The sequence below is a fragment of the Calonectris borealis genome, chromosome 1, assembly GCF_964195595.1.
Source record: "Calonectris borealis chromosome 1, bCalBor7.hap1.2, whole genome shotgun sequence".
NCBI lineage: Eukaryota > Metazoa > Chordata > Aves > Procellariiformes > Procellariidae > Calonectris > Calonectris borealis.
This window is the reverse complement of record NC_134312.1, coordinates 203,068,593-203,334,071: the sequence shown is the minus strand read 5'-3', so window position 1 is coordinate 203,334,071 and position 265,479 is coordinate 203,068,593. Positions and strand designations below refer to the sequence as shown.

At 41.1% G+C, this 265,479-nt stretch overlaps 1 protein-coding gene across 1 annotated transcript; it reads right to left on the bottom strand.

The window, feature by feature from the left end:
* Positions 1–21,998: 21,998 nt before the first annotated feature.
* GUCY1A2 (guanylate cyclase 1 soluble subunit alpha 2) lies at positions 21,999–176,891 on the bottom strand. Its single transcript, XM_075140063.1, has 8 exons — positions 176,631–176,891; positions 162,468–162,529; positions 159,083–159,204; positions 145,606–146,324; positions 87,670–88,155; positions 69,342–69,485; positions 34,273–34,427; positions 21,999–22,409 (listed from the first exon to the last, which is right to left on the bottom strand). The coding sequence occupies exons 1-8, from the start codon at positions 176,889–176,891 to the stop codon at positions 22,202–22,204; spliced, it is 2,157 nt and encodes a 718-aa protein (XP_074996164.1). The 3' UTR covers positions 21,999–22,201.
* Positions 176,892–265,479: the final 88,588 nt, after the last annotated feature.

The following is a 265,479-nucleotide window of genomic DNA, read 5'->3' as shown; positions in this document are numbered from 1 at the left end:
GAGCAGCAAGCAATGTGAGCACTTTGAACATTTTTGATGGTGCTATGTTCTCTACTCAGAGACATATTATTGCATCAGGCACACTTAAAATGTTTTATATATACACTTTTTAAAAGATGCGTGGTCCACCGGAAAAGAAACAGGTTAATTAAATAATTTATTTCCCTTAGGCTTTACCTTGCTATCAGTCACAGGAATACACTGATTTCCTGAATGCAAATAATTAGAATTACACACAGTGTTCCAGATACGATCCCACGACTACCTTATGCAAGGACAGTGATATTTCCTGTATCTATCAGAAACATGTCTCTTGTGGTTACATTTGATTTTTTCATATGACATTAGTGGCTATAATCATACACTTCTCAGTCAGTACCCTTCTGTCTCTTTCTTCCTCTGTCATTTCTAAATTATGAGCTTCCAGTTATTACAGGAATACCTGCAATTAATCCTGGCACACATTACTTATCCTTTCATCCTACTTCTATTTTATGTGGTCTGAAGGCCACTCCATTCTTCCCTTATTTCATTTGGCTCCTGCTATGTTGATAATAACTCCCAGTTTTGTGCCATCAACAGATACCATTTCTTCTCCTCTGTACTAAGGTCTTTAATGAAAATATTGAATCAAAGTGGTCCTCAGCTTCAGCTTCTGTTCCACTTAGCCCGTGCATCTCACACATGCCTACATTTTAGGAGGCTAGTAAAACAGAATTAAAGTATGTGATATGCTCATATATACAGAGTGAGAAATCATTTGTCTGTGTAGACCTACAGGAATAGCTCCTTTATTCAGTACTATTACCTAATTTTCTCAGCGTCTGTACTGAAATCAGGGAGGGATATTACATGTAAGAAAATGTAAACAATCCTTTTTGCTTAAAGCTGTTATTAACAACATCTCAGACTTAATCCCGCAATGCCTGTGCTCCAGATACTTGGGTAGAGTCAACACACGACGGAGTGTTTTCCCCATCAAGATGATGAAAGACCCCCAAGTCTTTCTTATAACACTAATCTTGGCCCATCGTTGAGTCTTCATTTATTTGCTTGGTCCACATGTTCTTTTTTTCCTAGGAATAGAGAAAATTCTGTGAAAGATCACATGAAACTTGTTTGCGCTGAGACATTTCAGCAGAAATCTACCTTTTTGATTTGTTCCCAGATGGTCTCTCCTGCTCCAGCCAATATCTTTTTCAGTCTAAAATCCTTACCTTTTATGCTTGTTCCCAGAAGACAGCCCACCTCTTTTCCCCCAGACCAACTCTGATGCCCACTCCATGTATTAACAGTAAGTTTCCAGTGCATTACACTATCTCCTCCTGGGGCTGGTATGACTTTCAAATTCTCCTCCTCCCATTCTTCCCTCAACCTGCAGATCATACTGGTCTCTCCTCTTCCAGTGTCTCCCATATAAGAATATAAACCCAGACTTTTTCTTGAAAGGTCCATCTACCCAACGACTTGTCTGTGACAATATCCATAGGGAATGCTACACAAGGGAGAGCATAAAAAAGTATTACGAGACCTCTGGCTAGTACACTCTCCCAGACTCCTGCAACAAAGGATTAGTGGCTTCCTGAGCTGACAACAGCATGCAGTTCAACATGTTTAAAATCAGCTGATGAATCTACTCTTCATCAGCTTTTCTAATTGCTTCTATTTTAGTCTCTGAAATGTTCTGTTGGCACTGAGAGCCACAATTTGATTACACACACTGAAAAAAGTACTTTCTCTTGCATTACTTGTTTTTAATCTGCTGCCTGTAACCTCATTAAATGTCCTCTAATTCTGGCATTGTAAGAAACACAGAATAATCATTTTCTATCCCCTTTCACCATAGTATTCAGAGATCTTTATCAGAGGTCTTTTCAAACCTGGGCAATTCTTGCCTATTTAATTTCTGGAAGATATGCAACAGCTTTCATAATTGTTGATGTCCTTGTCTGTACCTTTTTTTATTCCTATTGTATCCTTCTGTGATGGAATTATCTGGACTGCATATGGGTGTTAAGCTGAAGGCATTCCCTACATTCATACAGTAACATAAATGAGCTTTATTGGACAAAGTGAGATCTCAAAATGCAGTGTTATGTTAATAGAAGAGTAACTCTCCCAGCTAAAAAGACTCTGAGAATTGTCTTTATCATAATTTCCTGGTTGACACACAGTATTCCCAAATCTACTGTAGATCAGAACTGACTCCCACATACCAGAGTTATTCAGATTCCCATCTAAACTGGAATAATCTTCTGGAATAATTTTGAAGACAGGAATAAACAAATTATCAGTCTCTTTCTTGGAAAATATTCACCACGCTTGAAGCCAGCTGTGGCAAGGGCAAAAGTCCCTGAAATTTTAGGATAGGTTAGACCTTCCTTAGTTTTGGCTTTAGCCACACAGAAGCCAAGCACATTCAGTACCAAAACGTCAGAATCAAACTCCCCTGCCAACATTCTGAATTAATTGAAATTCCATTATCTCCCAGTAACACATTCCACAGAAAAATATTGCAATCAATTCTAGTTAATGGTCTTCTGGAAAAAAAAAAGCAGAGCAGAATGAGACATGTTGGGGATACAGAAAAGATGAAGAAGGAATGGGAAAATGGGCAACACGAGCAGCATTTGTAAGGCTGATGGCGATAGGGCGTGCCAGCTTCCTTTGTTCTTGCACTGGTAGCAATGAGCTAGTGCCGTCATTTCGTTGTAATGTCACCTGTTTCCAAACTCTGTTCTCCAGGACTGAAATCTGGTTCTGCTCTGTTGTTCTACACAACTGAGAACTGAACAATCACGGGAAGAAATTAGCCGTTATACTATCACCCGAAGTAGACATTTTCTTTCCAACAATCTGTTAAATTTCTTAAGCAACTATGTCTCCTAAAGTTCAGTCAAGAACAAAGGCTTTAGTGAGGTTTTTACACGGCAATGTCCATGAAAAGCAAAGCTTACACATCAAGTGATATACACAATCTGTATTTAAGCATCTAGCATTTTGTTATAACATATTTTACTAGTTTATTGGTTAACAATAAATTTGGATTTGTGGTATAAGGTGAGGTTTGAGAGCTAGGAGTGAAGAGAGGTTCTTTTCCACAAATATCTTCATTGACTTTTTGGACTGCTTCTATTGAATTGGGTTTTAGTATATTTTAATTGTGCTCTCCATAGGTAAGCTGTCAACAGAAAAACAGAAAATTTCAATGATTCATCATGACTTTTAATAGACTTTTGCATGATTTATTGATGTAAATATACTGTAAATAACTGGTTGGACATTAAAGGGCAAATGAAATGTTTTTTCTTTAACAGACAATTTGGAAATGAACAGTATAAAATAGAACATAGTCATCACCACTTTATTTTATATCATTCCAATCTACTGTCAATTTCTTTTCATATACAAATTCACCTTTCTTGTAATCTTGAATACCTAGAAATCTTGCATAATGAAACATGTTATTTACACTGTGTATGACTCACAAATAATTACAAATAGAAAGTATACAAAATGATTGAAATGTATCATTACATGAAAAGCAAGGAAGATATAGTAGATGTTCTGATTAACTATAAATGCTTACATATTTGTACATATATTTCTAATCTGAAATTGCTAGATGATGTATCTGATGATTTTGATCAGGAACACTGGTTCTTATGCCTGCACTACTGGAAAGGAAGCAATATTTCCAGACATAATGAGCCACTTAAGAAACATTTATGAAACTGCATAGGATGAAATGTAGTCATTTTAGAAGGAAAAAAAAATATTTGACATTGTAAAATATAAGCAATTTAACTCATGCCATACAGATACATTGTATATTAAACCAATACTGTGAGATGGCATTGTAAATAAACCGTAACAGAGCTACAACATTTTAAAAATAAGCAATTCACATGGCGTTTGTATCATAAAATAGCAGATGTACAATATTATTTACATTGCAAACCGAAGAGATAGTAACACCATGAAACTGCAGCAAACAAATTGTTCAAAACATTCATCACAGACCTGATTCATAAAATATGTAGGAATGCGTGTAGAATGTATGGAAAAATAAGTCCTTAGATAAATGAAATGCTGCATTAGATACTGGGTATGCGACTCCCACCTACAACCACCCGATGAGGTATGGCCGCAGTCCCGCCACCCTTGCTCACAACGCTTGCAGAAGGCCTGGCCAAAGCACACCTTGCACGAGGCCCCCGCGTCCTTTAAGTTACCTGTTCACCTGAGCACACGCAGGACTGCAGCCTAAATGGCCCATGTAACTAAGCTTTAAATCCAAATGCAGGTCAGGGGAAAGTGCTGTCTTGTTCCTACATGGAATGCATTACACATCGACGTGCCCGACTGTGATTCTGTTTACAGGCTGAGCGTTACCCAGCAAATATAACACTTGCAGAACCAGACCGCTGATGGTTTTGTACAGCAAGGAGTGTGGGATATGGTTTCACTGCTCTTTGCAGATTTTTAGCCCAAACAAAGACCCCTATTAGCCATAATAGGAGTCATATGGTTTTGCTTTGCGAGGATTATCAGGAGGTAGGAAGTCTGCAGTTGTTCAGAACACCATGTTTCTGGCATGGCATGGCAGGACTGACCAAGAGACTGTCAGTTACTGACATTACAGACAGACAGACTGTGCTGTAATAATCTGCTTTATTTGTGAAGGCTTAGGACCGCCACAGATCAGTCCTGATTCACAATAACACTCAAAGTTCCTACCACAAAACCTTGCTGGAAAATGAACCCTACTTGCCGAGTCCCAACATGGTATTTGGGTATTGACAATTTCATCAACGAATCTTTAAACAATCGTTATTAAAAAGGACAGTCACCTCCTGCCCCATGGCAGCATTATAGCTACTCGATATAAAATTTACCTACGGAAACTCAGATATGACTCCAGCAAGACGGATGATCAGTGTTGACCACTGTATTTGAATGGTGTTAGTTCCACATGTGGTGATGGCAAAGAGAACACGATGTTGACAAAGGAGCTCTACCTCACAATTCCCCTCACTTCCCTTTTCCCTTTCTACTTATTGTTCCAGACAGTTTTGATGAAACAACAGAGAGTAGGTGCTACCAATCGCATACTCCTGCCAAATTCCAAATGCTGCAACTTCCGTGTTTTTCCTTAGTATTTGCCACACTGAAATGCATGACCGTGTGTCTGCACTGACTGCGCAATGTAACAACACAGCAACTCTACAGTGTGAGATGAGTCCAGTGCACTTGCAAAGCCGGTCGGCCCCTAGCAGAAAACCCAACATATCCATACAAAACTCTTCCCAATTCTGAGATGCAGAATTGTTCTGCACATGTTTAGTGTGGCCTTTTATCCAGGATCTCCAGACATCAGGCAGCCCAATCGGAGCTATTGACATGGTTGAAGAGATGTCAAAAAATTCCAGACAAGCAGACAGAAAAAGGTATCACAAAAGTGATGAAGCAGCTACTCTTTCATGTGGTAGCATGGGAAGGCGAGTTTGCAACACACTACCAGATGCAGTCTCGACATATGGGAACTCGAATAATGCAAAGACACAGACTTAAACTAATTTTTTTGCCATTTTAAAGGATGAGAGAATAATAACAAATACAGTCTGGATGGTATCTTGAGCACCTGGCAGCGTAACTGAACTGGTACTTTTCTTATCCTGTTATTGCAGTGCTTAGAGAACCAAGATCTGTCCATGACTTCCAGTGAATTACCTATGTTTGTGACGATGCAACTTTTTTTTATTTGAAGCTCTACTGACTTCAAATGAGAGTATGTGGGGGAAGAAACAAATATTTTATGAGCAACTGTTAGTGTATCAGCAAAGTTTATTAAGGAAAAAAAAGAACTTTCTAACTTCCCTATTGTACCATTTTTTTTAAACTAAGTACACACATTTCTTGTGTGTAAAATCTCTGAATTTGTCTCAATGTTCTGTCTTCTTTGATCACCTCTTCAGTGACTTAGCTCTGAAATATGTAACAGAGGTATCCTGGTTACAATTAGGAACAAAATGTTCTTCAGTGGAGTTTCTCTGGAGAAACATTTTTTTCTGGATATTGTGTTACTAATATGATAAAAATTAATTAATGTGAGCTACCTACCAAAGGACTAGGTCAAATAAGTGAGAACTGACTTGAAGGAAACTTGTATGATTTTTTTTTTTTAAATCCAGATAATTTCTCCATTACAGTAAACTTCAGATAAAATGGGAAGCAGAAATTAGAACTCTCTCTGATGAAGGCTGGTGCCAGTGTCCATGGCAAAGGCTTCATCAAATATGTCTGTTCTAATGACTCAAGAAACTGAGAAACTGAGTAAGCAATGAAAGACCTTCAGAACTTACTCAGCTGAACTTCAAAGGGTTTTTGTTGTTTTGCTGATCACTAATAACTCATAAATGAGATTTTGGATCTATTTATCTTTATGAATCAGGTACTGCGCAAAGGTCATGCACTAAAATAGCTCATTACTTTTCCCTTTCAAATGCATTAATGGGGAGTCAGAGTAGGATGGAGCCCACCACAAGTTAACTAGAAGCATGAGAAAAGAGTATTTGTTGAATAGAAATGTTACTGTTAATATTTAGACAACTGTTAGTATTTAGACAAGGCAAAACTTGTTTGCTTGGTCCTGTGAAGAACAATAAAACCTGTATTTTGATTATAAACATTTATATGAATACTAGCTTAAAACTAGAGGCATTGAAACAGATGATGTATAGTATATTGTATATTGCTTTTCTTATAGAGTGTACCTTATGTTTCTAATACGGTGACAAACAAGTAAAATTTTTTAGGACAAACTAAAAGGACCTCATCGTAACAAACACCATTAAAGCAGGTCACACTATGAAAGCAAGATGTGAAGTCACAACACAGTGCAGGCATGCCATTAAAAGGTAATTTGGAATACTCTTCGAAGGTTGTTTTATCCTTCTGCTATCTGTTAACAACATGCCTGCTTGAGTTTTATAAAGTTTCTTCTTCTTGTTTGAGGCCTTCAGTGGCTTTGGAAAAAGGAAGGGTAAAAAAGGCAAACTCTTTGCCCTCAAGTACACTTTGCAAGAATCATATCACCAAAGCCTACTCAAAAGAAGGCAGAAAGAGAAAATTCAGAAGTATCAATAGAAGCTGAAAGACCGTTTAACAAACAATTTGTTTCTTCTAAAGAAGGCCCAGGCAATTGGCACTGTTTGCATTTGCTAGAAAAAAGAAGCGGCGTATCAGGAGGAGATTCACTGATCTCTAGCCTGCAAGACTTACAGATAGCATCTGCTTTTCCATTTCCCACACATGGAGAAAGACCCCCTGCTGTATGGAGGCCTGTGTAAACAGTAACTCACAAAACAGTGATTTTAAAACAAGAAGAATAAACTTTAGCTTACATTTTTTTTCAGAAGCTCATAGGCTCACAGCTATCAAGATATACATTCTGTTATAGGAAGAGCAGTACAAATGTTAAAGCTTTTAAGACCGTATGTAGTTCACTGCACACACAATTTTCCCATGGCCTACAGATATGGCACATCAATTTATTACATAGACTCATGTTCCCGTAGAGGGATTAATACTGAATTCTGCTGTGTTATACTGGTGCTGCGGCCTTGAATAACTCTTGCTCAATGACACAACACAGGCCTGGTTAGTACATATATTATGCACTTCAACTGCGCACAGTCAAAGACATAAATGAGAGAACCAAACTTCACTGTTTTGTTTTCAAGTAGATAAGTCTTTGGTTAGTAATAAATTCAGTTGGTTTGGGGAAGCAATCATAACTGAAATAGTAATTTTCAAGCAGAGGTACTTACTGTAACTTCCAGACCACTAAGTCTGCCAAATGAATCCCAATAAAAAAAGTGAAATGCAGCATGTGATAGTTTGTATGGACTCTGCTTTTGTTGGCAGGTGGATTCCTTTGCTGAACAGCTAGGACAAGTAACCAGACTCAATTTTGCAATTATTCCCTTGGTTTCAGTGTGGAAAGATCTTCGCTTGTATGCTTTGCTGAGCTTTTCTGTCCTTGCTAGCTCACAGTAAGATCTAACCTGCTGCATCCCTTCCCAGTAGATTGCAGGCTGGTGTTTTAAAATAATGTTCCCATTTACATAGTACTAAAATTAATCTCTTAACCATTAAGTTGACAGAAACATTTAGGGACACCTCCTTACCTCCTCTGCATATTACTAAGATGGAAATACTGTCATTTATTAGATTATCCTCGTATCTGTAAGAAATTTAATACAAACTGCTTCAGTTCACAAACATCACAGTGCTCTAAACCCTGATAGAGCTCTAGTATTATTTAATGACATCCAATATTATTTTAATGCTAAGCATCCTTTGTTGGTAGTGCAAGGTTGTAATCTTGTTACTTAGTGCAGAATGCTTGTACAATTGAAGTCCACATCTCTTCAGAGAAACTTTGTAGGACACACTAAAACAGTATTACAGAATTACACAAAAAGCATTTGCACCCAGGGGAGATTGGTCCATTTCTACAGGAGTGCAGACTTGGAGGTGGTCAATCTTCACATTATAGGAGTACCAAATGTTTTTATCCAAAACAGAGAAGTTTGAAACAAGACAAGCAGCAATTCTCAGCATTCATAAGCTGAGATTAAAACTGCACTGCACTGAACTGCTCCTTCCCTTGGCTCTGCTCTCAGTAAATGACAGACCACCAATATGTGGCTCATAACTCTTACTAAAAATTCCCACTCCTAAAACTGAGCATCGTGAACACAGGTGGACATCCATCTTCCTACAATAATCCAAGCTTTTTACTCATACCTACAATTTACCTTCAGATATGCCTGGCCTTGTTATTGGAACTATTTGTGACCGTCTTAGACAGATATTAGCCCTCTGATTTTACTTTGGCAACACTGAAATCAAAGGGAAAAGTCAAAAGATACAACTCTAAGGCATCAAAGATTAATCATCCTCTAGAGTTATCTGCAGAGGAAATGAAGATGAGCCTGAATGAACTGCCAGTTAAATCACCAATTTCAGAATTGCAGCAGGCTCCTGGAAGAAAGATTTAAACAAGTATCAGAAGTATGAGATTTTCCATTCATGATTTCATGAATTTCATGGGGTTTCCATCAGATGGGAGAGTCAGGATCACAGTGACAAACAACTGGAAAATTGTTATCAGTTCTTCTAGGCGAGATACAGCATGCAAAGTTCCATTTGTTCTCAAAGGCTTTGGGAATAGACTGAACTATGACTTGATGGGCTTAGGCGGTGAAGTTCATGCCAATAACACTAGCTTGTTTTGCAAAAGTTTGTCCTAATCATGAATTTATCCCACTGAAACAAATATAAACCACTAGAAGATTTTTAGTAGCATTCAGTTCTTCCTCCAAAGTTGGCCACAGGGACAGAGCAAAGCAGCAAAGAGAATAAGGGGATTATTTCTGGCTGTGAAACATTGGTTGGACTCTCCGGGACGGTGGTCTGAAACAGCTTAACATTTGTGTGTTGCACCAGCGGACTGCACAACCAGACTACACACAGCCTCTTGAAAACACTATGGAATCCTGCAAAGAGGAACTGCAGAATCTTAGTAAACTGGGAAAGGTGAAAATCAAACCAAGCAGGGATGTAAAGTCAGTCCTAGCAGTGGAGCCCACCACATTCAGAGAGAAACAGGATTAGTTCTCTTACAATAATTGGCTGAAACATTCCTGTGTTATTAATCCCTGGGCTCTAATGTAACTGAGTTTTAACAACTAAAGGGATGATGATGACCATGCCTCTCACCGAAGCAGGGATGGATACCAAAGATGCATGATTTCGTTCAGAGCAATACCAAGAGTAGGTGATAATATATCCATAATATCTCAAGATAGCTATCAGACACGGCAGTATCCACATATTTTATATTTTTTACTCCTAACTATTTTTCTACATATTTAACCAGTCATATTACGTTCTATAAAATACAAAGTATGCCATGAAATGTGTGCATAATGTGTAGGATGTGCAATGCAGATAACTGCTGGTGCTGCTTATCCTGACATTTCTATTTCACAACTGAACCTTAACACTGCAGTAATAATGGTACACAATGAATGCCAGATAAATGGTGTTGATTCTAATTAAATCCCAAAATCAACATTACTCTTGACCTTTCTTAGAATGATGACCAAAGGCTTCTGCAAGAACAGAATTTGCAAAAGGGACTCTAGGTTCTAAGATATCTAAAAGACAATGAGCATAAATACTTTACAAATATTTTTCACAGTGATTTGATTCACTGACCTAAGTTGTTATTGATACCCTACACTTGTCAATGCCTCAGATCTGAAATGCAGAGATTTTATAAAAGGTACGCAGAAAAGACACATACTACAGAAAGAATTTCTAAAGAAAGTGGTGAAGATTATTCCTGAGCTATACATAGGTCTGCTTCTGAATATAAAAGTGAAAAGAATTAGTTAAGTCATCGTACAAACTGCATGCAACTACTGCCAGCCCTGTCTTCAGCTGAGACCAGCCTGTACCTTGCAGAACTTTTCACCTTGACCGGACAGGCTGAGGCTCCCTATCTGCAGTGGACTGCTGCTCCTTCAAGGTCATACGCAGTATGGTGGAATTGCTCTGCTATGGAAAATAAATAACCGAAGAAGAATGAAGAATAAAGTGTTTTTTTTTTTTTTTTTAAGTCCAAGCAAGTAGTAATACAAATTTGCAAAATCACAGCATAAAAGAGAATTCTTTAAAATGCAAATATTTGATGTAATGAAAAATAATTATCCACTTTTTAGTAAAGATATGCTGAAGTTTGCAAAGTTGCTTTCACTGTAGCTCTCTTATTAGATTTGGGCTTTGGGAGTTTAATTTTTATTTTACAGTTGAATAAATTTAGCGATAAATTATCTCTCTTCCCCCTCCTCCCCCCCCCCCCCCGCAAGAAGATAAAAATGTTAAGCCAAAGACTCTTCTTTTTCAGAATTCAAATAATGGCTTTAACATAATGACTCGCACTGCCTAACCTGAGGTACGTGACTGTGAAAGGACTGTGACCAAACTGATTCAGCTGATAAAGCAGCAACCACAAGGTGGATCTGGAAGGTGAATAAAACAGAAACAAGACTAAACCCTGTCATTCTTCCAGTTGGTGATTCGGATTATTTTTAATGTAATTTTATGGGTAACTTTCTTTGGGTTGAGCATTTTTTGTTGCTTTTTCTCCAGATGTTATGATATTTTGATATACCTTCACCTCTGTTACTGAATTCATCCTTCTCTGGCAAGCGCATAATGTCTATTTTTAGCTCCATGAGCTACTAATCCAGTTTCTCTGACAACTGCAATTTGTTGGAAGAAACGACTAGTGTTATGTTGTCTCAGAGCTACGAGCCCATTTGAGAAATTAGTTTCTTAGCTGACCTTTAAAGCAAGTGGGAATAACGTGCCTACAGTTCTGCAGGGTTTGGATTTCATTATCACAGCAGTGTGTATGAGACGGGATGCCCCTGCTGCACAACTTTGACTCTCTGTTTTGTTTTCCTGGTAATTATAGAAACTGTTTACTATACATGGAAAATCTGCAAGTTTTCTCAGCTCTTGAGGACAATACCATTTCTAATTCCTTTTCTCTGGAGAGAGTGACAGTTCACAGTGCGGAAGACTGCATACTATTGCTTCTTCCCAAGAAGAACTTTCCCACGGCCTCCCTAACCAGGACCGCAGCGGAGATCGCCACAGATGTCTAAGGATCAGAATGGCAACTGCAAACACAAGAGAGAAGTATGGGAGCAGTATAGCAGAGTGGCAGCCCTGGTCCTTCCCACTTGCCTCTGGTCCACAGCCTGACCCAAGACCCTGTCAGAGAATCTGGGGACTCCAAGTGCCTAAGAAGGCAAGCACAATTCAGGACAGGTCAGACAGAAGCTTTAGTAACTATGATCGTAGCGAGAGAACATTCGGCCAGCATCGCCCCCTCTGCTCCCCTGTTCTTTCCCAAGCGATTGCAGAGACCAACCTATATACAGTTTCAGAAAAAAGAAGGAGGAGAGGAGAAACGATCATTTCAACGTTAACAAACCCGGGTATCCATCCCTGGGAGGGTGGACTCCTTGAGTAGGAGTGTGCTAACTGCCACTGTTCTAAGAAGGAATCAAGCAGTAAATAACGTGACGATATGGAGAGATGGCTCTCGGTGGAGCATATAGGAGTGGCATACCAGTATTATCTTAGCTCAGAAGAAGGGAGTTGGAAACAATCACAGACTGTTAGCTTTTAGTCAAAAGGAATGTTCTTTTAGTTAGGATAAACCTCTTAGCCAGACTTCTCAAATCTTAAATATTAATAATTTTACCACCACAACCCTTTGAATCTCTGGTTGCAGCCTGGCCCCTGCCCCTGATGTGTTTCTCTCCTTGTATATTTGCTGTTCTATCCTATTACATCCTCTCATTCTTATCAGCAGTGGAATTTATCTCACCTACAGTATGGCAGCTAATCTGAACTAGTCCTCCGCACTGTAGTCACTGGGGAGAGAGGCAGTGATTTATCTCATCCTAAACACTTTAACCAGGAACGATCATTCTTTGAGATGTCTGCACTGGCTGCAGAGGGACCTGACTTGACTAGCTCAGACCAGACATAATTTTTAAATACCTAAGTTTAGGTTAGCTGAATTTCACTCAATCTTACAGCAATTGCCAAACTCCTTGGTGCTCTAGAGCATAATGGGTCCCAGTGCAACTTGGGCAGTGAGACATAAGAATAATAAGCAATATTCCAGCATCAAAGACGTTAATGGCTGCAACTTAGTGAACTGCTAATTTTCTAGCGAGGCAATATAAATGCCATGTATTGGGATGGGAATTTTGTCCAGACTGGGCTTTCTTTAGACTTCAGTAAAAGGCACAATGCTGACACATATTAGGAAGCGCATTTAAAGCCTCACATTGGGGTACAGTGTATGTCTTAATACCCTCTAAACCAACAGAGTTAAATCTAGGCCTTACCTAACATGATCTGCTTGGCATTTTTGCAGAAGGTGCTTGGTGACATACTGCTCTCTTTGAAATTAACTGTAAACAACTGTTGGTTGAACATGCTTTTGAAAACTCCATGTATAGGACTGTTTCTGAAGGAATGGTGTGAACTAAGATTATGTCATAGACTTTGTATCTTTTTGTTATGATACAACAGTCTTCCAAACTTTCTTTCAGTTTAGGCATTTCTAAACAATATTTACTTACAAAGCAGAAGAGCTTCCACTTTTTTAAAGTGCTAACATTTAAGTACTGTATCCCTACATACTTTTTAAAAGGCATTCTTACTGTCACCTCCAAATCTCTATCAGTTGGCAAAAAGTACCTCATTTGTAACGTTTCACATCTAGTTTTGCATTCAGTATCGAAACTCATAGAAGAATCCTGAGTCCTACCTCCAGAAAAGTCACGTGATACAGGGACATTCTACTTTGCATTTTGCATTTAGAATTTTCAGACTTTCCTTTTCCCACACAATTTTTCTCTGCATCTAGAGATTCAACTCTTATTTAAAATACAAAGCAACTTTCCCTCCTCCTAAAATAGTGCACTTCTCATGCAATTCCATTAAAAGTCTAAGGATTATGGACTCTAAAACTCATCCTAATGCCTTGAGAGTTCATGACATTATATACAGCACTTTCGTGCATTTTGCATCATACCCAGAATATCCAACTTCCAAATACACAAATCAGAATCAGCACACATCTATGCACAGCAGCTCTCTCCTACACACAAACTTCACTTTCTTTGGATGCTTTCTCTCTGTTGGCTGCTTACCTATACACTTTGCAGGATCTGTGAGAAGTTTCTGGAGAGGAATGCTTACACACTTAAACACCGGCAAGCATGTGGGACTTGACTTGACTTAGAGATGTAATGAAAAAGTAAATCTTAGACTCAGCTTAACACTCCCTCAGTGGATGAGCTAAATTGGATGGAGATGGCTGGGTAGTGCTTTCTCCCTTAGGATCACTCAGAACATTACAAAGGTGGGTAACAAGCCTCATCCCCACTGAAGACCAGAGCGTTCATATGCTCACAGCAACACATCTGGAAGCATCACCTTGAAAAAAGGTGTAAAAAACTGCACAGATTAGAAACAATTCCGCATTTCATCATCCAGCACAGGTTAGCACTAGGAAAATGGCCCTTTGCTGCTGGTTGGATATTTAGAATTTGCTTCTATACATCATTATGAACAACATTTCAAAGGAACATAAATTATATGGATTTATAACCCACATTTCCAAAACTGATTTACGCATTCAGAACCTCAGGATCATTCAGCAAAGTTAGGTTCAACATTCAGAAAGAGGTTGTGTTTAAACAGAGAAAATGGAATTGAGAAGTATGTCCTTTAGGTGACTTTGAAAATTTTACCTCCTCCTTCTTAGCAAATGCAAATAACCTGAACCAGGCAGCTGTGCTTTAAGCGTACAGTTTCAGAAAGATTTTGACAAATCAGAAATGCCATAGAAACTTAAAATAAATATACATGTCCACAACGCTTTTTTCTTTTCCATATGATCTGTTCTCTCAAGCAATGGCTCACTTTTAAAAAAACTCTCCTTGATAGTTATTTATTCCTAACCTATTGTTCTTCTGCAATAAGCTCAGAAACTCTGATACTGATTTAACAGTATGTTCCAGTCTCATTAGGGAAGGAAAAAATAATACCTTAGAGGTATGCTGGTAATAAACAAATGCCAAAATGGATTGAATAGTATTCCTCCTCTCTGGGTATTAGTCAGTTTTAGCATCTATTTATTGTTGTGTATAAAGCAGAAGTTATCCATTATATATACACCTGCCTGTTTTATTGCTCATATTTATCATTCCTGGGTATTTCTTAAATATATTACCGGTACGGTTGTTTCTACGATGGGAGACCAGTCTTACTCACTGGGAAATCTTTAAAATACTCTGTTTACAACTAAAACTCTTTTCTAATTCTATAGTCTATAGTTCTGATTTTGCTCTTCCTTATTTAAGTAAATAGCAACATAGATTTATAGAAAACTATCAAAAAGACAACACCTCACAAAATCACATGATTCCACTACATACTCTTGCTCCCCTGGGGAAGAGGATGGAAGGACAAACAATACATGACAGGGTGTTATTCTGTCATTTAATGTTCTGCTAAAAGGCAGTTTGTTAACGTGATAGGTGTTATACAAGAATCTACACAGAATACATTAGCATGGCTTTACTTATTGCTTCAAGAGTAGTCATTAGAGAGTATTGCTAGGGAATAATTATCTAGAAAACAAGTAGCTCAATGTGATACCTTCTGCTAATGGAAAGTTAATTTTGGGCCTACAAATTCACAAAAGCATAAAAAATGTATGTCAATGATAACCTGGCAACTATCTCTCTGCTCTTTAGAATTTATATATTTTATTACCATCTTCACTACAGGATGACTGTAGTAAATCAAGGTTTATATAGGCATTCTAGCATATAGTTCAGGTGAAGATGGCACAAAGGCTTTGCACAATTGGGCTAGGAGCTCAAAGCTCAAAAGCTTTTCTAAATCACAGTCCTAATGGCATCCAGGAATTGTGATTGGCGGTGTTGATATCAGATGTAAAGGGTTCAGACATCAGAAGGAAGAGACTTCCAGAACTGCAGGAGCCCCTGTCCTTGACACTCACCATGGCTACCATATCAGACTTTTATTTATCCTGGAATATGCTTATCTATCCCTCTGCCACTTAGTTGGATTCAATTTATTTTGGCCAATGCAAAACTCTGAAAAGTAGCACAGACTAAAAGATTTGAGACACAGCACTTGGGCTGGAAAGAGCTTAATTCGGTGGGATCAATCTCACTTATCTTGGCCATCTTAAAAAATACATGTTAGTCTAAGTTTGCATCTGTGGTCACTGAGAAAGTTAAGCATAGTAGTGATTTAGGCAGCTTCATGCTGTGTCTAGAGCAGAGGGGACAAGTGCCTGAAGCACTTACCTGTGCCCCAGTCTTCAGAAGAAACTTGATTCTTGGAATGCTAAAGCCGAAGTGGGTCAGAGAGCTGAAGGCAGAAGCGAGCAGTGCTGCAGCCGAGGCAGCCAGCGTGTTCATGGCCCTTTCCGCTGCCTTCCTGCTAGCCATAAAGCAGGGAAGACACTTGTTTCTCTGAAATCCTGTGTCTTTTTTTGTCCAAAATAAAACATGTTCAGCCTCACTCTGCCTTTGGAAACTAAAATCCCAGGAGCAAACACCCGGTTTAACATCTGCCTCCACTGATCCTTTCGTTAAGGCTGCCAGCAAAGTTGCCACTTTGCATCACTTACTGTATTGGCCTCTCTAATGTGAACCCCAGGCCACAGGAAAGCAGACCGAGATGCCTCATGCTGTTTTTCAGAGGCTATTTTGTTGCTATAGTGACGCCGTGATACTAACCTGGACGACAGATAACTGGAGGTCAACCTTTCTAAGCCACAGGAACAAGTAAGCATCTGCAGAGGTGAATGATCTGTCGCCTATGACTGAAATGTTACATTCCCCAATTTCACTGTTCGCTTGCTTTCATGCATGATTAATAGCCAAGCCACAAAAGATCAGTCATGTATATGAGGTTAAACAGTTTACAGATTTTTGTTGTAAGGCTGCTCATGCACTGCAAATTAATAACATTGTTAAGGAGTAACTCCTAGCTGCACGGATAAATTTAGTGCTTGGGAAAGCTAAAAACATGCCAGGGACTGTTAATGTACTGACTTCTCCACCTGAATCCTCCAGTGACCGCTTGCACTGCGGTCTTCTCCCTCTCTAAGGATGTGAGTGCCTGCCATGTCACTGTAGCAGCTTTCCCTTTGCTGCAAAGGAGAGTAAGATCAGCCCTTTAATCCCAGTTATTCTTTAGGTATAAGCAGCCATGTCATCAACAGATGCTAATAAGAACAATAATAGGAATTACTCACTATCTATGTCACATACAGGGTGCTAAAGGAAGGAGAGTGGAGGTCTTTTGAAGAACAGAAACCTGACCGGGAGCAGGAAATAGCATGCAAGGTGATGGAATTATGAACAGTAGCAGGAGCCGATCAACTGCCTGTCAAGTCTCCTGCACACTCAGCATCCTCAATTCATCCACAGCCTCTACTGCCACTGGCACCCTCAATCCCAGTAAAGTGCTATGAATAATGTATTACCTCGAAGGAAGGGAACCACCTGTTTCAGAGTTTGACATGCTTTTTTATGCTTCTTTTGATGCTAATTTAAGCATGTTGCTATTTCCAATATTACACATGTATAATTTTGCAAAAGATCACCAGAACCCAAAAACAAAGCCAGAAGCTCTGAGACCACATTAGGGCAGGGAATTAACTCTCCTCAGTGAGCTCTGAGCTCTCAGCAGAGGTGAGGTAATGGCCTGAGACTGGAAGAGGAAAACTCAGAAAATGCCAGAAGTTTGCAATGCTGCTGTTAGATTACAGACTTCTTGGCAGGACAGTTTGCATGAAGCATGCAGGTGTGACAGCTTGTAGCAGCTGAAGAGTCTGAAAGCTGTCCAGCAGTTAAACTTGCCCCAACAACTGATGCAGGTTTCATACTCATTTGCAATTCCACACAGCAGTTTTGGGTGGTATTTTTTTCCTTCATTTGTAAATTGTCTGGGAGAAGGATCTATTCAGGGGAAGAAATATACAACGTGAAAACAGTTAGCAGAGTTTAAGCCTCAGTGCAGTGCTATGATACTTTTAAATGCGTGCAACATGTCATGGTTCTGCACTGCTTGCTTCATACAGAAAAAGTGAAAGAGGGATGTTAATGGAAAACAGAAAAGGTGGTTATACACCTGATACCTCTGCTGGGGTTGGTAGGGAACACTGTAAGCACAGGAGGAGATAGCATTGTGAAATGGCATATGCACACACATGAACCGCAGTAGGACCTGCTAACGACTCAACTGCAAGGATTTCTTCTTCAGAACAGGCAATTCCCACAGAAGATTTCCAAGGTTTTAAAAGCTTCGGTTTTCTGTTTGCAGAGGCATGTTTCCAGGCTCCAAAATGCCTTTTGAAACTGACTCAGATCTGAAACTGGATGTGGGAATGAGCAGTGAAGCCAAAACCACAACCACAGTTAATAACTATTGGCTCTTTGGAATTAAAAAGAAATATTCTGCGGGATCCTGCAAGAAAACCACACTTTGAGAGTCCTGGCTTAGCAGCAATTCTCCCATGCAGTGGCTTTTGTCTTTGAATGGCAGATATTACCAGAGTGATGTAGAACAAAATTTATCCACCACTTTACCACCTCCATCACTATTTCCTCCTTACTCTGAGTTCCTGACCTCTATGCACTGCATCACAAAAGAGACTGTGTGATGGGGAGCAGACGGCAAAGTCTGACACAAGATCTGTAAAAAGTGCTCTGGGGGAATGACTGTTGCCTCTGTTTACTTAGGACTCATGACTTTTGTAAAAGAAGGTGGCCACTGGGTCTGCCTCTGTGGTCAGTCCATGGTCTCTGGTCCCTCTGCCCTCTAAGAGCAGAGGGAAGCTGCACAGAACAAGTTTGTGGCAAAGACACTGATGACCCCAGCTAGGGTCCTCACATCATTCTTCCTTTCCCTGTACAGGCAATATGCAGTAGACCTTCTCCCTCTATCTTCAGAGAGGGTGGATTTGTTTCATGCAGAAACTCAAGACAGCAGATGTTGCTACTTGCAGCTATGTCAAGAAACACAAGTGTGTAAATTCTTAATCAGAGGAACAAAAGATTATGATTTATAGGAAGGAAAACATTAGAAGAAAATTCCAACCATTGTATATGATTTCTGCCTCCATTTCAGCACCTCTAACCTCTCCACTTCATCATCCCAAGGTATAAAAACTCTGAGCACCTTTTTATTTATGAAGACAATGCCAGGCAAATGAGAAAGGTTTCCCTATCATTAAAATGAAGTCATGTTGAAGAAATGCTGTTTGACTACATCTAATTGACTTCACCTTGATATCAACCTTGAGCATCAACCTTGATAATAAATTTAATTTCACTTCATAAAGGTGTCCAACAAAATGAACTTGCAACCTAATATTAAAGGCAGGAGATGCAACTACTAAGTTAAAGAGTGCTGAGAATTTGTTTTACACTTTTCTCACACTGAGATAGAAAAATGTCCCTAAAGAGCCCACACTTCTTTATTAACTTCTCTTGTGATAACACAGAAACAAATAACACAATACTTGGCATCAGTGCTGAAGTTCTGTACACGTTACCTTCACACAAGCTTATAAAAAGCAGAGACTGTATATTCTTATACAGTAAATCTACTCTAATTTGGGGAGCTAGATGATTTATTTGCAAACACTGTCATTGTCTCCATGGTGATGCTGACACCAATTTTCAGTTTTTGCACTGATCTCTGCAATTATAAATTTCCTTATAGAATAAACAGTCACTTGAGAGGATGAGGATGGTGATACAAAGTTTTTTAGATTGCTTCTCCAATTTGCTAGTAGAACTAGCATTCATCCATCATTTCTCGTGAAAATGTTTCCATAGATCTACCAAGATCAGCCACAGAATTAACCTAGACATTTCCTATTGGCAACTGTGAGAGTCAGGCTATTGAGCTACAAGCTTTTGGTCTGAACCTCTATGTTTGTTCTCTTCACAGAGGACTACGGGTGGTGAGAAGAGAAAAAGAGTTTGGCCAGAAAGATTGGTACTCTGACATCAGCATGTACTGAACAATGAGGATGTGCCAGTGAAGTCAGAATGAAATCTCAGTCTATTGATAGCTATTTGAAGATTTTCACTCTAGGGAACTAGGTAATGACATCAAACCACGGCTTTATTAGCTAGGAAATGGTGTTCCTCTTCCAGTGGTGAAACATGAACTCTGCTCCATTTATGATTCTTGCATGTCTCACTGGTGTTCCCAGGAAAAAAATGCATGCTACATCCTGTCTATGTGCAAACTAATGGCTATAGGGTAAAACTTGTCATCCCATGCAGAAAATTCTCAGATCTGTAGTTTGGATGGAAATTCTGCAACCTCAAGCTCAAACAGTTTTTGTTAAGTCATTTTTCAGATAGGCAGTAGAGCTGCAGATACTGTATATCAGATAAAAGACAGATAAAAGATTAACTCTTCCAATCCCAAGGATGCTCTAATACTAATGGAAGAAATCTTTAACATCAGTGTTCTTCTAGAAAGCGAGGGAATTTCCATTTAAGTAAGTTTCTGGGCTAATCCCCATGCATCTACCCTCTTCAGGCAAGAAGAAAAACACATTTGCATAATAAGTTCAGATGTCCTCTTCATGCTGAAGTCTCTATAGGTTCAAGATAGTCCCTTCTCATCCAGAAAGGCTTCATGGAAAGGAAACATGAAAGATGTTCAGCACAGGCTGGCAGTGCCACACTGATTTGTTTCCACTCTAACATGGGCTATTGGTCAAAGGGGAGAAATACAGCACTGTCATTCCCTCCACAGGAAGATCTAACTGCATAATTTTGACATGTGGTGAAAGTTATTCACTTATTTTCAAAAGGTGCCTCAAGTTACTACTACTAAACCCATAAGTAAACTCCAATTTCTGGTCTGGATTATAGAAACGCAGAGTTTCTCACACCTCTTGGTGCTGTTGAGGGTCGTATCTTTGATTTCAGTGAGCTTTGATCGGGCCCATGTAAAGCTAAGCTTTGGAATCACTGTACAAGTGTTAACTAACAATCTGCAAGAGCAGAACAACATCAGCCCACTTCAGCATGACCCTTAAGGAAGTACACCTGCAGAGGAAAACTGACTGCCATTATTTTTGAAAAGGAAAACCTGAGAAATAAACAAAGGGGACAGATCCACATCTTGTTCCAATTGGATTCATTGAAGACAGTAAAGCTATATTAATTTTCAACAACAAAGAATTGGCCTTTTTTAAAAAAATTGACATGGACTCATCTAAATCTTGAACTGCCATTTGCATTAAACTTGGGAAAGTATTGCTTTACCCTGTTTTTTAGTCTATATTAGATAAAGCAGGAGACCTTTCAGCCAATCCAGCAATAGAGGAAATTTCCAGATGAGCATCATTAATAACAGATTTTCAATAGCCAAACTGGAGTAGGAGCACAAGTCCTATTAAACAAATGTGGAAAACCAGTATCCAGAGAGCTTCCAGTGTCTGCTGGAACTCCTCAGAATAAGTTCTCACAAGATCAATTTTTTTTTAAAGAAGTCCAGGACTTCTACCAAAGATCAGTTTGGCTGATAATTTAGTGGGAAACAAGCCCCACTGAACAGAACTTTTCTGTTTGTCAACACATTGATCTTCTACACTTTGTTTGCATTGTCCTGGAAGGACTGGACATACAGCACTGTAGGACAAATACTGAACATTATTTTATATAAGCAAGACAATGCTCATCTAAAGCTTTAGCATAAACATCAGGTAAAGAGATTTACCAAAGTGTTTTTTACTGTAAAATATTGATATTTTTGTTGCCAAAAAAGTCAAAAAATGACTTCCCACTTGTATAACAATAAGGTTTGATAGGTAGAAGGTATGAAATATACAGTAGCTTCTTCTGAAAAGCTATCTAAGCTCACTCAGCTTACAGTATGTGGAATGTAATTATCCAGAAAGTGAAATATGTATAAAAATAGGTAAAATTCCTACAATATTTGTATTGAATTATAATTCCTCCTGCCAGGAAGGTTACAACAGGTCTACAGTATATGTATGAAATGTTTGTTCATAAAGTTAAAAAACATCATTACCTTACTGAAGAACACATTAAATGTAGGAATGCATAATCAGAACTGACTCTCAATTCTGCTTAGCTGGTGCAAATCTACAGAGAACCATCATCCTTTCTGCACAAAACAAAACCAACCTCTAATTTGAGAGTTGGGGTTTTTTTTGTTTTGTTTGTTGTTGTTTGTCATAGAGGGGCCAGACTGAACTTTATGAAAGAAATTCCTCTGGAAGCAGAAGTACATTGTTTATTTTTTTTTCCCTATCTCCACTTTGTTTACCGACAGCAGTCACCCACCTTTTAAAATTATTATTGCCTGACATTACATGGAGCTTTTACTGCTTGTTCAGAACAAGGCAGTGAAATAGAAAGAACCTCCAACTCCCCTGTCATGACCCAGTTCTGGGTTTGTGCTTTTTTGACGAGTCTTTGATCTGCAGCAGGCCTCATAGGCTAGTCTCCCGGAGGAACATGGTGCCAATGTTGTAAGAAACCTTTCTCACTCTGGCAGATGTGATGGAGGGTTTTGGTGGCTTCTGACCACTTCTGACCTCGAGGAAGTAACAGATCCCAGGAATTTCCTTTGGAAAGTTTTCTGGAAGCTCTTCACGGGAACGAGGGATAAAAATAAAATTTTCTTCCTTTTTCAAAAGCCTAGAAAAAAAACAAAACAGAGGGATATAAAAAACTGTAAAACACAGTCCAGAAACATCGCTTTGGAGGAGATTGATCCTATGTGGTTCCAAATAAAAAATGAGTTTAAAGTATTATGTATAAAAGTATTATCCTAAGCCAGGATCCTTAGTTGATATATATTAACTTAGCATCATCAACTTCAAGGAGCTCTGTTGCCTGAGATCAGCTGAGGAGATGGCCCAAATAAACACATTCTCTGAAAATCTGCGTCAGCATTCAGAAAGTCATGTACCAGAAAGGGAACCAAATTCATAATGATCATTATCCATTACGTATCATTTGGCTCACTTAAAACACTCCAGTCTGGCCAGTTGTGCAGAAGTTAAAATTTCAGAGTGATGACTACCACCAGATCTCTTGCTGGAAAGTAGGTATGAAGGTGACAGCGCTTGGGAGCTCTCACAGGTAGAAGCAGGGTGGTCAGTTTGTGCCCTTCTCATACTCAGTAGTATTGCATTTCATAAATTAGGTTCAAATACAGCAAATCTGGCTTCAGCAAAAACCAGAATCAAATCTGACATTATTCATCAAAAGTACCCATGGGTTTAATCTGGGCCACCTGGTTGGGGTCAAAAAGGGATAGAGGTTCACAGGAGCCATGAAGCCATCCTCCAGGCATGCCCACACAATGGGCCAACATCACAGACCTGACTATACTGCCTTTTGCCATTTGTCATCTTCCTCCATAGCGGAGAAATCTCTGTCTGGCTACATCTGAAAGTTTAGGGCCTCTTTATCAAGTATCTTCCCAGAAACTAGTTGGACTTGTAAAATAAAGAAAATAACTCTACACATTTTCTTTTTGTTTCCAGTAAATTAAGTTAGGGGTATTCAGTCCCTTGCAGCACTGAAAAGATCAGTTTTGAGGTAATGGTAAATTATGAGCACAGTTGGATATACGAAAGCAGTCTTCATCTTTTCCCCTTCCAAGATATTTATTTTTTCTCTCAATCAGTCTTATCTGAAGCTTAAAAACATCAGTGGGATTTTGTAATAGGTTGTTTATTTAATGTCTCTAAAGCTGATTTCTGGGAAGTAAATGAATGAATGAATCCTGTTGCCAGGAGAATTTTCCAGGATTCTCAGCACATGTAATGGTACTTCCTTTACTGAGTATTTTTCCTGGGTTTTGGCTGAGACAATCTGTGTGAGCTCATTGAAATATAAAGGCATTTTCTTCCCAGCTTTTAAATAATCAGTTGGTTATAAATCCAACAATGTTTTTGCCTTTGAACTTCTGTGGTGGTCTTTGTTTAGCATGCGGTTTGAATGTCATAATCTATTTTCCAGACTGTCAATTTTATGATCAAAATACTGTAATCTTTTCTAAATTGCATGAGAGTTTGCAGAGGCCTCTAGAGAGAAGCTTCTCTCTTTTCATCTCTGCAATGCTTGATGTAAATATTTTGCCTTTTAAAACTATAGGCTTAATACACTGAAATAACTCTTTGCTGTTTCCCAAACTAGATTTCTGCAAGCAACAGTTGAACTCTTAGAACTTTCTGAGCTAAATCTGTAAGCTTTCGCTGCAGTCGTTCTTCCCCAAAATGACTATTCACTATAGAGCATCCGGCCTTGCTAAAAATCAATGGTTTCCTTCTCAGAGCCTAACATTATCTAATTGTAATGGCAGTTATACAAGTCTGAAACTGTAAAATATACACTCTTTGATTCAGTTCAGGGCTGGCACTGAGTTTAGTTGCTATTTCACACTATTTTCCTCATAAAACAGAAGTGCAAGATATATTCACCTGTTTTGTGAATTGTAACTTGGTTGCAATGAAATGCTCTAAGAGTACCAGAGGTGCCAGGAGTGATGGATGACTAACCAATTAGTCCTTTGGAAATTCCTCCACTACTGTGGCTTGTGATAGACTCCACATCCCTATATCAGGTGCACTGTTTAAATCAGCCTCTCACCCTCAGAAATTGTCTAGCTGACCTTTACTGGGATAACATTTCAGCTCCCAAGTAAGCATGGCAGGAAACCTTTACCAAATGCTAATGGAAGCTACTTACGATCATATTCTATCCTACTTACTTTAGTTTATACTTTTAAGAAAAACAATTATTTGCTGGCTCTTGTAATAATACTATTAGAAAGACTTAATCAGGAAAAAAATGACCACCTGTTAGCATTCTCCTAAAGAACAGGTTCTTCAGATTCCTTAAATATTTTGGTCCTGACACTTGGATTCCCAGGCTGAGAATGAGATCATGGTTCAGAAATTGCCTCTGATTTCTTATAGATTTGTGTATACACTAAAGAAATAAGTTATATGCTAATCCTCAGTGCTTATCAGTGTGCTGGTTTTGGTTGGGGTAGAGTTAATTTTCTTCAGAGTAGCTAGTATGGGGCTGTGTTTTGCATTTGTGCTGGAAACAGTGTTGATAACACAGGGATGTTTTCGTTACTGCTGAGCAGTGCTTACACAGAGTCAAGGCCTTTTCTGCTCCTCACCCCACCCCACCAGCGAGTAGGCTGGGGGTGCACAAGAAGCTGGGAGGGGACACAGCTGGGACAGCTGACCCCAACTGACCAAAGGGATATTTCACACCCTATAACGTCATGCTCAGCGTATAAAGCTGGGGGAAGAACAAGGAAGGGGGGACGTTCGGAGTGATGGCGTTTGTCTTCCCAAGTCACCCTTATACATGATGGAGCCCTGCTTTCCTGGAGATGGCTGAACACCTGCCTGCCGATGGGAAGCAGTGAATGAATTCCTTGTTTTGCTTTGCTTGCGTGCGCGGCTTTTGCTTTACCTATTAAACTGCCTTTATCTCAACCCACGAGTTTTCTCACTTTTACCCTTCCAATTCTCTCCCCCATCCCACCGGGAGGGAGTGAGCAAGTGGCTGTGTGGGGCTTAGTTGCCAGCTGGGGTTAAACCACGACAATCAGTGAGGACATTTTTCTGCAGGAATCTTCCCTCCTATATTTAGGCCATTCGTGATGTTAAAAAGAAAACAGTAGCAGTTGATGGCCATGGCCCAGATCTACAGCCCTTTCTAAGTTTTTTTTCTTCCTTTTCATGGGTACAATGAACCCCAAAAGATACTTCTGCCAAGCAGCAAAATGAATAGCGCAGATCCTCAGCAAGGCCAAGGCCGAGCATTTCCCCTCTGGCTCAGGGGAAAACCTTCTGGTGTGGAAGGTTTCCTGGGTGGTGCCACCCAGTTCTGGTTGTTTGTCTCACCTTGCGGACCGTTCTCAGAGCATTTTGTTGTGATCAAATCAGATTGCCTGTTCTGAAAGTTTAAGAAGCACAATCTATCCTTCACCTTCAGGAAACTATATGGCAGCTTAAACTCTACATAAAATGTCCCCAGATTGTCCCATAGTCATGGAGCTTACGTTGGAAGTTACACAACCTCCACAGTTCAGGAATATGCATATAATAACTACTCTGAAAATATTCCAAAGCATTTATCTCAGCCGTATTTCCTGCATCACTTCTGTGTATTTCCCTTAAGAGCACTATTGCAAAGTATATTTTTATAGTAGGTTACTCACAGATTCAAAATTCTGGGTTCTACTCAGGTGGCTGGATACAAAATTTACAATTCAATGCTTAAATTGTGAGGGTCAGGCAACTCAAGCATTCCTATAAATTGCCTGGAACTAGGTCTGCCGCCATCTTGTCTTCTTTGTTGATGTTTGAGGGGAGGAATAATTTCTTAAACAGTGATTTGTAGATGATTAACTTTGACAGCTTCCCCTCCTAACCTGAAATCTTCCAGAACTGTTTAAATTCTTGTTCTGTCTCTTCCCTGGTGAAAATGCTGTTGCTTTCAGATAAAAAGAGATGGTATCTGAGAATTATCCCATTTATTTTTTTCATTTTCAGTTCCTTCATTTAAAAAAAAAAGCAAGGTGTCAGTATGGAAACAAAAAATGTGGTTATTCCCTAGTGGAAACAAGAAGCATTTTAAGGTCAGGAGGTCTGTGTGTGAATGAAAATTGGGATTCATTTTAAAAGGTGAAGAAGCTTTAAAAACTGTAGCTCTTTTTTGCATAGATCAAATGACGGGGTAATTATATTTCGAACTGTTTTGGCAAGAAACAGCCACATCTTTATCAGTGAGTTCCTATATTCAGAAAATGAACTAACAAAGATTTGTTACTAGAGAATTATTTGTTGCAAGGCGCTCTATGCTGACTGCATGCTTTTCACAATGATTCTTACTCTCTCCATGCCCACTGGAAAGCAATTTCACCTCTTTACCTCTCCATCTCTCAGAGAGGTCAGTCCTTTGTACTTATCACTGGATGCTGTGAAGATTAATTAATACTCATACAAAAAAAGTACCTCTGCTCAGCAGGAAGGATGGCTGCAAAAATTTTATGCTTTTTTTGTGAAAAGTGGGCTAACCTGCTCCATTCCTTCCCAAACAAGATACAGTCACAAACTGAAGGATCTGTCCAAAGGGAAGAATAAGATGGTGAGAGGAGCAGCCACTTAGCAGCCTGAAGTAGCAACTCCTTTGCAAATATGGAAGAGCCACTCCTTTGGAAATAGAAAGGATGATCTTCCTTGAGAACTGTATTTCCACAGCTAAAGGAATAAATGATTACCACGTGTGCTACTTCAACTCTAGCTGCTGTGAGGAAGCACTCACCTAGCTTCAGCATGCTCTAATACTTCCACCATCAGGGCTTCAGAGGACATACTGCTCATACGGTGTCTGGAAACCTTTGAAACCTCTTCCCACTGCTGTGACTAGTGCTTGCTGAACGTGACTAGCACACGTTGCCACATCCCAGCAAACTTTGCAAATCCCAGCAAATGCCAGCAGGTTTGTTCGGCTGCAGGAGCCTGGCACATTGCATAGTTTGTAGTGCTCAGGGACCTGTCTTTTCTCTCGCCCTTTATATCAGGCTTGTCTTAAAAGCCACCTTCAGGCCATGCAGTCAGGCCAAATCCTTCCAGAGTCAATAGATAGTAAGGAGCAAGCAAGCGATCCGGGTGGTGATCCAGCCCGTCCTCAGCCAGGCTTCTCTTGCTTGCCAAGCTTGCCACTCGCTGTCCCCTGACAGCAGGAGCAGGTCAGGAGCGTCAGCCTCCCCACAACTAAGTACAGCATCTCCACCTGCCTGCACAGTTTGCTCTCCTCTGTCTTCCTCATGCTCTCCACAAAATGTATGGTGGATATACTTTACGTCACAGTTCCTGAGATAAGTGCCATAAACTGATACATATCTATATATAAAATATGTATTATATAATAACCTTAAAACACATGTTCATCTCTAATTAGATATGAAACTAATTATAGTATTTGCTGCTTCAATAAACTATGTAACAGGAATGTAATATTCAAGTAAGGTATAAACAACTGCCAAATATTTATTCAGCTTTGGTTTTGCATAAATATACATTTTAACCTCTGTATAATGAATTTCCACATACCCTAAATAAAAGTCATGTTATGACAGGATTTGGCAATTTGCTGAATCAGAGTTAAAAAAAGCACCCACTCAGAACTGAATTTCAGCAGAAACTTCTTTTAGGAAAATTGTTTTGTATAGACCAAAATTTGAACAATATTTCTGAAAGAAATACAATGCACTACAATAAATGAGAATATGCACTGCCTTCCTAAATATAGTATGCACCAAGAAAGGCAAAGTGGTCAGGTCAATCTTCCATAAATGCTACCTTTCACAAGGATAGCTATCAACAGAAGAAAAGGTTCTTTCTGCCCTAACTCCTAAAGAACTGTAAAAACTGTAGTTAACCTTGTTCACATCCACATATTAATTGGTACAATCGGGGAAATGTAATTAATGGCTTCCCAAATGGGTTATCAGAAGACTGTCTCCTGCTGGGTTGCTGAGCCATTCCTCTGTGGCAACAAGTGTTGGTCACTTCACCAGCCGCGTACCTGGTTTGATAACATACGCCAGCTCATTTGTTTCCATATGAATTCACATGATAAATTATTATGGCACTCATTAGAAATATTGGTAGAAATACATTGTATAAAAATATGAACTTGCTATTGTAATGCCAAAAATCAGTGCACTCGGTCCTAAATTTCAGTGGCTTTGAATTTCTCCCTCAATTTCTATACATGCTAGGAAGACAAGGAGACTGAAAAAAACCTGACTATGTCTGGATCTAATTCGTTTCACATTGTACTTTATTATTTTTTAAACTATGGAAGTTCATGTATTGGTGTTTTTCCTTCATACAGTTGAATTGTAATAAGATTATGAAAGGACCAGCTGTGATTTTTTAATGCAATATATTGTATATCACATGCAGCTCAGCATGGCGAGTGTCTATCACTGACCTTTACTACTTTTATTTCTCACCCTAAGCAGAAGGAATACTGGGTCTCTGCTCTCTGTTTGCGACATTAGAGAATCAGGCTCAGTGAATAGGATTGCACCATCACTAGTAAAAGGCCCCAGGCTTTGCATTGATCTATCAGTGCTGGGCTCGGGACTTGTCTGGATTTGTCTAGGCTTGAGCTTTTTGTAGTTTTAGCAGTTGTCTAGCAGTCAGATGACTATTGCCTAAATAAGTTTTAGTTTTAGTTTAGCTGTGTGGAACTGTGGTGTAACAGATACTGTTACCTAATTGACAGTGATCTAACAAGTAGTTATTCTGTGCAGGGTGAACTACCTATGAACCTTGAATAAAAATGTAGTGTCATGAAGCACAAGCTCTGGCGGACAGCAGAGGCCCCAGGACCATAATCACAATACACAGTGACTACGGGGGTGCAGCCTCATGGAGGTAGATGACACCAGGAACAGAAAAACAAGAATAAACCAGTGCATTTTGACTAGACTTTAATACTTTAATTAGACTAACAATCATTTTTTGTGTCCATGTATGAGCTGTGCTCCCTTTCTGTCCGTAACTAAATTGCCTGACCAATATGTCTCATGAAAGCATACATGATGAATTGACCAACATAAAAAGAAACATTTTTTTTAAGGGTGCTCAGAAATAAAATTTAAAATAATCTGAAAAGGCTCTTGGAGAGCAAATCCATTTGGTTGTGCATATGAGGCAGAAAAATATAGATATAGATATAGATGTAGATACAGATATAGATATAACCTGTAGAAAAAAAGAATTTGATAAAAATAAAAATCTATAAGGAGTTTATAGAAATGCATAGGTTTAATTTAAAATCTCTATAAAGAGAGATGTATATACATCCTTCTTAATTACCTAAAAGTAAAATTTCTTCCATACAACATTCTGTGAGACAACTGTTAAAACCCTATTCCATTTCTGCCGTTTTCAATCAATTTTAAAGGGTGAGGGGCAGTTTAGCCAGGTGAACTAGCAGTGATCTCACCCAGCTCAATAAGGAGGTACGCTTGGTTTCTCTCTCCTAAATCAGATAAGGATGTGGGATACAGGCTGTTCATCTTTGCCTAAGCTCAGGTCCCAGATGTATTGCCCAGCATGTGATAATGGAAAGTATCTGTACCCAACACTTGATGCCAGAAGCACCTTCTCCATAAGGGAAATACATGCTGGAAAAGACCAGAGGTGGAAAGAAGAGGAAAAAGAGAATTCATTTTTAAATACGGTTACTTGACAAATAGCAACAATTATGTCTACTTGCTTTTGATAACTGCTTAGAGATCCCAAGGCATTACATTGTAATACTATTAGGGAAACAGGATGAATGTAGGTATATTATATTAATATCTGATAAACATCATTACTCAAGGCTGAAACAAAGAATTAAAAAATATTTAATCTCTCTTTTGTGCTGAACAAGACTCTCATAAATCTCATTGTGCTTCCTTCCTGAGTATGGAAAATAGGGTAATTTTATTCAATTCAGGATAATGTAGATGAATTAAATAAACCTTGAGCTGGATTTGCCAGTTTACTAAAGGAACAGAGAATGTGTTATTCTTCTCCTATTCCTTCCTGGCCACATCCATTTAAACATGGACCAGTCTGGGATTCTCCACTCCCTCTCCAGTTTCCGCATGTTTCACCAGAATTTTTACCAGTGCTGTTCCAGTGCTTTCATTTTACAGTGCTCAGTGATTCAAAGAAAATGAAATGAAGCTCTGTAATCCTTCAGCCAAAAGACCTGCCTGAGTCAAGAGAACAAGATATTTTGAACAGAAGTGAGCTCTTATCCCCAACAGATTCAAAGGCCACCTTTGGAAAAGGTGCTGTTTCACACTGCAGAGCTCTGCCCAGGCAGGTGCAACTGGAGCAAGGCTGCCCCAAGCTCACTGCAGCTGCTAGGCAACACCACATCTTATTTATAATTCTAGACTCTGATTCTTACACAGGCAGATTATGGGCTCGCCAGGAAGCGTCTGAAACCAATAATATGCATTCTGAAGTGTGATTATAATTTGAATGCTGATGACGCTTTCTAATGCATAATCTGTACTGTAAAATGAAAACTGACAAGTATTAGACATATTTCCAGTATCTGCATGCTTTGTAAGCACAAAACTTGTATCAGAATTTTCATCAGGGGGCATGGTAGACACAAACATGTAACGATAAATGCCAGTAGTTTTAATTAATTTAAAATTCTGTTATTTTCATACTGATTGCAGAATTATCTATTTTGGAAAACATTGCTTCTTAAATAATAAAAATATTAACTGAGTACACAGCCGCACAGTATGATCAAATAGAAGCATTTGATGGAATATAAAGTCAACTATCAAGACATTTCAGTTTGCGATGAATCACTTTATTTGTACACAGCAAATTATATACTCATAGAAATTATATTTAAGAAAAGTTATATACAGATGCATCAGATCACTACTTGTTTATTTGGTTAGTATATTATGTTCAAACCTCCTAGATCACCTTCAGAAGCTCTGAATAATTCTGCCCTATAGAGTATTTTGTAATTGCAGTCTCTCCTGTCCACTGTGTCAGCAGTGTCATTTCTTGGCTTCTTCCCTGTCTGTTCTCATGCTTTCAACCATGCCAGAAGGTATGGTTTGAAATAGCCTAAGTGGCCCCATGCACATTCATTTTATTTTCTCATATGATTTCTGAAGCATGTAGAAATGCTTCCTAGTTCTTAGCCTTTTCAACATTACTTTTAGCCGTTCATCTTCAATGATAGCTGCCTCTCATTCAAACACGTACTTTCTTGCCATTTCTTTCTTTACCTATAACCATGTGTCTAGCCTGTTACTTGCACTTGGAGTTCTCTGAATCTAGCACTGAATTTGTTCAGCACATAGCAGCACATTTTTTACATAGTACAATAATGCAGATAGATAACAAATATCAATAATTCTGTATTTTATTGTGTTTTGTTTTGCAAATTTATATTATGGCATTACTGCATTGTCAGTCACTTTTCTACTATCTTCCCTTTTTGAAAGCAACAGTCTAAATTTGTAACTTTCTGGAAGATAAGCCCAGACATGATGATCATTTAAGGTGAAAGTTTGGCTATCTTGAAACAAACAGTCCTATTCCTACTGGATTTCTAAGATTAAAGGAAGTGAAAAAAATTGTAGCCCCCTTTTTGATACAACCTGCAAGATATACAGGGTCAGAAAATCTGACCCACATTATGCTAGGTAGGTCTTAACAAGAATGCTCTCCAAACCCAGGTTACCCGCATTTGACTTGTTACGGTACAGTAACAATGGCAGGCAGGTAGAGGTGAGACACAGACAATCAGAAGCCATCTTCTCTGTCCTACAATGTACTTGGAGTCAGATAAAGGGCAGCATAAAAGCACGGATTTCTAGCAAACTCCATATACAAGCCCTCAAACTGGCTTTCAGAACAGACTTTTTACCAGCAATGTGATGAAAAGAAAACATAGAATCATAGAATCATAGAATCATAGAATGGTTGGAGTTGGAAGGGACCTCTAAAGGTCATCTAGTCCAACACTCCTGAAATGAGCAGGGACATCTTCAATTAGATCAGGTTGCTCAACAATGAGTACAAATCTGTTGTCTCACAGAAAAGGTGCTATATCACTCTCATAACCAAAACCAACAGAACCGGCACACTGAAAGAGACTCTGGCTTCAGCATGCCAAGAAAAGAGTTTTGTGCATCATTGGCCCCACAAATACTCACTACTTGTATTTCCAACTGTATTTCTCTTAAAACAATATGAAACTGCCTAGCTGCCAATTTCTGCTCTCAGGGACACAAACTTGAGCTGCACCATAGCCCTGAGTTGAATCACACCACTGAAACACATTTGTGAAGCACTAAGATCTCTCCTCTGAAAAAGTATGGACTACACTTTCAGAGTATCTCAAAGACCTTCTCAGGTTGGAGAACATTCCTTTATAAGAACTGTTCCTGTACAAGAAAAGTTCAGATCCCTGTCACAGGGCCTTGGATGCATTTTGCCAGAATCATTTACCTCCATTTGTGTAAAATTAATACCAAAGGCTCTGCTACTGCATAAGTTTTCAAAACCAGAACACAATTGGTGAACAATCTTGTGTTCACTTTTCAAAAAATGTCTTAGAGGCTTTCTCCTATCCCACAGTGGAAGACCAGGAACCAAAGCCACCAGAATATTGCACCTGGAAGGTCCCAAAGGCAATTTCTTTTCAAGTGACATCAAGTTCCAAAGAGCAATTTCCTATGTATTTACTGAATTTCTTTTTACTTAAATGAACAAATTTTCTACACCTGATAGTAGGTTGGGTCTGTGTTTCTCTTTCATGTTACCAGACAACTGTATGAACCTGCTTCAGTGCACTTTATGATCAAAAGTCTATTCAGTTTTTCTGCGTCTTGTTCAATTAGCTACACTTGCTCCATTCTGTAAATCTAATCTTGAGTGAATGGGCTTTTCAGATGAATGTCATTTTATTCACTAGTTTTAATTACCTTTAAACTTTAACTTCTGACTGATTTATATTTTAGCATAACAGATGCTTCAATTCTCGGATGAAGAAATTCCATTTAAAACTTTAATTTACATAGATAGGTATGGGGAAAAAATAAATATTGAGATTCACAGTTCTGTATTAGAAAAAAAAAAGAAAGAAAAGCACTATTGTTTGAGCAATTGCATACAGATTTACCACAGAGAAACAGTCCCAAAACCTAAGCAAAACCATACTTCAGAAAATTACTTCAGATACAGAATGTCAGAAAAAGAGTAAGATTGAGATCTCCTGCCAAAAAAGTGAGTACATCAGTAGTAATCCAAGCAGCAAAAATTCTAATAGTCAAGCTGTCAAATTTGAACAACAAGGAACACCTTTTTTTATTTAGGAGCTGTTCCTCCTAACCAGATTTAATCAAGCCTTCTCTCCATTTGCATAATTTCTTCAAAGAGCTAAGGATAATGCTTTGCCATTTTCAATCTTTTTTCTTACATCAAGAAAATGCTTCTATCAAGTGTTTCTTTACAGTGCGACATAAGAAATTTTGTCTTCAAGAGAGCATAAAAACTCTTTGAAAGCTTGGCCTTGCTGGCAAAATTAAAGACCTTCTTCTGAGCCAATGGGAATGTGCTTCTCTCCATGAACTGTGTCCAGCGGGTGGAACCCAAATCCTTAGCCTAAAGCTGTAATAGTGCATGAAATTATGGTGCTATGGGAGACATCTCCCACTTCTTCTGTTACACATTATTTCAGGCAGGAATGGTTGGCCCTCCTGTTCTGCTTCCTTGCCTCCACTGCCTGACTTCTTTGCACATTCTGATGGCAAACGAAAGACTGACAGCCCCATGCAACACCTCTTTCCAGTCGTCCTGGTGCCCTGCTGACCTTCTGCTGAAGTTCATGTGTTGAGGACAGAGCATGTTACCAGATCAAACCCAAAACAGGCTGAAATAAAAACAGTACGAAAAGGCTGAGGACTTACTGGTATGTGGTTGGACTGACATTGATGCGGCGTGGGTGACTTCCTGACTCGAACTTGCTTGCAAGGGTGACATTGTTCCCAAAGAGACAATAACGTGGCATTCTTACACCAACAACGCCGGCCAGCACTGATCCTGAGTGAATGCCTATCCTCATCTGGAAAAACAAGAGATCCATGTCAGTCTGTCTCTCTTGTGCTGCCCACGGTAATGTCATCAGCTCTTATTTACAAGCCAGTCACAGCAACCCTTTTCAAAGAAATAAAAACCAAAGAAGAAAGAGTGAAGTGGAAGAAAACAAGCTCATCCATTCCTCTAGCTTAAATCAGATGCAGTTAAAAAAAGAAGAACAAAAACATGGTTATCTTTTTACTAAAATTATTTTCTTCTTCTGTGCACGTTTGCTGGAGACTACGACAGTCAAAACAGGAATCACGAACAGAATAGGATGGGATGACCAAGAGTTACTGCAATATCAGCCATCTAATTACGCAAATAGATACATTACAGAGGGTTATTTTTGCCACCACTTCTAACACAAGCTTTAAAGTAAAACTTAAATTTTCTCAAACTGGCAGAAAGAGTAGTAAAGTGGAGTGAATGAATATGGTACTTTTATCTTCTTCATATTTTTTTTCTTCCAAACTCCTCAAGGTCTAAGGTCTTTCTCACTTTGTCAAACTGGGAAATATTGCAACAGTGAAGATGCTGAAGATTAAGGCACCAATGATTTTAAAAAGAATTGTATCCCCCCCCAGAATAAGGAGAAATAAATTCCCAGCAAATTAAAAAAAAACATGTAACTGTTCTAGCAATCATTCCCCATAACTGTCTGAGATGTGGCGATTACATTGATCTGTAAAAGCTTGGAGTCACCATCCAAGTTTTTTTCAGAGTGAATAATCAGAGAATATTTATTCTGCATACATTTTAGCAACCAATTGTGTCTGCCAAGAAAATAATTTTTACAAATAGGGAAGTCTTTTCTCTTGTTAACTTTATAACATTAAAGAAATGAAAAGAAGATATTTATATCTTGTGAGGATACTCTTACTCATAGCAACTGGACTGCTGCAAAACATGAGATAACATGAAGAAAATAAATAGCAGCTACTAAAATGATGGGGTCTGATGGGGTCTGAATGAGTGACTTAACTAATACTATACTCCATGTGGTCCTTTGACTTACTCAATTCACAGTTATTGCACTGTGATTTTGCCTGTCAATCCCTATTTTTTTAATAACGCAATACATATTTACTCAAATACAAATACAAAATCATTGTTAGCATTTTTTAATGTTAAGACAAATGCCAGCATTTTATAACCTTGGTGTCCATGAAGTTCTACGAACATGTGGGACCCCACACTATTTCACTGACTATAGTTCTTCTCATGTGTCCAAGACTTTTACCATGCAGCTAAGCACCTTTTTCATTTTGTTCCTCTCTTATATGTCACAGACAATGGCATTATATCTGCTATACACTAAGCCCATGCGTAACCTAAGAATATGTCGTTCTGCATTCAATGTGATACTACTTACAACATTCCCACAGGCAACGTAAAACCTTCAATCTTCACAATAATGCTGTTAATTACAGACTAGGATTAAAAAAAAAAATCTGTGAATAAATAGCACTCAAATTTAATTGAGCTTTCAAACCTTTACTACAGTTTGGAAGGCAGCTACTGAAATCCTTCAAATACTCTATCCTATTGGGCTGTGAACATCTGTCCAAACCCACCACACCCACATTATTTTGGTCATATTTTGGGGCATGAAGATTTCCTGCTTTTGCCACAACATACATTTAAACTCCATTGTTCATTTCCAGTGAAAAAAGTGCTCCTGCATTCAAGAAGTGAGGAAATAGCCCTTCTGCATATTAGTGAGGTCAGTACTTGCCCTCAGCAAAAGATTATGAGCAGAAAGTCTTGTTCACATAATAGCAAGTATACTGTCAGCTTTCAATAAATAATAAAGAACTTACTTACCACATCTTGTTTTTGTGAGATGGGAAAAGCATTAGTTATTTTGTACACAGTTTAAGAACAGCTAATGCTACCTATTTGTTTCACTACGGCTCTGCACATTTATTTAAGAATCACAAATAAACCACTTGCTGTGACCTCTTCTAGGGTACTTTCAATCACATGTGAAGGCCAGATTGAAACTATATGAAAAAGCACTAGCTTTGTTTTGCTGTTGGAAAGTGGAGATGAGAATATACATTAGAATGGGAGGAAAAACCAGTAGCAGAAAATGTACTATGAAAATAAAATTTACTCTTGCAATATATGCAGTGAAAGCTAAAGTTGTTGTTGGTTGTTCTTCTGCTTTCACTCTTGAAGTGCTTCCTTTTACATGTCCACATAGTTTTTTATCATTCAGTGCTTTAGTGACAGAGGACTTCCAAAGGATTTCCAAATCCATCAGGATTTCCAAATTCCCAGTAGCAAAAGTTTAGGCTCTCCTGAAGAACCCAAAACTCAATCACACAGTAAATGCTTTTAAGATCTTTTCTCATGATTGTCTCAAAAAGACACTGGGGAAATGGCCTTTGTGGTTATGACTTTTCTGTATGTGCCAAGGAAACCAGTTGCAGACATTACACTGTCAGGCTTGCTGAAAAAAATACAAGCTGATATACCACCTTTAATAGCAAATATTTTCCTTTGCAAGGTTAGGTGAATGAAGCTAAAGCCATGCCAACTTCCACAGAAAAACTGAGGCTGGGAGCAAAAATAAATGGATATTTAAAATTTCACTCAGGAGGATGTATGTTAGATCTTCTGTGAACTGCTTGACTTTCAGAAGGGATGAGACAGAAGAAGAAAGGAAACAGCTTTTCTATTTAATATAGTGTGTACCTAAAGAGATTTTTAAAACCCTTGATTTGGCTGAGTACATAACATTTTGTGTTCTGTAGTATCTTCGATTTTTTTAAAAAAACATGCTCCTACAATAAAAAAGGTAGATGTTCTCACAAACAGGTTAAACTACATAGAGCTACCAATGAGAGTGTCAAAAACTGAATTTTTCATTGAATGCAAGAAAGTTAATGTAGGTTTTCTCATTAAACCATACAGAGAAATGCCTGATACAAGACAAAATTACACTAAGAATGGCTTGCAATAAAGCTCCACTTATGCTTCATTATATGGTTCTCTACAAGAAAAAGCCTGCAACACGGATGCTATTGCCATGAAGCATTCCTTAGTTTGTCTTCTTATATCAAGAATAACCATTATATTGGTCATATTACTTTTTAGTGAAATAGGCTTTTCATAACAATGTCTTTTAAGTTATTCTGGCTTTTTCCTCACTGAGTTGAAAAGTTGTGTCAACATTTTAAGGCTTTTTTTTTACAAAGGAAGAAAATGTGTGATCAAATTATTAGCAACAAGACACTTACTGGGGCACATCAACCTTTCATATTAACTTTGCAGCAAAAGAAAATCTGTCTAGAGAGGTTGACTTAGAACAATAATAACAGTTATACATGTATAGTTATAGTTCACAAGCTACACTGTATATGCAGCCCTTACCAGTGCTTTCCCAGAACAGTTACCATTAAAGATTAATAACATATGAGATGCAAATTAGGTGGCAACACTTGGATGCATTATTTGTCTATCATAACTATATTTATTCATTTATGTCCTTTAAATATGTGTAATATATTATATGTATATTAACTATCTTATACTTAAATTGAGCGTTTTTAACAAAACGCATGCTCTTCATTTGTGCTGACTACTCCTTTATCTTTCCTTAATTATTTGGCTAATGATAAAAAGGCAGCATATAACTGAGACAGAAAGTTCAGAAGCATTATGCATACAAATGGAAAGACAGCTCTTTGGAAACTATCACAAAGAGAAGACAGCTGTGAAAAAAAACCAACCAGAAAATACCAGACCCCCATAGTTAAGGAACAGTGAAGAGATGGACAAAGGCAAAAGACATTTCTAGAGCAGAATATTGGAAGGCACAATGAGGAATGAAACATGAACAGGTGTGAAAAAGAGCAAGAGACCTGTGAGAGGCCTTTTAGATAAAGAGGAACGACTTGCACTGGCTGCAATGGAAAGATTTAGAGTGGAAAACGACAGGGAGAAGAAAGATTAATTAATTTGATCTTTTCAGCAGCTGTGGTAATAGTGAGGTGGAGAAAAGCTGATGTGAGAGTCAGAGGCGTAAAAGAAAAGCAGCCTGCATTGATCAATGGAGGACAAGGGAAAGACATAGCTATGTGGAACGAAAAAGAAGCTTCCAAAAATTTTAAAGAAAATGTAGCAGTATTTGGATATTGCCTACACGATAAGGCACAGGGAGCAGACAAGGCTAATACCTGAGTGACAGGAAGGATAGTGGTTTTGTATAATAGTGATAGATAAAGAAGGTTCATAAGGTAAGATAAGGAGCACTGGAGCTATGGTCATCGTCTGATGGGGAAACATGGCAGAAGTGGTTATCAACGAGGGCTGATAGTCCAGACTGGACTGAGAGAGAAAAGTCAAGAACAAACAGGAACAGGGATGATCAACATAAAAATGTTTTTCTGAACTGAACATTCTGTTAATGTGCTCTTCTGACGTACTGAATTTTAGAAGTGTTGTGTGTTACCCCTTTACACCTCCTCATTGCCAAAGCATGATTTTTCTTTTTTCTAGGTAAAAGTGCTGGGTTTGGTTTTGTTTTGTTTGTTTTCACCTGCTGTGCAGTTTCCATCACTTCCAATAGCCTTTTTAGATTCCGTACTGAAAACTGTACTCCTCCATCAAAATAACGCCTATTTCAAGTGAGATGAAAGTAAATGCAACATTGAAAACTCATAACCCATCTACACTCACTTTATGGTGAAGAGGCACAAATATTTTATAAAGAGTAAAGGAATGCAGTGGCATGCCTGAAGTAAATTTCATCATTGCTAATTTATTCCTTAATAGCTTTTTCTGTTAATCAGTATGTTCACAAAAAGCAAATCCAGTAATTTGCTTTATGTTCAAAGCTCTTGAGCTTTTTCTCTTTTGAAACCCTGTTGAAAAAGGCATTCTCCTTTCCCTCTCCTCATTTCCCCACATAATTTTCAAGGAAAAAAACTCTGACATTAAAATGCAAATGGAAAGACACCATTTTACAGTCTGAGAAGTAGTAGTTGTCTCCTCAAGAACATTTTATAAAAGCTCTTCAAATCTGTCAGACCAATATCTGTCTGCATGTTGATAACAAATCATTCTTCACTGTCATGTCCTTATGCAATTCTTCATGCTTTTGCCTATCAGGAAACATGTCTCTGATGTCTCCTTTCTCTTCTTCTGAATTAAGCATGGGTTATGCTTTTTAAAATAGATTTGTAAGCCCTTAACCAAGATTGCAGATACTTTTGCACAGCACCATGTACATAAGAAGCTTGAAGAATAATTAAAAAAACAGTTAATTTTCCTTTCAGGAATCATTCCAGTTTAAACCATTGTTTTGTGGTTTAATTAATACAGGAAGTATTTTTAAGTCTTGTAATACAATGTCTCAGTTTTGAGAAGGGAAATATGGGGTTTAATGTGTTCTCTTGGTTATCAACATGACTGGCAGCTGCTCAAGACTTTGTGCTGAGCTGGTAGCAAAGCTCAGGGCTGATACAAGGCAGTAGTTGTATGGAAATATTTCCAGGTACATGGATGTCCCAACCCAGCAAAGTATTTAAATACAATGGATGTCTGTACACTACCATTTCTCAGACAAATAAAGCACTCCTCACTTTCTGCCCTCACATACCTAGTGATACTGTGTTTCAGTAAGGACCTTCTCCCTTCTGTCCTTGTAGTCCCCTTCAGAAAAGAGAAAGTCACCTCTCGCAGAGCGTCTTAGCTATTAGTCTGTGACGCACTGCCAGATCCTTTCAAACAGAATGTGCCAAATTCTGTAAGACGTTATCTGCTCCAATATTTTGTAGCAGCTTCTACAACAGTGCTATCTCTGAATCTCAACATATGCCTTACACAGGGACATTTACTTGTTAAATGTATTAACACAAAATAGACTCTACAGAGCTCAGAGCACTAAAATCAGGGCCACACACTGGTGAGTCAATGTGCCTTTCTGCTCCTTCAAAAAACGGCAAGTTGACAGGACTGACAGCTATGCCCTGACATAAGCTTTAGTGTGTGGGTTATCTGTATTCTTAGATAGATTTATAAATATCAGTGTCTTTCTGGAAAGGGACATATGACAGTACAGCTCACCACAGAATTGTTGCCAAGGAACAGACCTGCTCAGAGGAAAATTTAGATCACTTTGAATTTCACAAGGTGTTCTATAGAACTAAACTACAGGATATATTTCCCCTATATTTGAACAACATTTGGAGAAATGAACACTTAGTTTTTTCTCATGAGAATTTCCTAGATTTATTACTTATAGACTTAGAATTATTCAACCCATCTGAAGCAAAAGACACAGAAAATTATACAAGGACAATGAAAAATACAATAACAAACTAACAAAGATTGAATTCCTTGGTATCAATAAATCCATTTTAAATAGTTATTGGGAAAAGCAATCATATGGCTTGTGTAAAAGACATACAATTAAATTATAACCAATGATGTGATCCACATTACATATGTACATCCCTGGATTATGGTCTTGGCATACAGACATCTCTACTGAATGTGGAACAAGGAGCTATGAAGCATTTCTACATAAAGAAGCCCCAGACTTGAAGGATGAAATTCCTTTTCTCTTTTCCCTTAAGTTCTTTCACTATGGTCTAAGTTAGCCCTGCTTTGAATAGTGGTTGGATTAGATGACCTCCAGAGGTTCCCTGCAACTTTCTTTATTCCATGATTCTATATTTCATATCCTGTGATGAAAAATTATACCCCATCAGCAGTATGAAGTAGAATTAGATGAAGCAAAAATCAAAACCAAAGACTCAGACTAGTTTCAGAGGCTCATTAGTTCTAGCACCAAAGGAAAGTTTATACTGGGGCAAGGTTTTTTGGGGCAAATTCTGTCCTGAGGCATCACGTGAATTCAGTATGGCATTGCTCAGGGTCTAGGTTAGAAGAGGATGTGGGTCACCTGTAAGAAAACATCTGACCTGAAATGATTACTGGGGACGGGTATAAACCATGTAAATGAGAATTTCTAGAGTTGCTGAACAAAAGAATAAGTCCTATGTCCTTCCCCTAAGATTCCTAAGAAGAGACATTAATGTTAATGTGCTGCTTCATAAGCTGCTTCTCCCTCACCAATAAAATGTTGCATTTCATTGCTGATATAGGATTTAATCACAAACATTTTTTATTGTTTTCTTTGAATAGTAATTTCCACAGCAGGAATTTAATTACTATGTGAATCTGTGTGTTCAGGCACCGAAAAAAGAGCTAATCATTCAAGCAAGCCCACATAGCAGTGGAGGATTTTTCCCAGCCTCCTCTCCACTGACACCCAAAAAAGAAAAAAAATCATCAGAAAGTTCTGTTTGATCCTTAGTGTAGGAGGACATCTTTGTCTCACAGTGCCATCATATGACATATACTGAATGGATTGGATGATATTTTAACAAGGATAAATGACACATGCTCAAAATATTTAAGGGAACAAAAAAATGGTATGCTAAAAAAAAAAGTTGGGCATAAGGGTTTTAACCTTAAGAAACAGTCTTTGATACTTTTGCTAATTTGGTCATCTAAGGTAGATTTCACCTAATTTCAGCCACCTAGAAGTTAGGCAGCTCATTTAAGTTAGACTTCTAGAATCCTTCTAAACCAAGGAGGTAAATAACCTCAAGGCTGCAATTCTTCACATTCCAAAATTGGCACCTAGGAAGGGCTAGATCAATCACTCCTGAAGGGGTCTAACTCTCTTGGTGGAACAGAGAGGGACATTTAATGGTAAGTTTAGCCTGGACACCTCATGCACAGACAGCTAAAGATAGGTGAGATGAATCCAACCCTCAGACAGGCAAAGTTGACGCATTTTCATCTTCTTTGCTTAAAATGAGCTACACTCCTGTGCATAAATGATCAGAGAAACAGGTGTTGATGGATAGGACCCCATCAGAAGATCAGTTATTTGTAGAACAGCAGAAATTTCTTCAGACATTTTAACATAATGGTCTTTGAATCTAGCCTGCAATCTTTGAAATTGTAAAATGAAATGACCTTTTAATGGAAAAGTCATGCTTTGTCTTTTGATCATAGTACATGTTTTTATGCATAGATGAAATTCATGTTGATCTGCTTTGGGAAGAGCTTGGAACGAATCAACAAGGATCTGCTGCATAACAGCTTTAAAATCTACAGAAACCATTGAGGTATAAGAATCTTACAGTTTTACTATTAGAAGCAACCTTATCTAGCCTATGTACAGTAATGATGTATCTGTATCTAGATTCTTCCCAAAGGCTTCTACACTGTTAAAGACACCTGAATTGTTGCCTAGGTCATTTAAACCCGTACCGCTGCAAGGTGGTTTAATACTTTTTGCACAAAGAGGAGATGATACATTCTAAGTGTGTAGCTCCTACTGGATCCCCCAGCTTCTTGCAATCAGCACCAAGGCAAACATAATCAAAATAAAAAATTGATGAATCCCCCTCCTCCATATGGACACAGTAGACATGACAAAAAAATCAATGGGCCAGATTTTGCAAATATGCCTGTTCATGAGTTGGGAGAAGTGGAGAGACTAGTTCCTTTAGCACGTCTCAATCTAACAAACAATATATCCAATTAAATATAGACAAATACCGGAAAAAAGTCAACATGTGCCCTCTTTTCAAATACAGTAAATCAAGGAATGACCACATGGAAAGATAAAAGGCTAAGAACATCCCAAGCTGTGCATGAGGAATGCTTAATGTCACAAGTTATAATAACTAAAAAATAGTTTGCTTCCTTGTGAAGAAACTTAGGGCACCGTCATCATCATAGAGATTTGAATACTAAATGTCCAACATGACCACTCTTTCTCATGCTTAACTAAAGGATAAATTAGCTTGTAAAGTACAGAAAGTTTCCATATGACAGCTGGGGAGTACAGATACTTTATACCATACACGCTCCAATGTTAGAACAGTTCACAGTATTAGACCATCCTTACACATCTCACTCATCTCTGAAATGATAATGATGCTGTGTTCCTTTGCTTGTTCATCAGTTAGTTTTTAAGAACTTCAATTTCTATAGACTTAAGGCAAGACAATATAAGAGCTAGATGACAGCAATGATTTTTGTAGAATTTGCCCTCCTCTAAGCCTGGAGCAAGTCTTCACAGCTGGCAGGTAATGATTAGCCTAAGAGGCAATGGCAATTGCATACAAAGAGAAAAGAGGCTCTGTGATTGTATGGATCCTACCAACAAGCGTCTAAGACTTCATCTTGGCTATAATTGGGAAGGGGTTTATTAACACTTCTTATTGGCCTTTGTACTTCACCTTCACAGGGCTTCAGATTTATGCAGGGAAAGTTAATTTCCTCCTCAGTGAAATCAAAACATACATTCACATGTAATGATTTTTTGGAAGTCTTTCAGACAGGCAAATCCACTGAGTTGAGAAAAACTGCTTCATACAACAAAGGGAATGAGCATGAAGAGAAAGGATGCTGTTTTGCACTGAACTGAGGATTTTAGCAAAGCATTCACAGGCTCTCATGATTCATATAGAGCCCGCACTTCAGTAAGTCAATCAAACTTTCTTGACACCACAAAACAAGTATAACAAAAGCTAGCAACAGAACTCGGAGTATTCTGTACAGCTCTGTTACCTTCACTGAAAATCTAGGTTTAAAAAGAAATTTGTAAATAAAATGGTTACTGAAATCAATGAAAAATCACTCTGTAACTCATGTAAAATGTAACATTTTCTATTCCTAGATTTAAGCTGCAAAACTACAAGCAATGTCTGATGATTGTTGCATGTCAGACGTGCCATGAATGGAAATGAGATACTATTTTACTGTTTGTTTCAACTGCTTCAGATAAAATTGTTAACTGCACTGCAATTTTAAGAAGAATATTTAGGATAAATTGGAATGTTCCAGTGTTTTCATGATTAGAAAGATTTCAACCTTATTTTCAAAGCAATTAGCAAATGAAGACCTGATGATGTCAAGAATATGACAAAATCCAAACGGATGGAGACAAATTGCTCTCAGATGAAGGTGAATCACTTACTTATGGGAAAGAAAGACTTCAATGTTCAGTCTAACAGCTTTCTTTCACTTCATTCAGTGATCTCTCCCTCATCTCACACTCATCCCCCCCTCAGAGACACACTGATAAAGAACAAAGCATGGGAACACATACATCTGGTTTTAGCTCGTGCATTCTGTAAAAAATAGCAATCATAATACATATATTATAATGATTCCTTTTATATATATCATGCATTTTTCAAATACAAAAATTCAAATATGTTAATACGCTTAGTCAAGATGACCTCTGCCCATCTTCACAAGCTTTACCAACTAATTTACTTTTCTATAATCCACAAACATATAAACACACAAATAAAAGCATATCTGTGCTTTTATTTGTGTGAGTGAGGAAGACCAAAAACGAAAGACAAAGAGACTTCAAGCCTCAATTATCCTGCATGTTCTTTTGAAAATCACTAGACAAATTAAACACTAATTTAGTTTTGGATGATAGCATGGCACATCTATAACTTCATTGTTTGCCACTGCTGCCCAGCCAACCTTTAATGCCGCTAATTGGGTGAATTTGGCAGCTGAAGGACACAGATGCCTAGCCCTGGATTTTGCTTATCCAGCAATATCATTACTTGCTTCTTTCCTGCTGTTGCTCTTTTCTGATTGTGCTTTATTTGGAACTTTTCCAGTCACCTTCTTCACCCAGAGCCATGTCTCTTGGTTCAACCTTTGTAGCTGACAATTCCTTTACCTTTTAGTCCCATTCTTTACTCCCTTCCTCCCAAATGCATGCAAGATGTGTTTTCATGTGTATTGAAAAACAGGAGTAAAATATACAAATTCTTCTCCCACAAAGAAGAAGAGCAAACCACTCAACAATCCTTCTCCCTTAAACTGCTGACCAAAAATAAAACATATTTGTCTTTAAAAATTAATTCAACTTTTCTCAGATGATATATAATCAAGTCAATATGAGAAAAGCAGAAAGAAGCAGCAAACATTCGAATCACCTGAAATAAAGCATTATCACCACAGTAGGAAAACAGAGGAAAAAAGGATGAGTGGAAAATGATCTTTACATTAATGGGTTTGTTAAAATGAACATTAAAATTTCTGACATTAATATGAACTTTTTTGTAAGATAGTATTTATTTAGTAGGTCATCTGCAGAGAGCATGCAGCAAAGACAAGCAAACAAATTACTTTACTAATAAAATGATAGTTCTTTTAAAATCAATAAACAACAAAAATTACACTGGAAAGCTAAATATAGCTATGATTATCTACAGGAGAAAAAAAAGAAAATTATTCTTGATATTATTGCTTCAAAGTCTATGTTTTAGCCTTAATAAATTAAGGGAAAACAGTTGGAGAGGAAGAAATAATTAGACATTTCAGAGACTCTGGCTGTGGTTTTGTGAAGATTAAATCATGTCAATTTAATCAGTTTTATTTGTATTTAACTTGAGTTGAAATTAAGTGGATAAATGAAATAAAGTACATGAAATATGCCTGAACTTTATCTTGCTTATATTTGTGCCTAGTAAATAAAAATAAATTATGCTGAATTTTGTTTACTGTGTTTGTTATCATCTGCAATAAACAACACACATTTGAAGTTAACTGATCACACAAACTGAATGCATCTAGAAATATACTCCAAACTACAAACACACAATTCAAGAGAGAAAATTGGAAAATTCTGTGTAAGGTCTCCTGAGTGAAGACCAAAATGAACTTGAGTTAACATGCAATCTGGTCACATAAAAAAAGTACTTTGGGGCTATGAACATCATATGACACTCTAAATAGTTCCTTCCTACAGAATTCTAGTTCAACCGCACCAAGAATATTAAGTTAAAACCCAGGTACTGTCAACAGGAGTGATTTCTGAAAAGATCGACAATCTGTTCAGATCCTTGAAAGGATTTGTTTAAGGAGGAAAACTAAAAAACCTGTAACTATTCGCAGCTTGGCGGAGTATTACTCAATAAGGAGAACATGATAATCATCTACAAATATCTACAAGGTGTTAATGTCAAAGAGGGAGATATGGCAGATGGGGACACAACTAGAAATAATAAAATGGAAATGAAGACATAGATGAATATCCAGCTTCCCTAGGCCCAAACAGACTATATTAATGGCAGCAACAGACTCCTGAGGCAAGTGTGCTAAGCTACATCATATAGGTCTTTTCTTTCAGGCACTAGTAAAACACTTGAAAATACATTGTAAGGATGTTGACAGGAAGATGGACAGGATGCGTTAACACACGAATGCCTTTTTTAACTCTAACATCATACTGCATTTAAGGACAACTAATTAGAAAGTGGTGATACATTTGAGGGTTTCAAATGACTGCCGAAAAGTCTGTCTTCCTGTCATTCTTAATAACAGTTGGGATTTTTAGGATTTTTAGGATTTTTAAATCCTGAAACCACTTAAAGAAACTGAATTTTGAACTTCAGTTTTAAATTAAGTGTAACTCGGTTCACATTCTCTTTAGAATTTCCCTTAAACTTCATCCAAAAATTTGGGCTGAACTAGGGTTTAGCATTTTGAAAAGACAGCTAAAAGAATCTGCTTTATCTCCTTGAACAAATCTATGTAAAATGAAGTTAGTACTCTGCAAGTACAAGCAACACTCAGAAGTAATTGAAAATAGTCACTGAGGTACAGAGTTGTGTCCAATATTGGAACGTCTATTTCCATGGTAATAGCAGGTGTGAGAATGAGAAGAGGAACACATTCCTTTTGAGGAAAGAAATGTATCATTTTTAGCAGAATATAGGTTGTAAAATATTAATTAAGAAATAATGATTTAAGTGTTTTGGAAAGCAGATGAGACCAGGATCCCAAACTCAGAAGCTTCAGCAGAACCAGGACTGACAAGATTTGTACCTTCTCAGGTCCTCACTGGGCAAAAGGGGTGGCTCCAGAGACATTAGGGAGCTTCTGAGGTGGGTCTAAGGACGTGGGAGCATAGCAGGGAGGCTTGAGGCCTAAACCTTCCTCATATGAACAGGGGATTTGTAGACTCCAGATCTGACAGGTGAACTGGGTGTTGTGGTTTAACAGCTAAACACCACGCAGCCGCTTGCTCCCTCCCTCCCTCCACAGTGGGATGTGGGAGAGAATTGGGAAAAAACAGTAAAATTCGTGGGTTGAGATAAAGAGAGTTTAATAGGATAGAAAAGGAAGCAAGAAGAAGGAGAAGAAGAAGAAGAAGAAGAAGAAGAAGAAGAAGAAGAAGAATGTACAAAATAAGTGATGCACAATGTAATTGCTCACCACCCGCCAACTGATGCCCAGCCAGTCCCCGAGCAGTGGTTGCCACCCCTGGGCCAACTCCCCCCAGTTTATATACTGAGCATGATGTCATATGGTATGGAATACCCCGTTGGCCAGTTTGGGTTAGCTGTCCTGGCTGTGCCCCCTCCCAGCTTCTCACTAGCAGGGCATGACAAGCTGAAAAGTCCTTGACCAGTGTAAGCACTACTTAGCAACAACTAAACCGTAAGTGTGTTATCAACACAATTCTCGTATTAAATCCAAAACATAGCACTATAGCAGCTACTAGAAAGAATTATCTCTATCCCAGTCAAAACCAGGACACTGGGGATGATCAAAGGATGTGAAATCCTAGAAACCATGTGGTCTCCACTGGTCATCAAGCAAGCTGTCATTATAGTTCTTGAAACCAGCATTTCTAGAAAACATCTTTGATGTCAGGAATCAAAAACCTGTTTTGGCAGAAAACTTCTGATCACATCAGGGTATAAGGTTAATCTAGTTACTAGAGGTGCAAAAGGATAGTACAGCAACTATGTTGAACCAATTTTACTTACAATATAAACTTGGATTTTTAACCTTTTTTTTTTAATAATAATATTATGATCTATATCTAACAACATACTTTGCAGTATCGAGTATGCCATGCATAGCAAATCAGTGCAATCTTGACAGGAGAAAAAGTAATAGGATTTTTTAGACAGTCATCCTTCAGGAATGTGACTGTCAGTTCTGTTAATACACTGCAGTCATACATTGAACTAGTCATGTTATTTTGGCATTGGTCTGTTCCTCATCACAGATGATCACAGTTAAACTTCATGTGGGTAACTATCAAAATAAACCCTTTCACAGGAAATACTTTCACAGTTGTACATTCAGCATCCATGAGGATGAAAGAAAGGATCACCTCACTAAAGGGCAGCAACCTCCAAAGTAAAATGAGGCTATGTCCTACAGTGGTTTTGGTTCAAAGAAATAGTGCAGTTTTGAAGCACATGCCCCAGTTGTCCCCACTTACTCTATATTGCTTCACTTTACAAAGTGGTTTTGGTCTGCATGAACTAGACCCCTGTCAGAGGAAATTAAAGCAGTAGCTGTGCTCAAGATGTAAACCAAAGGCAGGACAGACTCTTATGGGCGTATCAAGGTCCAAATCAACATTTGGTCTTTCAGATCACATACAGTGGAGGCATTCAGTCCAAGGAACAAAATCAGTCCAAGTGAAAACCTCAAAATGCATTGGGTGTAGATGTAAGTGCCTCAGCACAAACTCCATCAATCCACTGATCCTTTTCTGTTGCACTAATCTGCTTGCTGAGCAGGCACACCTATTGGATCATCAGTGACAGGGCAAGAGAGTAAAACCAATTACTTAGCATTAGCCAGCCAAACCTGTGATCATGCATTTAAAAATTTACTTTCTAAAATTCTAATCAGCAACTGAGATTTTATAACAATAAATTCATTACTAAGTAAAAATGTTATGGCTGTATTAGAAATGTTCAGGTCTGAAATGTAAAATGAAAACAATGACATCTTTAATTAGAGTGGTAAGGCCTACAAAATTAAGAGATTCACTTATATAAAAACGCTCAATGAACCTTGAATGAAATTAGTCAAAACACATTTAAGATTTCTCACTGCAAAACTGTTTAATCCCAGAAGCTTCCCACATTAAAGGTTTGGCTTCATACATTTCAAAGCTGTAGCACGTTAAATTCCAATTACTTCATAAAAGGTAGGCAGTGTGCGTACAAAAGATACTTGCAACAATAGACTGCATTATGGTGTGTCTAAAAGCTCATTATAAAGCAGCTACTACAGTGGACTGTGTCTGATAACTCACCAAAATTTTTCTTCAGTTAGTCTCAGAAATTGATCTCGGTTTGTAAGCAAAGTCAGAGAATCCTAATGCACTTCTAATAATCCCCATGGGAAAGATGAATTATGTTCAGACTACATGTTCCACAGACACCATTTGCCATTGTAGAAATGTGGAAAGAGTAATGAAAAATCCTTTCCTCCTCTCTGAAGTCAATTAATTATTTTCTATAAAAATAAACAGGGGCTTTCTTCACATCAGCAACCATCTAAATTCATGTACCTGAACTTAATATGCCAACGTGAGCAAAGGGAAGTAAATCTTCTCCTTTAAAGTGTACATTTCATTAATGTCTGTCTAAATCATAGAACAGTGTACCTTAAAAATTATGCCTATGTGTGAAGAACCTGTTAACAAGGAAGTACACTTTCATATTAATCGTAAGGAAATGTTGCCAAGCAAACACAAGTTCTTTGCATCTCTAATTTTTGCCAAACCAAGAAAGGTTATTTTTCTATTTTTCTGTTTGAAATATCTTTAAAGCTGTTACCTGCACTGGAAGTTTCAGTGAGGCATACAGACTCCAAGCTATGTTAAGATGAGCTTGTTCAGATCTGACCCAGTATAGCCACAGAAGCACAGCACTGCTATTGGGTCAGCCCAAGGGCTATGAGGACTACTGTCCTGACTCAAACCATGGCAGTTGTCAACACCTATGAAAAATTATCAGAACATGACAAGTGCAGAGTCACACCTTTTCAGTTTTCCTTGTTTCCAACCAGTTGTGACTCTGGGTCTTCTGAGGTGAAAGATATATCACCTTCTGCTGAGCCCCATGTCCTGTGATGCCCTCACCAGACTGTTACAGCTGCTTGAACTAACTGGTGTATACCTGGAACAGGTCACTCCAATATTTGCCTCTCCCTTAATTGCCAGCGTATTTCTGGTCTTCTTTCTTTGGTAGATTTTTCAAAGCTATGCAGTGGGTGGGTTCCTCAAACGTTCATTGGACTGAAGAGAGGCTTTTGTTGTAACCCTCGGGCACTAATTAATGGCAGCTTACTTGACTGCAGTTCCTTTTTCCTTGGTCTGCCATCCTGGCTGTAAGAACAAGGCGATGATAGAACTGTCCTCTGACTCAGCAGAAAAAGTCACTGCTCCCCTCTACATATCCTTGACTTTATTTAAACAAACTAATTCATTAGAAAATTGGCATACAATGGATTTTAAAACATTTTTCATAGGAACGGAACCATTTCTGCTTAGTGTGGAGACATCTGGAAACCCTCCCCCAAAATTATTTCTAAAAGTAACAGTTTTGATAATGTGCCATTTCTGTGGAGGTCACAAGTGGTACTTCTGACGTCACCTCAGTCCAGTCTGATAGAGTTTAAAACAGAAGGTACCATCAAATCACATGATTTGGCTGACTGCATTTCCACCCAGTCAGCCCTGTGCTGATACCGATAGCTGACAGCACGCTGCAGCAGATGTCCTGGATTACACACAGAACAGTGTTTGAACCTTTTTAATGAACTCTCACTGACTCAAAGGCTGCCTGAAAAAGTATTTGGGTCAAAGGCAAGGTAAGACAGCAGAGGGCAATGCAAGCTGGTGAGCGGGCAGTATACTGTGGGATGGTTAGGATGCCTGGCTTTCAGGAGAACAGCTATTGGGAAGGGAAGAGGGGTTGTAGCAGTTAAGGGCGTGATACAAGACAAAACACAGGCCTCTTTCAGGGCATTCAGGGGAAGGATGACAATGCCTATTTATCCATAGTAATCCATGGGGATTTTAAATGCTGTACCTACCAAATCGTAAAGACTATAACCAATATGCCTGGGCACAACCACGTGGAGTAAATGAGAATCTGGCTTATAGAAAATGCCTTAAAGGTAAAATTCCAATACAAGACAAAAAAAGGAACAGGAGAGGAGGAATATGGACAGGGGGGACCAATGTATGTTAAGTTTTGATCGGCTAAGCCCATAGAGAGATATGCCAGCAACAGACAAAGATGCGTATCTGGTTTTCATGCACCAGTAAGAATTCCAGATGCGTCACAGCAAACATGGGAAAACTATAATTCCTGTAATGGCATTGGGCTATAAAGGTATCATCTTCTGTTAGCACAAAGTAATGAGAGAACACGAGTCACATCCTCATTTTGGAACCTTGTCCCACTAAATTGGCAATATGCTCAGGAAGGAGTTGCATCAGGATGTGAGGGCATTATTCATAACATTGTCATTACTGTGCAAGACACATCAGGAGATGGACTGTTTGCAAACAGAATGAATTGAAATGAACGCTTTATCTAGATGGCAAAATAAACTATATTCATGTCTGCATCATGTCCTCCTGCTGAGGAAATCACAAGTCCAGTTAAAGATTTGCTCTTTGCTGATGTTCTTGCAAAGGAAGCAGCAGAAAAACTGGTAGCACAGACCTCTCTCACAGAAAATTCCACAAATTTCAGTGCCTTCCACAGCCAAACTTGCTGTTTGGTTCTTATGTACACAGATTTGCTGTTCAGAGATGTGCAATCACTTCTACCAAGTTTTTCCTATTGGCTTTTTTCTCCTTTCCCTTTTTTTGGGATGTCGTGGTTTAACCTGGCAGGCAGCCAAATACCACGCAGCCACTCGCTCACTCCCCCCGCCCTCGCAGTGGGACAGGGAAAGAATCGGAAGGGTAAGAGTGAGAAAAACTCGTGGGTTGAGATAAAGACAGTTTAATAGAACAGAAAAAGCGAAAATAGTAATGATAATGATAAAATATACAAAATGAGTGATGCACAATGCAATTGCTCACCACCCACGCTGACCGATAACCGAGTAGCGATTGCTACTTCCTGGATCACGCCTACCATTCATATACTGAGCATGACGTCACATGGTATGGAACACCCGATTGGCCAGCTGGGCTGGCTGTCCTGATTATGTTCCCTCCCATCTTGTGTACCTAGCTCAGTCAGTAGGCACGGGAGCTGTCCTTGGACTAGGAGGGCACTTAGCAACAACTGAAATCAGTGTGTTATCAACATTCTCCTCGTACTAAATCCAAAACACAGCACTAGGAAGAAATTTAACCCTATCCCAGCCGAAACCGGGACAGGGGAGGAGGAAGGGAGGGTATAGAGAAGAATTTTTAGGAATTTCAGGGTTCCATATTGCTTTCCTGTCTTCAGAAGACCAAACTAAAAGTAGTCATCTGTTGCAATTTGGTCATAGCTCCAAACTTTATAAGGTAATTTTTGAGGGTTCAGATGTCCACCAAACATAGACAAGGTTCTAAAACATGCATTTATTTCTCACTTTCTACTTTCTCGAAAAAACATTTTGATTCTTCTTGCAAAACATTGTTTAGAGCTTAGATTTCATTTTAATATTAGTGTTATGTGGGCTGTGCAATGATGATGCTTGTTGTTTGGGTTAGCAAGAAAAACAGTCAATTTTGTATAAATTGCAGTTTTTAAGCATCTTTTCTATGAAACAAAACTGAGGTCCTTCAAAATATGAAATGAGAAAACCATGACAGTCTCAAGAACAGCCATTATGCTATTTTGGGCTTAGTGGTACTCACTCACCTGGAATGTGGGACATTTGTCTTTGCTTAAGCCATGGAGACTGAGCTTGGTTTTCTGCACTCCACTTAACCACTGGCTGCTCTTAACGCCTTTTTATCTTTCCAGAAATGCCATCCTAAACCATAGAACTTTTTGTTCTATTAAAAGATCATTAAAACTAATGCATTTCACAAAAAGTCTTGTTTTAAAAGAATCTCTGTTTTCATATGTGCAAAACATTTCACCAAAAACAAAGAAAAAAGGAAATCTCAGATGGCTCTACTTATAGAACTGTCAAAACCAGAAAAAGAATGATATACCTGAGTCACCCTTCTAAGCCAAGGTAAGCTGAGCCCTATACTACCACTATCCAGGCTGCCATGGTTAGCCTCACTGAAAACTAAATTGGAAACTCTGCACTGTCTTATAGTTTGCAGTTTGTAGAGTGTGGCTCCATAAGTTTGTGTAGACATAACTGGAGAGACAGTTCTACTACGAGAATAACCTTTCTCCATTCTGCAAAAGATACGTTTGCAAACAATCACTTTGATTCCAAATGGCTGTTCATTTCTTTCTAGTCATGAACAATGAGACCAAAAAACTTACTCACTGTGTTCACTAGGGAACAGATCTTTGCAAAATTAACCTCATCTCCTGTAAACAATAGTCTTTGTGTGTGAACAAGAGTAGGCTTTATTATTTAGCTATTTGCCATTCATTCTCATGCATTAAAAGTTTTTCCTCTGTCCAGGGAGCAAGAATGTCACATAATTTAGGTAACCAATACACACAATGTAACAAATGGCAAAAATCAAGGAAAAGCTTATGAAAAACAAAAAGGCTAAAAATTCTTTGGCAAATGATCAGAAATAATGAAAGCTCTGAGAACAGAAGAAGGATGTTATAGTCTCCTCAATATGTTTATAATTAGCAATTTCACAAGCTCCCTACGAGTCCGTTGGGGAGGAAATGGCAGAGTTTAAGCAACCATAAAGTGTTGTAGGGTAACCAGACTGAAATAGATACCATGACCTCAGTCATAGCAGACAGAATTTTTGCACTCTCTTTTGTTGTTTTTGTTATCTGAGCTATCCTAACTATTAAATGTGCCATTCCTTCAGAAAAAGAAGTTGACATTTAGCTGCAGAGGTCTGTGACTAGGAACAGGCAATAAATCAGATAAGAGTGTAAGAACAACTGTACTGTATCAGACCAAATGACCATCTAGTCCAGTGGCCCTGAAAGCAGACATAACGCTTGAAGACAGAGCCCAGTTTGCAGGGGATGGTACCCTGGGGACAAATGGGGTTAAATGAAGGACTCACTGAAGCCTGTGAAAACTTTATTCTAATTACAGAATAGTAAAGTAAAGGCTTCAGAAAGTGCCAAACAGAATGTAATCATGCTTTGCTCTCCCTGAAAGTTTAAGAAAAGGGAGACTGTAAATTTGGATATCAAACAGCTTCCTAAGAGATGTGAGGTTTTGTGGTAAACACATACTGAAATAAAAAAACTAAGTTTGAACTCCACACCATCTTCTTTTAATTTTCACCTTTGAGAAAGTTCTCATTCACAGATAGCCCAGTGAAATGGAGACTGGTATTGTGGAGTTAGAAACAATGGAACTGTCTTCACCCCACTACAAAATTTCAGGGCTTACAATACCTTGCCCATGTTAAAATTAAAATGTTTTGAAATTAAATTAATTAGTGTTTGAGAGTTTATATAGGAAAAGGGAAAGACTCAGTCATTAATTTGGGAGACATTTTCATGTTGTCTTAGTGCATATAAACTAAGAATTTAAAGTGACATTTTTAGAAAATATCCATCAATGTATTTACAGAAACTGTATGGTTTTCTTAGGCTTCCACAAGCTTTAAAGTTGAAATTGTGATTATTGCAAAAGCTACGTTAAAAAATAAAATCACTACCTGAACTTGCATTCTCTTGAACACTTATGTTATTGTATCTTCTTTCAAAAAAGTAGCTCCACTAACATATTTTGAACTTAACTTTTTTTATAATTATCTTTTAATCATGAAACACTTGACCTATTGAAAAATGGCAAAATTACACATTCAATGATAATTCTTACCTGTAGTCATAACAGTAGTCTGTAAGGCTACAAATTGTTCATATGTATGCAGATCAGTCACACATGGGTTTGCTGAATCTGGCCTTTCATAAAAATATATGTGTGTGTATACACACACACACACACACACACAGAGAATATTTATATATATTTAAGGAATTATTTCTGTAGAAATAGTTTGTTCTGATGATTCAGAGGTTTTGTTATTATTGCTTGAACCTAAATATAATTGTGTGTGGGACATGGACTTGGCTATTAACTAATTTTCTAAGGTGAATAGCTGTTAGTATTCATTTCAGTAAGTCCAGACAGATGTAGTTTTCTAGAGAGTCAAAAATAGACCAGTTTAGGGCTGGCAAGCATCAGCTAAATGCATAGAAGTTTGAAGGCCTGCAGTGACTTGGTAGGTGCAAGTCCTTCACTTTGTAATTCAACACAACGAAGGTAGATCCAGTTCTTATATAATACAGATTCCTTACACGCATTCATAGTTGAAGAAAAAGCTGCTATGTAACTAAAATTTAATTTTATAAAACTTACTTAATACTTCAGGGACCGCATGTCCTATACACAAAAGGTCTCACAGATCAGATCAGATCTTCAGAGTCCTCCGTTCCTTAGAAAATTCATTCCATTAAAGTAATATATAGAAAGAGAAATCCAGAAAGCTGCTGAGCAATTATGGCTTGTGTTGATTTTAATGCCTCAGAGACATTCCACATGCTTTTGGTTTTACAAGATGGTACAGTTGTACCACTTTGAGCAAATTCTTGAAGACAGATAGACTTGTAATATAGCAAAGAAACTGTTCAGTCTTTCTACATATATCACTTCCAGTCTGTATAAACTGACTGGAAATGGCAGTTTCACCTCAGAAAATCTAAGGCTGGACAAAGGTAGCTAAATGCAAAAGATTTTATACTTAAGTCAAAGAACTTGAGCTCAGCTCCTAAACCACTTAGATGCACAAATGTGTAGTTAGCTAACCAAGTTTGAAATGTTTCCATTATCTATAAAACCTGGACTATTTTTTATCAGAGGAATAGGAGTTTTGGTCAAAAAGACATCTGAATAATGATGTTATTTCCTAAGTTCAAGCAACCAGTGTGTTGTGAGATGCTGACCTTTTCATAATATTGGAAAGAAAGTGTAATAACCAGTTACTGAAGATGGCCTATACAACCAGCTCTGTAAACTGGAAAAGATAAAAAGACAAACACAAGATGCAAACAGAAATCACAAATAAATAAAAGATCAAACTCCTATAACCAGAGACCATAAAAACAACTTTTTGTATAGACTACCTACTTTAAAGTTTGGAACAAGTAGTGATTTTAATTGTCCTACTTGAGATACCCGACAGATGCCTGATTTTTAGACCACAAAGCTCAATTATTTTCTGACAATCAGGCCACCTTCAGATCACAGCATTTTTTTCAGAAAAACACAGGAACACTTACCGGAATAACAGGGAAATACTTGTGTCATTTCATATTATGTATTTGTCATTGTCACTGTCATAGATTAGTCAAAAATCAGAAGAGACTTCTTTAAGTTAAGGTTTAGTAACAGTCTGCTTCTTTTAAGTAAATCACATTGATGCTCCCAACAGAAATGATAACTCTAATTCCGCAAAGTGTTGTTTGTGGCTACAGAGTGATTTCTAAAGGATCACCCTGCAGAAATAACAGTAGTAAAACAGTAACAACAATAGTTAGTTCCTTTCCAAAAGAACTTAGAACTGAATGGTAGTTAAAAATCTCCCTATTTTTAGGATTCTTTTTCTTCTAGTAAAGAGGTTTTTATTACTTATTTTCATTAATTTTCAAAACGTAGCACAAATGGACCTACTACAAAGTAAGAAAAGAAAAGAAAGAAAAACAAGTATTCTTGTTTTTGAAGATGACAGAAAAGATACATTTTTAAAAAGGCACATAGGGATTTAATTACTCACTTTCCATTAAAATTAATGTAAGAGATGTCACTACCTCCACAGACAACTGACAATTTACTCTTTGTAAAGAATATGTTATGTCTCCCAGATGAACATCAAATTTTAACAATATAAATATATCATCACATCACCTGGGACAGAATAACCAAAGAGCCCAATACAGGCTAAGATCTGCATGGCTGGGGAGCGGCCTTGCTGGCTGGGGGTCCTGGTGAACAAGCTGCTCGGGGGTCAGCAGTGCACCACAGCAGCAACAAAGGCAAATCAGATCCTGGGCTGCATCTGCAGGGGCATCCCCAGCAGAGATAGAGACGTGATCATCCCACTCTACTCAGCGCTTGCCAGGCTGCACCTGGAGTACTGCGTCCAGCGCTGGCCCCCACAACTCAAGAAAGATGCAAACAGACTGGAGATGGTCCCAAGGAGGGCCATGAAGGTGATCAAAGGGCTGGAGAACCTGCCCTATGAGGAAAGGCTGAAGGAGTTAGGTCTTTTCTCCCTGGAGAAGAGAAGGCTTGGGAGGAGGACCTCATCACAGTATTCCCGTTCTTAAAGGGCAGCTACAGAGAGGACAGAGGCTCTCTCTTCACAAGGAGACACATGGAGAGGACAAAGGACAATGGGTACAATTTGCACCGGAAGAGGTTTCATAAGTGACATAAGAAAGAAATTTTTTTGCAGTGACAACAATCTCTCACTGGAATAACCTCCCCAGGGATGTGGTGGAGTTCCCATCATTGGATGTTTTCAAGATGAGATTGGACAGAGTGCTAGATAATCTCATCTAGGCTCCCCTTCCCATGAAAGGTTGGACCAGATGATCTTTCGACGTCCCTTCCACCCTGGGCTATTCGATGATTCTATGACTTTTGATCAGTTTTGTCATTTTAGATTTTAAGATAATGGTGAAGGCTTTAACCAGTATTAGAATATTTAGCTAAATGTCAAGAATTATCTTGCTCACTCTAGGAAAACTATATCCCAGTAAGAAATTATCCAGGGCCTCGTGTTTCCTAGTGTGGAGATTTTGCAGGAAGGAAAAATGGGATCTCAGAAATACATCATTTCCCATCTTCCTCTCAGGGTTGATTCTTTTTTCCTCTAACACAACTTCAAACCCAGACGAAAATCAGATCTTCCTTCAGGGTAATTATCACTTGGGCCCTTCCAAGTTCTGCCAGGTGGGAGAAATCCCAGTACATCCTAATCCACTTTTGTTTATACCACGTTCCTCTTTCTTTTTATTGACCTAATCAGATAGCTCACATGCTAGGAAGAAGCCAAAGAGCCCTTTAATTAACTGAACATCCTTAGATTATTTGTGCCTTGTTTTTCCTTCTCCATTCAAAACTAATGTCTTTGCCTCTCCTCTCCTCTCTTTTTAAAATATTAAAGCAAAAACAAAACCCAAATATGAGATATACCAAAATATGGAATTGTTTTATTTAAAAAAAAAAAAAAGTTCAGGTTATTCAATATGAAGTCTCTGAAGATGAGATGATTATTTACATTGAATGACTTTTACCCTAGTTTAAATTTAAGGAAGATATCTGAAGAGAAGAAGCTGTCGTAAGTTCCTCTGAAGTATTGGCATTCTTTCCAAAATACTCCATGTCTCATATGAAAGGAAGCTGAAATACCATTAAAGATTTAGTTTATGGATTTATTTATGGCAGGAAATACATTCTTCCTTAGGGAACTAAACTATTCTGAAACAGTTGAACAATGTTGCTGAACTTGTCAGCTTCAAACAGAAGGCCAAGTATAATCCTCCAGCATCCACTCCCCATCTGAACTGATCACTCAAACGTAGCACAGTGCAATGACTCACTGTTTAGCACAGAATAATGACAACAGTTATGTGATAGAGTTTTTTAACTGGTGCTTAAAACTGCAGACTTTGACTTTTCTTCTCAGAAGTGTGTGTGTTAGAGGGAATGGGGGAAGAAAAGTAGAGCATTGCCATTAACAAATACACTTTCTTCTTCTTAATCTTGCAGAAGATATGCTGGCAGCTGCTTCTAAAAATCCTGTAACTGTGGATGCCAGAGTATGGAGCCAGATCTGCATAAAGGTTAACATATCTACAGGAATACCCGGTGGGGCTGAGAAAGACACTGTTCTTTGTGAGACAACCCACAGGCAGCTCTTCTGGGACTCTGTGCAAGGCTCCGCTTGCAATCCAGGGTCAGAAAAGAAAAGGACTGAGGTGCTCTTCCCTGCAACACAGAAAAGCTTTGTGTTGGGGGGGCTCTTTCCTGCAGTAAGCATAACCCTCCCAGTAAAATTATATTAAAGGGGCAAGATAACTAATAGCTCGTGGAGAGAAGAGCTATGCCCTTTAAATGTGTAGCAGAAGATATGCAATATAAAAAAGTGCATGCAGCTCAGCTCCATATTTTTGGTTTTTATTTCCAGTGCACCTTATCCAAAACTATTCACGCAGTAGGAGACAAAGGTGAGGGGAGAAGGAGGAGATGGAAAGAGGCCCTTGAATCTTTTTCTCCAGCCTGCATCAGGGTGAAAGAAGAGGGAGCTATGCTAGCTTTGTCACCTAGCACATGAATGCCCGAGTTGCGTTATCCAGGATGATGTATTACTTCTGCATACTGGAGGGCTTGTAGAGGCATAACACCATCTCTTGCTTCTCAGGGAGGGTCAGATCAAAGGAGGAGGCAGCTAAAAAGTGCATTTTATGGCACATTATGGCCCCATAATAAAATAAAACATAAAATCCAAAAAAACCATTTGGATTACAGGACTTCACTGTTTGGACCCTTGGAAGAGAGACAGAAGATGAAGGGACACCAGTGATGTAATGGTGGTTCTGAAATAAAAATACTGCCCAGTGTAGAAAAGACAATGTACATAATTGAGATGACAATAATAAATAAATATCACTAGCACTGGCCAGAAGAGGCTTCCTTCATTTTAAAGCAGGCAGATCAAAAAGCAGGTGCAGACAGCTCGGTTACTGAGAGGCGGATGATGTAGCAATGCAGCAGCTGCCTGACAGCATCTCAGCAGCTGGAAACACAGAGCCTCAGGTAGCAACCACCTCTACAGCTGCAAAGGGCAAGGCATTTTCCCCTCTACGTCCCACTCAGAGGCCTCTGGGATCACCTGTGCCTATTAACTCAGTGAGGTGGCAATTCAAGCCTAGCAGCATTTTCTGTTCATGCTTATGTGGTCAGACTGCATAAAAGCCAATAAAGCACTATTTTTATGCAAAATCCATGCTTGTTTCTCAGTGTATTACTCCTTATCTTCTGTGAGTCCTTGTAGGTTTCTGTATTATATCACCACTTCTATTTAGTTTTTGTGTAATGTTTTCCATCTCTTCTCCATCTCAGGAGATAAGAAAAATAGTCTTGTAGTTGATAGTGGAAACCTGACTTTTAATTTTTACATGCCAGGAAGACACACTGAGGGAAGAAGAGAACAGATATTTAGGACTTAGGAGAAATAAAAGTTCAGCATTCAGCTACCCTGGGTTCCCTAGCCCAGTTCTTTAAATATTCATGGATAATTTTAAATTACATGGTTTTTTGTCTTTTTTATATAAATATATTATATCTCTATACACATGGCAATTCTCACTTTCTAAGGATTTTTGTCTATTGTTCCTTTGTAAATATGTAACAATGTCAACCTCCTGAAATTCCTGTGTACACCACAGATTTAATTATTTATTCACCTGGTGGGTTGTGTTGCTGTTGTTCTCATTATTATTGCTTTCTTTTTGTCTGAATAAAGAGTCAATGACAATAATAACAATAGAAAATTTCAGCTTCAGCAGGAAAGTTCTCCACGGACTGGAACAGTCAAAACCAGAATGTGAAGTTTTGGCAGCTGCACAAAGTGCCTCAATCCAAGTCCAGGGGCAAAACAGTATCATAGGGTATCTTCCACCCTAGATAACCAAGAATGCTTTTTTTTTTTCCCATAAAGGACACAACTTCAACACTTTACTCTGTTTGAAGTCTTTTTTTTCCAGGTGATTGTCCTAGTAATTAATCTATTTACTATTCTGGAGCAAGTTTTTCTCTGATCAGAAATTTACCAAAATCTGGTAAATTTGCCTGATGAAAATGTGGCAAGACATTCCTATGGAAGTCTTTGGTTTTGATCATTTAGTGTCTCAGGCAAAAAGTGTTTTCCATGGAAAATTCCCAACCAGCTCTACTACTAGCCAGACATCTGGAGTATTACTTGGAGGCGTTTGTGTCTGGAATAACTGCTGAACCGTGAGAATCAGACCAGTGAGAGATGTCACACCATGACCTTAAACCTAACCCCACAATCCAGCTGCACATCCTGTGGCCACAAATCCCATGCGGTATCTAAATCTTGAAACACTTGCTGGTTTTCCCTGTGCGTGTACTTATATCACCTGGAGAAGGAAACAGAAGTATCTGCTTACTGTGAGGTACTAGGACAAAGTTACGAGCTGGGTGCAGCCATCATAGTAAGGTTTTGTCCGCCTTAGGGAGAAGGACTGAATTACAGAAGCATTTCTATACTCAGCTAAATCTAAACACTGTGAGTCACAAAGAGTTGTGAACATACAGTAGTCACTGCGAACTAATAAACAATGAAAAAGTCCACAAGGTGCCCTGGGTACCTACCCTGGTTTCTACAAGTATGCTTTATCTTTGCCACAGAGACAAGTATAGACAGAAAGGCGCTTGTGCTGCTTACGCACAGCTAGAACAACAATGTCAGAGAAAGCATGGCATGAGAGAAGAATGGCCAGGTCCAAAGACAAAACCTCTTCTCAGTGATCCTCATGTTATTACTTAGCTCTCTGCTTGTCTTTCAGGTACCTTCCTCCCAGCAGTCAGAAACAGAATATCCTCCCAGCCTTCTAGTTAATTAACTCAAATTGGGCTTACACTGGACTGCCAATCCTGATATGCCTCTGTGCCCTGCGATTGTATGCACAGCATGCTGACCCTTATCCTGTGCAGGATCAAGCCCCGGTAGCTTTGAAAGTCTACTTTTATCATCTACTGCAGATTTTACCTAGGTACCTGATTAACACAAGAAATGCATGTCACCTAAAAGAATAACCAACTCTCGGGAAACTTCCTTCTTCAGTAGAATAAACATCAATCTAATTTTCAGACCAGCCTCTTCCACAAAGCTGCTGTTGTGCAGCCACTAGTCACATTAAACTCCACTTACCCTTGTAATTGCAACATATATGCAGTAACACTGTCATACAGTGGGTGTGACATATAACTGGATATGACAAAGTCCCTTCAAAAGAATAGAAGTTGCAAGTAATGGGTGTGATTTTGTTTTTTTTAAAGCAATTGATAATTATTAAAATCAGACAAAAGGAAGCACTTGAGTGAAAATGACTGGAGGGCTGAGGAAAGTGAATTTTCCCTTAGTGTAGCCTAACAAAACCTGCAATTTCGCAAATGCCTGGGGAGATGTGCTTCAATACAGATCAGCTCCTCTCATTTCACATTTCCAAAGGCACTGGGCCAAACTGAGCTATGGCATCATGAACTCTCTTCAAGTCCAGGGAAACATCACCAGGGCTGTCTTTGGCTCACCATCTCCCAGGCATGCTCTCAAGAAAAAGTACCAAGCTTTCCCCTGAGATGTGCGGCTTTGAATGCTCCCCAAAGGAGTTGTGCTGCCCTAATGTTGGTAAGCCTGTGAAACTAAGAACTCTTGTACTGGCTCGTTGGTCATTTTTAGTAAAAGTCTCTTAATGCAAGTGTTTCTCTTGTGGAACTGTTCCATTTGAGTACAAGGAAATTTCTAGTTTGAAGTTATCCAGCCTGAAATAGGATATTATATACCTTCCAGTCTGATGTAGACATTAGGTACAAGGCGAAGTTGCTAGGAGACCACAGATGGAGCAAGGAGCATTGCCGTAACACAGCAGCTTTTCACACAGGGCTGATGAGAACGCCTGCATCAGCAGTCAGCCTTTCACAATTTAAAATAAGACAACCTTTTACTGCTTACGTAAAGATGCACATTTGGTGAGGACCACTAAATTGTTATAAAACCAGCACTCCACAATCTAAATTAAAAGCAAGGCAAGAAACACTGAAAAGGATTACACAGACAACACTTGCTAAACTACTCTCCCTCATTGTATGTATGGGAATGGCCGCTTCATTTAGAAACTAAAAAAAAGCATATATTAAGCAAATGTTGGCATTTTCACTCTACTTGTGTTCTGGGCCCAAGTGCCATATTACCGTAATGCAAAGGGGAATACTTAATGAGCCGGCAGAAGATGCTATGCACACTAAAATTCATCGCCCATTTCCATGTTATTTAGAAAAGTGTGTCACTCTCGTTGTGGACATGAGCCATTACAATCCTTTTGTCTCTTCTGTACCCTTACTCATGAGGCAGAGTTCATGCTTATTAAAATTTACCACTTGGCAAGCAGAGATTAGAGGTTTATCAAACTCAGGCTTTCATTGTTCCAGTCATCATAACCACAGGTATTTAAATAGACAACACAAACCAAAACTAATGCAGCTGCACGGCTGTAAAGTCACACAGCTTAGACATGCTACAGAAATGGTTCTACTTGTAAAACATTATTTGTCACCTACATTGTATATATAGGAAGTTGAAATATAGAAAGTCTGGATAACATCTAAACTTCAAATGGAAAGGCTGTAACTGAACAAAGATTCGAACCTGTGTTTCAGTCCAGCTCCTTCCAGTGGGATCATCCAACCTTCTGAGAGCTCATTAGCCTGTTCACCCTTGAGGTAGGACTTATCTGACAAATATTCATTCAAATATTTAATTATAAAGTAGACACTGAAAGCACATCAGATGAATACAGACTAAAATAACTTTATTCTCTCCATTTAAAGAGGGAGCTATAGTAACAAGTTGCAATGTAGCTGTTCACACTGTAAGTGTTTGAAATTAGATGAGGTTAATCCCACCCTTCACATGAAATGGTCCTTCTGCCATGCTGTTCTTCTTTCTCTAGCTGATAGATGAAGACAGGCTCTTATGTTGATAGTGCTAATACCAGACCACGCTGTTTGAGTGCAGCTTATAAATCCAATAATAAAATAGGTTTGGCCACGCACATCTGAAAGTTAGAAGCAAGTGCATCAAGCGCTCTATCTTGATAATAAAGAAACTGAGCTGAGGACCAGACTACGTGCCTTGCAAATATAAGGTCCCACCTACCCCACCTGAGAATAAATTAATCGAATTGAAGCTAGTATCAGCTAGAAATTTTCTGCACTACTCTAATTAGATTATTTCATGAACTAGTCATTAGCAGGTGAGCAAAAAGAAAGGTGAAGGTATGTATTTGCTTCAGTTTGTGATTACAGTATTTACAGGCCTAATTCTCATATTATTGTAACATAATACTTTGAAAGATGCATGACATTTTTCTGCTGTAGAGGAACATATTTTAAAACATGTTTTCAATTACTGTGGTAGGACCTAATCTTTGTGGTTTAGACAGGAACACTTGATCTACGTAACTGTAGTTAATGTCAGCAGCTTCATGTAAATCGTTTACTTTTCCTCTGTGTGTTCCCCGTTCTGTATCTCTTCACAACCCTATTAGGACCAGCTTCATACACTATTAAAATAAGCAGCTAATCTTAGAGAATAACCTCTTGGGAAATCTCATTAGTCAAAACGAGGTATGCTCTGCCAGAGCAGCCTTTTTAACAATAAACTGAAAAGGAAGCCTTTCTGTTTCTTTGGGATATACAATGCACATTAATTAATTAGGCAAGATTGGAAGCATGATAAAAAGTGATACCACTGATAATATCCTACAGGTTTTAACACATGAAATGAGATCTGCATTGCGACCTTTATCTCTAAAGGTCAATGCTCTGGAGAATTCTTCTTACAGCATTACCTCTAGCTATTAAAATTAATGTACTTCCACTTTATCTAAAAAAAATGTAGTAAAAGATGAAGCATATCCTAAATTCAAGTAACACTCACTTAAATGTAGGAGGCAATTTTAAATCGGTATTTTCAAACCACAGTCATACGGCACTACATATAATTAGTTGTACAGAACCTGAATCAAACGTGTGCTTCTGGACTAAAAAGTGTTTTGCTGAAAGGATATAAATGTATATCCAATTCTACATGCAGTGTCTGAACCAAAAGTCCTTCTTTTGTACTAAGGCCTTAGCTCATGCTAAATAATGGGATTTTGCCTCAAATAGAACTGAGTTTAAAAAAATCATACAGGCACCTGAGGCCTTCTCCATCACTCACAGGAGAACGATCAGCCCATTTTCTGTTACAAATATTTCTTTCAAAAAGAGCAGATTGTGTTACAACACTGATGATAGGATTTGTGAAGGCTGCTGTAATACAGCTCGCTCTCTCTTTCTGCAAAACAACATTTTTTCATTACCCTGCAAATACAGGCTATTCACGCAGGTATAAGGAGTGCAGGCTCAGGGTCTCCATTCTGCTTGTGCACTGCTGCTGCCTTTGGCTCTGCTGGAAGTGTCAAACGCCCGAGTCTGTGCCAGCTGCACACCATGGTGCTCTCATCAGCATGAAATGAGCTCTGACTCAGGGGGCGGGAGCATCATCTGGACATAAATCAGACCTGCTTCATACACCTTGTCACCATCCTGAGGTTCATCACTGTTTACTGGCCACACCAGCTTTTTTCATAAAGTGTACATGGCTGTACAAACAAGGCATTTTTGTGATCGCTACAATGAATAGTTTCAAATGATAACTGTGTACCCAGATAACAAATTTCATCTGATTGTCTGCTAATGCACTTTATAGGTGAAAATCTTATCCTAAGTTCCCACTTATGTGATATGGTATCTTTTCATTCATTTATTTACTTTTTCTTCCTAACTTCCTGAGTTTCTCTCGGAGACTCCAAGTGTCATTCAATAAGATATCCACTGCTATCACAGGGATGAACACTTCAAGCACTACAAAAAGTAAATATTTGCATTCTGGTGAATTCAGTCCCAAGACAACAACAAAATATATCCATCAAAGTAATTTAGAAAATATATATATTCCATAAACCATAATCATAAAGTCAGACATATCTAACTGAGTATTCATCAATAAAAAGCGCTACATTTCATAACTACAGTTAGGTTTCCCTAGAGCTGAAATCTTTGCAACCAGGACAACCCAAACAGATTAATAACAACTCTGCCTGAAAAGACGTCACCCCCTGAGTAATTAGCCTCTTAAACGTGCATCGTATCAGTCATACCCCACAAACCTGGGGAATAACTTCTGAACTCGCGGTTTCCAGTGCTGACCTCAGAGAGCTTAAACAAGAGATATGCCTCTGGAAGAGAAAACCCCTGCAAACACCAAGGAGACGTTAGCATGTTTGCTTGTTCCAGTGCTTGACCATTTTTTCCTAATATCCAATCCGAACTACCCCTGACGCAGCTTTAAGACATTATTATGCACATGGAGCATTTGCGAATGGGAATCTGTGGCATGATGGGCACCTTCATGTTTTTTTAAGTGAAAAACTGGCAGCTAACAAAAATAGGGATCACTCTAGCCAGTTCAACAGAGGCCAACTCAATTTAGAAATTATGCATATGTTTTTAACTGTGACGATCATTGACATAACCACTAAGAAAAACTATGCGTTCTTTGTCATTTGTAGGAGGATTCATCTGACAGAGTGTAGAAGCTTACAGTGTAGACATCCACATGTAGGCTAAGTCCATAGACTTCCCTTACAGACAACTGAGAAAATCTGCATTTTTAGGGTGTGATTCATCTCACCCTAGAGTAGACACCTAAACTAGGACAAATTAAAGTAGACTTCTCCAAAAGTCGTTATTTCAATTGTTTTACAGGGTAGACATCCATGTGAGAGGAATCCTAACCTTAATATCTTTAAAATCAATTCAAGATGCCTCTACGAAAGAAGCTTTTTTAAACATGATTTACCAGGTTAGGTACCAAGGTAACAACATTCTACGGCTTTTGTCACCCAGGAGGTGAGATTAGTTGATATTACCATTCCTCCTGCCCATCTATAAAACTGAAGACAGCACAACTAACACCCACTGAGGAGCTTCTCAGTACCTCTACTTTCAGTTTAAGTACGATGAACTGACTTTTTTCTTCTGAATTCTAAAGGAGGTTTATCAGCACTTTTTGAAAGTTTGGTTATCCCTAGCATTTTATTCTGTGCAAGCATTTTTCCTCTGTGCTGTCTTTATAGTCTTTCTTTTACAGGTTTTCTTATGCAGCCACTGAAATCATGAGGAATTTTCTGAAAAATAATGACAGTGGTAATGAAAGCAGTCACAAACTGTGACTCTCAGAGCAAAACATACACCTTCAAAATTTCCCTACAATTGCAGCGATCACTCAGAAGAAAGTGAAAAGATGGAGAGGATCTGGAAGACAGCTCTCCCAGCATGAGACAGTGTAGCTAGAATATATTAATCAGCTATAGCAATTGGAAAAATAGAGAAATCATCAAACAATCTAGAAAATCTATTTTAATAGGATTAAATTAATACCTGTTTGAAACAGTCTTATATCAAAACTGAAAATGCTATGTCTTCTGATATCTTCAGACAACATTTGTCTTTAAATGTTTATTCCGTGTTTGATGAATGTCCACATGAAGTTTAAAAAAAATTTTCTTCAAGATCCATAGTCCAAGATATTTTTTCAGAAAGTTATTCTTTTGAATATGTAGACATTTTTCAATAAACAAATAAGTATTTTATTTTGACATTTAAAAAAATTCATCGGCAGCATTGATACCTAAAAATAAAAATATTTCATCCAGAACTCAATATATTTTAATTTGAATATTGTGTTGCCATATTTTAGGGAATTTCTAGTTTGGTTGCCTTGCATCCACACTGTCCTTTCTGGACAGAACAATTCATTTGGATTAAATCTCTCTTAATTCACCATACACCATTCAAGGAATATAGTTCAAGATATGACCTAACTAATACATAGAGAAGAGTTTGAACTCAGAAGTGTACAATTTTATTACTCAAGGAGCATCACAGCAACATCCCTGAATACATTTTTAAAAAATTTACCTCCTTTCTGTCAAGTTTTAAACCTTCAAAACAGGTCTTTCAATTTTTGGAAAAAAAAAAAAAGCAGCAGCATTTCGGATGCAACCCTCATTTTTTTACAGACGTGAGGAATTGCAGTTTACAAAGTGCATGTCAACCATGATGTAAATCATCCCATGGGAAGTCTGTCCGACCTTCTCATCCAGCTACATATGGCTTTTGTTATAGGCTTTAGACAGTGTTGAATAATTGTGCTACATATACCCCCATTTTCTTTGAAAACAAAAGGTTTGTATTATGGGAAGAACAATTTAACAGGAGTGAGTACACATAATGAAAACAATGCGCAATCTGACCCTTGAAAAAGAAAGGCACATATATATCTCCATGATTTTTCTTCCCTGCTGAACCTCCATCTTCTACCTAAACATTACCAATTCCAAATGCCAGCAGCTACAAGGTTGGTATAATATGAAGAGAAGCAGAACAGCAGTGGCACTTTAAAATGGTACAAAAGGACATGTGGTTTTCCATCTCCTGCTAACTCTTGTACCAATCTAGGAGAAGGAACCAGAATTGTGTGGGAAGGGAGCACATTAACACTGAGAAAGAGCGGGCAGCCTACACATTCTTCTTTTATACAGGTCAACAACTATTTTATGTGGCCCCTTAGAGCTGCAGAACTCTCTGAGGGCCTCTACACTAACGTTGACGTTCAGATCAGGAGCCTACTTCTGAAGCGAATTTCCCAATTGCCATCACATACTGTGCTTTGGCTTGTAGCATGGGACAGTCCCGGATCATGTGAACTGTCTTCTTCTCACACTAAACTGAATTGGAAGAAAGGCTCCAGGAGTGCATCTAATGCCCTCCACCACAAATAGGCATGCAATGCATATGACAAGGTGACAGCTAGTCTGTGTGGTCTACTGTGCTTACTAAAGTAAGGCATACCTTACATGACTGTTGACGGGCACCAGTGAAATACATGTCCACAAAAAAGACTGTGATATATTGATGCAATTTTAAATTCTCCTAGCAATGAACAGACTTCTACTGACAGAACATGATGAAATTAATCAGGTCCACATACCACTGACTAGCTGAGAATGAAGAGCAAAGGGGTTACCTTAATAGGGCTCCCATCTGGAGTGAGAACCTCTTCTGAAAGCTCCATCATCTTCAGTGCCATCAGGGCAATGGCTTTAGCATGACTAAGACTTTTCTTATGAAGCCCTGCCGCAACGCAGTACGCATCACCTATTGTTTCCACCTGCAGCAATCAGACAAATCAAATGTTAAAGTATGATAATGAGAAGAGATCCCTACCATTAGTTATCTGCAATCAAATAGCATTGCTTAAAAACATGTGAGCAAAACATCCATAAAATACGCAATTAGACAACGGAGCATAATTACCTCAGTTTGCAAACAGGTGCAGTCAAAACCTGACATGCAATTGCATAGTGGTTCATCACCATTATAACCAAAGAAGATCATTACATCTAGAACAGTGTATGCCATCAGCTGAGATACGATAACATTCTCCCATAGCAGTAATACAGAAAACTCTATTTTCCTAAATGAGAAATCGCTTGCAGCTTTGTTTGACACTATCCTGGCTGAGTTTGCTGTGGGGTAAGAATAGTGCTACATAATAATAATTCGTAATTATTATTTGCTCTGCTAGAAAAGTGTATCAGGAAGAGAATTAGAAAAAGCAAAACATCACCATAAAAAACAGTGGAGAGTCTATAACTTCTCATTAGCAGGTAGCTCTTCCTGGTATAGGGATAATTTACAATAGATGCTATTGCTACAGACTTTTGACTGCACCTGCCTCTGTTATTTTCAAATAAGAATTGCCGCCTCTCTCTACTATGCCGGCTACCTGACTGTGAATTCCCTACCTTCAGGCATCAAGTTCAGCAGACTGATCCCGCTGGTCTCTTCAGACAGGCCTCACCTCTCTCTTATCCTTGATTTTCTTTAAAGAAAGCTGTCCCTCAGGAGGAAGCGGGAGCAAAGGAAATTACAGAAGCCCTCTGGCTCTGGATAAAGGCAGCATGAGAAACACTGAAGCCCTCAAGTTCTGCAGCTTTATTGACAGCATTGTGTTTTGCAGTCTGCTTGCCCACACATCTGCAATGTGCTCTGCACACAGTCCGTTAACACATGCCCAAGCAGACTCAGCCCTCAAGGATTAGTTTGGTTTTTGCTACATAACTAATCTGGCTTTCACCCTGCCCACAAGACTACAGGAATGCCAGAAAAGGCTTCAGCAAAGACTAGGGTGAGAAGAAAGCATGCACTGAGCAAGGAGTTACTCAGGGAATAAACACAGCTGATTCTTCTCTCTGCAGGGATTCTACTAATATTAGTAGACTTGGACCCTCTCAGATTCATTTCCAGTCCTGATAAACAGAATTGGAAATAGTATCTCAAAAAGTAAGCATTACATGTAAATGTAACCAGAGCATGAATCTAGAACAGCAGTATGAGCAAATACTTCCCACCATCAAACTTAAAGAAACTGCTACAAGACCATTGTGAAGTTTGGCTCCTTAGCCTTTCGTGTTGATTGCGCAGGAGGATATATAGAAGAAGCTGAGGGTTTCTTGTGAGCTGAGAGCCTGAGAGCTGAGACAGCTGTTAGAGCTTCCTCATCACTTTTGGAAGCTCCTAATAGTACTTGTATATAGAAAAAAACCTGTAGGAGCAATCAATACTGCTGTCTGTCTGTCTGTTTTACCCAAGCCTTATCTCAGGAACTCTGTCCACAAGAAGCAGAGACTGCCAACTCCCTGCAGTTTAGGAGGTTGTCTTCATCCCCCAGTCTGTATTAATATTAGGGATTACTCTGACCCAGGTGTAGGACCTTGCACTTGGCCTTGTTGAACTTCATGAGGTTATATGAGGACATTAAAATAGAAACTGCAATGAGAGCGATACATAGCACTTCAGAATTTCAGGCTGGGCCCGTCAGTGAGTCAGACACATGGAGAAGAAGGGCATTTCTCTTGTCTTAGATGAGGAGCAAGCACTGGACCAGAAAAACAAAGTACTGCTCATAGCTCACTTCAAACTATCTGCTGGGTAGATCCTGAAATCACTGTGCACACCAGAGAGCAACTTACTCCATAAATATTCAAATAAACGTCAATAGGATTTAGAGAAAAGGAAGGTACTACTCAAGGTGGCTAAAAATAGCAGCACTCAGATCTGTTTGATGCTCTTCAACATGATATACAGTAATGAAACTTCAGAGGAAATCTCTACCATGTGATAAACTAACTTCTGAGTTTTTGACTTTGTAATGTGACTATTATAGTGCATTATTAGTCGTATATTTTATTTTTATATCCTTCCTAGATACATATGCAGAAAAAGGTATTTTGCTAGCACTAGAAGACTGGAATAGATTATGCTGCTTCTTTTAAAAAACAAAATATATTCTGTTTTGAATATTTCAGCCATTTTTTGCACATGATTGACAGTTTTACCTTTATTAAGATTTGGTACACTTTTGTTCAAGTTAAATAATTGTTTCTTACTGCTGTTAATATTTCTAGCCACTCACTGATAGCCTGACCTACTATTACCTACTTTTCATCCCTTTTCACTGATTTACACTCACTCTGGCCAGCTTCACTGGAGCTTTCATTAATTAGGAATTAATATATAGCACCATAGAAGAGTAGTGCGGTTAAACTCAGATTTCAAAATTAGACCAATCTATAAAAAACAGAGGATATCATTTTTATTCTTAATTAACAAACAAAGAAGCCAGGAATCATTGCAGCTAATTACACTGCTATACAAAGGCCTTCTCTAAAGCCTTCTATAACTCCGCATCAAGTCATCGGAAATGTCCAAAAGATTTTCAGTCAGGCCCTCAACAAATCGAAGATTAAGATTCATAATTAATTGAAGTAGTTGTGTGTACTCTACAATTCAGAAAAAGCTTCTTGGTAGATATCCTGAGACTGCTGAATACTGTAGAGTGACAATGTGTAAGACTTGCAGCAGGAAACAAACAAAAGTACCTTCTACTTTTGGGAAGTTATTTTCTATGTACCCAGCTTCTGTTTGTCCTCGGTAGATACAGTATGTCTGTTTTAGACATGAACAGTGCTTTTTATAGAAGTTGAGCTCTATAGTAATTGTCTTATAGTCACTTGTTCTTAATTCATACCGATTTTAGGTGGAATATGACTTGCAGATGAAGCTGGTAGCCCAGCAGACAGAATAGCATTTCTCCAATCTAATGTGTCCAGAGGTTAGCAAGCTGTCCCCCGGGCAGCTCCAACAGGTCTCTTCTAACTACCAATAGCTAAACCTTGTGTTGTGTTCTGTTACTTAACTGAGAAACTGGAAGTTGTAGCTGAATGATGTTCCCTGGGTATAAAGTTGGGGTGTTGATTCAGTGACAGTTTAGAAGGGAAAATGTGGTGTATTGAAGTAACATCCCTGCTTCTGTACTCTTCCTCGTGAATGCATGAATATGCACCAGTCATTATGTATATGAACTTCTAGAATAATGAAGGAACAGAAGCGTCACAATTCATTTCACAGGGTTACACACAAGGGGGGAAATATCATTTTGTAAATGAAACCTGCAATGGCAAGTTTAAAGATTTTCATCTAAAATATTCAGGAATCCCAACAATCTAAGGAATTTTACTAGCACCTTTTTCAAAGCACAACTTGGAAATAAATATAAAAAATGTCATCGTGGGGGTCACTGTTGTGGCAATTCTAATCTGAAATTCCTACACCAATCAGAAATATTAAATCCACTGAAAGAAGTAGCTGGAGGGAGGACTGGCTCTAGTGTTAGTCCTGTCTCTCTCAACAGGTTTCCTGTAAAAGCCTGATAGATAATTTGTATTATAACTGTTACAGTGGAGTACTCATGACTTTTTTTTTTTTCATGTAAGAGCCATAAATAAGTCTGTGTGCAGTTTGTTCCTTTTTTAATGGGTTAAATTATATCAAGAGGGCTTTTTTGCTTATGATTAAAACTAAATATGTACAAAAAAATGGGTCTGAAAATTAAAAAATTGCTGTCTTCTTTCAGGAAGAAAATATACCCTTAACAGCATGTCCCTTGTAGATCCTTCACCTTCCTCTGAAGGGTACTTGTGTACTATTGTTCCCATCTCCAAAATACTCACAGCGCTGCATAGGTATTTATTATCTCACTCCTAAGGGTTATAATATTTAGTACCATTCACCCTAAAATAATCTATGCCTCTGTTTCTATGGACTGTTCAATGCTCTTTTGCAAAATAAATAAATAAATTGGAAATAAAAAGTTGGATTGCCTTCATTATAGAGATAAACACAGTTAAAGTATTGTCTCTAACTCAAAGTGTCACACATAAATAAAAGCCCTTAAGGCAGATTGCACTAGTGATTTTAGTTTGAGTTTGAGTTTTTAGTTTTGGCTGTCCTGCTGAGATAAAATTAACTGCTAATGGAGCCCTTCTCAAGCCAAATCCATTCAAGGGACATTCATCCTTCAGCACCTTCCTGATAGATATACGCACAGAAAGAACAGATTTTTTTTCTTCTCACAAGGCACTGGAAAAAAATTTACAGTGCGATTCAGGATGAAGAACTACAGGACATTCCTGGATACCCTGATGTCATACACAGTTGATCAAGTGAATACAGGATTACTTTGGAAAGTAAATACATAAATATTGCATAACCATCCTTTGCTCAAGGATGCTCTTCCTTGAGAAAAGAAAACCTTTCAATGGTACACATATGAAGAAGAATACATTATGCTGTTCAAAGTTTATCTGGTTTATTCTATTAACATATATAGATTATCTATATAACTGCATCACACATATAGACTTTAGATAGAGTAACTAAACATAGATATTCTTCAGCCCTTTCCATGTCTTGATTTCTTATCCTCCTTTTATAGAGTAACAGATATTTCTTCAAATTCAGTTGAGTTTCCAAATGCAACAAATCCTGCTCGTGGTCTCACGTGTTTCTGTTATTTTAATCATCAGAAATATTTATTTCTGCTTAAGTAAGTGTGTGTTCATAATCATTATAATTCTAAGTTGGCAGGAAAACTTGGAATATTAAACAGTTTCTCTACGCTCCACACCCTGTTTACAGCCACAGTATGTAAAGTGTATATGCTATATTTAGCTGATGAGAAGCTTATTACTAACCTGTTTCTTATCACTTATGAGCAATCTGCCAATACCCTGAAACTCTCCTACTGCTGGGAGATATTCTATAAAATTTCATTTTATAATATTGAAATAATAACAAACAGCAGTTGCAATGATATCCGTTTCCTCTTAAAGAGCTTCAGAGTGAAAAAAAATAGAAATAAGCAGCAGGGAAAGGGGTAATGGCTTAGCTAATCGAAGTTTAATGCTCTTTGCCTTCCTCACTTAACTTTTCTCACTGAGAAAACTAAGTTTTCTGGTTTGTGTGTGTTTTTTTCCCCTGCACAGAAGAGCATTATTCTCCATCTTAAAATACTTGCCTCTGCTTTCACCTATTGCCCATGCTTGTTCCCCCTCTCCTACCCAAATAACAGACACATTGTTCTAGGTGCATGCAATGTGTACTGCTTTCAAAATACAGCATGTAAAAAAAAAATCTAGAATTTCACTGAGTAAATATATCTGCCTTTTCTGACAAAACCTGTGCTTCTTTTCCTGATAATATTATTTGCACTCTCATCAAGTCTGCAGTTGACACCAAACTGGGGGGACCGGTCAATTTGCTCTAGGGCAGGGCTGCCATCCTGAGAGACATGGATAGGCGCGACAAATTTGCCGACAGGAAATTCATGAAATGCAACAAGGACATAAGCAAAGTCCTGTCCCTTGGAAGGAATTTCCCTGGAACTGATACAGCCTGGGACCAACTTCCTGAGGAGCAACTTCTGCAGGAAAGACCCTAAGGGTCCTGGTGCAAGCGGCACATGGGCCAGCAGCGAGTCCTGGGATTAAGATGGCCAATGATAGCCTGGGCTGTATGAACAGAGACTGGGGGAAGTGGTTATCACCCCCTACTCAGCACTCGTTAGACCACAGCTAGATATTGTGAACAGTTTTGAGTCCCTCAGTGCAAGACAGAGATTGATAAACTGGATCCAGCTCTGGGGGGGGCCACCAAGATGGTGGGAGCCAGAGCACCTGCCCTGTGAGGAGAGGCTGGAGGAGCTGAGCTTGTTCAGCCTGGAGCAGAGATGGCTTCGGGGGGACCTAACAGCAGCGCCCCGTGCCTATGGGAGGTCCTCTAGGAAACAGAGGTGGGCTCTTCACAGTGGTGCAGGGTGGGAGGGCAAGAGACATCAATGACATCAGCATCCTTATGGATTAGGAAAGAGGGAAGCATGTGAAACTTATTGAACACAAGATCTTACTGAGATAAAAAGTATTTTGCAAGTTTTTTAAAGAACAATCAAACAGTTCTGCAAACAGTGAGGATTTTAATAGATGCTTCAGCAAATACAGTGGTAAAGAACATAATCCTTGTATTTTAGGGTGTAAATCTCAAAATGAAAATGCTAGAAAGAAGTCTGCCATATGTATCTGACATTTCATAAGTAGCTCATGGGGCTTCTTGTACTTCTTCAAGTATCCACGTTCAATACTGTCAAACATGGACCATTATAATGCACTTGTTATGGCAGTTTCTACTGTAATCCAAACTTTAACTATATGGTACACCCTGTCTCCCAATATATCTATTAGCTATATTGATAATTATCTGAAATTTCAGTCGCCCAAATGTTTTCTGTCTCCCCTGACATTTAGATAATTAAGGTTATACTGGAGCCACTGATTTTTCCCTCTAATACTCTATCTTTTAATTCCAAGAAGAAAAATCTGCTACACAAATTCCACTGGAAAAATTAAAGCTGAAAATTATCCACACTTTCTGAACTTTTCATGATGTAATATTCAAACTGTCCAAGGAAACATTAAAGTAATGGCAAATTTTTTTATTATTGTTTTTCCTCCATTGGCAATAATGAAATGTTTTCTGATTTGTGACCTATATTCCTATGGAGAGGAGAGGAGAGGAGCGGAGGGGAGGGGAGGGGAGGGGAGGGGAGGAGAGAGGAGAGGAGAGGAGAGGAGAGGAGAGGAGAGGAGAGGAGAGGAGAGGAGAGGAGAGGAGAGGAGAGGAGAGGAGAGGAGAGGAGAGGAGAGGAGAGGAGAGGAGAGGAGAGGAGAGGAGAGGGGAGGGGAGGGGAGGGGAGGGGAGGGGAGGGGAGGGGAGGAGAGAGAAGAGAGGAGAGGAGAGGAGAGGAGAGGAGAGGAGAGGAGAGGAGAGGAGAGGAGAGGAGAGGAGAGGAGAGGAGAGGGGAGGGGAGGGGAGGGGAGGGGAGGGAGAAAGAGAGAAGGAAGGAAGGAAGGCAGGAAGGAAACCAATTTTGAAAAAAAAAGCCCTTTTTTCTGTATATTTTATTATGCATAACTTTACTTCTCAGTTGAGCCACAGACTTGCATTGTTTGGAGCTGCAACACTACAGTTTCCCTGGTGATCACCCAGCAGATTAGCGTCTGCCAGAACATCAGCCTTTCTTTATCTTTCTGTAATGATCATCAGTAAAATTAACACCTCAGTTTCCTTGGTTGATGAAATGCTGTTAATATTTCTCTTCTTAGCTAAAAGTGAACAGAATCAGCACTAATGTCAAGGATCCTTGAATACTCCATTGCCTCTTACAGTCAATCCCACATGTTACTGATTGTTTCAACAGGAGTGAGCAATACATATAGTTCTTTGGATGAAAATCATCATATTCATTTGCAAAAGTCATGGAAAGTCAAGCTTTGAATTAATCAGTAAAGTATTCTAAGGGACCCTGTTGAGAGACAGCACAATTCTCATGCTTGGTGGTGATGGGAGTTATTGCAGTGCCAATATAATAAAAAGCAATGAAATTAGGGAAGTAATAATTTGAATTGATGCTGATTGTAAGAGAGAAATTTAAATGCAGTGAAACTTCATTTTACTCAATCAAAATACACTCTATGCATTAAACAACATAACATGGCATTCAACTATATAACATGATTAAATAACTGTAAAAATAAAGCACATGAGAAGTAGATGGCACAATCAGGGAAGAAGAAATATTTCAAGCACATAGGCTGCAAGTTGATAAGGTGTAGACTACATGAGCAAGATTCAGCTCCCCTAACCAGAGACATTTCTAATATAGTAATCTGAATATGAGTTATTCACTCTCAATTCTCTTTATAATCAATGGACTGAAATGAGAACCCTAGCAGTCATTGGACCTGGGCTAAGCATCTCCTTCAGGAAAAGATGAATCTCACACTAAAAAAGATTTACACTCGCCCTATGAAATCATATTTCCCTCTGTTGACTGTGAGGACAGCCTAGATGACTAGTTCTATGTTACAAATAGTATAGTTTCACTTCTGTCTCAGAACTACGGAAGAGAAAGAATTAACCAGACCATGTGAAGAGGCAGAAGGGCAGACTGAACACGGAAGGTCACAGAGGAACGTGAATTTTAGACGTAGGACAGGGGAAGTTCTTGGAAATCAAACAGTCCTTCAGTCCTCTAGATGGACAGATGAACCAGTGGAAAACCTTTCTACACTCTCCTTCCACTCTTAGAGATTAATCCAGGCTCAGAACAGCATTTATTGGAGAATAAGAAGTTTAAGTGACTCTTACGATTACATTAACAACAAAATCAATGACTTCTAGCTTATTAATTTCGTTTTGAAAACCTGGAAATAGTTTCTTAAGGAGCAAAGTCAGGGTATGGACCTGACTGTCTCTTAGAGTAAGTTCCATATGTACTCCTCAGCCTGGACTTACTGGAGCACATCTTCGCTTCCTGCACACCTAGGTTGCATTTCCATGGGAGCATATAAATACATAAGGAGGTGGTTTTTTAAGTCTCACCCCAGCATGAAGCCAGGATTCAGGATGGGAATGCACCTGGAACTGGAAGCTGGGAAGTGTTCTCAGGTACTGCAGTAAAGACCTATGCCTTCCCAAAATTTTCATTATCCTGTTTATCCATATTTCATTCCATCTGCAACACCGAATAGTACCTCAACACTGTATATTTCTTTTATGAAAGCTGAAATGTCTTCCCCCTAAAGGAATACAGCAAAGTTCAGCCTTAAGATTAAATTCTTGCAATTATAACTCTGTAAGAAACCTTTGAAGTTATTAGTATCTCTCAATGGGCTTTTCTTTCATCTGTTTTCTGCCCTAAATTGTACAGCAGGAAAGTAAGGAAAAAGCCATGGTAGATGGCAAAGTGGTCCTTCAGACTTATCATTTGGGCTTCGTTATTCCTGTCCGTGACTTCTAGTTCAGCAGCAAACAGGATACCTTTTTAACTGGTATGGGACAAAGACTGAAGAAAAGGGAGATTCTCTCCATTCTAGTTTTATTTTAAGTCAGCAATCTCAGCACTCATCACAACGAGCATTTTATTTGATATCCATATTCTACCTCAAGATGTCATTGACATCTCCCATATTTCCTTCTGCCCAAATCCTTCTCCAAATATACCTCTGCAAATCAGTAATAACCTTACAACACTGTCATTCACGATGGGACTCACACTACCTAGTGTCAGTCACACAAAAATTAAGCCTCTAATTTAAGCTACTCATCTATACTTTTTCCATAGTCACTAAAGAGAAAAATGATGTATTCCATCCATTCCAGGGCATGATGTATTCCATTCTGAATTCTGGAAACCTCATTGTTTTACCCATTTACTACAGCAGGACCCAAATGTCTATATTTTTACTTAATTGCCTGCTTCCATGCCCAGACTGTCATTTGATATACAAGACCCCTCCCATGTTTTCATCAGCGTGCTTTTTCTGAGAAATGGCTGAAAACCAGGTTTTTGTGGGCTACTATGGCCACAGACTGGGAAGGCTTAGTTTGTGAAACTCTCAGAAGACTCTAGTGAGCTGTTAACTTCTCATGCATGACTCACCCCGTGCCTTTGAAAGTGCACTACGGAGTGCATGTTCCTGCTCCCATAAAGTACCCCAAAACAGGAAAAAAGATTGCATGAGTGTGTTGACTGCTAGTGCTAAGATACTGTTTGTCAGCACAACAGCAAGATCCTGTTTAGCTCAAAAAGTCCTGTATCTTGGCATGCATATTTTGGCATGCAGGTCAGGGATGTTATTAATCACTAAGTGGGAGGGAGGGCAGATGTGAAGTATTTTGGTAGAAAGACTTGAACAAGTCACTTAATCTAAAATACAGATTCTACGGAAAGAAATGTCAGAGAAACATTCTGGTGAGAAACTAGATAGGTTATTCCACTGAGAGGTGAAGTGTGTGTGCTCTTTCTCTGGAGGTGGTGTAAGTGCAATTCAGAAAAGCCTCCACCGAGTGTGGCCTAAGTATACTTGATCCTGAGGTGGCTTCTAGATCTACATTTCTGTCTATATAATAGTGAATACTGACCTTTTTCAAATTAATCAAAATCCATTCGTTTTCCTGATGTTGTGTGAATACAAATTAAAGCCTAGTTCTGTTTGCATTTTGAAGTATTCTATATGTTTTTCCACTGCACAGACTTGGCAGAAAAGCTTTGAAACGCAGTTGAATTGTGCAACACTGTGAACCTTAACAACATCTGTCAGCTTAAAATACTTAGGTCTGGGGTTTTTTGCTAGAAATTAATTCTACTTGTTAGCTACAATATTATTTATAGGTTCCCAAAATCTCTGGGATACTACAAAAAAAACTCCTGTTTTTTAAAGGTTTTAAAAGTTTTCAAGATAGGATTTGAGAATAAGACTGTCTTCAAATGGACCCAAGAATCTCCTTTACTTTCTACCTTAGTGTTTGGTTCTCTTCTGTCTCTCAACTTTTCAAAATTAACTCCTAAGCAGTGAAACCTTGTGCCTAAGTTTCAAGGTAACTCTGCAATGCTTTTATGACACTGCATTCTGCTTCTGGAAATAGTTCACTGTATGGAAAACCCCTCCCATGTTAGCAGGAATGGATTCCAAGTGTCCACCTATGAAGTTCAGAAATCTGCTCATCTAGTAAAGATAATTTTTTAAAAGAAATGTCTTACTATAAATCCCAGGTCCTTTCCTGAGAGCCTAATTATGAAGCAATTGCTCTTACCAGGCCTGAGGGCATTTTATTTTTAGTAAGTTTAATGATGCTACATGCTGACAAGTTCAGGAGCATTTTGCAGGAAGAGCTGTTTTCAAATTCTTTCTATAGCACCTACTTAGCAGTCTCAAGCATAAATCTTTCAGTATCCAATATATGGAGGAACTCTTTCATCTACACATTAATTCAGAGTGCTGTTTTCTTTATGAAAGGAAAAGAGACAAATAGTACTTGCTGTGTAGACTTCTTATCTAGTATTTTAAAAGGGTTTTTTCACTAGTTAAAATAGAGACATGCTAGAAGACTTACAGTTTACATGATGTCAACATCAGGTTTGCACACAACAGTCATGGAATACAAAAGTCATAGTGCATAAATGATTTCTTTCTTCTGTAGGCAAATATGAAATTGCAAAAATCAGACCAAATATGTCTGATTAATAGAAAATGTCCTGGCTGGCATTCTGCTTTATGTGAGGCAGTTGCAATGTCAAACTAAAGAACTCTTTAACAAAATAAGCAAATATTAAAATAATCATGCATAACTTAAGACACACATTTCAGTTTAATGTGACTGCCTTTCTCCAGATGTAACAGTGGTCTTAATTTGCTACAGGTATGCCTGGTATTAAAACTACTACTGAACAATAACATTTTCCTCAAGGTTACACAAGCTTTAATTTATCTGTCTTGAAATTCATACGTTAGTTAGTTTCTTTTAACTTACCTAAGTATCCTCCATATTCATTTAAATCATCTAAGCAATTAACGTACAGTTATGAATGCTATTTGCATGAATGAAAATGCTGCATCTTGGCATGCTCATGTATATGAAGAGCCAGCCATATGTCTTCACAGTTGTGCTATGTGTCCTCTAGATCTGACACAATACTGGACTGTTTAAATGGAAATAGCCTAGGCTGGTGGAAAGTGAAATCACCAATTTTCTCCATTGCCTCAGAGGGAGTAAAATTTAGAAGGTGGAGAAACTTGACAGAAGAAAACAAAGGATTTAAGTATTAATGGTGGTTTTACAAAACATAGCATCAGGGAGACCTGTATGCTGCAATACGGCATGCTCTTAGCCATGGTTCCTGTCCAGCCGCTATGTCTGGGCTTGCTCCTCAATATGGAGCAGGGAGCCCCAAAGGAGGATACCCTTCTGGGTTCTGTCCAAATAAAAAGTCAGGATATAACCAGGGTTCACACACAAACTGAGGACTTGGGAAGCATTCCCAGGATCTGCAAGTTAGACATAGGCTCTAAGGCTCCCAAGCAGCTCAAGAGAAATGGAGCGGCACGCTTATAAACAAATGTGTGCTTTTCAGATAAAAGAAAGTGGAAGGAGAGAGACAAAAGAGAAAGAGAGAAGGAAATATATACAAGCAAGGTATTCTGAAGAAGAAATTATATACAAAAGCAGAAATCCTAGACTCTTTAGAGGATTCTCACGTGATGAATTGCCTAAAGCAGGGGAACATTGCTTTGTGCAGGTCTGTATGTTTATAAAGTAAAGCATAACTCTTCTGGAGCCTGCACGGCTGCTTCATTTGCACATCTCCCTTAAGACAAAAAGTGTAAATCCTCCAAAAGACTGCAGAAAAATACATGCTTAAAGTAATGGGAAGTCTTAAAATATCCTGGAGCTCTTGGGTGGTGATACACCAGATCTACAAGGAAAATCCAAGGAATCTTTTGTGTTTCTTTTTTTTTTAACTTAACCCAAGAACAATTCTGAGTTCCCCAAAAAGATACGTGCCCCAGCTTTGCCCTGACTTCATAGTGGAGTGAGACACACCTGTGTGCCAGCAAGTAAGTCCATGCGTGGCAAGAGAGTTCAAAGAGTTCAGTGCTATAGCCTGCTCAGAGCAAGAAAAGGAAGAAGGTTCAGGAGCCCTCTGTGGTGGGACCTGAACAGAGCAGCGTGCTGAAGGGCAGCTCTGCCAGGCTGGGTGGCACCACAGAGAGAGCGAGCTTCGGGGCAATGGAAATTTTCTTCTATTACCCATTTTCTTCTATTACACATTCAAAACCAAAAACTGACTTTAAACTAACAGGAAGCAACACATAGTACACCAGTAATCCCCAACACTGCACCTATTCATCTTAAAAAGGTATATCACGGTATTTTATGCATATCATATTGCTCATGTAAGAGTATCAGTATCATTTACATATTTTAATTGCATTTCATAATAATCTTCATTCTGCAGATGCCTAAGCTGAAGCTAAAAGAATTTGAAACCTTCTCAAAATGGTCATGTAGTTGCACTGAATTTAAAAGGTTAAAACTGCAGAAGTGATGGAAAGAAAACAAAAACAGTGGCCATAGATTTTACATGAAAACTTGGAGACTATGGTTTTCAACTTCTGAAACATAAAGCCTGGAAAAACTCAGAATAGTCTGAAGCTCATGACTCCTGTCATTGCAGTATTCTTTAGTCATTATAGCACTGATAGTAAGCTTAAGAACATATATATGAATATGTACAAATACCGGTTCTCAAGGAGGGATAGTCATGGCACTGAGAAAGTACTGGTATTTTCTGTAAAATGAATATTGATTTCTGCAACTTAAACTACCAGTATAAAAATGTAAAGTGTTATTTTTAGAAAATGTGAGTTTAAAATTAGGTTCCTAAAAGCCTTATATCACAACCTCAATATAAACAACATTTTTCAGAACTGGTGAATTTCAGTCTCGAATGATTGCAGAGCAGTCCAGACTTCCAACCCTGTTGAAGTCTCAGGTCTTTACAATGAGCAAAAATTAAGGCTGTAACCAGAGTAAAGTGTATAAAATCAGAAAATGAAGACCTGACATACTAACTGTATCATTCAGAAAAAATAAAATAATGTCATTCAATGTAAAGCAAGTGAAATAATGTTGCCAGGAATAATAGCCAAAGAGAACCCCAAGAAAGCGGGTAAAGGACTTTGAGGCATGTGTGTGGCACCACTCAGAGAGAGTGTCAGTTTAGTCAAATAATGAAACCAAAGAGAAAGCAGAAATTCACATAATGAAGCTGTGAATTCTAACTATAAAATTAACCTGTGGAATGATATTGCCTTATTCAATAAATATTCAGTAAGCTTTCAATTAAAATTTTGACAACAAAGATGTACAACAGAAATTTTGGCAGCTGACAACAGTTCATTGTTGAAAACATTTAGGACTCTGCTCAAATATGGAAAGTGGGACTCAGCACTTCACAGAAAGAGAAGTTTAGCATCAGGGGAAAATCTGCAAATGTCTTCAAGGCCAAATGCTGCACTGTCCAGAGAAAAGACAAAGAAACTAAAACCTACAAGAGCAGGCCTGGTTCTGCTCTATTTGGCTTGGCGTTACCCAGCCAGCATATATAGCCACCCAGCCAGTGCATGCATGACCAAAAAACCAGTCACAATACATGCTGCCTTTACTCCATGCAGTAGTTAAAGGGCAAGGGAAGGAAATGGGGTTGATTCAGAAAGGAAAAAAGGGAAAAGAGCTGGGAAAGCCGGCCTACGCAGGCAAAAGGACTCAACAAGAAAAAATATTTAAAATGAACCTATGTCAAAGACATATTACTTGGAGGGAGAACCAGAAGCTGCAGGAATCTTAAGCAGGGAAGATTTCAGTCTGCAGGGTTACGTTTTAAATGCCAGCAGCCATGGCTGGAGCATATCTAAATAGCTTATTTGATAATGAGATGGTTTAGCTGGAGCATCATTTCCCAGCACTTGGCTCATAAACAACAGGAACACACAGAGAAAAACAGGTCAAAACAAAGACACAAACACTCTGGCCAAACAGTATATATCTTACCCAAAGCAACTGCTTTCAAAATTTACTGAGATCTTCTCTCTCCCATTACTTCTGCTCCTGGAGTCCATGTTTCTACTTGCATGCCCACAGACACTAACTTACCAAGCATCTGTGTCTACATTGCTTTGATTTGCACTCCCTGCTCGACAGCATCTTTTTCTCCCATTCCTCAATTCCAAGCCAAATATAAGTAGCTCAGACAGTCAGCAGCACCAGTTTCCAAATGCATTGCCAGGTCTTAGTTCTCTCACATCTTCTCCCTTCTGTATTACTCCAAGAGTGTCCCGCTTGATCTTTCATCAAGGCTATACGTAAGCAGATTCTTTCTAAAGTTTCACTCTCTAAAACACAGATTCTTCCACATTGCTAAAATTGTCACCCCAGCCCGTTTCACCGTGCATCTCATTCACTGGAGTGTTCTCCCTCAGCCTGGACAAACGCAGTCTGTCATCTTTGGTATCCGTTCAGAATGCTCCTGTGAAGTTCATGCTCTGAGCCCACCATCTGTCTGTGTCATTCTTACCTATGCATCCATCCATTGGATATCCTTTCCCTACCTCATCAGTTATAGCTACTTACTTTCATTTCCAAGAAATTTCAAAGTCTAATTCGTTCCCCTTCAGCCCTCTCCAAGCATTTCTTATTCTGTATCCAACAGCTCATTATGCTTGCCCTCTATGTCTGACTTGTTAAATGCGAGGATCTTTGTTCTTCTTTCTGCGCCATACTTCTCTGTAAACATCCCTGAATGAATAGCATGAGACAATTGAAAATATTACATTCATTGTCTGAGTCCAAGATTAGACACACCGAGGTTCTGAATTCAAAATGCTGTAACAGTAAAGCTGGGTGAATAATTTACAGCATGGAATTTATTTAATGAATTTTTCTTAATTTTGTGTTTACAAAATGGTGAATTTGGTATTCAGAAGTACTTACCAAATAATCTTTGCAAATTATTCTTGCCATGTTGTTTAAAAACAAGCAAATTTGATCTGTTTTGATGTATATATAGGTCACATGATAAATTTCTGTAGCCTAGTTACAGAAGTATATCTTAGAGGCAGGTTGGGGGTACAAATACTATCTCTAAATACTATCTATATACAAATACAAATATCTAAAATTTACTGCCTGACAATAACTTCCAAAATTATAGTTGTTGTGGTGGTGATCATTCCTAGCAATAAACTTAGCTTCCAGAATATCATCTGAAACAAATGAAAAAGATATAAACACACAAGCTATTTTTACTTTAAAATGCAAATGCTTTTTCAAAAGAATTGTCATTTTATTTTAAGCCTGATTCTCTAAGGAGCAAAAAAAGGGTTCATTGCCTGAGTTTTGTCTTTCTGTAATGCTCAACTGAGACATTTTCACCTAATCCCACAGTAACTTTTTCGGACTTCTGGTTAAAAAACAAATGAAAAAAAGATTTGCAGGGGGGAGAAAAAAAGGGTACATACAGCTCAAAAATAGCCACAGTGCACTGCCTTGCTCATGGATGGGCTGTGGAGGGAAGCAGGGTACCTGCAGGGAGGCTCAGGGGACATGGGGGCGCAGCGAGATGGAGGAAAACCCAGGATGAAAGGATCTGAGAAAGAACTGGCTATATTAAGGCAGTAACAGCGGAGAAAGGGTGTTAGATGTGCAAGACATCCTTCCATAGAAAAATAGCTTTTGTTCATTCCTCTGCTCATAGAATTAGATGGGGGTCTTAACTTTTTGGAGTGTTTATTCATTTTCTGAATGCATAAATCTTATCTTGCCTATCTCAGCAGCTGTCATCTTATTTCACTGGTCAGGACAGTATTTCCATACAGTAACATCTTTCTATCTAAAGTGGCACAAAGCTAGGTGAAAGGCAGAAAGCCATGGTCTAAATGATGTAATATTCATGACCTATGTATAAATATTCCTTCTTAGTGTTCTCACAGGACTCAGCCAACCTTCCTTCAAAACAGGTCATAGAGTTTTACATACTTTATTTCCTATTCCCATGCAACCATAGTTTTCAACAAAGAATGTCCTGAATGCCTCAAAACAGCTAACTAAAATTAATCATCTGGGAAAACACTAACTACACCCATGTACCAGATACAGCATGTGAAACAGGGTCACTAGATATCACTCTTGACTACGGGTCAGAAGGTCCTCAAGTCCCGTTCTCAGAGCTAGCTCAAGATCCAGTGCAGTAACATCAGATAAATACAAAACGAGATGAAACTTCCAATCTTTTCTGACTATATCACCGTAACAATTTTCAAATAAGGGCTGATACTTCCATTGTAGTCCTCTCTCAACATGGCCTTTGGCTTCTGAGTGTTGGTAATACAAACCCCTAGCCCAGGAGCACAAAACTTATTTACAGTGTGATCTTTTACTTTGGTATACTGTCCTACCAACCTATATATATACTATGTTCAGTTCTATGTGTGGTATGTATTGTAACTTTTCAGCCACAATTATTATTTAGGTGGGTAATTAATATTTTTGGATGCCTTTTAAAGTGTATTAGAGGCTAAAAATTAAAGGGACAGCACTCTTGTGAAGAGCTTTTCTCTATAGCCTGTCAAAAAATACTATTTGAAACAGTTTGAAAACTGGTGATTTAGTTTGCAAGCCTCAGACAGAAAACAAAGTCAATATACAATTTTACAACTACTTTTTTTTCTTTGGTGCATTCAGTTATAAAAAGAAATTTGCTCTACTTCTCCTGTCACAAAATTAAGGGTATTCCATATACAAAACATATTCTCTGTACATTTCATAGGATAATTACACAGATAATATCTTAATTGCATTTATTAAATTTTATCTCCCCTCTTTTTTCTCTCAAATACATACTGGACACTGAATCCACTGAAGAGAAGTGAAGGTGATGAAGTCTGTAATAGGACCAACACATGAGACATCTTTTCTGCAGAATACCAAAGGAACATGGCACCCTAGTGCCATGTCCCACTCATTCAATTTACCATGAATGGACATCTGCTGTCCTCTTCCTGTTTTTCAGTGGAAGTTTAAATCTCTTATAACACTTTTTTTAGTGAATGCTCTGCTCTTTAGGGAAAATTGGAATTCTTTCAGGGGAAAGATAAGTGCCTAAACCCTAAACCATTCAAGTTTCAGCTCAAACAGTATTTGAGTGCCTTCCAGGAGCTGCAGCTTGGGCGAGGATCATCACTATGCACTTCATCACCCTTAGGACTGTGGCTGATGTGTCACCTAAAGGAAACCAGGCTATAATACAGGACATGTACGATCCTATAGGAGAATGGGAATATAAGGCATATATTCCCATGGGGGAACCATGATAACAGCTCAGCATCAAAGCATTTGATTTTCAACGGGCATATTTCAGATTTTTTTTTTCACGTGAAACAAAAATATTGCCTTTCCATTTTTATAGGGAAGGTCTGTAATTTAGGAAGATGGCTACCGGGATCTTTTTCTATCTTAGTTTCAATTAGATTTTGTTAACTTAGGACTTGAGATATTACCTTGTAGATGTCCAGGAATCCACACTGATGGTCAAACCGCGTGTAGAGTTCATTCAGCATGCTGATGACCTGCATGGGCGTGCACTGCGCACAGATGGCAGTGAAGCCAACAATGTCCGAGAAGAGCATGGTGACATCATCAAACTTCCTGGCCTGAACCTGCTGCCCCTGCCACAACTGCTGAGCCACTTCTTCAGGGAAAATAGAAATAAGGAGATCTACTGTTTTCTTTTTCTCCTCTTCCAGGGCTTGGTGTGTGCATTCTAGCGTTGCCTTCAGTTTATCCATTCGTTTTTTCAAGCCATCCTGGGCCTTTGCTTGCTCCCCAACCAATATGACATCACGAGTAGCATCATGGATAGGTATGTCTGAAAGATGGAGGCCTCGGCCCATCAGTTCATCCAACTTGTCCACACACGGGGAACCCAGAAACAAAATCGAATTTGATTCTGGCACATGAATCATTTGTCCTTTAATTTCCATCACCTGCAAAATAAAAATAGAGTTTAGAAAAGGAAAAATTAGCTGATAGATGTGGATCCCCATTCTACTTTCCCCATCTTTCCTCTTCAGCTAAAATGATAAACATAAACTGTAGCCTTTTATACAGAAGCCTCCTACACTCACCTATTCAAGTAATGAGATTCACATAGTCTACTCACCAAGGTGAGTCAGAAAATAGACTATACAGACATAAAAGTATTCCCAAATCAGATGCTGGATTCTATTGCAACCCAACTAAATAAGAAAGCAACCACAATTACACGTATTTCTCAGAATGGTGTGTTAAATAATGCTTCTAAATTTTGCTCCTGGAATGTACCTGGCCTTAAAAGCAAATTCCAGAGTAGCTCCTTCTCTGTTACTTAGCTATAAATTATAAAAAGCACAAAATTGAAGGGAAATGACAACTATCTGAAAGCAGGTTACTGAAATGGTGAAGTAGCTTCCGTTCTTTTTCAGCAAAACAGCTACTAAGTCAAACATGTCCATGTTATAGAGGAATCAAATAAGATGTGAAAAAGGACTCCATAAAATAATGAATGCCATGGAGAAAATGTACCAGTGCTCCTATTTCCTATTTGCCTTCTCATATATGCAGCAGAGTTAAAGGCTGACATTCTGCTAGAGTCTGCAGATTTCTTGGTGATATAGATTCATGTAATTTGTATTTGCAGAATAGAAAAGGGAACAGAAGAAAGGGAGTAGCAGGTGGTTTGTCACACTGGTTTATAGATTTTGCATTTGCCTGTTAAATGGCTAGATGTTTTGAGTGCTGTCCAGTGGTTGATACCAATGAGGCCCCGGCTTGTTACTTCTTGCTCTATGATGGCAGTTGAGCATGAAACTACCAGACTGAAATGGACATTGAAAACCAACTGTAATGATGTATTTGATATTTGGGGCTACATCTGTTCTGATGTTTATTAACTTACTCAGGTTACACAAAAGTAACTGTCAAACACTGCAGAGGGACATTTCTCATCTGAATATAGTATTTAAGAAACAAAAACAAACAAACAGAAAACTAAGATGAACATGTTTCGTTTAAGCAGAAAATAATTAAATCGGATAAACTGAATCTCTTTGTAAATATAGCCTGCCATAGCCTCTGCCATGAAAAACAATCATCATTAATATTTTCATTCCAGGACTGCACAAAGACCAGGGCAATACTGTGCTAGGTGATCTAAAAAACCCACAGTCCTTACCCCAAGGATCTCATAGTCAAAACAGGCACAACACAAAAACCTTGTGCATCTAAGCACAGTGCTAGGCACCATAATGCCTTAAATCTGTATTTTTCTATTCCACACAATCCACTGAAATAAAAAGGTCTTCTTCAGTCACCCTTTCTTTCATCGTGTAGGCATTCCCTCACTCTCACATGATTCACTTTATCATTTAATCTTCCTTCCATCCATAATCCTTCCAAGCAAAATAGGAAAACCTCAATCAGAGAATCCAGAGGTGTCTGTAATAATGATGTGATTTAAGTGTCCAGAGGCCTGGAAGCTCCTGCTGAGCTGACAGCTAGCCCCACATGGTACTTTCCATGTTTGGGGGAGATGTTGAGAAGCTCCTGTTTCTATTAGGGACATCTTACATCAGATAATATGCTGTCATTGCAGATCCTACTGTCCACATGGGGACTGAGCCTACCCTGTCCCCATGCCCCTCTGCCTCCATACCCCACACTGCTAGCAACCCGACAGATGTAACTTCTGATGTCAGCCTGGGAACTCAGCAGATGAAAGTAAATGAAAGTAATTAAAATGGTCAATTTTCCTGATTTATGTTCCCACACACCTACTAATATTTACATTTCTAAGCCTTGTTTCCTCAGCTTTGTTATGGGACAGCCATCTCTGTGAGAAAGCTAGTCAGCTACCTAAGATGGGCAGATTTAATGCTCCAAGACTAATTGTTCTTTTTAATTTTTAAAACATATGGCTCCCTGCTCAAAACATAAGGGAAATAGGTGCTTTCTTCGTGCATGCAGCCTCATGCTTTCAAAGGGCACATCCGAAATTGTTTTAACTCTGAAGTACAAATTGCCAAACGTGAAATACATGGTATGGCATTTATAAATTCTCTTCTTATTTTGTTGCCCTTTGCCAGAGAGTTTTTCTCTTTTCTGTTCCTAGAATTTGACTGGTGTGCAAAATAAATGTATCTCATATTATCACATCTCTCTTCCACCTCCGGATGAAAATAGGGTGTCAGCTCAGGAGGAGAGAGTGTGACCACAGACCCTGGCTGAGCCAGCCTGGCCTGGGGGTGCGCTGCTTGTCAGCAAGGCAAGGCACCTGGCTTGGATCCATATTTCTTCTGTTAACCTGCTGTGAGACTAGAAGAAAATTAATGCATCCCTCTGTGTTCCTGCTTCGCCTTTGTCAATTTGAGGTGTTAAACTCTTTGATGTGATCTCTGTCCGTGTGAATATATTGTGCCAACCTTCCCCACATGGATTTTTCTCAGGAAACACTGATCGAGTGAGTAACGTACTAAACAGGCACTCTGGAGTCCTCTCCTCTGCTTCTGGGTAACCCCAGGCAAATTATCAACTCTGATGCTTATTTGGCCTTTCAGCACAGCAGGAACAATGATATTGACCACCCTATAGCACACTTCAAGACATATATGTGAGAAGCAATAGAAGACACAGACAATCCTGTAAAATGCCTAAACTAATAATCACCTCTTCTGCCCAACTGAGCTGAGCCCCTGCTTCAACAAGGTTGAGGGTTTCTAGAGCAATTTTAGAAACTTTTACAAAGATATTCTCTCTACACAACTGCTCAGTTTCCTGAAAGTGTCAAAGGTTCAGTGCTATTTTGACTTTACCCTCTGAATACTATTATCATTTTCTCTACTTAACAGGAATTGTTGATGTTTCCTATCACTCCTTTCGTGTTATATTAGCGATTCTGATGTCCTGCCCTCTCTTGATGACTGAGGGGTTTTTTTTAGAAAATGGCCTGCTAGTCTCTTCAAGTTGCCAAATCAGGGAACTGGAGAGCAGAAGTAAAGCTGCCCCAGCTTGCCTGCGGAGAAACACTCAGGTCTTGTGAAGCACAACAGTAGAGAAGAGCTAAGAGTGCATCACTCTTCTCAGTTTTTGCAATACCCTTTCCTTTCCAAAGAAGTTTCTGAGATGATTCAGACTCTTTCTAGAGGAATTCGGTCTGCAACTGTGATCCAGCATAGCCTCCATCTCTTTTCTTTGGACCCTCTTACCTCTTATATCCTTCTCTGTATCTTAAAGTATAACTGAATGAAATGGGACATCAGATTTTCCCGAAGCTTGCCATAGCAAATCACACTTCTGAGCATCTCCCCAGAGCTGGACTGCTTTACACCTGGACTGTAAGCCTACAGGCAATCAGGATTACATCATCTATCCTTCTTGTAAGCAGGGAAAGATTGAAACATTTCTGTCATCAGTTGTATTTCATTACTGCTACATTTCATTCTTTCCTGTCTCTTTAATTATTTTCTCACCAAATAAAATGAGAATAATTCCACTGTTTTCAGAGGACATTCTCCTGATCTACAGTGGTATAAGAAAACATTTTGAAATGAGCAATTACACATCGTATTTTATGGGATTATGTTGCTGTGAAATGATGGTGCAGCATAAGTAGCTCTAGGATGAAGAACAAGAAACCTATCCCTGCATTTTACTTTCACTGCAAACCCACTGCAAAGAATGGGGAGCAAACAGAAAAGGGCCTGCTTCTCAGGAACTCTTTCAGCCTCCCCCCCCAAAGACCCACCCAGGGAACACTGACAGACTCTAAAGCTGCTGGTTGAGAACATGGGAGAGTCTCCTACTGTGCTGTACACCAACAGCTACTTCATTACGTACACAATATCCAATGCTCTGCATGCTCTGGATGCATGCCACCCTAGGATTAAGTATGGATCAAAAGCTTATGAATCAAATGCCAACTCCACTGCCTAGTCTCTAAGGAAAGGCATAGGGAAAAGCCTCATTTGTTGCACTGATAGAAGACAATACTTCTCTGTACAAAGACGGGCGTTTTGGAATAGTGACTGAGAGAAGGTGTACGTACCTTCTGGAAAATATTAAGGGAAATATGAGACGGTAGTTTTGAGAAAGAACTAGAGGTTTAAAAAATAATTTTCTTCATCATTAGGCCAGACCATGTATTCTGTAGCCTCTGCAATCCACAAATTTTAATGGAGCTGCCACTTTGACTTTGATCAGTACATAATCCCCCCCGAACTGTGATTATAGCCTTCTTTTTTAGGGTTTTTTATTGGGAGTAGGTTAGGAAACTTACAGTGCTCGGTCACACTTTTGTAAACAAGTACAACATGTACACATGCATGCTTGACTTCATACAATGAACAAATCCAATGAGAATAAACAAAGCTGCTTCTTTAACAGGCCCGTAATTGTTTAGAGGACTGGGAAGATTGAGGAAAAATCAGTGTATGACAAATCAGTGTGGACACCATCATCACTTCAAGGTACAAAGAAAATAACATAAGCTCAGGAAAAAAAAAGCATCACTGCACACTGAGGATGAGAGTATAGGGTGACTTCTAAATAGGTGAGCCAGCTGCTAGCCTAAATTTTAAAACAGCTGGATTCACTTCTCTGAATGTCCTGTAGGATACATGGCAGTGTCTCAGGGACATTTACAGCAAGGTATTCCAAAGTATTTGAGCGGTTAGGGGTGTAGGGGATTTTGTGAGCACTGGACAAGACAACAGATCACTTCCAGAAAGAAATGTTATGACTGTGCTTGTCATGTTTCCAGATGACCCATCTAGAAGAGCTGCAAGTATGATGGAAGAAACTGGAATTAAAAAAAAAAATCTCTTAAGTTGGAGAAATGGGCTAAAAACAGGATTCAAAACAAGGGCAATAAATATGTTTAGGCAGAAATAATCAAATGCAAAAAATACAGGCAAGATAACAGTTCTTAAGAAGATGCCCCAGCATCTACAGAGTGGAACAGATGAACGTAAGACAACAAGTCATGCTGTCATTAAGAAAGAAAACACTATACGGAACTATGTAAACAAGAATATAACTTTCAAAACACAGGAAGTAATATTTCTGCTCTGACCACCAGTGTTCAGGCCCCAGATGGATGAATCTGTTCCTGTTTGGTATAATAAAGAAAGAGGTGGATCAACTAGAGAGAGTCTGGTGAAGAGCAATGAATGTGATGACAAGTCTAGAAAAGATGACTTAGAAAAAAAAGAAAAAATTTCATAGTTTACCCCAAAGAAGAAAAATCTCAGGGTGAAGATATGAAACTCTTCAAATACACTAAGAGCTGCTGCAAAGAGGTCAGGTTGTTCTACAAATCCAGTGGGAAAAGCTTTGCAGAAAAGGACCTGGCGGACACCAAGTTGAACATGAGTCAGCAATGTACTCTTGCTTCAAAGGCTAACAGTAGTCCGGGCTCCATTAGGAGGAGTGCTGCAGCAGATCAAGGAAGGTGATCTTCCCCTCTGCTCAGCACTGGTGAGGCCACACCTGGAGTGCTGTGTCCAGTTCTGGGCTCCTCAGTACAAGAGAGACATGGACATGCTGGAGATTATCCAGCAAAAGGCCACAAAGATGGTTAAAGGCCTGGGGCATATCTGCTATGAGGAAAGGCTGAGAGAGTTGGGACTGTTTAGTCTGGAGACGAGAAGGCTCAGGGGGGATCTTATCAATGAATATAAATACCTGAAGGGAGGGTGCAAAGATGACGGAGCCAGGCTCTTTTCAGTGGTGCCAGAGACAGGACAAGAGGCAATGGCCACAAATTGAAACACAGGAGGTTTCCTCTGAACATCAGGAAACAATTTTTTTACTGAGGGTGACCAAGCACTCTCAGAGGTTGCCCAGGGAGGTTGTCGAGTCTCCATCCTTGGAGATATTCAAAAGCCTTCTGGATGTGGTCCTGGGCAACTCGCTCTAGGTGTCTGTGCTTGCGCAGGGGGTTGAACCAGGTTGACCTCCAACCTCAACCATCTGTGACCGTGAAATGAACAAGAAGTAAAAGGCTCAAATTGGAAAAAATTAGTTTTATGTGGGATATTCTTCTATTTATAGGGACAGTAAAAAGGAAACATTAAGTGCTGAGGAGCTGGACTCTTCATTACTGGAGATTTGTGAGACCTGCCAAAGGTGATCAATCTTGCTGGTAGCAGAGGGATGAACCAGTGACTTAACAGAGATCTAGGTGGAAACAGAAAGGAGAAGTAGGAGGGTATCGTTTTGTCTTCAAACAAAAACTACACAACTTATTTCTGGAATAATTAATGTAGTGCATGTGTGGATAGTATGGAATTCTTTACTTCAGTGAGTTTACAATTAAACTAGTAACTCCTCTTTTTACAAGCAACAACAGAATCAGGTGCTTCTAGAATAAAATTCATGTAATCTATGTGAGACGTCTAAGTCAGGGTTGAATTAATCATGTCCCATGTGTAGAAATACCTACATTCTCTGTTGTAAAGGGAGCACAAGGCTTGGACATAGATGCCTACACTGCTCAGATGAGTCTACTCCCTATCAAAATAAACTTACTTCATAGCAGTAAAGATATTCCTGTGTATTTAAAGATGCCTTAGTACCATTATATAAGTATAGTGAGGGAAGTACAAGTGTAAGTCCTCTATTGGTCTAACAGATTTCTATTTTGCTCCAAATGCTCCAAATGCTCCAAATCTCAGTTCAATTAATTAAACAAAAACTTGATATGCCTGTAAAGTTAACCCTGCTCTGTGGTTGGCTGACCACCAACACAGGCAGAACATGACTCTGACCTCAAACAGAGAAAAAGAAACAGCCGTTACAACCTCTCCAATACTCCAGCTCTGCTTGTAGAGTGGGGTAAGTCAGAGCCACAGCCAGCAGAACTAACTGTGGAGAAAGATCCATGCAAATAAGAAAAATTCATATTCAAATGAAGCCCTGATTTGCTATCTTATCTGTAGACCAAAAAAAAAGGATCTAAATTCAATATAAGAATCATAACAAAACACCAACTTCCATTACACCTATGTTTTATTGAAAAAGCTAAGAGAAATATATATCATCTCCACAGAAATGAAAAAATATTTTTTCAGTCGATGCCTAATGCAATTGAATAAACTAGTCAGCGTTTGCTCACCACAACTCAGGACATTCTCAGGTTCTTGAAAAAGTGTAACTCTCAGTATTTGCTTACAAGTTTGGATTTCTAGCTCAGTGCATTGTCAAAAGATTATTCCACACAGCAGCAAAGTGACTGTTACAAATTCCTCGTTATTTATAGAAATCCCTGGAGTGTTACATAATGTGCAACAGCCCCCAGACCAAAGTGAGCAAATTTAACATTTTCTGTATGTCATAGATACCTCGCCAACATAGAATGGCAGCATGAATATTGCAGGGAACCCATCTTTAGGAAATTCAAAACTTGGTGGGAATACATTCATGTTCTAAAACATAAAAGAGATCGAGTGATAATGAGAGAACCATTAAAATCCTTCAGTTGTAAACTTGGACCTCCAAAGCAATTTCTTGATACCAAAAGAATAAGAGTGTGGCAGATTAAAAGCAAACAAATTAGGGTTAGATAGGACATTCTTCACATGAAGCATAGGTATGCATGGCAAATCAAAGCATGGAGACAACTGTAAGTAAATGTGAAAGGGGAAGAGGTAAAGGAGATAGCTCTATCCTTTGCACATTAGTCTGTCAAAGCAACTAGATAAACAGAAGGAAATGGTGGATTACACCTGAAAAGATCATGACGATTTACAGTTTCTCATTTCTTGCTTCAAGACACAGAAATTGCTTTTAAGATGGTACTCCAGACTGCTCCTTGGATAAGTCCAAGATAAATCTAGCCCTGAGGCCTAAAAATCATGGGAAAATGATTCCTTCAAAAGAACCCCTTTCTTCACAAGGTACCAAAGAGCCATAACTCAACTCTATGTGTGCCTGAGTCAGTTCCCCTCATGGATGCCCCCAAGCAGAGGAGTGGGTGAACTCAACATGGCAGATGGGCAGAGCAGCCTGACAACGTGCTGGTGCCAGGCTGCACGGCACGGAGGAACAAAAGACAGTTGCTAAAATAAGAGGAAGAAACTCACCAGTGATTCCAAGATCATTTCAAAATGCCTTTTAAAGTCAAGATGCTGAGATTAGATTGCATTTTTTTTTTCATGAATAAATACCTTCATATACTTAAAAACGATCTGTCAGGGTCCTGAAGGCACCGTTGGCCTGACTGCCGCTGCCCAGTCCCCGAGGCTCCCCCCACCCTGCCCACAGCCCAGGACCCCATGTCAGCCCCTGGGGCTGTCGGTCCCTGCCTCAGCGATGCCGCAGCAGGACTGATCTCCAGCTCTCACAGCCCTGCCCTGCCCGGCCATAGGCCCCGCTGAGCCGGGCCCACCTGTGGGCCCAGCCCAGTCTTGGCCTGTCCCCATCCCCAGGGAGGTACCAATGCCCGGTGCTGGGACTGCCCCCAGGCTGCCCCGCTCCTGGCTTGGGCGGTTGGGACAGGCCCTGGCTGCCAGGCCCTGCCCGACCACCCTGGGGACCCCCACGGCTCCTGGCAGCCAGGGAGCCCTGGCCCCCGCTGTACCCTGGCAGCATCCCAGAAAAGATTTTACCTAAAACGCCTGTCAGAGTTCAAGGAGCGTCTGGACAACGGTCTTAGTCATAGGGTTTAGTTTTAGGCAGTCCTGCGAGGAGCAAGGAGTTGGACTCAGTGATCCTTATGGGTCTCTTTCAACGCGAGATGTTCTATGATTCTATGTTTTTTCCTTTCACTGCAAAATCTGTTTAATCCCTTATGACTGCTTTTAGGTCACAGACACTTCGATTAGGGTGGTAGATTTTTAGGTATCAATAATAATTCTCTCTGCCGCTTCATTAAAAGCCAGGACACCCTATGCAGATATACAGCTATCCACCTTACTCCAACGACACAGAGTTACAAATTTACAGCATCAGGGTTAAAAAAAAATCTGGTTTTACTGGTCAGGAGCGGAGCAGTGAAAACAATTTTCTTAGAAATGCCCATTTGTTTAGCCTAAGATCTTTCTCTCCAATGCTCTGATTAGATTGCTTCTGGCCATTGGGTGGAGCTGGCCTGGCTTCTTCATGGATGGTGGGACTTAGAAACTGCGGGATTTCTGCTCTCAGACCAGTACACAGAGCCTGAAGTTACGGACTGGAGGAGCCCCATGCAACTTCTCAGTGAGATTTATATTCTTGACATAAAGTTTAAAATGGACAGGAGGATCAACTGCTCTGAGAAGCTGCAGATTTGGGGACATTCCAACTTACGGGATATTTCACCGTTTTTTCATATAACTTTGAGTCAGCCAAGAGCCTTTTCAAAAACTCCTGAAAACCAGAAGCGCTGCTGCTTGACAGGAACTGTGAGAACGGTGGTAGCAATAAACATGCTCCAAACAGGAGGTTCCCAAGCCACACACTTGTATTAATTTTGCATTTCAACCGAAGTAAAATGCATTATTTTGTACTTACGACCCAACCACAGTTTGATTACAACAAATCAATCAAAATGTAAGGGAAACTTCCCATCTTTAATATTCTCTCTGTGTTTATGTAAGACAAATGGAAGAGAATTACACTACATTTCCAATGAATGTATGTTAAACACTACTTCTTATTTTAAGTCTTTCCTCGGAAAAATAAATGGATTATTTTTGTTGCATTTTTTTTTTCATTTTAAAAAGGGGACGGAGAATGAGAAAAGAAGAATGTAGCATTTGAGAAAGTCATTAAAGCTCTCTGAAAAGTTGGTTCTTCAGTTCAAATGAATCTCCATTAGCCTGGTAAGGCAGTGAGGTGGAGTGTGACACAAATGTGCATTCAGTTTGCTAACTTCACAGAGGTAAAAATTATGCTTGTTACAATTAAGTTACCTGACATCATTATGACAAATTAATAGGTATAGACCCTAATACAATACTTTTCATGTCTTTTTCTGCCTCTGCTTGTATTTTAAGAACATTCACATGCATTATCTTTTAAAATATCACTTACAATAGTCATTCCTTGACTTCCAAACGTTTCTTCTGTGCACGACTCTTACAATGTACTTAGTCAAAAGACTTTGCTCTTGTAGCAAAGTTATGAGCCTCATATTTTGCTTTTGGTGGGGTAGGGACAGAGGGAAGAAACAATCTGTGAAAAAATGAAACTGTGGTTTCAGTTCTTGACTCCTGGAGAGTATGTGATGAGCTCACAGCCCCAAAAGCAGATCTGAGGGTCTGTACCACAGCCTGGCCCCCAGCTGGATGGGTGTTCGTGGGGTAAGCTCAACATACATAATGGCGAGCCCCTGGTTCACCATTGGCTTTAATGGTGCCCAGGCTGGTCCTTACCACGTTAGCCTTTACACAGACAGCTGAATTACAAGCAGAAAATTCCACTTCTGAATGGAAGATAAGGTACCATCATTAAATATCTTTGTCTGCTCAACTGCATCTTTGAAGCCTTGTCACTCTCTTTCTTTTTTGGAAATTATCTTACAAAGCAGCGTAATGACCAGCACCCAGAGCAAGATAATGCTCAGCACGTTCCACTAGACCCAATGTTACAAAAAGTCAAAGCATCTGCAGGGAGATCTTTTAATGATATAAGTCTAACACAATGAGAATCATTTAAGATTGCCTTTAAGTTACAACATTTTGTTGTTTTAAAACAAACATGTCATTTTATTTTTACCTTTTGTTTACATCAAAAACCCAGCATGAAAGATCTTTCAATTTGTTTTGAATTATTTAACAAAAATTTTAAGAACAATTGAGTTATGTAACAACAGTAGTAGCTGATCGAAAGACACTAAAGGATGGGCTCAATCCTTCCTATAGCTTAAAATTCATCCTGTTCCATACATCTAGACCTTCCTTTTTTTTTTTTGTGGTGCAGCTGCCATACAGCAGTGTGCAGTCATGCCAGGGGGAAAAAGTTACTGGTCTCCTCTGGAGACCCCACTCTGAACTGGGCCCTTTTTTGCTGTATGTTGTGCAAACACACCAAATCACATCTTTGCTTTTCTATGAACTTACACTGCAACATTCTTGACTTAACACTCAGGATAATGACACAAGTAAGATCACCAAGACTATATATCTGGTTAAAAATAAATGTTACATATATTCACATGATCAAAACTCTAATTATCTCATGCCTTTATAATTGACAAATATTATTTGTTAGTTTGTTAAAGACAGATATTTTTATTTATTTCTATCGATGTCAACCAAGTAAGATTATGGAGGAATATGCCAGTACACTGAAGGCAGGGGAAAGGCCCCCATTTTCCACAGTATTGTTACTTTTTGGATTAGTTCCTACTGTATTCACTACAAGATTTGTGCAGGTGCACAAATCAGTCCTGCACCTAATCCCTCCACTAGCAGTATTCAGCTCCTAGCAAAAGCTTCTCATTTGAACATAATTCGTCCCAGCTGCCTGAGATGACCTGCTAGCAGAAAGTATTCTTAGTCACTCTGTGGTATTTCTGGCTAAATATTTTTCTTTCCCACATCCAGATTAGTTTGTTTTTTTGTGGAAATTGTTTTTATCAAAATGCAATGAAATGGTTAAATGAGAATATATGTTTATTCATGAGAACAGCAGGCAATGAGCAGTAGAGCAGCTTTCCCCTTTGATCTGTGCAGAACAGATATTTATAGCAACCATTAGGAGATGTGACATTTCATCACCAACCTAGGTATCTTAAAATTCCTGTGATTAAAAGATCTCTTAGCCCATGCACTACCTTGCAGAAATTTTTCTCCTTTAGGACTTACACGCTCCAGCTCTATTTCATCTTAAGTCTATAAATCTGCTCCAAATTCCTGCCAGCACCACACCAAGGAAACTGATTAGATGTGGAGTTCTCTGTTGGTATTTTTGCTTTGTTTTTCTCTTTATTACCCCATATATCAAGTACTTTTGCAGCTTTGATAAAAGACTCTATCATTAGAATTTGATATCGAGATTAATCAATTCTGATCTCTTGGTGCAGTATAAATTTTCAGAACACCAGGAGAAGAAATTTCTTCTTTTCCCAGTCCAATCATTCTTAAGTTAGATATAATTAGAAAGAGCCATTCTACCTCTCAACGAAGTCATTGTAAACATATCCAGCTGGTTTTAGTGGGAACCGTACCAGGCCTTTAAAATTAAATTTTCTGTATTTTTCTTCAAAAGGTTGAATTTCTTTCAGCATGTTCAACACAATACATTACAGCATTAGGAGACCTTTCATCCGTAACTTTCTATTAGCTACCACATTTGACATGTACCAGTAAAACACAATCTTCATGTGGAGTCTCTTACAGGCCATGTTAAAGATCTGAATTTGGGAAGAATGCACTGGCCTAGTTCAGTAGTCCCAGGTTAAGGGTGTCATTTTTAACAAATTCCACAATGTATTTATTTTACAACCCATCAAGAAATGAAAAGCAAACAAAAACATTAAAATGCCTTTAACTTAAATAGAACATATATAGAGTGTGAGAGGGAACAGCCAGATGTAGTGAATATTCACATTTCTGTATGCATTAAGCTGTTTAGCTTCCATTTTCTTCATTGCAATTAATTCATTTTTCCTTGAAACGATAACAAAGGAATTTACAAGAATTAGGTGGAAGGTGGTATTTTAAAACCAAAACATGGTCTCTGTTACGTTGATTATTCTAGCCCAAATTGAAAAAAGCAGTTAAAGCAAGTTGCTTCAATGACCTAGGCTGACAACAAGAGAGAAATATGAAGTTGTCCCCAAGGTCTTAGCTGCTCAGCATTGCTGCCTAGGGGCCACCAAAGCCCGGAGGGAGGTTGGTGGGATGGGGCAAGCGTGAGTGTGGATGCAAATGGGAGGCCCAGCTGTTACAGCAAAGAAGCACAAGGGAAATGATCAGTCTAAAAATGTTGAGAACTGCTGCCTTCGGTAGCTCCTCACTCAGCTTGCAGATTTCTGTCCTCGGATACCTCAGGGGAGGTTTGCACAACTGCTCAGTACTTGCTGCAGATAGGCAGACCACGAGCCAGCCCAGCCCCAGAAACCACAGGACTGCCCTAGCACAGTGCTCTGCCTCGGCTGAAGCACCCTGCTGAGAAGCAGAAAATATTTGCTCAGACACAGCATGATGCTCACACAGCTACCTTGCGTTTGGATCAGGGCCAGCTTATCCACGACAGGCTGAGAGACTGAGCGGAGCTAATGAAAAGCTGTCTGTACACACATCGACAGGACCGACTTCATCCAATTTATGCAAATACTGACCTGCAGCTAATTTGGAGCTGTGAATTCCCTAAAGGGCAGAGTACTTGATGAGCTGCCTAATTTTCAGCATTTTGACTCCTGTGATTCTTTGAGTATTAAAGCCTTTAAGCCTAAAATCCTGATTTCAAAAGTTAGTTTTAAGAATAAGATCTAGATGCCTTTCAAAATTTCATGCTTTGTATATCTGTTCACTTTGGAAGAGTCAGAAGCACTTTCCTTCTCATTCATGACTGCTGAGTCCCCCACACTATTGACTGGGAAGTTTTTAAACAGTTCCTGGAGTATTTTGTTGTAAATATTCAAAAACAACAACCAAAAATAACCCCCCAAAAACCCCAAAACCAAAAACATTATAAGAAGATCCTTCTGAGTCTAAGTAATTGAAAAATTGGAAAGGAATTCCTCCAGGAGCTGAAGTGATCCTGCCACTGCTGAGAGCAAGGCACCGATATATTACAGCTCCACATTCAGCAGCCTCATTTCATATCACATCTCAACAAAGGTGATTAAACCCAACTAACAGTCCTCTGTGCTGTCTGATAGAAATATGAAGCTGTGTGCTATATTTGCAAAGGCAGTGGATAGTTACTGGGCCTGGGCTAGCCAGGAGGGGGCTTTGACAAAAGTTTTCCAGACATACCCAGGCTAGGTGAGTGCTGTTGCTGCAAATGGAAGGGGCTGACAAGCCTCCTGCTCATCTCGTTGTTTGAAACCGACACCACATCCAAGGGTGTTATTGTAGAAATACAGCCCCTTATGCTGTCCTTAGCTGTAATCCAGCAGTGTGTGTTTTGTGGTGCCATCGGCAAACTTCCCCCAGCGGCTGTCCCCTCCTCTTCGCAGTCCCTGCTGGGTTATTAAGAATCTTGCCTGACCCTTGGTTATAGGAGCAGGGGCTCCTTGATGCTCTTCCCTCAATAGCTCCTGAAAGAAAAAGGACCCTGCCCGGAATCTCTTATGAAAAAGAACTCATGAGAAGAGCCTAAAAGAAAATGGACTCTCTTCATGGAAATTAATTTACCTTAGTTTTTCCGGTTTTTACCTGGAAATCTGCAGCCTTCTGTGGTGATGATTCACCATAAGGCTAAGTGTTATTAGGCATCTGCAGTACCTACTTCCTCTGGCACATGTGTTTTCATTAGTTGCACTGCATTTTCATTATTTATTTGGGTTTTGCTTTACATAGCCTGTCATTGACTCATGTAAACTTACATGGTATAGGCTTATTTCATTTACGTGCACAGACACACTCATGAATACTCACCTCCTTCAGCACAAGTCATGATCTACTTGGATTCAACAATTAATGAGGCCAGTGTTGGGCCTAGTAATACACAGTTTTGTCTTAAATTATTTTGCACCAATACCAGGTGTAGCTAGAGTCCTGCAGTACACTGTAATATGTAGATTTTTCCTACACATTTACACTGGAAATCCCATTCTCTGTTCTGAGCATTATCCATTTATGTTTCATGGTACTCGAACTAACACAAACACGAAAAATAGAAATCTTTCCCTAGTTTTCAAATACAATTTGCAATATTTGGCTAGACATGGTGTCCTCCAGAATGTTTAATTTTTGTTATTTTATTATTTTCCATAATCTCTTACTATTAAGAGCATATAGAGCACTTTAAGGAATACTAAATGTTACTGCATTATCAAGGTGATGATTCTATGAAATAAAATTCTAACTCTTAAAATGATATTGGTTGATGTGCTGAGAACACAGAATAGACCTCAGCTTCTCATGTGTGATCATATGATTTACAAAGTTAAAATAAGTAAAAATAAGCCAATTCTCCCAAATAATGTATTCTTGCACAGTATTCCATCAGAAGAATAATCACCCAAAAAAAGGGACAGTAAAATTTAGCAGTTCTTAATCACAGTGCAACAGTCTTTTGATTTAAATCAATGGGATTATTCACAGATCAGTTGATTTCTTTAAAAGGAGAAACTATTTTTGTATTAACTGAGGAAATGAGAGAAAATGAAGATGATTACCCAGCTTCAGGTAAGAGGAAAGCACAGAAAAGCAGACCAGTGACTGCCTATTTCTGCGCTAAGACACAAATTCTCTCACAAGACAGTATGTTACCTTTTGTTTAAAGTTTTCCAACTGTTTTAAAAATGCATGGCTCTCCAGGAGGGATGCTCCTGAGCTGTAGCAATGAAAAGGCCTAATCTGAAGTCGTATGAAGTTAATGGGGAGGCTGTTTCTGACAGCAGCATGCTGTAGGATAGAGGGTCGCAAATGAGTGGAAAATCCTTCCTTTCTCAAATGATCAAAATACATTCATCTGTTATTGGAGGAAACAAAAGATTCTATGTTATATCTGCCAACATATACTACAAGTATACATCGTGTCAGTTTAATTATAATAAATGGAAACAGTCTGGCATAAACAAATCTCTGATGACATTTGTGATTTGTCAATGTCCTGGTTTCATCTGGAATAGAGTTAATTTGCTTCCTAATAGTTGGTATAGTGCTGTGTTTTGGATTTTGTATGAGACTAATGTTGATAACTCACTGATGTTTTACTATTGCTAAGTAGTGTTTAGTAGTCAAGGATTTTTCAGCTTCCCATGCTCTGCCAGGTGCACGAGAAGCTGGGAGGGAGCATAGCCAGGACAGCTGACCCAAACTGGCGAAAGGGCTATTCCATACCATATGACATCATGCTCAGCATATAAAGCTGGGGGAAGAAGAAGGAAGGAGGGGCGTTTGGAGTGATGGTGTTTGTCTTCCCAAGTCACCCTTATGCGTGATGGAGCCCTGCATTCCTGGAGATGGCGGAACACCTGCCTGCTGATGGGAAGCAGTGAATGAATTCCTTGTTTTGCTTTGCTTGTGTGCGCAGCTTTTGCTTTCCCTATTAAACTGTCTTTATCTCAACCCTCGAGTTTTCTCACTTTTACCCTTCCGATTCTCTCCCCCTTCCCACCGCGGGGGAGTGAGCAAGTGGCTGTGTGGGGCTTAGTTGCTGGCTGGGGTTAAACCACGACAGTCAGTCATAGCTAAACAGTGTAACTAGCCATTCCCCCCAGTTTCTTCCCACACATGTTTGTGAATGGAAATAACACCCTTTGCTCAACAGGCAAGAAGATAAGGCATTGTTTACCAAAACTCATTTTGATGTATTAGTGACTTGCTAAAAGATGGAAGAATGAAAATGTCTTTCTCTCCTTTCTGCTTTGGTTGATGGCCCCTCAGTCAATCTAAAACACCTTTGTATTTCACACACAATAACCCAACTGAACTATGTTAAATGACCACAGATTGCCAAGGCACTTCAATTACATTTAAGTCCTCAGAGTAAAAATCCTGACCTGGTGAAATAAATGACTAAACAGCCAACCTTTTTATGTAGAGAACTCCACTGCAGCTTCTTTTCTATGTTATGAAATGATATACTATTTGAACTGTGACAACCATATATAAAATACACTGTCTCTGCTTATTGCAAAGGTTCACAACATCTTAATGCTCGTATTTCACAAAAGCAGTTACAGAGAAATTAAATCAAAGCTTATTCTGTGAAAGCTTTCCAGAGATCAGCTTCCATATGCCCAGAGCTGTCTTGCTCACTTCAGATCACTAGAACCCTAAATTCTGCAAAGCTCAGCCAAATCTCAGAGTTTCATTTGTGTAAATCATCGAAGTCAAGAGAATTGTCTTGGATTCACACAAGAAGAAATGACAACAGCATCCCTGTCTCACAGCAACTAAACTTTTAAGCTGTTATATCAGGACATTCTTGTTACCCAAGTTAAAAATCCTGATTTTGTATTAAAACCAGATCACACAAGAAATGAAAAATTTTAGAGATGCAAGATTGTTCCAAATATTTCAGTTTGTAACAGAATAAATCTTCCAAAAATAACTCTAATGTTGAAGTTAATTAGTAAAACAACCTGCAAATTAATTCTTCTGGAGTGAGAATTGAAATTTGGCAACATATCTGAGAAATATATTTTAAAGTTCACTTTTTTTCATATTTGGTGACAGTTTCATATTCAAAGCTGGTGTAGCCACACAGTTCCAACAACGCTGACTTCAGCAAGCTCTTCAGTCACCCTCAAATACAGTCCCCCCCTGAGATAAGACTGGTAGATGTATCCTTAATACTTAGAAAAAACAGTAGCTGGTCAAAAATGGTAAAATATCTTTTTGTGTCAGGAAATGATGATTCAAGGAAAGCAAAATATTTCATAGGTATACGTTAATTAAACCAAAGGATAAAACAAAATATGTATCCACATGGACTCAAATTCAAAACTCTTTAATTCCATCATGAGTATAAATAAAGTGATAAAATATAAAATGAATGGCTTTATCTTTATTGAAACAAACACCTTCAATCTTATTGAAAGAAAAATACTATATTCTAAAATTTATGTTTGTCTCAAGATTTTGAAAAAACAAGTTATAGTTTTAATTTTGGAAGAAAAAAAATTGTGAAGTGTCAGAATTCTCTCAGGTTAAGGAAGTTGAAGTTTTGATTATTTCTAATAAAGATAGGTAATTAAAAGATCATATTGTCTCTATGGTGCACTACACCCTGAGCTGTAATTAACAGAAACAGTTTCCTCTTCAGCAGTTATAGTCAAAAAAAGGTGGTAAGGTTGTATTACTTGAAGGTGTATCTCTTACTACATACAGGCTAAGAAAATTGTATTTTCAGATATATCAATATTATCAAACTGAAATTAAGTTCAGGTTGTAAATACTTTAATTAAATCTCACTTTGTAATATTTGGGCCAACAAGAACAGAAATATCTCTTTCCTGATGCAGCACAGCAGACTTCTAAAAATTCATTTCAGATGAATTCTGGGCATACCTTTCCACTGGTTATTCTTTATCAAACCTAACTGGCATACTGCTAACAGAAACCGATTCGTTTGCTCTGGCCATATGATGCAACACCGAAGTGATTTCCCCTCTTCATCTTCATCTTGACTGCTGTATACCTACACAGGTAACATCAGACCATATTTTTCTTAGTTCAACCAGCAAATATTACATGCCACGCTTTCTCATGCTGACGCTGCTGCGCTATTACTCTCATTAAATAGCCAATTCCAGGAACAGACTGTCTTTGGCAAGCTGTATCAGCTTTACACACTTTCTGACGAGCCAGGCTGAATTCCTGACAAAGAAGTAATGATTTTCCTATGCTTATTCATACATCAACCTTGGAATACAACATTGTATTAAAAAGAGGTTGATAATATACTTTTGTACTGCACTATGATAACACTACAATTACAGTACTAAATTTGCTGTATTAGACTAATCCATGGTCCTCCTACTCCCCTGCCCTCTGTCTGCTATTGACCAATACCAGACACCCCAGACTGAGTGGCTAGAGCTGCTGATGTATTTTGTGGGTGAGGAGAGGTGCTTGGTTTTATGGAGGTTTTTTGGAGGTGTTTTGGGGGGGTTGTTTGCTTTTTTAATTGTGTTTGTTTTTTTTTCTTCTGAGAGCTATTTTGAGGAAGTCTAAAAAGCTGCTGCTTAAGGTGAGGAGGAAGAGATCAGGACTTCAAAATGACCTAGCTAGAAATACCTCACTATGGGATGCTAATGAGAAAGTCACTCTGGGAGCTCTGAGACAGCCAAACCAGAACTTCTCTTTCAATTAAGCTGCTTTGCTGTGAGAGGTTCTCAGCTTTGCTTCAATGCAGCTAATTTTTGCTGTTCTGTAATCTGCTTTGATTTAGCCACTAATTGCTTTCCCTTTCTTATAAAACCAGATGGAGAACTCTTCCATGGGATTACTGTTGTTAATCTTTGTTCAACAGTGGGAGTAAAGAGTTTTTACTCTGGCCCATCCCATTAAGGGTTTCCTAACGCCTTCAGAGAATCTAGTTTCATCTCTTTGGTTACTGAATTCTCCAAGTGATCTGAGGCCAATTTCGAAATATCTTCTCTCATTATACTGGTAATCAACAACAATCTGCTGTCTGTATCATCTGGCAAAAACATCTTTAATCTGGAAAGGGAGCTTGCTTTTCTAACACTGTTCAGTCATCATACTTGTCTCCAGCTTGCTTTGGTTCTTTTTTCCTTCTTTCATATCATTCACAATAAACAGCAGCACTTAAACCTAATGAAATAAGACTAACGACTAAATAAGAGTAGTAATCCTAGACTATTCACTGTAATCTCTTGACATTTGATTTTAACATGATTTTTTTTCTCTTCCTTTTTTTCTTCTTCTTACTAAACTCTGGCTTTCCTCTTAAACTTTGGCTAGTGATTTCAGAAACATCGTACTCTCATTTTCAGTAGTACAAATTTAAAATAATACCCACTGCAGTAATCCAGCTTATTCCAAACATGCAGCAGAGTAATAAAGCAGCACTTGATTTATAGCTGCTTCCACAAATTGACTGTTAACTGCCATCAAACTTGATGCTTTTACCTTTCTTCATGCAAAAGCCAAAAGGAAAAGCTTTTTTTGCCAAGCTTCAGTTTGATTTTCCTTAATCTTTCTTTAATGTTTAATTATATATACATGTATTTCAGAACTCTGACATTTTACAGGATTCTCCTACTTCCTTCTATTTCCAATCACAGAACATGGAATGTCCTTTAATTCGATGGATCAGAAACTAAACCACACAATGTCTATTCCTTCTGTAGCCAGAGACTGTGTTTTCATTTACTGTAAAAAAACCTCATCTACCTGCAATAGAATACAAGCTTCTAAAAAAACAGTGGTCACAAGTACTAGAAAGCAAAAAAAAAATCTAAAGTGAGAAAATTACCAAAATTCTCAAAAGCAACTGCTTCTGGCCACCAAGATTGGAACTTTTTAAGAGAAATAAAATTTCATGAGATGAAAATTAGGGCCTTCAAATACTTCATATTCAGCACCCACCATCACACCTGCATGTCTTGGTTCTCATATTTTTTTTAACCTTACGAAAAACAACAGAGGCACAACATTACCCACAATGTCGTGCCCCATTACTGGATTCAGGCTGCCTCAAAGCTATAATTTTTTTTAATGATGGATCAAATTGTGATGTATTGTTACATTATTACAGTAAACTATTCTGGATGTGTATTTCATGTTTATATTCTTTGTAGAATCTCATTTCATTAGTGAAATGTTCATAATAAGGTATATGAAAACAAAGACTAGAAATGAAATTCACTTCATCCTTCCTCTTGGGGTGGAAAGACTGCCTTATTCATTTACAAAAAGAAGACAAAATTAATAAAATGGATTACTATTTAGAAAGAGTAAATATGTTTATGAGTTTTAAATTATATAATCTGTAATGTAATTTGGAGTCAGTAACATTCATTTTCAGCAGGTATGAGTGTTTGTTTTATTCTGTTTTGCATGGAAGAGGAGCAGGTTCTACAAAGAGAAAAGCATATATTGTCTTTAAAAGAAATTGGAGTAAAAAAGGATTAAATACAATAGAAGCTTCATCCTCATGTGGCTAGGAGTCCTTTCCTTTCAATCTTGGATGATTCAAGGCTATATTTAATTCGTCTTCCTAATCTTCCAGCATAATTCCTCCTTTTCTGGAACCTACGCAATATCAAGTGTAAACAGATACACTACTAAAATGTAGTTTCTGACGCACATGTACAACCACATAACAAATCTAAACTTGGCTTGATCATCTTTTCTTGCCATATCTTTGTGTATCTTTCTAAAGCAGCCTCAGTAATTACTGACATCATGTGGCACAATTATGGACTTTGAATCAAAACAAAAGGCAGCAGATTGCAATAATTTTAGATGGTAATGAATCTAACATTAGATTATCAGAACCCTAATGAGAACCAAGGTGGTTTGAAATGGCATGCTCAAATCAGAATTAAATTTTGTATTCCTTTTGTAAAGATGAATAATTTAACCTTCCTGAAAAAATTAAAATCTCTAAATGACGAGGTGTAATGGCTCTTGCCTCACAAATAACGTATCAGACAGGACATACATGCTTAATTTACGTTGCATAAATTCTTGGAATTCTTCACGTGTATACAGGTGAAAAACAGACAGCTAAAATATATATACACAGAAATCTGCCAAAATATAAAAGAGGAGCCAAGCACATAAATCAATGTGTGCTGCTTTTGCCTGGGATAGAGTTAATTTTCTTCATAGTAGCTAGTATGGGGCTGTGTTTTGCATTTGTGCTGGAAACAGTGTTGATAACACAGGGATGTTTTAGTTACTGCTGAGCAGCGCTTACACAGAGTCAAGGCCTTTTCTGCTCCTCACCCCACCCCACCAGCGAGTAGGCTGGGGGTGCACAAGAAGCTGGGAGGGGACACAGCTGGGACAGCTGACCCCAACTGGCCAACGGGGTATTCCACACCATATGATGTCATACTCAGCATATAAAGCTGGGTGAAGAAGAAGGAAGGGGGGGCGTTCGGAGTGATGGCGCTTGTCTTCCCAAGTCACCGTTACGCGTGATGGAGCCCTGCTTTCCTGGAGATGGCTGAACACCTGCCTGCCGATGGGCAGTAGTAAATGAATTCCTTGTTTTGCTTTGCTTGTGTGAGCGGCTTTTGCTTTACCTATTAAACTGCCTTTATCTCAATCCCCAAGTTTTCTCACTTTTACTCTTCCGATTCTCTCCCCCATCCCACCGGGGGGGAGTGAGCAAACTGCTGTGTGGGGCTTAGCTGCCAGCTGGGGTTAAACCACGACACACTGCCACCTTTAGCTATTTTGCTTATCAGAACTTATGAGAACAAAATTATCTTTTTCCTCTTTTATTGTTTGAATACATTCCAGATTTCTAAGCACAGTCTAAGCATGGTCCCTTCTTGTTTGGAAAAAGTGCAGCAAAAATAAATATGTCAAGGGTCATATAAAAAATCCATGCCAAGTAAGTCCTTGGCTCTAAAATGTAATAACTCAGATCACCTGAGAGCTCCCAGATTATCACAGCACGCACTCAAAATTGTTTTTCCACAAAGTTAAACAATGTAAAGGCTCCTTCTAAGATTTCATATTAAGACTGTCTCCTCTGTCTAGAAGAGACTCCCTCCTTTCCTGCCTTCTTATGGTAGAGAACATTTGTTATCTCAACTACAACTTTTTCAAGCTTAAAATCCCGCCCTCAACGTAACTATGAGCATGTGAACTTTGTCAGATTTTGCCTTTCTTCAATCCGTTGTCTTCATATTCTTCACTTTCATTAACCGTGAGTCGTCTAAGGTTCAAATTATGTGTTTCTAGATCTTCTATCTATAGCACCTTGTAGGTGCTATAAATAATAAACAGCACCTTGTATTCTTCTTACTTTAGGATCCAACCCTTCAAACAGTTATGATTCTGTCAGCAGTCACAACATCTAGGACACTTAAGCAACAAAAACCGAGCAATGAATAGCAATATATGTCACTTTGTCGCTATTTTTAAATTTTAGTATAAAAGATGAGAAGCCCCAGCCAAAGAAAAACTTCTTTTTTTCTGTGATACTGTACCTTTCATATCTATTAGAGACTATGACATCTGTTTCCATACATAGACTGAAAAAGAAGTTAATACTGAGAGTCTTATTGATAGAGCCAATTATATAGTACATTGCCTCACTAACAAGAAGCATGAATCCAACTGGGATAAATCCTTCTCTCATTTATACTGATCTCTAGAAAAATAAGCCCATTGAGTCAATGCAGCTACACCAGATTTACAGCACTGTGATTGAAAGCAGAATTCTTTGCTGTCTTGGATGAGTTAAAGAGGATTTGGCAGGAAAAAAAGAAACAATCATGAAGCAAATTCCAATTCTCTTCTTACTGAAGAAGTCTCTCTGACTTCAATGGAAATAAGATCAAGCCAGCATTCAAGCTCGACCAAACTGCTCTTTTTTTAATCTAGCAATTATTGTCACGTTGTCTGGAAAAAAACAGCTATTAAAAGATTATAAATGTTCAAAAGAAAATTACAAAATATAATCTCTGCAGCCATAGAAAAGGAACTATTAATTTTCTTTAAACTAAGTCTCTTTAAAAAATGACTAATGAAGAAAAAGAACTGCTAAACGAACAAATATATTTTCCGTCGGATGCTAATATTGTTGATAGTTTTTCCTCTTGACTAAACTCTGAAGGTAAATTTGTACTTAGCAGACATAATAAAGCAAAACTGAGAAATTATATCATTGCTTTTAGCCAACCATGTCCAATTCCATACTAGTTTTCATCCAGCAGCAAGTGCGTGCCCCTTAAATTAAAGAAATGAAGTTAATTTGGCACAGCCTATAGCATGCCTTTTTCTCCTAGGACAATGCTGAAGCCATCTATTCCATTAGCCAAGACTTTTAAAAATCCAGAGACTGTTGGATTTGTAGTTCAAATTGAATAGCCAAATTAGGGAGTTAAAATGCATGACAACATGGAGAATGTCTTTTAGTAGCCTGCCATTTATAGTACAGACTACCTGAAGGGAACTGTATTAAAAAGTACATTCTGATTTTATTGTAACATCCCTTAGTTGTTCTGTTGTTACTGATTTACAGAACTGAACCCCACAGTTGGTTTTCATCAGCACGTTTTCCTTCCATTCTACAAAGAGTGTAGCTTGACAAGTGATCTACACAAAATCATTATCTCTGTTATCTCAATTATTATTGCTGATTAGCCAGAGAGAACTAAGTGGCAGCTCCAAAGAAAGAATTTAGACAGGTAAAACAGGAGTGCCTTTCGGCACCAGTCCTAAACTGCAACCTGAAAGGCCTCACGCAGTGGTCAGGGCCACATAAGCTCCCTTAGCATCTCCCTGCTGGCCCTAAACACGCTGTAGGTGCCTGCATACGTGTCCCAGAGCTGCTCCAGCTGGGCCTATGGCAGCCAGCCTCCCACCTAAGGTACAACGGAAAGCAACAAAGCAGCAAAGCCCGTCCTCCATCTCTACAGTCTCATAGGGAGAGTGCTCTCCGATTACCCCTGCGGTCATGGACAGCACGATTTCTCACCCCTATTTAAAAAGGCAGCAGAGGAGGCTGTTACACAGTGTTTTACATAGTAGTCTAGTTGTAAATACACTTGCCAGAACAGATGTGGGCCCTAGCTCTCATTGGCCCATAGGTATTGAATTCACATCTGTCTGTGGGAGAGGATTCTGATTTCTAGATCCTATTCAGGCTCCAGCTTTTCTCTTCTTTCCCTGATTTAGGTCTTCGGTTCCAGAAAGATGAGGCATTTCCAACGACGCCCTTGCTTCTCCTATTGCTTCACAGCCTTGCAGTAAAGGGCTCAATTTGCACTCCTCTCTGTCTCCTCTTCCTGAGAGCCCAGGCACCTCTCCCAGGTCTGTTCTCAGCCCCCTTTGAGAAGAGAGGGATGTATTACCTAAAAGTTAGGTGGTTTACTGCCTGTTTCTCTTTTCAGATCTGGCCTGGGTTTTTAGTCCTCTCCAGCTGCTCAGGGCTGACAGACCCCGCTTTCCTATCTGCCTGTGCGGGCAGCCAGCCCGCTCCCAGGGCGGACACTGCGGGGAACTCGCTCTGGGTGCTGGCTCTGCTCTCACGTGAGCGTACAGCTGAGGAAACGTACCACGAGCATGGGACATGCAACACAACGGGGAGATTTGGGTCACTACATATTTTTGGCAAAGATATGCTCTTTTTAATCTCACTAATGAGCCAGTTATCATGATCACGGGTGTGAAGTAAATAAAATAAAATAAAGAAATTATACCTGTTCCTAGCTGATAGATCTGCTAATTCCTCATATGAATTGAGGATGACTCCCAAGCATGTCACATATTTTTTTCCATTTGAGTCCCACCTAATTTTAATATGAATTTTTCCAGAGCTAATTAGGACAATTCATCAAACTGGGCTGTTACAAAGGAAAATTAAAAACCTTGGGTAACAGTGCTTTTATGGTACATTTAACAAATGCGTTTCAGTTTATCTCCTCTAAAAGAAATCTGATATTCCCACAGATAACAATAAGGATTCATTATGACCTCTGCTAGTCGTATCAAGCCTAGATGGTTTTGTAATGGTATTATCGAAAAAATATATTTTTTAAATGTCACCATTATTAGCATTTGCTGTGGAAGTGAAGTATGCTGCAAATAAGTGTCTCATTCTATTTGCTCTGTACAGAAAATGAAACTTGCCAGGCTGACACTTTCCAAACATGCTGCACTACTTGATTCTGTCATTAATAACAAAGATTGACTAGTGATTTGAGCCTATCATTTGCTACTCATAACAAAAATTGTATTATCTTTTCTGTAGAAAATAATTTAAACATGTTCTGATCTGTCCAGTTGATAAAAGAGCCAACACACCTTCTTTCTGTACCAAATATATCTTTGGAGAGGAAATAATATCCGTGGTCAAATCCTTGAGTTTTGGTGCATTCATGACAATTCATCCTTTTTCAGAGATCCATTTAAGCATATGCCAAGCTTCAAGAATGCACTTAAATCTAAGCGGTCTACTGATGGGTAGCAGTACTTGATTAAGATCAGGGTTCATTTGAACTGACTTCCTGCACCTTTCACATTGGCATTGGAGCCTGCACAGAAAAGAATGAAAGGTTCATACAGATCATAGCACAATAATTAAGAGCAAAATGATTGAATCCTGTGAAATCACTGAATCACTTAAACAATTAAATTGAATCATTTAATTGTTTAAGTAAAATAGTAGATTCAGATGAGATGTGCATCGGGATCGCACTTCAGAAGCAAAGCCTGGCAGAGCAGCCTTAGAGAGCAAAGTGCTCTCCAGGAGCTTCCCTGTTGAACTCCGTGTTCCAAAGGGCAGCCAGCCCACAGGACCAGACTAGAGCCTGTCCACAGTAAAACCCACAGAAATACAAATAATGTAGGAGCTGAGTACTCAACAGTTACTGTTTTGCCCCCCAGGTCTCTTCCTAGTGCTCCACAATGCTTGCTAGTGTAGATACAGTCATCTCTCATGTCTGGGTCTGTTTCTAATCCAATGTTTATATAAAGTAAAATTCATGAATAATCTTGGAAGCTAATTTCATGTGCACCAATCTGTTTGACATGCCCTTTTTGGCATGCAGTTTAGGGCTCCTGAGTTATGCCAGCTTAAATTTATGCCAACCTGCTAGCATATGTACCTAAAGCTAAACTTGGAAATCAGCTATGAAATTGTCATGACCCCAATTCCTCCTTGCCTAGAAACACAAGCAGTCATCTCATTCAAATGCTAAATGAATGCAGCACACTCCTGACAGACTAAATGTCACTTTACCCAGGTTTGAATGTCCATAAGTGATCTGCAGCAGTGGAGGATCAGGTCCTGCATCATTTCTGTTTGTCAAATAATCATGTTCAGTTGCCATTAGCAAGTGCTGCTTATCTAGCACAAATATGTAACTGCTTCAGAAAATAACTCATTTCTGTGATCACAGATTTCTATTTGTTTTACAACATAGACTACAGGTAGGATTTTCAAAACCATCTGAATTGTTTAGGAGTACAAGTCCTATTACATATCTTAACTCAACAACTTCTGAAAATGCAGTTGTATTGCCATACAGCATGTGGGTTTTGGTCCCTACCTGAGTATCAATTTGTCACACCATGTTCTATGGTTGCAGATAATAAAAGTAGTTGGTATTATCTCCTCAAAGCCAGCTAGCTCTGCAATTCCTGAATTATAATGAAGTCCATTATAAAACTGTTATTCAGTTTAATATTTCAGCCCTTTGGCAAGGCATTAGGTTGAGACATAGCAGAGTATTTTTTCCGGATCACATAAAGGTTTATTTTTTCGTAATAGTAATCTATCTAAGTTTTTAAAAATTTATTTATAGAACAGAAGTTATAACTCATCATCAGTCTCGTATGCTTTTTTGCATGGTTATGAAGACTCAGAGTTAAACCAAGACAGTCTAATTCTCACTGTGCATTTCACTAAGGCAGAGTGGATATAAAATGCTCATGGCATTTTGTGTGCACTTTTCAGTCCCTTTCATTAGTTTGCTTCACAGGTCATTAAGGATCTGCCACTTAATTTTGCCCAGTTCCCTGCTGCTGGAGACAATCGCATCATATAGTTCATTTTCCTAAACGTAAGAATTGCCATTTTTGAAGCAGTTAGATTTTTGAACACATGCTGCACGTCAGCTCCACCTGCTGCAGCCCCACAGGAGACCCAGGCAAGCTCAGACATGATAAGGGTTCTTGCCACCATCATACCAACAGCCAGGTATGCCCACACCAGATGGTAGGAAGCTTTCCAAATCACCCAGGTGAGTTTCTTCATCCTCTCACACTTCTATTTGTGGAAGGAGCAATGAATTCATAGGTCTACCACACCAGCATGTGGTGTAAAACATATAAAACTCTTCACCAAGGAGAGTAAGGACATTTTCAGGGAGGTGAGATGATCTCTTTGTAGTAATTTTCTTCACACAAAGGATGCTAAGAAGCTCTGATTAAAGAGGCACAGTCTGAGAAAGATATGTCAGAAGAGCTGGTACTGGAAAAAAATGGGTAATTAAATAGCCACAGCCAGCAGCCTGGGCAGCTCCCCAGTCAGTGGGTCCGTAAGCTTTTAGGATACCAACTTTCAGCTGAGTTCAAGATGACATTGCAATTTTTTTTCTCCTTTTTTGTTAGCAGCTCAGTCAGCTAAAAAGCTTCATGTTTGACCATATGAATTGTAGGTGAGTAGAACATTTTCACAGTTCTAACCAGTTCATTCATAATGGAGTGATTGAAATAGAAATACTGCACACCTTGGGAGGCATACTAGAAAGTAAATAGGACTACTCTTCCAAAGGAAAATGGAATCCTTTTGAAAGGAACACTCAGCAAAAGGCGAGAGCATGTATAACATTTAGAAAGCCCTTGGCAAAGTTTTTCATAAGAAGATAATAAGGAAATATAGCTGTTGGATAGGATAATATTCTGTCAGATCAGAAGTAGGATAAAGGAAGAAATAGAGAACAGAGAGTGATCAGTTTTTCAAAGGAAGGTTGTTAAGAGGAGGATATTTAAAGGAATTGCATTTGGTTCTTCCTTAATGATCTAAGAAAAACCACCAAAAACCCCAGAGTGATATTGAGATGGCAAAACTTATAGTTAACGGCTATAAAGTAAGAAGCCAGAAAGGCTGGAGGGGATCTGTACTATAGACATTAAACGTATTGAGCTTGTAAGTAGGTTTAATGATCCTCTCTCATAATGAAGGAGGAAGGCAACATTCAATGCAAAAAGAAAGAGAATTAAAAGCAGGAGAGGGAATATTCTTTTTATTTAACACTGAAAAATAAGCCTGCTCAACTACTGAAAAGAATCATCCAGGCCAAGGATTTAGCAAGAGATAGAAAACATTTAGTCCTTTATATGGATAATGAAAACATCCAAAGTTAATCCATAAAAGATAGCCTTCACACCTCACGCTAGATAGAAAGTTGGAAAAAAATTTCCCATGAAATATGTTAGTGTGAATTCTACCTTTTAACTGCCTCCAGTTATATTCTGCCAGTCACAGAGAGAGACAAGATCCTGGATTAAATCCATCAGTCATATGGTACAGACAAATGACTCAGAAATACACCTCTTGCTTTTCTTCGGACCGGTATATTCCCCTGAAAAATGGGTAATGCAACCTGAAAATACAAATGCCTGGTAATCTTCATGTTCCAATAACTCAGACATCTTCAGACATCTTCTTGGTAGTTAGAAGACAGATTTAAGACAACTTTGGCATTACCCTCATTGGGAGGGGAGGAATCCCAGGAACCTCGGACTGGAAAGGACTGTCAGGAATCTAGACCTCACAACCGCAGACACCGGTGTGATAGCTGCATAATTCAGAGAGGCCTGGAGAACGGGCATCCCGCCTCACACTAGGTACCCCATAACATCGCTTAGCATTAGACAACAAGACTTACCACCTCTGGCTCTTGGGTCTTTCCTAAAAACAGCAATGCCACAGGAAGAGAGCAATAGGGTCAGAGTCATCACCTTTGGCCTTAAGTTTTTTGCCTTCTTTTCTCCTCAGTATCACCTTCTAAACCATCTTTCCTACCCCAGACAGACATTTTAACCTAAGGTCAGAAGCACTGACAAAGCCACCACAGGCTCAGGTATGCAGCTTACTGAATATCTTCAGCGAATTAAGGCATTCCAGTGAATACACTACATATACACACATATGCTGTTTTGTTGGTGCCTTTTTTTTTTAAATGAAGAATTTTAAGTATGAATGTTCAAATGTAATTGAGCTATCAACACATAATTTTCTGTGTCCCTGCACTGTGGGGAAAGCATTTTTCTCATAAACATAACTTAAGCAGATGGCAAAGGCCATAATCTACTTTATTAATTACACCTGTAAAGAACTGTTCACTGCCATAAGCCAATACCATCTAAACATTTCAGTTGCATTACCCTTCACATCCTGAGAAAGTTAAAAACCGCTGTGACTAAAAGCTGTTCTGTCTGCATCATAAGCAATATTACAAGCCTCTCTTACTACTAAAGATGACGAACATTTCCCATTAACAGATCTCATTTTCCATTGCTCATAACTGTGTCATATTTGAACCATTCAGGCTGAAATTTTCCATTTCCAGTGTTTCCCTCAGGCTGTCATGGCATTAGAGAATTTGCACCAAAAGGGTTTGGGGCCATTTAAAAAAACACCAAACAAATAAAAAGTCCCCATGGCTAAAGCAAATAAATCCTAATAAAGTAGGAAATAACAACTCTTACATTGGTGATTTCTAGTACTTTGGTGCCTAAGAGCACGCATTTGAAATTTAGCATCTGTATCAGGCATGTGGTTATGCCATTCTGTCAACTCCATTGTCCAATTGTTCAAATTAACAAATGCAGAGACCCTTTAAAAATGTGTTTATCAGACAGCTGGTAGCAGATTTCAGCAGATATATGCTCTGTGTGTGCTACAGTCCAGGGCTGAACAGACATTTTCCTGCAATTCCAGATCTGGAGTACTACATGCACCGCTGGATAAAAACACAGGAAGTGAGTGTGAGGAGATGGCTCATCTTGCACCATCACTACCCACCTTTCCGAACAAAAAAAAAAGAGGCAAAACCAGAATCTCTTTTATCAGTATGCAGATAAGATAAAATCTACCTTTTCCCAAGGAGATATTTTTAGGCATATTTCTAACTTTTAGGGAGCATAGTTATCTTGGATTTGCTCAACAACAAGCTATTGTTCTTAAAATATACAAATAATATTTTTATTTTTGGTAGTTAACAATGCAAAGCTCTAGCTTTCAAATTTCTATCATATCACAGACAAAAGCACTCCAGACCAGAGTCATTTATTGATAACTTTTATAGGCAAAAATATGCAAGACTTCCTAGCAGTATAAAGTTAAAAATGAAGACCTGTTAAGAGTATTACTGAAGATGTAGAAAGGACCTATGTTACTTCCAAGCTTTTGATTCCAATTTTCACAGAAGTTAGGTTAATAGACTTTATTTACAGCAAAGATACAGCTGAAAACACCAAATCAATAACAGTCTTTGAGAATTTTGACAACTCCCCTGTATTTTTGGAGAAGATTTTCCCTATGTTACAGATCGACAATGTGCCTCTTTGTACTAAATTCTCATTCCTGAACCACAGAAATAATAGAAAATATCAGCCTTACATTAATTGCAAAAGTGGCAATTATGTAGTGAGATAGCAAGTCACCTTTTCACTAGCAGTTCAAAACTCCCAAAGTAGTATTCATGCAGAGCCTCTTCTTCCAACTAGAACACAATTTAATCACTCGTTTCTATACTGCATGATCTGCACATTACTTTTAAGATTTTTCTCCATATTTCATCTACTGTATTGAATTTCAACACACACACACCCCCCCCGAAAAAAATCCCTCTCAATTGCAAATCAAGACAGAATTTTCACTGAAAAGTTAACTGTGCTGCACTTAAACTATTCCAAAACTGTTATGCAGGAGTCAATAGGAATAATGATTTACATATGCAATGCTATTAGCACCACAATACATCTTCAATAGAAATCGTGTACAAAAGATGGCTAAATAAAGAAGACCTTGCCAAAAAATTTTGCTTTGAAAAGAACAAGTGAAAAGAAAATAGAAAATCTCTAATTGGTATAAATACAGCAAAGATTAACTTTTCCATGTGAGAAACCAATGTAGTCTGGAATACTTCACAGCGCTATGGCACGTTGGTATTTAACAAGCTATAGGTACACAAAACTGACATGTTATTATCCTGCTGGAGGAATATTCATTCTCTCTTTTAAAATGCATATGAAGTCACAGAAATATCAGATTTGGAGGCAAGTCAGTATAAAATAGTATAGTATGTAGTATTATAGTAAAAAATTACCACGAAGAAAGCAGCTGACATGCCATAACCTACGCTGCAGGACATAGAATCATAGAATCATTAAGGTTGGAAAAGACCTCTAAGATCACCGAGTCCAACCATCAACCCAACACCACCATGACCACTACACCATGTCCCTAAGCACCTCATCTACACGTCTTTTAAATACTTCCAGGGAATGGTGACTCCACCACTTCCCTGGGCAGCCTGTTCCAAGGCCTGAACACTCTTTCAGTAAAGAAATTTCTCCTAATGTCCAATCTAAACCTCCCTTGGCGCAACTTGAGGCCATTTCCTCTCATCCTATCGCTTGTTACTTGGCAGAAGAGACCAACACCCACCTTGCTACAACCTCCCTTCAGGTAGTTGTAGAGCGCGATGAGGTCTCCCCTCAGCCTCCTCTTCTCCAGGCTACACAACCCCAGTTCCCTCAGCCGCTCCTCATAAGGCTTGTGCTCCAGGCCCTTCACCAGCTTCGTTGCCCTTCTCTGGACACGCTCCAGCACCTCAATGTCCTTCTTGTAGTGAGGGGCCCAAAACTGAACACAGTATTCGAGGTGCGGCCTCACCAGTGCCGAGTACAGGGGCACGATCACCTCCCTGCTCCTGCTGGCCACACTATTTCTGATACAGGCCAGGATGCCGTTGGCCTTCTTGGCCACCTGAGCACACTGCCGGCTCATGTTCAGCCGGCTGTCAATCAACACCCCCAGGTCCTTTTCCTCCGGGCAGCTTTCCAGCCACATGTTTTACCTTGCAATGATACTGCGTTATCACACTCAGTAAAAGCTGTCCAAACTACTTTACATTTCCCAAAGAGTAAGAGTATGCAGGTGAACTGTTAGGCTGGCATAGTGCATGCCTTATAAATAATACTGGCTGCCTTATGGAAACATTTTCATGAAGCTGATTCATGATATCATGTAGATGATCCTTGTACCTTTTTACTATGGTCTCTAAAGTAACATAAATATGCATGCGTGCAACACTCACAAACATGGAGCCATTTACTCAAATTGTAATAAAGCCTTGAAAGCACTTTAAAAGTCAAGAGCATGGCCATCTTCTAGAGGGTGCCCTTTGCATTAGAAGTGTCAGGCGTTGCAGGCAGAGAGCAGTTATGAAAACAAGTTCTACAGAGGTGAAGAAATATGGGCAGAGCAACAGAAACTGAACAAGAATTGAAAATTCATGCATACTGCTATTTAATTAAGACCCTCTATAAGTAAAAAATGTACTGAAAATGCTCTGTATAACAAATATATACCAAAAAAGTTGGTTTACCCTTATTATAAAAGCAGTGTGGATGGGATGTCATGATACCACCTTTTCTTCTGAAGGCAAAGATGACAGAGGGCAATTCAAGGCACACAGAAAGATATTTAGCAGTGTCACCATAGGAACCATTTTGCAGAAGCGTGTAGGAGCAAAAGAGCCTGAGTGATGGAAGCATTTAGGGGGAAAAAAAAAAAACAAACCAGTAACAAAAACCTGAAATGTAAAATCAGCTACAATGTACTATGACTGGAAGACAGCTGAATCTGTGTGGTGCCTGATACATGGGTAAATCAAGATTAGAATGAAAGCGTGGTTCAATTTAATGCAAAGACACTGCAGATGCAGAGTGAAATATGCAGTCATCACAGAAGGAAATTTTAAAGCAAGCCAGAGGACTACACAATGAGAAAAAATACATATCTTCCACACATGGTGAAACCAACTGGCAGTGGAAGCAAGCTATGTTTCCTTGGAAACATCAAAACAAAAGTTATGTGAGTATAAGTCAGCAATATTTTCTGAGACAGCAGTAGGACCCATATTAAAGGCTTGATCTTAGTATTATATACATCTTATGTAAACCAGAGTAATTGCTCCAATATATGCAGAGTCATTCTGGTATAAAATAAACATAAAATCAAAAACTTGTTCTTCAGAATGTAAATATGGAATTAGTTTTATTCACAAAGATTTATTGTCATTATTATTTGGTTTTGAAAATGGGTCTATTCCGATCCTTCAATTTTTTGGATAATTATATCACAAATCCAAACTGGGATTTTCAGCATATGTACAGAAGGTCAAATCAAATCTTTTTGGTTCTGAGCTACCCTGAATCTCATAGACTTAAAATGTCACGGCAAAATGTTTAAGCTAATTCCTATTAATAAAAAAACCTATGCACGGAATATAACTTTTAAAGAACACAGCAGTAGCAGTCACACACTTAAAGAAAAGCATCTAGAAAAGCAAACTCATGCAGTGAACCTCAGCTTCCGTACGTCATCTGAAAGCTTTGTGCTTTCAATATGCTTAATGGGTATAGGCTAAGTTATAATTAAACAGAAAAGGAGAAAAAAAAACGACCATTCCCATTGGTCTCATATGTCATCTTACAGTCTTTTACATTAATGAACTCTTCCTCTGCCTAGGGCATGGCCATTCATACTTCATATCTCATAAAGAGAGTTCCCTAACCATCAGGACCTAGATTACTGTGGCTTGTAAGGAGTACCTTCAACACTTTCTGCACAACAATAAATTCACACAAGCTAACACCAAATACATTTAAACAGGAAATAAGAGAATGTCTCCAACCATTAGGGGAGTAAAGTATTGGGAAAGTCTTGCAAATAGGAGAACTGGTGGCAAAATAAAATCTAACCGATTTAAAATGATCATTTTATGAAAAAGTTGTCGGCAATCGCAGGAAATTGCACCCTTTAGGGTCCTAAAAATATGCACTATTACTGGGATTATGATGAAAAACAGTCAACACAAAATGAAAAATTCATTTTAGCAAAGTCAGAAGAAACAGAAAGTATTGTTACAGAGGATGAAATTGAAAGTGAAAATATCTAGAACATTGGAGGAGTAAATTACATATTGGTGTAACAGGCAGACTAAATAAAAGTACTAAAATAGTTGAATGCAGTCAAAAGGATGAAGAAATGAACTGAACATAGTGCTGCAATCTTTTAGATATGTTACTTACTCACCTGATAGCTGTAAGGAACTAATTTACTCTTTCCAAATTACTTCTTTGTTAAGTACAAATGGGACTAATGTCTATTTTACTAGACAGAGCTGATCTGAAAAGTAGTAATGTCTCTAATGTGTCCCATCAGTCTCTAATTTGCTGCAGAGAGACTCTAAACCAAAACTCCAGATTTGAAAAGGAAGTATTATTAGTTCTGAGTTTTTAAAAAAGCTGGTTTTTCCCCTTAAAAAGAGAAATATAGTGACATTACTAAAACATCACATACAATTTAAATCATAAAGATTTCCATGGAAAAGTTGCTGAGTGTTTTACATCCTGGAAAGAAGAGAGGGAAAACACTTACTACATCAACTGATATTACTAAGAGCAAGGTAGTACCCTGAAAATGTGAAGGGATGAGCAGGAAAAATGAGACATTTTTTAAAATGTTGCCAGGCTGTAGAGCTCCTGAGATGAGGGCATGAAGGGGTCATAAATACTCTTCTGAAAACAGATTCAAATGCAGGTGCATGTGTGGTAAAATGAAACCAGAATGGGTGCCTTCAGCAGAGTAGCACCACTGTTGTGGGCATCCCCAATGAGAGGTGCTTCACTCAGCACCCCGGAATGCTGCTTCCTGATACCAGCAGTCAAGAAACAGCTTGCATTGCTAGTATTTATAAATTTTGGTATGAGGATGGAAATTCTGAAAAACAAAGTCCATGGATGATACCTTCCTTGATTCTGGTAGAGATGTGGTTTCATTCATCAAGTTTATCATTTTTAATGCTTTAGTGTGCCTAGAAAACTAATTAATTAGACTGGTACTTTGTTGTGCTATATAACAGAGAAAAAAGATGATCCTGCCTCAAACAATATAAAGTCCATATTAAGTTTCTTTTTTTCTCTGTCAAATATGAACTTTTATGTTAAAGACTTTTATGTTAAATTCCATTTGTTCCTTTGTACTCTCTCCGAAATGGATCATGCTCCATGCAGTTATTAATTATCATTCACAAATATTCTTTATTTCATTAAAGCAATTCCACTCGAACAAAGAATTAAAGGAGAGACTTCAGTTCCAGCACTTCAGACTTACCCTGGTAATAGCTATAAGCAGAATTCAATTTTGTGCCTCTAAGACTCAACTTCACTGTGAGAACACCACAGACTCACCTGAGGAGGAGCTGATAGGGGCTATATCTCAGCAGATGCCTTCCCATAAAGCCTGGAAGGAGCTGGAATTAGCCCACACCTGTTGCATCCTCAGCTCAAACTGAAAGCTGAGCTATCTTAATCCATAAGCAATAAGTTATTTCTGCTTCCTCACCTTCTTCATCCTCATCAAAAGATATGATATTGTAAGAAAATTGTAAGATCCAGACAATCTAAGCATGGGTTAAGATAATAGTTTTATACTGCAGAAGTGGTAAATCTAGACTGGGTAAATCTTGTGGATTACTAACTGTCAAAAGGGACCAAAAAAGATGCACTTATGTGTCTGCCACTCCACATATTCAGTGCCTTACCCGAGAGCAAGAGCACAGCATAGCACACTGCTATACTGACCATGATTTCAGATGCCATTTCTGGTTTTAAAGGCTTTGCTCTTGCAGACAAACCTGCAAATGTTTGTTTCTGCCTTGGATTTCAAAAACATTAGATACAATTTTATGATACATTTTTATTTAGTTTTCTATTGCCTTTTGACAGATTCAGCGCTAAAGAATGACTGACTCTGGACAGCCGCCACTGCCACACTTACTGTTCAAAATGTATTCTGCCATTGCCGTGTCTGTCTTTGGCTGAGGCGCTTTACGTGTCACCACCTTACACTTGTGCTTCCTGGTTCTAGCATTGTCTGACAATGGGGCAGGGGTGGTTCTGATACATATTTTTCATTAAGTCTTACAGACGTTTAAAGAAAAATATAAATCTTACTGGGTTTAAAATGATAATCTTTTCTTAGATTCTTAAGGGTTTTTTGCTGGAAGGGCTTTCTATTGTACCAGCGGATGGATTCAGTTCTTTGTTGACTGGATCTGAGAACAAACTATAAATGGTTTCAACTGTGAAAATGGTATCACGACTGCTGGTTTGGCCTGATGTCAACACATAGCATGGCTTATCGTGTGATGTTGTATTTAGCCACCAATTTCATACCAAAACAAAGAAAACATTTTGTTCTTATTGGATATCTGAAATGGCCAAACACATAAACTTGCTTGAACCCCAGTAACATATTTGTTACTATAGTTTATCTTCCCTGTGAAAGAGGCCATTAATAAACAAATAATATTTGGACAGTCACATCATAACTGAAAAAACACATAAAATGTCAAATGTTGTAACTTCACTCCAGCCATCAAGTTATATGAGAAAAACTTTGTGCTTTTAAAATAATTTTTCTCTGTTTCTTTTTCCCTTCCTACTTACAGCATCAATTAATTTTTTACTTAAAGAGTCAGGGAAACTTCTAAGATACATAGCACAATGAGGCAGCTTGTGGCAGACCTGTAATACGGATGTAAGGAAGCGAAAAATAAAACCTGTCACATTCAAAAGCCTCAGCTTTCTAATTTGTGGTGCACTAGCAGGTGCCTGTAGCCATGCACACTGAAGTATCACTGAAATCTCAACAACTGCTGCCTTACAGGACAGGCATCGCCCAGAGGAGCCTGGGGGCTGAGCTGCACGGGTGGGCCCAAAGGGCTAGAGCTCTTCTCTCACCAGCCCTCGTTCAGAAGATGGCAGGATTGCTGCTCAGATGTATAAAAAGGATTCCGGACTTGCTTTTCATACAAACAACATTTGTTTATATCTTGGTTTAGATTTGAAGATAGAGTCAGAATAGCTCTACTCTACTTAGTACTGTGCAGTGTCCAATATATACAACCTCTTACTGATTTACGCATAACTCTATGAAGATTTTGAACACTTCATTTTACAAGAAAGTCACACACTAAATGGAATACATATGACTCAAGAGACTTGTATTTTCAAAAAAAAAACATTTTAAATCTCTAATTAAAACTATCTAGTAAAAGCATTAGGGAAATTTGCCAGCCAATAATAATAGCATTACAAACCAGTCTCATTTGCCAGGTAATGTGCAATTCTACACTTCAAGGGTGCTTCCTCCAAGGCCTACTGTCCTGAACAAAAATCTAAATTACTGGGAGGTAATATCTTCTTTCATCTAAAGGACACTTCTAATGCAGTGTATCTCAAATTGCTTTTCATGTTCTAAATGTATAGCAAATAAATAAGGTTTTACTTAGCAAGATGGATTCAGAGAAAGGAACTGTTTCATTTGACAGTGACAGGCAAACACTTGAAATAATTTTTCAAATGTCTAACAGGACACAGGTACACTACACACCCTTGCAATGTGAACTCCTAAAATCTATGTTTATTCTTCATTTATCAGTGCTCTTCCTAATACAAGCATATGTAAATAATTATATATATGGTCTCACTGTCCAGTGTGCAGTTTGTCCATGTATTATCAGAATAACTACAGAAGGTGAACTGTGTTATCATGTACACATTACCTAAATAGCACAGTATAAACAATGATTACAGATATTATGCTTTTCTAAAAGCATAAAATATGGCTATGTGCCATATTTTAGATCAATTAAGAGATAATTTTAAAATATTATATTATTAATATTAATAATAAATTCAGAAGTAAGAAAATTCTGAATTTCCAAATATCAACAGTGGTATAATCAAAATATATACTGATGACTTTATTCATGTGTTCCTATGTACTTAGCAGAAATCTTCAAAGTAGAAAATGAAAACCCTTCAATGAGAAATAAAAAAGAAAATCAAGCAACCTGGTACTCTTAAAAGTAGGTACATTGGTAGATTATCAACAGCATGACATTGCATAAGTAAAAAGATATTTCTTCACCTCTTCTTTTCAGACTCCTGGGCAAAGTGGATAAGAAGGGCTACCATATAACTGCTCTTTCTCTCTTGAACAAAATGCAAGATAACAGAAAATCAGACTTTCTGAATTACAATTGGATTTTAGTTTTACAGTATGGTGCTTCTGCCATTCCAGCAATAGGCTACTTGAAGGAATACATTTTTGTCTGTTTTCACCTTAGCTAAAATCCTGCCTCTTTTATAGTAATTTGCACAAATCCTGTTGAATTTAGAACTTCTCTTCCAACGAAGATCAGTGTTAGTTAAACAGTTGTGCACCAAGCTCTCGTGCAAGTGCAGTGTCAAGTACAAGACTCTGTCTGGCTATCTCAGGCTCTTGTTTGTCTATATAAGAACTTATTTGTTTCCAATAGCTTTTTAGCTCTTCCCAAATCCCAGTGTTTTACAAAAATATGTCTGTAACAAACATATTCACAGTAAATGGGTCCCGGTAACAAGGGCACTCAGGTAAACTTTTCAGGATGTTTCTGATCCCAGTTTAACACAATCCTTCCCCTCCCACTCCTTCGGGAGAGGTTATTTTAAATCTAGATCATTTTCGTGAACAAGAACAGAGAATTATATTATTAGGGTCTTCTCACAGATCTGCAGTAGCAGACTGACAAATATCCTTTACTGATACATTTCTTCAAAGGGAATAAACCTACAAATTAAACTCATTTCTCAGTCTTACTTCTGCTAAAGGGAAGACAGGTTTACTCAAGTCCTTTATAACCTGATGTGGGATATTAGTCCTGCTCAGCAGAATGTTCTGTTGTGAATTTCTGTTCATTTTCTCTAACTCAAGTAGGAAAGCACTGGGCAGCCTTAGGTAGATTACTACCTACAAATACAAATGCTTGAAGAATTACAGAGGGAAAGATCTGTTAAGCTTACACTCCCAAGGCATTTTTTATGATTCATGCAGCACTTCTTTCAAAGAAGTAAGCGTCATGCTTTTTAATCTACACAGGGATCAGAAACTCTCTCTTTAATTCCATAACCCTTTATCAAATACTGATCATCTGTACAATTTTCACTTCAGCACACGCAATTCACAAACACATGCATATACGCTAAAAATGTTAATAACTCTTCAGCTTCTTAGAAAATGGAATCTGTTTTTCCTCCGCATGTAATCCTTCTGCTTCCCCAGTCATGTGCAAAAGCTCTGTTTGAACAGCAACCACTAACGCTTGCTGTATAACTCACTGTAGAAAGCAATTAACAGAGGGAAGCATAAGGCCATCTCTAATCTGGCAGCTACCTATTTCTGACGTAAGTTGGAATATTGCGTAGCCAGGAAAAGTGTTACAATAAAGTCTCCTTCCAGAAAAGGACTCTAAGTAGGAAAGTACCCATGCGTCTGCTTGAAGAAGCCTCCTAAGTAACCACTACTGTGAAGACTATTCTTTGCAGTGGTGTGTCCATTAATTTGCATGACTCACTGCCACAATTGTTTTCACATACCAGGGTTAACACAGCTAAAAGGTTGAGGCTTCTCAGTGGGTTCACCGGACAAGGACCTGGAGACCCTGAAGGGGTGTGCTTTGTTCAAGGAGAAGCACATGGCACAAGACAGCCTTGCCCACAGAGGGGGGAGGAGGACTCCCCTCACTCCGAACTGCTCATGAAACACAGATAAATTGAAGGTGGTTATAGATAAAGGGATTAGAAGGTGGTCAGACAAAGAGAGAGGAACATGTCCCAGAATATTTTGTTCAAAAACATCCAGTAGTCATTAAGTGATATTAGAAAGAAAAGTCCTTCTCTTGAGAAATTCTTGTGCTTACGTTCCTTGCATTTGTGCCACATCCTTGCTAAAGGCATTAAACTACAAGTCCAGAGGACCTACATTTTATGGGCTCTTCAGTATAGAGGTAAGCACCAGGAGGGAGCAAGGTGGCTCAGGCATAAGTTCTGGAAGTTTCTCTTACGGACAAAATCAGGTAGAAATTACTAGGAAAGTAAGGACAGTGGCATTCACTAAAACAAGATAAGAGTAACAAAGCATATGTCATAAATTTAATCATAAATGGCTATGTTATATATAGGATCGTAGCAAACTGAGCTTAAACTGCAAACTGAACATATATCTGTTCAACCATGATATATTAGGATGCTCTTGTATTTTTTCCTATATAGTACCCGTCTGCTTAGAATCTGAGCAATCCGATGCAGAGACTATGTCATCCTACACACCTACATACAGGCATGAACTATAGACCCTTCTGGGTAATGCTTAACTATAAGTAATAAAGGCAAATAGAAAAGATACACAGGGACCTTAGCTGGAGGACTGTTTGGCCCTCTCCCACATAACATCATGTCCACTTGCATTCACATTAAGGATCTCACCTTCAGATCACAATTTCAAACTGAAAAACTTATCTTAGATATTGTTTCCAGCACATAGATTGTCAGAGACTAATTGATCAAATCAAATCCTGGAGAATGTCACAAATAATTTACTGCTGACTTAGAGAAAAGTAATCAGGTATTGGATCCAAAACAGGACACAAGCCCACAAACAAACAACATTTTATGTGCTTTTAAAACTTTTTTTTTTTGAAGAAACATAGTACTCTGATGAGAAAATGGTGCTATAGAGCATAATATAGAGCTGTAACTCTGGATGAGAACCAGCACTGCCTAGCTGCAGCATAGGCAGCAAGGTGGGATGGTGTCGTGGTTTAACCCCAGCCAACAACTAAGCCCCACACAGCCGCTCACTCCCTCCCTCCTGGTGGGATGGGGGAGAGAATTGGAAGCATAAAAGTGAGAAAACCCATGGGTTGAGATAAAGACAGTTTAATAGGTAAAGCAAAAACCGCACACACAAGCAAAGCAAAACAAGGAATTCATTCACTACTGCCCATCGGCAGGCAGGTGTTCAGCCATCTCCAGGAAAGCAGGGCTCCATCACACATAACGGTGACTTGGGAAGACAAACGCCATCTCTCCAAACATCCCCCCCTTCCTTCTTCTTCACCCAGCTTTATATGCTGAGCATGACGCCATATGGTGTGGAATATCCCTTTGGTCAGTTGGGGTCAGCTGTCCCAGCTGTGTCCCCTCCCAGTTTCTTGTGCACCCCCAGCCTACTCGCTGATGGGGTGGGGTGAGGAGCAGAAAAGGCCTTGACTCTGTGTAAGCACTGCTCAGCAGTAACGAAAACATCCCTGTGTTATCAACACTGTTTCCAGCTCAAATCCAAAACATAGACCCACACTAGCTACTATGAAGGAAATTATCTCTATCCCAGGCAATCGGCACAGATGGTTTGGGAAGAAAGGGGTTAGAATATGAAAAGCAGCAAGAACAAGTCACCCGTGTGGTAGCTAAAAGTGATGTCTAGGAGAGACAGTAACTGACTGTATCAGTTGTGCCCAGCAGGTCCACTGCCAGGGGCACAGAGCAGCATGCCTGCAGGGAGGCAGGCATGTGGAAAAGGCACCCCTGCCTGCACAAGGGCAGGTTGCCTTATTGCATCTGCAGGAGCACAGTGGGGGCTGCAGATCATGGTCTTCTCGGGTGACCATCTCCTGCTTCTGCAGGAACTCCTGCACTCTGAACTCTGTAAATAAAGTAAAAACATGCAGGACCGTCCTCTGGCGTGGTGACCAACAGGCAAGGAATGGTGTGGGTCCACACGACTGACGTGCTTCATCCTCCCAAACAGAGCGGTCACATCCAGATTCCCCCTGGGAAACTCTTGACTCTGGGCCAGAAAATATTTGGGAGATTACTAACTGGTACTAGCCAAAATCATGCCAAGGAGCATCTCACCATGTAAGAGTACAAACAATTGCTTTGCAGAGCCTCCAAATGTTTCCTGGCAGTGCTCAGATCACTAGTCCACACACGGTCAGTGATAATGTGGTGTGACCCCCACACTCCAGCTGTGGACCTAGGAATGGGGTAGCAGCGGACCAGACATGGAGAGCAGACAGCAAGTGAAGAGTCAGGTTTAGAGAGGTGGTCATGCAGGAGAGGAGGGCATGAAAATGATTGAGAGAGAGGGCACAGCATCCCTTCAGGGGAACAAGACGTGCTGTTTGCTTTGCATATAATCAGCTCATTTACTGATTGATACAGTTCATTTATAATATTATTTAAACACATATATTTATTCTCCATCACAGCCCCTTCTTTTGAGAGAAAGTAGTGTTAGCTGTTTGCTAATACAGAATATGACTGATTTGCCTCAGTGATGCTCAGCTGCAACAAGGTTGTGACCGGCTGAATTGAACAAAAGCATTTATATAACAATTTCAAAAAGCAACAGCACTGCTGCAAGGCTTAGGCATGCAGCAGTGGTCCTCACCTCACTCAGCTGAGATACCGAAGAAGCCTGAGCTCTGAAATGGAGCTGTCAGTTGAGAAACAAGAGCTCACCAAGTTCTACAACATCCCTTCCCCAGCATAATCAACCTGGAGGCAGCAACAGTTTTGTAAGGTCATTACCTGTTAACCAGCCACTCACGCTCTGGGGGAATTTCAGATAATTTCCATGCCCCAGGGACCCTTGGGAGGTTGCTTTCTTGCTTATATTGCATAGGCTGTTGACCCGCTGTCGGGGAAAGCTGCAGCATTGCTCGGCCAAACAGCCCCTGGTACCAGCATGGCTCCAGCATCATGTCGCACTAGCAGCAGTGACTTGGCTCCTCACTCACAGATGGCCAGGCCAGACCAGTTTAGAGGTGGAGCTCATCCACATTTTCCAGCAAAACACCCCACAGGGCATTTTTAAGTTACCTGTGTGCCCACTGTGTTTCTGGCAGAGTTCAATACACAGGAGCAACGGGCTAACATGTCTTTCAAAGTTTCACCCAGTAAGACTACTCCCATATAGACACTTCCTTTCAATACCAACCGCTTTTGGTGATAGTAGAGGACATTTTTATCTGTGCCCCAAAAAAAACAACAGATGAAACTTTCTGCAAGGTATTGTCATTTCATCTCAGACGCCTCACTCAGGTGTTGCCTTCTATGGCAGATTGTAGGTTAATCCCCTGTATATTATGACTTTTTAAAATGAGACGTGCATTAAGATAATATTAACAATAATTTTAATATATCTATTTTGATTAAATCTTCTTAAGACGAAATCTTGGATCTGTCCTGTTTTCTTAGTTCAGTCACTCTCTGATCAAATTCTCCTTGACTTCACACAGAATTTATATTCTTACCCACAGTTACTCAGACCAGCATCTGACTTCACTGTAAGACCTGCCAGTGAAAGGAGCCTAGGGTTTGGCCTACAAATAGCCACTTGTGGCTGAAAACAAATCCAGAAATAAACACCTAGGGGGGTGGTAAATCAGTTCTTTCACCTCATAATTTTGTAGAGCTGTACTTTGGCATGGGTAGGAAACAATTTCTTAGTCACTTCTTGTTATTAATTCATTGGTAATTTTGTGGACATTTCCTATAATGAATACTAGAATCTCTACTTCTACAGTGACTATAGAAATAAGTCTTAAAATGTCAATCAAATTAACACATACAAAAAGATAAAGCTTATACAATTTTTAAGTCACAGTTTGTCAAATAATAAATTAATTTTTTAGAGAAAAAGGATTTTTTCTAAAAAAAAAATAATTATTTATGATTGCCTGTCTTTTAAACTAAAAAATACAGCAATACAGTATTGACGAAGTTAACGCCTCCTATTTAGAAATAAAAGTCTAATTCCCTGAACACGCCATATGGACAGCTTCTGTTACCAAAAGAGTTTCATGCTCAAGACATTTGTAGGAGCAATCACCAAATTTATTTTCTACATTTAATGTCAAATTAGCCTTTATTTTGCTCTTCTTACTCAAAATAAGTACCCTTCTCCCAAAGTAATCCTGTTGAAACTGGGCTGATGATAACTAGTAAGACAAATCAAGAAGTAATATCTTATTTATCCTGAGCAAAGGTACCAGGTTTTGGTCCCACAGTATCAGGATGATACACTTAATTTAGAATTGTAACTTGATTTATGTTATCAGTTAGGGGTCAGGAGATCCTGACCACATCCGCTGGCACTTCTTTTTGCTTTTATACTCTCAGGCATGCTCACTACACCAATACTCACAGAATTAATGTTTTTTTATTGCTACAGTTGTTTCACAGAATATTCTGCTAAAAAAATTTGGAATTTCTGGACAGTGCAAGCAGTGGGCTGCTATGATGGTCCTTCAAGTCCTGCTAGTCTGGTACAGTACCCTGGTGTGTTCAGTGAGCCCATGTATGATTATATGACACTCTGGGAAAAAACAGAATCAGAGTAAATAAGTCAGTTATTTTTAAATACTGTTTATGGATTTGTCAGTGTTATTCCCATGTCCCCAGAACTCTCTGTGGAGTTCCCCATCACCCAAAATGGCTCCAAAAGCCTTTCAGGACCCTCTGATGCTGCTGAACATAGCTAGGAAACCTCTCAGATGTTTCTGCATTTTTGGCTGACAGAAAATATTCTCAGCTATTTTATCCCCATATTCCCAGGAACAAATGCCAGAAACTGAATGTTCAAGACACAAAACAGAAGTTATCCAATAACTGAATTTGAAACCTTCCTGAGCAAAGAGGAAATAGACTGAATCAGCAGTCCACTGAGAGGAGTGAGAAAATTTGATGCCCTTTTAATGACATGTTCTGTGCTTCTTTCACATGAAAATTAAACAACACTGCCTGTCTGCACAGCACTGACATCGTTGCCGTAGTCAGTATTCTTACAGCATATTTTTCCTTCAAAATGAAAAACTAAATACAATTCAATGAAGCTGAAATATCAAAGTTCTTTCAATATGAAGTATCTCCTTTAATATTTGCCAACCACTGGTATTTTTTCCCCTGGGTTTCAGTGGAGCTGAAATAAATATAACCGCTTCTGTTCTTTTCTTGGTAGCTCTCCTTTATTGGCATAACAGAACTCTGGGAACAGGGGATCTCTTCATTCCTTTTGTCTGACTTTTGCCAGGTGCAATGTCCATGGAGGCAGAAAGTACTTTCACAGGGGAGTCATCCAAAAGCCTGCACTGCAAAGAACTCTGAGCCACAGCAAGCACAGCCAAGAATTATCCCCAGGCTCTGTTAATCCATTCAAACATTCCCTCTGCTGGATGCCTTTGAGGTAACAAAGCAGAAAGCACCAAGGGTTTTACAAAAAATTGCAATTCTCTTATATTTAAGTGAAACATTTAAAGTATAATTAATTTAGAATTCACTGGGCATTCCCCATGAAAGTTTTACACTAATACAAGAAATCAGGCTGTGCTCAATCATATAAGATCAGTTTTAATATCATCCCTTTTTAAGTGAAGTCATGCAGACAAGGAGAAGCTACTTGACGACTGAAATCATCCAACACTCTTTATGGGGGGAAATATTAAAAGATTAATTTACGTGGCAAAGATCCTTGGCATCAGTGGAAGGAGGGGACATAACTGAGTCCCCTGATTCACACCTTGTGCCTATTCTGGGGCCCATGTCCCAGTGTCACTGATCTTCCCTTCTCAGACAGAACCAAAACAGCAGAATGTGCCGAGGTGTTGCAGAGGAGCCTACCCCCATCACGCACAGAATGAAAAAGTTAGTTTGCCCAGTTTTTTCTTTCTTCCTCAAGCCATTGAGCATGCCTTTGCTTTTGTTTTGTGACAGGCTTATTGGCCCTTCAGCAGCCACAACTGAAGGCCTCCGAAGTTACCCCAATTTGAATATCTTTGTCCATTAGCATACCTGCTTAAGAAATGTATTTATTAATAGATTGCTTGCAAATTTGGGGTTATTCTTCAAATTCTCCCAAACACAGCACATGCCAAACATTTTTAAGCTCAAAGCTTTTATTTTATGAATTTTCAGAAGCAGTTATCTTTGTAACCTGTCAATGTAAGCCATCTTTTCTAAACACTTCAATAATATTATCTGTACTGTCTTAAGGACAGACCTATATTTTCATGAGAACAGACATGTTTAAAGCTACCAGTTCAACGTTTGAGAAGGGAAGTACTAGACTGAAGTACGTGACATAATCAGACCCTACCAACTCCAGTCATGACAGCAATCCACTAAAGCACTGGAATATTCCTACGAAAATGCTGTCGGAAAGACACAGCAATTAATAGCTAAAATCCTTATTTACGCAGATCAAACTGTATGTTCATAAGAGTCCCTTCTAGGCACAACATCTTTCAACCTATAGGTAGGGTAAAAAGTATTCAATCTCTAAATTTTCAAAGAAAAAGAAAGGTGATGCGAAAATGAAAATGAAATGTTATATTCCTGATAGAGTTGCATAGACTCTTCTCTGCTAGTGGTCCCACGGTAGAGTAAGAATCATTACAGAAAAAGCTGCTGTCCAGTGTGAACAAGAAGATCAATTCCAGTTCTTAGAAAGAAAGAAAGAGAGTAACAAATATCATAAAATACCTAAAACTCACAAGGCAGATAGAAACTGCATTGGTCAAAATGTTCAAAATAATATTTAAATGTGTCTTCACCTAGGACTGAAGTTTAAAATGTTTACCTCTTTCTGCGGTGTCAAAGTACCAAATGTTTATTATTTTTTGCAATTTGCAAACAGGAACAAGTTTATTCTGTTTTGAACCAACACAGGAGGAAAAGTATGTGTTAGGAATATCTTTCATGCCTGTCTTGGGTGTCTGTGGAAAAAGAACATTTAATTCTCTTTTTAGATACTCGTTCTAAGTCCTCACTTATAAAAGCCAAAGGTTAGTGACAGGAACAAATAACATAAATATTATTTTATGGGTTAACTCATTTCACTTTCTTTAATCATGATGAATCGAGGAGGGTGTTATATACTTTTTAAAAGGAAATGTATCATAGTTTTAGCTGGAGAGAATGTGAATATATACAGTTATAAAAGGCATATTCAAAAAAACAATGAATGAGACAAACTACAAAATTTGAGGAATCCTCAAGACAGCACATTACAAAACTCTGGAATTTTTTTCCCTGTGATGGCTTAACAGAAGAACATGGGCACATCCCTGTGTTCCCTCTAAGCAGTACTTTTGTGTTTTATGTAACTCCTATGTCTAACATGTTGATTACTGAGATAATTTCTGTCTTAGCACGTCCTAAAAACCCACACGTGATGAAGGAATATGGCCAGAGCAGCAAATCCACAATTGTCCAACCACTGATCTGCCTGGCTGGGCTGTAATCTTGAATGATGACTCCACCCTCAGCAGTGTAAAGAATTGCAAAGGAAAAGCTCATCCTTCCTGAGCGAATACTCCTGGCTCCTCAACACGCCATTTCATCATTGCAAAACGTGCTAAAACGATGATTAGAACTGCTGGCATGGACCGCCTGCCTGGCAATAGGTGATCTGTTGTTATTGAAACTGTCAGTCACCGCCCTTGGAAGACTCCAGAGAAAAGAGCAGGGTAAATATCACAAATCCTTACCAAGACTAAAAGGCAGCAAAACGTGACCTAGTCAAGCTTACTCACGTCATGCCATTTTCCAGTCTGCATCCATTAAGGTTGCCATTGCTGCTCAAAGATAATAGCAACGCTGCACCTAAGTATTAGCAAATCAGCACCTGGCTTTTGCAGGTCACTTTTGTAAGTTTTGACTTTTGCAAATCACTATTATCTTACTCTTTCATACTACTGCTAATTATTCCTAGTGGGGAAACGTGCAAAATAAGCTAGGTGTTACTTCATAGTAGTATTCCTTTTGATTCGAGTCTTATGACCTCCAAAATTTACGATGTCTGACTAAGCTACATTCCCAGAATATAAAAAGGGTCAAAATCAGGTAGAAATCACAGGCAGAGTAATTTTCTGTCAGCTTTCTATCCTGCCTGGACCCATGGCCCAGCAAAACATCAGCAAAGTTCCTATTTCGTGGAGAATTTCAGAACTTCAGAGCTTTGCCTCTATGGAAATAAAGCATGCAGAATCCGCGAAAAGGTGCATTCACAGTGAGCATGAGTAAATTAACATATTTAGAGTCAATCCATGCTGTCAACTACAATATAAACTCAAAAGACGAGATATTTATGAGATAGGATTGGAGGACCCAAGCCAAGTAGTCGAAAACTGGTCCAAAACTACTGAGCTACACTCAAAACCAGATAGGAAGGAATACCATGGTCCTAATTTGAAGTTTCAAGACAAAATTTAAGGTGGAGGGAAAAAGTGGAAAGCTACCTTTCCACTCCCTGGGCTCTTTGGCCATGCAGGGCCACTCTGCAAGTAACCTGGAGCAACTCAGGCTTGCTCTCAGGCGAGGAGCATGCTCCAGGAGCAGGATTAGCAGGAGGTTTTGGCATTTGCTGGGTAGAAGTGACCCTACAACTGAGAGCTGCCAACCCAGGTAGTGCCAGGCCTTGCATTTGCTGCCCCTCAGAGCAGTAAATTTACTGTTTATGCTTAGAGGCACACCCAGGTGTTCTCACAGCCTCTGACTTGCCACCCACGCACTTGTGGGAGCTCATGCACAAAACCCACTCAACCTACAGGAAGACACTTGGGCTTTTCCCCTTCTTTGTTGGTTGAGTCACCAACCCTGGAAGTATTTAAAAGACGTGTACATGAGGCGCTTAAGGACATGGTTTAGTGGGCATGGTAGTGTTGGGTTGACGGTTGGACTACTTGATCTTAGAGGTCTTTTCCAACCTTAATGATTCTATGATTCTATGATTCTAAGGCCACCTCAGCCTCTGCAACAAGACACAGAAAAGAAGCCTTAGCTTGACTACCTGCATTGCCCAGTTGCAAGTGCCAGGACAGGAGGGAGGAAGATAAAGAGTGACTGAATGTTTCTACTTTACTTCAACCATCCCAAGGAAAATGGCTTTTTTTTGACATCACACCTATTCAGATTAGAGGACTGTGATGCCATGAAAAGCACAGTCACTCAAGAACTCACATGAGCAAATGAGGAAAAGGATAAAAATGTATTGTGAATAACCAATACTTAATTTTAGTCACTAGAAGAGAGAGGTAGAAAAAAATGCATTCCTGAAAATCAAACTGAGTTGTGCCTGAGTATTCTCATTATGTAATGTAAAATTAATGAAATGCGCTTTTTTGTTCTGGTTATGACACAGTGTAATTTAGAAACCCATTCAAAAGCTTTCAATCAAATAGAGAAAGATGGACATTTTCATGTGCAAGCATCTTCCTTATCATAAAAAATTATACAAATCATAAGAGGGGAGAGTTCACCATGGAGTCAAATTGTTTTAACAGCCACTTGACACAACAAAATAATTTCCAAACAGCTTCTTTGGTTTTCAGCTAATGGAAAAAAGAAGGGAGTATTTTATCTTTAGATTGTTACACTTATTCTTCAGTCCTATCACTGAAAACATTTTAAAAATGACATTTTCATTGGTCTGTCTTAAAGAAGAAATATTAAAAATTCTGGGCCATTAAAGTTCTCCGATGCACAACCGCTAGTGAGGTAAGAAAGTCATGTCATCTATTGTTTTTTATACCCCATCACAGTCTCTAGAAGCAGTCAAGCCAGCCAATCCAATTCATTTTGAAAACCATCTAAGTCCAAACACATTTTGACAAGCAAACGGGTGGGATATTAGCATTAGCAGAAACAGAAGACACAATTTGATTCTGAGAGCTCCAGGAGCCTGCAAAGCAATGGGAGCTTAGTGTCAAAGGCTGACTGCCTGTGAATAAATCAGCTCTGGGAAAGATTAGAATTTCTAGATCATAAGTGACAGATGTCCCTCATGCTAGAATGACTTTCAGACCACTTCATTTGAATTTTATTAGGAGAGGCAGAAAAACACAGTTACAGAGCAAACGCAAAACACTTCAAGATTTTGTGTGGTGGGTTTTAAATTAGTCTGCCAGTGTCACGACTGCTCGTTTCATTCAGTTGGTCCAGAATAAAAACAAAAAGTAGCAGATAAAGAATAGACTCTCAATATAAAAAAGGGACAATGTACTTCCTGGATTTGAAAAAGTGTTATTTTTATACAGTTTCCAATGGTCAACAAACATAATGGGAAAGTGCTCTACTGAAGCAATGGGTAAGCAGGCTTCCTCGGCAGCTGTTCCACTCTGCACACGATGTCCCCACAGACCTGGCTGAAAGTGGCCACCAACCAGAGAGGTCTCATCTTCACAGTTTCTAGTAAAGAGTGGACCTTATGTCCACAGGATGTCACAAAGCCAAGAGTCTTCCCCTGGCTCAAAAGGTGCTAGAGAAAATCATGGAGGAGTGGTCCTGCAGCGGCTATCAGGTGCCACATCCTGGATGCCACTGCAAGAGGATGCGCTTTCATCCTGGGAGAGCTAAAAGCTGGGAGTGTGTATTACAGAAAATAGCACTGCAGGCTTGAACTTTTTCTTATATTTTTCATTAAACATTTTCTGTTGGTCACTGTAAGAGTCAACATGCTGGACTGGATGGAGTTTTGATCTGATCATACATGGCAAATACACAGCCGAGGAAGTGTTTGACCTAGAGATGGCACTTCCTCATACCATAGAAGAAGGACTAGATAAGTAACGCCATAGTTAAGCAAAACAATGGAAATGAACGGGGGAAATTCCCACCAGCTTCCACTGAATCGGCCCTCATTTTAAAGTGAATAGTTGTTTATTACTCAGCATTTTTAGAAATCTGGCCATTTACTACATGCCTATCTATATACTTCAGAATCTAACTTTCCAGGTACACTTTTTAAATCTTGGCTCTGGACCAGTTTATTTTTTTTTATTCATGCATTTACCTAAATCAGTACACTGGGACAAATTCCTGCTGGTGCAGTCTAGCTCAAACCTCTCCTCCCCACTGACAACAGCTGAGGTGCTGGCTTAGACAGCCTGTGCAATCAGTAGAGCTATAAAAAGCTGATACTACCATTTTGCTGGACGTTTTATCATTACAGAGTTGATGTTTCTTGAAAATCTGAATTATATGTGATATTTGGAACTTCTTGCAATATAAAATTTTCAGAGGATTCTTTTCGTCAAACCCAATGTTTCATATTTTTTAAATGTTGTTGTATTATAATATAAATATAAATGTAAGACTTTTTCCTAATAAAAAGTATTTTAAATCTAAAATTATTGAACAAAATATTTTAACACAATAAAAGTAAATTTTGCCAAATCCCTGGGAAGTTGTGATTTTAATAAAATGGCATATTCAAAGAGAATACATTCCACTAGAAAAATTCTGGCCACCTTCAGTAATGCAGTTTTAGGTGCCAGCTTTAGACAGATTCTATGAATTAAAGTGTTCGCAGGTCTAACAGTAAGTCAAAGGCCAGTGAGTATCCTTATAAAAACTGATTGATTTCAAAGGTGGAAAAGGGCTCTTAGTCTGAGCAGGAGAGCAGTAGGACACAGAAAATACAGCTGCACAGTATCTGGCAGGGAATCAAATAATTTCTTTCATGATTCACTTCCAACTTTCTTGCCAACTGCATGCCAAGTCACAGTTTCAGAAAGGCACCCACAAACGAGTGCTGGCAGGGCTCGTCCTGTCAATCTGTGCACTGAGAGCACTGGGTCTGGATCGAGTCCCTGGGGACGCGGTGGGTCCCCACGAGGGTAGCCCGTCTCCTCTTGATCTGCCTAGCACTGGTGGCACAGGAGTGGCACGTGAGGAGGATGTTAGCCAGGAGAGGAAAACCAAGAGTCAGTCCTTGTCTTCCCATACCACCAAAAAATGAAGAAGCTCCAGCTGTCTCACTATACTGTCAAAGAGGCAAGTATTTACATCATGTCACAGACAGCCTTGTTCATTAGTATTGTCAGAAAACGACTATACCCAGGAAGTACCTATCAGGAGCTTCCAGCCCTTGTCTGGTCAGGAAATGATGGAAGAGCTGCCCACCTGCACCCACGCTACACGCACACCTTACTGCTGTGTTACCAGCATTTTGTCTTGTTCTCTGCAAAAAAAGACAAAGTGGAAAATTCCTATGATGCACTTTCAATGAAAACTTGAAATGTGGCCTTGGTGGCAACTAAAAGAACGATTTGTGCAAGGTCTCACCATTAAGGTGAGGGGGAAGTTACCAGGTTCTTGAAAAAGGCAAAGTCATTGAGGCAGCAGAATCAGGTAACATCCATTGGGGAGCTCTGTGAAAACAAATAGCATATACAAAGAGACATGGTAAAAGATGGTCACCTTAAAAACAACGGTGACTCACAGAGATGAGGAATTGACTTCTATTGGAAAAGGAAGTGGAAGTCCTGCAGAAGCTCAGATGGGAGACAGCAATGTTGATACCACACATGTCTAAACAGTGCTCACAAGTAAAACACTGAAACAGTCATGTCAACACACACTCTGCACAGGTGAGAGAGTCAGGGAGAGACTTGGGGTGCTTTGCGCAAACACCTGGAGGTGCTGCCAGCAAGGGAGCGGTGGTGCTTCCCAGATGGTCGCTTGGCCAGGAGGACCCACCACCGAGGACTGTGGGGTGCCTAGAAGAAGGCAGCTTTTGTCCTCCTGCGTGGCAGTGTGCAACCACCAGCTCCCTCGCATGCCAGCATCTTCACGGAAAGAAAACCTCAGTGGATGGGCTTGACAGGGGCTTCAGAACACTCCAGCAGACAAGTTCAGACCCAGTCCTCTCAATTTAAATTATATGTTATTCCATATGTGACTCCACTAACTTTCATTAAACTCTTGTGGAGTACAGTTGTATTAACCATGTGGGAAGCTATACGCAATAAATCCCAAATGGTTACTTGCCACAATAAATGTATTTTTGATTGTTGCAATAAATAATTGCTCCCAGAGAGAGAGGTGTAAAATGAGTTTCCTTAGAGAGGTGAAACAGCAATATTTGTCATCTTGTTATTTAGGGATAATACCCAAAATTTAGAAAATCTGATTGCATGCAAGTGAAGCTCTCTGGTTAAACAAAAAAAAAAACCTGAATAAAAATTAGCGTGAAATGCGAAAAACAACAGAATGTTTGTACAAGAAGTAGAGCAACAGGGTCCTAATACTCCCTTCAGCATCTGGGTAGTATCATACTATAAACAACAAACAGTAACAAGAGTTTAGCTGCATGGGAAAACTGGAAACCTCAGAGGCCGATCACATTCAGCTTTTATACATCTAAAGAGCTGTATGGATAGTAGGAAACCTGATCTAAAGACAGTCATAATTGTTCATATAGACAATTTTGAATGTTCAGAATAATCAAGAAAAAACCCAAAGCATCCGTGTGGATAAGTTCATCACTGCAGAAAATAAAATGGAAGGACAGAAGGAGGGAGGGAAGAAATGGTGGAAGTAAACCATCTTATTCTGGATTAGTTTTTACAATTTGGTTCTTATTCTCCACAGACTTACAAGTGTGTTGAGTTGCAAACTTATGACAAGTTCAGGTAAAGTCATTGAGACTGCTGACCTAATAAATTTATACTATTGCTTACTATTTTGCGGAATCAATGCTTGCGTTGTCCGCATGTGTCCATTATATAATGGAGGCTGAAATATCAGCCAAGCAAACATCAAAACATTAGAATTATGACCCAGGTGTTGAAAATTGGGATTAGAGCTATAGAGTCCATGTTCTTCAGGTGGGGAGTTCTTTTTCCTGTTTGGTCTCTACAACAATGGGATCCTGTAAATGCTCTGAGCTCCAAGGAACAGCTGGTGACATATCAGATTAACAAAACTTTGCTCAGATATTGATGTATTAATGCATGAGGCTGTGCTTCTGCATAAGGTGTACATACATCTCTGCAGGAAGTGCTACCTATCACCCACACCTCATAGGCCTCACATCAGAAATTTAGGATAGTGTTATAAAGCCAAGTCATTTATTCCAGTGATTCAAATCCCAGTAAATCGAAGCACACAAATGAGCCTTTGCATAAATGGGACAAGCGCTAAGCACCCTGAAAGTCAGGACAGGTGGTTTTTTTAATTTGCTTCTGGGTGCTGAGTTAGAGAAAGATCATGATTTGTGACTTACTTTCATCTGAACGCAGGCTGGTGTCAGGACTAAATGAAAATTGTCTTTCTCACCGAAAAAAGATCTAATTTATGTATTGAAATGAAGATAAAAGTGCTTTGAAGAGAGGCTGAAAGGTTCCTCTGTTCATTGCAAAGGTTTTTAAAACATTTTTGATTTCCTGAGGAACCACTGAGACATCTAAACAGCTTCAAAACTGCAGCAGAGTTGTCTGGGTCACATCCCTTCAATTGTCATTTAGAGTAACCAAGTCTGAAAAGTGTTGAGGTTATTGCAGAGTCAGAATTTTCTAAAAAAAAGATAAATAGCTATAAGTGGGATGCAATTCCAGTATGAACTGAGCAGAAGTGTGTGACAAAGTAGTAGGGAAATACTGAAGTCAGTTACTGCTAACTTTTGAGCGGGGTTATGCTTACAGCCACTGATCTACCTGTCCAATATTCAACTTCCAAACAAGTGTTGGCAAATTGAAAAGAATTCCAAAATGAGCTACATGAATGACATGAGCTCTGGGAAAATAATATGGCATGCAGTTCCCAAGGCTCAGTCTATTTTTTTTATCTGGGAGATATTAAAGACTTGAGCATGACATAACAGTATTGCCATGTCGCTCCTCTCAAAATCTATGTAAGCAAGACAACCACAAGCTCTGAATCTGTGCAACCTTTCATTTTGGAAAAAAAGGGAATATCTAGCAAAATGCATCACACGCTGAGCTTCGTTTAACTACTCACAAAGCTTTGTTTAACTTACTCACAAACAGAAACTTTTGGAAAGTGCTTATAAAACAGGTGAGTCAGAAGAAAATACCTCTTCAGCTAAACTGACATTCTCAAATTAATTCCCATGCCTGCAGCACATTTACCTCAGGTCCCCTGCACCCCACCAGCACTTTTTCTCTCTCATTTACACCTTACTGTTCAAGACACAATTTTTCTCCTAACTGCTGGCAGACAAAGGATTTCCTTTACTGCCATTCCCTTTTACCTGCTTCTCAAGAAAATCTGAATTGCTACTACGGTGCTAGTGCTGACACTTGTTCAGGGTCTGACTCTACACATGACTTTAAGACAGAGAGGGTCACTCTCCCAAGTGGTAGCTGGGTCCACCGCTGATTCGATTCATTACCCACCTGTAATGACACATGGTACAAACACAGCAATGGCACAAGGATGTACTCAAGAGCTGCACAGCTTGATAGTACAGAACAAGCTTTTGAAATCAGAGTTGCTTCCCAAACTGGCTGCTTAAACCTGCCTCCAGCAAGCTCCACCCCTGCCACTTCTCCTATGAGCAAGCCACAAGCATATGAAACCTGTCCAGGTAAGAGAATGTTTTGTTTGTTTAACTTGTAATTAGATAGGAAAAAAAGTTTTAAAAGCCCCCCTCCCCCCGCCCACGCCAAAACCTTCTTCCTCTTCAGAGTGATTTACAGCAGATTCATGAAGTGTAGAAGATGGTTGAAGGGCTGTGACTCTGTCCCAGGGCAGGGGAAGGTGCCTGAGAGGGATGGGCAGGCTCTAAGGAAGGAAGAAGCAGAGCACAAGCCTCTTTCAAAGGAGAAATGATTGTGCCAAAAGGTAGCTCAAAGCCAACACCTCCAAACTTTTCACACAACATTTCCTTTTCATAATTAAAGGCTAGGGTGACTTTTGAGGACAGATTCTGAAAAATAAACTCACTTTTGGTTTTAAATAGGTTGAATTACATCAGTTCATACAAAATGAGAAGCACTAGTTTGCTTCTCTTGGGGGAACACGTTGTTTCCAGGGGAAAATGCAGCAAAAACATGTTTATTGGTGCCAAAGAGCAGAGCCAAAGAGAAGCTGGAAACATTGCTGCTGTCAGAAGTGGCTATATTTTGAACAGAACCCAGAACTCGATATGCAGCTACCACAGGAGTCTTTCTGAAACTCTGGCCCAGTGTAGGTAGCAAAACAGAGATGGAGTTTCTCAAGCCGTATCCAGTGTGTGGCAATGTGGCAATGTGGCAATGCGGCACCCATAGGCAGAACTTAGGTGTCTAAGTATCCAGTGTGATTGAGATTGACTATTTTTGGGTGCTATCTCTTAAAAACCCTGAAAATCAATAATTGTTCACTTAGGGCAGCAGTATTTCCAAGGCACCCACACATAGGCTTTCAATGTAAGCATTAAGCGTAAGTACTCTGGTGCCTAAAGCTGGAACCCAACTTCACACCAAAAAACTTTCCTATAATTCAAGGATATTCAATGAGACAAACTCCATCCAACCTTTGTAGAGATCCACTCTAGAAGACAGGTTCTCACCTAACTCACCCGGGATGCACTGAACTCGACATAGGGCGCACTAGTTAAGGTAGCTCTCTTCTAAAACACTGAGGTAAGAGGCAGTGTAGAAGGACAAGTACCTATTTAAATGACTGAAAAGCATTAAAACTGGCATAAGTGATACTTGGTACCACTTACAGTTCTGGTTCCCTTGAGTGCAGGGTGAGAGATAAGAAAAAACACAGGAAAGCAGCATTTCAAAATAGGGAAGTAGGATGTAATAAAGTGGCAGTGTGAACTCTGTAGTAAGAATCTTTCAGAAAATATACTGAAAACTATTCCCTAGTAAATGGCTTAATAACTATTACTGTTATCATAATATAGCTGGAGTAAAATTAAGGTTTAGATATGGGCATTTTGTAAAATCCTCACCCTTTTGATTTAAACTGCACTATTCAACTCCACAGTGCACAATTTTCTGAATGGCAATGTCACTATTTGCTACAACATCACAGGCAAAGCTTGTAACTAATTCAGGAAAATATTCACTTGGCTGGGGAATACCACTTAGCCCGTTTGCAAGGCATAAGTGAGCTTTCCAGAGTACACAGGACTTGAGGGGCTTCTCTCTGAATAAATAATCCTCTCCCATCACACACATATACACACATTCCCTTCCAAATTATTGTTCTTACCTTATCTTTATTTTCAGAGCCAGAATCCTCAAGTTTGGTCCGAATGACAAAGGGAGTAGATAATCTCAGGAGAACTCGTTCAAATGTGGCACTGATTTTAGGAGAAACTATGTCGAAGCAGTCTTGGAATTTCAGAGTTTTATGAGTGTCACATCTGAGCTGCTTCCTAAGACCTTCTCCAAGCTGGAGAACCAGCATGTTTGGATCAAACATCAGGTGAAAGGGGAAAGCTCTGCAGAAGGTGCTGATGCTAACCCTCAGGTCTAAGGGGGACTGGGAAGTTCCCGGTGGAAGTGCTTTTGTGATGTTTGCATTTTCATGTTCTTTGATAAGGAAAGTCAGACAGCTGCAGTTACCTTGGTTCGTCCCCTCTGAACACAACTTATCGTTAGTGACCTGTTCTACTTCTACTTCCAAGCGGTAAATCTTCTTTGCTGCTGCCTTTATCATTCCCATCATTGCAAATCCCACAATCTGATGTGGGTGAAAGTAATGAAGCATGAGATTGCCTTCAGGGAGCTCTTTGCATAGGAAAGAAGGGGATTCCAGGGTGGCCTGTCTTCCAAATGAAGTTCTAATGTGCTCCAGCAAAGCATCAAAGCCATTGAAGAAGTCTTGAAGGGTTCCACCTACAGCTCGAAGAACTCTTTCATTCTCATCAAAGCAGATATTGAAGAATTCCTCCCCAAACTTTTCTTGCATTTCCTCAAACTTCAAACCTATAGGACAATGAAACACTGATATCAACAACATAGTATTGCTACTGTGTCGCATCTTCCCTTTGTTCTCTATTTGCCCAGTATTTTTCCAAGTCAGTGAGAGTGGCTTTTTCACTGGATACCTACCCATGAGACTTCCGTTTTCTCTTCTAGGGAATAACCCTAGAAGCCATTTTTGCCTGTCATTTTTAGTCCTCATGCTTTCAGATCACTGTCTCAGCCAGCTACTTGTGGAATTTACACTTGCTTGTCTCCTCTTCCCTGCTGGAAGCCAGAATACATTATAATTTCCCTGACTTTTGCATGTCACATGCAGTCTGCTGTGTGAATGCACCCAGCCACGGGTGCATCCCTTCCATTGTTGACCTAGTCACAAATGAGGCTTCTGCTTTTATAGCCCTTCCGTTCACTGCCTCTGCAAGGGATCCAGCTCTTACCAGCTTGAAGAATAAGCTACTGGGACTCAAAGTTAGGCCTTTGGCTTTCAATAAGCAATGTAAAGCCCTGCAGTCAGATGACATTTTAGTAGCTGGGGAAGGGGGGCTGTGGGTTTTGGGATTTTTTCCAGACAAAATACTTTTCTCATTGTAGCTATTGGGCACTGCCAGAAGATAGAAAGGAATAATTACTTCTTCTTTGTTGCCTGCAAAGGAGAGCAAAGCCTTTCTATTTTAGGCTTCTACACTGACCCATCTTTTAAAAAAAACCCTGCCTCTTAGAGTGATCTAAACTGCTAGTAGATGGGACAGCTCTGTGATATCTCACAATGTCACTTCAAGTCTCCATCACAGAAATTCAAAAGGTTTTGATTTTCAGAGGTGATAAGGCTGGTGTTGCTGAAGGGATGAAAAAGTATCAGTGATGGAAGTCCCTGGATACAAATGTGTATCAAAACCTACTCCAGTTTGTTATTTACCATTTTAAGGATAACCTAGAAAAAATAATCCTGAGATGATTATTAAATATTTTCCTCTGTCTTATTTTAGGGAAGACATGCTCTGTTAAATCTCATCTGTATATAATCCCTACATCACATAGTAGAGTTACAAAATTTATCATATATGTTTGTATTGTTCTAAGCTGTAATAGAAGAAAGAGAAGTATGAATCGGTTGTATGTGAATTACAAATATCCAGCAAGAGTTTTCAAAGGAAATTAATAGAGGAATTAACAACATAGTTCTTCCAGTGTAGTGAAATATATCAAATTTCAGTGAAACAGTCAAACACCTTAAAATTTATCTTGAATTCTAACAGAAATGAAGGGCAGTTACTTATTTCCTAAGGGCACTACAGGCTCTTTATTTTAAGATGTATTCAGCATGCTTTATAACATTGATAAGATCCCAGTGGACCACCAAACTTCTCACTGTTTGTTTAGATTGCTTGTAGGCTTTTAAATTTGGAAGAACAGTGTGATTAGTGACTTTCATGCCCAAGAGGTATAACAGGGGACAGAAGAAGTCATTCATCTGTTGTTTGCAGACAATAACCTTTGATCATCTCAAGGCAGTGTCTGAACTACCTATGCACACAGGCATAGTTGTAACAATCAATATTCACAAGGGATCTGAGCATTCCACAGCTTTGCAAACTATCTATCTGCAACAATAGTTTTGTTTGGACCTTCGATATGATTAATAGCAGATTGAAATGCATAAAATTACATATATAAACAGGACAACATGACAACATGACCAAGCATAGTTTATGAAAGAAGTAATAGTAATAATTTGGGAAAGTTCATTCAAATGCCATTACTCATAATCAAATTTGGTCACTAAACTAGGTTATTACAAAAATATTCCCAGGATCTTTTATGACCACAGATGGTCAGATCTGCGGCTAAGCCAAAAGAAAGTACCTCTGGTACACAATGCCCCCTAATATCCTGACTCAGAGGACAGTGTGCCAATTCCTGACTCATTACTGCTACGTCTGCATAGCATAGTATTGCAATATTGTCCATAAAAATACTCACCATAACCCAAAAAGATTTAAATTCTAACCCATACCAATATCATTGTCATAACTGGATATTAACAGCAAGGAGCTAAGAAATTATCATGTTCGTATGTATACACACACACACATATGCATACTTTCAAATCTCATTGTTCTGTAGAATAAATTGCGAATAGCTTTAGAAGTCTGTGTGCGAGCAGTCCAGCAGGGGCACCCAAGGCAGTAAGATTGCAGAGGCCCTGAAAGCATGGGAACAGGATAGTACCAGAAACCCCTGAGCTGTTCCTGCAAATGACCAAATACTATTACAGAACTATGTAACATCCCACGAAGCTGCCCAAAATGATAGCGTAGGTGGGCTGTCTTTAAATTATAAAATTACAGTAAAACAGTCAGTTGCCCTGGCGCCACTAACTGAAAATAGGATATGCAGAACTGATCATTCGTGTACTTTACTGCCACATATCTAAGCCTTGTGTCATTATCATTAACGGGAGTTGTATCTTAGTATTTGGCCTAAGATTTTGCTGATTGTCTTAGATTGGTCGTCTTGTCCGCCCTGGAGGACTGGCTGTTCAATATGGACACAACTGACTCCAAGCAACGTGAATTATACTGTGAAATTCAGGTCAATGACCTGGCTCGAGGATGTGCCACTACTTTTAAAAACATTTAAGCTTTGAATTGAGTTACACACAGTACCAGCAGAAAATTAGATTAGCTCAGAATAGAAAAATGCATATGCTCAAGCCCGACCAAACTGCTGGTCTGCCTTAATCGGGAATTTTCTTCCTAATAATAGGCACTGAGAAAATTAAACGAAGTCAAACAACCTTCTAAAACAAACAAGTATAACATACCTATCAGGCAAGTTTCTTCCTAAGCCTCACCAATATGAGGTCAATTTTTGCTTGAAGCATGATGGTTTTTCTTTACATAAAAAAATCTTTATTTGAATTCCTACTATACAAACACACACAAACTATTTTTTTTCTGTATTCCTACAAAGCTCTTGACTTCAGTGATGTACTTGTATGAAATTGCACAAAATACTTAATCTGTATTTTTACTGACTTATTCCTGCCTCTCCTATTGAAACAAATGATGAACAGAAGCACACATTTACTTAACATTAACTCTCTATATATTTCATCATAACCTTTTCATTTACTACCACATAAATTATCCCAATCTTCTGAGCATCTTCTGTGGAGTTTCTCCCTACCCCTTTCTCTATACTTACTGGATATATTTAGCTTTCAAGAGACAATAGAAATGACCGTCATCATCACAAGGAGAGAAAATGTCAGACTGCATCAGATGGCTCTTCAGCTGCTCTGAGATCTTCTCTCACTAGTGACTGGTATCAGATGCTATAGAAAAACTGTAAAATCTGATGGAAAATCATGAAAAAACATGGTTTTGAGGAAGCTCCTCCCTAGCTGCTACAGTAGATGTTTGGCTTATTCACTGAAATGGATGGAACTACCAGATCGGGAGATGGTTTTATTACATATAGAAAAACCTGCTTGTTAAAAAAATTAGCAGAACTCATTGTCTCTATAGTGCATACTTTACTACATTTGGAGACTTCCACAGGCTAATTTTTATCTTTAAAAATTACATTCAGTGTGACTTCCAATTCCAACGTATCCAGTATTTCCTTTGTTGTTTCTTTTATTTTGAGAAAAGACAAATAAAATCATCAAAATAATCTTTATAACCTTCAGGTTATACATCTGCATAAACAGCCTAATCTTTTCAAACTCGTCTCAGATTAAATTCTTTCTCTGCATCGTCATTTTGTTTTCATTTGGATTTTGCAGTGGAATAATTCAAATTGAAGATGGCACTGAAAATGTGAGTCAACTTCTGTTCTTCAAAATCGATTATTTGCTATTCCTTTCTGAAAAGCTGGCATTTCCATTCTTTTTTTTTCACTGTGGACCTCTAATCAAAATTTTCATTCAGCTGCCCAGAAAAAAGTAGTATTTGAGATCTGTATGCATGGCCAGCACTTCCAAATGCAGAGGCGCTGCGCTCCCATATCGCCTCATGCATGACCCTGGCAACCATAGACAGGGCTTCCTAATGGGCACTAGCTTGCAATCGTTAAGTAGGAAAAAGTCTTCCTTAGTTTCATCAAGTCACTTCACTGAACAGTAGTGATACAGAATAAACCCAAATTCATCCCAACTCTCTCTGCTGTTGCCCAAGTGAAGCCATTTGTTATTTTGAGCTTCTGCTATTTAGCAACCTCCTACTAATATACTGAATGAAATTCTGAAAACTCATCAGTCTCAATTTACTTTCTTCCTGGAAAGTGATCCACTGTGGTTTTACCACTTAATCCACTTCTTCAAGAGGACAAATCACATGTCTTTGCTAAGTTTTTTTACTTAGTAGTTTCTTTCTGTTGCTTTTTCTTACAATGCCATTTTTATTCTAGCCCATAGTGAAGAGAAATTAAATATGCACATTGTAGAAGGAAATTGAGGCAAAGCAACCGTAGAATGAAGATATTGCTCTGGGCCTCCATTACAAAGCACTTTAGGATCTATGACAAAAGCACTATATAAGGTCTATTATTATCCTTTGAAAATGCGTCTCAAAGACGTTCAGAAAAGAGATCCTATACTTGTGAGCCAGATCCAAAATTACCAAAGTCTTTAAACATAGGCTCAAAGTACAAATTAAGTATTTCACTGAACTGGAACAGAAATAGATGACTTCATCCTGTAATAACATGCTAGTAAAAGGTCCTTCTTCATTTTCTTTTCAGCAGTTCCTGTAAACTGCAAACCCACTACAAAACGTCAAGGAACTAATACTGTATTTCTAAGTATTTTTTACATTACTAAGTGGAAAAATTAGATAGGAATCTGTTCCCATAAAGAAAATCACAAATCAGACTCTTCAGAAATAAATAGAAGATGAATGATGTGATAACAACATCAAAGTAATCCATTAACTTGCAGAGCATGCAGAAGCAGTTATAAGCCATCCAGTTCTTCCTTAAAGTAAATCATGGAGACAATGGTCGCAGAGTGCTAGCATCTGATTCCTTTGGCATAGAAAAATACCTTTTTTTCTGGGATACCCGTTAAGAATCTGTAAATGTCACATATTAAGGGGATGGGACAATTCAATATGCAATTCCAGAACTCACACTGTGGACAGAAGCAGAATTTGCCACTTTCAATTATAGCAAATACCTCTTAAATGTTTTTGGATTAGCAGATTTTTGGCATGAATAAGATCTTTTCCTTAAACAGTCTTTTGGACAGAAAGCCAGGTGGCAGTTCAGAATTCCAAAGCATAATTTAAGACGGTAGGTGAAAGCAACGTTTACTCTCTCAATAAAAAAGGTTTTGATGTGTTCAGGCTAATGCTGAAGATACATTAGATGAATCATTTGGCTTGTAAGTGACCTAGTACAGGATCTAATTACTGTATAAAGGGCTTTGATCTTACTTCATTATGATGGTGAATTTATATCATCCTGGGAATCCAGATAGTATTTTTATATTACCATTTTTAGTGGGTTTTATATAAATACAATAACATCATTTTATGCCTTTACGTATAGTTTTCACACAACTGTAAAATTTTTACTGCACTTCTCTTACAGTGCCATACAGGGCCTACATATCTTTCAAGATTTTATAAGATAAAAATGAGAATTATTGTTAAAAAGAATTCCTCACACTTGTTCACCTGTAATACTTGTTTTATCCAATTTTAATGAGGCATTTTCTTTCTTTGTTAAAGTGAGGGTCTCCTCTGACAAATGATACTTAGAAATATCATTGTAATTACTGCCTCTTAGTGAGGACCTGATCACCTGCGCTCAGCATATGTGTAAAAGATTCTGCTCCAAACTACTGACACGGGAAGCTCAGCTGAGCTATTAAGAACAGGCAATGTTCACTTTTTTCCCCATATAGTGCTTTCAGTAGCAGCCAGTTCTGCAGGCAAAGCCAAGCTGTCTGAAGCAAGACTGTCATCATTTTGTGTCCCCCGTCACATCTTGGAAACCTCACTTCTTAGATTTGCACAGAATTTATTGAATGAAAACTGCAATCAGATTGGTGATTCCTAAAAATAAGGCAGATCCAGTTTGTTTCATGTTAACTCTAAAGACCAAACATCAATAAGAACAGAGTTCTTTAATTTGCTTTTGCACTAAAATAAGCATATATGTCCTTGAATTGACATAGGGAACAGAACTTCACTTCTTGGAAAGAAGAAAATTGTAATGAAATCTAAAAGCTTTACCCATTAAATGCAAAATCATCTCTCATAATTCCTCACATATATAAAGGGCTCAATTCAGCTGACTAAATAGAGAAATCTAATACTACTTGAGTCTTCATAAGGCATTCCAAGACATCTACAAAAGAACTAACAGATAGTTATATCTGCCAGGATATGGGACTTAAGGGAGACCTACACATTTTTGAAGGTTTGACAGAGGCCACACAAGATACCCCACAGCAACTAAAATAATGGCAAACACCTACATTTAGTCAATGAATCATGCCCAGAATGTCTTCTACTTTATAAATAGACTTCTACAGGATGTTATTGTACATCATAACTTCAAATGCTCACTATCTACTGGTAGTTCATTTGCTTTCTAGCAATAAATAGCTCTGATTTGAGAAGAGTGGGACGTCAAAGGGCATTTGGTATAAACATTTGTCCTTTTCTAATTTAGATGTATTCATTTCAGTTTTGAAATCACATGAATTATGTGATTTTTGTTTAGATTACTTTTGCATTGCCAGTGCGCTGTAACATCTGCTAAATAATAGGAGTCCTGTGTGTATAGCTTAGACCCCCCCCAGGATAGAGTTCCAAGTATTATTAAAATCCATTAGTATCCCCAGTCCTCTGGGCCATGTAACAATTCCTTTTACGCCATTCGTAAACCAACAACTTTAATTATAAATCAGGCTGTGTATCCTAAATTAGTTGCATCCTAATGACTATCTGCAGTTCTTAGCTCAAAGGAAGAGGAAAGGGATAGTAATTTATGTACTTTAAGTATATAAGCATTTACAGGTTTTGGATACCTGCCGAGCAGTCAGTGTGCCAAACCCTTGTCCATCTTTTCCAATTACATCACCTGGTCTAACCTCACTGTAGGCTAAGATCTGTCCTGGCATCTCCTTTTCAACATATTTCCTGCCTCTTCAAATGTAGTATTTCTCAGCAGTGATGTGCTGTTATTATTAAATAGTTACACAGAATGATCCCAAATTTACTCCTCTTTGACTAGAAAATATGGGTAAGAGCTGAGATTTTCTTAGTTTCATAAAGGAAACACAGATCTTCATCTTTGACAAATGTACAGAGAACAAATTACTTTTATAGAATTATGTCCTTTGTACTAAATGAAGGAACAGCCCTGCAAGATATATTTAGGCGTGAAATGATTTGCTCTATATAAAGCAGCCTACAGCACACATCATCTTTGGTGGCGACAAGCAAATGTCACTCAGAGCAAGAGCTCTCTAAATCCCTGCACCAACGATGGATTCCACCTTCTCCTCAGTGTCTCAGGGAGGCTGAATCCAGAAACATGATTTATCTCCCTGACGGGATGGGGCTCTGGGCCGGGATTCCACATAACTTATCACCAGGGGATGTGGGAATCCTCGCCATTGTGCCATATCATCCTCCAAATGGAAGATGCCCAAAAAGATATTCACTTAGAAATGACAGAGGAGCAAAGTCCTCACACCACTCTCAGAAGCAAAATCAAGAGGACGAGCATTTCTGTTAACCTGTGAGTTAAGAATGCCTAACAGGAAAAATACATTTAAGTCCACATGCAGAGCTGACTTAGGAGCCATTAATGTATGCTGTGCATTTTTTAAGGAAAATGAGGTAATTGTAGTAGTCCTACTACATTTAGGAGTCAATTTTTTATAACAGATGAAAAAGAATTGTGTTGCATAAATTAATTTCTTGAATAAAAAAATGGAAGAGAATGTTTTTCTCTATCATCTTAAGCAATGGAAAGGCAGATAGGTGCAATTATTTCTCCAGGTCTCCTTGTTGAAACAACTATCTGCTACGTGTGCATATGTAACTTCAGGCTGTGCACTCAAGATGTTGCAGGTGTTAATTAAGCAGTGTATATAGCATGGTGCTGCAGTACATACAATTTAGATATTGCAGTCTAATACACAAATAGGCTTTCAAAGACAACATTTCTTCCATGTTGTTAAAGATTGAGTATGAACATCTACTTCTGCTTTGCAAATTTTGCACAACAGTTTTTGTACAGATATTTAAGAATTTACATTACTCTTCATTAGTTTTACTATTAAAGTTATGACACATTACAGAGCTCCTCAGCAAGCTGCAGAGAAGCTCCTAAGGAAATACTGGTGGCATTTAAAGGAAAACAGGTAACTCCCTTCATGAAACTCCATTTCTTTTTTTGTGAAGGATTGAAATAAGAGTGAAGAGCAGTTCACATCCACAAAGGCTACATTAATTGTATGCAGCGTTTGAAAAGAGTGTTTGGAGGCGATGAAGGGAAGGCTGTACAATTTTTATCTAGTTTGTGCATTTGGGATGTGCAAAACATCATGTGATATATCAGAAGTACACAGTGGGCTTGAGAAATGAAAACTGGGCATTTCTCTGTTGCTTTGTAAAGCTCAGTAGCACAGACCTGCTTGGAATATCTGCAAAACAGATAAGCAGGACAGGTCATGAAGGCTTTATGTCCCAAAATATATTTCTTAAAGTAGGAATTACAGACTAACAATTAAAAAAAGTTTTCATCCTTATTTTCCTGTTGCCAAAGTTTTAATTTGCAATTACATGGAAGTCGTCTGCTTTACTCTGACTAGCTGCAGTAAGTCAAAATGCACACTCTAACCTTACTTGAAATCAAATTATTTTAAATTACGGGGACAAAAGCAGTCCCAAACAAGATTTGGCTGTCATTGCTCAAAATGCTGAATGTACAAATGGTATGAAAACGTCTTTGCTTTGAGAAGGTTAAAATCTGAACAGCACTGACATATGGTTTAAAGGATTAAAAAAAACCCAATTGTTATCTCCATTATACAGACGGGAAATTGAGACACACAAAGAATAAAAACGTGCCCAAGGTCAAATAAGAAATCTCTTCAGATACAATCTTTCTCTCTAACATACCTCAGTATAAGTTTATAGTCACCTAATAAAGAAATGTGGTAGTCATCCACATAATATACTTCATCATAAGAATCTTTTTCTTATCATTACTTCTAAAATAAGTTCAAACTAACACCACCAATCTGCTTTGAACACAGCTTAGCTAGCCAGCTAAAAGCATTATGTGTGTCAACAGGATAAAACATACCAGCGCTTATTCTTTGAAATACTTTGTTTCAAACTAGGAACTTTATATAAAGGCTCCCTTTAGAAGCTAGGATTTCTCTTCTCTTTTTCTCAACTTTCAATATGTTGTCACTTGTTTTTCCTTTGGATGATATGCTTGTGAAGGACACTGTAAAAGTGTGCACACACCAATTAAAGAAAGCAGAGTCCATGGACTATTTTGAAAAGGATATAAAGTTATATTAAATATTCCAGCCACAGAAGCTGTCACTGCAAAGGAAAGCTGTGCCATTGATCTGGTATCAAACATGGTTTATAGAGTGTGAGCATGATGGACATGGCTCCCTTAATTACAGTGGATTAAAGCAGGAAGAGCTCTATTGATGTTTAGACTTGTAGCAGGAGCAACTTAGTGAGGAGACGAGGAGAATCGGGTCTTTCCACTGCAGGAAGATGGTGTCACGCTTTAGTGAAGACTTCACAGGAGGAAAATTCCAGTATTCATACATGATAAATCACATGCATCAAGCTGAGCGTACAGCCTGCAGTCAGCACTTTGCTGTGAGCAGTGTAAGCACCAGGACCATGGTGCAAAGCATCTGCTCACAGTCTTCCAAGCTTACTAATGATCTCAGCATTTGCTGTCTTCTGATGAATAAGGAATGCCAAATGACTATTTTAGAGGTAGTTAGAGGGTCAGGAGAGGTGAATCATTTTGGCATTATCTAAGAGAGCAGGAGGTTGCTTCCAAGCACCTTTAAGAAAACACTTTCTTCCAGCCCTAGACAGCAAGTCCCTGTTACTGCTCATATAAATAAACTGAGAGCCAGATTTGGTTCAACAGTTTCTCTAGTCTCCATCACAGTCAGATTCATCCTTGTCTCCTGTTTCAGCAATGCCAATTGCTGTAGGTACACACCCCAGTGGTTACGTCCTTCTTGCATAGAAGCAGCTCTCACTAATCTTTATTCAACAAGAAAAATAACTGCGTATGAGAGAATTAATTACACAGCATCCATTAATTTACCTTTTGTGATAGGCACTACAATTAAAATGAAGAAGCTGGTTTTACTGCTCATTCCCTTATGTTCCTGTCCCAGGTAAGGAGAAGGAAGGAAGTACTGCTTTTAAATTATCTTAGTGTTTTGCTTACATGGAAATTTTTTTTTTTTTTGCTATGAACTCAAATTCCTTCTTTAAAAGGTGAGCTTTTCCCAGAGTAAGGGTCTGCAAACTTATTTTCAACAAAGTCAATTTTAATCATTCCCCAAGACAGCAATGTCTAGGCATTACCCCTACACTGTGATCCCAACAGTCCAGTCTGCCTCTGACACACATCTGCTGTGAGGATACCACTGAAAAAACAAGCTGCGCGTTACTCAGCCGTGCTAAGGGACCAGGACTAACATACTGATTTAAAAGCACTCTGAAGATTAAAAAGTATTCATAACTATTTCTTAGAACACATAATTTGTGTCATGATGAAATAAGTACTGAGTGTCTAATTTGGTTTTTTTTATATTAATATGCACATGATAACATGAAAAGTCATTACCTTACATAAGTCCTGCCTTATCACTCATAGCATTTGTTTCTTAGAGCTAGCATTCAATTACTTAAAAATGCAAATAAAAATACGGTAACTAATACTGTATTTACAATTTAATTTGTTCTAAATTTTCTCCATGACCTAAACGTGCAAAGTGCCAAGTACCGTTTCTTCCCAGAGATTTCAGCAGCAGTTAAAGGCATTCAGAACCTCCCTGACTGCACCTAGCATCTTGCAGAATAAGGCACCTGACACCAAAAAAAAGCATTTTGATTGTCAGGGAAACAGAGTCATCTCTCAACTAGAACATGTTAGCTGTTTCACAGAGCGTACCAGGTCTGTTTAACAATTTGAGATAGACATGCAATCCATATACCTCCAGAAGGATTTTAAGTCAGCAGGATACAATGGCCCAGACCCCAACGTGGGCAGAATAGCACCTTACCATATTCCCCTGACATGGAAAGTAAACCACATCTTTATTTATCATACAAAGTCAGATTTCAGTGTTGTGCCTCTTGTTGAAGAAAGTCTCTCTAACTGCATGATCCCATAAAAACATCACAGGTTTATACTGAATATTACCAGCTCAAAGGAAACTTCTTATGAACCAGAATGCCATCTTTTGTGCCTTCCACCCCAACTTCAGCAGCCTACTGAGACCTCCAGTGGAAGACCAAAGAGGGTTTCAACATTACAAAAACTACAGCCCCAAGTGTTGTGAGTGCTTTAGAAAAGTTCAGGAAAAAAAGCTCAGTACTCAACTAGCAAAAATGTCATCGCGGTATCGACAGCTCCTTCTTGTTAGCTGGGCCAGAATCAGAGAGGCTTTCAAGCTGGGAGGGACCCCATGAGTGGCCTGGTCATTCAGGCCAGGTTTCTCACGGCTTTACCCAGTTGGGGTTAAAAACCTCCAAGGGCAGAGACTGCACACAGGCTGCCTCTCTGGGCTACCTGTGCCTCTGCCTGATGGTCCTCACGGGAAAAAATACCCAGTCTGTTTCAACTTATGCCTGGTATCTCTTGCCCTCCCACCCTGCACCAGTGTAAAGAGCCCAGCTCCCTGTCCTTGAGACTGTCCCCATAGGCACCGGGGGCTGGTGTTAGGTCCTCTTGAAGCCAACTCTGCTCCAGGCTGAACAAGCCCAGGTCCCCCAGCCTCTCCTCACAGAGCAGGTGCTCCAGGCGCCACCATCTTCTCAACTGAACTCCCTCCAGTTTATCAACTTCTCTATGGTTTTGGGCTCCCAACATTGGATTCAGTAATCCAGATGTGGTTTAACAAATACTGAGTAGAGAGGGATAATGAGTCCCTTCAATCTGTATCTCTGCCCCTGTTCATACAGCCCAGACTGCCATTGGCCACCTTTGCTGCGAGGACTCGCTGCTGGCCCATGTCCCACTTGCTGACCATCAGGACCCCCAGGGCCTTTCCTGCAGAGACACGACTGCGACAGCTCTCCATTTGCAAACTCCATGAAAGCAGTAGAAGGCAAATGACAGCATTTGTCCTAGCATTTGTTTCTGAGAGTTAGCATTCAATTATTTAAAAATGCAAATAAAAAAAATATGGTAACTATTTGGACTCAAAGCCTTTGAGACTTCTCTAATCACTGACATCATCCCGGATATTGCACAATACTCCTCCACTGACTCCACTGAAAAATCAGTCTAAATGGTGCAAAATATATGTAGAAAAGGAGACAAATGCAATAACAGTACACTGATATGTAGCTGCCTGCATCCTCAATTTCCTTTGCTGGAGCAAAAATTCCTTGGCTCATTGTTAGTATTAAAGATGGTCTTCCAACTTAATACCAAGATGGCCTACCATCTTCATACTTAAGATGACTTTCCTTCCAACTAAAGGAAACAAATTCCCTTGAAAAAATACATACCAAGAACATTAGCTGTACACTGGAGAATTCCTGAGACATCTTCAGTTTCTTCATTGCCAGAGCAGTCTGTATAGGAGCATCTGTTTGATATATTATGAAAGTTCTTCTCCGCATCCCTGTAACTACAGTAGAAAAAGCAAAAAAAGTTATAGCATCGCCTTATACAAATGCAAGGTCGACAAATGTCTTTCAGAAGTGGTGGTAAAGGATGCCTTTAACTTCCCTTCCCTCTTCCCTCTTCTGCCCTCCATCACCCCCTTTCCATTCATGCATTATCACACACAGGTGACACCACATTAGTAGCCTGGGTACCTCAAGTATTATACCAGACTCCGGAATATTATCTGTAATGAGAATGAAGACATAAGAAAAAAATAGTACCAAAGGGATGAGGAAAGGGTGTTTTACATCTGTGTTATGCATCATTCCCACTGGGGTGTTGCCTCTAACAAAGTTGTACAGTAAACTCCAAGCAAGACGTTTATGAGGCAATGGTAAGTATCTAATAAGAATAATAAATCTTCCACCTCACATTACATTAGCACTGCAAGTGTAAAACCTAGCTTCTCTGTGGATTATCTCCTGAAAAGATCTCAGCAGAAAGAAGGATGTCAAGCTGCAACTCACTATGCTGTCAAGAATAAACTTTGTGCTATAGCCTGTTACAGAAAAATTAAAGAGAATCCCACGACTGATGAAAAGACACAAAGCTATGCTCTGACCAGCAAGAAAGCAGCTACCATCTAAATTATTCTATTTGATTTAGCTTTGCTGGATTGTTTTTCCTTAATTCAAGAGAAACAGAATAGAAGCTCAAACTATGTTTAAAACAAAGCTTTACGCAGGTGATAATGACAACAGAAGAGGGAATACAAGTGAAGAAAATATTGTAGCAGAGTGATAATGCACTTCGGCAAAATATACAATTGATTTAGCTCAATGCACAGGGAAAAGCTTTTCTAATGAGTATTTTATTAACAGTTTTGTTATGCTTTCATACTGTGTTTACAGTTCATAAATCATGAATGGCAGTTTTAAGGATTGGACTCTTCATCTGGTTAATGCCTGCAAAATCTCAGCACCTGAGTTGCCAGCACCTGTGGAAAAGGACTAGAAAGGATTGAAAGCTGCCCATCAGGTTACCCGCAACAGGGAAACTGGTTCTCCACGTGGAGTCATTTTGGGAAGAGTGGGCTCATCTTAGACAAGGAAAACCCGCTGGTGAGGGCTGCTGGTGCGCTCCGCAGTGAGCTGCACGGTCTGTACCGCTTTGCAGGTCTCCAGCGATGCCAGGCCATGTGCCTGGCGGGAGGCCACGTCCTGACCCATTGTCCGAGCTCACCCAAAGCCCAACCCCACCGCCACGCCAGGAGGCCAGGCCTCTTCAGTCAGCACCGCCAGCTCCTGGAATGACACCACGGCCACTCCTCACCTCTGATCTTGACCGGGACAGGAGATACATTTACATTGTATCGGGTGTCAGCGCCCGGGGCCGGGGGCTGCAGGGGCCTCTGTGAGGAGAGGATGGAGCTGCCCTGTGCTGAGCACAGCCAGTTCCAGCCGGTTCCAGCCGGTTCCAACGGCCCCACCACAGGGCACAGCTGAGCCCCTCAGACAAGATGGTGGCGCCCCTGGGAAAATGTATTTGAGAAAGGGCAAAATGCCTCATGGCGGTGTGAGGGGTGAGGAAAAGGAGTGAGAGAAACAGCCCTGTGACACCAAGGTCAGTGAAGAAGAGGGGGAGAAGGTGCTGCAGGCGCCGGAGCAGAGATTCCCCTGTAGCCCGTGGAGAAGACCATGAGGGAGCAGGTTGTCCATGGAGAACCACAGTGGAGCAGATATCCACACTGCAGCCTGTGGAGGACCCCATGCCAGAGCAGGGGGATGTGCCCTGAAGGAAGCTGCAGCCCATGGACAGCCAACAAAGAGCAGAGGAAAAGCGTGAGGAGGAAGGAGCAGCAGAGAGGAGCTGTTATGGACTGACCACAACTTCCATCCCCATCCCTGTGCCGCTTAGGGCGGGAGGAGGTAGAGGAGTCGGGAGTGTCTTTATGTCTATCCACAAGCTTTGTTCATCTTAATTTTCCCCTGAGGAGGGGAAGCGAGAGAGCAGGGTGGCTGCGTGAGGGTCTGGCAGCTGGCCAAGGTCAACCCACCACAGTGTGTACCAAAAGTAAAGATCACAGGACAGGACAACTATAGGACATCTCCTAGAGACACATGCTCCTTTAAGAAACTCATATTGATGTTCAAAAAAATGAGTCAGTGTATCGTAAGTCATGGGAATTACAGGTTTCCAAAGTGACCCGGTTTTAAACTTTGTCCATTAAAAAAAGTACATCTAAACCACATGCGGCCATAAAGAAAAAGCTGCGTTGTTATTGCACACATGCTTTCCTCAAGGCACTGTCTATCCTCTGAAGTCTCCTAACATAAGACTGCAACTGAAAAAATTAGCAGCCAGAAGGCTTCTCCCCCCTGCCTGCCCCGCCATGGATGTCACAACTACCTGCCAAGACTGGCTGCCCTCAGGTGCCAGCCAGACTGCTAATATTGCAGGTATCACCCATCAAGCTAGGGCTTCCTGTGAATTTTAACCAAACATTGAGAAACAGGCAAGGACAATTCCCTCCAGTGCACCGAGCTTCGAAACTATGTCATAAATTCTAAAAAGACCCCCAATGCAGCTTGAAAAAAATTTCCCTTACATCTGTGTAATTAAATTCAGAGGACAGCATTCTTCATTTGTCGTATGGCACAGCCATTTAATGGCTACAGACATGCAGCCATTGTATTCTGACTCTGTTAGGAAAAGTAAGATATCTGACAATAAAATACTTGTGCAGGTAAGAAAAAGGTTGAAAGGAGATTATTTTAATCAATGGGAGAATGTCTTAGGTTTTCATGATCATAGTTGCTATTACTTTCTTTTTACTCCTCAGTCATCTATTAATTTTCTCAATGAACTCTTCGGAGGTGGCTTTCAGCCCTGCTTCTGCAAAAACCTGCAAGTATGTAACAGTGCATGTATGTAACCAGCACTGATGCAGGATTTTGCAAGATTTGGACCTCAGGTGATAGCATAAATAACTTTTCCAGCATTCTCATCTGAAGCAAATTGAAATAGACCTTATCCTTTTACAAAAAGATTCCCTATTCTCCTTATATAGGAAACATCACTGTTAATGGAGCAGTTGTGCTCTGATGGGATTTCATGGAAGCAGGACTGGACAGCAGTTTATCGTCCGTAGCATGTATAGTTACTCCACAGCATCTCTAAGAATTTGTGAGAAAAATTAAAAAGCTTGTCAAACAAAGCTGTGACTTGGGAAGCACAGAGGAAAACATTACCATGCACCTTTCACTACCTCACATTAACACTTACCCAATAACTTGATGCTCAAAATACTGCAGTGTCCTTTGAAGAGTTTGCCGAATGGTCTGAGGCTATGGAAGAATAATAAAAAAAATCATAAGATTAGGGAAGTACAGTACAGTTTAATTAACATTATCTTTTAATACACTATTTTTCTCCAGTTTTACTCCTCCTCATCTTCTACCTGCTAGGTGCCCATCATAGCAATAGATATGAAATATTATTAATTCCTTACATCTTACTTCACCATTTAAATAGGAAGGAATTTTACCATGTGACATAATTAATACTGCTTACAAGACTAGTGACTAGGAGCCACTTCACTATTAGCTATCACCCACCAATTATCTCATTATTTTAAAATAATTAATTTAAAATAGTTGCAAGAAAATGCCATTATTTTGTGGTTAAAGTATCAACATGAAAAGGCATTGGGTTTTTAAACTTTGTATGCTCCCTAAAGCATTTTGTACGAAAGAATATTATAAAGACACAATTTATTTTGGCTTACTTTCCTGACAAGCTATGACTCTCCAGTCATCTTTTAAATTATCAGGAAACTCAAGTTCATCAACAGAAAATCATGACATGCTTCACGCATTTCTATGCAATTTCTTTTTAATAGGTGTTCACCAAACTACATATGTGCATATGTGTTTATTTGCATTATCACTACTCCTACAGTGTTCTCCAAAATATATATGTACATATATATGTTTATTTTCCTTACCGCTACTACTGCTGCTGCTGCTATTCCTATTACATTGAATTAATTCATGACAGATCTTCAGGTAAATAAAGCAGATGTGAAATCCATGTCTTTCTCTTTGGAATCTTCCAAGTCATTTATAGCAAAACATCATTCTTCCAAAGTGACTGGTTTGTACCAAACCTGAGGTTTTTCACCTGTCTATTTTGTCCTGGTGCCAGAGGTCAGACAAAGGTACTCAATTTGGATTTGTAAGCCTTCCTTCTGTATCAGAGGCTCACAGGGGTATTTTGATCAGACTCGCAGCAGCAGACACTCAAATTTTAGAGATACTTGGTATTCCCCTACCTTTTGGAAAAGGCATCTAATTGTTTTGGAAAGTAATAGTTGAAATGCCCCTTAATTAGAGGAATTTCATTCTAAAACCGCCATCATCTTGAAAGTCTCAGGTTTTGCTTACTGCTGTACAGATTCAGCAGTTGAAGAGCTGAGCTTTCTTCCTACCATTGCCCATGAGTTTGCAGAAGGAGGTATCTGTTTTGATGACGGCAGGAATGAAAAAGCGTATATCAGGCTGCACTAGGTTTGTGCAATTGTAAAAATTTCTTTTTTAATACCAAACTATAAGACCATGTCTACTCTTTTGAATTCAAATGTGTAGAAATGCATGCACTTAACAAAAATAAGCTCAAAATAAATGTAAACCTGAAAGAGGTTTTTTTGTTAATTCTGTATCAGATAATTACTTCTCTTCTTTGTGGGAGCTAAGTTTCCTGTGCTAAAAGGGATTAAAAGTTACATGTTCTCTTGCAAAACACAATGGAAGCACCATATGAATGAAACCATCACATATCAAAAAAACATCCCCTTCTCAGTGGTATAGCAGGTGTTGAAGTCCTTAGGCCTGATGGGCTACAAATATATTTCCTGGCCTGTTCTCACAGGATTCAGAAGCTTTCCTGTGCTCAGCAGGCAGAAAAATCCATTCTTCACATATAGAAAAAACGTCTTTTCCCACTCTAGCAACAAGGCAAAGCAAAATGGCTTTAAGCAAAGACGTCCAGACAGCTGCCATCTCCCGTCTCCGTAGAGCATTTCCCTCATCCCCACTCCCTACGCACCGAACATTAGTACTCCACCAGCAACTCCTCTGAAATAGGCAATGGTAGAAATGTTTGATTGTTAAATTAAATTTCCCTTTTGGTTCTCCCAAAGAGCTTTTACAGCAAGCATATGGAAGGCAGCAATGCCTGGTACCACAGCAGAGAGGAAGGAAAATGGCTTTTTGTCTTCTCAGGAAGTTTTGCAGCTTATGACACCTGAGAAATCCTTCACGGACTGTCTCTGCCTTTCTCATGCCTGATACACAGATGTTGCACTCCTTACCCAGAGAGAAATCCTTCTGAATACCTCAAGATTTGACCATACAAGCAACCTCTAAGTCCTGAGCTTATTTCGTCAATAGACCTCCCTTCTCCTGCAGTGCTGAATGAAAAAAAAAATAGCCCATGTACTGGTAACTCTCTCTTCTGAAAGCTAAATCATCTGCCTAGCTGTTGTCAGACAATTTTATACAATCTCATAAACTTATACCCCTTTTCATCGGCATCTCCTATCAAATCGTAGAAATTAAGTACAGACAAAAAATAGGATTTATGATTAAAACACGAGTCATAAACAGAGCTCTGTGTAATGTGCTTATAGCCAGTATGAAAACTGACCTGAGAAGTCACAAAGTTTTTCTTCATTTCTGACAAGAAATATTACAGCATGTCACTGCGCATGGTTAAAAAGCCACTGTGTTCACCTTCTCAGTTGCCTGTATTTCATCACTGGTGAACGTCATTTTGCTATAGATGTAATTCTGTAATTGTGGCCATGACTAAACAAAACGGAAAGAAAAGATATGAACCACCTATAAGCCACCTGCTTAGGTGTTTGGTGTACCTCTTCGTCCACTACTGACTAAGCACTGCCTATGAGAGAGAGAGTGGGCAGGAGAACATTTCCACCTCTTGTCTGCATCCACTGGCAAGACTGAATGGAGGCAAAAGAGCTAAGCCTTCTTCTAGTAGCCTCTCCAAGAAAAGTAGTTTCTGCCATTCGGGGAAATAAAAGATAGCCTATAACAATGCACCTCCTCTACCGCAATGTACGTCTATGCCATGCAGGTACCCAGTGGCGCTTATTTACTGGAGAGGTTGTAAAGCTTCATGACCACTTAAAATAAAAGATTTAATATAAATGTAAAATAGTGACTATTACCTAAAATAGTAAATTTTAACAATTCATTTTTATTATAATGATTTACTAATATTTGGTATGCAACTCAAATTAAGACATGCCAGTATTGCTATTGTTATTGCTATAAATTAATCCAAGAATTGCCATAACAGATTATATGCAGGCTCCATCTGGAATGATGAAATACAAGGTAGAAGGGACCACTGAAAGTATTTAGACTGATCTCTTGCATGGCAGAGGCCACAGGACTTCCCTGAATTAATTCTGAATCCAGACATGAAGCCGTGGCTAACCGTAATGTGTTAAAATAAATTGTAAAAAATCAAAATCACAGAATCATATTGTAATTTGAGTAACAACTGGTTGCTTAGGTCTTTGTCCAGATGATTTTTGAGTGTCTCCAAGGATGGCGATCCCACAACCTCTCTTGGCAACGTGTGTCCATCTCCTGCAGCACTCCCATCCTGAGAGCCATTCCACACAAGGATGTGTGCAATCTCACATGAGGTCCAAGCTCCGTGGCAGCACGGGGATCTCTAACGCCACCTGTTTGTTCCCCATGCTGCCTGCATTTGGGAACAGGCACTTGAGATGGGCTCCCAGTCATGCTGCTTTCATGAGGTGAGCGTAAAAAGCTCTTCCATCTTGTTGTTCCCCTGTTACTTGTTCACTGCTCCCTGTTCTCTTCAGAGAATGAAACCTCTTCCCTGACAAGCATAGTTTAAAGCCCTCCTCACAACCAAGCATAGTTTAAAGCCCTCCACACAAGGTTGTGAAGCCTGTTAGCAAAGACACTCTCACCTCACTTTGTCAGATGAATCCCATTCTTGCTCAGCAGTCCTTGCTCCTCAGAGAGTACTCCATGCACATGGAGGCCAGAGCCCTGCCAGCAACACCAGCCACACAGCCAGGGACTGCCTTACTAGATGGGTCCACTCCAACCAGAGCCTTTCCCCCTCACCAGCAGAATCAAGGAGACACCAACTGGGCACTCACAAACTCTGCCCTTGCACCCAAAGCCATGTAGTCACTCCTGATATACTCAAGGTCTCCCCTGGCCGTATCATTGGTACCCACATGCATGAGCAGCAGCAGTCATAGTCCAAGATAACGGACAAGCTTTGGCAGCCTCTTTGCAACACTATGACCGAGCTCTTGGCAAGCAGCAAACCTCCTGAGGCAGCAAGACAGGCTGGCAGATGAGTGCCTCTGTCTCCTCAGAAGAGAGTTTGATACCTACCACCCTCCTTTTCTTGCAGTCTCTAAGGGTTGAGGCTCAGTTGGCTTTGATGTCTCATCCCAAGGGAGGTCATCTCTCCCTCCTCTTCCCAGGGCATCGTACCTGCTCTGTAACTGCTGAACCACAGGTGGAAAAGGGGCCTTAGTTGTGTTGTCAGAAGTAACAAACCTTCAGCATTCTCCATCTCAGGATTTTCCACCCTCGACCCTCAAGGGTTATCTCTATTTTTCCCTCCTTCCTTGCAACATGGGGCTCAGGTTCTTGGCTCTGCAGGGCCTCTGGAAAGACCTGTCTGTCCTCCCTGATGTGTACAGCTTGCTCACTATCTCCTACAACTCCTCCTCCTGGCAACTCACCACTGCAACCAATGCCCACCGCCATTGCACAGCAGCTGGCAGCGATCCTGAACATGGCACCCCTGCCATGACAGCCGCTGTGACTCCACAGCTGCCGCTGTTTGCAGGATGCACTCGTAGAGAAATCTGCCCTTCTCCCTAGATCTCACCCAACTCTCCAGTAGTGCGAAACTGGCTCAAGACCTGAAGCTAGAGGAGTAATAGCTCCTCAAAGATGCTTTCAAGACTAACTGGAGAAAATTTTTATGAAGATATTTGTCTAAATGATCTTGAAATTTTTTAGTTTTTTTTTAACTCGGACAACATCCTTTGAAAAAGAATTCCAGTTTAGACAGACATTGTATAAAATTTTTTTTTGTTTTTTTTTTAGTTTAATTTTCCCTTCTTTTAACTTCTTTACCTCCAGTTTTGGAGACAAGGGGGAGAGGACTTCCACTCTAATTGCATCCCTTGTTATAAATGTCTTTCCTAAGGCAATCAAACATAAGCTTTCCAATCTCTTCTCAGAGGACAGAAACTTTAGCCTATTCCCTAGCCATCTTCTGTTGTCTCTGAAATGTCTTTCATTTGATCGCAACACCTTCGGAAATAAATGGTAGGGCTCATCTGCCCAACTGTAGGCACCCAAAGTGATTCATTTCATCTTATGATTGGCATCTAATACATGCCTGAGGACTCAGTCTTTAGAAATACCCACTTCTTTCTCTTGTCTAGAAAAGATGTTGAGTGATTGCTTTAGACTCACACATCTTTTAAATGTTTCAGTAAGGACAGACAAACCCCACCCTGAGGTGACAGAACTGCACACAGTATCCCAGATGACTCAGTCTAAATTTACATAAATGCAGTTTCAAATTCTCCATCCCATTCCTTTTGCATCCGAAGATAACCAGATAGAATCAGAGAAGAAAGGGACGATATGGAACAGGGGGGGCCAAGCCAAGAGAGCAGACAGGTACACAGGCAGTTTCTCCTTAACCTTAACAAGGCTTCAAAGATTTTTCCTCATAAAAGCTAAGTGGCTCCTAGCTGAGCCTCCTCAGAAGTGCTTCAGCAGTCATGCTCTTAAAAACTTGAGTGCTTAAAATTTTAAACATGAAAGTTGAAGCACTGAAGAGCACAATAGGCTCAACTAGAAACCACTTTGCTTCTATCAGAATTTCTTCGAGGAAGTCCATTGGGTCAGGGGGCTCCTCCAGACTCTTGTGCCCTGGGGAGCTGCAAAGTCCTTGCTAGAGGAATCCGCACTTCTGCATACGGGAGAGGCAAGCTACCAGACCTCAAATTTGATGTTGGAAGTTTTGCATGCTTCAAATTTGTAGAGTTCAATCACTAACTCAGCAGATGTGTAAGACTTTATTTGCCAGCTTCACTGCTGGTGATAGTTCATTAATGAAAAACATTTCTGTTTCCATATTTCAGAACCAATTTTAGTCAAGTCTTTGTGCATAGGTGATTACAGATCTCTAAGCACACATGAGTAGGTGTGCACCTGGCCCAACCCGAAGGAAATAAATGGCAAAATAGTCATTTTCACATCCAGTCTGAGTTTTTTTAGTATTTACCCCATGATCATGAAAGCAGTGGAAAACTGTTCTTTCCCTGCCCTTCTGATCACCAAAATATTGATGTTAAAGAGGCCGTAAACAAAGGATTAAGGCTCCAGCTGAAGACAAACATTTATCAACATTCCTAAGTGCCAGGAGTGGGGAGATAAGCATTGAAATTGCTGCAACTAGGGAAAAGGAGAACGGAAAAAAGAAAAGAAAGGCTCCTTTAGCATCCTACAATTTTCTGATGATGCAGAAAGCAGGAAGGCTCCCTAGCAGGTCTTTGCGGGTCCTGCACAGCCAGGATCCCTCCCTGTCCCCTTCCCAATAGCTGAAGAATGGGATGAAAGGTCACAGACAGAAATCAGAAATGGAGAAGCAGAGCCCCAACATACGCAACCATTTGAAAATTAAAACAAAAATAATCTTTAGGGGTTTAATAGTGCTTTTGATAATATAATTAGGAAAAAAATATATTTTTACTCCCTAGCTTCTGAACCTTTAGCATGCACTCATTTTTTTCTCTGTAACTGTACCAGCTAAAAATCTATTTTCTTCATGAAAACCAGCTTCCTGATTCCAGAGGTTTGTGCTTTAGATAAAAGCACCAACTGCTTGCAGACCTCTGTGACTAGCACCAGATTTGATATCAAGAGGGGAAGATGCAGAATCCCCAGGAATGAACTGTTTGGGGATCCAGAGTGGGATGACTGACAGCTGGAGGCAAAATGAGCTGCCCTACAACAGCCTACGATGATCTGGGTGGGACCAGTGCTCAGTGCCACCTGGCACCTAAACCTGAGACCATTCTGCTCCTCAGTTCATGCAAACTGGGGTACTCTTCACAGAGAAATACTTGTGCACATCAGAGAAAATGGCTTAATTCAATAAATAACATTGAGGCTAAGAATTTTACTCCATACTATTTCATGGCAATAACAATGCAAACACTCTGAAGAAATAAATCAGAGCTAAATAATAATTAGAAATTATAACTCCTGCATCCCCAGCTGCCTTTCAACTAGAAGAATCACAGACATTACGGATGGAAATTGCCTATTAGATTATCTAGTCTAACTCCTTGACAGTGAAGGATAAATATCTCAGGGTGCTAACCAATATAATACCGGCCGGGATCACGTTGTTAATCTTTGAATTTCAGCCATGTCTGGAATGGATAGAAGATCTGTTCTGTGCTGCAGAAAGAATGTATTCAGTAGGTGAGAATATAATAGATGATCTACCGCTAATGCTACCTGTTCATCTTTTAATGCAACTCACATCTACAACATAAAATCATCGGTGCTACAGACAGATAGGAAATGAAAGGCTTACATGTCAGTCCTTCTCAAGGAATTTCTTCTGCTGGGGTAGAACAAACCCCATTTCCTCAGTATAACTGGACCTAATTTCATATGCAGAGCTGCAAAGATGCTTATCCCGTTGAGACCTATAGACAAACCACAGATTTTTCTGTCTTCATTTTGAAACTTAGTTTGAGAGTTAGCAAGCAGACTCTTCTAGAAAGGATTTGGATATGAGATGGAACAATTTATTTTACTCAAAGCATTTTATAACAGCTTTAACATTAGCACAAGAGGTAGAAGGAAAGCGAGGGCTTTTCTCTGTGTTAACATTGTAAGTTTCACCAGGAGTACATTGGACCACTGCCTCTACTCAAGCAGTTGCAAGTGAAGGACATTCACCCTCATTTTGATGTAGCCATGACCACACACTGCTACTTAGGGGCATATATTGATGATCATAACGTTCCCTTCTGCTTTACGTTGTCTCTCTCTATTACTTGCACGTGGGCACTTTGGCCAGGGGAGAGGCAGAGAAGTGCAAAACAATTTAGATCAATTTTGTGGGATTAACACTGGTGCTGCCACGCTCTGGTTTGTCGGCCAGTGGTTGAGATTTGCCTGTGGGCAGGCCTGATCCCCAGCGGGGATGTGCTCTCTGCTTCCAGGCAGCAAAGACGCCTGCAATGTATGAATGCTTCCGAGACACGTTTTTTTCCAAACGCTGTAGGGAAGTCAAGATTTCAGCCTGGAACTACACAAACATTAAGAAAGCAACTATTACTATGATCTGTCACTGTTACCTAAATTTTATTTAGGGTGAGTTTGAATATTTGACATCTAAGCACTAGATGTCAAATATTCAAACTCACCCTAAGTAAAATTTCATCAAGGTCAATACAATGCTGCTGATTGTCAATACAATCAGCTAAACTGATTTTTTTTATATTTTATTTGCTGAGGCTGAAGTTCCCTTGCATGAGACGTTAAACTACCGAACAAGACAAACAAACAAAACCCACCGTGATGCTCATATTAATAATGTTTTCCAGAATGTTCCTGTTTAAGACGCCACAGCTCTGTTCCACACTATGAAATAGCAGATTGACTGGCTACAGACTGCTCATGTGACCTTGTGTATGAATGGCTTTTCTCTCTGTTAAGTTGAAAGATACTGGGCAAAAGTCTGATTTTATTATACTTTTAAAGAATTAATCCTGTTTGCCTGTTGGAATTAGAAATTAGGAGTTTCTCATGGAATGTGCCTTTCTTCACCATTTCCATGCTTTTTTTCCTTCACACCCTTATTCCTGAGGAGGATGTTACTCATGTAAAGCTCATCCAGCCTGCGCTATTAAGTGAATAAGTTCATCACCCTGCTGATATGGATATCATTTGACACTACCTTACTTCGTTCAGAAAGATAGGCAGAAGTTATTCTTACAACAGTAGAGCTTAGATATACCTGATGGTTTAATGTGAGTCATAAGGAGCTCAGAATACTTATGCAAAATTGTTTCAAAATCTCATGTAAAAATCAATGTTACCTCTCCTGCAAGTGGCAACAATTTGTTATTGCTACTAAAGAGTAGTTGCTCTTTGAGGGTAAGTGGTCAAGGTTTATGATGGAGCCAGATTCAATTTGAGCTGCTATATTGGAACTTCTCTGCCAAAACTCAACCTCTGCTCACTGGAGGATTCACTTGCAATTAAGCAATTTGAAGGTACAGCGGTTCTATGATATAAGAAATAGCCTACACACTAACCTAAATGACTGTCTTTAGGATCACTTTTCTCCCACTGTCAGGAAAAAGGCTGTATTCAAAAAGACAATTCTTAAATTCAAACTATTTGGCAGCAGCCAGTAGCAGCCTCCCAACTTAATAGGAAAAAAATGTTCTTCATTTAATGTGTCTTCAACTGGGTCTTTAAAGAATAGCAGGAATAACTCTGAATGAACAGAAAAGTATATCAGAAGCGATTTTCACTTAATAATGTTTATAGTTCAAAAGATGCGTTACATAGGCCATTGAGAAAATAAAATCAAATGGAAACGTAAATCAGTTTAATGCTGTGTCATGCTGTAACTCTCTTTCCAGAAAGATCAGTACAGCACTTCAGGGTACACAGTCTCCTCTGAATGCATGCCCAGTCACTCTCACCTCCTATAGGGTAGTCCATGCCCCTCAGATGGGAGCAGAGTATTTGACTTTTCAAATCAGTGACAAATTATTTTTTTCTGATTTTGATTCTATTTTCAGCCTGGTATTGGATACAAGTCAAGATAGAACTGGAGCAAATGTGCAAATTGCTGCAAGGAACTGGAATTCAGATACTAAATGGCATTTCTAAAGAATAAAACTGTGTCCACTGGTGCGAGGACATCATTCCCACATAGCAGAGCTCTTAAAGGCAGAAAAATTTATGTTGATAATGAATAGCATATAGTATCATCATCTCTAGTTATAATTAATCAAAATTTATGTCATTGTGGGTGTAAAATTCATCCTTTAAAATGGAACAAAACAACAAAGCTAGACTCAAAAGAAAAATGTATCGTTAAATTTGCTTGTGATATACGTATAATTATTGCAGCTGATTTCTTAAAAACAAGGTCATAGAGCAATGTCCCTAGTAGGTTCCCAGCATTTTATTATTTATCTCCAAAAACCCGAACCCAGCCCAGTGAGAAGGGCACCTATTAGTTTTGACAGCAGCTGGATCTAGCTCCAAATTTCTCTGATAGAGTACGTAAACAAAGATCCTTTGATGGTGGTTCAGATGAAGGAGGACAGAAGGGACATCTTTGCCCAGTCAGGAACATGATTTAGGAACTTGTTAGAGTGGCTAGGAGCTGCCTACACAATTACAGGCTCAGCTTTGTGGGAACATCACAGGGATGAAGGCTGTGAGAGGGCAGAGCCAGACATGGGGCAATAAGCATGGAGCACTGTTGGCTGTGATCTCATGAGATACAGGAGTCACAAGAGCTGAGCATGTGCAATGTCCAGGGTTTATTGCACTGAGCAGCTAAGTTTGGTCCCACAAAACATCATCTTCACACTCAGGCACTGAGCACAGCCCCAGCTGGGCACGGTTCCCCCCGACCCTTCGGTCTGCGGCGCTTGGCTGTGCCCGGCTGCTGGGAGAGCCCCAACCCTCCTGCTGTCAGTGCTCCTGCTTACTCAGCAAAATGGTACTTTGGGGCGGGGAGGGCAACAGTGCAGCAACGCAAAGTGGTCTTCAGTATATGCACAGTTAGTTTATTGAGTGCAGCTGTGACAAAAAGCTGCCTCTCTTCTTGCATCGCCGCTGCTCTGCCCCCCTGCCCGGTGCACAGTGCTGCCCCGGCCTTCCCCGGCACACCCTACTCACAAACGCCAACGGTAGGGTATGTACGGAGGTCGGCTCAGCTTCCTCATCACCACATACTTCTCTCCAAAACACGCAGCTGTTTTGGTGGGAGGTAAGCCCTATCATCCTCCTAGTTCTAGCTGTTAAAAAAAGAGAGGGTTTAGGGTAAGCAAGTTCCAGAAGAACAGTGTCCATCCTTCAGCCATCAAGGCATGTCGGGAAACATTTACAAACCCACAGGAACATAAAATGATCCTGTGCTGATTCAGGATCAGGCCCCTACATCCTCTAGTGTAACAACTGCAGGAAAAATCTCTAAAAATATATTTAAGAGAAAAGTTGGAAAATCACGTGTGCTGGAAAGTGCTAGAAGCTCTTCTCCAAGAGCAAGCAAAAGGGTTGGATTAAATGCTGCAATACAGGAGGGTTCACTTTTTAATTTCTCCCACAGGTCCACAAAAACTAATATTTGTACAAAGTCACACTCAGCTAAACTTGAGACCAAGATTACAAATAATACAAAATGTAATAACTTCTTTTCACTTATTTTAGTGTAAAATATCTCAAATACTTCATTACTGCATTTTACTCTACAGTATCTCATTTCATTGACAGGCAGTACAGTTGTACTAACTCACGAATACATTGCACAGGAGATACTAATATTTTCACACACATTTTTGCGCTACCACTCATAAGACCTAGCCTGCTTGCACAGCCTCCTTGCCGCTCTGCCCCATGGACAGAGCTCTTGCTGAGCTCCTTTGCCGCTTAGATGCTCCCTCCTGCTCACTTTGAGGCTCTCCACATCCCCAGAGCAGCTCTCGGTAGCCCCTGCTACCACCAGATTGAAACAACATCACCCCAGAGATCTCTCTGCATGCCACAGCAGTATTAAACACACACACACAATTTTTTCTCAGTGAAAACACAAAAATATATTTTACTCAGTATTTCAATCCTAGCAATCGCCAAAGGAAAGCACAAAATTGAGGCTAAGTATAAACATCAGGAACCTGTAGCATCCTTCAACTTTGAAAGTGTTCAGCACTGGGATGGGGACAAATTGCTGCTGCATTCATGTTGGAAAGGAAAACATCAAGCCATTGCAGGCAATATTTATGGTATATATACACAGATACACTAGTATGTACGTAAATTCATGTTTATATACTTAATAGAGACCCGTATCTATAGTATCATGGAATGAAGATGTATCTACATCTATAGTAAAAGTATTAAAGCTTTTTGTTCAGAAAGAACGTATGTCAATGCACCCTTCAGGCTTGCCTTTTAATTTTACAAATAATGGGAACGAGTCCCATTTGACAGTAATTTTATAGGCAAAGTATTTTTTTTTTTTACTTCTAATTAAAGTTGTTCCTGATTTATATTAGCAGATGTGCGAAAATAATCAGATTCAAAGTGTTAGACATATGGTAACTTGACTTGTTGCAAGAAGGCATATATTCAGTATCACAGAACAGATTCTCAATAAGAAAAGAATGCACCAAACTAACAGTGCACCTGAACAGTGATTTCTTGGAGTGAAAAATGGAAAGACAGGGGACCTGATTCTTTTCTTATACCATGATTGTGACAACATGACTTTTTATACTTAGCCACATTAATTTATGCCAAAATGTGCAAGATGGGAGTGAAGCATTAGTTACGATGCCAAGATAAAAAGGGAAATTTTAAGCAATATGTATCACATATTAAAATTTAAAAAGAACACAGTTTTTCAGCTGTAAAGGTTGCTATAATAATCTCCCAAGGAAGCCATGGAAGCTGTTGTTTGGGACATCAAAACCAGGTTGGATGAAATTTTTGCATTCTTAAATGAAATTTCTCTGAGAGCAGGAAGGAAAGAGGATAAGATCTATCAAAGTTTTCCTTGCCTCTTAATTCAAAGAATGTGCTTATTTTAAAAACAAATTCAACAATTCATCAAAGCTGTAAAACTGCAATTGTCTTTTATAGTGACTCAATACAGGAGATAACAGTCAAAGCTGGGAAAATACAAATGCTAAGGTTATCTAAAAATACTGCACTGAGCTACTTCAGAATACTTCAAATATTTTGGGTAACACATGCTCTAATTATACCCTTGTATTATTATCAAATTAAATAGCTTCTTTTTTTTTTGTACTAAAACAAGACAGGTCACCTGAGATATCATCTATTAATACCAGCATTGCAAGACCAGATTCCCAGCAGAGAGGGAAAAAATCAATGGGAAAGAAAAGTCTTAACTGAAACTGGACGACTACTAGCTATGTAATGCACTGCTGACTTCTCCCATTAAACAGCTTGTCTACTCCTATCTAGCCAGGTCAAGAAACACTGAACAGAAAATCGTATATTAAAACCAAAGCAAACTGATAGCTGATGGTAAGTAATTTCCAAAGCTGGATAACAGTATGCAAAAAGATGATCCAATGCCACAATAGCAGATATAGTTGTCTTATAGATTGAGACTACTTGTTGCAATTAATGTTTTATACCTTAACATGTTAAAATATCCCAAACAAGCATTCAGTTGCAGCTGAAACTTTATGAGGAAAATTTAGTGATGGTCACAGAGGTATTTATAGGAGCGTAGCACAATCGTAACAGAAAGGTTGGAGAAGAACCTTCTATTTTACATGAATCTACCAGAACTCCTGAGCCACTGATTTCAGTCTTACAGAGCGATAAAAGCGTACGTTACAGGTTCTACCCAAATTCATTCCTTATTTTAGCATACGCAGTGCTTCCCTGATTCTCAACTACAGGTGTAGTTATCCAGACAATCTTAAGTCATGGGTTTCAAAGTACACTTTAAAGAAACTGATCTCTCAGGAATGTCAGCGCATCTGGGAGGCACAGGGAAATCTGTTGCTGAAATATTTCTGAACACAAAGTCGAAACTTTTTTTTACCCTCTTCAGTACAGAAAAGCCCTACAAATCTAAGAAGTTCGCATCTCCTCTATGCTGAAGGAAGAACGTGCATGCCGTGCATCATATAGATGTAACTTTTTATACAAAAATGTTGCTAGCATCAGATAGTAATGGGCACTTTATGATTTTACGATTTTCTTTTAATTCAGAAAGGGACTCGGCGGAATGATAAACCGGCTAAGCCGGCAGCTGCGCTCATTTCTGTTTCCCGACCCGATTTCCAGCACCGGGCTGCCGAGCCCTTTACTCCCGCAGGTCTGCGGGGCTGGCAACGCGCAGCCGGGGCGGGCACGGCGGGGCAGGGGGCTCCGGCGGCTCCGCGGGGATGCCCGGGAGGAGGGCGCGGGCACCGCCGCCTCCTTCCCGACACAGACCCGAGCCCGCGGAGCAGCCGCCGGGAGCCGCGCAGGGTCTGCGCGGCGCGGGGGGGCCGGGGCCGGGCGCGGCGCTCCGCGGGCGCGGGGCACTCACCGCGGGGGCCGTCAGGCGGCGGATGCTCTCGCCCAGCGAGTCCAGGTTGACCCGCCGGCGGCGCGGAACGCGGCGCGCCCCGGCGCTGGCCGCGGCGGCGGCGGCGGCGGCGAAGGGGGTGTCGGCGGGGCCGGGGGGGCTGCGGCTGCCGTTCCAGCAGAGGCGGGACAGGGGACACTCGCCCTCCTCCTCAGGGCTGGTCTCCGGGCAGTCCGAGCCCAGCGAGCTGAAGGACTCCGAGGAGATCTTGCGCCGGGACATGGTGCCGCGGGGCGGCGGCGGCTCGGCTCAGCGCGGGGCGGCGGGCAGCCGCGGCGGGCAGCGCCGAGCCGCGCGGCCGCGGGGGCGGCCGCCTCGCATGGCCGCGGGTGCCCCTGGGCGGGAGGCGGCGGCGGAGGCGCCGCGCCGGGGCCGGCGCTGCCCGCGCCCCTCGGCGCCGCTGCCCGGCTCCGCGCTTCGCCGCGCCTGGCCGGGGGAGCGCGGCTGCTGCGCGGCGACGCGCCGGGAGGCTTTAAAGCGGCGGCGGCGGCGGCGGCGGCGGCGACGGCTGCCCTCCTCTGCCTCGGCCGCCCGCCCTCGCTCTCCCCTCCCCCGGCTCCCTCGCTGCTCCGCGGGATCACGTGTTGTTTGGAGCCCTTTCCCCCTCCTCCTCCTCCTCCTCCCGCCTGCCCCCGCCCCGCTCGCCGCCTGTCGCGCTCAGCCCCGCACGCCGCGGCCCGCAACCGCCGCCTGGCCCCGCTCCCCCGCGCCGGGGGATGCTGCCACCGCCCCGCGCGGCCCCGCGGCGGCCGGCAGAACCGGCGGGGCGGGCCGACGGCCGGAGCCGGCGCGCAGCCCGTGCTCCCGCCGCTGCCGGCTGCTGGGAGGGCGGGCAAGGCGCTCCGCTCTGCTCCCCGCGCTTTGGAGCCAGGCGAAGGGGGAGCGGGGAAGCGGGCCGATATCCCCGCACGGCTCCGCGGGGAGCGGCGGTGCCCGCGCAGGGGCCGGCGGCGCCCCGGGGCCTTCCCGGTGCGGCCGCCCCGGCCCCGGCCCCGGGCCCCTGCCGCCGGCCGGCCCGCGGCGGTGCTGGACAGCTCCCTGCGGCAGGCGCCGAGGGAGGCTGCGGCCGGGGAAGTCGGTCCTCATTTGCCTGCCAGTCGCTTACTGCCAACGAACTTTTCTGAATGGCATTCGGGAAGCTGAAGCTTAGGAAAAAAAAATTTTTTTAAAGCTGGGAAGGGTAGATGCTGCCATCAGTTCTGGGAGGCAAAAGTTCTTCTCATCTCTGTGCGAGCACTGCTCCCACTAACACTGCGGGTCATGTGCAAAAAAGAAAAGAAGAAACTAAATTCATTCCCCTGTAGCAGCCCTGTGCTACAGCCTTGCAAAAGGAGAAAGGAGATGGGTAGAGGACACAAAGCAGAGAAGCTTGGATACAGGATGACACCCTTGAAGGCAATGCAAGGTATCTCATTCCCAACTTTCCCTATCCTTGCAGCCAGTTTAAAGACACCTTGAGAGCTTCATGGCAATAGTGATAACCGCACGTACTCCTTCTTGGCAGAAAGACTCCAAGGAAATGTGATCTCAGTTGTAGTGGTTCATCCTACCACCAAGGAAGACAGCTTGTCAGTACTTCATCTTCGTTCAAAAAAAACTTACTTTAAAAGGCAACGATATTTTTTTTTACTCTAGTTTTCCTCTGTATTATGACATACGTTTTACAACTTTACCGTGTTAAATGTCTGAGTGCAGCCCAAACAAGAACTCATTGGAGAGACTGCGAACGTTTCCACAGGTATGAAGGACCTTTTAAGCATGGCCCTAGGCAGCACAAGCCATGTGTCTGCTTTCAGAAGGGGCCCAGGTCTGTGTGCATGCTGCTTTTAACTAGGACGTGACAGCCCTCACCAGAGCATTGCTTTCAGTCTTATCATCCCTGTTTCTCTTGGCTCACCCAGTTTCTACTTTTTTTTTTTTTTTTTCCCCTATAGAAATATATATATGGAGTAAGAGAAGCAACGGATCTCCTTTTGTCATGCCATACTTTTTAAATTTCTGCGGCTTGAAGCCTGTGGCTTGAAAGGATGTATAATAAAGCCAGGGTGGTCCATATTACCTTCTGTTGTGTTATTAAATATTACATTTGGGATGCAGAGACTTTCTTTTTCTAGCCCTGGTGATGCCCTCAGCAGCCCTAGGACAGGAATCAGACATGACTTCACGTGAAAGAACCTCCAGATCCATGGTTCTCCTCTGTCTTTCCTCCTCTGGTGAAAAACAATATTTATCACTACCTTAGTGCAGATAGACAAGACATTTATTCTGCCTTTTCCTTCTTCCCTCTAAAGAAATCCTCATTTTAACACATTCATCGAGACCTGCTGCATAAGCCCCTGCCTGCCTTCAGTCCAAGCTCCTGCCGGGAGATTCAGGAATTAAGGGGTCTGGAAGGTGTCCTTTGGTGCCAAACACTATCCTTAACACAGGGTACTCTGTGTTAAGATACTAACTTTCTTCACATGCTTCAGTTTCCCTTAAACTTATTTCCTTCTCATAGACCATATCGTACAGTCCTCAGTGAAGCAAACTTCCACCAGTTTCCTGGCTGATGCAGTGACAGTGACAACTGGGTAAGAGCCACATAGTTTAACGTTGAAAATGCAAATACATATTTATAAGTCTAAACTGTTAAAATACCGAAGTGTCAACTGGTTCCATGTGCAGTACTTCAGCTGTAGGGTAAGCAACTTGCTTGTGGGCATATTTGCATTTTATTCAGCACTAGGGAAAAACGATTTCAAGATGACAAAACTGACACTTTTTAAGTCTTCAGTTTCCTTTTTTTCTTGAAGTTTAAAGTAGCACTTCCCAATGCAACTTATCATTAGCGTTTGACAGCACTCTCAAGTTCTCCTTGCAGCACTAAAAATTACTTTCTTCATGCCCCTCATGGCCATATTCCTTTCATGTTTGTAATGTGGTAACCCTGAAACGGGAAGGGAAATGCTTTGCTTCAGTGACTGTCCCTGAGGTCAGGATTATTATAACAGAGGGCACTCGTATACCAAACCAACTCTTCTCAAGAATGTAAAAGACATTTTCCTTCAGCACCTAGATAGTGAAGTTCACCACTCAGAGTAAAAAATGCAGGTAGGCCTTCAAGTCTTCTATTGCTCCAGCTGAAGCAGTACTTTGAGTAAACCCAGACTCAGAATCACTATTCACTGGCTATTCTGCTCTGCTACGACCTTTAAAACTTGTGGAAGCAAGCCTGATACCTGCCTGGTCTGGTTACAAAGATGTCGGTAATCTGCATACTGCAACTCTGTTTGGGATTCACGATATAAAACACATGGAATTGGATAGATGCACCAGCTGGAAAAGTACCAAACACCATCACAAGATGTCTCAAGCTAAATAGAAATGGACAGCAGAAGATCCAAGATGATGCAGGTCCTGGAGGTGAGTCTGGGGAGGCCAACAAGACATTCAGTCCCTGGTTAATTATTCTCATTTGAGAATCCAGATCCAGATACTACCTTGGCAAAAGCTAAATACCACAGAGGGTTGCTTCATCTGACAGTCAAATGCCTTTGACAGCACATAGACATAGACAGTTACAGCACGTAAGAGAACAAATGTTCTTCTTTTATACATGTCTCATCAGCACAAATTTGCAGTTGGCACATTATGGGATGAATAGCAGAAGTGTCTGTGAAATGTATAAGGTTCACTAAAACAATGCCTATGTAACTCATCTATCATACTACAACAGAGTGCAATTTATATGTCCCACACGTATTGCAGATAGTTCAGAGAAGAATATGAATATTTTTAATTCTTTTCCAACATCTAACGTAAAATTGCTCTTCTGAGAAAATTATTTTGGAATGCACAAATGTTTTATAAATTTTTATCTGTTTTCAAATTTTTGTCTTGGTTGTAGTCAACAAAACTCTCAGTACTGAGTTCAGCCCTGACAGAAAATGCATGGTCTTTAATTTCCATTAATTGCAACATGTTACTTTATTGTTATTTATTCATTATTTTTACCTAGTTGTTATTAACTAAGCATTTTTCATCAGGCATTATATGCTGGAGTTTTGATGTTATTATTTTTATTTACAAATGCTGTTTTTCTGCAATTCACAGAGCCTTGGAAAATTAAAATAACAAAAACAACTTCATCATAGTGCATTGCATTGTCCTATCTTCATTTGTTGAGAAAATGTTAGTCGCAGAGCTGCCGGAAGAAACTATTTCAATTAATCCCACTTAGGGATTAGTCGCATATATCACATACTTCACAGATATATATTTCATAACATTTCACCTATTACATTATATGGCTTTTTATAATGATCTTTTTATAGTACTGCTGAACCTATAAGTAGTTAATTTTCCTTTAATAGAAAAGATTGTTGTCCCGGGATCAATGTCTCCCACAGAGAAAGTAAACATCTGTTTTGCAAAGCGTTTCTAAAGCAGCAGGAGACCGTTATCCTGTGACAACATTCTATCACAATTACTTTATTGCAGTCAGGCAAAATGAGCGATGTGTAGCAAATTTATTCTTTTTTCACATTCTGCCAAACCTTCCTGTTCTTTATCCAATGACTTCCATCTGCAGTATTGCCTGGAAGGATGGCTGGGGCATTCTGCCATTTGTCATTAATGATCTGTTGAATTGCGATTGGCTTAAAGACCAGATCGATTTTATGTTTTAACTACTCAGAAATAAAGTTTATGCGCAAGATACAGCAGATTTGCATTGGCCAAAGTTGATGTTCTAGTAATCATGTTATGATTGAGTCCATCATGTTGCACAGTGTATTACTGAAGGAGTAATGAATCTATTTTGCACTGCGAGGTGAGATATTACATAATGAAGGCAGCAGAATCTGGGTCTTAATGCTCATAAAATGTCTTTAATCTGTGACCCTCAGCACACTTTTAAGAGTTTTGTTCTTGTGGATGAGAAAAGCAAAGCTCCGGTGACTGATATCATGAGTCTCACACTATATAGCAGATCAATAGCAGAATCAGAAATTCCTTGTTGCCTAATCTAACTTCAAGACAACTTTATTCAGAATCAATTGGCCTAAAACATGAATGGCCAGCATCAGATCCATTCGTAATTTCAGGGATTTCACTATACTGGCTTGCCAAAGAAGGATCAAAACAAGATGTCAAGGCTGTGGAAGGAGATATGTTACATTGACATCATCACTGTTTCACAAAAAAAATGGTGGAGGAAGCTGCTGAGGGAGTGAAAAAAAATAAGAATGCCCAAATAACAGTGCTTTGACTCAGATGATTAGGTCAAACTGAGATTGCAAATCTCAGGGAGAACTTCTGACGGCATACAGCTTCAACTAATTGTCTAGAAGGAACACACAGCTGGTTAAACATTCAGACTTAAAAATTTATAAATTGTAAAAGAAAAAATATAGCACAGCACTCAAAACCTCTTATTTCCATTTGGCTTGCACAGAGAGCCAGATTTACTGAATTCAATACTGGGTGAGGGAAACTGAACCTTTTCTTGATCAGCACTTCTTCTGTGTCCTGAGTATTTAACAGCTAACAGAGGCCCCGTGAGTTCTGTCTCAGAGTTACCTATAAACCCCATCCTAAATTATTTAAAACACCAAAACAAGAAGATGCCAATGGGCATCTAGATGCTGGTCTAGAGCTACCTCAGCCCAGCACTCTCTGCAGCTGATCAAGCCACTATTTATAGAAGAACAGCTCTCTACAGAAGCCACTTTGTTTTCACTCTTGCAATCATATTTATCCCAGATAGACTTCCCGCTTCCCAGTTTTTGTGGGGATATCGATGTCATCAATCAGGCTAATCCAAAAAAAATTATAATGGTAACTACATATGAGATTAAAGCCAATTTGCTTTCAAGCATCTTCTCTATCGTAACGGGTGTTCAAACAGACATTTTTCTAGATTTCTGGAGCAGCTCCCTGCGCTCTTCATACATCACGAGAATCCAAGACAGCAAGGACTTTAAGAGCTTCTTGTGTCCAGGCAGAGGCTGAATTAAACCAGGACCCCCACATTTTCTCAAATGGCTGCTAGGACTGCCTCATCTCCTGAGGGAAAGCGGAGCTGATGCCCATGAGGCAGGGTGCTTCTCCTGTCCCTCCCACTGCTCTGGGTTGCTTGTGGGAATTCCCCTGGGCGGTCTCTCGCACAGCACACAATATTTTCCAGGCAGCACTGCAGTGTTCACTGGCCTGGGGAGGGCCAGGAGAGCATCTGGAAGCAGAGGTGAGGAGTTAGCAGTAGGTCTTGAGAAAATTAGGGTAGTGACAAAGTACTGACCAGGTTTTACCAGGTTTGAACCTGACCTGAGGGAGGAGTAGTTTGCCGAGGCAAGCAGTGCTGCGCGGCATCTGGGAGACGACCAGCCTGCAGCAGAGCTTGTATGAGGAGGGTTTTCTTGACTAGCTCATCCAGGACCTGGCTGGGAGCATGACAGCAGATTCTACCAAAGGAGGCCAAGCCAGTGTACGTAGTACACGGTGTTGTACTGCATCTTCTTCAGTGTCAGCTGAGCAAGCTGGTCCTTTCCACAAATGTTACACTTTTATTACAGTTCATCTCTTAACAAACTGACACCTTCTGCCAGATGTTTTCCAATTTAAAAATTCCAAAATGTAAATCATTGTCATGAATGTTCTCTCACCAACTGGCCTAAGATTAACTCACACTGGCATCTTGTCTAATTACCTTTTTCTTTTTTATCTTAATGACAGGAAATCACACAATATTTTACCCAGACTTGTTTAAAAGTGAGATCTCGTATCGTATAATGAGTGGGAACACTTTCTCTTGGAAACTTCTTCCCGTCCTATAATCGATGAACTGATGAACAAATTGTCTGCAATGACTTGCTCCCACGAAACACAAAAAGGAATAAAGAGGTTTTACTTATATATAGTTTCAGCAACAGGAGTGGGGCGGGGGGGGAGAGAGTGTGCTCATACCTACAGATGTAGATAATAAGAAACCATTAAGATAGTACTTGAGCAAATAAAAAGTATCTACAATATCTACTACAGGATATTATTCACTGAACACAGTCAGCTAAAATGTTGCCCAAATGAAAGAACCTGTTGAGCTTCCAGATAGAATCTATTGTAATAAAATCTACTCTATTTCATCCAGAGATGGCAAATGATCCTGTTGTGAAAGCAATTTCTGCAAGCAGGTTTCTAAATGTACATAGCTCCTTACAATGCTGGTACCACTCTTTCACTGATTGTATCTTCAAAGTGAACTTCAATCTGTCTCTGCTTAGTGTTGTATAACAGTTTTAAGCACTTCACAGTGTTCAGGAACCTTTCCAGATGTTCAGCTATCTAACCTGCTGATGTTCTGGCTACTTGCGTAAAAGAATCCTAATATTCTAGAGAAATTTTTACAGGAGTTGCAAAATATGGTGACAAGTTTTAGCATCAGTTCAGAATCCACTTTTCTGTTCCTTCCATTCTTCTCTTGCATCTTTAGTCCTTGAAAACTTAATTGCTCTTTTTACCTCATTCTTCACTTTCACTTGGCTCCTTAGAACAAGGCTACAGGTAAATATCAAGGTAAATTATTCTCCTGTCACTTTGTTTTGGTGAAGAAATACAGCTTTCAAATCTGAGCACTTGTGCTACTCAGAACACTGTCACTCTTGCTGATGTTACTTAGCATCAGGGTACTGCAATTTCATATTCCAAGATTTCTTGTGTTCTTTGCAAAACAGATCATCGGTTCCCAGAGGAATATTTCTATGCAGAGAGTAGTGTGAATACTAATGTGAAATCTGTGCCCTGAGAGTGTTTAAATAAATATATTTTATAATGATAACACAACTGAAAACAAATATATATATGTAATTTCAGCTTCAGAATTTGAGTTGGACCCATTTTAAAATGCTCTGTTGGAGGGGAGGGGGAGGAGACAAGCAAACAAAAAAAGGAAAATATAGAGAACAAAGCCCAATCCTTTTCTCTATGAAAAACTCCTAATTGATTCTCAAGTCCTCTTTCATGTCAACATATTTTATGCAAAAAGGTCTGACAAAGGTAGGTTACTGTGAGGGAATCACACATCTGGGGGGGGGTTGCAATGTGTTTGCCATAACATCAATATGTCACTTTTGTAGCATGTTTCATTCCAAACTTCTCAAGGCGTTTTGCAAGCAATTACAGAGCAAATGTCTGTAATGTGAATAAGCTTGAACAAACAACCACGATTTCATGATGGATTTAAAAGCACTGTGGGCCAAATCCAGTAGTTTTCACCCCTACTGATACCAGCTGGGGTGCTCAGCACCTCGCAGGAAGTCCTCAGGACTTTTCTGAATCATGCCCTGGGTGAATCAGTCTCAAAATCTTCTAGAAGAAAAAAAAATCCACAGGCAAGGTACATACTGCTATAATAGGAATTCAACTGCTTGTAGCAATGCAAAAATAAATTCTAGCTACCAGCATTTGCTGCTAAAGGAATAATGTTTTAAAAAACTGGTCTCTTTAGCGAAATAAAACAGATGTGCAAAATATTTTTACAGCAAAGTACCATTAAGAGCCTGAAACAATGGAACTGAGTCTTAAGAGAATGGTATTTAACATTTTGCAATTAAAGCTGATAGGTAAACCAGATTTTTAGAATATTTCACTTAAAAAGACAAGGTAGATCTAAGCTCTCACTGCAGTGGTGCAGCCAAGTGCCTGGTTTGCAAAGAGAGTGAACACTAGTAAAGTTTTCTATAAAATCAGTTTTTCACTTCATTCTTCAATAATAAGATTCAGCTAAAGCTAAAACACAGAAGTGAAAAATACCTTCTGTAAAGCAATGAGAATTTGATTCCAAGAAGGTGAAAGTGCTAATATAGTTGGTTTGAACTATTTTTAGTACTCACCTGTGCACAATACAAAGCTCCTGTAAAATATCATGCCCTGTTTTTTCCATGAAGTGAAATGTATGCCTGCTGTGTCATCTCAAATTGACCGCACTGTTTTTAATTCATGCACGTGGTTTGTCTTCAAATAGTGTCATATTTTTCATCCACTGACAATAGTTTAATGCTTTGCGTGAGTCAATAAGAATAAGGTGTCAAAATTATTAAAAAGCAATTTCTTCGTTGGTGGGGTACAAATGTGATACAGTGCAATGCAAAGAAGTAGGTTAACATTGAAAACACCCATATTACCTCAGATGCTGAACACTTCCCCAGATTTTGAGAAGCACCTTGAACTCATTGCAGGTGAAAAGTAGGAAAAAGTTCATCACATTGCAGTGTTAATCTATGCAGTTCATCATATAGCAGAAATTATTTTTTGCTTACCACAAAAGCATTAAGACAAGATTTGAAAATGAAAGAGAAAAATCACATTAAGACAAATTATAGAGGTATGAATAAGAAACACTGATTTTATTGCCATTTGTATGAAAATCAAGAGCCTGAGTTGTTCTAAAACTAGTATAACCAACAAGTTCATAAATAAACAACTTTTTTAAAGAAATCCAGGAATAAATAACAGAAGCACTATGCTGCTGTCTGTGGTAGCTTCCTTCCTGTCCACTGCTGCCAGTAATTCTTAAATGTTTCAAGTTTCAAAATTCTTTGTTCTCTTCTTCTTTCCCATCTTCTCCTGTTCTGTTCTGCTGCCCCTTATTTATTAAAAAAGTCAACATATATCTCATTAAATATTGAAAACAGTAGCATTTTGATTCAAGCAGACTTGTATAAGCATACAGATATATAAAACAGAAGCAAAAGCTCTTATTCTCCTCTTAGTAAGGCAAGTGTTCCTGTTATTATCAATCAAAGCAATTTCATCATAATCTGAACACTTGAGGCATATCTGGGAAGAGAAGAATTTTCAGGGTAATTGGGGTTTAAATAGTGTGGAAGGTCTTGTGAGGGGTCTCCGTACTGAGCGAAGTTTCAGCTTTGGTAGAACAGAAATATAGGTGTTAGAGACAGGCAGAGAGACAGACTTGATGTTACAAGGGGCAAATTAGAAATGGATAGGTAAAGGTTTCAAATATAGATATATGACTTATCAAAAGAGAAAGTTCTGCCAATTCAAACTTGCCAATCTCAAGTTAACTTTTCATGTCGTCTTCGGATTTTATTGGAAGATACCAGATTCTGACTTTACATGAAACGAGAAGTCACTCCAAGGAAATCTCTACTTCTTGTAAACAACCCGTCATCTTTTATGGGCCCGACCAGAAGCTGGATAGCTATTTATAATTCCAGATTAAGAAATTCAGCAGTATAAGCTTAACTTTGCTAGCAAATTCTGGGAAAAAAAAGGGTGACAGTAAACTTCAATTACAACTCTTACACTCTTCCTTAATTTTTTTTTACTTAGAAAGAGAATTTGACTTAGAAAGGCCAGAAGGTTTGTGTTCTTCGTTTCTTCTTCTGAAATCTTCTGGGTTCTTTTATTGTTGATGAGAGAGCAATGTGCATAATGCATGCATAAGACTCTACATTGAAGACAACACTAATAATAGTGTTTTATTATTTTAGGCGACCGGAATTTATGAGGTTTGAGTGCTTTTTTTCCGGGTAAGAAAATGAAGATGACTAACAGAGGGAAAATCAGGCTCTACTGGGAACAGCTGAACCATAAACATGAAAGCAACAGGATTTTAAAAGGTGAGGTGATAAACATCTTGATGCTATGGAGGTTTTGCATAATCTTGGTGGAAATGAGAAGAGCAACAAGCCATTATGCTTGCAAGAAAAAAGTCAGAGGCAGCAATATTCATCTTAAATCCTGGAGAAATGCATAGAGTTGATGAAGAGAGGAGATCCCACTCCCAAAATGTCAGGGAGCACCACTGCTCACCTCAGCATCTCAGCCCAGGGCTGGGGATGCAGTTTGGAGCCAGGTCTCGGAGGGAGAGCATTATGCACCTTGCTCTCTCATCAGGATGCTTTCACAGGGCTCCTGGCATGCAAGCCCACCCATGCCTGCCCCAGCACCCAGCACCTTCTAGCTGCCCACCCAGCCCCCAGGTGTCCTGCTGGATGGTTCACACTGCCAGGCTCGGTGCAGCAGAGAGGAAGGAGGGATATCACTGCGACTCTGGGGGAGGTAAGGAAAACATCAGGATTTCTGCCCATCCCTGCTCAGCACCTTTTCTGCACCTTTGTGGCTATCAGATGATTTCACACCCTGTACATTGTACGCCTCTCCCAGGAGGGCTGCCCACCAATGTGAGACCCACGGCCTTCATGTCTGTATAGGATCCTATAGTGATAGCATTACTAGTTTCGACAGAAAAGGAGATCTCCTTTGCAGACCTCACCTTTCCTTCTGAGAAGAGAAAGAGATTGAAAGTTATGTTAGTAAAATGGCCGTGTGCTGGCTGGGGGAGCCACAGCTGTGGCACACCCTGGTTATCCTATGAAATACATTCCCACTAAATCCTCTTCCTTCTGCTGTGTCCTCTGCCCTCTCTTATTTAGCACACAGACAAGGGTCCTCAGCAGAGAGGAAAAGAACAGCACAAGGCACAATGTGGCCCATACCCATAGAGTTTAGAAGTGTATGTCCCCTCTAAGCAGAAAGCAGCTAAAATCTAGGTCCTGAGTCAACTCAAGGTCAGGATGTAACATCATCTGTCAGATCAACAAAGGGGAAATGAAGAAACATACCCAAACTATAGCAACTGTAAAAGTGCAAGAGTAAAATGTGATGTTCTACAATTGAGAATATTGACATTATCAAGCAAACACACCAAGCTGCTCTTCCCTGGAATACATTTTTCTGAATGCAACACATTTAGTGTAATGTAAAGGACTCATTCAGGTTCTGAACAGTTTAAGCTTTTATTTTACAATGCATATTTCCATCCCTCCTGGCTGTGAAGATAACCTTGGAACCTGACCAACAGAGGAGTTCCAAGAGTTAAGAACTCCCCCACTTCCCATTACTCCTACTGGCATACTACCTTCAAAGACTTAATAATATTTAAGGACTTGAATTAATTACTTTATTGAAAACAATTTCAGAGGAAGGCAGAGATGAAATGGGCAGACAGGGCAGTCCTTGGTGTAAGCATATTGCCCCAAAACCACCCATTGCTATAATGTGAGGGTCTGAGCCAATAATAAGTAAAGATAAAGTCTAAGCATCCACTGATTCATTTGGCCAAAAGCAAAAACCTGCAATGTAGGCATTTACCTTTCAGCTAGTGCCTTCACTGCTCTTTATAGTCAATGCACAGAAATAGGCACTTCTGGGAGGGAGGGGGGAATCATTTAATCCTAAAATAGATGGCTACAAATAGGTCAAGTGAATCACTTCTTGAAAATACCTACTCTCTCAATCGACTCTGATGAGTGACTCGTTTCATTGTAAATGCTTATAGCATAGATAGCTTTAATTAGATGAGCTGATACTACCACTATGCAAAGACAAGATCCTTCTCTTCATCTTTATATTCATCCATTATGAAGACAGTGAGAGCTCCTCTGTGGATTCTTATTGCAGCTCACAGACTGGATTTTGGTTCCCACTACCAAATAGATTGTATTAAGTATGTTTCTTAGGTAATGCAAAGTTATATTTACTGCAGTCAGATGCTAAAGTAGAATCTGAAAAATGACTATAATGCCTGAGAAGGTGTTATAGATCAATGCAAATATAACTACCCAAGCCTCCATAATTCACCTGTAATGAGTTTAATATAAGCACTACAAATGCACGGAATTATCGTGATTGATATTGAGAGAGGATAAGATTTGGGGCACCATCCTATTTAAAATCTCTATGTAAGTGAAAACAATGAGATTTTGTAAGAATACCAAATATTGAAAAATATTTCAACCATTGGTAGATGTTGCATTTTAACAGCGACACTCGAATATAGAGTCCGATTAATAGTACAAAAGGGAAGGCTGCCGGGGTGCTCCCACAGCTACAGTTTGTGCTTACTGAAGTGTCGGGTACTCAAACAGCAGCAGCCCCACCGTTTTCTAGTTCTAACAACTACCAGGGAAAAAAGTTTTGTCCAAATATTACCACTTGGTAATGACAGTAACTGATCTGAAGCTGCTTCGTCATTAGATTATAAATGGTGGGAAGCAGCATCTCTGGAGCAAAATATCACTATCACCATTCAGCCTTGCCAGCCCAAGGTCCACAGAGCTTGTTTTGGAAAGATCAGGGTGCCAAGCCACCTACCGGGAGAAGCTTTTCTGCTCCCTTCTGCTCCCCTTCATGTGCTTTGAAAGGGCACAGCACACGTTCCTTCTTGTGGCAAAAAGGAGCTCTCGAGGAGTCTGAGACCTTCACGTCGCGTTGCTGCTGCTGCCCCGCGCAGCTACCCAGGGCAGGTGGGCAGGAGGATGGGTAGTCACCAGGAGCTGCGCTCCGCCAGGCTCCCACTGCGGTGCAAGCACCGGGGACACTGGGGACAGCCAGCTGAGGCTGGGATAGCCGCCAGCCCTGTGACCTCCACCACAGCCTCGCAAACGACATCATTCCCCAGTCCCATCCTCTTTCTCTTGTCCCAGACGGCTCCACAGAGCTCTCTGGAGTGGAGATGCTCTTTGCTAGGTTTTCCCCTAAGCTGAGAAAGAGCCATTTATTCTTTTATCCTGGTGACGCAGGATATATGAGGTAATATCAGGTAAGGGTACAAGCAAAGGACCAGCAGACAAAGGGAAAAAAGGGTGCTCCTTTCCCTTTCTTCAGCACAGGCAGATGCCAGCAGCTGAGCCGAGGTGCTGCGTCCGGGATCAGCCCTTATCCTTGGCTCACGTTAACCTTCCTGCCAGGTATTTCCCCTCACGCAAAGGAGCCCTCGTGGAGCCGCAGAAAAAGAAACAGCTAAAGAAGCAAGTCTTGGTTCTGCAATAGCCAGGGGGAACAAGGGAATACTTACAGACAAGGGAAGGCAGGGTTTGTGAGCAAGAGCACAAAATCTGACTATGGGAGTATTTGGCTGTACGACAAATTGTGTAAGATTAAATCAATGGAGATGGGTGGCAAGAGAAGGAGAAAAAGAGAGTAAGAATCCCTAGGAAATAGAAGTGCTATTCCTCAGGAGGAAAGAGTCATCTTACTTTCCAAACCAATGGCAGGGAAGAACCAAAAATAAAAACACAGCCACTGATTGATGGTAATGCTTTTATTTCCACAGAGCTTCAAGGGAACTGGAAGGGGGAAATATATTTTCCTGGTGTTTTTTCCTATAATTTTCTTTTAGGGTATCTATTGCTACTCCTGTCATTGTGCCAGGTAAGGTTCCCAAGCAAGGCTTTATTGCCTTGATACTTTATTGTACGATTGCACTTAGAATGACATAAACACATGACACAAAGTCTTTTCTGCTCTAAAGTCATTACATTTTGGGCCACCTCAGATATAAGCTTGATCAGAAATTTATCCAAAGCAAAGATTCCCGTGGATTTGAATGATCTTCTGGATCAGACTCCATGTATATAAACTGGGGAAGACAAAGAAATGCCAGAGATAAGCATGTTTGCAAACATCACAGGAGTGTTGTGAGCATGAAGGCTGAGCAATGGGGTGATTTTGTGATTTAATTGAAGAGCCACAAAGAAGCAAGAGGTGGAGGGACAGGGAGGGAGCCACACGTTTTCTTTTCTCCTCCCACAATCCAGTAATAGGTATACAATCTGAGATTTTGCAGTGTGTATGAAAAAGGAATTAGAATAAATAAATATTTTGCACCTGTGTATCATGTCTTTCCATTTAAGGTTCCAAGGTCAATCTCAGAGCTTCAGATAGAGCTGTGAGTATTGTAGGCTAATTAAAACCAAACCAACAAGCCTAAGCTTCAAATCTTATTAATGTAACTAATAAATTATAATGATAGTTGTCCAAAGGGACTACTGCCATGAGGAAGGTAGAAAGGTAGTCGGGGTTTGGTCAGACTGACATTCCAGCATCATAGGACACAGTGCAAGTACCTTCATGGACAACCATGGCAAGCGGCACAATGTCCGTATTAACAGATCTGAAAGTATTTCCTACTTGATGGAAACCCCAGCTACAATTCAAGCACGTGCTAGGGCCAGATCTGCTTCCATGGTTGTGTCGGAGCCACCACATGTTCCTGTCATTGTCCTGGGCTGGAGAGCTGCTGGAGTAAGACCCAGTGAGGGCACAGAAGGTCATGGTCATGCAGCTATAATGGTGTAAGAGCTTGAGAACTAGTCCCTACCAGGGAAGTCATGTCTTTAGTGTCAGGGCATACCAAAGGGATCTGTCTTTTGCATGATTCAGATGATGGCAGCCCATTGATTCCAACCCCTTGGGCAAAGATGTCCCACCTTTCCACAAGTGTCAGATGGGGACAATCTCTCTGTAACAGTGGGCTTGCTCTTGTACAACAACAGTGTGAAGAGCAAATCAAGCCCATTATATCTATGTTAGAAGGAGGTCAGATTGACTTTTACACTGTAGGATTACAGTGTAAAAAAACAATTTATTTTGCCAAAGTTTGTAAGTATTTTAAAGATGAAGGGTAATTTTTAACTTCATAAATTACTGCAACAAAGGCAGAAATTTAATTTGTCCCAGTCAGCTGAGATTTTCTGAAGAAAACAGAAGGTATTGTTCACATGTGCCAAAATCCTGCTGGGTTTTCCCCCATGCCTCAGTCAGGCAGATAACACGCGTGCTGGTCTCCAAGAAATGCTCAGGTGTAAAATGGTACCTCCCTGGGCAAAGAAGTGCTCCAAAAAGCAAGTGATGTCATGCTTGTGGATATTTGTGGCTGGCAGAAATCTGACAGACCCTAATTGCATGGAAAATATAGATACTGTGTTGTTTGATGGCCTTTCTAGTTAGCAGTTTCACTCAGTATTGAATCACACCCCCCATCTGGCACACCATAAATTGCCATCATCTGTTTGTCTCTGGGTGAGCGTCCCCTGCCTTTGCGACTGACAGAACACAGAATACCGACAACAAAAAAAACACCTAAAACAGATTGATCTGGCTTTTGCCTGCAGCAGTTAAAAAACCAGCAGAGAGCTGTGAGCCCAGCAGCGGCACAATGAATCACAGTGAAACTCCCTGCCACCGGGAAGAGATGCCATTTTTTCCCCCTTTGTGCTTGGCCGCTTTCTGCACAGCAGCTTTCACCTTTATCTGGTTTTTGTCACAGAATTATTAAAAAAAAGCCAATCAGCCACACCAGCAATCAGCAAACTATACTGACAATGAGCTAAGAAGGGCAAATATATTGTTATTGAGGGAGACATTAACATTGAGGGAGACATCCTGCAGCTCACAACCATGCATTAGGCTGATGCCACGCCTTTGAGAAAGGGTATGCCAGGTGAAAGCAGAGCTCTTCCCCATGCAGTACATACAGTCGAGTGTGAAAAGTCCCCAAGAACGTTTTAACGATTCACTGGCTTGCTCTAAACGTTTAAAATATCATTTGTCAGAGTACGAGACCAAATGGTGCCAGCCGGCAGGTGGTCACCACCCCGACGCAGGCTGGGTCAGCCCTGCTGGCCACCGCGCACGAGCTGCTCCTCATTACACTTGTCCCACTTTTGCTCTGTGCTGGGGGAATTCTTCTCCCCTGGGCAAAAATCAATGAAATGTTCTCTCCAGCATGGTTTTTCCTTCCAGCTGTTCACTTTTTCCTCCTCTTGTGCAGTTCCTTCTCACAGTTGGCTCCCCCCAGGCTCCTCTGTGCTCATTTTCCGTCCCCCCTCCGCCCTCTCTTCCCACCTCAGAGTCCCCTTGCTGTGAGATGCTGCTGCTGCCTGCCCAAAATCCTGCTGTCGCTCCCCTACCCCCTGCCATCCTCCCAGGCTCTTCACCCCTGCAGAGAGGCTTGCGAGGGGGAGGAAGGAAGGCTCTGCCTGCCAAGGGCTGCAGGGAGGGGGAAACCCCCCCTGCCACCCAAAAGTACTGACAGTCTCAGTGAAACAAAGCAATGCCGGCGCCCTTCTGCTGCTAATGGCTTTGGCAAGGATCCCTCCAGGAGGCCTTCACATGGAAAATGTGTTTTGTGAGTGTCAGCATGGCACCAGGCATCTGAGCCCCAGTATTCACCTCTCCGTCTAATTGTTCTCTTATTGAGCCTACAAGCCATGGACTAGTCTCCATAATGGCACCTTTCTCTGGTCCCTGAGCGTTTTAAGAGCCCGAACATCTGCTGTTTATCTGACTTCTGTGCTGACACATTAGCAAAATATGGATGACAACAAGGGGGGACACGCTTCCTCTGCTGGAGGAGAAGCCTCAAACGGTGCCACAGGGCTGCGGCTGACATGAGCTCTGGTACCAACTGCTCTGCAGCTAATTCACCCTGCAATAACATTTTATAAAGCAAGTCTTGGGACAGGAGGTGCTTGGAGAGAGGAGCAAAGAAAGCACAGGCCATAGTGGTGGTGCGACAGAAGGTTACCTGCCCACACGGACAGGCAGGCACTGGCTCTTCGAGATGATCCGTGAAATCAGACTAGAAGGCAGGTCCTGTGGATTTCAAAGAGGAGATATGTACCAACTGCTAGCCATATATGACTGAAAAATGTCTTACACCCTGATTTGCTGCTTACTACTTCTGCAAAAACAGGAATGTTGTTTCCAAGCGTGTTACTTGGCCAAAGAGAATTTGTTCTGGGTTTACCGAGACCAAAAGCCCCAACACCTCAAGAGCTCATGCCCTGAGCTGTGTTTGGAATAGATGGATGGGAGAGCAGAGGTGATATGAGGGCTGGTGTCTCCTTCCGAGTAAATCTTAATAGCAGGCAGGTAGCAGTCCATAGCAAACACATTTCGAACAATAAGCTGCCCAGACTTCTTGCACCTTGGGAAACGGACCATGCTGCTGAAATTGTTGAGCACTAAGGAAGAAAAAGTCTTAAACTAGAATATTCCTTCTGGAAACCTGCCTGAGAGCTTTGCTTGTTGCAACAATAGCATTTTGTTAGCCAGATTTTGAAGAAAGGTGTGGCATATGCTATTGCACTGTCCGTGTGAGGGTGTGAACCGGCCTCGGTCTCCCCAGTGACCTCCGAACCCAATGGCCAATTTCAGACAAATAGGAAACGGAAAGGGCACGAAGATTTCATGAAAAAGGCAGTTTGGTGGAGCAGGGAGACTTTGCTGGTGCCCTGACCGAGGCGATGGGAGCCCTGGGGTTCATACATTACCAGTCACTGCAGATTTGTAAGAAGTTAGCCTTCCTCTGTCCTTCTGCTCACACTATTACTTGTTTTGAATCTGTGGCTAACTATAATACACAGTCTATGCCAAAATGCTGCCTGCTCTGATCACCCCACGAGGCTTTAGTCTACCTCCTGGTCAAGTTGTACTGGTATTTTAAATGTATTATATCTGATCAGCAGGTTTAGATGATGTCCCTTTGGGGCATAAAGTTACTTGTGGTGCTGATGTAGGGGCCAGCAGCGACCACGAGCTAGGAATACATGGAGACTCAGAAGGGACGTGCATGAAGGCAGCATTTTGCACATTATGCATGAGCTCATAGTCCATAGAGAAATGAGCAATGTGCAGAAATATGGCTTTTGTGCTCAGGGGGGCTCCATAAAGTCCCTGGAGTTCCTGCCCTGTGACAGGACAGCTAAATGTTGGGGGGGTAAGGGATGACTCTCATTCTTAGGCAGGCTGGCATGTCTTATGCCTATAATTATAGCAGCAGCAGGGACAGAGCTGGTGCAAGGCCTTCCCTGACAACCAGATAAGACCTGCTCGTTTCGAATGAAAGTTACCCCTTCACTACCCATTGCTACAAGGATATGATGAACCTGTCAGCTTCACGTGGATGTCCCTGATACCTTAAGTTATCTGAATTGCCTATGTTTAGGGAACTGAATCACGCTCTAAATCACTCTAGGTCAATTTATTCATCCAAACATAGGCACCTAGTACCAGCTGAGATGCATTTAGATGCTTTTATCTGGGAACTAATCAAATTTTGAGTGCCTGAAACCTTACAGCTGTGGTCTAGACTGCTCTCTCCATGCTCACCAGGCTACTGTGTGCACGACCACAAAACCCTGCTAAAGGCTGATTCCTTGAACTGGCAAACCCAGCCCAGGCAAACACATATGCGGCTAACACATCGCTGCAACTCCAACCTACCCAACCAGATGGCTCAGCATCTTCCAGGCACCTCCTCGTCCCACCAAACTGTAAGCCTCAGAGTCAAGCAGGGAAGGGCATCAACATGGAGGATAGAAGATTTGCAGGAAGCCATAGGTAAGCAGGAGCTGAGATACTTTAAAATTTGTCTTTTCCCATATCCCATAAAAGGATTATTACCAAGACATAGTCTGAACTGCTGTTTCTGGGTGTCCCGGTTTCGGCTGGGATAGAGTTAAATTTCTTCCTAGCAATAGCAGCTATTGAACAGCTAACATGTTCCTTTAACTCTGATCGGCTCCTCACTACAGGCCTTCCCTGCTCTCCTGATGTGCAGAAAGGCCAGCAGAGCTTGGCTGGCTTCTTCATCAGAGATTGATGGAGCGGGTTTGCAAAGGGAGAGTCCCTCCTGCAATTTTAGTAAATGAGGCCTACTACTGTAAATGAAACCTGACTTGACCTGAATGCACAAACTCTTCAATTAAGTCCCACCAGGTTTGCATACAGCCTGCGGGAGCCTCATTCTGAAAGCATAATGCTAATATTATAATATCATAAAGAGTTGTCTTTCCCAAGCCACTGCTTTCCCTCTTGATTGGCCTATGTTTATTCACACTTTGAATGCATAAAGGTGCCTGAAAATAGAATACATCATAGACCATTTCCAAATTAATCTCCAGACTCCCATTAGCCTTTAACTTCAGTTCAAATAATTGATCAACACTATCCAACTAATGCAGTTAAAGTATTCCTCATCGCTAATTCATGTCATTGCATCTTTGTAAATGCATGATGATGTTCTCAATATGAACTTTAATACTGCTGTCTAAATGTGAATAGAAAAATGGCCTTTCTAGAAAATCCAGGTGTATTTGTTAAGAATTACTGTTAGTCCATTCTGAAAAATGGTGACATGCCTTGCCTCAGAATCAATTTTATCCTCTTCAGTGAATTAAATATTTCTGCACTAAAAAAAATCAACAATTACAAGAACGATGGGGACTGTTGAATAGCAACACATAAGAGACACTGGGCTCAGTTCTCACCTCAGCTGAATCAAAGTAACCTTGGAACACCCTGGTGGAACCAGCTGGGTTATGACTAGGCTGTTTCTGCAGTCCCCCAGCTTCACCTGCCCATGGCTGCACACATTTTGCAAGCAAGGAATGGTGAGCAATATCAGAGGTTGCTCTGCCAGTCTCATTCTTTCTTGTTCATTTTCTGCAGCCAAGAGAAACGCTGAAGAATCTCTCAGGAGACACATTGCTCACAGTCCGTGGGTGGAGGGCTGTAAGCCAAGCCAACGTCCTTACAGTATTACAGTATTCAATATCTGTATCAGGTTTTGGGTTTGCAACCAGTAATTCGCCTGCCTGCTCTTGGCAGATGACTTCAGTGGAAGTCCTGCGAGCTGAAGGGCAAGTAGCCATGCATGACTCGAGGGAGGTTCTTCTCAAGCTGACCTCTGTTCAAGTGCTCACAGACACAAGGTGAAGCTCGTGCTGCAGTAGCTACAGTTAAGTGGTTGAAGGATTTGGGACTATGTGAAATCAGAACCTGGTTCAATATTTTTACAACTCTTCACATTTTTACACAGACGCAGACATACGTATGCAACCACTATCAACTTCAGAGGATTCAATACTGGTTTTTTGTCATGGGTATTGGCAAGATAATAACTATAATAATATAAAAATATTAATATAATTATAGCACAAAAAGTACAGATCTCTGTAGGCTTTTTTTTGTCAAACTTTCTTACAACCCTGTGTGTTTTATTTGTGTTAAATGTGAACTTAATTAGTAATCAGACTTCTAGGTCTCTTTTCAATTCTAAACCTCCAGTACAAAATATTGTAATATCTTTCTTTTTCTTCTTTGCAGCATGCTAAATGAGGCATTGAAAATTCAACTTTATATTTGATAGATCTTTCTTAAAAATATTCTGAGAAGGCTATAATTATTTAAATTTTGGTTCATAAGTATTTAAACTACTCCGAAATAAAAGAACTCAAACATAATTAATCATATTTTGACTAATAAAATACTGTAAAAGGTGATTTATGATGTCTGCATATAAATGAATTTACTGGTAATTTAGGATAAGTGAATAGTTTGCTGTAAGGATCAAGTTTAAAGACAACAAGCAGCTGAGAAAAGGAAAAAGGTAACGCCTTGCAGTCACTGACAAGCCTGGCATTAGTCAGGTCTGCAACAAGGTGAGCTCAGCCCATGGGAGAGAGAGGGTCTGTCACTAAACCTGCAGATCATTCCCACGCAAACTCGTAAAAGACAAAGCACCACGGTTAATAATAGTGCTAGTGCACCTTGACCCACCGTGAGCGGCCACTCACGGGCTGGAAATCACAGTGAGCTCATGCCTACATTAGGGTACAAATACGTTCTCATATGGATAAATTTTTGCCTTACTCCTTCCTTAGTCATCCGTGCTGGAATGAGGTGACAGAGCTCGCAGCAGCTGAGCAACTCACTTGGACTACTCATTTGTTCAGAGAGGAAGATTAGGACTCTTTCAACTGTCGTTTTAAAACCCTTATACTCCCATATCACAACGCCACGGCTGGTCAGGGAGCTATGGCTGGGGACCCGGCACCGGGTGCCAGCTCTGAGGGCTGCTCCACCATACCTGGGGCAGATGGGAGAGCGGGTAGACCCCATTGCTGAAGCAAGGTAAGAAATGCCTAACTCTAGTTAAGCACTGGAATAGGCTGTCTAGGGAGATTCTGGGATCTCCATTAGGGAAGATTTTTAAAGCTACGTTGGGAGTCCAGCAGCCAGGCAGGGTTTAGGCACAACTAGACATGCACTGGGGCAGGAGGCTGGAGCAGATGACCTCTTAGCTTTCCTTAGAGCAGTATTTTGTCTGACTGTGTCACAGTGCTGCTGCTCAGGAAACATGAGAGGTGTTGCATCTCACTCAGAAATATCACACACAGATGCTTACAGCTCTGCAGGCCCTTAAGGAAACATGAGCAGAAGAGCATCCCTGTGAAATAATAGTAAGGGCTGTTACTAAAAAGAGTTGCTACTCTGCCTGTAGGAAATGATGACTTCTGCACAAAAAGGTCATTTTCAAGAAACGTCTCGGCTTGATGCTCCAAGTGGTCAAAAATACATTAGGAGAACAGTTTGGGCGTACTTCCTTCTCCTCATGAACTCAGTGAACTACCACTGCAGATATCTCTGTTTCTACCAATTATGTGGTCTGGATAAAGCATGTGATTGTACTCAGTGCACCTCTACCTCCATCTTCTCTATCAAGGTTTGTTCAAGGTTTGATGAAAATCAAGTCACACAAGAAATATGTCACTTTTGAATGTTTCTGATGGCTCCATGGTGGAAAATATCCTGAAAAATATCACAATCTCAGGGATATTTGCAGGTATAGTAAATATGGGTAGACCAGGGAGGTCACGAATCACAAGGAACTTGGCTGTTCTCATGAGCAAGGGGGAAGACTGAACTCGTGCATGGGAGATGGAGTCCAGCCAGGGATTTGGGTGAGGCTGTAGAGGTACCAGCCCTCCAAACTGCAAGTCATGGAGATAACTGTTGTAGAATACAATTGGTCATTTTTCTGAGATCTTTGCTTTTTTCCATCCCCTCATACTTCTTTTACATTTACTAAGAATTACCACATTAACATCAGCCTTTATCACTAGGTTCCTCTGGTATCCAAATTGCCTTTTTTTGCCCCTTTTTTTGGAGGGAGTTTAGTCCTCTGCTTAGGATTTGTATTGCCAGTGATCTCCCAAACAATTCATCCCTACTGTCCTCCAGACATCCAGCTGGTCTCCTCCTGCCTTCCCCTGGAAAGCAGAGGTCATTGCCACCCTTGTTCCCTAGGCGCCATCCTCACACCAGCATCGACACTGCTCACTCCTAACCCACCTTGCACACAGACACAAACGCCACCAGTGAGTCCCCAAAGCAAATTCCCTTCTGTCAGAGCAGTGACCACCCAAGATATTTGTGGGAGAAACAACATAAAAGACTGAGCGGTCCGTCCAAGTGAAGTTTGTACTTTGGTGTTCTTGTCCTCATATGGTTAAATGCCGGGAAAAAAAAATTCTATTGCTGCTGCTGCTGACAAATGATTAATAGTCATTTCCCCAGTGCTCATCACCATGGTATTTTGAGAGAGAGATAATGAAAATTCTCCATTAGCTTAAGTGCTGGGGCTGCTCTTATGGGATCTGAAGAGCCATTGGTCAACGCGGTCCCAGCAAAGACAAGTTCTTTGTAAAGAAACTCAAAAGAAAACCTGAAGGCAAATAACAGGAACCCATTAAGCACTAATTGCAAGTCATGTAATTATTTTTAGGTTTAGTTTGGCATTCCTGATTATAATCTTCTAACATTATCTATAAGTTTGTGCAATTCTTTAACTTCAGGGGGGAGGGGAGGGAAGGAGGAGGGCTATAAGTAGGTTACTTACCAAAATTGCAGTTTTGTGGTTTCATCAGCATGGAATTATATGCAAACTGGGAGTGGGGTGGAATTTTCTTCACATTTCCCTCCCCTCTGCATGCCCTCTTTTCCCAAAAAAAGAAAATGTTTTGGAAATGTCAGTATTTTGGAAATGGCATTTTTTAAATGAAACATTTCAGGTTTTCAGGCGTGTGTAAGTAACGTTGAGATTTAATACTTATTTTTTGCCAAAAAAAAAAAAAGAAACTCTTTTTATAATCCCTTTCCTTTCACAAACACCCTCACATTTCAGGACCTTGGGAATCTAGAATACACAGGAAGTTTGGAGTATAATTATCTGAATTCCACATAACTGATGGAAGTCTTTTTTGTTGGCTGAGATTAGCACCAGACTTCTTCCTTCATGAATTGTGAGAAACAGCTGCACTGAGAATCAGCTTTCTGAAGACGGACATTATGGGATGGTCAACCACAGATGTTATGGGATGTTCTGTCTTGTATATAGACAGATCCCTTGGAATACAGGGTGAATACAAGGTACTTTTCCCTTTCCCTCAGTCTGAGTGCCCTATCTGAAGTTTAGAGAGTTGGATCTTCTTGTTTGTTCTCCTGCCCCAGAAGCATTTAAGTACTGATGTAAATTGGAACAGCTTCATGAGGACAGATGAGAAAAATCCACTCCCAGTTCTGACACTTAAAACATGTCCTAAGGATGTGGTTGACCTTCACGGCAACTGTGTTCCAGCTCAAACAGAAAGGAGACTTGCACCCAGGCTTCCTCACTCAAAGCCATAGCCATCCTTGTCATATCAGGGCGCTCTGTTCTTACATGATGTAAGAATTTCCAAATTTCATTTCCATGACTCCAAAGCTTCATGGGAGTTAACCTAGGAGTGGAGGGATGTAAGTCTTGATCTTTACACTAGGGAGTTTTTAGTTTATATTACATTATTATGCATTTACCGAGTTACTAGGTAAATTGCACAAACATGCCTTAGTGCAAAAATACTCAAGACTCCTCTCTATGTTAATGTTCTGACTATTTAGCAGCAAAGCCATCCTAACTTTCATGCTCCAACGTTTTGATCCAATTAAGCTGCAGCGCTTTCCTATAGAGAGGTACACATCTTCAGGGAGCGATGTAAAGTAATTTTCACTACTGAGCTTATAGTCTGGTAGTTAGAGCAGTCTCCTGTGAAGGGGAAAAGGCAGACTGGACCCCTCTCAGGGAGAACCCTTCTGCCTCCCCTGCCATGAGCAAAAGATCTACACAGAAAGCAATTGCACAAGTGAAAGCCATTCCTTGATCCAGAAAGAAATATTGTCTGCTGGTGAATTTTATGTAGGATGCAATTCTGCTGATGTTGATAGACACGACCTATCACTACATGGTGTGAAAAACTTGCTAAACTGAGCCCCTTAGGGCAATCAAACTAAGGATCTGTATCACTTCTATGCCTGTACCATTGCTGTACCCATGTTCAGACTTAAGTTTACCCAGGCACTTGGCTTGAGTCACTCTCCTCTGGCCCATGGCAGTTGGGTCTCTTTTTGACAGGAATAAAGTTGGCTTCTCCAGTTCTCCCAGGTACCTTTCCGCATTACTTTGACATGCTGTTCTACTTTACTGGCTGTCCACAGCCCAACACAACTCATATCTCCCCCTCAGCCCACTTTATATAACAGGCTCCATCTCAAGAAGACCAACCAGATTTTCATTTCAGTATCAAGACCAGCAGATGTTACCAGGTCTAGTAAACAGAGATAATCAGGAGAAAGGATCAGGGTTTTAAACAGTCACTGAAATGACAAGACAGACACTCCATGTGTTTGGACTTCTCGCAGAAATCAAAGGTGATCACACTGAAGTCTGTCCTCGCTAAAGATGTCTGTTTCTACTTATTCACTGCATGCTCTCCCTATAATCAAATGAGATAAAGGCCTAAACATAGATGCCAACTACCACTGTAGATGTCCAAGGACAGCCAAGACACCCACATGAGGCTGGCACATGTGTTGTAGGACCTGTGGGACACGCATCCTGCTGAACTGGCACCTGGAGGCCATGGAGGTGTGCTTACGGTATCTCCAATGGTGCTAGACATCTATTGTGCCCAGTTACACTCAAAGTATATAAAATTGGTCTCCATTCTTCTCCCTTGACAGTAAAGGCAATCTATACCAAAACTGAGACCCTTTATGTACTTTAGAATACCTTTTTAATATGAAAAGGCTCTTTTAAACGCTTTTTGCAGCTCTATTAAGAAAGCTGGAATAAAAGAAAGGTGCCACTCTCCTTGGCAAAAGGTCAAACAGCATGTTTTCACGCTGAGTCAAAAGCAAACACAACAGACCTTCCTACCAGGCAGTTAGATTTTTTCCTTCAACAGAGATAGACATAAATACATAGCAAGTATCTCACAGTAAGATAGTATCTCAGAAAGAGGCATGAAAAAAAAGATGTAGGGGTAGAAGAAGCATCAGAAAGTACATTTAAACCTGGAATCGCTTCCACTGACTGAGTGGCGGCTCATATTATGCAGGCTGACAAGCAACTTTTCCATTTTCCAGTATCTATATCCCATTTATCATTTTCAGTCAACACTCCACCATAAATCTAAGGAGCATCAGAAGCTAAAGGGCAAACATGAGAAGAGATACACAACTTCACTCTTTTTTATAGCAATAAAAGGGTATTTTTAATTCAGCCTTCCCTTCTGTGTTTTGATTTTACATATTGTCATATATTAAGCCAAGTAGTTCCACCCAAAGGAACTGATCTTGGCTTTTATTATTACAAAGGTCACACATAAAAGGTGCAAGAATTGATAACCTGGTAGAAATGCAGTTTGTAGCTACGCACAGAGGGGGTGAGAAAGTTATCTCTTCCAGTTCTTTGTTCTTTGTTTCCTATTCCAGAAATTTGCAGCCCAGCTTGTACCGATAGCTACTCAAGAAAGTGGAATGCTAATTAAGGGAGCTCTTCCTTCTCCCTGCTATCTACCCAATACAATACATGTTCCCAGTAAATTGAACATACCACCCCTTACCAGCACAGCGTGAGTCAAGGAATGTGATTTCTCTTTCCTTAGGGACCAGTAAGATTCCCCAAATTGAACAGAATGACAGTCAGACTGATAACATCTACTCTATTCTGCCTGTTTTAAATAATTTCCCACTCAAGTACTACTCCCTATGAGGGAAGGAGTCATACACTGATTAATTCACCACTAGAGCTTCCACAATCACTTTAAAATATTCTCCACCTCTAACATTTGGTGGAACAGGACTCTCAAACTCTTGTATGCTATGACTCCACACGTAGTTTTTTTCAACTAATCCTTTTTAGAGGTAGTCAATTAGTTTTCCCAGGACTCTGTAGACTCATGGAAGCTAGAAGTTGGTAAATGTCCTTGGGACAGACAGATGGGACTTCTCCAACACATGAGGACTAACTCCAGGGTGTGGTTTGCAGTGTGGAAGTAAAGAGCTAATAAACAAGAAGCAATTTGTGTTGCCTCGCTGTACATCATTTTGATGTGCTTGTTGCTGTGCAAGCTTTCACTGAAACAAAATCATTTTGAGAACATGCCCGAAATTGAAGTCATTCTTTAACATGCATCAGCCTATCTTTGGAAAAAGCCACATCTCTTTCCCACTTGACACAATAATAACTAGTCATGTAAGGGACCGGTCATGTAAGACATAGTATGACTGTCCTGTTGGTGATGCCAGTAAGTCTCTCAGACTCAGCTGATGGATCTTGATATTTGTAGCAGTGGCCCACAGAGCATATTTTTGCAAGCGTAAATTAACAAAAGAGGAATCCAGAGACATGTCCGAAGTCCAACTTCTCCTTACTGTCCAGTTACTTCTTTTAATTTTATATATATATATTAGTCTTAAAGAAAGTAAGCCATGCAAAAGGATATCTTCATGCTAATGTGTTGCTTGGATAACTTTCTCCACTACAGCTCTCATTGTTATGTGTGCCAATGCCAGTTCAAACTCCTTCAAGGAGCAGTCTGGTCCCTGAAGTTTTTGTCATGGGTATCCTTTAGACTGCAGCTGTTCAGGTGTACATATCATCTCTTTACACATACCTGTACAGCAGCTGGTACAGGTAGGATTCCATTCATGGAAGGTGCACTTTCACTGTTGAAAACAATGTAGTATATTCATTAAGTTTATATTTTTAAAATAAAAGGTTACCTTCAATAGGAAAAGTAAATTCCATATTTTTAGGCCTAGCAAATTGCATATGTTTTCCTATGAAATTCAATGTCTGCACATCACTCTTAAGGGTTATCCTTTTATTAATGTCCCAGGTCTTTCTTCCTTCCACCTTCAATTTGTGTGCAATTTTATTCTGCTTTTCAGGGTAGGAATGTTCTCATCACAGCCTAGATAAAAGGAAGATGCTTAAAAATACCCAGGTGCATTGTATTATTGTTGTCTTGAAAATCTTCATAAACTTAACACTTAAAGTTTGAGGCTTTTGTTTCACAGTTTCTTGATAATGCCAAATGAAGTTACAGGTCCTAAAAGAGAAAGGAAAGAGAGGCAATCCACATGTTGTCCCCTTAATTAATTATCGAGTGGAAGTGTTGATTCTATAGGTGGCACTATGAACCAATGCTTCCAGACAGCATTTGAAGTTACAGTGCCACATGAGAGACCATCCTTCAGCAGAGGTGCATAGCTGAGGTCCTGACCACTTTGTGGGTATCAGCAGTCTCAAAGCACTTGCAGCAAGAAGGAGGTTGTTTATACGAGTGAGTGACCCGAAGTGAATCAGCCGATATCCACTGGCAGACACCCAAGGGAATCCAAGCCTCTTGTTCATCTTTTATTGGGTGACCCGTGATCTCTCTCACATTTTTCCCAGAGCTGAATCTGACAAAAACAAGATATAGCTCATATCCCTTTTGTTAACTTTTTACATTGTGCAGATACTAACAAAGGAAGATTTATAAATACACAGATATAGAAATAAAATTAGGTGGTACAGAAAATAAGCTTCTTTTATCTGGTACCTTCTAGTCACAGTGGCTGTTCTTTGCTATATCTGGAATAGAGACTTACAGTTATACTCTATTCCCTATGAGAAGATCAAGTAGTGAGCTTTTGCAGAAAACAAGGTTTCTGATTTCTTTGAGAGTACTGCTTTTGGATTCTCTATGACAAGGAAAGATCTGTAGGGAATATCAAAGGTTACTGGGGCGTCTGTCTGAAATGGTTCTGGCAGTTGACTTGGGAAAATAAAGACAAGAAAGTCTGTGTGGTATGAAAAAGCTAAGATTGCTGGGGAATATCACCCATTCCTACGCTGTTTACTTTTCTGTGCATTTTTCTAAATTATTTATTTATTTATTTATTTAGCAGCTTGCCTGAGGATGAGGCTGAAGCATAAGAGAACTATGCCTGTTTAGTAAAAGAAACTGGTATTTTGTCGGGATTTAGAACCAAAGTCATACATCTATAACAAATTAACCTGGCATATACCAAACAAGCAGGTATTTGGTGACCAAGCTTGCCAGTGGAAAGGTGGAAGGGTGCCATTTGGCCAGATCTTTCCTTTCGCAGAGCGAATGTTGGCAGTCATGTGCAAATCAAGGATGTTAGAGCAGTTGGTCCTGTTACAGGTAAATGAAGAAAAACAAATGTTGTACCAAACCCAGCCTGAGCTGCTCTTGGCATATGTGTACTGAAGGAGGAGTAAAGGCAGATTCAGAAAAAGTCAAAAACATATTCACACTGATTTCCCTGAAAACTGTCACAGAGACTGAAAATTGAAAACTGCTGCTGTTCTTCCTCAGAAAGACCAAGTTCTAAAGAAATGAGACATCAACCAGTCTCAAAGTACTGGGTCTTAATCAGCTGCTTAAAACACACTGTGGCTCTACACACAGAGCACTGAAGTTACCAAAACCGAAGAATTTTCTGAATTCTTGGCATTTTACACTGTAAAATTTTCAGCAGATGCTGTGTGTTCTCCTTGGGTGCTTCACACAGAGGCAAATCCCAGAAGACGGCAGGAGAAGTGCTTGCACCCGGCTAGGACCAGCAGAAAAGGGCCAGTGAACTTTGGAGACTGCCCATTTAAGAGGTGTTTCCTTAGGCAAAAAAGGCTATGGTTCAGGGTATAATTTGCTAAGGATGGGCTTTTCACTAACTAATCACTAACTAACTGACTGTTCTGGTAGGGAACTGGTCACCTGATGAGGCAAATTAAAGGAGTCCTCAACAAATGGTAACTTGTAGGGCCTTCAAGGCATGAAGGGACTTGAGCAAGAGAGAAGAGCTGAGGGATCCACTTTTGGAGAAATGAGGTCATTTCACTGTGGAAACAGCTAAGGAGGGAGGAGACGGATGCAGGAGGCACGTGTGTGACTTGAAGGAGAAGCCATGTGCAGAAGCTCATGTTCTCCCCAGAGGACTCACAGATGAGGAGGGAAATGAGGCATTGGTTTGTCTAGAGGTTTTTTATAGCTGAGTCTCGATCTCTACAACTCTAAGTTGAAAGCGGGGCTTTTTTTTTTGAAAGTTCTTACAAAGCCTGGGCATAGTTTGCTCTTATGCAGCTGTCCCTGGAAAGAAAATTGTAAATTCAGACTGCTTGTAGTGAAATCTCTTGGAAAAAAATGTATTTAAACCTCTGGCAATCTGAAGAGACGGCTTCAGCACAGGTGGTCGGGGGCTACTGGGCTGCAAGCCCTCGTCTCATGAGAAGGAAAGAGGCAAAGAGCCTGTTCTGGGCAGAGAAGCCAAAAGGAGCAAATGAGCCACAGTCCAATCAAATGAGGAAAAACTAAAGAGAATATGAATCCAGTCTGCTGTGACCCAAATGCAGCAGCTGAGAAGCTTTCCCCAGGCACAATGATTTTAAAACACAAAAATCCCCAGCTGATTTTTCAACACCAATAAGTAAATGTTCCTAATGAATCTGGCCCTTATCTCGGTTAGCAGTTTTGCAAAGCAATCCATATAATCCATTACTTCTGAGTCATTTTTAGGCCGGCTGACCATCTGTGATGTGTGCCAGTGGATTTTTGGACTGTGTGACTGACCATGTCGGTCAGGTGATGCCAGCTGTGCTCTCTGCATGACACAATGGGAGGAGAACGGTGAATAGTGACTAATGGATACAAAAAGCAGATATTCTTGTTCAAGCATGGATTTTCTTGTTTTCATATAATGTATAAAGGACATATGCAGATATGTTCTTTTCAAGTATGCTACAGCAATTTCTTATTCATATTTCATGGAAGGGTATAAAGACATAACATCTGGGACATACATTTCATAGTCTGCAGAACTACAATAAATGCCCCTACAATTCTTCTTCTGTTCAATGCATCTTTAGATTAAATAAAATAGAAGAACTTCCACACCAGCTCAGATCAAAGGTACATCTGATCCCACTAACATGGCAGAAATAGGGAGATGCGTCCAGTGACCCTTATATACTCTTCTGGCTTTCAGTAGGAACAGGCTGAGGAATTTCTCTTCCGGATGACAAGTGATAAACGGAAGTATTGTCTTGGTGTTCATGAGAATTTTTCACTGAATGCTTTCATTTTGGAGAAAGAAAAACAATGTTGAAGGCAATATCTCTTTGTTTGGAATTACTTTGACTTTTATTTAGTTCTGCCCCTGTATGCACTTAGGAAATTACCAGGAGTGAAAAGCCAGACAGACCGTAAATGGTGAGATCGATATCCTAGAATTACAAGACATGCAAAATAAAACCTGGAACTTTCTGTTTTTCTTTTCTGTTAGAAGCGTTCTCATAAATTTTCAGTGTCAGTGACTGTTTTCTTGTCATGGGTCATATTCTACAGGTCATTAAATGTCCAGTTGTACTGCTTGGAAGGTAAAGGAAATGCTGAAGAATATCTATTTTTTTTCTTTCAAAGAGGAGGATAATACATCTGTTCTAGCAACACACATCATCCGCACACATGGGCAAAAGAATCTAAAATTTTCTTATACAAAACTTGCAGTGCCTGAAATAAAATAACTTCATAATTCAAGCCAGTCAAAACCTTATAAGCTACCCCATTTATAACAGACACACATTCACCTAACACGTTCACCCAGTTTTGATAACCAGCCCCAGTGTACATCACAGTTCTAGGGTACGTATTACAGGCTGCTTCTGACTAATTAATGCAATGCAGACTCCTTTTAGCTTTTCATTGCGAAGACCTTGGCTGAGTCAGAAATGTGAACAACGCTAGAAAATGCTTTTAAAAGAAAGACAGGGAACCAATGTTTTACACATTGATATTAATTGTCTAGATTAAAAATTAATTTTCATAGAACTGTAAGGACAAGGAAATCAAATGTTGGCTGGCACTCAAAGGAAAGATCTTCCTTAATAGCTGGTCATTAGGAGAAAAAATTTGCATCCACAGCTGAAACCTGCTGCATTTCCGTCCTATGATCTAGAAGCCTGGTCTGCATTCTTTTTGTTTCATTTTTCCTAAAACACAGTCCTGCATCCTAAACTTCAGAGCTCTGTTGCATTATGCAATCGAATTATACAATTCTGGCTTTTTTAAGCAAAAACCACACAACACAAACAGATCAGCTGTCAGGGTTTGCTGTGACCTGCCTTAGCAGTTCAATCCAAAAGTGTTTATGAGACACGCCAGTGTGCACAATGATTATTATACTTTAATGCATGAGCGCTTGAATTCTGTGTGCCATTGGCCACTATTTGTTCACTCATGTGTCCTTCCATTTTCAGCTCTGGAGCAGTTGCCTCTCTGTCAAAGAAATAACTAACAAAAGATCAAAGAAGACATTTCAAACCCAAGCTAAAATAACTATGAGCCAAATTTTGTTCATTCACAGCACTAAACTACTATTTTACGCTCCAGAGCTACACAGATGCACACGAGGAGAATTTAGTGTTGAGTTTGCAATTATATTTACCATTAATTAAGGATTTATTATCACTAATAATTGCATTAAGTGAGAAGATACTTACTATTTTGGGGGGATTTAAGTAAAATTTAATATTGTTGCTGAAAGGTTCTTTATGAATGAAGTAAATGCTGTTCAAGAAGCATAACTGGCACTCACCCCATCATATCTGCTCATCTCAGATCCTTTAACACAACATTCCTCTGGGGTGGGGAAACATTGCCAGATCTGTTTTACAGAAGGACTTGGGTGTTAAACTGAGGAACTTGATTCCAGCTCCATGAAAGGGCTTGAATAGTACCTCTGGCCACCTGGCTCAGGGTTACAAACCTGGACTAGCCTCCTGAGACTTCTCTGCAGGGAATGAGGAGAGGAAAGCACCTAGAACTGGGATTTAGACACTCCGTATTTTCTTTGCAAACACTAAGGTCTGGGCTGAAACAAATTTAAGTCTGTTGCCTCTCTACCGGGGTGCCTAAGGGAGCCTGAGATGCACCCTCCAAAACAGACTTCTGCTCTCAGGTTGTCACCTTTCTGCTGGGTACATGACACTGCCTCGTTCCTTCTTTTTAAGCTGAAGGTGATGGAAAAGCGCAATTGCCCAGAGAGGGAGAGGTACAGATTCGAGCCTCCTCAGGCTGGATGGGTTTGGATTGACCCCCCTCTTGCCAAGGGAGTACCCAAACCTGTGGGATGGCATCAGGGCTGCCACACAGTCACTTGTCGCTCCTCTTGACGATTCTGTCCTCCCAATTGTGAGGGCAGATTTGAAGAATCAGAAAGCAAATGAACGAAGAGGAGCCTTTGTAGCCCAGTAATGAGGCTAGAGGACACAGAGAGAAATCTGGATTTCAAGGCCTTGTTCTTGAGATGCTTATCTGGTTTCTCCTTAAACTATCAGCAAATGAAATATAAAATGTAATGTTGGGAACAGTCAAGCATCAAGTTCTGTATCTAGGAGCAAGAGATGCAGTCTTCACGGTTTCTGAAACACAAGGGATGAGAGATCAAAATGGCCAAGCTGGAGAACAGTCAGGTCTCGCTGGGGACGGCAGCAGCAGCGCAGAGAAGTAGGCAGCAGCTGGCAGCTCAGATCATTCCCGTTTACAGACATTGCTACTGGAATAATTTGCTCAAAGCATTCATTGTTGTTCCTGTATCAAAGAGGAGGCAGGAGGAGTCCTCCTGACTGCAGAGGAGATGTTCAGTACTGCATCCCTTCTTCATCTTGCAGAGAAAAAAATGAGTTGCAGCAGCTAGAAACTGAAGTCTGATGCATTTAAATTAGAAATAAGGCATACAATTGTAAGAACAAAGATGGTTAACCAACAGAACAAATGACCAAGGAAAATGGTATGTTCTCTCCCCCTTTGTAGTTTCACATGAAGACTGGATGGCTTTTTGTAACATTATTTCTAGCAAAATACAAGTCCTACTGTGATCAAACACAAACTGCTGGGTGAAAAGCAGGGTGATGGGTCCTGTGGTATGCAGAAGGTCAGACTAGGTATTAGTAGTATTTATTGAACAGCAATTACTGCTAAACGTATATGTTAATAAATGCATGTAAGGAAATAATCCCCAGTTGCCTCACCTGCGAGAGCAAAGAGCACACAGCGTTGTGCCCTGCTGTTGTAGTCAGGCTTTCTTCATACGAAACCCCGGGCGCAGTGGTGCTCACCCGTCCCTTCCCCTGACGGGGAGGTGGGGCGCAGCCCGAGCAGACGCCAACATCCAGCAACCTGGAAGCTTAAGCATAGCCACTGAAACTACGAATGTCCATGACACAGTGAATTTGTAGGAGGAGATCTCAGGAGGCCCAGTCCTGATTATTTTTGTGGTTAAATATAACTCTTTGAAAACAAGAAGAGGGGAAATGAAGCAGGTATCTACGCAGGCAATGAGGGCTCCTGTGGAATATTAAGTTCTACATTTGCTTGTTCAGCTTTCATGTGGAAATGTCCTTTCTGTGGGGTGTGTTACAGTAAGTCAGTTGGGATACTTGTAGATGGGCTGACGACAGCACTAGCAGGGAGAGCTGGTGCCAAAACAGGTAACATGGTGTGGTGGCTGCAGTCCTCCCCGATCCCGGTCCTCTTTCTTGATAAAGGCTGTGGTGCCACAGACAAAATGATGCCCCTGGCTCTTGGGCTTGAGGAGGAGGAGGGGTTGTACAGGCCCAAGGTTATACCACAGTGACTCTGGCAAGCGCAGGACAAAGGAGCCAGCTAAGGAGATGGTTAGCCATGGCTGCCATGCATGAAATGTAAGTTTTCCTTTGAGTATTCGTAACATTATCTTTTGCCCCTACAAACTAAAAGCAATCAGTACATGCAGCAGTTGTTAAAATATAATGCAAGTAATCCGGATGGGATATGCTGGCTTCTACCAGGGATGTCTGTTTCTTCTTAGTAAGCAGGAAGGAATAACTCATCATTATAATATTTACACCCCGTTTTACAGTCTGTCTTAATGCTGGTTCCCAGAACCATAAAAAATCCTCAGGCTCTCAAGAAAATTTCATATCATTGCTCTAATTTGCCTCGTTGAGAAATATAATGATGTGTCAACACACTAACACAAATGTAATGCCTGCATTGCATACAAGATAGCTACTTAACGTCACTATCCACAGGGTTTTATACGTAGTTTGAAGAGATAACTTTGCATCCACATTGGCAGCTGGTAGTTAAAGTTACGTACATGCTTAGTCTCAGGGGCACATTTTCATCCCACGCTGTACTAGATTAATGCAGGTAATACAGACAAGAGTATGATGGATATAATCTACAGCACATATACAGTCAGCTTGCAAAGAAAGGAAGATATTTTTTCTCAGGAAAGAAACTAATACAGCCAGCTGATATTAGCCTCATCCTGTGGAGGCTGTGCTTTGCCAGGGGACTGTGCTGCGGTGGCTGCAGTGTCACCTCCCGCCGGGAGCACACGGGAGGACCAGGAAGCTGTCAGCCAGCTGGGGGGTCTCTCGGGGAGCACAGCCCGCTGCACTTCAGCACGTGTGCAGGACTTCACCTCAGCCAGTGAAGTGCAGAAGCACAGGGGTATGGGCCACTACTCATCTGTTGCAGGTAAACAGAGCTGAAAGTAGATCACTAAGATTTGAAGTTCCTCTGTGCAAAAGTAAATGAGAAAGACTTACGAAAAGGCTCAGGTAAGAGCTACAGGACAGACTGCCCGCTGTCTCGGTTAGGTCAGGCTCGAGGCAATGAGAGCCCTGTGGAAATGTGAGCAGCTTCCCAGCGGGCAAAGAGTAATAGCAACCGCTATCTCTAGATCTTTATAGATCCGGGAAGTGTCTGGTTATGGTATTCTCCCGAGCGGGGCATGCAAAGTTTAATGTGTTTATACTCATCTATTCATAGAGAAACCCAATGTTACAGAGTGACCCAATGTGTAAAAAACTCTCATTGGATCTGAAAGTACCAGCTTGAGTCTCCACCGGAGAAGGAAAACACTCTAGAGAGGTCTTGTACTGCCTCACAGATTTCTGTGCTCTGCAGTACACAACAACCAATGACGTGGTCACTCACATCAGACCAGCACGTGCCAGGGACCTTACCCACTGCCTGTGAGCTGTACGCCAAGGACATTCTTCCCACTGGAGCTGGGCAACTCAGAGAGGGATCTGTCACCCTTCCTGCTCCCAGTGGTACTGCAGGTCACGGGGGCTACAACAGACTTCCTCCCAAAACATTGCCAGCTGAGTCACATCTGTAATTCCACTGTTTCTGGCACTTCTGACTCGCCCAGGCAATAGCACAGCTGACCTGCAAGTCTGAGGATTTGCTCCCAACCAACGCTTTCCATCTGATCTTCTGAGCAGAAGGTTGGGGGGTAAATTAATCGTGCTGCAGCAGGACAGAAAGGAGCTTTTCTCCAGCAGGCAAAGGCAGACCTGCTCGCCACCTGCCAGCTCCCAATTAGAGTTCGATAAAATCCCCTGGCTCCAGCATATGCTAAAACTATCAGTGGCTGATAGATTATAATTGTCATCAAATCTACAGGCTGGATTTAGTGATGGATTTTTTTCGTTGAAGAGTTCAACCACTAACTCTGCTGGAGCAATGAGAGTGACTGAGGTAAGTCCCTGCTCAGCAGCCCTTGAGTTTTTAATCAGGAAAAGCAAAGCTCTTCTTGGAATCATTTAATATCCTTAAATCCTCTTTTGTCAATATATTCTCCTGCCTTTCTATCCCGTAATCAATCAAATCAGTCACCTGCACTTGATGCCTACACTGTCCTTTTCTCAGGTGGTGAGGCTGAAGATCTTTCCTGGGTCCCCCACACCAAAGTGGATACAAAAGCAAAATAGGCAACTTCTTTCATGCTTTGTGACACCTCTCATTTACTTCTTTGACGGCCACACGAAGCAGACCAAACCCTGTACTCACATAAGCTCATGTAAGTTTGACTACACTTGACACTGTTCTCCAATGCATGATCCATGGCTGTGCAAATTTCCTACAAGATGCAATTGCCCTGCCTTGGAGGAACTGTTTCTATTTCTGTGCCTGCTTTTTTTTTTCCAGTCTAACAGCTAAGACGGCTTTTTGCCCCAGTGACAAACACCTTGTAAATAGGAAATAGAAGCATTTGCCCTCTTGAAATTGGAAAGAGAGGCCATATTAACTTGACAGGTTCTAACTAATGGCCTCAGAAAAGGCATTAGCTGGAAATTAGTTTCCATTTCTACTGACCTGGGTGAATTTCAAAGTGCTAAACTCTTCATAGCAGCCTCCATATGCTCACCCATAGCTTGAGCCATTCAGTCGCCTCTGAGTATTGATTTTTGGCCCTAGAATATTTCTGTTCTGCACAAACATGTTAGCCAGCAACTGTTCAATACAGTGAGTTTTTATTCTTACAAATGCTGAATTTTGTAAAAAGTTACGGAAACATTTAAATCAGAGGGATGATCTTTGTACAATTGCAAATGTCTCCCTTTGCGTGTTTTTTGCTGTTTTTCAGGTTTCTTCCTCCTCCTGGCTTTTCTTAAGACAAGTGTTTCACATCTGGGCCTCAGCAAGTTTGTAGGCTATGCTAGTACAGTAAGGAATATTTTTTCTTCTTGAAGTGTAGCAGGCAGGAAAGAAAATATTACCAACAACTATGGACCCCCTGAGGAGGCATAAGTACTATTGTGGGTAATTTTGCCTGGATAAATTTATTGAGAAGCAAAGGCAATGCTTAAATATCATTTTATTTGTGCGTTGCTCATTTGAATAACATCAGTGTAAACATCCCTTTTATGTGAGCTTTTTTCTCCCTGCTGAGAGATTGACGGGGGGTCTAGGAGAGGCGGCAGGGAGCACCATGTTGCATTACACTGTGCGATGTTCAGGCCCACCAAGGGACCTTTCTTTTTCCGCACAGTATGTAGCAAAAAATATCACTATAATCACCATAGGGGAGCGAATAAGACAGAGCTGCCTTAGCTGGATCTTGAAAATCTGCATCCCCCACAACGGGCTAGTGGGAATCTCACAGCACAAAGAGCTCAAATAGGACTTTTCAGCCCTGGTGCGAGTGTGCCATGCGGAGCCTTCTCCTGAAGAGACTGCGGGTGCTGAGCAGGAGAGCATTTTCTAGGCACAAAGCTGGGCTGCCGCAGCATGCCTGATGCTTATGTCTACAAAAGGCTTTCCAGGTTGACATAAGAGGCAAATGGATTTGGAATAGTTTCCTTCTCTCTCTGAACCCAACATCTTCAGCTATGCCCCTGAAGTTTCACACACACACCTTTTCCGTTAAATCCCTCCGCACACATCATCCGTTTGTTCCTAGAAAGGTTGTTACCATGCAGGGGGCAAAACCCAACACAGCTGCACTCATTCTTCACCGCTCTTAGCAGCAGCAATCATCTCCACTCTTATCTTTTCAATTTTTCCTTTCCCAGATGCAAAAGGCGCCCAATCCTGCAAGACAGCAAGAGTGTCCCTAGAGGGCTTGAGCACTTCCATTACTCATCCAGCTCATCTAGAGATTTTTTTTATATTTCACTAAACAGAAAAAGCCACTTACTGTCATTCTGCTGTGAGGATTCTCTCTGTTACTGGTGCAAATAACATGTTCAAACAACGGCTTTCTCCCATATAGCCAGATTCTTATGATCTCACCTTGTAAAGAAATCATAATCCTTTGTCACAATGACTGGTCTGCTGCCGTGGTAGCTATAACAATGTACATTTTACTCAGTAATAAGAAAAAGCAACCTTCAGTAAACCTCAGAGGAGTAGAAGGTGCCTACACTGTTCAAGGAGGAAAAGACATGGCACAGACTCCTCAGAGCGGTCACTTTACTGCAGCATCCATTTGATTCTGGAAATTAAGGTCATGAACTGGGCATGTTAGAATTAGAAATGAGGATTAGAGGATGAGAGGATGAGGATGAGGATGAGGATGCTTTTTGGAAAAGAGGCTGCTTTTGTGTTGTGTAAATCATCATTATCTCTCAGTGTAATAATTGTGAGATCAATAGTGCCATAGTAACCAGCAACGGGTAGTGTTCATGCTGCAGCCCGTTAATGCTCTTAAGGTGTGTCCACACCAGTGCTTCAGTTCAGCTCAAGAACGCACATTGCAGCCACCGCTTTTCCTGCACTTTGGTTTACACCATGAAGTGGGTCTCAGTGGATGCAAACTGGATCCTTTCAAATAGAGGTTAGCTAAAGGATTCACTGGGCCATGCTTGTCCTTCCCCACCATTCCCAGCACCAAAAAGACCAACACTATCTTCTGGAAGCGCCACCGGTGTCCCTAAATGTCCTTAGCCTGCCGAAGGGGAGCAGGGAAGGGGACTGCAACCGTATTTCTGCCCCGCAGTCACTGGGGTCAAAGGATACTCCAGTAAGCACACAGAGGAGTGGGACTGTCATTTGTCCTTGACGTGGCCACAGTAGGGAAAGGCTGGACGTGTCCAGCCTATCATGTCTGTATCAGAAGGAGACAAGTCACACCTTCTTTCTCTGTCCTTGGACTATAAGAGAAACCTATGGACTGGCTCCTGTATAGACATCTAAAACTAGGCCAGATAATTTCTATATTTTATGGCCAGACAATTTCTATCTTTTATGGCCAGACATGTGCAAAGACCAGAGGACAACCTGACTTGCCTTAATGTTTGGCCACACCTACAAATGAAACGTGTTTCTCTGGCAAAGAGCGCAGGGTCTGATAGATGGGAACAACCACGGCCACAGAGCCAATGCAGCCGAAGGTGCTCAGGGCCCCTGAAAACCTGGGGCTGCCCACATTGCGGGGTGGGTAATGCCTGTAGTCACCTCAGTCTTGACTCAGGTGTGGTCTAGGAGGGGGTATGAGGTACCCTGACTGCAGGCTGACAGTAACTATATGAGCAGGAGGTTTCTAGCAGGAACAGGCTTTAGTGCATTGCAGACAAGTTCTGTTGAGTGGAAGGGGCAGATTGATTCACAGCAGTCTTGAAAAGTACGTATTTCATGGTGAAGGTAAGTTAGCACTAAAGCCATTAGCTGGGCTCTGTCTGCTTCAAGTCATGACATGAAATAGGCTTGATTTGAAAAAATAGCATTGTAGTGCAGCAGAAACTCTGGGCTACTGGGCCGAACGGCGGTTTGTGTTAGGAAAGTGACTGCCTTTCCAGCCTCTCGGTCAGTGCATCCCGGGAACACTCCCTTGTTGTTCTATGTTGGTTAGGATGACATGTTTAAATAGCAGAAAATGAAGTGGGTTTCATTTAAAGAAAGCTGTGAGCATCTGCCACAAACCCTTCCAGCAATGCAGCACCACTCAGAAATGGCAAATTTACCCCTGGATGTACTAGAGCAATTTTCTCCCCTTTCCAAATATTTTCCTCTCAGATGTGTCGCTGGGGGTCCAGGCTCACCTGCCCCACTGCAGATTGCACCCACACGGGTGTCTCAGGCTTCCCTCCCGACTGACGGACCATGCGGTGGCGGAGGCTTGGGCAGCTGGAGGGGCCGCCGCCAGCGAGGCTGCCTGCATGGGGACAGGGCAGAGCACCTCTACTGCCGTGGAGAGCCTTCACACAGTCAGCTGTGTCAGACCGTCATTTATTTTTCACCTAGTGCAACAGGCTGTCACCTACTTGTCTCAAGGTCACCGGTGTCCCACTCCACCTGATTCTTCTCATCAGAGGAGAGAGCTGAGGAATTCTGCTGTGATTAATAACTGTATCTATCCCCCTGGGCTTATTTTTTTCCCTCCATTTTTAATTTTACGTTCTGCTTACCAGCTGCTCTTGTTCATTAAAAAAACAAACCCTCTCTAGTTCTCATAAGCACCGTATGTTATTTGAGAAGCGAACACACGATATATTTAAAGGATTAGTCAAACCATGATAGGCAAAAAGATTGAAAGGCAAAAAGCTAAGGAGAGGCACATTAGACTGCATCTTCTCGCTGCTACACATGCCCTCCACAGCTAAACCCAAACCAACATCCCACCACAGTCCTCCCTCCCTGTTCCACTAGTGCCTCCACAGCTGCAATGAAATCACAGCGATGTCTCTGGCTCTCACTAATTCCCCAGCAGAGATTTTTTTTCCTCTCGCTCCTTCTTCGGGGAAGTTACCAGTGACCCGAAACCGGCTTTCAAATGTGAGCCAAGAACTAGTGGTAATTGGAGACAGTTATTTCTCAAACCCTTGCAAAGTTTCACGGGGCTGTTCTGAAGCATTCGGAAACCTGTGCAGCGCAAAACACAGCCAGCTGCTCTTTTCCGCTTCCCTTCTTACAACCCTCAGCATGTGATGTTTGAAGCACATTTCTTCTGAAATCTCTCTATCGTTCCACGTCCAAACATATTTATTTAATTTGAACTGTGAACACAGATAATCAGTTTTCTTTGGGACATAATAAGGCAAAAAGTCTAACCTGTTTCTGTTCTCCAAGAGCTTCTGTCATGAAACAAATCCTGTTCCACTATTTATAAATTCAGTCCCCATCCTGACATCCTGATTGGTAAAGGAGAATATAAACAGCCCAGAATTTGGCTTGTCTTAATGCCTCTGCACTTCTTCTGAGAGTGTGACATCTCATCTGATGTGCGTTACCTCCAGCAGCACACGATCCCTTGGCAAAATGAACGTGTCCAGATTTCTTAGCCAATCTATTACCATCAGACCCAGAAGGAACAGAGCTGCTGACAGACACTTTTACAGCATGGCATTGAAATTCATTGTTTAATGCAGATCTGCAAATGGCTATGCTGAGAGGAATGAAAATCTATATATTTATATATAGATTTATAGAGAAATTTTCAGATGAAAATCCATATATTTCCTCTGGCAATTGAACTTGTAATATGAACAGCATTGCCGATGATGGTCCTTTGTTTGTTTATTGTTTTTCCATAGGAAAAAAATAGCAAGCCATTAATAGTCTGAGAAGAGACTTCTTGCCCAGAGGATACAGGGAACAGGAATGGCTCTAAGTGGATCTTCCGCAGCAGAAAATCTTGTTTAGAATAATAACAAAAACTTGCAGTTTCTCCTGAGAGTCTGAGTGTATGCTGGAGGTGGGTTATTTTCATTTTCCCTGAAGCACGCCTGGAAAAAAACTGAAGCACATAAGTCACTAAAGATAATGCATGAAAATGTTGAAAAGGCAGGAAAAAATCCAATTCCTCTGATCACTCACTCAGCATGCCGCACAGAGGACTTCTTACAACCCATTACAGGAAATTTAAGTAGTAGATGGATTGCAGTAGTTTAGGGGACTGGACAAAAACACTAAGGTAGAAATAGCTTGCGGTGGGTGCAGCATGATTAATAAGGTGTTCATACTGGGCATGGGGGGAAATATAATATTTGGATTTAATGGTTTATGGCATCAAATCTTACCAAGGTTCACATAAAAAATATGTAATGGCTGGCTTGGTTGATGTGAGGGAAAGCTCCAAGTGCAATTTAATTGTATTCAAAATATTTCAGACCATGTAGTTAATTTCTTAGGTACACGATTTGTTCTTTATTGTTCCTATTACTCTCAGCAAGGTTTCCCTACCCCTGCTCCAGCCCAAGGGTGTGGGTAGAGACCTCTGACTCCTGCAGCTGGCAATGGGTGCAGAAGCCATGCGGACATACAGCTGCGACCAGGCTCCCCAGGTTTGCCTGGAGCGGGTCTGGGGGAGCAGCAGGCACCCCCTGCTCCTGCCTACCTCCTGGTCCTGGGGTTCCCTGTGCATCCTGGGGAGCCAAATTCACCTGAACCTCACGCTCACCAGTTTGAGCCCCAGCATCACCCATGGCTGCAGCAGAGCTCTGTGGGTGCTCTGGGCTAGCTAATATTTTCATCATGAGCAGCAAGGCCATGTATACTTTGCATAATTACTCTCCTTGCTAAAAGGATTGCTGCTTACAACTCTTACGTGGTGACAGTAGCTGTTTTTTTAAAATAAACATATTTAGGGCTTGAGATTTAGAGATTTTAATTTATCTATTTTGGGGGAATTGATTAATAATTTGAAGAATGTGTTGAATAACTACAGCATCAAAAACAGATGTGGTTGACTTACAGCTCTCACTTAGTACTGAGATATCTGCCTGCCCTCTGTTACTCTCAAAAGTGCATCTGATGGTTCTCCCATGGGCAAACTGTGATGCAAAAGAAAGTCTGAGTTTTCATTTTTTTGTTTCTCAAATCAGATTTTCAGGCCCAGATTCTCAAGGGTATCTAAGAATGAGTAACTCTCTTCTGGACCAGTGGGCACAGGGAGTCTATGTTTTGTGTAGCCAAGGCTCAGCATTTTATGAGCAGTCTAAGTTCCTGAGCAGTTGTCAATTAAAGTGACTTCTTTGCCTTCTCTTCTCTTCTCTTCTCTTCTCTTCTCTTCTCTTCTCTTCTCTTCTCTTCTCTTCTCTTCTCTTCTCTTCTCTTCTCTTCTCTTCTCTTCTCTTCTCTTCTCTTCTCTTCTCTTCTCTTCTTTCTCTCCTCTCCTCTCCTCTCCTCTCCTCTCCTCTCCTCTCCTCTCCTCTCCCCTCGCCTCCTCTCCCCTTCCCTTCCCTTCCCTTCCCTTCCCTTCCCTTCCCTTCCCTTCCCTTCCCTTCCCTTCCCTTCCCTTCCCTTCCCTTCCCTTCCCTTCCCTTCCCTTCCCTTCTCTTCCCAAAGCATTTCCTAAAACACAAAACTATTGGAAAATACAAAGCTTTTCACACAGCCATTTCACTCTCCCAGGAGAATGAAACCTGCATCATGGTGCATTTCCAGACAGTCAAGTCTCAGAGAAATTTTTCCTTTGTACTTCTTTGAAAAAGGAAGGGTGCTTAGGATGAAATTAGCAATGAAAGGCACCAGGCGTACCAAAGCAGTAAAAATCCAATATCAGAACCATGATTAAATACCACTGTTACCTTGTGTCAACAAATTTACAGGTGTTTGTAAATTAAGCTGGTGTGGCTGTAATTACTGAGGAACTGTTCTGTCTTCTTAAAATGTTCTTTCAAATTGACGTGAGCCCATTTGGAAAGAATATGATTCAGCACCAAGGTACTGCTTCTTCCAGGGGCTGCTGGGCTCAGAGGTGGTTTGGGGTCTTTTTTTAAAACCCATCCTCTTCTCAGGTGGCAAGGGTGAGGATTTAGTGTGGATTTCTGCTGTGATTCTTACACAATTGCAAGCATCCAAGCAAGACTGCAAGATGCTGTTATGACTCCATTTGTAGGACACTGATGGAGAGAGGGTGTTAGCATGTGAAATCATTCATTCTCTGTGTAACTGATGAGCAGAATGCATCTTGGCATCCATACTAACAGACCAGTTCAGTATAACACTGGCAGTTTATTTTCTGAACTTATTTATTTTGGCTTGGGTCACCCAAAATCCTTGGCTGATTTTCTTTAAAAAATAAAGAGAAAACTTAGGTTTTCTACAGAGAATGTCAGACCATTTCAAACGGGTTTGTTCATTATGGCCCTACAAATTTTGATATTTATTTCTTATACTTAAATTATTGCATACATCTTGTCAATGGGAAAACTAAGGCGAGCATCAAATGAATGACTGAATGCATGGATTTGTCTTTTGCACAGTTAATTTAAGTCCTTACCTGGATTTGGTATTGCAGAGGAACCACTGGCATAAAGCTGAAACTAGTTTATTCAACTAGGGTACAGGTTAATGCTGGGATGAATGCAAACGTAAGGTCTCAAATACCGAGAGTGCTCCCGTGTCCTTCCTGTAAATCCCTGCCGACCTCCCTCGCAAGGCATGGGCAAGGCAGTGCCCCTGCCTTTGCCTGGCACAGAGCTCAGCACGGAGTCGCAGGGTCGGGGACAGCAGGCAGGGATAGGGGAGGCACCACAAACGGGGTACGAATGTTTGTGGTATGCCAGCATCACCCGCATCAGCTGCATGCTAAAAACATGTTGTGTTCATGTCCCAGAGAATAGCTGGTTTATATCTTAACCTGGAATATGGTACAGTGACCTTGATTTCAGCCTACCTCTGATTAGGCTGCCCTATTTTCTGCATCTCCTACTCAAACCATTTCTTCGTATGAGCAGGTATTTTTTTGCATGACTGTTTGTAAAAGGCATACTTGGCACATGATGGTTATTTTTTGCTGGAAAATGGCAGCTCCGACAGCAAGTCTTCCTTCTGAAAAACTGGACCAGTCTGTCTATTGACACCTCAGTGGGACTGATTTAATTTGATAACAAGATTTTGCATTTCTGTAACTCCCATAGGAGTCCAGCTCAGTGCAGCGACAGGCAGTGTACCTAACCAGCCTTTCTGCATGTCCCTCTGCTTGATGCACTTGTCTAAATTGGGGAGTTTCAAAAAACAATCGATGACTGCTGCAAGACGCAATGAGTTGCTAATCCTTTCACTCATTGATCCAGAGAGTTTAAGCCCCTTAGGGAACAGCAGGTTCCCTCACCTCACCACAGGTGTCTCAGCTACTACGCGATATTCTTGTGGTCCTCCTCGAGACTAACAATCAGCATTTGACCAGAGTCTTCCACAGAAGTATCCTCCTGTTGCTGGGGTCCTCAGGAGGCAGAAAGCCTGCTCCTTCCCTGACTGCCTGCTCTAATAGCTACTTGTGCCGAGTTAAAATTACGCCTTATTTTTCCTTACTCGAATTGTCCTTCTTCAGCATCCAACCACTGGATCTCATTATACCTTCCTCTGCCTGAGCTTAACAAGCCATTTGCTAACTGATATTTTCTTCCTGCCAAGGTTTGCCAGGTCACAACCAAATGATGTTTCGGTAAGTACCTGCTGTTACAATCTGTGGACAGGGTAATGGCTGGTAAAACACCCGCAACCGAGGAGCGGAGCTGTGAAACACAGGCAGAGTAACACAGAATATTTTGGTTGCTCCACATCTTCATCTCTGATATGGGGGCCATGCCTTGACGTCTGACGGATGGCAGGGATTTTCCTGTTGGCCTCCATGTACAGGGAGGTCTGAGTAGAGCAGGTCGCACAACAGGCGGAGAGCGAAGGCGAAGGGCGGCAGGGCGGCAGGTGGGTGACACTGCAGCGGGGCGGGAGAGGAGCCTCCTCGCAGGCTCATGGGGCAGCAGTGAGGTACGGCAGCCAGAGCTCGCTGGAGGAGCAAGAGGGGCAGGGGCATGGGCATGGTTGTACACACAGTGGAGACTGACAGCAGCTACCGAATGTTAATGCAGATCTCCCTTGCTAGCGTTTTCAGCTGGAATGACCAGAAGGGAAGCTGGATCTTCATTTACAGGAGAAAGGGCCGAGAAGTGCAGCGCAGAGCAGAGCACTCTGCGTACAAATGAGAGGTAAGGGATGGTGCATTTTGCAGAGCTGGGTGTAGAGCACAGTCTATAAAATCCTTGTTTAGAGCTTATCAGGCCCCATCATGTCCAAATCAGGCATTTCCATACAATTTGCAGTCCTTCAGCCTTTTTGCTCCAGTCATATCTTACAGGCTTTTTCACATCAGCATCCTTCTGCAAAGGAGCTCTGTACCAGTAGCCAGACAGCGATAGCGATCTGCAGCATGTCACCACTGATCAGAAGCAGCTGCTGAATTGGATTTATGGTTTCATCAGTTGATGTCCTGTTTGGTTTCGTGTTTCACCCTGGGCACACAGCTCCATCCTGCATATGTTCCTCTTATTATGTCTTCTTCTTGTGACTGTACCTTAGTAGCACTAGAGCTTCTTGGCCAGGTGGGGACAACACAACCCAGACTCCTGCATCACTCGGACATCATGTAGAGTGCATGCAGATACACAAATAGAAATAAAAAGCCGTTGTTTTTTTTCACCTAATACAATAAACCCAAGTAAAATCCAAAAAGAAATAGGACCTAAAGGAGCATATTTCCTGAGAAGAGTTACTAGATCATACTAAGCCTGGCTTTTAGTCGAGACAGAATTTCCCAATCCTCTAAATATAGGCCCATGAAATGACCCTGCAGCTACCAGCAATATAAAGCATGTTTGTGGCCAATATTCAGGAGAAATTGTTGCAATACTTCCCTAGGTATTGTTTAACTGGTGAGCCTGGCAGGATCGCTGGTGCGGGGATTATGGGCCATGTAAATTGTCGATGTCTGTCGCATGCTTCATGCTATCAGATAAAACAAAGTAAACAATTTCAAGACAGGTCAGGGATTTTGAAGCATGCTCTGTTTGCACTGGGTTTGTACACCTTCTTTCAGGATCCCCCAGCCCCAGCTGGAAGCACGCTGGAGAGGAATCTTGCTCTGGGCTGGGAAGTTAGATGCTTGCTGCTTATCTCCTGTCAATTTAAACAGCCAGCATGTTAGGCATTGACAAGGCAGCTCATAGGTCACAATTGTGCTCCAGCAGCCAGAGTCACCGCTGACAGATGAATCAGTGCACAATGAGACAGCTGTTGACATCGGGGATCCAATGCTTCTCTCTTCAAAATGCCGGTGAGTTGGGGTGGAGGCAACAACCTGGCAGAGTCAACACATCACAGAGATGCTCCTGCAAGTAAGGCTGATTTTCAGGAGGTTTCTTCTCCTTCCCAGCAACACGTTTGAATGACCTAGAATGGTTAACAAAGAAGAACAGAAAAGGAGGAAATATCCCAAACTGGGTAATTCTACATTTACTTGCAGAAAAGGCAGATAGGCAGAGTGGAAGGAGAGGACCATGGAGCTCAAAGGATCTTTATCTTTATCCCAGTTCTCCTGCTAATCTGTAATTCATGTTAGCCAAATCACTGTGATGCATTTTTGTTTTATCTGTTGACAACAAGTTCTTCAAGACAGGAACTACCTGTCCCTTTCCAGGCAATGTGACATGGATCTTATTTGTGCTTCTGGACATTTAGTAAGTAACAAGTAACAAGTAATACTACTTACCTAGTTAGTCCAGTTAATGTGTGAAAGAGTGATTTTTCAGAGCTGCCACTCTCATTGGCTCCAATGGTACCCAGCACTAAAAATCTTCATGTGAACATTTTAAAAAGAAGCTGATAACGCTGCTGAAGGTGTCTATTAAAATCATAAACACACAAAAATACAGCAGTAGGAGAAAACCTCATCATCCTTCTTAGAGACAAGTCACTAAACAAACAAACAAATGAGTCTTGAAATAAAATTAAAGCTTCCTACCTCATTGGAAAAAGCAAGCATAAGAGCAGGAAGGATCCAGAAACTTCTGAAACCAGGTCTTCTGTAGAAAAGGGCATATACTAGGCAGCATGCAACTAGTCTGCGCCACATTGCATTTTGAATTGCATTATTTGGTCTCCCAGGCAACTAATCTTGAATTGGGAACCTTCCAGAGAGTCTACAAATAAAGGGGAATATAATGCAGTTATTAAGGAATATAATATTCCAATTCTTATTCTGGATGAGAAATAAGCTATAGTTAATTATTACAAAGCTTCTGGATTACTTGTAATGTCAAAGGAGAAAACATTTGGATGTCACTGCAACTGGTTTGCTCTAGCAAAAGCGAAGAGATGCTGCAGACTGCAACTGTGATATGTGTCACCCCCATCTCAGCAGTCATCATCTCAAGAAAACACATCCCAATCATGCAACAGCTCAAAACGTCACTATTTTAATCCCCATTATCCAATCCAGAATTTGCACAGAGATCCAAAGGAGTCTGTGTTTTCTGTGAATGTCCATCCATCTTGGTGAGGCAGGAGGTCATGTATGCAGACTGTGGGTTGTTATCTGATCAATATAATCTCTTTATGTGTCATACATGACATCAGATTCAGCAAAATCATAAATTCCTGTTAAAGAGAGAAAGGGAGAGAAAAATTTCTATCATGGTTGTAAAGACGTAGCAAGCGTTACCTGACTCCCAGGTTGCCTATCAAAATCAGCTAACAGCTCTGAGGGGTATGACCAACCCATCTCACTCATTTCACTTTCATTACACTGAAGTATCAGTTTTAAAGGTCAGTCCTGAGAATTCCATGCCAGCAATTAACTAGCTTAATGCCAGTCATGCCACATGGGGAAGAAAGGGAGCAGGAGTGAAGGACTAAGGGAATCAGATCTGGACAATAATACAAAGCTTTGCCATCACAACTGGCTTCTGGTGGCCAGGCGATAGGCATTTTTGACTATCAGTGCCAGAAGTCTGAAAACTGCCATCAACACATTTAAGCCAATTAGCTTAGTGATACTAACACCTTGCCAAGACAGACTCCCTTCCCTGTCCCCACCCCATGCCTGCATGGATGCAGAAATGACCCTCTGGCAAAGCCAACCCTTAGGTTCTGTCTTCCAAGTCTGTGATAGAAGCACTGCAAACTGACACATGGGCGTGCCTGGAGCACCCGCACACTTCCTCCATTGCATTCCTGTTGGTGAAAGGTAGGCACCTGAATGTTGTCAAGGGCCTGAGTCAAAGCCATTAGCCCTTGACCATTGTCGTGGTTTAACCTGGCAGGCAGCCAAAATACCACGCAGCCGCTCGCTCACTCCCCCCCCGCCCCCCCAGCGGGACGGGGAGAGAATCGGAAGGGTAAGAGTGAGAAAAACTCGTGGGTTGAGATAAAGACAGTTTAATAGAACAGAAAAGGGAAAATAATGATAATAAATAATGATAGAATATACAAAATGAGTGATGCACAATGCAATTGCTCACCACCCGCGCTGACCGATAACCAAGTAGCGATCGGTACTTCCTGGAACACGCCTACCATTTATATACTGAGCATGACGTCACATGGTATGGAATACCCCATTGGCCAGCTGGGCTGGCTGTCCTGATTATGTTCCCTCCCATCTTGTGTACCTAGCTCAGTCAGTAGGCACGGGAGCTGTCCTTGGATTAGGAGGGCACTTAGCAACAACTGAAAACATCGGTGTATTATCAACATTCTTCTCGTACTAAATCCAAAACACAGCACTAGGAAGAAATTTAACCCTATCCCAGCCGAAACCAGGACAACCATATAACAAGTCAAAGCAGAAACCGAGGTACTTCAAGGTCCATGCTGATATGTTAGGTGTTATATCATCTTGCAACACATGGCAGCTTTGCAACATATTTCTTTATGTAAAATTCCCATTGATATCTTGGCAAAGGACAAAAAGGATCTTCTTCCTTTCCTTTATGCTCAACAGAGTCAAGAGTTAGGCTTTTTAAAAACCAAGTCATTTATTAATTAATTACAGAGGAAACACTGGAGAAAATACAGCGACAGAAATCTCCATAGCGAGAAGAAAGAAGAATTTGCCATATCTAATACAGCTGTAGGCGAGCTGTCAACACTGCAATCACTCTCATTTTTGACATAATAAATATTAATATATTACCTGCCTCCAGTTGTCCTTGAAGGAATAACTATAAAGGGAAAATAGGCAAACAGGAACAGACACCTTCAAGTATCTGGCCTGCAATATAAAATTCTCTTTGTATCAAAATAAAATGCAGATGCAAAATAATCATTAAAATTGCCTCAGTCTCACTGACAGGACAAATAAGTGCACAAGGGTGAAATACTCATAGAAAAACATTGTTCCATAATGTGTGTGATGAGTCAACCTTCACTGCACAATGGCAGCTTCACACCTATTGAGATCATGTGATTATTCAAAATGTCAATGACAATTAGAAATCCTGACATTAGATCAGAATTTGATAAATATCTTACCCAGAGAAATCAGTATTTTGGCACAGACACTGAGCTGGCATACATATACCAAAGCTACTGCTTTGTGCTAGAATTGGAGCAGCACTTGGAAGCTCCAAGGAAACCAGAACAACGCTATGGGACAAATATCCACATAGGATTTCATTCTTCTCAGCTACCTGTAGGCACTTGAAAGCCAGGTAACTAGTCTGGGCTCCATCTGTAGATACAGAAGACAGTGTCTAAAGTAGTGGGACTGAACCATCACATGGAGGCGACAGTGTCTCAGTGAAGGAGAGAGAAACCTAGACGCCTGGCTTTGACTGGTCATCATTTGCAGTTGGACTAGATGATCGTTGTAGGTCCCTTCCAACTGAACTATTCTATTCTATTATATTCTAATCTATTCTATTATATTCTATTAACTTGTATGTGGCTATGGCTAGGTCTTAGTCGAGCAGCTCTTTAGTCAAGCTTGAGTCTGCTTTAGCCCAATTAGCTGTTGACATGTCATAATATTCCAGCAGTCAATATTACTGCTTGGCACGGGCTGGAGAGCCAAACATTTGCCCAACTTTGGAGGGGAGCTGAGGGGAAGCGTCTGAGGCAGCATGAGCTTCTGAAGTGGTGTTTGTCACTTCTGATGAGCTTCCTGCTGCTGTGGCTTTGCTCCTAGTAGCACAGGACTTACCTAATAGGAAGCTAAGCTGGCCACATCTCCATGAGCTGCAGGTATCTCAAAGGCACCATTATATGTGTTCCCACTGTGAGAAACCATCCTGATCTCAAATAGCCTAGAGTCAACACAGGAAAAACATGGACAGGCGATGGGGGGAAGTGAGGTAATTTGTTTTATGGTATCCAGCAAATCAGTGGAAGAAATTATGGCATAAAAGCTGAATCCTCCTGCAGGCAAAACAGGAGTGAACAGGCAATTATAGTTTAACCTCCCTGGTTACCCATGCTTTTCCCAAGGAAAGCCTGACTCCTTTTCGCATAGGTATTTATAACATGCAGTCTGTATTATAATTGTCCTTTGAGGGACTAAGCTTCACGAGATGAATAAAGAACAGTAATACAATGATGTCATTTAATTTTAGAGAATATTTCATATAGACACATGACAAGCGTCCTGTTTCCATTAGCCCTGGAAGCTGCGTCCTTGATTTCAACACTGGCAGTGATGCTGCAGGAGCAGCAGCAAACTGGCGGTGCTATGGAGAGCCAGGCTCTCTGCTGTACCTAGAGGGATGCACCAGCCTGGCGAAACTGCGCTGCCTGCCAGCATCCCCTCTGAACGCAGGTAAATGCAGGCCACAGCCAGGGACTCTGATGGCTTTGCGAGATGTCTGATGAAAAGTATCTCAGAGACATGGCCTTATGAACCTTCCCCCCAATTTCTGCTACACAGCATTAAATAAGAGGAGCCACTGTCATACGGGATAAATACCCAAATTAAACAAGGAACAGAGAGCTCAGCAGAAAGAAAGTGCTTCTCTAGCATCGCTGCAAGGACATGCCACCTCCTGGGATGTGAGAGAAAGGAAAAAGCATCAAAAAACTCCATAAGTAGCAGTTAAATCCTTACTAAATACCATGCACACCAAGATGCAAATTCCACTGACTCTCTCCTGAGTTTTAGAGCTACATCCTAGGAAAAAGCTACTAATCAGGATAAGCTGCAAGTGGGATCTCATCCTTCGGCTGATCCAAATGGCCAAGGATGGATGGCACTTCATCTCATCTGGAGGTAACGTGATGCCACCAGCTCTTCCAAGTCATAGGACTGCAGGGACATTCAAGATCTGGTGAGGAGTGCTGATCAGGACCCTCAGATGTGAAAAGAGTTGAGCAACAAGGGAAATTCTTGATCCATCTTAGAAAGGAAGATCACTGTCCCTACTACTGAGATCAAAACAGACCCCTCACTACCTCCAGCACTTTCCAGCTTCCCTAAAATCCATAGACACTGGGGCACACATAACATATCAAGTACTTCAAGAGCACTAAGGATGTATACTTCCCTTCTTTGTAGCAACAACAACCACAAAGTCCAATCTCTGCTTGTATTGAAGGACAAAGGTCCCTAGAAGTCCAACAGCTCGGGAAAGATGTTCAGAGCTATATACCAGCAGCCTAGATGACTATTTACCATGTTGTTGTGGCTTGAAGTGAATATTGCTTTTATGACCAACTTTTGATTCAGCACCAAGTGCCTCTCTGCTGACTGCCTGTGAGCCAAGGGCCAGCTTTGGGTTAGAGCTTGGTTTGGGGATGCTTTAAAGCTTGGATACCTTCTCTCTCTACTTTATTAAGCAGGTTTCTCGAGCTCTTTCTGTCAGTCACCGTGAAGGCACTAAGTGCTGTGTCAAATTCAGCAGAGCTTTCCTACAGCATTTTTACCCGGTAGACCCTGAGAATCACCTCCAGGCAATCTGCAAAAGAAGCTCTGCTTAGCGTATTGCCAGTCCTTTTAAGCACTCACAGAAAAGGAATCATTTACCGATCACTGGAGTTTGAGATGTGCCATCCATGTGCTCTCTCACCCTGTACCCTCTTTAATCTCCCCCTCAGAGCCCTGAGTCATCAAGATGCTTGCTGTGTGCCAACGCAGGCAACAGCCCAGCCGTTAGTCACTGTGAGGAGCACGAGGGCTGTAAGATACATGCGTACTCACCCAGGTACTGCAAGGGAAAAACGTCTCCAAACTTTATGCATGCTATTGCACGTTTTAAGAAATAAGACTGAAGGAAAAAGTATTTTATGCATGTCTGTGTAAGTCTACCTACTATTCTTAGCCCCTTCCCTTCCCAGTATAACAGGGAATTCAGCACAACTGACCCTGGCTGAGTCAGGGGAGAGGAGCTAACTGGGAACACAGCAGCTTGTACCACTGCTAGCAGGCAGCTCTGGGAAGAGTTTTACCGGCTTGTGCTGCCCTTGCAACTTTGCATCCTGTGTTATCCCAAAAAAAGTTGCTGTGCACAAAGTTATCATGTAGTCTTAGGTGAATAAATGGAGATAAATACACGGATTCCTCCACCTCTCTTTGGGCTTTGGTCACCATCTCCTGGCATCCCAGTATAAAGCCCTACTTACTAGGTTAGCAAGCCTCCTGGTACAGTTCTTGTCCCACTTTGTCAGATGGATCCTGTCTTTCCCTCTACTGTCCTCATTCCTCAAAGAAATTTATCAGAGCTTAAGCCCTGTATTGGACAATGGCTGCATAACTGAAACTTGACCCACAGGATGCAATCCACCATCAGGACTGGGAAGAACCCATCCTGGGCCCCCATGGCTTTGGCCCTTACCATCAAGGCCCTGTAGCCACTCTTGATATACTGAAGGTCTTCCCAGAAGAATCACTAGTGTCCATGTGGATGAGCAAGCCAGGGTAGTAGTCTGAGGGCTGGATAAGTCTTGAGTACACCCCATATCACAGCCCTGGTCAAGCAACAAACCTCCAGAGACATCTAGCCTGGCAGACCAAGGGTGCCTCTGTCACCCACAGGAGGGAGTCTCCCACCACTGCCACCTACAGCTTCCTGGCTCCAGAGTATGGATCAGGCTCAACCAGCCCAGACGTCTCCCCCACCACAACCTTCTGAGCTCACCTGTTGAGGTCCTGCACCTCCGCAGGTGATGAAGGAGCCTTCCTTCTGTTGCAATAGTTTACAAGCATCCAGTCATCCCCTACCATGTGAGTCCCCATCCTCCACCTGCTCAAGGATTGCTCTTTGCCATGCCTCCTTCTATGCAACACAGGGCTTGGGGTCTTGCCTCAAGATGGGCTGGGTGTCATCCCCTGATGATGGAGGGCAACTCTGACAAGGACTGCTCACCCCTCTCCTTCTCTCCCTGAGCCAGGAGCATGTAAAGGACAGTCCCTCTCCCTGCCCCTCTGCTCTGCCCCAAGGAAAGCGTGTGGGATGGCCAGTGAGCTGGGGAGGGATTTTCCCCCATGGAAGCAGAGGGTCCCCAGAGTGGCTGCCGCTCCTCGGGTCTCCACCAGCCAGTCTGGTTTCAGGCCGGCTGGGAAGGCATCGAGTTCACTCATAGAGATGTAATGAGAGCTGACAACTGCACCGTGCTCCCATGTGGAGGGGAGCTGAATGCGGAGTCTGGGAGACATGTCCAGCTCTGATACCCGCCTGGCTCCTTGCTGTGGACTAGACCATCTGTTCTGCGGCAGGGACAGCATGCACAGTAAGCACCCGGTGTCTGGAGGCCTGCAACCAAGCCATCAGTTCCCATCAACACCTGTTGGTCATCCACAGCCAGCAGCCCCGAATCAGCTCCTTGGGAGATTTCTCTTTCTCTGACTGGGATATATCACCTAACACCAAGCTGGAAGAGCTGCGTTTTCCCCTTTAAACAGAGAAAGAACAGGGTTAGGTTATTACTAAATCTCAGATGCTGTTCCTGTAACAGGCGCAGAAGACAAGGACATTGCCACTCGTCAGCACATGCCACACATGCACTACAGATTACAGGTGTCCATATTCACTCAGGTATATTCCACCTGAAGGCACTGCAGTTCAGATATCTGTCATTCATAATAAATAGTTTTAGCAAGCAAATTTAGCCCCATTCTAACACAGCACCTGCGCATGTTTAATTTTAAGTGTTGAAAGTGACAGGACTCTTCATGCACCTACATTAAGCCTATGCTCAGTTGCTTAACTGAGTTGCAGCAGCATCGTATATTTAAAACTTCAGAAAAAAGGAACTTTATACAGTGCTAATTAGATGAATCATAATAGTTTCGTCTGGATTTTGTAGAGTTTCAGCTCACTCTGCTCACATTCCTGAATAGAGTAAAACAGCAGGCAGGGTTAAATACAGATCCTTGATAAACCATCCTCATCTCAGCCTGGTCTCTATATTTTCTAAGAACCGCTGGGCTATCTGCCCAAAAGGACCCTCTCAATCATTCCAGAAGGAAATGCTTATTTCCAGGCTTAACTTTTATGAACCAGCCCATTCAGATTGGGAAAAAATTCTGAATTCACAGGATCATACTTCCAGCTCCTCTAGATTGATATTGATAGGTATTGGCTATTGATAAGTATCACAAAATTTTTGCCTGCACTGAACCGAGGTTAGTTTCTGTGCTTTAGAGTTGCTTAAAATATTGTTTAAAATATTGTAACTATTTTTAAAATTCAAAGTCAAGAGAAATCAGGTCCACATAGCTCTTATGGCTTTATATACAGAATAATAAATCATAAAGACACTGAAGGAGTTAAATTTATATTGGCAATAAAAGAAACAATAATAACAGACTGCATATACCTGCAAGGTAACAATATACATAGAAAACAATATATATAGTCTCAGAAACAAAAGAGTTATTCAGAGCCTCAAGACAAGAAGTAGTAGAAGAAAGCTAAACAAGAAAAAGTTGAGGTAAAATATGAGGTGTTTCTTTTTTCATAAGTACAAATAAGCAGAAGAGCAAACTTTGGCAGGAAAATAAGGCATTTTTGATGGCAGATAGAGTTCAGGCATTATGATAAAGGGTTGTGGGCACTCTCAGATTTTCATGGCACTTGAAGTCCATTGTGAGGCCTCACTATAAATAGACAAGTCATCCTTTCATTGAATGAGGACAGCAGGATTTATTCAGGTAAGTGCCACGCTCACACTCTGTTTCTCATTGCAGTCCAAAGCTCCCACTCCTTAAAGCTCCCAGATCCTCCTTCCCTGGCCCACCCAGCTATTAATGGACCCCTGGAGCCCACCTGCAATGCAGCCTCTGTGAAACAGCAACTACCTCATGTGGCATTTATTGTACCTAACACAGAACTAATTGCACCTATTGTATCCGAAATACCAACATGGCACATAATTAGTGTTCCCTAGGCACTGCTAGAGGGAGATAGCAGTAATGGGAGCAGCCCTGTAGCTAGTCTGCCTATGGATATTCAGAAAAGTGCAGCCACAGCCTAAAGCTGTATCAGTTAAATGCTCTTCTCACTGCAATGAATAAAAAAAAACCTGTTTCAAATAAAAAGATGTTCATATCTTATTATTGACCTCTAGCAGGCCTTGAGCACCTGGTCAAAGTAGTGCTCCTGCTCAAAGCTGAAAATACCTTAAACCTCCAGACTAGCAATGATACAATGATCCACACAAGGTGACAGGCTGCTTCCTCCAGCAGATTAGTGTGCAGGGCTGGTGACTGAACAGGAGGCTGAGCCACGATGCACCAACTGCAATTTGAGCACCAAGAGCCTGAAGTCAGTGTGGCAAAGAAGGACCGTGGCAGAAGTGACTTCCTTGAGATATCAGAAATCAAAGTATTTGACCAAAAGTCAAAGAATGTTTCCCTCACCTTGCATGAAATTGGAGAGCAATAGGGATGACAATTTATAGCACAGAAATGATCAGTGGATCAGGAACACGGTCCATGAAAATGGAGAGGGACTCTCTGCTCAGAGATGGTGAGTTGTCCAAAATACCTACTTGAGTAGACACCAGAAGGCTTTTGAAGCTCCTTCCTTGTGACTGTGCCTGTACCAGCAGTCTCAGGATCCAGCCACAGCAAACAGCACCTCACAGCCCCCCCCACCACAGCAGCCGTCCCCTAGTGCAAGGGAGGTGGACTGAAAAAGCACTTACATGAATGCAGCTTCTTCCCACCTCCTCTCCATTTTGTGTTTCCCTTCTTGATCACCATACCCTGCTCAGACCTTGCTTCTGCCCTTGCAGGACGAGGCCTCACTCCCACACCACACACTTACCCTTTCTGCTCCTCCAGCCTCGGGCTTTTCTGCTTCAGCTTCCATTGCATCCCCTTACCAGAGTCACCATTGGCTCTGAATGTGGCCACGGGTCTATTTATGCCAAAGAAACACTCAACAGAGGCAATCATCAAGTAGCTCTTCAGTATACTGGAGATGGCCGGAAGGGGTCATTATACTTGGAGGTTTGAGAGAATTGCAGCTGCACCAAAGAAAGAATGTTCAATTTCTAGCAGACTGTGTTACAGCTGGCAGAAGGTACCTCAATATTGCCAGAATTTCCCCTCCCCCCCCCCCCCCCCGACAGGAGTACCTGAATATATCTCCTACAAGAAACAGAACCCAACTGAGTATGAATGGACTTTTAAAACAGTGCACAACTATCTCACTTTTGTTTTCCCTAATCATGTCTCATGGGATGGGGACTTCTTCCTCCAGGAACCTCCCATGAGCCTCTGAAAGGGTGAGTGAAGGGACGATGCAGTGTCCAGTGAGCACTGGTCTGAGTGCACAAACCCAGAGAGACGATATTCCCAGAGATCCTTCTGGTGCAACATGGACCCACAGTCCACCACGGGAGTCAGCACCAACCGAACACCTTGACCACTGCCGGGAGCTGGGAGACAGAACAGGGGTCCCACTGCACAGCCTGGTCTGTTCTCATTACTCTCATACACAGTACTTTTAGAACATTTTTCAGTATTTTATGCTGTGGACTTTCCCTATTTTTAACCCAGGTTTTACCCATAGGATGGAATTTGCCTGAGCAAGGAAAGTTGCTACCTGCTTCTTGCTACAGGCAGCATCAAGCTCAACATTTCTTGGCCTCACATATTTGCAGACCATCTATGAAAACTCTGTTGGGTATGAACTCTGCATTTGAAGCCTTCTTGTGACAGATTAGTTACTAATATGCAGGGACTCAATAACAAACATACAGAAGTGTAAGGAGAGTGGGAAGTCTTCATGGCAAATAGTTCAGAATCTCAAAGTTCAATCAAACCACCTTGCTAAATCAGCTTCAAAATTCTTGTTAGTGTATCCAGCAACAGTAATGCAGCAAATCTTACCCTAAACATTAATCTGTTTAGATGAGATCACTGGTGGTTTTGTGGTCTAACGATGAGAAAAAAAAGGTGTAAAATGTTTCCATCCAGAATCAGTCTTCTGCGCACTGTATTAGCAATGCCAGGAAAAACTATATAGGAACTTTCTTTAACTTCATAGTGACATAAAGCAGGAAAGAGAAAAACTAACTGGGGAGGTAAAGAGGTGGGAAACAGTTTATAAAGGACCTCTCCCAATACGTTGGTATCACAGAGATTAAAAATGATCTAGGGGAGCACAAAGATAATAAAGACCTTGAATATTTTTTGTTTTCTTTCTTTTTGCTATTCAGCTGGCATGAAAACAGCACATCTCATCACTGAAAGAACAAAACATGCAGACCACAAACAGTCCAAAAACTCTTTTATATTATCCAAGTCTATAACACTAAAAAAAGAGGAAAAAAAAAAGATGGCTGGGAAAACTCACCCAAGGAGGAGCTAACCGTCTGGGCCCAGTGATCAGGTTTATTGCCTGCCTCTCCTTTAATTGAAAGTATTGAAATGCCCACAAACTACAGAAGAATTAGTACAGACCAGCCCCATCTCTGTTATAGAACAGTATCAAGAAATATCTTCAGCTGTGACCTAGAAAAGCGAACAGGGTCCTAAACCGCTGAGAGAAGTGGGTGAAATTACACAAGAGGACACTGTAGACTGATTGTCAGGGGAAACCTTTCTGCCTGGGAAATCCCTGTTACATGGTGGGAGGCTCAACAATTAAGGGGAACATTTAAAACTTAACATGAAGAATACTAGAAAATGCACAACTCGAAACAATATAGACCTGGGAAAGAGATCATCAGTGTAATTACTGTTTCTGTCCTCATGGGTTTTGCACTCACCAACGTGACTTGGGAAGACAAATGAGTAAGATCTTTCTCATCTATAGCTTAGGCAGTTCTGTAAGTTTTCATTAGAGGTTTATAAAACTGAACTTGCAGGGAAATGGGATTCCAGAAAATGTCGTAATGCTGCAAGGCAATTCTGCGATGTGGGATTTAAACTTATTTTGCCCTACATGAGAAACTTGACTGGGTGACAACTGTGGCATTCTTTGTGTCAGCATAAAAAATGATTTGACTATTCACCGCATATTTTCCAGGTCTGTGAAAGCCTTTGGGATTATGCTGGAGGAAAGATTTAGTTATGTTTCTATGGAAACCATAACACTTCTATAAAAGTCTGTTTAACAAGCAAGAGTGTGACATGTATCTCATTCAAGGTGAGCCACCTCCGAGATAACTCATTGATAAACTTCCAACTGGGTTTTAAAGTCTGGGAGGACACCAGTGGATTTCTTACACCTCAGCAGGTGAGGTGAGACTCAGCAGGTACTGCTGGATAACTACTTAGCACCATAGCATAGGTGTTATAATCTCACATGGAAAGTCGCAGTCATTTGGCTAGACCTGAAAGGAAATTTTTCGTCAGGTAGATCATACCGTAATGATTTCCTAAGTTTATGTCTTTCTCACTTATCCCCTATTTTATACACGTGTAACTTCACTGCCTACAGTGTGACCCAGAGGAGAAACACAGCTATGTTTTTTCATAAAACATTGAAGTGTTCCCAGTTGTTTGTTTGCAAACACCTAGAAATAGAAGTTTTCCTGAGATGAAAGTCTCCTTTGAAATTAGGAAGAGCTTTGTCCCCTTGACACTGCTTTTCCCGGTAAGCACACAGAAGTCGCTGTTGCAGTGAAGCACAAACACCGTAGCTGGCAGGAGTCAGAATTTATTTTTGTTTTTTCTCCTCAGAAACGAAGATGTTCAAATCAACTTTTAAAATATATTTCATGTTTTCCCATTGACAGCACTCCCAGCTGTGCTGTGGATGCTATAGCAATAAACTAGAAATAAAAGAGCTGGTCTTATTTGATAATCACAATATTGGTAAAAGCTGAGAAGGAAAGTTGCTTTCTAAATTACTTCTGGTTATCTTACTATAAAAAGTTCACTGACATGAAAAAAATTCCTGTAGCAAGGATTGAAACGCATTCTAGACACAACATCAAATTGGGGGATTAATTTTTTAATCTACTCCTACTACTTGGAAAAGTGCAATGGGTTAAAATATTTTTGATAGCATGGAGAGACATTGTCCTTTAGGGTATGAGTGGCCCTTTCTGGATTTTAACAAAGCCAGTCACGTACCTTTTTGTCAATGCACTTCTAAGTAATTCACAAAACAGCTGGACAATGCTCCCCCTGAGAAAGAGATCAGCAGAAACACAGAGGGGATATCTCAGACCTGCTCAGGGCCTGATCCTGAAAAGACTCATGCAGTAACCTAACTTCTCATATTGTCATGTTCCCGCTGAAAACGTTCTTCTTCACAGACTAAGTTAATAAGCTCATGCAAGTGTTCTTGCAGCACCTTCACTTGTTTTCTCTGCTACACAGCCACTAAAGAGGCCATTGATGTCCATTGTGATGGTTTATGTTCATTAAGACATGCAGCAAATTACCACTACTCAATCGCTGCCGTTGAACTGGTTTGAGTGGTCAAAAAGAAATAGTTGTTACTCTTTACTGGAGAGGCGCAGTTGTTAGTGCAGCCAAATGCCATCCAACTAGCTGAACTGTTGCAGAAGCCTTCAAACCTTAGCAAGCTATACAGAGTCACTCTGTGGTGTAAGGTGTTGTGAGTGATTGAGGTCTACCAAGTTTTGCTCTGGTAGGATATGGAAAGCACAGGAAACATGCACCAAAAGAGAAAGTCTCTAAGAAAGGCTCCACATTATATGCTCAAGAGAAATATGGTTTCTATACATCTAGTGTTGCCACCTTGCTGGTAATTGTGTTTCTGAACTGCCAGACAGTCAATTCATTCTCCCCAGCTTTCACTGAGCCAGGGAGGTACCTTCTACCCCCTCTTCCTGCCAGGACAACAGTTTCTAACATCACTTGCCTGGACTGCCTCAGGTAGGCTCCATTTCTGCAGAGATGGAGACAAAGCAGGCAGATACAAACCATGCAACAACTTCTCAGACAAAAAGTTAGGATTCGAGCACAATACCATAGATATGCAGTCTTGTGGGACAAGGGCATACCCACAGGCCCAGTGTTGCAGGGGAGGATGGAAGACAGAATTCAATCCTTCATGAATCACCTCTCCAAAGCCCTGCTGTTTTTCTTTTCATGACCCATAGGTTAATATTCTCTGCTGCTCACATTCTGTAGCAACATTTCCAAATAATTATACTCAGAAAATTCTAAACCAGATGTTTTCAGTTGTTTCCTCACTGGCAATCATGCTAGTTAATTAGGGTTGGCTTTAAGGGCTAGCAAAGGTAACTATGACAGATTGAGCATGAGCTGCATGGTGCACATCTCCATCGTGTATAACATTAATAATCATATGTAGCTAAAGCATCTTCAGATATTTTCTCTGCATCTCATAAAAACTAATAACTTAAGCTTCAGAACACCTGTGGTGGATGGAATATTTATTTTCCTCGTGTGGTGGGAACAATGCAGCCATAAAGGCTAAGATTTCTAAGGTCAGCTTTCTAGAAGCAGTCTCAAAGCTTGGTTCACTGGAGCACCACTAACAGCAGATTTGTACTGGATCTGATTCAGTCTTATTCAGTAGAATTGGCTTTTAAAAATCACTTCTGAAAAGCTCCAAACCTGCTGCTTCTGCCGGCCTCTCTGGGAGCTGTGCCACATGTGTGTGGATGGGTGGAAAACTCCTCTTTGCCTTCCCCAAGCCTACTCATACTCCAGCCCCAAAATTGCCACATTATCAGTAGATGCAGGGATAACTCTTGCTTGGTCCTTGGTCTTTCCACTGGTCCCATTGTCATCCCACAGGAACTGGGTGGCAGTTCTTTGGCAACATGTTCCCGACTTCTAGATGTGCCAGGGACACACAGTGACTTTTTGAAGTCATGCAGATGTAGCTACTCACAGTTTCCAGCTACACACAGTTGCAGCCACATCAGTTCCAGCACACTTTGGTGATGTTTTTATACCCTCATTTCAGTTGAAAGAGTTTGATTCCTCCACCCCGAGTGCAGTAAATGGCTGAGACCTGCTCAGCTCGAGCTCCTAAATTGCAGTCCCACCCCATCTTTTCTGTACATGACCCATGTTTTGGAAGCGGACCACCAGAGGAGGCCCAGCTGGAAGTATTCCATCAGTATTCAGATGACAAAAACATCCCCATTTGATTTTGAAGTTGCTGATAAATACACGAAAAAGTACGTAAAGAGGAGGCGGTATTCTGTTTTCCAAACATTTCTTGGAACAACTCTCATTTGGAGTGTCTATTCACACACCAATATGAAGCTATGTTACACCTGGCACAACAGGGAAGCATAAAAGGTCAGTTTTGCTGATGATGTGAATAATTCTTCCCCCAGTGCAATCTCAAAACTTAACTGAATCATTCATTTGCAGAGAAGCAGCAGATGTTCAGAGTCTTCCAGCCTGGCCTACCCTCTGGAAAAGAAATGTGCGATACAAAGTTCAAGTTTTTCAACTGTCTACATATACACATACATGCACATAAGAAAACAGGCACTGCTTCTTGAACAAATCACTCAAAAGAAAAGTAATTCCTTCTTTTAGGCACTTCAGCTCAGCGATAATGGCCATTCGAAGAATTAAATCTCTTAGATACCAGCTCTACCTGGAGAACAGAGAAACTACCAGACCTCTTTCCCCACACATAACTGGCTGCACACACAGCCACTTAGATTCACACAGCATATCTTTCCAAGACACACAACTTACTCACATGCTGAGAAAAAAAGTACTTGAAATGTCATGTTGCCACATTTGCTGGTGACACTGATCATACAATATTGTAATATAAAATACTTGAATTGTCCTACTTGCTCTGGTGGCAGGTGACCAGTAGTTGGCCTTCTAAGACTTCTGTGAAGTGCATGGAGCTGCCTCTGCCTGAGCAAAGGGATTCCCCAGGCTTTGGAAGATGATGCAGATAATGTCACCATTATTCCTGTTCACTTTCATTGAATGAAGCCTCTTTTGTTTAGATAAGTGCAGCTATTTTTATTTTTATGTCCTCAAATATCACCTCACTAATTATAATGAATGGTCAGTTTGCAAACTGAAACGATCCCTATCCCATAAGAAAATGGAAGTCAAGCAACTTGTTGCAAATTAAGATATGTCCATGTGTGGTGTTTGAAAACACAATCATTTTGGAAGGTAAGTTTCTATATGGTCACTGTTAACCCCAGTTAACTGTGATAGCATGAGAATTTAGTTTTAATTTCGTTTAGTTCAGCTTGTTAGAAAAAGGTTGCTACTTTGTGGGGTTTTTTTGCTACTAAGTACTAGACCTGAGGGATTTTAATGTTTACAGAGAGATGAATATATGACAAATAAGGATTTTTTCAGAAACTCCCAAATGGAGATGGAAGTTACAAAATGCTTCCTTGAAGCTCATAATCCCTTGTATTTCAAGTGTTGACTGGGCTGGTTTCGCAAAATAAGCATTTCTTTAAAAAAGCAGTTGCGTACTTAAAATGTCTGCAGTCAAAAGGAGGAGAGAAAGCATTAAAGGATTACTTAAAAAATACCAAATGATAAAAAAACAGCTTAGAATGTTAAGAAATAAATCAGATCCTGAGAATAAATAAATCAGAGCTATGCAAATTTGCAGCAGAAGGTCCAGCTGGAAAGTTTCATATTAATTTTTTAAAAATAAAATCTTTCAAATCCAGGAATCTTTCTAAGATTTCTTCCTGCACCACTGAGGCTTTGGTAAGTGCTTCACTTGAAGTAACTGTGAATGATGTCGTTGGAGATGCATCAGTTTACCTCAGCTGCGCCTCAGGAAGCAGAAGACGGGAAGCAATACCCTGTACAGTACAGACAGAACCAAGAGAAATGTTTTATTCTCTGCCTGGCTGAGGTAGATGCAATCAATCCTGAGTTCTGTATGGATGGCTTCTCTGCTCATCACCCACCACTTGGAAAATTCCTATGTGGTCAAAAATGGGGACTGGGAGGCAAAATGACACAAGCTTCATGAGAAATTGCTGTGTTCTCCAAAGGCCAGCATTGGAGAACATTACCAAACATCCAATGATTGCTGTTGGTTTTACCAACAAAATTTATACTCATCACTTCCCTGACTCAGAGAAACTTTTTATTGCAGCAAGCATTAGATATTGAGCACTGCCACCAGAGACAGTACACAGAGACAGACCAGTGATCTACTCAAAAGCAAACCCCTGATTTTTTTATCAAAACCCTTTTGACCAAAGTACATATCATGTTTGATCTATTCTTTTGCCTGCTATATTCCATTTGTCTTAAAAGAAAATACAGTTATTATTCAAGTATTTTTTGAGGTAAGTGACAGGAAGAAAATTTCACATGGATGAAGAGCCAGAGTGGTGATGGCTGCTGTGTATGTGCTGAGCAGAGGATGTCAACTGGCAGAAGGAACCTCCATCCATCAGCTCTGTGCTGCTCCACATGGCTGTGGTCCTGGACACGACACCCCCACAGCCCAACCAGTTACCTAGAGAATGACAACACCATGCCTCTACCTTGTTTCAAGTACCTCAAAAGGCTTTGGGTCTGTGTAAGCACTGCTCAGCAGTAACTAAAACGTCAGTCTGTTACCAACATTATTCTCATCCTAAATCCAAAACACAGCACTATACCAGCTACTAGAAAGAAAATTAACTCTACCCTAGCTGAAATCAGGACAAGGAACTTCATTTCTTGCACTCTGCATCTGCTGAAGGAGAGCTGGTATACGGACAGGGGAATTTATACCCTGCCAAGGCAGCTTGCCTTTCCCTACCAGTCCATTGACAAACACCATAGGAACCAGATGTTTCCACCCAGGCAGTGACACAGCACTTGCTGACCTGCTCACAGCGCCCATGAGGAGCTCCCCTGGGAGTTCAACAACCAACATGCAGCAGATTCTGTGGCTGCAGGTGTATCCACCATCACTGAAGGGCTATAGCAAGACCTGTGTGCTCCTTGCTGTGCTCATGGCAGAGGCGTAATATCAATTCCTGCTTCTGGCTATGCAGGTACTTGGCCATGGGGATGTTTGCCTTTTGAGAGAAACTGTCATAACCATTTTAGTTATTGCTGGGTGTCTGGCAAGACAGGTCAAACTATACGAAGAAACACAAGGGACCTGGTCTGGAACAAAGTGTAAGTAAACTCAGGCCTCTGTTGAATAGGATTCCTGGTAAGCTTGACATATGTGTAGGTTATTTATGGTTTCAATGTCTTTTTTTTCACTGTAATTTTTATCTCAATAAAAAACATTGTGCTTTGCCTTGTGACAAGCTTAACTGAAGTCGGACATGCCGGGATGCTCACAGTGATTCTCAGGGATCACTGAGATAAATGCCATTGGGAGCGAAGGTGCAAGGCAGGTTTTCCAGAAAGGTGATACTGAATTTGAGTGTCCAATCTTTGAGGATGCCACGATGCAGGGAGAGGTGAATTTGAAACCCTGGAGTTGAGATTCTCTTAACATATAGATAACCAATGCTCCCTGGGGCCCTTAGTCAGGCTTGCAGCATCTGGCAGAGCTGTTTTTCTGTTCAAGAGGCAAAGAGGAGAATACATTTTAGGAAAATATCTTGAGCTTCAAGATTTTATAGCAAGATGGGGTGCCAAACCTTGAACTATCAGAAGACAAAGATTTTCCCCCTTCCAGGTTTCTCTTCCAATCTCTGCTCTGCTCCCTCTGTTCCTGTTCCATTAAGAGGTCATAGAATCATAGAATCATACAGGTTGGAAAAGACCTCTAAGATCATCGTGTCCAACCGTCAACCCAACACCACCATGCCCACTACACCATGTCCCTAAGGGCCTCATCTACACGTCTTTGAAATACTTCCAGGGATGGTGACTCCACCACTTCCCTGGGCAGCCTGTTCCAAGGCCTGATCACTCTTTCAGTAAAGAAATTTCTTCTAATGTCCAATCTAAACCTCCCTTGGCGCAACTTGAGGCCATTTCCTCCCGTCCTATCGCTAGTTACTTGGCAGAAGAGACCAACACCCACCTCGCTACAACCTCCTTTCAGGTAGTTGTAGAGCGCAATGAGGTCTCCCCTCAGCCTCCTCTTCTCCAGGCTAAACAACCCCATTTCCCTCAGCCGCTCCTCATAAGGCTTGTGCTCCAGGCCATTCACCAGCTTCGTTGCCCTCCTCTGGACACGCTCCAGCACCTCCATGTCCTTCTTGTAGTGAGGGGCCCAAAACTGAACACAGTATTCGAGGTGCGGCCTCACCAGTGCCGAGTACAGGGGCACGATCACCTCCCTACTCCTGCTGGCCACACTATTCCTGATACAGGCCAGGATGCCGTTGGCCTTCTTGGCCACCTGAGCACACTGCCGGTTCATGTTCAGCCGGCTGTCAACCAGCACCCCCAGGTCCTTTTCCTCCAGGCAGCTTTCCAGCCACTCTTCCCCAAGCCTGTAGCGTTGCCTGGGGTTGTTGTGGCCGAAGTGCAGGACCCAGCACTTGGCCTTATTGAACCTCATACAGTTGGCCTCGGCCCATTGATCCAGCCTGTCCAGGTCCCTCTGCAGAGCCTTCCTACCCTCGAGCAGATCAACACTCCCGCCCAGCTTGGTGTCATCTGCAAACTTCCTGAGGGAGCACTCGATCCCCTCATCCAGATCGTTGATAAAGATATTGAACAAGACCGGCCCCAGTACTGAGCCCTGGGGAACACCGCTCGTGACCGGCCGCCAACTGGATTTAACTCCGTTGACCACAACTCTCTGGGCTCGGCCATCCAGCCAGTTTTTTACCCAGCGAAGAGTGTACCTGTCTAAGCCGTGAGCTGCCAGCTTCTCTAGGAGAATGCTGTGGGAGACAGTGTCAAAGGCCCTACTGAAGTCCAGGTAGACCACATCCACAGCCTTTCCCTCATCCACTAGGCAGGTCACCTGGTCATAGAAGGAGATCAGGTTGGTCAAGCAGGACCTGCCTTCCATGAACCCGTGCTGGCTGGGCCTGATCCCCTGGTTGTCCCGGACATGGCTCGTGAGCACCCTCAAAACCAACCGCTCCATGATCTTCCCCGGCACCGAGGTCAGGCTGACCGGCCTGTAGTTCCCCGGATCCTCCTTCCGGCCCTTCTTATACATCGGCGTCACATTGGCGAGCCTCCAGTCGTCCGGGACTTCCCCAGTTAACCAGGACTGCTGGTAAATGATGGAGAGCGGCTCGGCAAGCTCCTCCACCAGCTCCCTCAGTACCCTTGGGTGGATCCCATCCGGACCCATAGACTTGTGAGCGTCCAGGTGGCGTAGCAGGTCATTAACTTCTTCCTCATGAATTATGGGGGGTTTATCCTGCTCGCCGTCCCTGTCTTCCAGCTCAGGGGGCTGAGTACCCTGAGGATAACCACTCTGACTACTAAAGACTGAGGCAAAGAAGGCGTTGAGTACCTCAGCCTTTTCCTCGTCCTTGGTGGCAACGTACCCCCCCGCATCCAATAGAGGATGGAGATTCTCCTTGGCTCTCCTTTTGTCATTAACATACTTATAAAAGCATTTTTTGTTGTCTCTCACGACAGTGGCCAGGTTGAGTTCTAGCCGGGCTTTTGCCTTTCTAATTTCCTCTCTGCACGACCTAATGAGATCCCTGTACTCTTCCTGAGTTGCCTGCCCCTTCTTCCACAAGTGATAAACTCTCCTTTTTTTCCTGAGTCCCAGCCAGAGCTCCCCGTTCAGCCAGGCCGGTCGCCTTCCCCGCCCATTCTTCTTGAGGCACATGGGGACAGCCTGCTCCTGCGCCTTTAAGACTTCCTTCTTGAAGAACGTCCAGCCTTCCTGGACCCCTTTGCCCTTCAGGACTGTCTCCCAAGGGACCCTCTCAACCACTGACCTGAGCAGGCCAAAGTCTGCCCTCCGGAAGTCCATGGTAGCAGTTTTGCTGGCCCCCCTCCTTACTTCACCAAGTATTGAGAATTCTACCATTTCATGGTCGCTAAGCCCAAGCCAGCCTCCGACCACCACATCTCCCACCAGCCCTTCTCTGTTCGTGAACAGCAGGTCAAGCGAGGCACCTCCCCTGGTGGGCTCGCTTACCAGCTGCGTCAGGAAGTTATCTTCCACACACTCCAGGAACCTCCTCGACTGTTTCCTCTCTGCTGTGTGGTATTTCCAGCAGACGTCCGGAAATTTGAAGTCCCCCACGAGAACAAGGGCTAACGACTGGGAGACTTCTGCCAGCCTCTTGTAGAATATTTTGTCTGCCTCCTCATCCTGGCTAGGTGGTCTATAACAGACTCCCAGCAGGATGTCTGCCTTGTTGGCCTTCCCCCTCATCCTCACCCACAAGCACTCGACCTCGTCATCGCTACCATTGAGCTCTAGACAGTCAAAGCACTCCCTAACATACAGGGCTACCCCACCGCCTCTCCTTCCTCGCCTGTCCCTTCTGAAGAGCTTATAGCCATCCATTGCAGCACTCCAGTCGTGAGACTCATCCCACCACGTTTCCGTGATGGCGACTAAGTCATAGCTACCCCGCTGCACAATGGCTTCCAGCTCCTCCTGTTTGCCGCCCATGCTGCGTGCATTGGTATAGATGCACTTAAGCTGGGCTGCCGATTTCTCCCCCGACAATGGCGTGCGGTCCCTAGGCTCTTCTCTAGTGAGCCTGGTTTTATCCCCTTCCCCCTTCGAACCTAGTTTAAAGCCCTCTCGATGAGCCCCGCCAACTCATACGCGAGAATCCTTTTCCCCCTGTGAGACAGCTGAACTCCGTCTGTCCCCAGCAGGCCCGGTGCCGTGTAAACCTCCCCGTGGTCAAAGAAGCCAAAATTCTGCCGATGGCACCAGCCCCTGAGCCATGTGTTGATCTGATGAGTTTTCCTGTTCCTTTCAGTGTTCCGCCCTGCCACTAAAGGGATCGAGGAAAACACTACCTGTGCTCCCGATCCTCCCACCAGTCACCCCAGCGCCCTGAAGTCCCTTTTGATCCCTTCGGGACTTCTCTCTGCAACCTCCTCACCACCAGCCTGTATAACCAGTAGCGGGTAGTAATCGGAGGCCTGCACGAGACCAGGGAGCTTCCTAGCAATGTCCTTCACCCGGGCCCCAGGGAGGCAGCAGACTTCCCTGTGGGATGGGTCTGGCCGGCAAATTGGGCCCTCGGTCCCCCTCAGAAGGGAATCACCTATGACAATTACCCTCCTTTTTTTCTTAGCAGAGGCAGTCGTAATTTGTGGGGCTGGCTGCCTCGCCTCGGGCAACCCCCTGGATGGGCCTTCATCTGCATCCTCGTTTGTCTGGCCCTCACGTTCCAGAGCCCTGTATATGTTCTGTAAGGGCAACTGGGAAGGTTGAGGTGAGGGAGGCCGGCCGGGGGTTCGCCTGGCACCCCGAGCAGGGACCTGTGACCATTCCCCTGCATCGCCTGGGTCTCCTCCTTCTGCCTGGTGGCAAGAGGGCAGGGGATCCTCCGCTTCTTGTGGAGCCTCCATGTGCTGCCCTTGCCTCAGGGATGGCAGAGTGTGGCTCCACCAATCTATCTCCCTCTCATGCTCCCTGATACTCCTTAACCTCTCCACTTCCTCCTTCAGCTCTGCCACCAGGCTGAGCAGATCATCCACCTGGTCACAGCGCACACAGGCGCACACCCTTGGCTCTGTACTCCCCTTCTGCTCGTCAGTGCTCTGTACAGGCAATATCTGCAAATGGAGATGATGGGAAGCTGGACGAGCCTTTCCATGGAAGGCACCAAAAGAGCACAGCAAGATGGAAGCACAGCCTGTTTTCCTTTTTAAGCCAGGACTTTCATCTTACTTCTCCACGGAGGTGTCAAAGCCCAGAGGAAACATACTTTCCCCCACAAGGACCGTGCAATCACGGCTGGCGAGCCATGTGTGTTTGCTCAGGCAGGGTCACACGGTGGCAGCCAGGGACACCCAGACCTGCCCTTGGCTGCACTTGAACGGAAAGGAGTCAGAAAGAAATGGCTGGTACCTGGTGTTAACACCGCAAAAGAAGAAGCAGGATCCCCACGTTCATTTCTCCTTTGCTGTCCAGAAACCATCGCCCTTGGCCGCTTCACCTCTGGCAGCAGTGATGCAGATCCAGCCTGGCAGGACCCACCTCCCCTCAGACTCTGCTCCGATCAGGAGACTCCAGTCTCTTCCCAGCCCCAGAGGGCAGATCCCAGGGCAAGGTGAGCCCACAGTGTGACAGGGGAGCGGGGTGAGGCAGGAGGGCGGCGAGGCCACCTTCAGGAATCTGGCCATGGGAAATGACTCCTACGCACACTTCAGAGGCCCCTAAGAAAACTCAAGCCCAGGACAAGCACTATCACTCTGGGGCTTGGGAAGTATCATCTTCCCCATTCATAACCAAAGAAACTGCCTGGTGACCTGGGGTGCCACATGTGAGGTGCCTTGGACTTGATTTCAGAGTACATGGCTTAAATAGCACTTAATATGTACAAAGCAGTCATTGTCATTGATTTTTGCTACCATATAATGGTGCTAATTTTGTCTGGATGCCTTGAAAAGTTTTCTAAGATCAGCTTACCTAAAATATCAAAATAAAAAAACTCTACAGTGGTAAGATCTGGACCTCCTACTGACACATGTACTCTACTTTCTCACTCCCTCTTCTATATTTTAATATCCTTGAAATAATGTCAGAACACAGTTTTAAAGAAAATTGGCAAACTGATGAATTTGATTAATAAAACATGACTACAGTAAAATGATGATGATACAGGGTATTTCATCCTTTCATTATTCATCCAGCTGAATACAATTATTTTTGCAAGCAGAGGAGCATAAAAAATGTTACTACTTCTCAGATTTATCAATAGTTCTAAAATTTTAAAATAAACAGAAGAATATAATATTAAGTAGTATATTAATTTTATAAAATTATTATTTTGATGCTATGACATATTTAAAATCTATATGGAACATGGAAAATAAATTTATGTCTATAACATATAAAAACATACACCATAAAAAATTTGCTTTATTTTATGATGCTATTGAAAAAATGATACATTAGCAGCTCTTGAAAATTAATTCATTGCTGGTTTTTACCCTTGAAAATACCACACACTTAGGAATACAAACTTTATTTGGCACTGTTGTCTGTTGTCTTTGACATAGTCTCTCATAGTTTCTCATATTCATGTATATCTTCTACTGCCCAAAGGACAATTATCATTTGAGAGGCTTCCCGGACTGCCCAGCCTCTTCCTACAGCTTTTGAAAAGCATGGCAATAGACTGTGAAGTCATGCAAAACCACACCTGCTTCAATTTTCTCACTCCCGTTTCAGTCTCCAGTGGCGCTGCTCCCCATTCACAGTCCACGTACCTCCATCCTGCTCCTGATGGTCTGGCAGGAGCTCTGCAAGCCGATGGAGATCCTGATGTATTTCAGCATGGTACTCTTTGTCTGTGTTCTGAAGAAGGTCATGCAGTAGGGTCATTTCTGTTTTTTAATTCTTTAAAATTGTAAGCATTGGGCATTTTTAAAATGTAGTAATTAATATTATTTCTGTGGCAGGCAGAGAAAAACAGTTCCTATCACCTCCTCTACTATGTGTTTTGTAGAAGTCCCTGCAAAAGATTAAATACACTAATTTAGAAAAAGTTTGGAGTTTCTTTTATCAACTAGACATAGAAGTAGAAATGAGCATTGCATCGTAACATTCAGCTATTCATATTACCCTCCGTCTTGGACATTCTTGCTCCCTTCCTCACAGGATCCAGCTCACACCAGAAGTTTCCAGGAGCAGGGAGGGGTCTAGTATGATGGTTTGCCAAGGGGCAGAAACAAGGGACAAGTGTTGTACACTGATGTCCCTAACTCAGAAATGTTATGGAATCAGCCAGTCAGATACAAGCAAGAACTGCTCCATTCCCATCTGTGGAATTAAAAAAAGGTTTCCTCTAACGTGAAATCTTGTTTGTGTGCTAAAAGGAGAGAATTTGCATCTTAGATTGAGGTCCAGGGAGTACATCTGCTCATAGATCATCTGTTAAGCTGCCAGCAGGTCCTCTGGGCTGGAGAGGTGAAAGCAATTTCTGGTGAATTAATTTTCTCTGCAAGTGAATAAAACCTGAAGGAAACTCAGGTAGATTGAAAGCTGAATGTCTGAGCCAAGAGAGTGGTGATCAGTGAAATGAAGTCTAGTTGGAGACCAGTAACTAGCGGTGTACCCCAGGGGTCAATACTGGGTCCAGTCCCATTTAACATCTTCATTAACGATCTGGATGATTGGGCAGAGTGTACCCTCAGCAAGTTTGTTATCTATGTATTTAATGCTGTATCTGTCTGATATAGTACAAATAAACTATCTATAGTACAAATAAACTATCTATGTATTTAATGCTGTATCTGTCTGATATAGTACAAATAAACTCAGTGCAGTCTTTACATGTAATATTTTTCTTACAAAAAATATTCATACTATATTTCACTACCAATACATTCAAAAATCTGCAAGTGTGTTTTTTTTTTTTTAAATCTATATTCTTATATCATAGATGCACATTTGCTTTGCTTTGGAAGCATAAAAACTGGGACGAGTGGCTGAATGCCAGAGGGTCTTGCTGCCATCCAGAGGGACCTCAAAAGGCTAGAGAAATGGGCGAACAGGAACCTCATGAAGTCCAACAAGGAGCAGTGCAAAGTCCTGCAGCTGGTGAGGAACGACCCCATGCACCGGGACATACTGGGGATACCCAGTTGAACATGAGCCAGCAATGTGCCCTTGTGGCAAAGAAGGCAAATGGAATCCTGGGCTGCATCAGGCAAAGCATTGCTAGCAGGTCAAGGGAGGCGATCCTTCCCCTTTACTCACCACTGCTGAGGCCACATCTGGAGTATTGTGTCCAATTCTGGGCTCCTCAGTACAAAAGAGACATGGACATGCTGGAGAGAGTCCAATAAAGGGCCACGAAGATGATTAAGAACATCTCTTCTATGGAGGAAAGCCTGAGAGAGCTGTGACTGTTTAGCCTGGAGAAGAGAAGGCTCAGAGAGGATCTTATCAATGTCTATAAATACCTAAAGTGAGCGTGTAAAGATGACAGAGCCAGGCTTTTTTCTGTGGTGCCCAGGGACAGGACCAGAGGCAATGGGCCAAACTGAAACACAGGAGGTTCCCTCTGAATATCAGGAAACACGTTTTTGCAGTGAGGATGACTGAGAACTGGCACAGGTTCCCAGAGAGGTTATGGAGTCTCCGTCCTTGGAGATATTCAAAAGCCATCTCGACATGGTCTTCAGCTACTGGCTCTAGGTGGCCCTGCTTGAGCAGGTGGTTGGACCAGATGATCTCCAGAGGTCCCTTCAACCTCAACCATTCCCTGACTCTGTGATTCTGTGAACTGGACGACAGGAACAACAAGACAGGATAAATGCCCATGAAGACAATCTCAGCGATGTGTTTTGAGTGAGCTGTAGGAAGGGTTGAAGGCAGCAAGTGCCCAGGAACTCAGTAGAGGAGCAGAGGTAGACAGCATCCACCAAAGAAGAAGTCAATAAGTACAGAGGGACAGTTTTGGCTGTGTGTTTCTGTGTGCTCCAGGCCATTTTGTACTCCTTCCACTATGTTACCAAGGTATTGGTTGCCACCCATCAGCTCTCAGTAGCCATGTCCCTCAGCAGCTCTAATGTCCAAACTGGCCATTACCATTAGGTGTAAATCAGGTGTAAATTACACAGCCTGTCTCTGTCAAACCTCCCTCACCTGCAGCTTGTGATGAACATGAGACACTCCACAGGTAACTGCATCCTGCAAAAGAATACACTATCTCATGGAAACAGTACATCAGCAAACCCAGAAATCACACCTATTGCCAAAGAAACATGAAAGGGCAATAAAGAATCTATTCTATTCTATGAAAGTACAAATAAGCAAAGGGTTGTATTATTTAGAAACAAGAGGTGGGATTCTGAATGAACGTAGACATCTACAGTGCAGATGTCTCAATCTGAAATAATCACCACAGGCTCCCTTTATAGCGGCTGAGAGAGACAATATGACGAGAACAGAGAGAAACAGATACCTTCACATGAACCTCTCCCTAAAAATACCCATTCAACTCTGCTGACTACAGGGAGGCATGATCCCCATTTGGACTAGTCTTATAACCTCAGTCCCTTTTTAGGCTTTAGTAGGCTAAAAACAGTAGTGCTGAATTAGAATTAGTTTTCAGTAATATGGGAAAATGTTTAAGAGAACATGAGTATCAAATTACGTGCTGTCTGGTCCTCATTTTCTCATTTGCTAAATTGACTCAGATTAATAGAAAATAGAATAGCAGGAAAAATGCAAGTAAGAGACGTCAGAAGTGAGACAAGAGCCAGGATTTTCTAGATGCATGAGCAGAGAAAGAAGCTTTACAGCAAACAGACTAAGTATAGCTATTTCTCAGATGTAGGAGGAGACAGTTTTGCATTAGTGATGGGATGTGAAGACGACCTCCACTCCGAGGTGGTGCTCCTCTTGTTGTGAACCTGTTTTCAGGCAGTTTTCCACCTGCCCACGACCCTCAACTTTCATATAAAACTTTTCCTTGGAAACGCAGACAATTTCGTTATCTTATCTACTAGGCTGAGCATCCATTAGTGTTTTTTAACACAGAAATTACAATCTTCACAGTTTCTCACATTTTTTATTTCTGTATTATCAATAGAACTAACTTCCTTCATCTATGAATTATGTATGTCTTCTTTCTATAGTCTTACTCTTTATTTGCTCATTGTAATTTTTGTTTACAATGACTAATATTGTTTTAACACATTCTTGTGAAAGTCTAAATGCCCTGCACTGGAAACTCTCAATTTCTTTCGGTTCCCGATTCCTGTCTGGGAGCCAGCATGTCAAAACTGCTTATTTTTGCCAGAAAGCACCACAGAACAATCCTCTTTATAAATGAATCCAAGATAGAGAACCTGAAGAAACGTAACAAGACAGCTCATCCATGCCCAAAGGTTGCACTTTTGTTTAAACATTCCAGTACGATTCCTGTCATGTTCACAACAGTGTGACACCGTTGTCTCACGCTCAGATTATGATCCGCTACACTCAGAATTGCTACAGAGGATCCTTGCCCTTTTCCTTCATACTAAATTAATTTCAGTATTACTTGCTGCCTGTCATGCCCACACAAGAACAGAAAACACATTGTCAATCCACTTGTCATTGAGATCTCATTGTGATTTCCACCTGCATAGGATGGCCAGCAAGCAAATCAAATATCCTTAAGAAACCTGTTAAGCAGAAAGAAAGCAGAGACCATGGCCAGTGACGAAGAAATTGTTTTGCTCATATCTCATGGTTGTTTACATTCTTTGCACTGAGACATTCGCTTCTTTTCCTCAAGGCTATGCTAGGGGCCAGAATTGGCAGGAAAGGAGGTTCACAAATAAGGACCAGAGAATAGTAGCTAAAAAAGTAGGAGTATCTGCTCAGGCAGGATTGTACAATGGCAGCCAGAGATGGAGAGAGGTGCTCTCTGGCTGCAGCCCAGGTGTGCTGGAAGGAGGTGGAGGGAAGCTGCGAAGAGAAAAGCTGGGACCTGCAGATAAAGCCAGAGCAGACAACTCAGTCCATTTCTACCCAGGGTACAGGACACCATCGGGTGACAACAGAAACCAAGGCATTGTCTCGTTTCGTACTGACACTTGACTCTTTCTGAAGGTTTAATCCTGCATATGCTGTTTTCTAGACCTCTCATCATTTTTGCTGATCTCCTCTGGACTGTACTCAGCTGGTCACACCTGTTTTGAACAGCATTTCAACAGAGACCTTGTCATTGCAGCATGACACTTGAAAGGTGGAAGCTTTCTACTTGCTTATTAGTTAAAATGCCCGATTAGATAGCAACAGTGGGACCGGCACCTCTCTTCCCATAGAACTGCTGCCTCACCAGTCACTCTCTCTCAACTGTCTTGTGGTTATTCTCATGTCAGTGTAATACTTTGCACCTGTGCTTATTTTGAATTCTATCCCCATCCTCTAGTGTCTTCAGCATCTCCCAGGTTGATGCCATCTATAAATTTAATAAGCAAATTCTCTATTCTACCGTGCAAGTCATTAATAAAAATACTGAGTAATTCCAGACTCAGAACAGTCTCCTGTGGAACATGGCTCGATATATGTTTCGGCAATTGGATCAGGCTTTTGACATTTTTTACCATTGATTCAAATTGCTAATTAGCAAAAAAAAAAAGAGACAGGCACTCCTGTAGTGCAGATTTACTGACAGCCAGAGACCAAATGTCAATTTACACCCACTGCAAATCTATGACTATGTCTTCAACTAAAGATCACTTCATATATGAAAACTAGCAACTTATTCTGAAAATGCATTGGGAAAAGTTCTCAGGATTAGCCTTAACCACAGCAGCAAGGCTGTTCACTCCCCTGAAAATGAGTGTTGTGGCATATCGAATATGTCCAAAGTGATCACAACACTCATCCCCCTGCTCCGTGTCAGGGTCCTATTCCCCTGGCTTTATATACTGCATACATGCTAGCGCATACCTGGGCTTTCTTCTCCAGTAAACCAAGTGGTTCCCTTGGTGGGGACAGGCTGCCACCAGCTGCAGCATATTCTGCATTGGGATGCAGACCGATCAGCACTATGGAGGCAAGCCAGTCCTCACCACCCGGCCGTGGAAAGCTGTCTGGTGCTAACAGCAATGCCAGCAAGGGTACCTCGGTCCCAGAGCGTCCCCTGCAGAGAGCTGGGACTTTGCAACTGCTCTCGTCACTGACATCACCTTCCCCAAGCTCCTACTGGTGGATCTTGACCATCCTCCTCAGCGCCTTTCGTGCCCCTTTAACTGCCCTGTGGAAAAAGGCGTCACCTGTCGTGGCTGGGCTTTGGCCCTGCCTGCAGCGGCAGGGTGGCCATGCACGCCAGCTCAAGCCAAGCAACGCCAAGCCAAAGAGAGCAGATTGAGGCCTACCCAGGGTTGGGGGAGGGAGGGAGGAAGGAGGAAAGGGAAGAAAGAAACCGTGCACAAAGCTCTGAAAAGAAAATTTAATATATGTAGATTAGTTTGATAAATACCAGATCAATCAAAGTATACCTTTTTTTTTAAAGAGGGCCTTGTTCGCAGATCCTGAGCACAGGTGAAGGGGAGGATGAAAAGAAAGGAGAGGGCATGTCCTTGACATGAAAATGTCTAAAAGTGTTTATATGTAAAGACCTTTTTCTTATATAAAAATTTTGTATCATCTCCTAAGGTGATTCAGGTGTTGGTTGAAAATACTGTAGCCACCACTCTGAGGTGCACGCTCACAAACCAAGCAGACTGTACCCTGGCCTACGCCCAGAGCCAGGCAACGCGATGGTCTCTACTTTACTGCATGTTTTGACAAAGAGTTTTGAGACCATCACCCTAAGATGAAGACTCATGGGAGAGAGACCACGTTCTTACAGGAAACCTACACTTGGAATTACAATCCCTTTCCACTCCGGAGCAGGGCAGAAATACTTGATGGTCATTGGGAATTACCGTGGGGAATTACCAGTGGCCACTGCCGCCTGAACATTTGCACTGACGGAACAACTCAAGCAAAAGTCTTCTCTCTCCCAAGAGCTCTTCACAGGCAATCATGGTGATCCAGAGAATTTACTGTGAAACAGACCCTGTTGTCTACAGCTTGCCATCCACCTCTGGAATTGATGCAGTAAGGCATATTGATCCAGCAAAGCCTTTAAGCACAGCATTAATCTTCTGGATTTCATTTATACTCTTAAAGTTCAGCAAGTGCTAAAGGGCTTTGCTGTACTTAAGCTTGCAGCACCTTAAAAGCTCAGACCTTCAATTAGCAGCCTTCAAACCACAGTCCCAAAGCCCTCACCACTGACCACTGGACCGCTGACCTGGAAGGCAGCCCTGATCCTGACACCGCTTCAGTTCTCCATTGTCACGAAATGGAGTGAACTGCAATGGTCTGGACCCAATGGCTTTGCTGGGGGATCTGGACTCACACCATGTGGGAGGCTCTGGACTAACCAGAAGGTAAATCATACATGATCAGCAACTTTGCTGGTGAGTTACTCTGGGGTCTCTGTCAGGAACAGATGACTATAGGGGAAATGCTGGTTAGGCACAGATTAACCCAAGATATCCTATACCTGGGTGTAGTTTGGAGTGAAAACATGAAGGCTAGTCCTTTTGAGTTACGAATAGGTATTTCGTCTGTCGTTTTGGAACTGCTATCTGCTTGGCTTCAACTCCTGCAAATGCATTGGTCCGAACCTCCATCTGTCACCTCACCTCTGTCATAAATGTCAAGAGCAAGAGTTGGTCACTACCTGCAAACAATGGTAGCTATTTGGGGCATGATCTATTTATTATTTACACTCTGTTAAAACCCTGATCTGGAAAGGTCCAGTTATTTGCTTTGGGGATTTCCATAGTATTCTTCACTGAGGTATCCAAGGGCTCCACAAACATTAGTTTCTCTTGTGAAATGAGGGAGTGACGTTTGTCCATGTAATACTCCAGGCACCAAGGTGCATAGACTAAAGACAAAAGAACCCATTCACTCTGAGTGCCAGATTTCCTTGACTAGATTTCAGGGTTTCAGGTATTACATAGGGTATAATAAAGTCAAGGCAGAGCTACAACTGCTTGTAGAAAACTCCGTTCTGCAGCTGAGACCCTAGTGTCTCAGAGTAAACAACTCAGAAAACAACCAATGATTAGGAAACCATCTGTGAATGGCTGGAGTCATTTACTTTGAACCACCAAGAGAGGTGCCCTAGGCAGCATTCACACTCAGCAGGGGCTCAGGCTTCAGTCCCCAGGCCCTGTCTTGCTGCCCAGTCATCCCAGGCTGACCACATCCAGACCCTGGCTCCCTGCACGTGACCCTAGTGACAAGATCCAGTCCCACTTGCAATATTTTCTGCTTTGTCCCTTGCCCAAAGCCTTGGAAAGCAAAGGGAAAGAGAAGCAATTACCCCAACATCATTAAAAGTGTTGCACCAAATGGAGGCATATGTGCCACATCCCATTTGTTCCTGCTCTCGTGGGTGAGAGCTGCAGGGAGCAGGAAAAGTCCTGAGGAGGTAGAAAGAGTAGTGGAGAGGCAAACAGAGGAGGTGGATCTCTCTCTCCTTGCACCTAGGCACTGAACATTAACAGGGACAGAAGCAAGGGGAGGCCAGCACAGCCACAAGGAGAAGGCAGGGGAGCCACTGCCAGCCTTGGAGAGGGTAGCATCCACCTGCCCACAGAGCTCTGGCAGCCACAGGACCCTCTCCCACCTCCTGTCCCAGCCATGTGCATTCATGCAAGCCCACCTGGAGAAGGTGATGCCAGCTGGGACAGTGGGACCAAAGTGCTTGCTGGTAAGAAGCAGCTTGTCTTCCCATGGCTTGCTGTAGCTCGCACGTCTCCTAATCTGGGAGGGGAGAAAAATTGCTGTTGAAGAGATGTTGGATGTGAAGGAATCCTGCATCCTAGAAAAGGCAATGGCTTTTCCTCACAGTTCCTACCTCCAGTTTCAGACCATTTATGCCTATTTTTTCCACGTTTCCCATATGTGGTTTCTGGCCCCTCTTTATTTGATTTGTGGAGAGGAACAGGCACGAGTGTCAAGGCGTCATGGGCCCACCGAGCTATAAATAATTCACCCTTATGTTGCCAGTCCAGATCCACCTGAGCCACTTCAATCTTAGCAGCCTGGTCCACCTGCTGGTTGTTTTGATGTTCTTCAGTGACTCGACTCTTGGGTACATGAGCATCTACGTGACATACTTTTACAACCAGGTTTCTCTACTCGGGCAGCAATATCTTGCCACAACGTGGCGGCCCAGATGGGTTTACCTCTGCGCTGCCAGTTGTTCTGCTTCCATTGCTGCAACCACCCCCACAGGGCATTTGCCACCATCCATGAGTCAGTATAGAGATAAAGTACTGGCCATTTTTCTTGTTCAGCAATGTCCAAGGCCCGCTGGATGGCTTTCACCACTGGCTCAACTCACCTTCTCCTTCAGCAGTTTCTGCAACTTGGCGTATAGGACTCCATACCTCAGCCTTCCATCTCCAATGTTTTCCCACAAGGCGACAGGACCCATCAGTGAACAGGGCATATTGCTTCTCATTTTCTGGTAGTTTATTATACAGTGGAGCCTCTTCAGCACATGTCACCTCCTCCTCTGGGGATATTCCAAAATCTTTGCCTTCTGGCCAGTTCGTGATCACCTCCAAGATTCCTGGGCGACTGGGGTTTCCTATTCGGGCCCGTTGTGTGATCAGTGTGACCTACTTACTCCACGTAGCATTGGCTGCATGATGTGTAGAGGGGACCCTCCCTTTGAACACCAAGCCCAGCACCGGCAGTCGGGGTGCCAGGAGGAGCTGTGCTTCAGTACCAACCGCTTCCGAAGCAGCTCGAACCCCTTCATATGCTGCCAATATCTCCTTCTCAGTTGGAGTGTAGCGGGCCTCGGATCCTCTGTATCCCCGACTCCAGAACCCTAAGGGTCGACCTCGAGTCTCCCCTGGTGCTTTCTGCCAGAGGCTCCAGGTAGGACCATTCTTCCCAGCTCCAGTGTAGAGCACATTCTTCACATCTTGTCCTGCCCGGACTGGCCCAAGGGCTACTGCATGAACTATCTCCCGTTTAATTTGCTCAAAGGCTTGTTGCTGCTCAGGGCCCCATTTGAAATTGTTCTTCTTCCGGGTCACTTGATAGAGAGGGCTTACAATCAGGCTGTACTCTGGAATATGCATTCTCCAAAAGCCCACAACGCCTAAGAAAGCTTGTGTTTCCTTTTTGCTAGTTGGTGGGGACATGGCTGTTATTTTGTTGATCACATCCATTGGGATCTGACGACGTCCATCTTGCCATTATATTCCTAAAAATTGGATCTCCTGTGCACGTCCCTTGACCTTACTTTGGTTTATGGCAAAACCGGCCTTCAGAAGGACTTGAATTATTTTCTTCTCTTTCTCAAAGAATTCTTCTGCTGTGTTGCCCCACACGATGATGTCATCAATGTATTGCAGGTGTTCCGGAGCCTCACCCTTTTCCAGTGCGGTGCGGATCAGTCCATGGCAAATGGTAGGGCTGTGTTTCCACCCCTGGGGCAGTCGGTTCCAGGTGTACTGGACACTCCTCCAAGTGAAAGCAAACTGTGGCCTGCACTCTGCCGTCAAAGGGACTGAGAGGAACGCATTAGTGATGTCAATGGTGGCGTACCACTTGGCTGCCTTTGACTTCAGTTCATATTGAAGTTCTAGCATGTCCGGCACAGCAGCACTCAACGGCAGCGTGACTTCGTTCAGGCCACGGTAGTCTACTGTTAATATCCACTCTCCATTGGACTTTCACACCAGCCATATGGGACTGTTAAAGGGTGAGCGAGTCTTGCTGATCACTCCTTGGGTCTCCAGTGGACGAATCAGCTTATGGATGGGAATCAGGGAATCTCGGTTGGTGCGATATTGCCGCCGGTGCACGGTTGTGGTAGCGATTGGTACCTGCTGTTCTTCAACCCTCAGCAAGGTTCCTCCTTGCTGAACAGAAGGGTCCTCCAAGAGACCAGGCAAGGTGGACAGCTATTTAATTTCCTCCGTCTCCAGGGCAGCTATACCAAAAGCCCACTGGTACCCTTTTGGGTCCTTGAAATACCCTCTCCTGAGGTAGTCTATGCCAAGGATGCACGGAGCCTCTGGGCCAGTCACAATGGGGTGCTTCTGCCACTCATTCCCGGTTAGGCTCAGTTCGGCCTCCAATACAGTTAACTCTTGGGATCCCCCTGTCACTCCAGAAATACAGATGGGTTCTGCCCCTCTACAGCTTGATGGCATCAGGGTACACTGTGCACCGGTGTCTACGAGAGCCTTATACTCCTGTGGGTCTGATGTGCCAGGCCATCAAACCCACACAGTCCAGTAAACCCAGTTGTCCCTTTCCTCCACCTGGCTGGAGGCAGGGCCCCTCTAGTTCCGGTCATAGTATCCATCTCTCACTTCTTACAAACGTGAGACAAGAATTTCTGTTACAATCCAAAGTAAGATCAGCCCTTCTACTCTGTCTGGGGAACTGTTCACTGGAAACTGGACCGTCGAGAGACAGGTTTTTCCTGAAAACTGGAGCAGCATTTTTCCTGGGGGAACCCCCTTGCGTCATTGTCTTTCCTTGCAACTCACGTACCCGTGCCTCTAGGGTCAAGGTAGGTTTTCCATCCCACTGCATCATGTCCTCTCCGTGGTCATGCAGGTAAAACCACAGGGTGCCCCATGGTGTGTACCTTCTATATGCTCTCTCTTGAGCAGAAGAACGCTGACCCTTAATGGCTGAGATACTGGTCCATACAGGTGGAGAATAGGACCTATCGTCTTTAAGTTGCTGGACCTCCCGGGACAGTTTCTCCACAGCTGAGACAAGGGAGGAGGAGACAGTTTCTTCGTATTCCCAGAGTCTGCTAACCATGTCACCCACCGTTGGTGCTTCTTCCTCTTTCCAGCACAATACTGCCAACGAACTGGCATACGACACTGGTGCGCTCTGTACCAACTTCCTCCACATGGGTCCAGTGCACTGGACTTCATCTGGATCTTTGGGCGTTTGGTCGTTGTCCAGGTCACTATAAACCACTTCCAGCATGCCTAGTTCTCTCAGGTACTGGATACCTCTCTCCATAGTGGTCCATTTGCTTGGGCGATATATAACATCTTCCTTGAAGGGATACCTTTCCTTCACACCTGATAGCAGTCACCTCCAAAGGCTGAGGGCCTGTGTCCCTTTTCCAATCGCTTTGTCAATGCCCCCTCCCCTAGAAAGGGATCCCAGCTGTTTGGCTTCCTTCCCCTCTAATTCCAGGCTACTGGCCCCATTATCCCAGCATCGGAGCAGCCAGGAACAATGTGCTCGCCTGGACGACAGCCAAAATCTTCCTGCATATGTCGCAGCTCACTTGGGGATAGCAATCGGGTGGTTTCTATCTCATTTATGAGTTCTTCCTCCTCCTCCTCCCCTCCTCGTGATGGCCCTGCTTTTCCATCATCCCTTTCTAAGCGACCTGACTTCTGTTTCAAAGATTTCTTCTTCTGTACAGGGGTGACGGATACCAGCAAGGGTTGGTCCTCTGGTTCAGCTGTAGTGCCTGTCGCTGGGGTTGGAGAAGCTACGGTGACTCTTGCCGGGGTTTGAGTAGCCACAGGGGTTGTCGTGAGGGTTGAAGTAGCCGCAGTGCCTGTTGTGGGGGTTTGAGTAGCCACCGTGTCTGTTGCCGGGGTCGACCTCCCACTGCCCGCCGCCCCCGGGAAGCGCCGCTCTGCCCGCCCTGACGAGGCACTGCCGTTTGCCCTCCCTCTTTTCTTGTTCCTGAGGGTTGATCTCTGGACAGTATTCCTGAATAGCTGTTTAACCCTAAACAAGGCCTGAACCACATTCAGGAGACATAGCAATATGAACATGCTTGTTTGAGCATCCCAAGGATATTCAAAATTCTCAGGGAATATTGTGGACATCTTTGTGAAGAGGATAGAAGAAAAAGGAGTTTCTGACGATATGGAAGGGAAGATGAACAAGTGGGAGAAAGTGTCCCATCCTGTCTCCCCCTTAAATTCATTCTCCAAGGAGAAAAAAGTGTAATCACTAATAGTTTCTAAGAGGCGGTTCCCAAGGTACAGAGATGACGGCAGTGCCAAGTACAGATACCAGATTAGACTTACGACCAATTATTTTATCACCTCATGAAACAGCAGCAAAATTATAACCTTGGCCCAGTTCCGAATAATGATAAACAGCACAAAAGGGAACATATACTGCAAGCAAGGTATTACATAACCCAACATTGAGAGCCAGCCCCACAACTTTGACAGCCAATAAATCAACATTGTGACCAATCAATATAATTAATGTTTATAACTATCTTGCCTTAACACGCTTTGGTCAGATCTATCATTATCTCAACCCTTCGTGCCCCACACTGGGCACCAAAAAGGACTGTCGTGGTTTAACCTGGCAGGCAGCCAAATACCTCACAGCTGCTCGCTCACTCCCCCCACCACCCCCAGTGGGATGGGGAGAGGATTGGAAGGGTGAGAGTGAGAAAAACTCGTGGGTTGAGATAAAGACAGTTTAATAGAACAGAAAAGGGAAAATAATAATAATAATGATAGAATATACAAAATGAGTGATGCACAATGCAATTGCTCACCACCCGCGCTGACCGATAACCAAGTAGCGATCACTACTTCCTAGGAGCACGCCTACCATTCATATACTGAGCATGACGTCACATGGTATGGAATACCCCATTGGCCAGCTGGGCTGGCTGTCCTGATTATGTTCCCTCCCATCTTGTGTACCTAGTTCAGTAGTAGGCATGGGAGCTGTCCTTGATTAGGAGCAAGGAGCAAGCTGTCCTTGATTAGCAACAACTGAAAACATCAGTGTGTTATCAACATTCTTCTCATACTAAATCCAAAACACAGCACTAGGAAGAAATTTAACTCTATCACAGCCAAAACCAGGACAATTTGGGAACTTCTGACGCTATGCTGTCTGTGCACAGCACAGGTAGCACTTCAGGAAAAGGGGAGGCTGTGTCTCTGCTTTCTGTCCAGCACCAAGACAGGGGAAGGTGTGCATCGAGCCACAGCTGCTGTTGCAGCAATAATCCTTCTCTGCTCGGGGCTGAAGTGTACCCAGTAGAGATAGAGTAACCAGTCCATTTAATGCAATTGCAATTGCCAGGGTTTATCTGCATAGGTGCAAAATGCATTTTTTGGTTACATTTAACGTTCACACTGATTAGGGATGATAAAGAGATGTGGGCAGGGAATGCATATGATGATTTTGTCAGAATTTGCATTGTTCCAACATTATATGTTGCTGAAATGTTGACTTTTTACAACAGTGCAAAACAATATATTTTTCCTTAGCCTCCTTCTCAGAAATGCCTGAACCTGAAGTTTTATAGACAAGTACACAGCACAAGAAGTTTCACCACAAGCCTTTATGATGTGGCAAAGCTACAACCAACTGAAAATCATTGGGAAGGAAGACTTGGGCAACCTAGTCAGGACAGCTGTTCTTCCTCCCCTCCACAGTTTCCTCTGAGTCCTCTACTGCTTCTGTAAGTCTCAGATGATCTTTTTTTTTTAGCAAAAGCCACTTAGCCACGTCCCTACCCACTGTAAGTTGCACTGGACCAGTGCTGGTGTCCTGGTTTCGGCTGGGATAGGGTTAAATTTCTTCCTAGTGCTGTGTTTTGGATTTAGTATGAGGAGAATGTTGATAACACACTGATGTTTTCAGTTGTTGCTAAGTGCCCTCCTAGTCCAAGGACAGCTCCCGTGCCTACTGACTGAGCTAGGTACACAAGATGGGAGGGAACATAATCAGGACGGCCAGGCCAGCTGGCCAATGGAGTATTCCATACCATGTGACGTCATGCTCAGTATATGAATGGTAGGCGTGATCCAGGAAGTACCGATCGCTACTTGGTTATCGGTCAGCGCGGGTGGTGAGCAATTGCATTGTGCATCACTCATTTTGTATATTCTATCATTATTTATTATCATTATTCTCCCTTTTCTGTTCTATTAAACTGTCTTTATCTCAACCCACGAGTTTTTCTCACTCTTACCCTTCCGATTCTCTCCCCGTCCCATTGGGGGGCGGGGGGAGTGAGTGAGCGGCTGCGTGGTATTTGGCTGCCTGCCAGGTTAAACCACGACAGTCCTTTTTGGCGCCCAACGTGGGGCACGAAGGGTTGAGATAACGATAGATCTGACCAAAGTGTGTTAAGGCAAAATTGTTATAAGCATCCATTATATTGATTGGTCACAATGTTGATGTATTGGCTGTCAAAGTTGTGGGGCTGGCTCTCAATGTTGGGTCATGTAATACCTTGCTTGCAGTATATGTTCCCTTTTGTGCTGTTTATCATTATTCGGAACTGGGCCAAGATTATCATTTTGTTGCTGTTTTATGAGGTGATAAAATCATTGGTCGTAAGTCTAATCTGGTATCTGTACTCGGCACTGCCGTCATTTCTGTACCTCGGGAACCACCTCTTAGAGATTATTGGTAATTGCACTTGTTTCTCCTCGGAGAATGAATTTAAGGGGGAGACGGGATGGGACACTCTCTCCCACTTGTTCATCTTCCCTTCCATATCGTCAGAAACTCCTTTTTCTTCTATCCTCTTCACAAAGATGTCCACAATATTCCCTGAGAATTTTGAATATCCTTGGGATGCTCAAACAAGCATGTTCATATTGCTATGTCTCCTGAATGTGGTTCAGGCCTTGTTTAGGGTTAAACAACTACTCAGGAATACTGTCCAGAGATCAACCCTCAGGAACAAGAAAAGAGGGAGGGCAAGCAGCGGTGCCTCATCGGGGCGGGCGGAGCGGCGAGTCTCGGGGGCGGCAACAGACACGGTGGCTACTCAAAACCCCACGACAGGCACTGCGGCTACTCCAACCCCCATGACAACCCCTGTGGCTACTCAAACCCCGGCAACAGTCACCGTAGCTTCTCCAACCCCTGCGACAGGCACTGCAGCCACTCAAGCTCCGGCAACAGGCACTACAATTACTCCAACCCCCATGACAAGCACTGCAGCTACCCAAACCCCAGCAACAGGCACTCCAGCTGAACCAGAGGACCAACCCTTGCTGGTATCCGTTGCCCCTGTACAGAAGAGGAAATCTTGGAAGCGGAGATCAGGTCGTTTAGAAAGAGATGATGAAAGAGCAGGGCCATCACAAGGAGGGGAGGAGGAAGAGGAAGAACTCATAAACGAGACGGAAACCACCCGATCCCTATCCCTGAGTGAACTGCGAGATATGCGGAAAGATTTTAGCCGTCGTCCAGGCGAGCATATTGTTACCTGGCTGCTCCGATGCTGGGATAATGGGGCCAGTAGCCTGGAATTGGAGGGAAAGGAAGCCAAACAGCTGGGATCCCTTGCTAGGGAAGGAGGCATTGACAAAGCAATTGGAAAAGGGACACAGGTCCTCAGCCTCTGGAGGCGACTGCTGTCAGGCGTGAAGGAAAGGTATCCCTTCAAGGAAGATGTTATATATCGCCTAGGCAAATGGACCACTATGGAGAGAGGTATCCAGTACCTGAGAGAACTAGGCGTGCTGGAGGTGGTTTATAGTGACCTGGACGATGTCCGAACACCCAAAGATCCAGATGACGTCCAGTGCATGCGACCCATGTGGCGGAAGTTGGTACGGAGCGCACCAGCATCGTACGCCAGTTCGTTGGCAGTACTGTGCTGGAAAGAGGAAGAAGCACCAACGGTGGATGAGGTGGTTAGCAGACTTCGGGATTTTGAAGAAACTATCTCCTCCTCCCTTGTCTCGGCTGTAGAGAAACTGTCCCGAGAGGTCCAGCAACTCAAAGACAATAGGTCCTATTCTCCACCTGTACGGACCAGTATCTCAGCCATTAGGAGTCAGCGTTTTTCTCCTCAAGAGAGAGGATATCGAAAGTACACACCACGGGGCACCCTGTGGTTTTACCTGCGTGACCACGGAGAGGACATGAGGCAGTGGGATGGAAAACCTACCTTCATCCTAGAGGCACGTGTACGTGAGTTGCAAGGAAAAACAATCACACAAGGGGGTTCTCCCAGGAAAAATGCTGCTCCAGTTTTCAGGAAAACCCTGTCTCATGACGGTCCAGTTTCCAGTGAACAGTTCCCCAGACAGAGTAGAAGGGCTGATCTTACTTTGGACTGTAATGAAGGAATTCTTGACTCACGTTTGCAAGAAGTGAGAAGCGGATACTATGACCAGAACTAGAGGGGCCCTGCCTCCGGCCAGGTGGAGGAAAGGGACAACCGGGTTTACTGGACTGTGTGGATTCGATGGCCTGGCACATCAGAGCCACAGGAGTATAAGGCTCTCGTAGACACTGGTGCACAGTGCACCCTAATGCCATCAAGCTATAAAGGGGCAGAACCCATCTGTATTTCTGGAGTGACAGGGGGATCCCAAGAGTTAACTGTGTTGGAGGCTGAAGTGAGCCTAACCGGGAACGAGTGGCAGAAGCACCCCATTGTGACTGGCCCAGAGGCTCCGTGCATCCTTGGCATAGACTACCTCAGGAGAGGGTATTTTAAGGACCCAAAAGGGTATCGGTGGGCTTTTGGTATAGCTGCCCTGGAGACAGAGGAAATTAAACAGCTGTCCACCTTGCCAGGTCTCTCAGAGGACCCTTCTGTTGTGGGGTTGTTGAGGGTTGAAGAACAACAGGTACCAATCGCTACCACAACAGTGCACCGGCGGCAATACCGCACCAACCGAGACTCCCTGATCCCCATCCATGAGCTGATTCGTCGACTGGAGAGCCAAGGAGTGATCAGCAAGACTCGCTCACCCTTCAACAGTCCCATATGGCCAGTGCGAAAGTCTAATGGAGAGTGGAGACTAACAGTAGACTACCGTGGCCTGA

Excerpts from the sequence above, each read along its gene's own strand:
- GUCY1A2 (XM_075140063.1), bottom strand. The coding sequence starts at position 176,891 with ATGTCCCGGCGCAAGATCTCCTCGGAGTCCTTCAGCTCGCTGGGCTCG. Across the intron at positions 146,325-159,082 it reads GTGTACAGCTAATGTTCTTG|GTTTGAAGTTTGAGGAAATG; the intron begins GTATGTATTTTT and ends ATTGTCCTATAG. Across the intron at positions 88,156-145,605 it reads GCTCTGAAAATAAAGATAAG|GTGATGGAAATTAAAGGACA; the intron begins GTAAGAACAATA and ends TTTATTTTGCAG.